The 282695-nt window shown below is 42.8% G+C and overlaps 14 protein-coding genes and 1 non-coding gene across 26 annotated transcripts in view; 5 read left to right on the forward strand and 10 right to left on the reverse strand.

Annotated features, from left to right (window-relative positions):
- Positions 1 to 11337: 11337 nt before the first annotated feature.
- GAPDH (glyceraldehyde-3-phosphate dehydrogenase) lies at positions 11338 to 15472 on the reverse strand. The gene is made up of 12 exons (XM_026104858.2): positions 15349 to 15472; positions 14967 to 15009; positions 14266 to 14365; positions 13846 to 13952; positions 13672 to 13762; positions 13361 to 13476; positions 13161 to 13242; positions 12787 to 12938; positions 12579 to 12657; positions 12244 to 12327; positions 12033 to 12130; positions 11338 to 11640 (listed from the first exon to the last, which is right to left on the reverse strand). The coding sequence occupies exons 2-12, from the start codon at positions 14987 to 14989 to the stop codon at positions 11571 to 11573; spliced, it is 1002 nt and encodes a 333-aa protein (XP_025960643.1). The 5' UTR covers positions 14990 to 15009; positions 15349 to 15472; the 3' UTR covers positions 11338 to 11570.
- A 2720-nt stretch (positions 15473 to 18192) lies between these two features.
- Positions 18193 to 20706, reverse strand: LOC135327258 (C-type natriuretic peptide 2-like). Its single transcript, XM_064505449.1, has 3 exons — positions 20546 to 20706; positions 18790 to 19080; positions 18193 to 18487 (listed from the first exon to the last, which is right to left on the reverse strand). The coding sequence occupies exons 1-2, from the start codon at positions 20579 to 20581 to the stop codon at positions 18808 to 18810; spliced, it is 309 nt and encodes a 102-aa protein (XP_064361519.1). The 5' UTR covers positions 20582 to 20706; the 3' UTR covers positions 18193 to 18487; positions 18790 to 18807.
- A 6029-nt stretch (positions 20707 to 26735) lies between these two features.
- NCAPD2 (non-SMC condensin I complex subunit D2) lies at positions 26736 to 54301 on the reverse strand. 3 transcript variants are annotated; one of them, XM_026104866.2, is made up of 32 exons: positions 54187 to 54301; positions 53349 to 53456; positions 50372 to 50447; positions 50160 to 50218; positions 49527 to 49708; positions 48920 to 49059; positions 48443 to 48570; positions 48235 to 48358; positions 48005 to 48152; positions 47227 to 47424; positions 46533 to 46667; positions 45956 to 46040; positions 45136 to 45310; positions 44768 to 44889; positions 43560 to 43769; positions 41859 to 42033; positions 40012 to 40096; positions 39717 to 39850; positions 38502 to 38634; positions 36758 to 36842; positions 36508 to 36660; positions 36043 to 36260; positions 34701 to 34812; positions 34266 to 34389; positions 33922 to 34077; positions 33554 to 33731; positions 32800 to 32894; positions 29831 to 29911; positions 27754 to 27940; positions 27424 to 27550; positions 27137 to 27301; positions 26736 to 26867 (listed from the first exon to the last, which is right to left on the reverse strand). In XM_026104866.2, the coding sequence occupies exons 4-32, from the start codon at positions 50167 to 50169 to the stop codon at positions 26785 to 26787; spliced, it is 3948 nt and encodes a 1315-aa protein (XP_025960651.2). In that variant the 5' UTR covers positions 50170 to 50218; positions 50372 to 50447; positions 53349 to 53456; positions 54187 to 54301; the 3' UTR covers positions 26736 to 26784. The 3 variants fall into 3 exon arrangements, with proteins under 3 accessions (XP_025960651.2, XP_025960649.2, XP_025960650.2); XM_026104864.2 differs by lacking the exons at positions 53349 to 53456; positions 54187 to 54301 and adding an exon at positions 50564 to 50774; XM_026104865.2 differs by lacking the exons at positions 29831 to 29911; positions 53349 to 53456; positions 54187 to 54301 and adding an exon at positions 50564 to 50774.
- LOC112985935 (small nucleolar RNA U85) lies at positions 49780 to 50099 on the reverse strand. Its single transcript, XR_003259858.1, has one exon. It is a non-coding gene; the product is annotated as a small nucleolar RNA U85 (small nucleolar RNA).
- On the forward strand, positions 50888 to 51690 carry MRPL51 (mitochondrial ribosomal protein L51). Its single transcript, XM_064505448.1, has 3 exons — positions 50888 to 51078; positions 51165 to 51305; positions 51423 to 51690. Exons 1-3 carry the CDS (start codon positions 50994 to 50996, stop codon positions 51617 to 51619), a joined length of 423 nt encoding a protein of 140 aa, XP_064361518.1. The 5' UTR covers positions 50888 to 50993; the 3' UTR covers positions 51620 to 51690.
- A 212-nt stretch (positions 54302 to 54513) lies between the features above and the next one.
- Positions 54514 to 70889, forward strand: VAMP1 (vesicle associated membrane protein 1). 4 transcript variants are annotated; one of them, XM_064505442.1, is made up of 6 exons: positions 54514 to 54603; positions 54888 to 55017; positions 55837 to 55995; positions 56231 to 56282; positions 56367 to 56445; positions 70534 to 70889. In XM_064505442.1, coding segments are annotated over exons 1-6 (453 nt in total). In that variant the 5' UTR covers positions 54514 to 54601; the 3' UTR covers positions 70565 to 70889. The 4 variants fall into 4 exon arrangements, with proteins under 4 accessions (XP_064361512.1, XP_064361513.1, XP_064361514.1 ...); XM_064505443.1 differs by having other exon boundaries at positions 56381 to 56445; XM_064505444.1 differs by lacking the exon at positions 70534 to 70889 and adding an exon at positions 58260 to 65192 and having other exon boundaries at positions 56381 to 56445.
- On the reverse strand, positions 65893 to 73425 carry SCNN1A (sodium channel epithelial 1 subunit alpha). Of its 2 annotated transcripts, none has more exons than XM_026104873.2 (13): positions 73288 to 73425; positions 72634 to 73007; positions 71960 to 72215; positions 70884 to 71071; positions 69977 to 70077; positions 69092 to 69255; positions 68666 to 68764; positions 68372 to 68489; positions 68044 to 68122; positions 67673 to 67730; positions 67491 to 67546; positions 66808 to 66883; positions 65893 to 66590 (listed from the first exon to the last, which is right to left on the reverse strand). In XM_026104873.2, exons 1-13 carry the CDS (start codon positions 73351 to 73353, stop codon positions 66264 to 66266), a joined length of 1962 nt encoding a protein of 653 aa, XP_025960658.1. In that variant the 5' UTR covers positions 73354 to 73425; the 3' UTR covers positions 65893 to 66263. The 2 variants fall into 2 exon arrangements, with proteins under 2 accessions (XP_025960658.1, XP_025960659.1); XM_026104874.2 differs by having other exon boundaries at positions 73336 to 73368.
- Positions 73426 to 83159: 9734 nt separating this feature from the next.
- On the reverse strand, positions 83160 to 91845 carry TAPBPL (TAP binding protein like). 3 transcript variants are annotated; one of them, XM_064505429.1, is made up of 7 exons: positions 91478 to 91842; positions 90842 to 91090; positions 89384 to 89665; positions 88581 to 88922; positions 88072 to 88395; positions 87508 to 87600; positions 83160 to 83666 (listed from the first exon to the last, which is right to left on the reverse strand). In XM_064505429.1, the coding sequence occupies exons 1-7, from the start codon at positions 91524 to 91526 to the stop codon at positions 83590 to 83592; spliced, it is 1416 nt and encodes a 471-aa protein (XP_064361499.1). In that variant the 5' UTR covers positions 91527 to 91842; the 3' UTR covers positions 83160 to 83589. The 3 variants fall into 3 exon arrangements, with proteins under 3 accessions (XP_064361499.1, XP_025960680.1, XP_064361500.1); XM_026104895.2 differs by having other exon boundaries at positions 83160 to 86738; XM_064505430.1 differs by lacking the exon at positions 89384 to 89665 and having other exon boundaries at positions 91478 to 91845.
- A 3327-nt stretch (positions 91846 to 95172) lies between these two features.
- FBXO40 (F-box protein 40) lies at positions 95173 to 111544 on the reverse strand. 2 transcript variants are annotated; one of them, XM_026104894.2, is made up of 3 exons: positions 111367 to 111544; positions 101992 to 103887; positions 95173 to 99897 (listed from the first exon to the last, which is right to left on the reverse strand). In XM_026104894.2, exons 1-3 carry the CDS (start codon positions 111373 to 111375, stop codon positions 99700 to 99702), a joined length of 2103 nt encoding a protein of 700 aa, XP_025960679.1. In that variant the 5' UTR covers positions 111376 to 111544; the 3' UTR covers positions 95173 to 99699. The 2 variants fall into 2 exon arrangements, with proteins under 2 accessions (XP_025960679.1, XP_064361490.1); XM_064505420.1 differs by lacking the exon at positions 111367 to 111544 and adding an exon at positions 109069 to 109254.
- A 2999-nt stretch (positions 111545 to 114543) lies between these two features.
- On the forward strand, positions 114544 to 168212 carry KPNA1 (karyopherin subunit alpha 1). Of its 2 annotated transcripts, none has more exons than XM_026104905.2 (14): positions 114544 to 114692; positions 126922 to 127055; positions 129577 to 129684; positions 131584 to 131683; positions 132250 to 132344; positions 136000 to 136131; positions 143347 to 143435; positions 145184 to 145283; positions 145859 to 146022; positions 147649 to 147727; positions 149833 to 149958; positions 162797 to 162924; positions 163614 to 163792; positions 165194 to 168212. In XM_026104905.2, exons 2-14 carry the CDS (start codon positions 126927 to 126929, stop codon positions 165379 to 165381), a joined length of 1617 nt encoding a protein of 538 aa, XP_025960690.1. In that variant the 5' UTR covers positions 114544 to 114692; positions 126922 to 126926; the 3' UTR covers positions 165382 to 168212. The 2 variants fall into 2 exon arrangements, with proteins under 2 accessions (XP_025960690.1, XP_025960691.1); XM_026104906.2 differs by lacking the exon at positions 114544 to 114692 and adding an exon at positions 115029 to 115083.
- Positions 168213 to 172652: 4440 nt separating this feature from the next.
- On the reverse strand, positions 172653 to 181459 carry FAM162A (family with sequence similarity 162 member A). Of its 2 annotated transcripts, none has more exons than XM_064505446.1 (5): positions 181339 to 181459; positions 180476 to 180601; positions 178041 to 178149; positions 174669 to 174777; positions 172653 to 172912 (listed from the first exon to the last, which is right to left on the reverse strand). In XM_064505446.1, exons 1-5 carry the CDS (start codon positions 181352 to 181354, stop codon positions 172817 to 172819), a joined length of 456 nt encoding a protein of 151 aa, XP_064361516.1. In that variant the 5' UTR covers positions 181355 to 181459; the 3' UTR covers positions 172653 to 172816. The 2 variants fall into 2 exon arrangements, with proteins under 2 accessions (XP_064361516.1, XP_064361515.1); XM_064505445.1 differs by lacking the exon at positions 172653 to 172912 and adding an exon at positions 173866 to 174013.
- A 16-nt stretch (positions 181460 to 181475) lies between these two features.
- Positions 181476 to 191549, forward strand: MIX23 (mitochondrial matrix import factor 23). Its single transcript, XM_064505447.1, has 5 exons — positions 181476 to 181589; positions 182768 to 182893; positions 183456 to 183602; positions 187544 to 187603; positions 191256 to 191549. The coding sequence occupies exons 1-5, from the start codon at positions 181539 to 181541 to the stop codon at positions 191304 to 191306; spliced, it is 435 nt and encodes a 144-aa protein (XP_064361517.1). The 5' UTR covers positions 181476 to 181538; the 3' UTR covers positions 191307 to 191549.
- Positions 191550 to 193697: 2148 nt separating this feature from the next.
- On the forward strand, positions 193698 to 204024 carry LOC112985912 (cystatin-A-like). Its single transcript, XM_026104870.2, has 3 exons — positions 193698 to 196998; positions 201287 to 201388; positions 203792 to 204024. Exons 1-3 carry the CDS (start codon positions 196933 to 196935, stop codon positions 203918 to 203920), a joined length of 297 nt encoding a protein of 98 aa, XP_025960655.1. The 5' UTR covers positions 193698 to 196932; the 3' UTR covers positions 203921 to 204024.
- Positions 204025 to 205597: 1573 nt separating this feature from the next.
- On the reverse strand, positions 205598 to 212916 carry LOC112985914 (cystatin-B-like). The gene is made up of 3 exons (XM_026104872.2): positions 212765 to 212916; positions 207114 to 207215; positions 205598 to 206412 (listed from the first exon to the last, which is right to left on the reverse strand). Exons 1-3 carry the CDS (start codon positions 212828 to 212830, stop codon positions 206284 to 206286), a joined length of 297 nt encoding a protein of 98 aa, XP_025960657.1. The 5' UTR covers positions 212831 to 212916; the 3' UTR covers positions 205598 to 206283.
- A 2156-nt stretch (positions 212917 to 215072) lies between these two features.
- CASR (calcium sensing receptor) overlaps positions 215073 to 282695 on the reverse strand; it is a 78292-nt gene continuing 10669 nt past the window's right edge. Inside the window, exons 2-7 of the mRNA XM_064505419.1 lie at positions 257589 to 258034; positions 247925 to 248231; positions 243432 to 244313; positions 224675 to 224905; positions 220790 to 220913; positions 215073 to 217938 (exon numbers count right to left, since the gene is read on the reverse strand). Coding sequence (XP_064361489.1) covers positions 216488 to 217938; positions 220790 to 220913; positions 224675 to 224905; positions 243432 to 244313; positions 247925 to 248231; positions 257589 to 257773 — 3180 coding nt within the window. The 5' untranslated portion in view covers positions 257774 to 258034 and the 3' untranslated portion in view covers positions 215073 to 216487. The remainder of the gene's footprint in view (positions 217939 to 220789; positions 220914 to 224674; positions 224906 to 243431; positions 244314 to 247924; positions 248232 to 257588; positions 258035 to 282695) is intronic.

The raw sequence follows: 282695 nt of genomic DNA on the forward strand, positions 1-282695 counted from the left end.
CAAGGATCATGTGTAACACTAATACTTCATGGACCAAACTCCATGTTAAAAATAAAACTGAACCAACTTGTTCTGTCAGAACCAACACTGATGGCACCTGCTTCTGATGCATCTGTGCCTCTCTGCCACAAGCCAGTGTGTGTGTCCTCACTCAAGCTTTCTCCCAATTCCTGTTTTAAAAAACACTCGCTTTTGCACAAAAGCAACGGTTAGCAGGAGGGCTGATGCTGACGGCAGAGGGAAGAAACAACTGAGCAATGCTGATCACAGTTCTACTGAGGAAACAAAACTGAAGCTGGCTTGTGCCTTCTGAACCTTCCTGTCTGATAGCTTGGTCTTTGCTGCTGCATCAGCTCTTTAGCATAGTGTCCCAGAGCATCTTCTCACCTTTCCTCAGCCCCACGTCTAACCCAGGCATAATCGCAGATGGGGATTCCCCTCTCCTACCACCTCTTGTGGCATTTACCTGCCTTGGACCTTACACCTCTTCCTCCAGTGATGTGACATTTGAATCCTTATAGGGTGGGAGGTGGGTATTGGTGGCCTGCTGAGATGTAGTGTTTTGCTGGGTCAGCTGCAGGTCAGTAGAGCCAGGCTGCATAGCACAGACAGGTGAAGCTCCAGAGAGAAATGCTTCTTAGAAAAGGCCATGAAGGGAAGATAAAGTAGATCGTGGTAGAATTTTGCAGGGTCCCTGGAAGTGAAGCTGGGAGTTTGGATCCTCTGTAAGATTAGGTAAGGTAGATAAAATGAGGGGTACGGAGGAAATACGATTTATCTCCATAGGTATCTCCATAGCTTTGGCTTATGTAACTAATGCTCGTGTGCACTTGGGCTGTGAGCACTTGCACATCTGCAACAACACAATGCAGAGGGTCTGCATTTAAGCAGGGTGGGGTCCTTTGCATGTGCCGGCAAGGCATGTTAAGATATGTGTTAGCATTTCAGCTTAGCTTAAACTATCTGGGTAGATTTGGCTAATGGGGGTGGGGAAGTGAAGCTGTGCAAATTACAAGACAAGTTCGTAGCTGGGTAAACCTCCAGGCCAGGGTACAGCTGGGGCACTGCTGATAGTGTGGGGAAATTGTCATTCTTTAGGTGATAGTCTGCTCTTGCTGGGATCCAACTTTTGTGTGCTGCATTTACCTTTCATCGGGAAGCTGGACGAGTGTTTAGTAGCAGCAGAAGTGTGCTCCCATGCTGCCCTTGTAACATGCTATTGCGCAGACAGATAGGAGGTATATGCCTCGGGCCCTGGCTCCCCTCAGCTGCCTGCCGTGAGACAGGGCATTTGCTCTAACTGCAGCCTCTCTTCCATTTCACCCTGCCTGATTGTTTTTGGTTACTTTCTCTCTTTCTTTTTTCCTTCCTAAAAGAACAAAAAGAAAAAAAAAAGAAAAGAAAAGAAAACAGAGGAAGTACATTAATCTGTGCCCAAGCTTTTTCTTTTGAGGATCCCTCAAACACAGTAGCTGTCGGATCATTTTACATCCTGGCCAGATGCTCTTTGGTGCATGCAAATTCCCTTTCCTTTACCTTTCTTTGCAGCTTTTCATGCCCTTTTTCTGATGCAGATTCTCTGTGATTGGCTGGCTGGCTAAGTCTGGCCTTCTCTGTGCATAATCCATAACATACATATCTTGGCCTATGACCTGTCCTTGAAGAAACCCCCAGGACTGTCAAGGATGTGCTCTAATAGATTTCAAACACCAAGCACAAAAGGACCAACTTTTCTGCCCGTAGAAATTTTTGCCTAGATGCTAGAGGAGCATCTGTGGCTCTCAGACCCCTGTGTACCAGAACACATGGGGACCTGAGTGCCACACTACTGTCAGACTTTTATCTTCAATGAAACTGAGATCTTCCCTACACAAGTGTGCAAGATGCTTTTTACTGGTGAATTGTATTGCCAGCAATAGGCTCTGCCCTCCCACCAGTGTGAAAACCCATGAGATTCCACTGGCAGGACTTGTAACACTGGTTCTTAGGCTCAGCGCTTCCTCAGCATGGGAAGCACAGCCCCAGGCCTTCGGTGTTTAGCCAGACCATCTCTTCTGCATCTGTCTGTCTGTCCCTCAGTGGTAACTCTACATCTTTGATGCTGGATATAAGGAGAAGTGGATCTTCCATTTATTTAACTCTTCCCTGAGGGCTCCTCTCCTTTCTTTGGGGAGTGTCTAGCCTGCTTTTCTCCAGCATGAATTCTGCCAGGTGCTGTAATATCTAGGAATTGTACAGCACTGTGCTGCATCTCATCTCCGTGACATCAACCCTTCTTGACTGTTCTCACCAGCACCTGCTTAAGAAGCCATATTGGAAGAAACTGTCTAGAAGAGACCCAGGTCTTGCTGCTTGATCTTTCTGAACATCCTCTGGTCTGTATTCATCTCACAAGGAATAATCATGTGTCACCTTTACTCTTGGACCACAAACCATTCAAAATCTTTGTGTTTTGCCTGAACTTTCTCGAAGTCTCAATTGCAGGGGCAGCTTGGCAGTGGGTGGAGGGGGCCTTTTCTTATCCTTCACCCAGCTGATGAGTTGATGAAATGAACTTTAGAGAAGCAGGTCACTCACTGTCTCCAGATGATGGTGCTCACTGGTCAACATGTCTCAGCTGAAGCTAGCATGGTACCTAGCACACCAAAGCATACGTTGGCAGGCAGGGGACAAAGGTTTGTCTTGCTCAGTGTCCATGCATTAATGTGAACAGGTTTATTGCCCAGGTACAGGTCAAGTAAGGATGTGTCTTGCTGAATGGTTACAGGTCAAGTAAGGATGTGTCTTGCTGAATGGTGTCCCATGGAGTGAGCTTCTGGGACTATCCATCCAGGCAGTTCCTCTCTCAGCTTCCATCTCAGAAGTCTTCAGATGTGGCTGCTGTCTGGTCACCTCTGTGAACGGCTGTCCAAGACCATCCTTTTAGGATCATGTCTCTCTGGATTGGCAGTGAGGTCCTCCCATCGCATATTTAGGCAGGCTGGTTCAGCTTCCCCACTCTACACAAGTCCCTGCTGGTGGAGACTCATTTAGGCAGCCTGGGAACATGATGAACCAACCTGCTAGTGATTGCTCTGTCTTCTCCCTCCCCAACATTGGACTATTGTGTGTAGGTGAGAACAGGCTTGACTTCTGTATCAGCAATGGGAGTGGCATAAAAATCTTCCCTTGAGTCAAGGGCTGTCCCCCAATTGGAACAGACCCGCTTCTCATTATCCTACCTCTGTGACGCACAAAGGGACTCTGTTGGGCTTTGAACTGGGGTAAAAGACACAGTTCTCTGTCCTGGCTGCTGTACTACATGCAAGCTGTGCTGAGATCAGCTTCTTGGCAAGGGACTTCAACTGAAGGTGCTAGGCATTGTGCTGTAAGGCGCATGAGTTTCCTCATGAAGACACACAGCTCCTTCCATAGAGAAGGCAGGGAGCACCTGCCCTCCTTACACCTCACCACATGGATGTGGAATGTTCTTACTGGCTCCAGAAAGGGTTCAGCCATCTAACCACTAATTAGCCAAGATCTGCCTCCATGTGTTCAGGCAGATGTGAGCCCTCTCCATCCCTTCATTTCACCCTTGATTCTGGCTATTTTAGGTTTTATTTTCGAACTGAAAAAGTCAGACTTGTCTGTCTGTTCAGTTAAGGTCCACTTACCAGTAGTTTCTACCCAGCAGCCTTCTGCTGAGGGCTGTTTGTCATCAGTCCCATAGTACTCAGGTTTGTGCGTGTTAGCTTTTCCCTGTTTCAGGATTACTTAGATGGACCTAAATGTGGTGCTGACAGCCTTATTGGAGCAGCCTTTGAGCCCTCAGTAACCTGTTCATTATTCCATTTATCTTATCTCTTAGACAGGAGGGTGGGAGAGATCTAAGCAGCATAGAAGTTTGGTCTGGTTTCTGGATTTGAGCTAGGAGATTAATGAGCTTCATAGCTCTGCCACAAAAGCTTCATTTGTTCTCAAGGTCTTAGTCTTTATATGCTTAGGTGTGGCTTAGGTGGTCATTGATATCTTCTCCAGAGAGACATGGACCAGCTCTGCAAGAGGGACTGAGAATAGATCACAGGCCATGTTTAAAGCCTGCTATGAATCAGCCAAGGTTGAACTGCACGGGATGGTGGGACCCCCTCCTCTGGAGCCCTAGCTGTGTTTTTAATCTCCAGCTTTTTAATCTTCAACTGTAGAGTCACCACCTGGAATACCACTCATGCCTTCATCAAGCAGCCTAAGAGCAGCCAGGGAATGGTGCAGACTAATGCTGAGGTTGTCTGCACAAAGAACTTCACCACTGACTTCAGGATTATGGTGGGATGGGTGGCTGGGAGGGCATCTCTTGGAATCCCTCCAGATCAGAACAGGAGATAGAAGAGGATGTCTTCTCGCTGGAGCTGCTTGAGACCTCTGGTACATGCATGCACTTGTTCCAGGGCCACCTCCTCTTTGCTTCAGTAATTCCATCTCTTTCCTTTGGAGAGTAAACTAAAATGAGCAGAGCTCACAAAGGTCTGCTGTGCCCAGTACAGCTGTGTGTTAGTTTGGCACATGGGGCAGGGCCAGAGTGCCCTGTGCAGGTACTTCTCAGGCTAAAACAGGTCCCAGCCTTAGGCACCTGTGGCACAGAGCCTTCCAAAACTTGCACATGATAATCAACTATGTCAAATACTCAGGTCACTGGTAAGAAACCTCCTTTTAAGAACAGAGGTCAGAAATAACACAGAATACAGCGGAGTGCTGTCTCCTTGGAGATAAATGTGAATGAGGCATGGACAGGCTCACAAAGTCATCTGACAAGTCCCTATTGGTGGTGATTAACACTGGAAGCAATGGTAAAACAGCATGGAGAACTGCATAGGCTATAGACAATTTTAGGGAAGCCTAGTCACTCTTGAAAGTCTTCCAAAGGATGTAAGAGATTTTAAGAACTGTTTTAGATTGGGATTTTATAAATGATTGGGCCACTTTCTCTTGAGACAGGTCAACAAGGAGAAGATGCTGTAGATATTCCGACTGTGAGTAGATAGATTTCAGAGCTTGGAAAGCAGCTAGAAGAGCTGGTAAGATACTAAGTTAATACTATGGAAAAGGAACTCAAGAAGCCAATAAGTGATGTCATGATCAAATTGAACCAATGTCACAACATATGGGAAGAGGCAGCGTTTTCAGCATCCACATAAAACTATGCATCTAGGCAACATACAAAATGAAATAGAAATTTTCAAGATAGGAAGAAATTTGGTGAACTGACATTTTTAAAATTCACCAGCCACATCATAGGACTGTTAGCTCACTGGTCTAACCCATTTATAAAGGTAGAATAGGCAAGGGCAGTTGTGGATTGGGGGCTGCAAACTATGCTAAAAATCACATTCCCTTTACAACTAACAGCAGAACAAGAGGATCTCTTACATGTGTTGGTCAAAGCATGTAAGGGTCTCTCATATACTCCTGAATCATCAAGCAAAAAACAGTCATTTATTTCTTAAGTACCTCTCTGCTTTGTGTGAAATGGGAAATAGCATTGTCATGGGAGGCTCCAGCTGGGGAGCCCGAAGGAAATGCTATGCAATGGAGAGTTTCTCACTGCGTTAGGTAGAAATGATAGCATGCTCAGGTAAAACAATGATTTTAGATGTCCTTATGATAGGGGAAGATTGAGTTAGAATTGATGGCTGCTTAAAGATGAGGGATGAACTGAGATAATATTCCAGATGGATAAAATCCAGCTTGATAGTTTACACTCTTGATTCTTCAAAGAGACTGGTTTAAAAACAAATCAGACACCACTCAGGACAAAAATATTGTATTAGAGGACTGGATGATATTATGCAGTCCTTTCTTACAGGGAAATTGATTATAAGAAATATTAGAAAAGTATGATTAAGGGGACATCCTTGGAAAAGAGAGAGCTTTTTCAGCTATCCAAAAAGCTCTGATTTAATACTCAGGAGAAGATAAAACACTTCTCAGGTTAGTGGCCAACTTACAATAGTACTTAGGAATAATTAATAATAATAATAAACCTTGACACTATAATAACTACAAGGAATATGGCAGGGGAGGGCAGAAGAATAGAGGGACAACAAAATAATTGAGGTGTATAAAAAGGTGATACGAGTAGCTGAAGACCTCAAGAAAAAATATCTGTCGTTGAATGTCTGAGAACCCTAACAAGTTGTTTTAATTCTATTAAAGCAAAATCAATCCTAGCAGTAATATAAGCCTTTATCTTGACTGAGATTAAAAAAAAATAAAAAATCTATATTAGGCAAAAAGGAGAAGCGTTCACCAGGCATGTCTGTTCTGTATTTGGAAAGAGCAGAATGTGGTCACAGGAGAATGATGAAGCACTTCCTAGGCCATTAGTAATTAAAGAGGCTCTTTGACAAGGTGCATTCGGAATAAACATTTTTACATTTCCAGGCACAGCTGACTGGCACATGGAAGTCTAGAACAGTCGAACGCACAGAGGTTGCATAGGAGGCCATAGCTGTAAAGAAGGCATCACACAAAGCCTCAGGCTGCTTGGGGAAGATGGAGTAAGTGATTCTGGAAAAAAAAGCAGTGTGTTGCAGCTGTGTTCTTGCAAACAGTATTTTGCAAAGCACTCCAACCTTAGTGGTGCTGAAATCCCTGGTTTGCTGATGTCAATTTTTAAATGAATTGGGGAAAGCCTCATATAAAGAAGACTGGGTGAACAGGTGAAACAAGTGACCTAAGTGATTAGCCTGACAGCAGCTTTGCACGAGTTCTCAGCCGGACACTGAAGCCTGTGATAGTATTAAATGTATTTTATTCCCATGTGACGCTGGTGAGATTTGTCTCACTTTGCATCCCATTTTGGAGTAGATGGAGCAAAGAATCTTAAACCTGATTCCAGGCTAGAGAAAAATGCTTTGAAAGTGAGGCATTTACCCTCTTGCTCCCCTCCCTTCCTCCTCCTGCCAAAAATGAGAGCGAGAAGTCTTGCCCAATGCCTACATTCACTCCATAAGGATTGTCTAAATGGCTATTTAGTCAGGCTGGGAAAAGGTAAGTCTGAGGAAATGGGGAGACTGGAGGCTATGTGTGTGCAATGAGGTTTCAGTATGTACTGTAGGTCCAGTGCCTACACCAAGAAACAACCCAGTAACCAAGAAACTGGAGATTACAAACTATTTTTTTTTTCCTGTTCCAAGAATTGGAGCAGGCCAACAAAGGTTGCCTGACAGTTTGGTAGCAAGTTGGGCAGAGAGTTACTGGAGGGCTTTGGGACTTACAGGGTCAGAGTTGTTTCCCCTGCACATATTACTTTTCATTTTTCAACCTTGATTTTCACCTGCCATTTTAATAATCTGGTCACAAGAGCCTTCTGCAGCTTTTCACAGGCTGATTCAGCATTGACTGTCCCACCTTATTTTGCGTAATTGCAAACCTTGCCACCCCACTCTCCAAACTGCTCTGAAGGTATTGAATGCAAATGATAGATTCAAGCAGGACAAATTTCCTCCTATATTGACTACTGATACTTCCCCATTGATTCATGGTTAACCAGGTGCTGACTAATGTTTTCCCTGATTCTTCATTTCAACCAAATTGCCAGATGCAGAGATCATATTTTTTCTGTAGTTTCTGGACCCCCTCAATGATCTTCTTTCAAAAACAGTCGCCAGACCTGTAATTTTCCACTCCCACTATGTCAGGGCTGATTTAAGTGATAAATTGCTTGCAACACAGTTAACTGTTCATCAGTTTCATCCCTGAGATAGCTGAGCAAATCGCCCTCAGTACTGACAGTTTGCTGCTCTTCATTTTATTGATTTGGTCTAAAGTCCTGACACTTCAGTTTGCAGTGGCACCTTAGTCGCATCGTTTCCAAAGAAAGACGCTTGTCCGGGAGCACCCCTAAGCTCCTCCAACCACAAAACATGCAGTTTACTTTTCTACCATGGCCTTAGCTTCTCTCAACACTCCCACACTTACGGCTCTTTGGACACGGGCAGCTTTCCTGTCCTAGATGCATTTGAAAAACAAGTTTTAATACTACCTTTATTTATTTGTCACATAGTTTTTTTAACAATATACCTTTTAAGGATCTTAAATTTAATTTTTAGAATTTATATGTTTTTCTGCTATTTTCATTTGACAACAATGTCTGCTCTTTGAAGGCTATCTTTTCAAATCTTATGCAGTAAAATATAACACATTACTATTGTTTCTTCTAGGAGATGCAGTCTTATACATTTAGTTGAAAATAATTCCTTCATGTGCTATGGTAAGCTGATACTTATAGAGTAAGATAATATCTGGAGGTAAGTTAGTCGTACTATAGTAAGAAATTATATTCAGCTCACAAGGGTAAGTAACAAATTACTCATTTTTGCAGTGTGTGTGAAGTAACACTGCTAAAATATGCCCAGCTTGTTTTTGATGAGATGCCCACTTTCTGTGAGTACTGATCATGCACACAGCAGTATTTGCATATGCTGACTGCAAGTGATGAGCCTGTGTTTTGTGAATGACATGTACTGCAAGGAAGAGTGCTGAACGCTGGCATTGAGGCTGTGTCTCCTGTATGAATGCCCAATATACGCATTGCCTCATAGTCTCTTCTGTCCAAGACCTCACCTCCTCTTCCTTGCACAGGGCTCATTGATCAATTTGCTCAGAGACCAATTCACCTTAGAAACGAACTGAGTATGCTTGAGCGGCCAAGAATTTGGTGGCTGTGCTTACACGTTCACCATCTCATTACATTTTGGTGTGATTTTTTTTTTTTTTTTTTTTGAGCAACCTTAATTAGTTTCTACATCTACTCGGATTGATCTTCACTACAAAATGTTTAGCTGAAGGCTGATGTTTCATGCTAATGTTTTGAGAAGGTGGTGGTCTGGGGACAATGCCGTGGCCATTTTCTTGGGGACAAACATAGCTGTGATAGTGATAGTGCAAATGCCAGTGATGAACAAACTTATTTTTCTGAACAGTCAAAGTTGCCATAAAAGGAAATTGCCCTGTAACAGCACTGCTAATTACCATACCGCACCTTCATTTGAATTTCCTCTATTTTAAAAAAAGAAAGGAAAAGGCACAATTTACCACTCCTTGAAATGGTTGGCTGCCTGTCAGAGACGTTGTCCCTTTAGCCAGGGGCTGTTTCTTTCTCTAACTTCCCTTTGCTGTTGTTCAGCAAGGAGTTAAACCGAGACAGTTGCCGGCTTACTGTAGCTGTTCTTAGAGCCAGGTTGCTCCAGCAGAGTGGCACAATCACTTTTAGCGTCTTTGCTAAGCAAGAACCCCTTTATGTCTATCCAAGCTCCTGCCTTCTCTGACTAATCCTTTCAGGGAGTTTTCTTTGGAAATATTTCTAAGAACAAACCTAGAGCTCCTCTGCTTAGGCAAAAACTCTTCCCCAGACAGAGGTGCAGCCTCAGTGGCAGAGATCCCATCTTTAGCCCCATGCCATCTACAGTCATCACTTCTTTTTTAGGCCAGATGTGTTGTTCCTGGAGAGGGTGACAGGAATAGTAACTGGAGACCTGAGCTAGCTTTTCCATCTGGCCAGTGGGGCCTTGCTGTGGTGCCATCTGCAGGCACAATGTCTGCTTGGCTGCAAAATCAGGATTTAGAGGAAAAGCTGCACAAACCAGACCCTCCAGGCAGGCTGAGGACTGTGCAACTTGCTGGGCCAATTTCTTGCTCACTATTTCCATACAAGAGCAACCCTATTTTAAATTCTAGAGTTACCAGCTTGCTCTGCCTAGCTGCCTGTAACATTTTTCCAGGAATGACAGGCAGGAACGTAAACTGGGTAAAACGGTATTTTAATGAAAACACAGTAAACCCATTCACAGCAATTTTTGTTCTGCAAGGTGGCACTCACATTCCCCCAACCCCTGACACTAGAGTCTTACTGATTTGCACTTACTGCCTCAGCAATCTGGGCTCAGGTCAGATAGGAACCATTCCCAGCAAATAACCTGAGTTCTTTGCTCTAGGTGAATTTTCAGGGAGCCTTATCTCACTCAGGAAAAAGTAAGGTTGCTTAGATGAAAAAAGTGAATCTTTGAAATGGTCCTACTTTAAAAGCAGGATATACAGTTCAAAGTAACTTTGTGTTTTACCAAGAGGCTGCTTAGAGTCCCAGCTCACACCATACCTCCTGAGGCAGGTTATTCAACCTATTTTTTTCTCCTAAGGGTACGCTCTGAGCAAAACAATATTGCCCTCTGGCCCAGCAAACAATTTTTACACAGTCGTACCATATCAGATAAGCTGCTCCTGGACACTGTATGTTGAATAATTGTAACATTCATTTTGATCCTGGGAGAGACTCCAAGTCCTTGCTCCAAATCAGGGACTGTGCCAGTTGGGGTCCAAACATCTCCTCGGGTGGGGAGAGCAGTACATTGCCTCCAATATGGCTGACAGCCCTTGGAAATGGAGCTTTTAAAACAGAGACTAGCATGATTGTGTTGGTAGTGCATTTGCCCATGCACCCTATTGTAGTTGGTCAGGGAAGGTGATGCTCCTGTCCACCCCTGCTAACTGCTTGCAGCAGGAGGCAATGCACTCACTGGTGGAAGACTGGCACTTGCTTGCAAGAGATTTGCAGCTCAGCAGCTGGACTGCAACTGCCCCCCCCTCTTCCTGGACAGGCAGGGCTGTGCTTTAACTACTGCTTGCTACCAGAGGCCTCAGACATGTCCCTAAGTAGCCATTTCTTCTAGGACCATTTGATTTATTTTAAACCAGGTAAAAGCAAATGAAAAATTCACCCCTTCAGCTTTAAGGCCATTCAAGTAAGAAGGGAGGAAAAAAAGAAGCAGTTCCTAGTTTTTGTGCCACTTTGCATTTGATTTGGCAAAGACGCTAACTGCTCAGCACTTTATTCTCCATGCACCAGTCAGACAACAAGCAAGCCTGGAGAGCCAGAAGGTACAGAGAGGAACAGAGCTGCCTTCCACTCAGCAGCCCTGCACCACACCTTACTTTGGCCCAAGGGCAGGAGTCTTACCACTTACAGCAAGCAGAAGTAACTCACTAGTCTACATACCACAGCTCCACTTGCTGCAGCCCTGCACTTACTGTCATCACATCCTGTATCCCAAGACTGCTCCATGCCTATGCATGACTAGAGTTGTCCAAACACCTCTTGCACCATTCCCCATGCCTGCACTGCCTGGGTTTTCAGTCTCAACATGCCTCAGTATAGCATTGGGCACAGAACATTACTTAGTGCATGGAATAGCTGGTCCAACTGTCACAGCAAGGGTGGTAGGGCCCATCTTATAGCAGGCACACACCATTTGCTGATATTCCCCCTACCTTTCCCTATTTTCCCATTGACAGACAGACAAAATGTTTCAGATGGTGAACATTTTATTAACATAAGGTGGTGTAGAAACAGATCAGTTTCTATCAGCCTCACCATCTCCCCCAGGCTCAGGGGCAAGTTGGAGGAGTGGGGGAGGCAGAAGGGAACAGAACTGGCCTCTCACTGCAAGCTGCAGAGCTAAATGGTGGTGAAAAGGGCAGGGTCTCTAGCAAAGGAGAATCCTGCTTCCCTAGGCAGCAGGGGGTCTTGTGTATTTGGCTCACTCCTTGGATGCCATATGGACCATCAAGTCCACAACACGGTTGCTGTATCCATACTCATTGTCATACCTGGAGGCAGAAACACAAGAGTTGAGCTGTTGGGACTAACCTGTTTCTTCCATCATCTTCCTACATAGGAATACTGCTCCTCTACCCCAGCCCAAAAAGGGAAAGCAGAAGGCTTCCCATCTCATCTACCCCCCAACACAAAAAATAGGCAGCATCCCATCCACTCTCCCATAAGGGAAGAAAAAAGCTGCAGTTGGATCATATCTGAACCAACCGCACTCCAAAGACTTTTAGGTGTGTGTATAATATATATATATAATTTGCATGCAATGTCAGCTGGTAGTGGTGGATAGACACACATATCCCCCCCCAATCTGCAACAAAACTGCCAGCTCCTACCCTCCCACCAAAAGCTCAGGTATTCCCCTCTACAGCCCCCAGGCTGTGCATACCAGGAAACCAGCTTCACGAAGTGATCATTCAGTGCAATGCCAGCACCTGCATCAAAGGTGGAGGAATGGCTGTCACCATTGAAGTCACAGGAGACAACCTGGAAGAGAGGATTGTCACTGTGTGAGGTAGAAGACAGTTAGTTTGACCCAAGAGTGCCATAAGCAAAATCCCAGCAGGAAGACATAGGCTGAGAGACTGAAAGCTGTTTACCTGGTCCTCTGTGTATGCCAGGATGCCCTTCAAGGGCCCATCAGCAGCAGCTTTCACTACCCTCTTAATGTCATCATACTTGGCCTGAGAATAGAGAAAAAGTTAACAGGGTCAGATCCCAATTCAACAAAAATGTCAGCTGTGCCAGGGAAAGGGGAGAAAAGAATGACACAGCTATAGCCCAGATATTGGGAGCAGCACAGCAGGTGCTATTCCTACCAAGACAAAAATCTTCCTAAGGAAGAGACAGATGTAGAGGCAATTCCACATAAGAGAAATTTGGAGGAAGCAGGGGAAGGTTTGGAGGTTGCTAGAGCCTTCTCCATAACACTTACTGGTTTTTCCAAACGGCAGGTCAGGTCCACAACAGAGACATTTGGGGTTGGCACACGGAAAGCCATTCCAGTAAGTTTCCTGTGAAAGATTACGAGTCAGAACAGCAATGAGCACCCCTCTGCCAGCCCTCCATTCTGCTAGGAATGGGTCAGAGCCAGCCAGATACTGTATGGCTCCTCCTGACACCAAAGAAGGGAGGACCCTTACCCATTGAGCTCAGGGATGACCTTTCCTACAGCCTTAGCAGCCCCAGTGGATGCTGGGATAATGTTCTGGGCAGCACCTCTGCCATCCCTCCACATCTTCCCAGAGGGACCATCCACTGTCTTCTGGGTGGCTGTGATGGCATGGACAGTGGTCTTGGAGAAAGAGTACAGGAATAAGAACACAGCCAATACTGTCTGAAAAAACATCCCAAACACCACTTCCCCATCCCAATGCTGGGAGGACGGCTCTCTTGCTGCGCAAGTTTACATTCCCCACAAATGCAGAGCCCATAAGCAGATACTTCTCTCTCACATGAAGAGACCTAGGGATAAGACACCCTCCAGACCTACATGAGGTCCAGGCTCCAGACCTACCATAAGACCCTCCACAATGCCAAAGTTGTCATGGATGACCTTGGCCAAGGGCGCCAGGCAGTTGGTGGTGCAAGAGGCGTTGCTGAGGAAAAGAAAGGAAGGCACACATCAACCAGAGGCAACATGTCTACACAGGAAAGGTTAGACTCCATGCAGCTGATGAAAGTTCCAGACCAGAGAGCATCCTCCTCTCTCCTTACCTGACAATTTTCAGAGACTTGTCATACTTGTCATGGTTGACACCCATCACAAACATAGGAGCATCAGCTGAGGGGGCAGAGATGATAACACGCTTAGCACCACCCTTCAGGTGAGCCTGGGAGAAGAGAAGGAGATTAGCTAACCCAGAATACCCCAACATCTTGGGAAACAAGACACTTCCTCAGACACCCTCTTCTTCCTCCCAGCCATCTCTCTTCCACATCTTGAAGAGCTCTGTACATGGTGATGTGCCCCACAGGCAGGAGCAGCAAGTATTTTCTTTTCCTGCATGCTGTTGTGGCCTACTCACGCTAGCCTTCTCTGTGGTGGTGAAGACACCAGTGGACTCCACAACATATTCAGCACCAGCTTCTCCCCACTTGATGTTGCTGGGGTCACGTCTGAGGAAGGATAAAACCATAAGAGCTGCTCTGTGAGACACCTGCTTTCACCCTTCCAAGGGATGAGAGGGAGAGATACTTACTCCTGGAAGATGGTGATGGCATTCCCATTAATCACAAGCTTCCCATTCTCAGCCTTGACAGTGCCCCGGAAATGACCATGAGTAGAGTCATATTTGAACATGTAAACCTAGTGAGGAGAGAGGATGAGGGGGAAAGAGGTCAGGCACCGTAGCTGCAATCTCCCTATCCCTTGCTCTGCCCACAGTGCAATCACAGCTCCCAGTCTTCTCCAGTGAGCTCATCCAACTGCTGCTCTGTACTTGGCTCTGGCAAATCTGCCAGGTCCATACCTCTATGCTTCATATCTCTCATTCCACCCACAGCCCCACACATCTGGCATCCATGGGGAGTTGCTAGAACAGAGCTAGGGGAGTCTGCTGCCCCACTGGGAGAGGCAAGGTGCACACAAGGCCTGGAGAAGACACCATGAGGAAACTCACCATGTAGTTCAGATCAATGAAGGGATCATTGATGGCCACCACTTGAACTTTGCCAGAGAGGATGGCAGCCCTGGTGACCAGGCGGCCAATACGGCCAAATCTGGGGAGAGATGTACAGATAAGGAGGAGTAGCACCAAGCCTGCCTAGCTGGGCATTTGCAGGGCATAAAACCTCACTGCTTTCCCTCTGGGACATTGGCTGCTCCCTGCACAGAGGGGCAGGAGGAAGCTCATCAGCTGCATCCAAAGGCCAAGGAGCTGCAGTTAAAGATTAAGAGTACCCCCTGCTTGGGGCAGCCACACAGGAAAGGTCAGGTGCTAAATTTACTGCGGGATCCAGTTACTCCTCAGCACCGTGGGAGAAGGTCGCATTCCCCAGGGCCCCTGCGACACACGATCCCCCCAGCAGTCTTTCGACAGGGAGCCGCCAGCCTGGTGGCGGGGAGCACCGGGCAGGCAGGCAGGCCAGCCGCGGGCGCTCCCCTTGCAGGGTGACTCACCCCGACTCTGCCAGGGGGAAGGGGGAAGTGACGCAGTACCGCCCCTCCCCCCCCCCCCCCCACGGCCGCTAAGCCGGGGAAACGAAGGTGCTCTGCGCCAAGGCGGCCCCGCGCGCGCCCGTGTCTGTGGGAGCGGCCCACCCGCGCGTCCTTGGGGCCACCTTGGGCCTCCCCCACGGCCGCCCGGTGCCCCACACTCACCCGTTGATTCCGACTTTCACCATCTCGCCTCTCAGGGATGTTCCTGCGGGCAGAGAACAGCGCTGAGACGCCCCACGGGGCGCGGCCGCCCTCCAGCCCCCGCCTACGGGGGCCGCGCCCGGCCTCGCGGGGCAGCCTTTCCCCGAGGGCCGGCAGAAACGGGCCATGGCGCCCGGCGGCGGTCACATCTCACCCCCCGCCGCCTCCATCTTGCCGCCTTTGTGTCCGGGGGGGGGGGAGGGGGGGGAAGACGGCGCGCCCGGCCGCCACGCGGCCCCCCCACCCCTCCCCGGCGGCAGGCCCCCACTACCCCCCACCGCCGCAGCCCTGCTCCCCCCAACCCCGTCCGCCCGCGCAGGAGAGGCGCCCCCCACCCCCTTACCTGCTGCCTCCCAGCCAGCCCTGACGAGCAGTGAGAAGGTGGTACCGCGCCGCGCCGCCGCCCTTTATAGCGGTGCGGGGGGTAAATGGCGGGACCCGCCCCGTCGGGCCGGCGCCGAATGGGAGCGCGGGGGCCGGGCCGGGCTACGTGCGCCCGGGGGCTGCGGCGCGGCGCGGCGCCCCCCCGGCCGCGGGCAAAGGTTCCCCCCTGGGTGCCCCCCCCCGCCCCCCTCGGGGCCCGGGGCTGCGGTGGAGGGGTGCAGCGCTTCCCGTGGGGGGCGCAGGGGAGAGGCTGCAGAGGGGAGGGTGCCTGGTTCTGTCATGCTCTGGCCCTTGCTGCGCCGAGGGGCCCCTGCGCTGTGCAGCATGGGGGGAGGGAGGCCAGGGGATGCCTGGCCCCAGAGCAAAGCGGGGCTGTAGGGGTGCGTGGGTGCACCCGACACCATGCACCCATGCTCAGGGCCCCCACACCCCCTTGGGAGGGTGCACGCAGCTCCTCTCGTGGCTGCCTGCCTGTGGTAGTGAGCTGCCCCCAGCCAGGCCCTGCCTGGGGGCGAAGGGAGGCAGCGTGGCTGCAGCCCCTCATTTGGGGAGGTTAGAAAGGAGCCTGGTGTCAGGCTCTGCCTCTTGCTAGTGAGAGGCTGCTTCCCCCTGGGCACGTGGCTGCGGGTGCCCAGGCCTTGCTCAGCCACCAGGGGAAATGGCGCTCGCTGCTTTCCCTGGCAGCATGGCAACAAGGGGGGAGGCTGCAGCCTGCACCACTCCCCGCACCCACCTCACGCCCCCGTGTCCCCAGACCTGGCGGGGGTGGGAAGGGCCGCGCTGTTGCCGGGGCCATCCCGAGGGCACAGCAGATTCCCCGCCCAGCCTTGCTCTCCATCCACCTCGCTGGGGGAAGCGGGCCCTGCTGCCCTCAGCCTGCTCTTGGGGGGCTGCTGTTTTGCCCCCGCTCTGCCAGGGCCCCCCGGCCTTGCCTGGCCCCTAGCTGCCCCCAACTGTGCTAGCCTGGCGTGCTCTGAATGCACTGGCCCACCCAGCCTCCCGCCGGCCGCCGGCCGCGGCCCTGATAGGCTGCACCGAGCGGCGTGAGCACCATGTTAATAAGGAACTGAGGAGGCCGCTACCCGTGAGACGTGACTGCGGAAATCCTGCGTACCGCCCCGCGCTGCCGGCTCACATCCATGCTGCCAGGGCGCGTTCATTGGCTGGGGACAGGCCAGGGCCTGGGCTGGGCCCGGGGCCTGGGCGAGGAGGGAGTGCTCCTCGCGTGATGGCCGTCATTGCCCTGCGTGCCAGCCGGCTCCCCCAAGCCGGCTGCTCCCGGGCAAGGCCGGGATCCTGCCGGTTCTGCGTTGAGACCTAGAGCATGTCCAAAAGCAGCTGTTCCCTGTGGAGGGAGCTCTGAGCACAGAGAGCATGCGCCCAGCCTAGGCATCCAGGGAGAGGAGTGTGTGGGAATACGGCAGATGTGGAGCTGGGCCTGGATAGTGCAATGCAGAGGACTGAAACCTGCCCCCCTTGTAGCTTGGTCGGGCAGGGCTTTAGGGTCAGCAGAGCGAGATCCCCAAGGATGGGAAGGATGGAGTGGGCTAGGGGAGCAAAGCAGATACTGGGGGGCCTGGAGAGGGTCACCCAGCTCAGACGTAATCCAACGCTCCTTATCCTGCTGCTATTCCCGGTGCTGCCAAGGGGCAGGCAGCTAAGTTTAGCCCCAGCCGAGGTTACGACCTTTTCTTAAAGGCCATGGGGGATGGCTTATATGCTTCAGCAATGGAGCTGGAGGTTGCAAGGAGATCGAAGGATCCTGTGCCTCATTCAAGGCATCCCGAATGTAACCTGGGAGGGGCCAGAAGAGGGGTCAGGGGAGCCTTTGGGGGCTGCGTTAAACTTTTGCACAAATAGGAGGCCCACTGTTTGCTCAGCAAACAGAGACGTCGCTGAGTACTCTGTGCAGGGGGACAGAGTGCAGGTGGGATGAGCCAACACAGCAGCTCCCAGCCCTTCTGCCCCTGAGCCTGGCCCACAACCAGGATTTCGGGGCACCCCCGCAGCTGCTGGAGGCCTGTGCTAGAAGGGAGAAGTGTACCCGGTGGCCCCAGCCGCAGAGTCTATGGGGGCAGTTGAGGACTGAGCTTGGCTCCAGGCAGTGGGGGAGGATGGATGTGGTGTGGGTAGATTGGCTTGGGAAAGCAGGCGGCTGCCTTTCCAGCCATCTCCTAGTTGCTGAATTAGGCAGAATCTGTGCACGTGGGCTAGATGAGGGGTGCGAAAGGGCCTGGCTGTAACTGCAAGGTTTCGGTAAGGCTCTTGGCTTTGTCTTTGCAGCCCTTTTGGGGAAGGAAAGACAGAAGAGGTGTCTCCGGCTTAGGGCTCACTGAGGTTAGCCGGGGTGATGGGAGCCGCTTGGCTGTGATATAACTGCTAGGCCTCGCAGGGACAGCCGTGGAGTCATGCAACGGGCTGCCAGAGTGGCACAGGCAGCTCCTCTGGAGGCGCAGGACTGCAAAATGGCTTCCTGGGCCTGCAGTTAGCCAGCCCCCAGCAAATGGCAGTGTGCACCCAAAATGGCCCCGCGGCACATGAGGGCGGCACTGCTGCTGCTGCCAGCCCAGGGGGCCACGCCGGGCCTCAGGCTCTGCCGCCATCTTCTGGCAGCCGGCTGGTGGCAGGTGCTGGGGCGGCGGGGAAAGGCACGGTCTTGGCAAAGGCGAGACCTGACAACAGCTGACGCTGCTTGCGGAGGTGGTGCTGCTGTGAGGTTTGGGCAAATGCTGCCGAGTCTGGATGAGACAAACGAACAGTACAGCTCTTTTTAATTAGCAAGTCAGTTCTTAAGCACAAATGGTAGGAGAGAGAACAGCCAAGGCCTGTGAACCCCTGCCAGCTGGGCAGCGGGACCTGTTGGCCGAGCAGAGAGGGGGGTGGCGTGCGCCTGGTAGGGGTCCTGGGGCCACGGGGCGCTAGCAGAGCTGGGCAACCCCTGTGCTCGGCCCGCTTTGCACCACTTCATAACTTCGCTGCCGCAGTGGTCCTTCAGCTGGCAGCCTAGGGCAAGGGTTTCAGGGCTTCAGTGGCAAGTATGCCAGGCTTATTCCTGTTTTGTCTGCAGCAGGTTCTCCAGATGCCTCAGTCTCCTGTGCCTGTGAAGAAGCAATGCCTGTGAGCCTCGTGGTGGTGTGCAGCCCACCTACTCCCTGTGTGCCACTCAGACCCCAAGGGCTGGTAGCACAGAGGTCACTACTCTTGTGTCCCATGGAAAGAGCAGCCCAGCTCTCTGACTTTGGCCCACCAGCAGTCAGCTGGTATCACGCTGTGCCCCATCAGCCCCTGGGTTCAGCTTGCTTCCCTGTTGCCCAGGTCCCCTTGTTCCTGGTTCTCCCCATGGTTTATGCTCTGGAGTGCCCCCTTACTTCTCTGTTGCCCTCACTGCTGTCTCTCTCACCTCAGAGTTTCTACAAGGCTAGCACCCCAAACCACTGAAGGTCCCAATTCGGTCCATTTTCAGTCCAAAGCAGCCCCTGGGCATGGCCTTCCAGGCCCAATCTCCAGCCAGCGCCCACTTGCGATTGGCCAGAGTCTTGCGCCAGAGTGAGAGCCGGGTGGTTCTGGCCCCAGACGGGAGGAAAGGGAGTGTGGAGGAGAGCAACGGAGGTCCAAAGCTGGACCCTTCCTTCATGTCCTCTTCGGCCAGCATGGATTCAGTGTCCAGGGGCAGCAACTGGGAAAGGAGCATCTGGAAAGGTGGGATAAACAGAGAGGAGACAAGGGTGAGAATGGTATTGCCTGTGCTTCTGGGTCTCATTTCTCTGTCCTGGTGATAACCTTGTGTACCCAAAACCTGCTGTCCCACTGCCCCAAATCTTTCCTAGGACGCAGGCAGGACTTAAATGGTGTCTGTGCACAAGGCGTTGTGTTTGTGACATTGTATTCAGACATGGGGATCAGCAAGGGAAGGGCTGGACCAGCCTCTCCTACGATCTGCAAGGGTTTCTCTGTCCGTAGCAGGAGGTTGCTGTAGGCCTGTGTGTGTGCATCGCTTGCCCTGCTGTTGTCAGACAGGTCCTCCTGTACTTGGAAAGTAGTTTGAGTCTTCAGTCCTTGGTCTTGCTGATGCTGAGCTGCTGTTTATTCTTCCATATGCTCAGACTGTTTTCTGGCACTGTTTTTTTTCCCAGAGGGCAGGGGTGTATGGGGGGGAGAACAGACCTACACGAAATACCTAGTACTAAAGAGGGGCAGGAATGGCAGCGTCACAGGAGCAGGTGTGAAGAAGGGGGCTCCTCATCTACTGGGGAGTCTGTAGCCTGTCTGGGCAGGTGGGGATGTGCTGATTATACCCCTCAGTCCCTGCAATGCTCTGGCTGCAGGGAGGCAAGGGTCAGGAGGTGCATTGGGCCCAGGGGGGGTTAATGACCCAACGTCCGGCATTACTGCCCGGGGAAGCAGTCTGCAGTAACTATTCCTTAACGGTTCCCCCACATGGTTACTGACTTAAGGCTGAAGAGCCTTTGTGCAGCTCAGCTCCATCCTTTTCAGTAGTGAGTTAACTGAAGCAGACGAAGGCATCTTCAGCAAGGAATAAAAGCCTCTGCACGGTGAGTCAGAACAGAATCATTCTTGTTCTTTTTTTAGTTCACATCCTAACTAATTTACTGTAGCTTTCCTTTTTGGACCACGTGGTCAGGGCAATGTTAGTGCAAGGTGTTGTGGCTCAGGGCAGAATTTGGGTAAGAGGGAGCTGGGAAGACTTCAAAACCATAAGCAGTGTTTCTGTAGTGGGTGAGGGTAAAAGATTTACCAAAGTGAAAAAGCCCTTAGCTGGCATCCTGATACATACATATGCAGGGGGGCTCTTGGGCCTTAAAGAGGGGCTGCAGTGGAACAGTACTGAGCTTAGGAGAGGATATCCCAAACTAATAGGATGCACCTTTCCTCTGAAATGTGTCAGAACCAGGTCAATGAACATGGTGGATAGCCACCAATTACGGTACTTGTTGAAATTGATTGCATTTTATCCTGAAATCCCTCCGCATACCTGCTTGTCATTTAATGCAAGGGATGCTGATCACTGCTGACATAGGGCTGTTAGTACCAGTCTTGTTATAGTTAAAAGCCTATGCAGGCAACATGGGGAGCCCTGCAGTCAGCCTACTCCCCCATACCAAAGAGCACCGAAAAGCTTTTATCTGTCTCCTTACCTTGAAATGCTCGTGCTCCTCCAGGGGCTGAGTCATAAAGATACAGTCATCCTAGAGCTGAGGCTGATGGGCTGAAGGGAAGGGAGCAGTAAGAACAGACAACAGCCTCTGGCTGCTGGAATTTGGGATCACTGCTCATTCCAAGTTCAAACACGACCTCCCCAAATTGCTCCTGACACTCCTGAAACCTCCCTCAGCTCTGTCCCATCCCTCCTACCTGTAGCCTCTGTCCTGGTAAGGACACAGATTGAACGCTGGCAGAGAGCAGAACTGGGAGGAGGAAAAGCGAGCAAGGCCACGACTGGAGCCCCAGCATCTTCTCCTTGTCCCAGGGCTTGTGGGAGGTGAGGCAGGATCTACAGCATCTATGTCAGATGCAATCCCTATCCTCTCTGTGCCTTTATAGCTGTAGTTCTGGCAGGCGCCTGGCCCCCAGCTCCTATTGAACTACCCCCTGGAGCTCCTTAACCTTTCAGCCCTTTTGTCCATGGTGATATATTTCAGGGTGAGCTCAGCAAAACCCCTTCCTCTAAAGAAAAAGGACACAAAGGTATTTACTGAGTGTCTGGGAAGACAAATGTAAGTTGAGCTGCTGCTGGCCAGGATCTGGAGGTGTCTGGCAGGGTCAGGAACTCAAGGGTGAGACCTTGAGCCACATCCTGAAGAGAGGTATTGAAGGCTGCAGTATGTAAGTGATATTAAACATGCTCCTCTTAGGCAGGGTGCTGTTAACATTATTTCTCTAATCAGAGTAAGCATGAACTACAGCTCAGCTAGTGATAGTCACCCTGCTGACTGCACAGAGCTGTCACAGATTCAGCTATGTGGCAATACAGTTTCTTGTTCTACTTTTTAACATTTATATTTTGGTGAGCGGGTTGGCCTGGGAATGAAAAGCTCTTGCTGCAATGGGTGTGAATTCCAGCACTAACTGTGTGGAGTTTGTGGTAGTGGGTCCAGTGCTAGTGGGCAGATAACTTGCACCATGGTTATCCTGAGTCATTACTCAACATAAACCATCTGGAGGGCCTGGGCTAAGTTTCCAGAGGAACCAGCACGGAATAGAGCTCATCAAGGCTGAACTTGCATTTTCTCAAGCGCAGGCACACAATGGAAGTAGGACAGCAAGCAGCAGATTCCTACCTCCTAAATCTTCTGGCGATTAGCTCTCCCCCTTTGTTTATCTCACCCATTTTACAGTAGTTTCTCACCAGTTGAACAAGGCAATGAGGTCACTGTTTGGAGACCAGAATGGGTGTGAAGACAGAAACTAATCAGGAAAGTTTGTCAGGGGAGAGAAAGAGGGAACTATACCCCAGAACAGGAATAGTAGTGGATGTGCTGGGTGACTTTAATAATACTTTAAACCTCCCTTTCATCACAGAACGTAATTTGAGCAAAAATTGATAGGAAATATTCTGCTGTCTACTTTTTGCTTATTTTGTTAAGGAAAGAAGAAAATTAGAAAGTAAGTTTTTTACAGGGATAACAAGTAGTGACAGCTCAGATATTTGCCCTGTCTCACTTTTCATCCCTCCCTCCCTTCCTTCCAAGCATTCTCCATTCGTAGATGAAGGTTTGTGTGTCCTTCTCTGACCCAGGAGCCAGAGAGTTAGTTTCATGCACCACTTTGCGTCATTTCTTCTCCCTGAAAAGTGAGTGCTGGCCTGCAGCCTGGAGCACTGAAGCTGGAGTGCAGGTAGGAGATATTTTGCACAGGTAGTGGCAGGAGCACCCCAAGCATGCTGGCTCTGCCTGATTCCTGTGACCTCTAGCAGGTGCTTGTTCCAAAGCAACGCTCTGGTGGTCCTGCCCGGCAGTCCTCTATGCCCCCTCAGCTGGAGCAGCTATCCAGTGCATGCCAGCAAATGGAGAGGCTACCTAGGCGCCTTGCTAATGGGTACCACTAAGACGTTTCACAGGGGACAAGATGACTCTGGTGCCAGTGCTTGAAAACCACAGAGGGAAGCTGACTGCTGGATAGTCACAAGATGTGCTGTCTGCATGGGCATTCACATGGAGAGTATGTGTGACCTGCTGGCACTTGAGGTTGGAAACACTTTAGCCTAAGTGACTTGTGTATGATGCACACACACACACACACACACAGAGCCAGCCCCACCCTGTGCTGGGAGAGGGTGCAAAAGTTTCAGAGGGGTGGGAAAGAGAGGAAGGAGGATGGGATGTGGACATGTGTTTATCCCACATGAAAAATGTCTCTGAGGATGTTGTTCTGTACTTCCTATTCACATTTTACTATCTTGAAGCAGCTGAGTGAGTTTGCTATAGTGTTCCTGCTCCTGACAAGTCAGCTGCAGGCAGATGAATTTCATGTTGAATTCACCAGTTCCAGCAGTCATCTCTGCCCTGAGCAAAAGGTAAGAAAAAAGTGACAACACTTTGTTTTTGGTACAAAATGTGGTGGTGGTTTGGTCTGGCACCCCTTGAATGTGGTAGCCCCCAATACTGCAGGAAGAATGACAGAAATGTGTTTGCAATTGCTCTGAACTCCAGTGCACTTGCACACAAACTGAACTGCAGGGATGGATAGACCTTGAGCTCTCAAGGGATGGGTCCTCTCCTTGGATCCAGCAAAATCTGAGCCTGGCACCAGGGAAGGAGTCACTATATCAAGCAAGAAAATTTGAGGACTATAGAACATTTGCAACAAAGCCTGATGAACTGCAGGTGTACCCCTGACTCAGGTGTCACAAAGTTGCAGCTGGTCTGTATCCCAGCACAGTGAGGCAGGAGCTTGCTGGGACTGTAGTACAACTGAATAGTTGCTCTGTCATGTTCTGGCAGTGACTGTGAAGTGAAAAGGCTTTGGCAGACACTCAGTCCATGACTGACCCAGTTTTCTCAGTCTCAAATGGATTATTGTCTGTCCTTCCACTCTGGTTCTAGCAAGTTTCCCTTTTAAAAACCCTTCCCCCTCTGATGGTGGGGCACTGATTCTGTAGCTCAAAAGACCAACAGAAAAGTGGTCTCCTGCTGAGTTAGTCTTTCATAAGCAGAGTTGCTTAAAAGGACAGGAGCAGGGCAACTAGACCGTGGGAGGACTACAACCTGGGTGAAGTACCCTGGGAACACCCCTTGGTCCTTGGCAATGCAAAGGGCTGATGGTTGCTGCAGGCTTCAGTAGTAAAGATTATATTCATGTCATTCCCCTCGTACCATGGTTAGGAGTCAAGGCTGTGGCTTGGAGTCTCTTAGAGCATGGTGGAGTCCGCTGATCTTGGCCCCTAGTAATGTCACTCCCTCAGAAGAGAGACCTTTGACAGTGCAGGCTGGCCCCTTCAGTTGTTCTGGTGCAACTTGTGGTCACCACAGAAAGAGCTGTTTGCAGGAGACCAAAGGGCAGCAACTAGCTGCTCAAGGCAGTAGTCTCTGTGTCACTGTTCCAACACATCTTGGTTTTCCCATTTTCTTTCTTCAGGACTTTCTTTGTCCATGATACAGAAGGTCCCTAATTCCTTCAGTGCCAGGGGATTTCAGTGAGGTGAAGGGATACTCCACCTGAATGACCTGCAGAAGAGGATCAACAGGAGCTCCTCCTCACTGAACTAGCACTTGCACTTGAACAGGCAAGTGTTGTGTCCAACAAATTGCAAATGCCAGATCGCAAGGCAGTGAGCGAGCCAGCATGTCAATCCAATCACTGACTGCCAAACCCTCACCCCATACTGGGGACAGCTGTGTGGCTCTCCTAAAGGAAGTCTAGCCACTGTGGTAGAAAAGCAATAAAGGCATGGCCTGAAGGTAAGCCAGTGCTTAGACAGTTTTATAGCCACCTTGCTACGTCCATCCACACCATTCATAGTCCCTTCGCCGTGTTATTGTCATTGTGTTATCTCATATATATGAAAGATTTAATTCACAGGCTTGTAATGCCTTGAGCCTGGGTATAAATCCATACATGCTGTCCTTTTTTCTTTCATTCCCAATTGTGAGTGACATACCCTTGGCTGGAGGGGTGGGGGATCATGTACAGTATGCATGACTGTCAGTATTGTATTTCTTGTTAATGCAATAGCTGCTGCCTCTGTGTCTTCTGGCCTTCACTGAATCTTTATCAGGGAGGATGGGAAGGAGGACGTCAGTGCTATAGCTTTTTGATCCTTGTATTTCATGCAATTGCCTTGTTCTTATAGGAGTGTTCTACATTTGTGGGAGGGTTTACTGCAATCTGGCTAGATTACACAGTAGCAGCTGCAGGGGGAGGTGGATCTTGCCAGTGAGTCATGGGGCTGGGGCGTGAGGGAGAATGCTTGGTTCACATGTCCCATCCCAGTAAATATCCCTGTCACCCCATGGTTCTGTCATCTGGTTTGGAGAGCTGCTTTTACCCACCTCTTGTTCTTCCAGACTCACCCTGTGAGAAGGTGGAAGTTGAAGAAATCATTGCAAATTTTCAGCTGCTGCTTCCTTCTGTTCTGTTCTTGCACTTCATGTAACACATTGAATGTTTGTCTCCCTTGCTGCCCAGAGTAGGCACCTTCAGGTGGCACAGAGGAAAGCTGAACTGTACTGTCATCCACTCCTGGCTGTACATACTGTTTTCAGTGCCTCACTTTTCTTACTTTTTGTCCTTAAAGGCAGCAGTCCTTGCTGTAACTGTCCAAATCCCTCTTCCTTTTTTTTTTTTTTTCATGTTCATTCTGAGACAGGGACTTTCTTCTGGGACCAGGATGTCTGTAGTTTCTCAAGTGCAAGGGGAGTTTACAAGGGTGGAGGAGGGGATTGTAGCTCTGCACCTTTTGCCATTGCAGACCGAGCCACTGGGTGAATGGCTATTCAAGATTACTAGTGCTGCAGTAGCTATAAGAGACCCAGAGGTGTATTGGCACCCTAGCCAGCAGGCTAGGCCAGTGCTAATCTTTATGATGTAACAAGCAAGCACAGGCTTAAGGGGTAAAGGGCTGGCTTTAACGGACCTGTTTCTACAAGCTGCTAATATGTTTATGTCCATTCAGGTATTGGCATAAAAACTATATCCCCAGCCCAATGCAATTTTTGACTCTCCTTTTATGTAGGAATCAAAATAAGCAATAGAAGTCCAAGTTTGTCAGTGCTTCTGCAGGGGAGCCAGATAGGAGCTGAGCAGCAGGCTCTACTGGCTGCTGAACCAAGAATGACCACAACGATTGCAGGAACAGGGCAGAATTTCAGAGACAGAGAATGGGGAAGATCTGCAGGAACCTGCTGAGAGAAGAGGATGCTTCTGATTCCTGCCAAACTGGTCACCTGCTACCAAGGGAAAGGATCTTGCTGTCTGAGGTAAATGTCTGCTTGGGACACTGACATGTAAGAGGAGATAATTCTGTACTAATAGGTCTGGGACAAATGCTAGTGTGCCTGTGAGAGAAGGTAAAAGCATAAACAAAGCATGGCTAAGAGATGCTCCAGTCAAATCTAGAGCCCTTCATGACAGTACAAGGAGTGGCTTGAGCAGTGGTGCAGTATTCCTGGAAGAAAAAAGCTGAAGTGCTCATCTTATTTGAAACATAACTGAATTCAGAGCAGACTCATTCCAAAAGTGCAGTGAAGCAACCAATATTGTTAGTATAGCTGGTAACTTTGAGCTGAACAAGTCAGAGTTTGGCAAAGATAATTCTGAAGCCCTTTCTAATTTGTATTGTTTCTTCCACTCACTTTGCATGTTTTCTAGTTATAGTCTAGGTCAGTCTTTCTTTTTGCATCCCTCACTCTTCTTGTAGAGATCTCAAAGAAAAAGATTCAGGTAATTTTCCCTCAAAGCTCTGCAGGGCAAAAGCCTCAACAAGGATCAAATACATTTTTGTATTTGTCCTATGTTACAGAAGCTGAATGGTGTGCTTGCGTACAAAACTGGGAGTAGTTGAATCAAGTGAGCATTTTGTACTCAGTTTAGTTTGTTTGTTTTTTAAGAACAGCCAAACAAACAATCAATCCCCCCCTCCCCCCCCCCCCCCCCCCCCCCGCCAAACACCCCAACAATTTTCCTCTAAGGAAACTTTTGTATCAGAGCAGTTTTCTTGCACCTGCAAAGCCCTTCCAGGGTAAAAGCAGTGAAAGTGACAGCCACCTCAGTTACTGCTTTTCTTTGTAAAGATATCAAAAGAGAGCTTTGGAATACTTTTAGCCTGGTGTAAAACTTCCATTTTGTCCTAATGTAAAGTGCTGCAAGATAAGGCGGTTAAGAGAAGACTGCTGCATAAAACCAGTTTTATTTTTAAAGACAGTGGCAGATGGCTCCCTCAGCGCACCCGGCTGGCTGAAGATCTGGTGATGGGAGTTGTTTTTGTGGGGGTTTCTTCCTCTGTTAATTCTGCTGAGAATTCTAAGAGGGTAAAACATGTGTCAATAACCAGCACTTGGCTACCTTAAACAGAAGAATCTACAGGCAGCGATCTAAAGCCCTGCCTGCCCTCTGCTCCCTCCCAATGATCATCTGGGCATGGGAGAGCACACAGGAAGCAACTGAGGATGTACATTACGTACATTACACTGCAGCTCTCAGCCCATGTTTGAGGGGCCTTGAGGGACCAAGGCTAGTCTTCCTCTCCCTCTCCCCAATTTCACCTTTCAAGCATGTGTATGATGCCTTACCATCCTCAGAACTGTTCTCCTCATCACTGGAGAAGGTGATAACAGGTTTTTTGGGTGGACGGCGCTTTTGGGTATGCTTAAGGTTTCGGAGTGCCCGCAGTGGAGGTGTGACAAAAGGTTCATCCACATTCCTGTTGGCTGCGCTCAGGGGCTGGCGGTGTGAGCCTGCAAAGAAAAAAAGGAAAGGCAGCAGCCGTTCTGCCTGTAAGGGTGAGGAAAAGGCCCTAGCTATCTCTACTGGACTGCAGGATCGGGAGGAAGATTGTGGTCCCACAAAAGACACATACCTTCCACTGGTCTCCGCTTGGTTGGCTCTGGCATTAGAGCTTCATTGCCTTCCTGACACGTCTCTGCTGAATCCAGTCCTTGGCTATGGCAGGCTTGCAGCTTCTGCTCCAGCTCTTCAGCCAGAGCCTGATGGAGATGTAACACAGCAGCAAAGAAAAAGGGGGTCAGGAGAAAAACATTACTTCCATAGCACAGCCACCAGAATTTCTGATACTTTGCTGGGGGCTAGGAGCAGCCAATACTTAATATGGAAAATTGCAAGGCTTTCCAGTCACTGTGTGTAAAAGCAATTGTGCTGTCCTGGCTTGGACACTTTCCCTCATCCTTACCTTGGACTCAGTTTTGCTGGCTGCTCTGCGGAATCGAAGTAGCACAGCTTGGAAACAGCTGTAGACAGCTGGGTCTTGGAGCTTGTCTGCAAAGCAGTCAAAGTTGTCTTGCAGCTTGTGAAGGCCCCGTTCCGTGAGGGGAAGCAGAGTAAGACAATGAGACAGATCCCGATACTGACGCTCAGTTCTGGGAAAGACAGATATACAGTGATTTAGTTGTGTCTAGTTGTCTTTGTCAGACAAAAATATTCCCTACACTGTTTGAGAACACAGTCACTTGTTTAAAAAGTGTCAGAAGTTACTGTTAGCTAGGAGGATAAACATACTGAGCCAGGTGAGGGCTCTTTCTGAAGGGCCTTATTTCAACCAAAGAACAACAACAAACACAAAGCTGGCTGCTTATTTTTGCATGTTAGAGATAGTCTCAGGTAGAAACTGTATTTCAAGTCCCCTCTTTCCTGGCCAGAGAGAGGCACGAAGTAGGTCGTTTTCATTAAGACACAAAGCGAGAAATTAACAGAGTGCTCTATCAAAGTGAAGACTAGTTTCAGATTTCAGTGAAAGTTACTATTAAAAAGAAAAAAAATCTGAACTAACCCATTTAATATAGCTCACTGTGACAGAATAATGATAAGAAAAGCTATGCCAAAGCCCCTCTTACTAAGTTGTACAAAGCAGAGGGCCAGAAGGCAGTCTCACATATACTCTTTCAGAATGCACTGTCCAAAAGCAGATGGATGGAGAACAAAGCTGCAGCACCAAGGCCTTGCTTCCACACTTAATCTGAATGATATTTGGCATGTAGCTGTCTGGAACTCCAGAAATGTCAAAGAGGGAAAGGTGGCTACAAAGTCTTTTTCTGTAAGCTCCCGTTGTAGCCTGGAATGAGAGTCTTGCTCCAGCATTACCTCTGTGCATTAAACTGATATCTTTGTGGTACAGAACTATTAGGACACTTTGGCAGAGGCTAGGCATGGCTTACACTCAGATGGTTCTTTACAAATGTAGTCTGAAGAGCTCAGTAGTGTTCCTGGGAATCAGTTTTGGAGAGAGGTGCCACTCTCCATTCCAGCTCAGGAAACAAAATCCAAATATTACATTTCTGGGGAACATGCAACTCCCTGAGGCAATTGAGCAGGTCACATGCCCAGCTACTGCGTACAAATGGCCAAGATAAGCAGACACAGCTTAAACCTCAAGGGCAAAGTCACAACAATGGAGAAGGAAAACCACAGGAATGGAGGAAGGCAGAGTGCACCAAACACAGTAGAAGGTAAAACGAAAATAGCGAAAATACATGACAGAGAGGCAGATAAACTTCTATTATCTTCTTTCTAAAAAAAGTATATTTCTGCATCAGTGAAGTTAATTTTCCCCTGCTCTTCCAGCTGTAACAACAAAAACCCAGGAAGCAAAATGATGTCCTAGAGCCAGGGATGGGTCCTGTACGGTATGCCCCACAATAAGCGCCATGAGCAAGGCAAGCACATCTTGCAGAAAGAGCAAAGGTGTAAGTGTCTTATGGCACAGGCACTCAAATAAGGAAATGGAGTCCCAAGTACAGAGTTACAGCTGAGCAGCCCATGCACACAGAACAGGGACTGGCTTATTAACTAAGTGGTTGAGATCACCTCACACAGGACCTCTGGGGTCACTGTTGGGGAAACCCCAATTCCTTAACTGAATTCCTCAACATTCATTTCTTAGCTAAGATGCATGGGAACGGCCTGTGGAAAGGACCAAAACACTGGAATCGATCTATCTCCTTGCATAGCTATAATGCAGCTCTAAATTGTAACAAAAGCTTTCCCCTAAAAAGGTGGGGAGGGAGAGGGGCCAATCAGTCTAACAGAAGCAGAAGCCCTAACAAGTTATACATACTTATTCAGGCATATTTAGGTGGAAGATGACGAAAAAAAAAGAAGGACCTAATCCAGAAATATTTCAACATTTGTCACCTTACCACAAGGGAAATATGATGGGAATCTGTTCACCACTGTGTGGAAGTAGGTTTATTCTAACAATTCTTGAGAAACAGACTGACTTATTTGTCAGAAAAATTAGGATTGAAACCCACCTGGCAGTCCGGAATCGCTGACAAAGTTTCTCCACCAAGCTCTCTGTCTGCTTGTCTTTTGTGATATATGAGAATAAATGTCTGCAAAGGGGGGGGGGGGGGGGGAGGGGGGAAAGAGGCAGAGTTGAGAGCCCAGAGAGGAAATCCCATTTCTGCTTATGCCACGAGAGGCTTGCAGCTATCCTACCCAGTGATCAGATGGGTGGTCCTCCAGATATGAGGTATACAGAGAGCTCTGCATGCCTCAGACTTAGTTCAAGAGAAGCTATAAGCATACATATATTTCAAATAGTAATCGCAGCCCCTGCTGGGGAACAGCCATTATGGCATAACATATAATTAAATGTCAAATTTGCCTAAGAGCACCAGCAGCACCTGCCTAGAAATGTAACTAACAGATCCAGCTAAAGCAAAGTACCTTGCAGGTGGAGAGAAGTACCAGTATCTGCATGGGGTGCGAGGCAGGAGGGACAGAGAAGGCTGCAGTGTCTACTTCCAATCAGCTCCTTCCAATTTTTAGGAGCATGCAACACCTCCAGACAATCTCCTCGCCTCCCAGCTGCGCTGACAGGCTAGCATGCTGGAGAAGCACACCATGCAGTATTTTTCTTTTCTCACAAGTGTTCCCATTACTTTTTTTTTTTTTTTTTAATTATTGTGCTGGGGGTGCATTGCTGTAATTTGGATCAATGCAACGATGAACTGTTTATTTTACACTAAGGTGGGAACAAAGCCTAACAGAACTTAAATACTAACCTGATTCCAGATTTTTCTCAGCTTCTTGAGGGGAAAAAATATATGGACTTCAACACAGTTAAGTTTTTCTGTATTTTGCATATCATCCTCATAAAAATAATTGGATAACTTCTCTGTATTAAAGAGGCACATGGCCTCCCTTTTTCTGGTACCAACATTTCTGTTAGCTTAAGCTTAGCCAAATTGCCATTGCCCTTGATATAAGTGCTTTAAGTACATTCTCACTTGGTCTTTGTTTGTTGCATTTACAACCACCACACCAAGCCTCTTTACTTTTCTAAGATACAGAATGGAGACCCTATCCTCAAAAGCCCTCCTCTGCATTTGCTCCAGCTTCAATTCATCTTTCTTGAACCTAAGTGACCAGAACTGTGACAGAGCTCCAGACAAGGTCTCACCAGCGCTACCAACACTTTCCTGTACTTAAACTTGAAGTACATCGTTGGCTGCTTAAAGCAAACAAATTCTCTCTGACTTTTTAGCTGTAGCTTTATAGCTACAGGGGTATAGCTACAGGGGTATAGGAGTTGAACAATAATTTCTAAATACCCATCCTTATACTTTTTCTGCTAGTTTTCATCTCAGTATATTACTGTAACCCTCACATTCTCCATGAGTTAGTCCTTCCTTTTAACAATAATGCTCCCCAGCTTTTTGTCCATCAGCAGTTTTCACTACTCCTCTCCTTTTTATGTCTCCTTACTCTCCAGTCTGATAAGTATCCCTGGAGTATGAGCCACTGCTTCCTCCCTAGTCTATGCTTTTGTCCACCACAGTTTACAAGTTAAACTCTGTCCTTTCCACGCTACAAGCATTTCATATCATGCTATATGGGAAAATAGTTCAGTTTCAACTATTATTCCCTTCTTTCCTGTCTAAAGCATATGAAATGGTGTGCTAACAGATGATCAGGTCTACCACATTTCTCTTCTGTAAAATTAATTAGCTTCAGACTAATTCAATACATGCCTTCTTTAAGTCAATATTGCTTTTTCTTTTATTTGCCATGTACCTCCAGTTCTCTCCCTGTATGTTGCTGGAGGTCAGTTAAGTCAATCTGTAGCTACCTTGACCACACTGACCCCTCCTTCAATGTAATGTAACATTTATTATTCTCTGTGGTGATGTCTGTGGTAACACCTCCATTTCGAGATTATTAAAAACATACAGCCGTATGTCCTTGTTCCTTTCATTTATGTCTTTTTCACAATGTTTGACTGTGAAGATTTGCTTCCACTTCAGACACTAACTTCCTCTCACACATGTACTGTCAGTAGCCATATGTTCTTTTCCTCGCTATTTCACATTATGCTTCTTACAGAAGGCTAAAGCAAAATATTCATATACTCTTGGAGCCATAAATTATTTTCAGTCTCAATTTCACCCTCACTAATAGACCTTCTATGTGCCTTGCAATTCCTGCCTTTCCAAAATTCTCTCTCTCTCTTCCTAAATGCACTGGAGTCTTATGGACAGAAAGACTCCAGCAGAAAATCTCTGGAGGTTTGACTGTACTCTGCAACAACACAAATGCTTGTGTTTTGTCCAGCACTCCCCTCTGCAATCCACAAGGATTCAGGTAACTCAGGAAAAAAAACCCATGTGGCTAAGAATCAGAAATGAGTGGAAAATCTCTGTAATTCACCCACTGAAGAGGTTCTGTATAAGCCAGCTTAAGTCTTATGAAGAAAAATCAAGACCTCACTAAGCACTCTTTGTACTGCCTATAAGCAACAGATGCCTTCAGACTGAGAAACTGTAATAGGTCTCTACACTATAGAGTAAAGCTTCTTAAAAAACCCCCAAATCTATTACCTCAACTACAGCTTTTTTTAATATTACTACAAAAATTCAGTAGATCATCAAAATGATAAAGAGGGCAGAGGTCTTTAAAGACTGCTGTGTTCTCCTAATGTTGCATATCTATGTTCCACACATTAAAACCAACAGGCTTTTCCTTTTCTAGAAGGAAAATCTTTTTGAAAGAGTTGATAGAAAATCTTTTTGTGGAATCTCTCCTCACCCCCCAACTATGTGACTTTAGAAATGATCTCCCTTGATATGACTCCCATTTTAGGTGCAGACTGTGGAAAAAGATCAAGGAGAACAACTGAAAAGCATTTTGTATATGTCAGTGCAGTTTCTGTTCCCGTGATCCAGCATCCCCTTTGCATAAACAGTGTCCTGGACAAAACAGGTTTCCCCTAAAATACCTCATAATAGTATGGAAAGATTCCTCATCCACACCGCAGTCAGGATCTGAGAGACGACTGATGATGTCCGGAAGCAGGTTATAGATGGCATTACCCTGTGCGGTACACAAGGTTCCGTATGAGATACAGAATTACGAAGGACGGCTTGAGCCAAGCTAGAGAAGCTGCCCACCTACAATTCCTTCTCCCCACCCCAAAGCTACTAACTGAAATCATCAGCTTCTTGAAACCAGCCATACACAGCCAGCCAAACCTATCTGAGGCTGCTAGGTGAAGCTAAGTGGTAACATTTGCTACTGTTCTTGCCTGCTTGAACTGTAACTGCCTCAGATTTAGGTTTCTTATGTCATACAGCCAAGAGCAACTCTGAAAGTTCTTACAGATGATACATTACCTGAGCCCTTAAATTGGGGAACGCAGCTGTAAGGCCTAAAGGTAAAGTGCAGAAGACTGTTCCAGAGTCTATACTAGATGCACACACAAAAGCAAAGGGATAAAGATTTGCAGGCAGATTTGGAGCCTGCCTTCTGATGTGAATGGATGAGGTCACTTTCAGCAATATCAGGGTTAAAACAAAACTGGTTTTGCAAGATTCCCTTTATTTGCCCCTATTTAGGCAATATAGAGGAGGGACAGACAGCTGCTCCAGCCACTGACACACCTTTCCCCAGCACTCCTAACTCTTGTCTCATTGACCAGCATCCATCAGTCCTTTTCTGCTCTTGTGCACTGAGGTCCCCAAATGTCCACTTGCCTTGTTGGAGAGTTCACTGAAAAAGTTCTGAGCCAGTCCCACGATTGCCTCCTCTGGGTCCATGAGCAGAGCTGCCATTTCACTCACTTGCCCTTTCACCTTTACCATGTCTTTGAGGATGAGGTGAGTCATCACCAGTCCAGCTGTCTGCCTCACATTTTGGCAGGGGTCTCGCAACCTGACAGAAAAATATAGCTACCACAGCCAGCAACTGAGCATGTCTAAACCCAGGTCCATTGTCTCCTTGCACTGGCATCTTTGATTTTGGGTTTCTGGATCACCCTGACCTTCCAGGGGTCCAGTGTCACCCATCCACAGAGCTCCCATCACCCCACCCGCTGCTCCCAGCAATGAGCACACAGCATTACCTGGCATAGAGATGTGGTGTCCAAGGCTCCACCAGATTGGGGAAGCGGATGGCCAGATCTCCTGCTGCAATCATGAGGTTGGATCTCACGCCAGGCAGAGTGGACTTCTCCATCATGGTGAACAGCAAGCGCAAGTGGGAGTCGCAGAACTCAGAGCTGATGGGACAGGGTGGAGAAAAGAAGAAAAAGACACAAAAATCCTCTCTCTCAGAAGCTGTAGTGAAACAAAAGCTAAGAGTTCCCTTTTGTGTTTACTCTCTCCATAGCAAAGGAGTTGCAACATTTGCTTGTGCTCTAGTTACCAGGAAGAGCTGGAAGAGAATACTGTTATGGACGGACATTACCTGATCATACAGACTTTGCCAAGAGTCAGGGCTGCAGCAGCCGAGAGCGCTGGATCACCGTAGAGCCCGGGGTTGTTGCAGATCTTCAGCACCAGTGGAACAAAAGCAGAGAACAGGTGTTTGCCTAGACAGTGAGGAGGAAGATAACAGATACCTGATCATGGTTCAGACATCCCTTTTTAAAAAGAATTACTTTGTCTGTCCCAGAACTCCTGGGGACTACACAAACTGGATAACTCACTTTTGCCATTGAAAAATCACCTCTAGAGGTAGAGCAGTGAAATGGACAGCCTACACCAAAGCTGACACTGAAGAAAAACTACAGTTCTCTTCTGAAGGAAACTGTCTTCCTTATTCTGGACCTGTTACCCACCATATCTGCTCTTTCACATATGGCAGGCGGAGGCAGTGTTCTTTGGTGGCAGCCACACTTACCATCTAGAAGCTCGGTCTCACAAATACTGCGGATGAGCTCAGCCTCGGTGTCATCAGCTGAGGCTCCCACGAGCCCCAGTTCCTCCTCCATAGTGGTCTCATTTCCTGTGCTCTGTGCAGAAAGGAAGACCGTGAAGGAGCGGGTTACGTGCCTATCTTTTTTTTTTTTTTTAAGCAAACAAACAAAAAAAACAGTGTACTCTTCTCTCAAGAGGGAGGTGCATGTGTATTACCAGTAGCATGACGAGAGTTTGGAAAAAACAGGCTGATGGAGAGTCTTAAAATCCACTTTTCCCTGAGATTTGAATGAAGCTATGATGGATGATCCAGGATTTGCCAGTCCATGTGCCACAGGACACAAGTGGGAAAAAAAAAAAAAGTCTAAGCTACTGAAGCTACTAAGCTGAGACAGAATCAGACACATCTACTACCAGGGCCAGCATCTGACACAACTCAAGGGACTTGCAAATCCTAGAAACAAGAAGATCAAAGCATTTGAACTGCTGATTTTGTGAGCAAGAATATGGGAAACCTTGTAGCAAGGAAAAAAAAAAACCCATAACACAAGGGAAGAAAACAGACAAGGTCTTTGCACAAAGGACCAAATTTGCACCCAGCTGCTGCTTCCGGAAAAGTCTCATAGTAACCTCCTCCTGTGTGAGAACTGATAAGCAGGGTGAATGAGGAAATAAAGCATAGCGTCTCTGGACACAGCAGTGTAGGCATCTGACAAAGACTGGATACCTAGGGATAGAGAGGAGGAAAATATCTTGTATTTTGTTACCCAAGAAATCAACCTCAACGGACTCTGGAAACCATTCTGAGGCAGACCTAACCAAACAATCAGAATTTGTCTATTATACAGATCCCATTAAAAAGGCTACTGTTAAGTACTTCCATCATTATGTCTGAGAGAGGTTAGGACCCCCAAGCCCTACAGGTCAAGGTTCCAGAAGCCCTTTTGCACAACTCAGGTCACAAACAGATGTTTTTCATTGCTAGCAGCTGTTGCAAGAGATTGCAATGGTAAGGAAGAAGGTGGTGGGGAGAAAGAACATGATTACTGGGGGCAGGAAGATAAACATGGCCAGGACATGACCTTTCACTCCCAACCCTCTCCCTGTTCAAAGCCCAAGGGCAGCCAGAGAGTTTTGTTGAACAGGGTCAGTCAAAAAGATCTCAGCTCTCCCTGTAAATCCTGACCTACCAGTGTTCAGCTCTATACCCAAAGCACGTGTTACCCAAGATCTCACACATCCTCAGGACTGTGTTCCCCAGAAGTTTGCTGGGGAGTAGCTGGGACCTGAAAAGAACTGCCCATAGGAAAAAGCTTAGTTCTCACCCGGGGTCTCTGTTTCTTTGCACTGCTTTCAGAATGCTGCTTGGCCTTCTGCTCTTCCCTGAGGATGCGACGTCTACGTAGCTCTGTGCTCACAGACACTTCCAAATACACTACCTGCTGTAGTGCCACCTGCCCCACAAGGGACACTAGGTGCATCAGCAAGAAGGTAGGGAGACTGCTAGCACCATCAGAGACTCTGCTGGGAGAAGCCCCTGGCTCTGGCAGAGAAAAATTACTACAGTTCAGTGTTGATCTAGATTCCTCCTCCATCAGTTACCACCAAATCTCACCGACCCTACATCCCATCCCCATGCTCCACAGACCCCTTTGGCTGTATTCTCATGCTCCCACACCAATAGCTTCATGAGGCCCTCAGCTCTGCACCCTCCCACCATTATTCCAGGCCACCCAACCACAGAACAAGAAACTATGGGTACAGACTTCCTACAGCAGTTTTTTCCTCACCTGCATCAGCCTCCTGCAGCTTCTCCAGAGCTTGCTGACTGCAGACCTGCAGGATGTGAGCACAAATCTCCTCTGCCCCTTCTGCTAGCTGGTAGATAAGTGTTACTGCTGCCTCCATGAAAGGGATCCAGTGACCACTTGGCTGGGTAAAGCCTGATGAGGAGAAGAGGAAGTCACATCACACATACCATCAACACCACAGCCTGCCTCACGCCCCCCTCCTCCAACCCTACTGCTGACTTGAGCTCACCTTTACTCACAGCCTCGCTCAGGCTGCCAAAGAGCATGTGTGTCTGTGGCAGCCGAAAAGGTGCACTGTTCTTCCCCAGTGCTGGCTGCAGAGAGAAGAGATGAGTTACCCTTGCCACACAATAGTTGCTGCCCCACCCCCATGCCTTCCCCAGCATTTAACCTTCCTACATACACATTGCTAACCACAACCATGTTAGGCTCATGGGAGGGACCATCCAGCACCGCCCAGCGACAAAATATACAGCAGGGACATTACTGTTACTCTTGAGGACATGGCAGCAGCATCAGGCAAATTTAAAGCTTGGCCAAAGGATGTTCCCAAGCCAGCCTCGACAGTTCTGCTACTTCCCCTTAAATCAAAATGACTCCTTTGGAATAGTAGGTTATTTTGTTCTCTCGTTCTCCACAAGGAACGAGAAACCCTTACAGCATCTTTGGAGTTATCCAATGTTTTCTGTAAAACAAGATGCCCTTTGCCTGCGGTTACTCCGGAACCATGAGGTTTTGTTTAAAATACCACCTCACATTTGGGCTGATACAAATGCTCTGTATCACTTCCACTATATTTTAGGTTGGGAAAAAGAGAACCCAGAGAATCACTAAGCTGAGTGTGACAATGCCCGAGATATCCCAGCACATCTGTAGCTGCCTGATCAAGATACACTTGACTGAAACAAGCTACTGCTTGAGGAATTAACAGCTTTCAGAAGCTCGAGACAAAATTTCTCAATTCACTACAATCCTACCCTCCCTACTGAAGTTTTGGAAGGGTGTTGGGGGGAAAGCTGCCACAATCATTCAAGTGTCTATACTTCAGTTCCTTCTCACATAGTAACTTAATTGCAGAGTTGTGCAATAGTTTTGGAATAATGCTTCCTTCCTTTGACAGCAAGGATAAAGGATGTGAAGATGGCTGTAATGCAGTTTCAGAGCTCTTAAGAATGCTATAATATATGTTAATTCATGAAGGTCCTACAGTAATGTCCCCAGTGAATGGGGCAAAAACAGAATAACTGTTCTGTGTGAAGCAGGGCTGCTTTATGCTAGAACTCCTGAATCAAATGTCCCAAGTGCTCAAGTCAAAAACAGGCAAAGAGGATTTTACAAGTGCATTAAAAAACGTGTATATATATATATATACACACGTGTGTGTGTGTGTGTGTATATATATATATATATATATATATATATATATATATATATATATACATATATATATACACACACATATACACACACACACATATATAAATTGCTCCCTGAAGAAAGAAGTCATCTGACAGGCCACCACTTACAACAGACAGGTTTGAAAGCCTTTAATATTTTATATTCAGCTGTATAGCTGGCAGCTCCCAAATATCAATTATTAGGGAGGGCAAAAGAATCACAACACCAGAAAACATCAGTAGGAAAAAGGGCTTCATGGTTGAAGAGAGAAAAACCAGTTTAGAACTGGGGGTCTGAGGGAGGGAATTGGAAGGAAAAGAGTGTTTTCTTGTGCACTGAACACTCTTCTGATTTGAATTCAGCCTGTTGGCTAATGCAACTATTTTTAGTACGTGTTTTGTGATAAGCTTTCCAGACAGTGCTGCTGAATGACTTCAGCCCACTTCATTTCAAAATTCTTTTTTTTATATGTTATGTTTATCAAACCTCTCTCTTCTCAGTATAAACCACTTTTCCTCTTTCTTCATTTCTGGATAATGATTATTCTGACTTCAAGGACAGGCTAAGAGTCTTACCTTAGGGTTACTGGCAAGTTTGGAGATGGCACTGCACACTTCTTGAGCCAGACGATAGTCTTCACATACCTTCTCAGATAAGCCTACTGTCACCAAGACATCCAGGTTGCTACCTATGATCTCTGGCTTCCCTCTGCGAAATGGAGGGAATGGGGAGTAGTATGCAAGCTGCTGCCAAAAGTTTACAGTAAGTACGTATAACCAAGAGATACTCTTGGTGCACTGGGGAAGGCAGTAGTTTGAATATGAGAAAAAAGAAAAAAAATCTGCCAAATGACTCAAAATATAGCTATAGCAAGCAATGTTCCACAGAAGCCAGTATAATCTGTATTCTGCCAAGAGAACAGGATCTCTGAAATGAGAAAAACTGGGCATAATGACTTGTTATACAGAAAGAAGATTCTTGACTCCTCTTTTCTATCAGAAAGGAGCAAAACTTAAAAAGGTAGGGCAAAGAAAAATCTTGGAAAGTATAAAAGAGCCCAGCAGCTCAGGACTGGTGAAATCTAACACTTCATCCCCCACTGTGTGCATATGGGAGGAGGGAAGAGGGGGAAAAGAACCCCCCCCCCATATACAGTTAATTGAATGAAGAGGGTAAGAGCAGAATCTCATCCATTTAAACAGAGAATCTGAAAAATTCATAACAAACATCTATACAACAAAAGCAAAAATCACTCCATTTAGCAGATTCATGAAGAAGGCAACGCTATTCTCCCCCCACACACATACGAGTACTTAACACAGGAAGAGCAAGGAGGAGCTAGCAGGTAAGCTACATGCTCAAGGGCAACTGGGCTAGGAAACTGAAAAAATGAAAACCTCACAGTGCAATCACACTCTTTCTGCCCATAGAAAGAAGGGAAACATTCCATTCCCTCGGTGCCAAAGGGTCTAGACATCCTTTTTCAGCAGCTTCTCATTTTTTCCTATTCAAACACAGATAAAGCTGCAGAACTGTGACATAGTAAACCCTGAGAAAGGATGGACATTTAGAGCACAAAGTAAGTAACATCATCGTACTTATTCAGATACCATGCTGGTGGGACCCACCGCACCAACATTAACTCCAGCTTTTATTATCCCATTATCTGATTACTGCTTTTGAAGCTGCACAACCAAGGGTCAGCTGATGCAGCACCCACAGTTCTTTGATAAAAACCAAGTCCCTGTACCTCCTCCCACTCACAGGGTCAGACTGGGCCCTGCACTCACCGTGCCATCATCCCCAGCAGCATCACAGCAGCACGTCGTTCCAGCAATGAGCACTGAAACTTTTCTGTGAACTGCTCCCAAAGCAGCTGGATCACAGCAGGTTTTATTTCATCTTTCTGTACAAACTCCGAGATCTGTGAAAGAAATAAAATAAAACAAGTAGGGAGAAGCAGAGGAGGATGAACTTCATAATCCAAACCAACACAGACATTTAACTGCAACGAGTACCATTTTGAATATGACAGAGATCTAAGATCACAAATACAAACTAAACCCAAGTGAGGAAAGTACTCACTATTTCTTCTAAGCATTGTATTGTTCCTAGCGAGGCATCCACCATGATGAGAGAGAGAGACCGCACCAGGCTCTGGGCCCTTGCCCTTGGGGGAGTGGGGTGGGGGAACAGGAGAGAAAAAGAGAGAGAGAGAGGAGAAATAGAGAAGGGGCAGAGGGAGGGAGAGAGAGAGAAAAAAAAGCAAGTGTCATGATTACTTTCCTATTCAGAGAACTGAGGACTTCTCTTTGACAACAGAGCTGATTCTTGAGGATAAGAAAAAATAATCCCATCATGGACAGGAGTTCTCCAAGCCACCCAGCTCAAGTTCAAATGAGCACAAATGGACTCAGAAGTCCAGTGCCCTGTGCACTGCTGCTGTGCTTGCTGCTCCTCCTTGTGCTTCATACAAACACCCAACAGGAGGCACTCACCAGCCAATTCCAGTTTCCTCTCAACCACAAGTCGAAATACTCTTCCTTAAGGCTTAAAGAAAGACTATCCAATTATGAATGAATAAGGGCAGAGCTCAAACTGTAGGAGAGCTATCTCCACTCAATATTATCAAGAGGAATCAAGAAGCAGAGGGTGCTTTTTATGGCCCAGGTGATGTCTAAGGACATGGTATAATGCATCTCACCAGGAATCACACTTATTTAAGTCAGTGAATGTGCATCCAAAAGGATTTGCACATGGCAAGTGCTCGGGGAAAAAAAAACCATGTCCGCGAGACATATATCTCTAGCGTGGAAGAAACAAGCATGCAAGTGGCATGCAGCTCCTACCTCCAAACCTACAATAAAGATCAGCAACAAATAAAGACCCCAATAACATCCTCTCATCCACCATACATAAGAGATTTGTAACAGAAAGATCAAAATTGATCTAAATGAATTATGAATGAAAACATGTATGTGAAAGCACCTCCCCCACTCCCCCCAAAAAGCTCCTGTACAGAGTGAGGAATAGTACATATTGACAAGGACACAAATGACAGCAAGAAAACTGGTAAGCATTGAGGAATGCATTGTTTACATCAGAAGCAGAATGCCAGCACTCAGATAAAACCACAGCACATAAGACTTGTCAGCAGCAAACCTGAGCTCTGGTAACAGAAGGATGACTACAAGTCCACAGCACACTGTATACCATTCCTCTTCTGCTTATCCCAACAGGAAGATAGACTATAGCCATAAGATACTCAGAATGAGAAAACAGGCAATGGGCAACAATCTTGCCCAAGGAGGGTGAAGTATGTAAAATTCTGAGATAAGCAGTCACCCCACAACAACAACTGACTGCCTGTGTTTAACACACATATCCAAAAATCAGCTCATTGCTGCCAATCAAGAATCCAGCTGACATGACAAACATTCAGTACCCCTTGTCCTCTGTCGCACACGGTGATCCTACCCAGATCATTTGGGCACACATCTTGGTGCTTGGTACGGTGCTTTGTGTGAAAGCAAGGGCAAGTGAAAATTAAGAGAAAATTAAATGTGAGTGACTGAAATCAATTTCATTTAAAATAATTATCAGCTTCCCCTTCCATAAGGTCTCACATTGAGTTCTGCTGCATTAATTTCTTACATATGAACCCTATGACAAAGCAAGAGCAGAAGCTCAGCAATATGTTCCACAGGAACATTAGGATACCTGGATGCATAAGAACATCTGAAACCGCATAAGTGTTGGTAACAGCTTGAAGAGAAAGCCTCTTTACTAGCTGGTACGAATCACATGTTTCAGCTCAAAGCGAAGTGTAGCAACTTCGATTTTACTTCCTGTTCATATCCCATTCCCAAAAGCTCCCCAAAGGAAGAAACAAAAAACAAAATAAGAAAAAAATTCTCATTAAGAGCCCATACCTCTCTGAATCCCCACTTGGGCTGAGATAGAGACGCCTGTAGGCATTCAGCACGGCCTCCTTAATACCAGGCTCTTTTGACCATATGAGGGGGAGCATCCTGCGGACTCCAAGCACTGCCTGGGGCACACTGAACTGTGAGACTGTCACAAAGAACTCAATGGCTTCCTGCACCACTGCAGAGGGAAGAAGAGTTACATTAATGCAGTTCCTTCCTTATCCTCATTAAAGACACCACTAAAACAAATTCATAGGCATACTGCTCTCACAGCTAGCCCTAAAAGCAGCTTCAGAAAAAAAGATCTCACGGTCATAGCAGATTAAAGCAGGTGAACATAAGTCCCAGTCCAATGCTGTGACAAGAACTAAGCTGTCTAATGTATAAGTAAGAAATACTGCATTTGATTCCAGCTTGACAACTCCTAGAATATATTGTCCATAAGACAAGAACAAAAGACAAAAAATAATCCCCAGTAAGCGAGAGATGATTCACAAGAGAGCCACAGTAATGATTAGAGGGCTTACATAACAAACAGCTTATAGACCTCTGGTAAGCTTATACCAGTATGGGCAAGAGATCTGAATAAAGATGCTATATGCCTATGGGATGTGTAAGTTTTTTTATCTAGATAAACTGCTATGCTTTCCCCGCCCTCAGTCAGGACTGAAGGCACACATTTTTAAAATAAAAATAAAACTAAATCTTTAAATCTCTAATTAAAAAAGTTCAGTCTTTGAGCAACTTGCTGAGCACCATCCACCCCTCAGCAACCCACCCCATGGCAGCATACAATCTCCAGAAGGGAACAGGCTGGCTGACTAGGCTTAGCCCAAGTGACAAACCTTTGACATTATTATACATGGTTTACTTGGTGCAGAGAGAATGGGAATTTTTGCTAAAATCTCTGAAAATCCAGACATCCAACTTGCCTTCCTTATACTCCAGGATAAGGCAATAAGGAAACGGAAAGTTAGGAAGAATTGCCCAACCATAAAACAAACAAACAAACAAAACAGGGGCTGAAGTACCAGGTGAGGGGCACCCTACCAGCTTTGAACTTCAAATGACTTGTAAAGAGACTGAACCCAAGAGTTCATACTTGTGTCTGCTAACAGCCAACAGAGCCAACAACACCCAAACCTTGCTGGAGAAGCCAACACACTTATTATGCGTAACATATGAGCTCTTAATACAGGTGAAGTGACCACTGATGAAATCCCAGATGTGTTTGCATGAAGCTCTTGGTAGCAGCAGGCTGCTGCAGTGTCCAGACCCACCCACACCTCAGAACTATGTGAGTGGTTAGCAAGCTGATGGGGTGGGGAAGATGAGGGAGGAGGGAGTTGTTACACTCTTGCCCCTCCCCTACCCCCCCCCCCCAATGCTGATTCACAACAAGCACCAAACAAACCAACCAAAAAACAAAACAAAAAACAACACTCCAAAATCCTGGCCTAATTCAAGTACAGCCACCAAATCACAGCCCCAGTATAGCCCTCTCATGCCTCTGCAAGACACCCTTTAGATAGTGCTGCTGTTCCTACACCCTGTAAGTGACTGTGGTATCTGCTTAAAGAGATAGCATTCCCTCCAACCTCTTCTTCTGGAGCCCCATCACACCCACATCTCCTTGACAGCCCAGGGGAGAGACCTGGAAACTCTAAACAGGGGAAGAAAGGGCCTTATAGCCACTTCACACACCTGAGACAGAATTTTCATACATCATCTTGCTGACCAGACTCAGGGCTTCTGTGATTTTCACTGAGAAGTTGTAAGCATCTTGCAGATACTGCACCAGCATCTCCTGTTTGACCAGATCTGTTTGAGGCTGCTCTTCTTGCATAACATCTTTGGTCACAGGACTACTGTTGCCACATGGGGTATCCTCTGTGTTCTCATGTGGGCATAAACCTGCACAGCAAGAACGCTTGTACATGAACAGGTTTGGGGGTATAAGAAAAACAGGCACAGTTCAAGGCATTTTGAGTCCTCTCTGTCTACCCCACACTGTCATCTCCCAAGAGCCAGGAGACTCCCACTGAAATGCAAATTCTGACATCAGACTTAGCTACAAAGACAGAATTCAGGATACCATATAGCAAGCCCCAGTACCACAAAGTGATGCACTACAGAGACACAAACTAAGACAGGGTTGCAGAAAAGCATGATCCAAGATACCCAAATTCCATTAAGATGCTAAGTGGGTTAGTCTGAACTTGACAGCAGCCCCAAAGAGTGACAAGCACCTAAAAGGAAATCAGGGCAGAGTAAGGAGAAGTGGAAAACTACTTTTCCCTAGCAAAATTTCTGCGAGTGTGGGGACATGACAAAAGCTAATCTTAAATTATGCTGGCAACCGAGCTTTGATAGCAACAAGCTCAAGGGCAGCAGCTAGGAATCCCTATCCTGAAACAAACACAGAAGATAAAGCATGTGAAGTCTTAAGAATATGTCCAGAAGCTTGAGCCCCAGAGAAGGAGAACGCTGTCTGAATCAGATACTTATCAAGGCCACCAGGAGGAAGCATTGTGTGCTACTACCTGTTCAGAAAGCAGAACTAGGGACAAATCCAGACGGGACAGAAAGGTGTGAGTGGACAACACCAGCTTCACTCACCTCAGCAGATACTATGTGAGTTAAAGCATCAGAAATTTGCTTCTGGTACGAACATGGGACTGCTCCCACCAGAAATGAAATGGTGGGACTAAATGTGATCCATCCAAAAGGTTAGGTCACTATAAGAGCAAATGGTGGAGAGATGGTACAGCTCTGCAAGTTGCCAAGCACATGCAAGCTAAGACCCAGGGGACAGAAGCTTACGACAGGACGCAGCATTCTGGAGGTTTTTTGGTCTAGCTTTGGTGTCAGCTTGGACTTAGACAACAGATGGACTGGTTTGAAGCAGTTACCTGTGTAGAGTCTCTTCAGAATATCCAGGATTGTGGCCTCCTCGTTTCCTTCTTTGGGGCCACTGAAGGGCTCCAGCCCCTGGAAGTGACACAGAGCCTTCTGTGTAAGGCGAATCGCGCCCCTGGATAGTGACATTGCACAACAAAACATCAGCAATCAGGTAGGGGAGAACACAAGGGAAACCATTTCACTTTGCCCTGGACGCATGGGAAAGCAACTCAGCACCCATACGTTATTCTGTAGGAAGAGACTGAGGTAATTTGAAACCGTGCCTTTACCCTGGAGCTCAAGCCTTCCGTGAACAAAGAATGAGAGGCTGATGTATCACTTTGGATAAACCCTCTCTCAAACTGCAGAGACTCCTTACTTGTAATTTAGTTTCCTCAGCAGCCCAGTAATTCGCTCTGAGGTACTCTCTGCTGTTTCCTCAACTTCCGGTATCTCTTCTTCCTCTCCCTCCAGTGGCTGAAGGAGTTGCTGTGTGACGGCCCTAATCTCTGGCAGCATCGCTTCCCACTCTTCCTCTGGAGTGATTGTTGCAGCTATGAAGAAACAATAGAGGGAATGAGGAATACAGATACTCGGATGACACCCTAAGGTGGAGAGAAACTCTGCTGGAACTTAGGAATCCTACACTTTTTCCCCCCAAATCCTACATGCAGACATTATTCCCATCGCTGACCCCATCCATACTGGAGTAAGAACAGACAAGAATTCTTCGCTATAGAAGAGAAAGCACTGAGGGGAGAAATGACAGGGAAGAGAGAACCATCATATGCTATTTATTGCTTTGTAGGCAACAGAAGGTCCAAAGCTATCAATGCTAAATTATTATTTGACCAAACTTTTGGCTCAAACAGTCCTTGAATGGCTGACAACAGAAACCTGGGAGGATGTTCATAGACATTTTCAGTTCTTACCCTGAAAATAAGATACTTAGCCAAATGGACTGTTGATCTAGGTATGGCCATTCTTATGCTCCTTTTATTACCCCAGTGCATGAAAAACTGTTTTGAGTTCACTCCCAGTGATCAGGCCTCACTGTCTCATATGAGTAAGGCCTGAGGCAAAAGCCACCACTGCCTGAAAGCAAATACAAGACACTGGAGAATGAGCCCAGAGATATTCCTGCTGGCCAGAGCACAAGCTACACCCTGGGAAGGGGAAACAGGAAGAAGGGAAATTACCAGCTGTGGCTCTGTGCTTGTTCCTCATTTCTTGAAGCTTCTGCACCTCTTTCTTGAGTGGTTTGACCAAATCACTACAGCTTAACTGGAGATATCAGGAACAGAACAAGAAATATGTTACTTTATCCTTCATCTTCAGAAACTGAAATAGCAGACTCCAGCCACCATCCCAGAATGGGAACTGCTGTAAATTGCCAATCTGAGGTTCAGAAACTCAGGAAAAGGTTAAGCTATTCAAAAAGAGCTGTAGCTCTGTACAGTATGTCCTAACGCCTAATCCTGATCCTATGGAGAGAAATCCCACAGTCGATTCACATTGAACTGATGCAACTTTTTCACAATAAAGATGACATCCCTCTTCGCCTTCAGTATACCTCTCAATTACACAAAATAATGGAAGAGCCAGGGAATGTAATACCTGAACCTGGGAAAACCAGAAGGCTCCCACCTGGAAAGTCAAAAGTTATGTTGGCCTTCTCAGAAGACACAGAAAGCCTACTGCTCCTGCTCTAGCATACTGCAGATATTCAGCCTGCAAACACACATCTAGCATATCCAGCACACCAGTAAGAATTACCTTGCAGGAGAATGGATTATTGGACAAAAACGCAGCCAGTAGCTGGATGGCATTTTTAACAACCATCACAGATTTGTCTTTGAGACGCCCAACAGCCAGAGATACGACGGACTGGAATCGAGTCAAAGGCAGGGCCTAGTGCACAATGAGAACAGAGACAAAAGGTAACCAGAAGGCCTAGAGATGCAAAAGTTCTTTCACTGCAGATGTATTATTAAAAACACACACTGTTCTACTTTGCCTTATGTACTGAAAGGCATAGATCACAGAATCATAGAAAAGTCTAGGTTTGAAGGGACCTCTGAAGATCTTCTGATCCAATCTTTGTTGGAAGCAAGGCCTTAGATTAGGTTATCCAGGGTCCTGTCAAGCCAAGTCTTACATATTTCTAGCTAGGGAGATGGTTTCCCTTAGCAATGTCCAGGAAGAGCACCTGTATCATGATCTTCCTTCTATTCTCTCCAGGTAATAAGCAGCAGCATGCACTTTCTGTTCCCCCATTCCCTCAACCCTAGGATCTTTGGGCTCCTGAGAGAAAAGGTATGGTGGACACCATACAGAATGCACACAGGGACAATACCTTTCTTGGTTAAACTTCAGTCTCTGCAAATGAAAGAGAAGGTAACAGAAATCTCCTTAGAAAGCAGAAAAGCGAAGCAATGATGGAGACATCATCTCCCCAGCATGGACTTACCTTGCACTGAACAATTCGAGTAAAAAGCTGCAGTACACGACTGCGCACAAATCCACTGATGTCACAGATGTGGGCCTGCAGTATATCCAGGAACTGGTCCCGAGTACCACGGGCAGCTTCCTCTAGCTTGTCACCATTCAGCACCTTCAGCAGTGCTTCTGCCACAGCTGCCAGAATGGCATTTCGCATCATGTAATTCTGCAGAAAGAGATGTTGAACCAGGAATAGGAAAAAGACATGACTTGGTATGCCAAGGGAAAGGATGGCTCAGAGCTTGGGCCTTTTAAGTCCCAGGTTCCAGCCCTAAGTTAAATAATTTCTCCATTATGGACTTTTTATTAATCTTGGGCAAACATGGCTGTGCCTACAAGGTAGAGAAAGAGATATCCTGCCCTGATATCGACCTAGGTCCTCAGACACCAAGGACTGATATGAGAGACACTTATAGCTTTTAAAGACAGTTTAATACAAGTAACACTTTCACAACCATCAAACTCATTCAGTATTGAGGAACAAGAAACAACAACTGGGATCTCAGACCAGGAAACAGCATCCAGTTTTATCTAGTGTATGGAAATGACAGCCAGAAAGTTGATGTCATGGTTTCCGTTTCCTTTGCATCTTTTAGATAAGGAGAAAACCTATCCCAAAAGGCTGGTTTTGGTTTCTTCATCTCTATGAAAGAAGTTCTGTTTTCAGACAGAAAAACTAGATAGTGCCACTTCAACCATTCCACTTCTCTGGACAGGTAAAACGTAGCTCCCCTTCCCAAACGTACCTCTCCATCCAAGTGACGTAGCAGAACACTCATGTTGGACAGCACCACAGCTGGAATTTGTTCAGCCAGTTCAGTTATAAAGATGGCATAACCCTTGATTCCAGAAGCATCACGGGCCAGATCCTGTGGACATTTCTGTCCAATTTCCCTGCATAGAAAGATGGAGCAAGGAAAAGGGTGCCCCAGGTTGCTAGGGATACAAGGTACAAGCCTTGGGGTATTTTTCTCACCTCAGCAGTTCGCCCACCATGCTTTTCAGACCATACTCTGTAACCCAGAGGCTCACAGCCTGAGCAAACACTGGGGCTACATGTTCAAAGTGCTGCAACATCTGTGTGATCTTCAGAGTGGCACCTTTCACACATGAGGAGGATGAAAGAGGTCAGAGAAAATAACCAGGAATTGCTTCAGGAAGAAATTAGAAAAGCAGGAACTCACTGAACATGTGATCATAGTGAACCAAAGCCGCAGCAAGCAGATGTGTCACTGCCTCCCGTGTGGCTCGATGCTTTTGGAGACCAATACTTGGATTCTCCAGGATACGGTAGCAGCTTCCAGTCATTAAGCTAAAACCACAGTAGAGAGACAATCAACCTTCTCACCATCACACCAATGCCATTCTAGCAAATTGCACTAGCTAAAAGTTTCTCTCAAACTAGAGGTATTCTTCAGCATCTCTGAAAAACTGAACAACAAACATCTCAGAGGCCTACATGAGGAAGGGAAGTGGTTCCTAAATACCTTGTTTTTGCCCAAAGACCGTTTCCTCAGTCTCCCAGAGATCTGCACCTGACAGAGTGCTGTAATACTAGCTCACTGGCAGGTTTAACAATTAACCCTTTCCCCCACAAACCCACTATCACCCAACCCACTTTACATCCACTCTGTCCTGTCACTTCCCAGCACTCCCCTTACCTGACAAATTCTTCTTCCACCACCAAACCACTCCAAAGTCGACGGAGATCCAGCTGCAGCAGTTGTATGAGCAGCCGTAAGAGAGGCTCCCTCTCCTCTTCCCAGGAGAATCCAGATGCCTTAGTACGGTTCTTCTTGTTCTAGAAAGGGAATTACGAGGTACTCACATCAACACCTTGACAACAGGAAAAACACCATCACCATTCTGCTTCCCTTAAGCATGAAACTGACTGTCCAGCTCTATAGCACTGAGAGGTGTACAGAGAGATGTATATGAAGCCTATAGGCTCACATCAAATGAAAGTTGCCATCATCTTTGACCGCAGAACAGAGCCCTCGAGAAAATACTGACACATTAAGGGCCAGCCAGCCAGACACTGAAGAGCAAATAGACAGGTCTGGGCATTTGAGTCCCTGTTGATGTTTAAAACCACGCTGTCCCTTCGACTGCTTTCCACAGACACAAGTATTCCACGTTATGCACCACCCACCCTTGCCAGTATCATGCTTAAGTAATCCCAGCTATGACATCAGACAGATACTGCAGAGCTCAGGAAGCTTACATATACTTCCATCTTCTCGTTTTCTCCTCAGTCCCCTCACCTACCTTTCCACTAGGATCCAGCTCCACCAAACCACTCTTGCAAGTTTCCATTTCAAAGGCCTCCACCAGGCCAGACAGCAAATAGCAGTTCATCTTGAGAGCATTGAGGTGATTAGTGCGGTCTGTACGGCTCAGGCCAGAGTCACCCAGGATGGCAGGAAGGTCATTGGAATGACGAGATACCACTTGAGAGAGAAGAATCATAAGCACACCTGGCCAAGCCCCTCAGCCCTCCCCCCCATCTGAGATTTAGAGCAGTAATCAGATTACCAAAGACCTGTGCTCACATCTCACCAGCTGTAACATGGACTGCACCCTGCAACCCAAACCGTGGAGATGCTTGCCTGTCCTATTCCCACAGCCCCCAGTCAGCTCAGAAGCACTCGCTCAGAGCTGACACATGCCAATGATGCATTGTCCAGGGATGCAGGGAAGGGGATTTGCTGTTGGCCTGCCCTTACAGTGAACACGCACAGCTCTGCATTGTCCACCAAGATTACAGACCGGTATTGCTGGAATGGGCTGAGGGTGCAACCCAGCTGGAGAGTCACATTAGCCTTTATATCATCATTGAGCTGCTGAAGGATAGTAACTTCTGCATTACTCCTGCTTCAGCCCAAAACGGCAGGTACCCACCTTGCATCATCAGTTCCAGGGCATCCTCTTTGACAGCGGCACCCACAGCTCTGAAGTGGCTGCACGGCAAACACAGGGCATAAAGGCACCAGGCGAACACCGTCAGGGAGAGGCGTGGCCGCCGGGAGCGCACCAGCCTCTCCCCCACCCCCGTCCCTCCGAGGGGGCCGGTCCGCGGCAGCCCCGCAGCGCGCCCGCCGCCCCGTACTCACTGGAGCAGGCTGTAGAGGGGGTCGAAGTGCTGCAGCACGGCCAGCGCGCCCCGCGCCCGGAAGGCGGCCCGGAAGGCTGCAGGGAGACGGGGGAGGGGACCCGCGGTCACGGCTGCGAGCCGGGCCGGGCCGGGCCAAGCCGCGGGATTGGGCGGGGGGGGCAGGCGGTGGGAGAGGGGATTTCGCCTTTACCTGCGAGCGGGGCCGCCAGCTCGCGGGCGGGCAGCACCTCCTGCACGGCGTAGCGCCCGGGCCCGCCGCCCCGCAGCAGGTCGCCGGGGGACAGCGGCAGGTGAAACTCCCATAGCGGGGACGACATAGCAACCTTCAGCCACCGCCGCCACCCCCCACCTGCGCACTCAAAACAGCGCGCGCAGAAAGGGCTCCCCCACCCCTTGCCTAGCCCTATCAGCGCCCGGCAACCCCGTCGCGCGCCAACGTCTCGCCCAATCGCCGGCTCCCTCTCCCCCACCTCCCTCGACCGTTCGCGCGACGTCACCCCCCGCCCGCCGTTTCCCGTCCGCCACTGCAACCGGAGGAGGCGGAGCGGAGGCCAGGGCGACCCCACCCCCCCAAGGCGGCGGGGCGGAGGCGAGCCGAGCTGGCCCCCGGGGGCCTCGCGATGGCGGCGCTGGTGCAGGCCGCGGCACGGGCCCTCCTGGGCCACGGCGCGCCGCTGCCGCGGGCCGCGCGGAGCATTAGCTGCGGTGAGGGGGCGCGCTCAGGGGTGGCCCGGCTGGGGGTCCGGTCCCCGGCGCTCCCCAGTGACCACCCCTTTCCTCTCCCCTGGCAGGGGTGGCCCGTGTTCCCCACGTGAAGGAACCGCCGCAGCCCAAGCAGGTGGATCGCTGGACGGAAAAGCGAGCCTTGTTCGGGGTCTACGACAACGTGGGGATCCTGGGTAAGGACCCCCTGCCCCCACCGCAGCCTCAGGGTGAGGAGGGGAGGGAGGCCAGACCCACCTGTGAGCCACAGGCTCCTCCAGGGAGGCAGTTGGGGCCAGCCCTCTCTTCCAGGGCCTCTGATTCTGTTCTCTCTGTCCTGTTCTCAGGTGACTTCAAGGCCCACCCTAAGGACCTCATCGTGGGGCCCAAGTGGCTGCGGGGCTGGCGGGGGAACGAGCTGCAGAGGTGCATTCGCAAAAAGCAGGTGGTGGGAGATCGGATGTTTGTGGATGACTACCACAAACTCAACAAGAGGATCCGGTACTTGTACAGGCGCTTCAATCGCACCGGGAAGCACCGCTAGGAGCAGCTATGGGTTCAGCACATGGAGCGTGGTTTTGTGGCGTCACACTCGGAATAAAGTCAGCTTTCTTACAGGTGTCTCCTAGTGCTTTGTAAAACCTTTGCTATGCATTTCCAGCATGGTGCCCAAATCCTCCTGCTGCTCCAGGCCTGAGCTCCTCTTTGTGAGTTCTGCTCTCTCAACCATCTCCGATGTACTTCTCCTTACAGACAGCTGTTCTGGTCTGTATCTCTTACCTTTCAGAGTCCTCCGTTCTTGGCCAGGCCTCCAGTTTTCTTTCAGTTTCCATGAGCTCTAGGTCCTGCTCAGCAATTTCAGTATTTTCCATCTTAGATTCTTCCCTATATCCAAATTCATAAGCTAGCTATAAACGTGCCCCCCCAATAATCCTTCCTGCTGACTCTTTGTCCCCCTTGCCCTTCACTTATCGGTGATTAATACTAAGTGTGAATGATTCAAATGTTAGTTGAACTGCATGAAAGCCTGTCTTTAGAACAGGATTTGTCTCTGTTTCATGTTGATGGTGACTTAATCTCCATCCTGAAGACACTTACTGAGCATGTGGCCTTTGGTTAATAATTTAGTCAAGCTCTGCAAAAGTAATTCAGGCAGCTTAAATGTTTAAAAAACCCTCCAACTTCTGCAAGTTTTCCTTAACTGTTTCTGGGTTCCTTTAGAGGAAAAGTTATAGTGAGTCAAAGCTGGGATCCCGCTAGTGCAGCATCCCGTTTCTTACAAATTCTGCTATTATGTGCTTCAGGAAAAACCTGTAAAATGAGCACATGTCTGTCTATCTCTTCTCTGTCAGTTGTCAAGCTGGCTGCTAGATAACTGGGGACCTATCTGGTGATTTGATGTATCCTGTTACAGAGCAAAGCTGCTCTGTCTTTAAAAGCACTGGGTTGCAAGAGGCAGGGAATGAAAAGAGTCTCCTTTAGGTCTAAGCTTTAGGAAGCCGAAGCCGAAGCCTGCATTCAAGCAACTGTCAAGTCCAAATTCTTTGTAGTAAGGTAGCAGACCTGAGGGACTCTGTGGCAAAAGATGCTGTGGACTCAGGAAATTTGCACAGGTTCAGGAGGAGACTGAAGAAGCACGTGGGAGAGAGCAATTGGGAGTTACTACCTAGGTAAACCACATGTGCAGGAAATCCTGGGCTGAAAATAGAAACTGGAAGAGTATCAGAGGAAAGTATCTTGTACGCTTCCTCAGCTCACAGTCCCTAGGCATTGACTTGTCATGTTTAGGGACAGGATACTGCGCTATATGAGCCCTTGATCTGAAGGGGAACATGAGCTGAGTGAGCCACAACAAAGGTTCAGTCAGCTCCATCTCCTGTTATTCACAGTGACTATTGGAACAGTCCTCAGACTACTTGGGGAAGGTCACCAAGCAACAGAAACTTTTTCCACAACTTGTCCCTTCACCTTGTCTAAGGGCACAGCTTACAAGCCTTCAGTTCTGCTGAGGCTACAGGTGCATTGCTCTTTAACACTCAAACAGTCCAATCTGCAAATCATCTGGCTCTCACCACAACCCCGTATCAACTTCTCATCTTCCTTGTACCACACTCTTTTGGCTCCCAGGATATGATTTATAATATATCCATCTTGTCTATCTACTGGTCTTCTAGGTTTGTCACTAAAAACTTTTATTGGTGGCCTGTTTCACCTTATGAAAGAAAAATGTAGTTCAGTGTTGGTCTGAACCAGCCATTTGCTACCCTACTCACCATACCGGGAAGCTGTATGGAGAGACTTCTTGTTCCATTATGTTCTTACTTCCCTTTTCATCCTGAACTGATGAATCCTCCCTTCTGAACCAGTGCGCTTTTCAAAATCTTTAGAGGGGACAAAACAAAATGCACAGTTGTTCTTGAGGCTGCTACTGGAGCCTAATTTCCCTCAGCTTGACCTCTAAGGTTTCTAAGGAATGCATCTAAGGAATGCAGCCACTTCAGGGATTCATTCACTTTTTTTTAATGCTGTACTGTATGATGGAAGCATGCCAGCAACACCATACCTAAATTGCAGCAACACCAGCAGTGACTTAACTATAGCCAATAAACACATTACAGGCACACACAAAGTGAAGTCATTCTGCAGTACTAGCTTTTAAAGACAACAGCACACACTGGGTTTGGAAGGTCAAAGAGGATAGGAAGAGGTAGGGTGTCGGTAACAACTCCAGGACTTCTGTAACCCCTTTTTCTAAAAGAATAATAACCAGATGGCCTCAAACAGCATGGTGACAAGGCTCGGTTTTGGTAGATGGGGCTACATCGTGCATGCTGAGGGGGGCAGGTTAGGCGTACGCTCCCCTCCAAGCAGCTGCAGCTAATGCCAGTGTATGGGTGGGGCCAGGCCCCTCCATAGGGCTAAGGATAGGGAATGGCCTGTCCAGGCCCAGACAGGGACCGCAGCCTCAGGTCGGTGCGATGTGATGTCCTAGGCCCGCTGCCGGAGTCCCCCTGGGCCTGGCACGGTTGGAGAGGCCTCATGAGACAGATGCCCAGACTGGACTGAACCGGACTGGAGTGGGGACCCCTCCCCTCGCCACACGCTACTCACCGCCGTGCGCCCTGGCAGGCCCTGCTGCAGGGGCAGGGCGCCACGCAGGTCCTGCATGCCTGGCTAAGACGCAGGGCTGGGGCTCTGCTCCGATTGGACGACCCCAAGGTGGGCTACAGGTGGTGGCCTCATCCCATTGTCCAGAAAGCCAGGAGGTGGGGATGAGGCATGGCTCAGGCAGGTTGCAGGATGCCTCTCTCTGGGAAGGCTGATTGGTTGCGAGGAGGAGGGGGGGCGGTGACCCACGGAGTTGATTTGCTGGTCTCAGCCTGTGTCCACTTCTCATTGGCTATCTGATTTTTGGGCTGGGCCTCAGCTGCTATATAAGGCCGAGGGGCGGGGGCTGGTGGTTGCTGTGGTGTCCGTGGTGGTGTGGTGTCTCTTGCGTGTTTGGCGGTCCTGGTCTGGTTAGGCGATGTGAGTGCGGGGGCGGGCCTGCAGGGTTGGTCGCCGAGCGGTGCATTGCGGCAGCTGCGGGCAGGGCTGCCCGTACTGCCCCCGGGAGGGGGGGGAGAATGCCCTGGTGCCCGGGGCTTTCTGGCTGCTTGCCCTGAGGGCACTGGGCAGGGTGCAGGCTTGCTGCACCAGCTTGGAAGCTGCTGTCTGCTCCAAATCCAGGTTCACACTGGATACTGAGTCTCTCTTCCCCAGATTGAGCACCTGACTGGATTTTCTCTTTGCTGGTATGTGTGTCTCCTCAGGTCTGACCCAGCTCAGCAGCCTGCTCCTGGGGCCCCAGAAGGGGGAGCCCCTGGTGGGCCCCCTCCTGGGCAGTCCTCTAATACCAGTAGTAATCGTCGGATGCAGCAGGCACAGGCTGAAGTAGCAGAGGTTAGTAGCTTTCCAGCTGTGCTCGCTTCCCAGAGGGTGTGTGGTCTCTAGCCTCCTCTTACTCTGCAGCTGTTGCGTTCTTGATCGGTGTGAGTTGGTGGGATGGATTCTTTCATAATATAGGTACTGGGAGCGCATATCAAATACTTCAAAGGTATGTTGCTAGGCCTATGAAGAGCCTGGAGGAGAGTCAGAGGTTGCCCTACCCTTAAAAGCTGCCTTATTCCTGAGGTGAATTCTGAGGAGCAGGTATACTAGACTTCTGTTACTTGGAATCATGCCTCTGTCATGGAATTAGAGGTATGCAAGCTCCAGAGCAAGTCTTAAGCCCTGCCAGCTGCTTCAAGAGAAGAGTCTGTGTGCAGACTTAATGTGTGATGTGAAAGGAACTGTGCATGTCATACAGGCCCAGGTCTGTAGTGTGGCTGTTGACATGCAGTAACTCCTTTGTTCCTCACCAGGGCAGCAACATGCTCTTCCTTTGCAGTTATCTGAGACTGAGGATATGATGACTATGTTGGGGGAGGGGGAGTGACACAGGCTTGATGGACTTGAGGACTTCTCAAAGCAGGCAAGAGTGGGGCTGGGAACCTAGTTAAACTGTAAGAAGCACCTGAACTTGTACTTTAGCATGATGTCTAGGATTTTCCCAGTTGCAAGTAAGCAACAATTCTAAAGCTATTGCTTATCCTGCCCTTTTTTCTTGCCTCAGCCTTTCACTTTTTAGTAACTCAGCATTAGTTATAGGTCAAGACTCTGCTCTTATATCAGTAAAGAAAGCTGAAAAAGTAACTACTGCTACTGTTCTTCTTTTTACAGGTGGTTGGCGTAATGCGTGTAAATGTAGACAAAGTGCTGGAACGAGATGTCATACTGTCAAAACTGGATGACCGGGCAGATGCACTTCGGGCTGGTGCCTCAGTGTTTGAAAGCAATGCAGCAGAGCTCAGAAGGAAGTACTGGTGGAAGAATTTCAAGGTGAGTTTCCTGGTGCCTTATCTCCTTCATGAGAAGAAAATTAGACTAGTCTTCTCCTGCAGGACTCTGAGAGGGTAGTCGGGTCTTAATAACAACTACAAATGCTTAGGATTCTTTCACTGTGGAAAGATTTGAGGCCTGGGCTGTCCTGCCTTCAGAGTGTGGACTGTCTCCTGGCTGTCACAGATTTGTCAATCTGTTCTGAGTATTAACCTCTGACAACTTCTCTCCCCAGATGATGATCATGATGGGAGTGATTTGTGCTGTGGTGGTGTTGGTGATTGTAAGTAAGTACCAAAAAAAGGACTGAAGGTGAGGGAGCCCTAACTCTAGAATATTCTAAACTTTCCTTTTTGGTTTAACATCTGGAGGGTCTTGGTTGCAGGTGGTAACTTCCAGCAGCGTAATCTCTTTCCCAAGAAGGGAACTCCCACACTTCCTGGGGAAATGGTATGTTTTACATAATGGCAAAAGGAATTGGGGGGGGGGAGCATCCCTGTAGAGATGAACTTCTGCCTGCCAGGGCAGATGAACCTCTGAATGTGAGGGGCAGCTGTCTTGGAGTGGGTGGGTTGGTGAGTCCGTTCCTTAGTGGGGGCTTTGGAAGTCTCTAGGTAACTGGGGGACCCTTGCTATAACTTGCCCTTTTGTTTTCTCCTTTCTTTTTTCCTATTGCTTTGTCTCCAGTCTACTTTTTTACTTGAATGTAGCCCTTTCAGTCTGCCACCTACTGTCCCCTGTCACCTTGCCTGTCTCTTCTTCCCCTTAATTCTTTCCTTCCCTTCCACCTAGCTTCTTCATTGATTACTGGTTTTGATTTGCCTTCTGGATAAGGTTTTGAAGTGTTCTCCTGAACATGCTATTACTCCTGCCCTTCTGTAGGGAATGTGTGGTTTATTTTAGATGTGAGCTTGTCAAATAGTGCCTCTGTGACTCTGGCAATGTAAGAATGCCTTAAAGCAGTGCCTTAGGGGGATGAAGGTCTTGAGCATATGAGATTCTTTAGCATTCTGCCTAACAAGTGTGGCAGCATGACTTAAGCTTTTTACTTAGCTTCTGAAATAAAAGATAGTTTGTGTTGATCAGTGAGTGTGATTCATCTGACTTAAACAGTCATTTAGATTTCTCTTGCCATGGAGAGGTGTGCACTTCTAGAAATGATTTTAACTTGCCTGTCCTTAGGTTAAGATGACATGCTCTCTTAAAATGGCCATTTTGGTGATTATAAAGGGGAGCCTGTGTGATTATCCCAGTCAGGTATAACAGACTAAATGCAAAGTAGACAGTAACAGAACTTATTTCAGTTGAAAGGCATGCTATGCAGACATAAGCCAGGGTGCTGTGGCTTTTTACTAGCTTTTAGCTTTCTGGCAAAGTTTGGGATAGGGGAAGAACAGGAGCAGGAATAGTAGTTTTGGTTTTGTGTTGCTGTGTTGAATGTCTGAGAAGGTCCCCTATGTGATAAGTGGAGGTGAAAGAGGCTAGAGGTGTTTCAGATGAGACTGAACAAGCCACACAGCTTTCTGATTGAGAATGCCTATTCTGTTTCTCCTACCCCAAAGCCCTAACTTTCAGCAGGAGTTACAGAAAACTCAAAATGTCCAGAGATTCAAAGGGAAATGCTGCTCTGGGCATGTGCAATGCAAAGTGACATCAGGTGCCCTTGTTTGGCAGCTTAGATATGTCTGGCCTATCAAACAGAAATCCTCCTATTAGCTACAGGCTTTCTTGGACTTGGGTCCATGGAGGTCTCTGCTGGAAGTAAACTTAGCTCATGAAACTCAATGGGTTCCTGCAAGCAATCCCCATCTTGTCCTCCTTTGGAATGAATAAGAAATATGAATTATTTAAATGTTCAAAGCTAGGGTTAAGTGAGCTGCTCTGTTCATCAGTTTCTGCAGTCTTTTGGGATGTGTGCTTTTTTATTTCTTAAAAGCTGAACTGTGGCCTGTAACCTAGCCCAGAGAGAGTACTCCTTTAATTCAGGAAGCTCTACCTCAGGTCTAGGCTACACTGGTATCTGCCTAGGCTTAAGGAAGTGTGGAGAGGCAGGGGAGAACATGGCTGGAGTTCGAGTAGGAGAAATACAAAATGGGAGGAGCAGATGCTTTTTGCTGTGGGCATGCTGGGAAAGCCACTTTCTTCCTCCCAGGGCATCTGGGAAGGGGCTAGGTTTTGCATGCTCACTTCCATGCCCCAGCATTTCATCTGCACTGAGTTCATCTCCCTGCAATTCCATCCCTCTCCAACTTGGGTGAGGGCAGAGATGAAGATCTGGAGTGAAGCAGCCCTCGTCCCCTGAGCACTTCTCTAATTCCCTGTGGAACTGAGATGTGATGGACGGTCAGAAGTGCATCTACTGAAGAGGAGCCAGGGCCTGCTTGTACTACTTATGTTCGGGGGTGGGCATACAAGCTTGAGACCCTCAGACCAGCAATTCTCTTGACTTTAAACAAGTGTTTCATGCCCCATTTCACTTGTTCCTCTGGGGGCTGACATCCCACTAGGTTATCTCTTCCATTTTTTTCTCCTGGATGTTGTATGTTGCCTCTTCTTCCTCTGCCTTTCCCCTCCTTCGTGTCTCTGTGCATGGGGAAAAAAATTACCAAGGCCCTCTGAGTATGAAGTAAGGGACTCTCCTCCATCCACAGCACTTCAGCCACTCATGCATGTGCAGTTTTTTCCTTCCTCTGTAAACACAACTGTAATATCTTCTGGCATGTTATAGTAATCAGCTCTGTACTTTAAACAGTCTCAAAGAAACACAATTCACCACCTTACTGAGTCTGCCTGTTCTGTCAGGGGGTGGGGAGGGGCACTGGGGTACCAAACTGCTTATTGAAGAGCATTTTTTTTTCTTGCCACTCTTCCATACTACTTGCACATCTGAAATTCTGCACCTCAGTAATGGACAGTCACATTGCAATGATGCTAGCTGCAATCATACTGGAAGCATATGCTGGACCGATTCAGTGATAAGTCTAATAGAATATGGGGACTTAGCAGCTCTGGAGGAAAGGCTACCTGATCAAATTTGGCTTCCAGCCACCATATGTGCAGCCCATGTTTAGTGCATGGAGGTAGTCCCTTGAAAAGTGCGCTGGTGGCTTTAGTTCCTCAGGCTGTGCTGCCTTCAGTTTCAATAACCAATCTCAGCTCCTTCAGCCAGAAAAGATTTTCCTCCTTTTGGTGTGGGAGTGAGGTTGGGAGATGTGCATTCAGGGTCTAAATGAAGAGCTCCAAGAGCAGAATGCTGTTGACAGTGTATCTCAGAGCATGGCTGGAATAAAGGTAAGTGACTGCCTCTCTTGTTTTGCTTCACTGTACACTTGAAACTCATTGAATAGTTAGGGATGAGAGTCTTATTCAGTGCTGACATTTTAAAATGAGGTGCTGGTTCCTTAATTTGCCCCTGCTTTAGTCTAGGTTGCTGAACAGTATTCACTGTGGCTTGTGGTTCTCTGGTGATTAACATGTTTGTTAGCAGAGTCTTAGCTCCAGTCTAAATGTCACCAAGATCATATCAGAACAGTATATGGTAAATGGCGAATTTGGAGCAGTGCAGGTAGTCTAATTCTTTCAAAGTTGAAAGTTGTCTTGGGAAATAACTGTCTGGACTGTCCAGTGGATTAAAGCAGTATGTACAATCTAAACTTCAATACAGATCAGCCCTGCACAACTTGAACGAGTCCAACTACAATTCCTGCCAATTAGTGTGCTGCCTTCTGTTACAGTCCTCAAGCTTCTTCTGTTTTTTCTTGCTTTTTAAGAACACAAGTCTCCAGACCATGGACTGCACCGTCCCTAGCCAATCCTAGGGACTTGAGTGCTCTCCGCAACCAGTTGCTCTGAAGGACAAACCCATGTGCTAAACATGCTGCCTCATTCCTGGTAGACCAAAAATTGCCCTGGGAGTTGTCCAGCTCATGAGTCATGTGAGGCAGGCCTGCAAAGAGGTGCACATGTCTGACTATAAATCCTGTTGTAGGGGTTTAAAGCTCCATACTTTGTTGGGAGCACCTTCTGCCAGAGGTGCTATCCCTTAAAGCATCTGCACCTCTGCTGCTCCTGTTGAGTCTCTTAAGTGCTCATAATTTGTCCAGGATAAAGCAAGACCAAGGCTTTAATTGCACATTTAAAGAATTACCAGAAATTCAAGCTCTGCCTCTAAATGTGCAGCTCCCCTATCAACTGCTCCATTCTGAGGGGCTGTAACTCCTTCACATTTGTGGGGAAAAGCCTCAACCATGCTCTTCTTAAATGGATATATCTAAAACCTTCAGATGTTTCTAGATACTTTCGTCCTTGCTCTGTCCTTTCCTCATTTCTCATATCAGAGCCCATAGATCAAAGTGGGTTCCATGCCTGTCAGCTCTCATCACAAGCAGTGGGTCAGTTTCTTGCTGTCAGCTGGAGAATAACCAAATAATAGTGAGGAAGACAAGAAAACATTACACTCTAGAGTAGGAATACAGCATCAACAGTTAATGGAACCACCTTTCCTGTGAAGTGACAGAGGGCCTATCTCTGAGGTATCCATTGGGTTTGGAACTTGGTAAAGGGAGGCAATAAAGATAGAATTTTTGTACTTCTCCATTGTTCTGCCCTCTGAGCAGTTATTTACTATCTCAAAGCTCTAACAGCTAAGGATGTAGGTTTCAAAAAATAGGTGACTCATCCATGCCTATTGGATACTTGAATTCAGCCCAGAGTGTTTCTTCCAGACTCTCTGCAATGCTTCTTGGAAGATTTAGAACTGTAGAACACAGGTGATCTCATATGTGGTAATGCTGTCCCTTCATGCAACTTGTATTCCTGTTTACCAGCCAAAGTAAAGTTCAAAGTTGCACTTAAAACACAGCTGCCATAGTCCTGAATATCTTTTTTTAAATGGAGTTAAACAGTTATTCAGGACATCCTGATTTGCTCCCCAGGTTTCCAATGTGAACAGCCTGTAAACAACCTCTTCAGTATATAAGCCCTCTAAATAGTTATCTTGCAGTGGCATCTCTTTTCTGATTTCCAGTCATCATCCATTTTCTGCAGTATTTCTCTCATTGCTTCAGAAACTCACAGCCTTCTACCCTTGTGCATCTCCCTGTTTTTGTGTCATTCCCCAGCTCCTTTTCTGTTCCTCTGTGCCTGCTGATGACTTCTTTTCCTGTCTTCCTATAATTCCCTTTCATAGCTTTTCTAAGCTCTGTAACTAGGAAGCTCTCCCTGTGCTTTTTAACTGTTGTGTAAGTCCTTTCATGCATCCCTTCATTATGTTAATTCTTATTAGAAACATTGCTTTGCTATCTGCCAAATTGCTGGCTGTCACACTTTTGAGGAACAACTTTTCAACAGATAGCAGGGTCTACCTGTATATAGTTCCCTCTCCTGTTGTTTCCTGCCTTCTCAACCAGCCCATGCTTAATTTTTCTTCCAACCCCACTAGAGCTGCATCTTTCCTACCCTCTGTAGCTCTGTGTTGCCATAGTGAACTAGTACTGTTCTTTCCACCCTCTGAGCTGTGCATGACCTCTGAATTCTCCAAAAAGACTCCACCATAGTTCTTTAGCTTGTTGAACACTCTTCTTTCTCGTAGGTCTGTGGCCATGCACAAACTTCATGCCCTTCCCTAGCTTTTTCATGGTCTTGCTGTCCTTTCCTCAAGCTTCCCTTTGTCCAGACACTTGTGTTGGTAATTCTCCAACAGTCCTTTCCTCCTCAAATGTTTGTTGCTGTTTGTTCCCTAGACCCTACTGCCATGCACACTGTTCTCCTGGTATCCTGGCACCTCCCACCACTCTAACTACTGCCCCCATTCAAATGTCAGTGCCCCTTCCCAACAGTTATACAACTTTTTCACCAACCTGTGGAGTCTCCTCTTATTCTTTTACCCTTCAGTCTTGTCTTAGGCCATCTTGCACACCCACATTCTTAAATCCTTCTTGCTGAAGGGGCCTGGCTTTTCCAAACTCATTCTACTTCCCAGTTGTTCCCAAGCTCCTTCTGACAGCTGCAGCTCCTCTCTGCCTGTGTTTCTTGGTGCCAGCTGGCAACTCACATGACTCTTCTCCAGTAGACCCTTTGTCCCAGGAAGCTGTCCTTTCCAGCAATAATTCTTCAATCCCCTCATCATTAGCATCTACCCTTCTTCCCATTCCCTATGGTAATGTCAAAAAAAAAAAAAAAAAAAAGCTGATTTTATTCCCTCACTGTGCCCTTTATGCACAACCTCCTCTGTTTCATCTAGATTCCAATCTCCTTTGACCCCATCAACACACCACTCATTTCCCTGCAGTCCAGCTACTCCAAAACACTGGCTGCTCCCCAAAATTGAGTGTTTCTCCAAACTGTCCTCCACTCTTCACTCCCACACCCTTCTACATTGGTGTTGCTCTCCAGTTAAACTGTCCTCCGCTTCCTAATCCTTCTCATTCCCTCCATATGCTCACCTTAGTTCCTAGCCTTATGAAATATGCCCTTTAGTTTGACACACGCTAAAATAATTCTCCTCTCTTTCTGGCAGCTCCTCTTTTCTCAAAATATTCTCACCTGACTTCCAAATCCTCTTAAGGATTTGGGTAGGTACTTAAGGTATTCGGGCCCTTTACACCCTCTCTCTGCTGGTTGTTCCCCATCCTGAAAACTCACAACTCTTTCCTTCTGCTTCAGCAGCACCAAACACTTCCACAATCCTCTGCTATTCTTTTTAAGTTCTTAACCACTCTTCCCTCTTCTCCATTTGTAATTCCCCAGCATCTTTATATAAACCTTCTTTTTTCTCATTCTCTTTCTTCTCTTTAAACATATAGGACTATCTGCTTCTGTGCTTCTTACCCTTGCAAAGCAAACCACTCTTCTTTTATACCCTAACTCCTCCATGAAATGATTTTTCCTCTCCCACACTTCCTTTCCCTCTTGAAGTATTTCTGTTTCTCTGCCTCACACTGCATGACAGATGCTCCCAGTGCAAGAACACATAACTTGCCTTTCTTCGGTGTCCACAGTTGCTCCTTACATGTTTTCCACATCCTCCAAATAATTGCACTTTGCTTCTAACATACCTACAACTACTAAGCATTTACATCCCCTCAACCTCTGGTACAGATTCACTCCACTGAAAGCTCAAATCTTTCATTGCTATTTTGCTGACCCATGAATCCCTCAAAAAGCAAACTTTCTTCTCTCTTTTGTGTTTTGTTGAGACTATGAAATAATCCCCTTTCCTCATGTGTTTTGCTTTCCCCCCCAGCACTGCTGGACTTACCTCTCATTTTCAGACAGACCAAAACCACTACACATCTGTTGAACTGGTAGTTTGTGGTCTTGTCTGTCTACAACAAATATAGGGATAGTCCTGGGAGGATCACCTGATCTCTCTCCCAAGATGGCAGTTCATGCACTGATACCAGGACAGGTAGGGCTAGTCTAATTAACAGCTTGTATAACAACATCATGTTTGTACAGCCGTTTAACTCTGGATTTACAGCTACCCAAAATGGGGCCATTACTGTCTTCAAGTTCATCAATCAAAGCCCATTTTTTACATATTAACATTTCTACAGAAAAGATAAATAATTCAGTGTGGGCTTCCTCCAGGGAAAATATCACTTCCTTCTCTGGCTGCACTTCTTTAAGAGGTTGAAGAGAACTTCATCTGTTTCTAGTAGTTATGCCTCTGATTAATCCTCTTTTAATTACCCACTTAACTCTTCATGATGCAGTTGGTCACATCTATTTTATGGTTATCACAAGGCACTTTGTCATGTGAGGAATCCTGTCTTCCTCTTTCCAGAAAGAGGAAAGATCTTGCTCACATATGAATTATCTTATAGTTATGATATACAGAGACTGTTTAGATGTTGCACCTGTTATTTCTCCTTTCTTGATTTGGGGGTGATCTTGTAAAACAAATGCCTTTACATGCCCAGTGATTAGCAATGAGTTTTCCTTATCTAGCTATTAAAGCTGCACTGTCACTTTTTTTTGCTCATTCATGTGCCAGCAACTTGCTAAGGCTGTGGTCTGTAGTACTGAATTCATGACCAAGAATTGTGCTGCAGGTACAGCATGTCCTAATTACTCTGTGTGTTCTTCCTTTCTCGTTTGAATTGTGACCAAAGTAATTTTCTGTTCTAGTTATGATTCCTAGTCACTAAACCTAAATTTTAAATTTGTTCTTGAGCAGTGTGTTTTTGCAGAACATAGAAGTCCCTACATTAAGGTAACTTTGTGGTTTCATGCTTTCATTAATCACTTTCTTCTACATCATTTAAATTCTCCTGTAAATACAAAGTGGACTTTTTTTTGTGTTGAAGTCCTGATTTTTTCCATGCCTGCCTTGGGGAATGCATGTTTTCACACCTCTAAATGCCAGTTGCTTCAGGGCTGCCAGTTGCTTAGGGGCTGCCACCGCTTTCTGAACAAGAAGAATGCTTAAAGCTGTCCCACTGCAGAATCACTGGGCTTCTCCTCCCAGTGGAGAAACATCTCCTCTTTCAAACAAGGGGCATCAGCTGCATATAGGGAGCTTCAGCACAGCATTGGGATAAAGTCTGAGGAACTGTGACTTTTGTAATAAAGAATATACTGTGCGTGTCTGCAAGCAAGAAAATCGCTCTGCTGGGAAGTGAAATGTACATTTAGAAGACATTCAAGCAATGCAGTAGCAGTACAACAGGCGTATGTTTAACATTTTAAAGAGAAGAATTAGGCATCAGCTTATGTACCGTAATAAAATCCTCAAGCTTCTCAAGGATAGTGCATCTACCTCAATATTTAAAATTTCTGCAGTTTTTATTTTATGTCATAATTAACTAGATTCTAAATTCAAAAGGGGTGGTTTGCATTATGATTGCCTGTATGGTACTGTGGGTCTTCGTCTAAAATATATTCTTAAAGTCTGGTATCTGTGTTTGTGTCTGGTCAAGTAGACAGTCCTGTTTACTGAGGACATCACCCTTGCTCTTTTGATACCACATTAAGTGCTGTGTAACCATCATTGCAGTAGAAGTCTGCATATTTGTAAAAATAGTATAGCTAAGCTTACTGCAAGAAGTAAGATGTGTGCTATTATGCTAAGATCCCATATTAGTTCCTTAGTAAAAGGCCATCACCACAGTTTAGATGTAACCTTTGTCCTGGTCTTGGATTGTCTATTTGGTTCTTTCTTAATATGATAAAGCTTTCCCTGAAAGGTTCTTAAATTGCGTGCCATCTCCTGTGCTTAATAATACTTAACAGACCCCCTGTGGCTGAATCAGAGAAGGTTTGACTGAAGCGGAGTAAGGCATTGCATGACCTGCACTATTCTGATCCTTTTTTGCAGGTGTTCATGGGGCTCGTGGCAGCAGAGTCACTGTTTGGGATTGAGGATTTGCATTACCCTGTCAAAGATTACTGTGTTCCTATAGCCCCTGAACCCAGGGAGGGACAAGCTGATGTTGAGATCAATTTATCCCGAGCCCTTTGGCAAACAAACAAATGGCTGAACATACAAGTGTATGTTTTATCACAAGGAAGCAGACTGGTATAGGGCTAAGAACTGCCAGTGCCATATAGGCAACTTAAAAAGGGAGACCTTATTCTGAAGGGGTGTTTCGTCCTGACCTGAGAGTGGCAGCAGGCATCAACCACCTCCCGCAAGTATCATGAGTAATTTAGATGGAGACTATGACAGTGATTGTCCTCGTTCAGGGCTGTACACGTAGCCTCTCCTCTGAGGAACAAGGAGAGGAGACCTAGCTTGTTCTTGGGGTCAGAGCTGGCCATGAAGAAATAGGAAGCAGCAACGTGTTTCCAGCCTTAGGAAAAGCTAAAGAAAGCTCAGCCTGCTGAGATGTGAGCACATATACCCCTGCTCAGCCTCCATTCCTGTCCCTTGTCACACACAGAGGAAGCCAGCCACACCTGCCAAACCTCTTTAATTAATGACAGACAAGAACTGTGGCAGCATCCTTGTTACAGGGAAAAGAAAGCATGCGTGCATGTGTGGGTGAACACATGCAAGAAGTATAAGGAAACTGAGTTGACCTCTTCCCCATACATAGACTAGATCAACTCTCATTCCTGGTGATCCCCAGAGCAATAGTATTTTATGAGACTGGAGAATTCACCTACCATAGTGAAAGCAACTAACCCATGGCCAACCACAGTGCAGTTTTCTGCTATGATCCGGGTAGAGCACCACAGAAAGAAGGAAATGCAGGTTCCACAGAGAAAGTGTGTAGCCTCTGCTCCTATTGCCACCCATCTGCATTGTAGAATAAGCCACTCCCTCACTCATGTCCCATTTCGCCATCCCTACTTGGCCCATGTGGTTCCAGGCTGTTGTAAGATGGTAGCATGGTCACTACAGCCTCAACAGTGAAGCGGTGTGGAGCACTGAGACCCAAGGTCTCGTCTGGGAAAGCAGTGTTGTCTTGACTGCATGGATGTGGCCCTGGTGGGGAATGCGTCTTGTGAGAACGGAGCCAGCGGAAGGCCAAGATAAAAGTGATGGCAATGAAATCCAGAATCAGCTCTGCAAGTTCCATCACAGAAAGTACAGAGGATCCAAACCAGAGACTCCACTGATTCCCAAACTGGGACAGCAGAGTCACTACCTGCAAGAGACAGAGAAAGGGCAGTGAGGACAGCACTTGTTTGAGCCCTTTGCCTCCCTGCCCACTCCCAGTGGCACTACCCCCATGGTGCTGGGAGAATTTTCCCATCCTACGACAGGAAAAGAGGCTTGATAGCCAGCAATGCCTTTGGAACAAATGCCCTCCAAATCAGTGGTGGACTAGGTGGCTAGAGAGGACAAGGAGGTGAAGTTTGTACCGTGAAAGCTGGAGATTCCCCATTGGTCTTGTAATTCCATTCCTCAAAAAATATATTCACTTTGGCAACTCCATTCCTGTTAATGAAAGATGGGGCTGAGTAACCTGCAATCCCTGCATTTCTCTACCAAGCTTAATTCTTTCCTCTGTCCCCTTCTGCCCCCATCTCCCTCACACATACACCACCCAGAGGCTTTTCCACATTTCAGCAGTTCTTTCATTCTGCAGTCTCGTAAAGTCCAGTTCAACATTCAGACTAGCTGCCCACCTCATACTGCAAAACAATTTTTGGTACTTACAGGACATTTCTGAGACTGCTCTGTGAAATCCAGCATCTGTGGTGTCTTAAATTGGCAGTAAGCAAAAACTCCTGCATGGTTCTCCTTCCCGCTCTTCCACTAGCCTTTACCATGACTCCAAACCACAGAGCAGTGGCCTGAAACTTACTATTTTCAGACTAGTAACTAACTCTCTTCAGACTCTTCACTTGGATTTCCAGTCCTTGCTGAAGCCTCAGTTATATCAACTCAGACTCAGATCCATTGGTCTTTTCCACAGGTCCTAGAAGCCCCATGCGTAATCTCTTCCTATCAATGACTTAATCTGAATTCTGACCCACTCACACACAAACACCATCCTGACTATTTCTGGTTCTGATATGACCTCTGCTTACAGGTCTCTCACCTCTTTGATGTGATATTGTATTTGTTCTGTTGTGAAAGCATGTAAAAAACCCAGTCCTGAAATGAAAGTGCAAAAAATTGTATTACATGATCCCTATCACCTTTTGCAGGTTTTGTACCAGCTGAGGGAGGGCTAAACTAGAGTTCTGAGCGGTGCTGGGAGCCAGAACACCATCCCCTTACCTCTGAGACCGCAGAAGGCCAGCGAGAGTATCCAGCTGATAGCTGGTATTCTGTCATTCTGTAGGACAAGAGACCATATTAGCTTCTAAGGCTGTAGGAGCCCACAAGGCCAAGTCTCTAAATCCCCAGGCACACCTGGAAACTCCCTCCCATGCTGAAGTTCTACCCACTTCCCACTGAGCTTCTGCATAGTTCTCAGGAGCTCACCCCAGAGCTGACACTGATGTTCCTCAGCCATCTTGGTTTCTTGATGGGAGAAATATCATTTAGGTTCGCAGTTCAGCTATTGACTCAAGCTTGTGCCTTGTCAGTGAATGCTTTCCAACACCTCTAGGGATAGAGTTCCTAGTCTTTCTGTCTGACAAACTTACTTGCAAGGTTTCCGACATTTGTGGAAACAGCCCAGCACATCAGCTTTGAATTCAGCCAGGAGTTTGTAATAGCAGTAACCTGAGCAGCAGAGAAAGTAAAACCAGATGAGCTCACAATATCTATACAGAGAAAAGTAATGTGTGACAGTGAGGGGAATCCAGAGAATGTTCCCTTCAACAAACTCAGAAGGACCAACCATCCAAGAGATGGTTGTCTCGCACCAGAAAGCTGGGAAGCTCATTGAAGACAATGAGGAAAGGTACTGGGGGCATGAAGTGGATCAAATTAACTTTACCATATAATTCCACCTGTCCTGTCAGCACTTACCCCAAGCTATGTGCTTCATATAGTCACAGTACTCTGCTCCAGCAGGTAAGGGGTAGAAGTAATATGCACAGCCACAGCGCTCTACCATGTTGTGCTGAAAGCAGGAACGAATGCACATCTGGGGAGGCGTATGAGATGGAAAAGGCTCAACAAGCTAACCAAACCCATTGTAGTCTGTGTCATATCACACCATTAACAGTGTGCAGAAAACAGACAAACAAGACTGCTGGGGGACTGAAACATCCCAGGAAAGTAGGGAAGCAAACTGGCACCATACCAGTGCTAAAGAGTTACCTGCTCAGTGTAGCGAGATGAGTACAGGTTTTGCACTGGCACATCACTGCCATCCTCTGTACAATCACTGTAACTGCCCCCAAGACGCACAGTCACCTCCTAGAATATTAAATTGTCATTATCCAAAAATGCCTGGCACTTTGCTGTCCTCTTTTTATACTTCCATGCCATCCACTGCTCACTCATCAATACCTGCTCCTTATGCTTACCTCTGGATACCAACTCCATCCTGCTTTCCTCCATTTCATTCTTCTATAATAAATTCCAACCAAATGCTTCTCATCTAGTCTCATAAGCTGCTGTTCTTTCCCTCCTTTCAAACCATGTGATTAATCCCCTCTCTTAACACCTCTTCAGCAAGTCAAACCTCCCACACTGAAGCCCATATCCCCACTACCACAGCTGTTACCTCTGCTCTGTCCTCACCTTTCTCATGCTGATGGAGGTCTCAATACCGGGACGCACATTGAAACCCCCATCATCCATGAAGGCTGGCTCATTCTGATCATGGACCATGACCCTAGCTCCTGTCACCGTGGACAACAGGGGGATGAAATCATTCTGTTCAGTGCGCACCACCAGAGAGAGACCTGAGGAAATGGCAGATGACAAGGGAGATCATGGCCAGCCACGGTGTGGAATACAAGAGAGAACAGAGTGATTAGAATTGGGCCAGTAAAAGAAAAAGGCAGAGAAACATCAATCAGGCTGAGCCTAACTGGGCAGGAATGGAGGGTGGCTGGAGGGAAGCCAGGGACAAGACTGGCGGCTCCAGAAGAGGCCAGAGAAAACTGGATTTCTTGATTGTGGCTTAGGAAAGGCAGAACTGGGGGTGGAGAGAGTTTTTCATGAGGAGACTCAGAGCTTGATGGGAGGAAAGCTTGAAGACTGGGCCTAGAAAAGTTTCAGGGCTCTTAGGAAGGCATACACATCACTTGCTGGAAACAAGTTAAGTGGTGAAGAAGGAGGTCAAGAGTAGGTTTGCAGGAGCACAGCACCACTATAGATGTCCCGGGGGTTTAAGGAAGGGGCAGCACAGATCCAGAGTGAGCAATGACTGTAAGGACCAGGCACTAATGGGAGAGAGAGAGTTCCGTGGGGCAACAGTGAGGGAGAGCCATGTCCATGTGACAGCCATGTTCACATGGGTCTAAACAGAACTTGGACAAAAAAGAGTAGGGCTGCAATCTGCCACCACCAAAGGAAATAAGTACAGCAGGATGCCCATAATTCCTTCTGCCACCTGAACCCCCTCTGTGGGCAAACACAGAGCTGAGCAGTTTTCCTCACCCACCAAAGAGTCCCTCTCACCGTTATTGATCCCAGGCAGCGAGGATGTCCACAAGCTGCTGCTGTTGTCATTAAAGGTATAGCAGTTCCCATACAAGGGATGGTGGAAGTGGGTGTAATTCCTGAGACAGGGACAGAAATATTCACACCAGGTGAGAAGGGCTGTGAGGCAAAGAGGAAGGACATTCTGAAAGGCACAATTCTGTTTTCCACCTGCACAGAGAGGGGCTTGCAGCAGATGGGCAGTATTTGTTATGTAAACTAACCCTCAGGGGAAGAGCAATTAAAGTGTACCATAAAAAAATAAATCCTGGAACTGGACAGGTTTTTACATGAGGTTTTTCACATTGCTAGCTCTTTAGAGTTCAAATGGGTTTTAGCAGAACTGGCAATTTCTGTATGATCTTCTTAATATTAGCAAAGCTCTTAGCTCTTCCTACCTCTTTTCTTCCCTTGCTGATGGGTTTCATTTCACTACCTCTTTGGGACTTTTTGACCATAATGTCAGCAGGGAAGTGGGATATGGTTTTTACTGTCATTATGTAACAACTCTTATTCTCTTGTATGTGGGCTGATAGGTACCACTCTACCACTGAAAATCACTCTTAACATGAAGAACAAAGAGACTTCTATATTGGTGTTTCTGTACCCACACTGGAGTCTGTACCAGTATAACTATTTCATGTGTGTGAAACCTAGGGAAAGAAGAAGAGAATCCATCCTCTAAGGCAAAGGAGTCTGCAATTCTGCTGCGCACAACCCACTAGAAAGACTCAGAGACATCATTTGAAATAATGGGAACTGAACAAAGAATGATCCCACCCTGGGAAAGAGGTTCTCTAATGCAGGTGTCTTGAGTTTCCCTTGGACCCAGGCACAAAATATGAGTGCTGTTAGGAAGACATGGTGGGATATCTCCACCACTTACGCCTTGTCACATGTTGCTTCATTGAAGCGGCAAGCATAGATGAAATTCTCAAAGTCAGATTCATCCAGGGCTTTTGCATCAGGCATCTGTGCCAGGATATTGATATAGTGAAAGCTGTACCATTCTCGCACTGCATCCACCCCTGAGGAGTATGCCTGATGGAAACAATCCTTGTTGTCTTCACTGCACTGGAAGAAGAGAAGGAAAAAACAGCCATGTCAGGGAACTCTTCTCTAAGAGGAGAAGATGTGGGTGTGGGATATCTGTGTTCCCTCAGCACAGGCAAGAAACAAACAAGCGTGGAAAAATGCCGTAGTGCTCTCGTGCTTGACAAAAGGGCAGTCAATAGCAAAGGGGAAAGCAATCCCAGTGCAGCTCCTCACTGGAAGGGAACACCAGGTCAATGAGCAAGGCTGAGTGAAACCCAGGAGACAGCAAATCACAGCAAGATGTGCAATGTAATCTACTGCATATAAATTCTATGTGGTATATAAAATGAAGCTTTAAATTCTTGTGTGGGGAGCCTTTCCTTGAGGGTGTGTCCAGACAAGAGTTTGTGATCCTGTGGGAACTCTAGTTAACTGGCAAGTGATTAGCTTCAGTCCTCCAGAGCCTTTGTAAATGCAAACACAGATACCCTAGGGCAGAGGCAGGGGAGCTACTGCTAGCAGCAAATACAGCCATGACCACATTTCACATGGCTCACAGCCACCCAATACTTTTCTCTGTGCTATTATTGGGCAACATTAACGTTAGCGTTTCATACATGGCTCTCCAAAGGCACCTCAAAGACTGATGTGGCCTTCAGGAAGGATAAGGTTCCCCTACCCTATCTAGGAACTAATGGGCATTGAAAGGGACCATTTTTCTGGGGCCTGCATGACTGGGAACAGGACTTGGGGAGCAGGATTGTGTTGGGCAAAGGATTCAACTCTACCTTAACCTGTCATTAGCAAAAGCCAGAGCAACTTAATCAGACTTCCACATGGGGAAGGGCATGGCCAAGGGTCTAAGAGGACAGTGGTAGCTGGGCAGAGACTGGAGTGGGTAAGACAGAGGGTATCCAGGAATCTCACCAGAACAAAGCCAATTTTCCAGTCGTTCTTGTCCACTGAGGGACTGTTCTCTGGCAAGCTGACTAAGTTATCCCGTTTCTGCCTTCGCAGTGGATGGCGCTGAACATGGTGGAGCAAACTCCTTGAACTACGTTTTCGTGTGGACAGGGTTGACCAGTCACTTCGTGCCAGAGACATGTTGTAGTCATAGAGGTCTAGCAGCGTCTGATGGGTGATCTGGTCCAGTTCATCTAGCTTCTTCCGGATGGCGCTGTATCTGTACAGGGGGAGAGAGAGAGGCTTGCAAGGTTAAGGTTGAATACACATAAAAGTTCTGGATAAGACTTCTGGTGAACAAAGTTTGCTGGGGTGATTCAGGACATTCCTGCTGCCAGCTGTAAATCCAACCCCTTTGCTGGAAGCTACTATCCTCCTAGGAGACAAATAAATGCATCTGTTTCTGCCCCACTGCAGTACGCAGTGCAGACTGTTAATGTACACCACCAAGCAGAGCAGTCTAAATATGCCTCAGTGTAAATCCCCTGCAGCAGCAAAGGTCCATCAGAGGTTTCCCATCTACCAGCACTGCTACTGAATGGGACATTCAAGGCCCACGAGGAGAATAAGAGTACATGCTTTTATCCTACAGCTGCAAGAGTCAAGGCAGTTGACAGCTCCTGGAGTGTATTTCCTACCTGTATGGATTGAGGGTGCACAGGGTCACAGCAGGGAAAGTCAGCCTGTCGGAGCTGAGGTTGAGGTTGAGGTTGACAGGGTAGCTGAAGTACTCCCTGTAGAGGATCCCAAACTGCCAGTACATTAAGCTGAAGGTGAGAAAGAAGAGAACGGACCAGAAGGCTGTCTTCATCTTATTCTTTTTGGAGCATACCAGGCGGATAGCCCCATGGATTGTTGTGTTGCTACAGAAGAACTGGAATAGCTCCTGGTAGGAACCATAGAATTCGATGAGGCCCTCCTGCTCATCTTCTTTCTGTTGCTGCTCAGCTCCCTGCTTGCACTGTCTCATTTTCTCTCCTTCTGGCATCTTCCCTGCCTTTGTGGACCCATCCTACAACACAAACTCAGAATCAGCAACGCAGACACCCCCTGCAACGGCTGCAACTCTGGCAAGCTCTGCTGGCTGCAGAACCTGGCTCGGCAGCACTGTCTTCCCCAAAACCCTGCTACTTTCACCCCCTCCTCCGCGACTCCCCCCCCCAGGCGCCCTCACAGAAGCTGCAGCCCTCCGCGCTCCCTCTCTCCCTCAGCGCCCATCTCGCCTGCGCCCTCCCCGGCCGGTGACACCGGGGCAGAGCCCGCGGCAGCGGGCCCCCCCAGCCCGGCTGCACCTGCGCCCCCCGCGCGGCGTCGCCGCCCGCCGGGGCCACGGCACTGACGCGAGGCTCCGTGCCCATGGCGGCGGCGGCGGCGGCTCGGGCTGCGGAGCGCTCCCGCAGTGCTGCCGGCTCGCCCGCAGCCTCCGCGGTTAGGCTGGGACTGGTTTCTTTCCAGTTCAAGCCAGCACCCCGCCCGGCTCCTGCCCAGCCAGCCTCTCCCCGCCCACCCCCCTCCTTCTCCTTCTCCTTCCCCTTCCCCCCGTGCGCCGCTCCCGGGGAAGAAAAGACTCTTTAAACTCTCAAGTGTCCGCGCCCGAGCGGGCCGGGCCGGGCCGGGCCGGGCCGGGCGAGGTGACCTTGGCGCCGCCGTCGGGGGTCGAGGCGCCGCCGCGGCCCCGCCGGAGGCTGGCCGGGTCCCCCCTGGGCGCGCTCCTCCGAGCAGGCAGCGAGCAGCCTGGCCCCGGCCAGGTGGGGCCCCGGGAACACCGTGTCCTTTCTCCCCCTCCCCCGCCCCCTCCTCCTCCCCCGCCCCCTCCCAGCAAGGAGAGGTGATGCAGAAAGAAAGTTGGCAGCGGTTGTGCCAAGGGCATGGGGACGCATCCAGGGCCGGCGCCAGCAGCACTGTACCCACGGAGGGACACTGCATCTGGGTGCTGCTTTGGTCCTCTCGGTGCCTGCTCATTGTGGGGGCTCCTGTGTCTCACCAGCACTTCAGGGCTTTAATCCCCGACTTTTGCTTCTCAGTGGCAAAGCCAAGGTAGATTCAGCGTTTTGGATGATGGGCCTGAAGCTGTGTGAGGGAGAGGGTTGGCGCAGAGGAGGCGCGCAGGGACTGGGTGGTACGCATGAGGGAGCATCACCTTTGCTGGTTCATTGACCAAAGAAATCTTTCATCTCCAGAACTATGTAGCCCAACCGTTGGTGGGAACATGTTTCTCTAATCTCTATCTAGGGAAGTAAAGCCTCCCCTCGTTACCCGAAGCCCTGCTGTGTTTCCTCAGACCACAGAAATGAACCCATAACTGAACATGGACTGTAACAGACCCCGGCTGTTAGAACCTCATTCCCAATCCTTTCCCCAAATGGTTTTGACCCGAGCCGTTTTGGGTTTTTGCTTCCTTCTTTCCTTTAGGAGTACCTTCATCAGATTAGTCCTTGTTCAGATTCTTCTGTCCCTGCCCCTGAATTTTGTTTCTTATTTGGGTTTGGTCAGTGACACAGTACACAGCCATTTTTACCTCTTCATGTTGCAAAATACCATGCTTGAAAAAGGCAAGGAGTACACTTGTGAGGCTGGGAGGAAGTGACAGCGTGCCAGAAACTGCATGATGAGAGCTACTTGTTACATATCGAGAGCCACTACTTAGAGCCTTCCCCATGTCAGAAAGCAAAGAGAAGCAAAAGCAGTATTTCTCCGTGATTCTAAACCGAACTTTGTCTCCAGCAATTTGTTTTCAACTTTCCTCATTATGACAAAAACAAGTTGTAGGAACTGGGAGGGATGAGGAGAACAAACTAATGCTGCTTCAAATGCCTATCACAACACAGCTTCCTGTGCGTGTTAAAAATGCCTTTCTGGGTCAGATCGATGGTCCATTCAGCTCAATATCCCATCTCTGATAGTGCCAATAGGAGATGCCATTCAGGGAAAGCATGCCAGCTCATCTTACCAGTGCTGTTGGCATGTTTTATGCAATACATGGAAAATCCCTGAAGATGAACGTCAGCCTTTTGAACCAGCCTTCTCACATATCAGTTAAATTCAGTGAACATATCCATTGTACTAACAATTAAGACGCATCAGCAGTTACACTTACCAGCACCATCTAGGGCTCTGTAATCCAGTAGGCTTATAGAGAATCTGCTTATGGCTCACTTGACTTACGTTATTGTAATTTTCTGAAATTACCCGGCTGCATTCACAGATCATCCTCCAAAACTGCCTCTGCCTTACTGGAATTGTGCCACGACAAAATTAATTTTGCCCTTGAAAATGGCCATTTGGTACTCATTATGTTAACGGCACCAACAGAGCAACTGCAGCCAAAGTTGGTACAGTTGACAATTAGACGTTCTGTGATTTCCATAGTATTTAAAAGCATTTTATACTGAGGATCTTTGCAAATTAGTTCAGAAACACATCAGTCCTTTTTTTTGTTGCACGTGAGACAAAGGCAACTTAAATTTGTTGGTTTCTTTTGACTTGAGGAAGAAGTAAAAAAAAGTCCAACATCTGGGCTGATTTGTGTTTTAGCCAAATGACAGTCTAAATCAATTTCCTCAGCATGTCCATCATGACTGACAATTTCCGTCATCGAGCTGTTTGGGAGAACGTTTGGCCTTAGACAGCTTGGACAATAGTAATTGATATTTAGGGTGTGGGTACATGTATGGTAAGTTTTATATTTATTTGTGTACAAATACATGTACATTATATATCTATATATTTATATCTATATACATACACATATACATATTTGTTTTATTTTTCAGAAGACTTTTTCAATATGTTACACTTTTTCTTCTAAAGAACTAAAAAAACCAACACTTGTTGACTCTTTCAGGTTTTCCCATTGCTGTGTCAGCCGTTGTCTAAGCGATTCCCTTTTCCCTCTCTCTCATGCTGGTGAGCTGCTCAGACTGCAGTGTGTTAGCTGCCGCTGTAGCACACCTCAGAGCCTTTATCAGCCCCTGAGATGAATTCCTGTGGTTTAAATCATACGAATATCATGGTTTGGCCATGAGTTTGTCAAAATCCTAAAGTTTCAGCAGTCCTGCGGATGTGTCACAAATTGATTGCCAACTCACAAAGTAATCTAAGATTTCTAAATAATTTTAACATTTTTAACATGCAAACAAGAAATCGTCTGTTGCCTTCTCAACTGCTGGTCTCAGTCTGTATTTGCAGAACTTCAGGATTTGCCACCTCTTCCAGTTTTTTTGATTATGCTGTTCTCTTCACTTATATCTTCTCCGCTTTTGTTCTGTTTTTCCCACTTAGAGATGAACCAGATCATTTGAGTGACCATCTCCTGAGCAAGGTTTTCTGTCATAAACTGTACCATTTTCATCAGGCATGCCTCACTGTGACAGAAGATAATGACATGAGATTAATAGTATAATCTGCAAGACTGTTCACTGTTGATATTTTAGGTGATCAGATACACTTTTGTCTCCAAATTCCCTCACCTCAAAAGACTTAGTAATTTGCCCATCCACAAATATCTGGATACTTATCCTATGGTCTATCCTATCCTGTTGGTCTATTGAGGCAAGTCACATCTTTGGTCAGATTTGCAAAATTTCTTGACCTCTAACAAAACTTTGAATCCAAGAACCTTTATACTGAGAAGATTCATTTCCTTGAGCTGTTTGTCACTAGGTTCTTCTCTTCTGAAATGGGGAGCAGTGTGTTGCTCTGGGCAGTGGTTCTGTATATTTTATCTTCACAAGCTGAATGTATGATTGCTTTTTATGGCTACTGAGCAAACTTTAAGTAAGCATGAATCACTTTTTATGGAATCAAAACTGAAATGTTTCCTTACCAGGTATGTCTATTATCTGCCCAGGTAGGAATGTGATAACAGCACATAATGCATAAAAAATTTTAAAATAGAAGAAACTTTTTATTACCCAATATGCTGCTATTGTGGTGGGGAAAAAAGGTCTCTGTCTAATACTTGATCTTTATATCCTTCTGTAATGGATACCAAATCTAACAAATCACATGCATTTTTTGAACTATTTGAAAGGTCTGTGATCAGTTTAGTTCTTTTATATTTACATATATGCAGTTCTGTTAGATAAAGCTTTTCCTTCTGCTGCAAAGTAGATGCCAGTGATTATTTCTGGATTATTTCTGGATTATTTCTGGATTATTTACAATTGATTAAAATTTTTTACATTAAAACTAGCAACCCAAAATGTCAAGGAATAGCAGCACAGATGGTGCTGCAAGTTTAACTGAAGTGTTTGGCCAAAGAAACACCAGCCTAGTGGCTGATAATGGCAGGTAGACATGGGGCTACATTTTGTACTGCTGTTTCTCAATATGGATTCATGGATTCACTTCTGGCAGAGGTGGTGATCTCTGCAGAGGATCATTATTAAAAACCCATCAAGGATTTGCAGACCAATCTAATGGGCTTTTGAATGCTTCCTTCCTTGCTCCTAATGTAACCTGCCAGGCAGCAAGGATTTATGCCCCAAATAACCAATGACACTACACGCAGTAGGAGCATGTCCATGTAGTTGCTCCCACACCTTTGTGTCCTAAGGAGCTGCTTTTCAATTTTGTTTTATTCGTATTTACCTTCTAGGAACAGCATTGTTGCAGAGAGCCATTCTGGTGAAGCAGAAGTTAGCCATGTGGGAAAACTGAAGCACGAAGTTTTAGTCCCCTTCTTTCAGATTGAAAGGTGGGAGACTACAGGGTAAGGCTTATGGAAGTAATATACTATTATAAATATAGCATATATATATATAATAAATATAATATAAATAACATAATATCCTCAGTGCAGTATGAGACCTTGAGAGGAGCCTGTACAGCTACTCATACTCTGCCTTAGCCAGCAAATCTGAATTAGCTCCTGAAATGACTTAGCCCTATCCTAGCTGTGGTTGGTATTGCGGAATGAGGGATATTGCCTCCTGCAAGCACTGAATCAATTTGGTTGCTGAACCAGCCTAGTCATCCAGAGCCTCTGGTACATTAGCCATGCCACTTTGTTTCCCGGTTGGCTGCCATCTCTGATATTAGAGACTCTGTCCTCTGTGATAAAATCATTGAGGCTGTAGATAGAGCTCTATCAGTAGGGCAGGAAGAAAACGTCTCTGCTGCAAAGTCCCTAAGCACAAGGTCTTAAATATAAGCTCTGTCAGCCAAATCAACAGCTCCTCAGATATTGATCTCGATCTAATCCAGCTACTGACTATGGAAACTGCTAGGACTGACTATGGAAATAGCCATGTGATAATGCCCCACACTGGCATGGCTAAGCTAAGGCTGATGCTCATCTGAAAGCTGGATGCGCAGTCCAGACTGCAATAGCAGAGAGCAAAGTTATAGAACTAGATAACAAAACCAGTGAATTCCCTGGCTGCTTCATCCTGAGAGGCAATTAATGAGTGGGAAGTTCAAGATGGAGCTTCCCTGTTTTTTTTTTTTTTTTTTCCCATTCTCCTCAACTGAAATCTTTAATTTCCTCATTCCCGCCCTAACAATATAACTATTATAACAAGCATGTGACTCCTCAAGCTTGTGTCCCCACCCCTTTCATGATCTCTTCTGTGCTTTCCTGGACATTTGAAGCAGATGCAGCCACCTCAGACCAGTTTCTCATCTGACACCTGCTGCTCCTCAGCCAGTAAAGGTCACATGGTTGTGCCTAGTCACCCTCTAACCACAACACCACACCTGGCACAACACAGCAGACTCTTTTGCTTGCTGCACACAGATGCTAACTGCTGCCCATCTGGAGCTTTACTAGAGCTGACATTAAGACAGCCTAGTTTATGTTTACCTACAGTTTTGATGCTACCCCACTTAAATCTCCAGGTGCTCTCCTCGCTCACTCCCACCTCAGTGATTTCATGTTGCATCTGGTTCTTGGCTTTGCTGTGATGATGATCCTCTCCTCTGGAAAATAAGCTACAATCATATTCTCAAAAAGAGAACTCACAGGGAATTAAGACTTTAAAAAAGGCATTTCGTCTATAAATCCTCTATGTCCTTTGCCTTGCATACCTGTAAGGCCAGATCTCATAGCCAGATGTCTTGAAGGAACACCTGCCATTGCCCCTTCACAAAAGGCAGAGCAAAAGACATTGTCACCCTTTCCCATCTCCTTTTTAATAATTCATCTGGGTTCAATTCATTTCTCTGCTTGACAGGATTTAAGTCTTCCCAGGCAATATGAACTATCAGAAGATCTCAATCTAGCAGAAATGAAGCTCTGGAATGGATGATGAACCATCTGTTTCAAGATGTAGCTTGATAAATTCAAGTTAAGGATTAGGTGATAAGATATCCTTGACTTTACGTTGGTAATTATAATGAACTATTTCAAGGTTTATCATCTACAGGGCCTGGGAAGAAGAATGTCTGGATTCATACATTCTTTTTTTTTCCTGCTTTTCATTCTTCCTTTTAAGCAGAAAAGGTTGGCCAGCTAGAGGTGGATCTTAGTCAAGCCCTGCAACCACTTCTGATGATACTGAGAAGGGTGAGATTTCTTCACTGTAGTCACTCTCCTGCTCTGCTACCTCTTTTTGTAATTCAACATCAAGACAGCAACCATTTCTGTTAAGCAGATGTGTTTCTCTTATCAAGAAGTTTACACTCCTTGACAAATTTGGTATCAGGAAGGAATTTCCTTTAAGTAAGACTCATGAGGAGGGGGGGGAATTTTTGATGTATTTCTTTGAGAAAAAGAGAGGGTTTGTCTTCCCTTGTAGCTTGAAAAATGGTCCACTTCCTAGGAGTCACATTTTTTTTTTGCCTTACAAATCTGCTATCAGTAAAGAACCCCCAAATATTTGCAGCACACCTCCTGATGTGATGCTCTGCATATTTATCAGTTGAGGTGATTGATCTTTCATGCTAAGGGACTTAACAGGATGTTGATGGTGTTGCATGGGAGGGAGGTCTGTGAGAACAATGTGAATATGTGTAAAAGTACAAAACAAGATGAGAAAAAGAGCAATACATGAAGAAATCAATACCAAGCAAACACATGACTTCAGAAATGTTTGAGAAAGGGAAAAGAAAACAGTAAAAAGTAGTGTTGAAAATAGGGGAAGGAGAGGGAGCTGAATGGAAAAGAACAATAACAAATGAATTCAAAAGAAAACAAAGAAAATTGTTCCATCCTTCCCCATGAACTGCACCTTGTTGTGGTGGGAAGGCCTGCCTTGTCTAGTGGCACTGCAAGATGTGCTGACAAGTTGTATAACTCCTAGGAGATGAGTCATGCCAGACAGTTTGGAGAATAGGAGGCAAACAGACTGAAGCTAGTCCACAAACTCTTAAAGCAAGGACATCTTGCCTTTCCTTCCCAAGCAGTCATTTTCCCTTCCTTTCTCGCTCCTTATTATTGTTGTCCCATCCTATCTGGACCTCTCCTCAACAGCCTCTTCAGCTGTCCTTCAGCATTGTCCAGTGCTGCTCTGCTTCACTGACAGTCATTGCCTTGACCTACCACCTGTCGATGTTGTTGTCCCATACAGTCCTGTGCCACTACTCTTCACTCTCATCCCTATCCCCTTCTGCCGCCTCTTGTTGTAATTCTGCATCGCCACACCAACCATTTCTGCTGGACCAGTGTTGCTATTTCCCCCTTACTTGTCACTCCCTCTCTTATGTCATCCCGTCACCGAGTGTCATAATAGTGTTTTCCCAACTGGTGTCTTCAGCGCTGTTAACATCCTGCCTTCTGCTTCTTGTTCTTTTTCAGCCACTTCTTCTCTTCCTCCCATTCTGCTTTACTAGTCTTTATCATCTTGACCTGTTGCCCAGCATCGATGACCTGTACCAACATCTATCACAACTGTTTTCTTCTGTCTGTCCAAAAGTGCCGCCTCTTTTGTATTTTCACCCGCATTGTCTGAATTCGCTCCTTATCACCTGCTGCCATCCTTACTAAGTGGGCACGCTTAAGAAGAATGGGATGAACACCTTTCATGTGGGATACAGAAAACATTGTTCAGCGGGGCAGGCTAAGTCACTAAAAGCATCTTTCAAAAAAAGCTAACATTGTCTACAAATAGAAAAAGTGGAGAAGAATGTAAATGTTGGGAAGTTACATGTAGGCAGATAATATGTCAGGTCAGAAAAGACTTCAAGGAACAGCTAGCAAAAATAATCAAAAGTAACAATAAATCTTTCTTGAAACATATCAGGAACCTGCTAGATAGTCTGTAGGGCAAACTGATGATCAGGCTATAAAGGGAGTACATAGTGAAGATAAGGCGATTGCAGAAATCCTTGCCTCTGTGTTAAGTGTGGCAGAAGCCAGAGATCATCGTGGCAGAACCCATTCTTGTGCAGGGTGGGGTTCATCAATGAACATGTCTGAAATTGAAGTGACTGTGGGAAAGTCTTTTCAGCACACTGACAGAATGAACAGTAACAAGTTGCTAGGAGCAATGGCTTCTGTCCAAGGCTTTTAAAGGAACTCAAGAATGAAATAGCTGAATTACTCTCAGTAGTGTGTAAACCATGCTTAAAGCCACCTTGGTACCTGAGCAGGAGAAGGTAGTGAATGTCATGCCAATTTTTAATGGGTTTACATGGATTCAAAGGGAGAATGGACAACTTCACAGAAAGGAAATCTACTGAGGGTGACTAAACCACAGAAACCACATTCAGTCAGGGAGTCCCTGACCTGGAAATGTTTGAAGACTGGGAGAATATTAATGAAAAGTGTGATATGTTTGCCCTGTTCTTACTCTTCATCTTGAGCCATCCCTGAGAGAAGGAGGCTAGAAGAAGAGAAATCAGGGAGAAGTCAGATGATTATGGTGGCCAATGAGTGAAAAAGGGGAGAGGATGAGGGCTAAATGGTTAAAAATATAAAAACAGGAAACCAGGAGGGGTAACAGAACATAGCAGCTGCAACAGTACCCATGGCTTCCTGAAGGCATCTGAGGTGCTAGGTGGCGGATGCTGCCAGCGACTCTCTGCACAGAGACATGACACCACAAGGGAATAGAAGTAGGCTACACAATCACCAGAATCCACTCCCCCACAGTCAGGCCTTCTCCTGCTCCTGGAGCTGCAGGTGGCCAATTTGGCCAGGGACAGATGGAGGGGGAGGTCCCAGGACTTGTTAGGGCTTCATATAGTAAAGGTGAGGGGTAAGTACAGCCAGAGCCCAAGAGGTTCTGTAGGATATGGAAGAGGGCCTGCAGCCAGCACACCACTCCTCAATGCTTATGTCCCCAGTGGGCCATGAAATCCATGCTGTCATCTGCCAGTATAAGGGAAGTGCATGCTGTGATCCATGTCCTGAAGGAGGGGGGTGCATACCTGGATGAATGTTGCCTGGTACCACTGGAGCCAGCTGTGACCTGCAGAGTTGTTGGCTCTTGCTGTAAGACATGGAGAGGTTTGTGGTCCAAGCATTTTGGCAGAGCTGCTGATGAAGGTGACAGCAGCAGTCACAGAGGAATGAGTGTGTCAGCAGCAGAAGTGTAGGTGCTGGTGGTGACCCTCTCTTTTCCCTTCTCCTGATTCAGGGGTTTTAGGGACAGAGTCTGAGAGAAGGAGCTCCTGATGTTGCAGCCACTGCATCTCCCTGGGGACATGGGTAGGGCTGGTCATGATTCCTCTGCTGTCTGCTGCTGGAGAGCAAGAGCAGCTGGGGTGATGCACTTCTGGTCTGTTTGGGTATGTCTTGCCCTGTGGACCTTCACCCCTGTTTGATGTCGCCTCTGACCACAGCTCTGCCACACACTGCCTGGGCTACCATGGACCTCACCAGGAACTGCTAGCAACTACTGCTGGCCCCAGAGGCCAGCTGGAAATTAGCCCTCCCCACCCCAGATGAGCTTTTTGAGCTTCTCAGTTAATCTTTCATCTGGAGGGGTCCTCTGCCATTTTTCAGTGTCTGCTCATCACTCATTGAAGGAGATGTATGTGAACCCACTGTTCTGTGTGCTGGGAGAAGCTGCATTTTCAGCAGATGTAGAAGTATGTCTGGCAGTGGGTAGGAGCTGGACTGACCTAACATGACACGCCATGCTGTGGCATGGAGGAGTGGAGTGGGAGAGCTGCAGAAGAGTTTTGTTGGAGACACAAGTTAGGAAGTGGTTGTAAAAAAAGCCGAAGACTTTGGGAAAAAGCCCCAGTTTCTCTCCAGATAAAGAAGAAAGCACAATCCTTTTATTTATTTATTTATTTATTTATTTTTGAGCAGGAAGAGAACAGAATATTACAAGAGATTCATAAGCTGGTATAGCTTAACATTGCTCCTGTCATTGAACTCTAGATAGAGTAGGCCAGAGGAATTGAGCTTATCAAAAGACTGGCAAAAGACTGGCAGTTACTAAGAAATGCAGCCACACAGTGCTAGTGAATCCCTGTCCTTGATTAGCATTTTGCCCTCTTCACAGAGAAAAGCCCAGAGGCAGTGTTCCTGCAGTCCGATTCTTGAGAGGAGAAGCAGCCAATATATAGCTGCAAGATGACTTTCTCTAAGAAAAGAGCTCTCCAGCTATTGAAAAGAAATCCTTGACGTCTGCAGGCTTTCAAGATGATGCAGCCATATCTGTGTGGGAGTCATTTCACTGTGTATGCGTGTGAACCACCTGCTACTCACTGAGCGGATCCAACAGCAGGCTGTAATGATAAGCTCTTGAGATGGAGCTTGCTGCTTCAAATTTCTGATCTGGAAGTAATGTATGGTAGGAGAGCATAAATGCTGGCCACCCCACCCCACCTGTAGAATGCAGATTGCAGTGATTCCTGGCAGTTCATTGACAAAGATGGGGGAGATAGGGGAATGTTTTGTATTATTTCTATGGTCAGTGTGGAAAACTTTCCTGTTACACACTAGACTTAAATGACTTACTTTCCATCATTGCCTGGGGGACTATGAGAGACAGATTTTAGCTTTGAATGATTCTCATACATTAGGCCCTCCGTTATAAGTCCACTAGAGGCCAACGATGACTGGACTGGTGGAATTTGAAGCTTCTCAGCCTGAGCATGTGGTATTGAGGTGGAAGCTTCATAAAGGTCAGCTTTCCTCTGTGTAGGGAGATGTGGTCTGGACCTTATTTGAAGACCTTGAGAGCTGATCTACCATTTTCATTGAGAGGTAGCTAGAACAATCATCCTTGCTATTGAATATATTACAACTTACTCTATTTTAAACATGCCTAAATTTAACCTACAGCTGTTGATTCTTTCTATGCTTTTCTTTACAGGTTATGATGTCATTAGTATTCTGTATTTTCTCTGGCGTAACAAAGAGATACTAGGTTAGTAAAGTCAGAGTAAGGTCTCTAACTCTTTCCCCCTAAGGCGTTTTCCTAGCTTCCTAATTGGTCCTGTCATTTAGCTCTGGACCACCTTCAAGTTTTCAACATGTCCATTCAGCTAGTCCATGAGTGGCTTCATTGATTCCTGCTCCAGGGGAGCAAGCTCTGGGAGCAAGGGGACAAGTATTCACTTCAAGAGCTGGAGTTTAATCTGCCTGTCAATGCTCAGTCCCTTTGTGAGCTCCCTTTCCTGTGTCCCAGGTCTTAGACTGCATTTCTCTTGGGTGAGGGTCCTATGATTTCCCTTTCTTCACAGCTTTCAGCCTGCCTGTTCACCAGCCACAGAGCCTTGCAACAGGCTTGCCTCCACAAAGTTGCATGGGAAATGCACAGACAGAAAACAACCACTCAAAACTAAAAATATTTATAGATTGGTAGGGCATCAAAAATGAAGAGGAAATGATACAAGCAAAAACTGCTTCTGCCAGCAGTTACACTCTGCCAGTAGTCACTGTTACATATTCTTTCAGGTCACGCGACTAATAGTGATTTATGGAGCAATGGTTTTGAACTAGCATGCTAGGTCTCACACCCTAGGAGATTCCACAGACGTTACTGAGCGTTCTTACTTTGTTTGAATATGCTCAGCTAAACATTTGACCCATGCTGATCTGAATGAGTCTGTCAGATTTAGCTACTGATCTTCTTGCCGTTTGCAAATTATGTCAACAATAATTTTTATAGTTATATTTCCTGATGCAAACATTAAATAGCACTGGGCTCCCTGTCAAAGAAGCATACACTTTCAGCAGTGACTGATGTTTCCTTTTTGGACAGTTAGCCAGTAATTAATCCATATGACACAAATCATGATGTTTATATACATTGCTATTTTTTCCTTCAGAATGTCATGCTTATCTGCAACCAGTACTTTTATCAACCAAATGTATTATTCTGTAAAGGAATGAGTTAGGTATCTTTCTCACATCTTTTAAAAAAATAAAACCAAATACTAAATTATTAATTTCATTTTCATTTTTGAAGTCTTTGTTAGCTGCCTTGCATTAGTTTCACAATCTGTTGCCTATGATTATTATTATGGAACCTTCTAAGTCATCTCTGTCATCTTGCTTATTCTTCATGAACACTGACACAACTTTAACACTCTTCCAGTATCTTGGGATTCCTCTCACATTCCAGGGTTTTCAAATATCTGATTCTAATGGATCCGACACCTCCTCAGCCAAAACTTCTATGATGCTGAAGTGCTAGTTATCTTGGCCTACTGATCTGAAAATACCTAAGCTTAATAGATAGTTAGAAACCCTCCTTAGTTTATAAATAGACTAGAAAACTGTTCACCACCCTCACGTAATCTGAATACTTAATTCTACTTCTTTCTGTATACAAACAAATATTTTCTCTGTATCAAAAAATCAGAAATCTTCTCTATCAACAGTTTTACCTATACCCGTCTGGTAAGGGTCTAGGCCATTGCTAGAATATCTTGGTTCCCAACATATTTTGAAAAACTCCTTTCAAGTGCCTTTAGTGCTAGCAGCAATCCAGTTTTTCCAGATATTTTGAACACTCCTTATCAGTCTGTATGCTTCATTACTTCTCATTTATATTGTGTGCCATATAGCTCCTTTCCATCTATACCTTCCTTCTACTTTTCTTCTTTTCTGTTGGTTACATACAAGATTTCTAAGTGCTACCTTCAAATTCCCTGTTAGGCAGAAGAGGGTTACAGTTCTGCCTATTTCAGAACTGCAGAACCACAAATCTTCTTGTAAATTTGTATTAGTGAAATTTCTGTTACAAAATTTTGTTATAACTTTCTGTGACAGCATTTCATCATATTTTTGATTGTTTTACTTGCAATCAGTTTAACCTGTAATTTCCTCACTTTGAGGATTTACCATTTTGAAGTATCAGTTCTGCATACATATTTACCCATCCCTACAGTCAGTTAAGATGTATACATACATACAAGAATGTCTTCATTATTCAGGCATTATCAGGCCTTAATCAAATCTATATACAGCTACAGACATATAGCAATATGCAACATGTGCATATATATATTTTGAATGCTTATTTACAAAATATGCAGGTACTCATGTATAGTCACAAACACTTCAACTATATACAATTTACTTTTCCCTGAAACTGCAGTAGAGGCATTTCTAGAAATCTATGCATGTTGCATCTAATGTGGCATCCCAGCAATGAGTTGAGGCTATCAGTGTTGCCCTCCCACGATGAAGACATGTTTTTCCATGACTCCACATCTCCCAGGTCACTCAGCTCCTCTATGAAGGGGAGCCCTGCCCATACTGACCAATAGCTCTGTTACTATTTGGGCAGAGCTGGCTCTCCTGAGCAGGATGTATCAGGATAAGGGAGACAAAGCAGTGTAGGCAAGGGCTTCTTTTACTCTGAAGCCCCTAGAAGTTGCTCAGACTTTGGTTTAACTGAAAAGGGGGGGAAAAAAAAGAGTAAAATTTAGGTAGTGGTACAAAACATCACCCTGCATTTCACCAGAAATGAATGGGGGAAAGCATTCCAGCCCTGCAAAAAGGCACTCTAAGGAGATAAGAACTACTAGTTATGGGACGATATGCTGATTATTGCCTTTCCAGCTGCTTCTTGCACAAGGGGAATAAAATCAGAGGACAAACTAGCGCTCTGAGACGCCCCAGTCCTTAGCTAAGCCTGCTTACTGCTGTGTAGCTGTCAGGAGGCAGAGGCAGGGGTTCACCCTCCACACCCTTTTCTCCTTCTCCTCCCCATCATCTGCTCCCATGCCAGTCCTGGCAGTGACTGGCCTGTTCCCTGAGCCTGTTTAACCCACTGAAACACCCAAGAAATAACCAGTTTTTTGATGGCTTTAATTTCTGCCATTTTTGGTGAGTTGGAGTGGCTCGTGACATCTGCCAAGTGTTCGAGCCAGCAAAGGTAAGCAAGGGGAGCACACTGATGGGGATGAGGGGAGGGGAGGAAAAAGGGAGCCAGACCCCCCTGCTGTCAACAGTGCTGAGCTGATAATTCAGCTCACAGCATCTTGTGAGGAATGAGAGTCTCTTGTGAGAGGGTTTCCACCCTATGCACTCTCCATATTTCCCTCCAGGGCATCCTGAGATATTCTGACCTTGGTCTCTCCTGATCAGGGCACAGGAGAGGAAGACGCCCCTTGTTCCCTCTCTCATACTAGAGAAGTGGCTCCATGTTACAGATTCCTACCTGTCCTTTTCCTCCTGAGCACAATGAAGAGGACAATGCTGAAAATGACAGTAGCAATGAAGCCTCCCACCAGTCCTTCCGATCCTGTTTTTTCTGTTGAGGAAAAGGAGCATCGCTGATGTTATGTTTGCTTAAGCAGCTGGACAGCAAGCGAATTGTCATAGTTAAACAAGCTCCCCCAGGAACTGACCATGCATGTGCTCTTGTCAGGTATACAAATGGGATGGGAAATGTGAGCCAAGGCCACCCAGACACAGGGCCAGTTATACTGGCTAGACTGATGTGTTGTAACTTGTTAAACTGCAGTTAACTTGATTGCTTGTCCCTGTGGGGTCAGGAGGAGACGTAAGAGCAATCTCCCATTAGGAAAGAGAGTGAGGATCCAACAGCATATCAGGCCTCATGGAGAAAAGCAGTTTTTTTATGCTGCTGGGACTACAGTTCCCAAGCAGACTCAGCCTCCAGTTGAATATCAAGTTCAGCTGGGTGCCTGAGTCCTTGAGGAGGTCCAGAGGTTTTTATCCCTGCTGTGGGTAGGTGAGGTAGCAGGAAGTCAGGGCTTACCTGGTGCCTTCAGATAGGCACTAACAGAGATGGGCTCCTCCAGGGCCACATGTGACACATGGCAGCTGTAGGTGGCTGGTGCCTGCACTGTGGCTGAGCTGATGCTCAGGTAGGAGGTGATGCTGTAGGTGCCATCTTGGCTTTGCTGGTGGCTGGAGAAACGTATACTTGAGAGAGTGATTTCTGCTTCATCCTCAGCAGTCTTCTGGGTCCAGCTCACGGAGACATCCAGGGGGTAATAGCCAGCAATGTCACAGGTCAGAGTAGTAGTGACATCTCTCTTGAATGACACCTGTTCTGGAATCACACGAACTCTTGGGGGCTCTGGCAGGAGATAAACAGGAAAATAACTTACTTAGGAACTATCAGCAGGGTACAAAAGTCTCTGTCTACAAGGGAGGGAAGATGAGCTGACCCCAATGAACATTGGGGGCAGTGGGATAAGGGTGTAGTGTAATGTCAGCCCCTGGGGACCTGGACTCCTTCTGCCCCCAGGTTGCCTTCCTCACCAGCCACCTGCAGCTGGATGACATGCTGGATCTGGTGCTGTGGGGTTGACACCAAACACATGTACGTGCCCTCGTCTTCCACGTTCACTTCTTGCAGTTTAAGTGATGCATCTCCATTCCCCAGCAACTGTGGCAAATCCACATGGACTTTTGGCTCCACTCTTGGGCCTGTGCTCCCTGCCTGGTACCGAAACAGCCTTCGCCCGCTGCCTCGGTGCTGCCTCCTCCACTCCAGGGAGGAGAGCAGGGAGCTGGGAGCCAAGGCAAAGTGGCAGTCAAGGGTGACCAAGCCGCCAAGATGGGTGCGCAGGGAAGTGTTGCATGACGATGACTGCAATTCAACTAGAAACAGAAAGATATAGGCAAACAGACTGTTAAACAAATACAGTTTTAAAGAGAGCACCCTCTGGCAAGAACTGCTCGCAGTGAACTTTCTACTCAGAGGAGGCATGCTGCATGGTGCCCCAAGGCCATATGGCCTGAAGAGGGAGAAGAAGCTATCCGAGTGGGGTTAGCAGGGCAGAGAAACAGGTGGACACCAAGTACACAGCATTGTCTTGAAGGACAAAGTGCTTGCCATGCTCAGTGGATGGCCAGAGCACGTGAACCACTGAGAGAAGGGATGAGGAAAGGCAAGACTGTCCCTGAGGAAGGGCCTTTACAGAGGAACCTGCACAATGGAGCCCTTCCTTCCCTATGTGACTCTTCCCAGCAGCCCTAAGGTCCTGGTGAGAGGATAGGGAATGGGGCTCTTGGGGAGGCAGGCTCTCTTCCCCTCATGTCCATCACGGGTATTTGGTCACCTGTGGTCAGCACTGTCCCCTTCTCGCTCACAGGAATCCTCAGCTTTGGGTGCAGTATTGCATCTGACTTGTCCGCCTGCTCGCCACTGCAGTGGGGGCCTCTGAGCACCAGGGCAATACTGATCCCTCTGGATAGGCGCAGAGTCCCCATGAACCAGGAGGCAGGGCAGGGCCCCTTGCCATGCTGCTGGAAGTTGTATGGGGAGATCTCACAGTTCACCTTCTCCCCACTACAGTCGGCATGCAGCAGGGCCTCTGCATGTGGGATGGATACCGATGGGGCTGTGAAGACAGAGGGAGAGATTTAACCATCTGACTCTGAATGGGGAAAGCAAATGTAAGTTGATGAGATATACTTTGGAGAGGCACCATGTGCTGCAAGGGTCAGTCAGAGCCTTGCAGGTTTGTCATGTTTGTCTTGTGACCCTCTGTTTGTTCATCATATTTTATCCTACCAGATTGTACAGCATTCACTCTGGGCAAAGGACGCTGCTAGGAAATGAGAGTAAACAGAACAGATTCCTTTTAGCTAGCTCAACAGAGTAAGCTGTGCATATGAAATACCCACCAAAGACTAGCAATGTTTATTCTTGTTAGGTGTGAGTCCAGAAGCAAAGGAGATACTGAAGCATCCTAGTTAAGGAAAGAAAGGGCGGCAAGAAGGGAGGAGCAGCTGGATGGAGAAATAGACTATATCTATGCTGTTGGTCAAAACAGAAGTGTAGCCATAAGCAGCCAGGTGACCTACATGTTTTCTATCCATATTGCTGGAAACTAACTCAGTGTGAAAAGGACAAGCCGCATTTGTGGTGCCTGACAGCAGACTTGCTGCAGTGTGCTTGAACTCATCCATGCCCAGTCCATCCACACTGTATGAAGAAGAGCTCAGACTCATGTTAATGCACTCTGCTGGACCTTCTGCTCCCTCACTGAACATGTCTCAGAGCTCTAGCCAAGCTTGTGCGTAAGCGCATGGTCGCATATGAAAACGTAGATAACAGACAAGACCATGTTGAAGTACAGGCTCAGACTTTGCTTGACTGATGGTGTCTGCAAAGCTATGCACCAAGCAAGGTGCACTTACCGCTATGCTTCTGCTAGTGAAAAACATCCTCTCTTTCTTCAGACAAGGATGGGAATGCTCTTTAAGGGTGCAATAATACTGTATAGGGGCATAATTCCTGAGATGTCTCTGATGAACTACTTCCCAAGAGATAAGCAATCCAGAATAGCCTCAGCAGGAGACAGATACCTCAACGCAGCTTCCTAACATCTTCCAAGAATTACTTCCGTAAAATCCCAATTGCTGAATTCAAGAAATTGTGTGTAAACTTTAGCTGCCACTCAAAAATTAATTTTCTGAACTCAGTTAAAGAAAAAGCTTGAAGATAGAACCCCGGTGCTTGTAAATGATCAAAACCCAGGAGGTGACTCTCTTACCTCAGCTCTCCAACTCACCTGAGGCTTCAAAAATAATGCGAGAAGAGGAGCCAGCACTTTTCCACGGCACTTTGTAATGAGTCGCCTCACCCAAGCTCCCATCATCTCTGACGCTGACGTCCCTCAGCACAAGGGTAGCAAGGTCCTTGGAGAACGAGCCACCAAAAGCACCTAGCAAGCCCTTCGGAGCTTCCCCCAGGTAGGAGCATTCCAGGACTATATCCACTGTTCGAAATGGAGGTGTGGCTGTGCGATCGTTTGTTGACCCTTTAGGGAGGGGAAACGAACCAGTTTCAAGGCCTGCATGTGCACACATGCACGAATCCCGCTGCATCCTCATAAGAAAGAAGATATGAATACTACCCTTTCTCTAGGATGGAGAGCAAGGATAAATAAACACAAGGCCATGGGCTGGCTGATACTTCAGAGTTCATCTTTCGACCCTGGCCAAAGCAGCCCCTCTGTTTCTCTAGTATTGTACTTCTGACAACAGTATTAATCTTTGGAAACAGCTGTTCAGGAGTTTTTACTTGGAGACCTCAATTTAAGTGGTGGTGTTAGGGGGGTGTAAGTATGGGATCGGCCCTCTACCACTGCTGTCGGAGCCTGCTCTGGCTGCCCAGAAGGTCCCCCTGCCACACTCCCTTAACTCACCTGCATGCAGACCCAGCAGACCACAGAAGAAAAGGAGCTCTTGAATCATGCTGTCCTTGGGAAACAGGGTCTCCAAATGGCCCCCGAACCCAGAAGACCTTACAGGAATCAAACCTTGTCCCAGACTGCTGACAGGCTCCTGCTTTTGATTTCACTTTCACTCTGGCAACACAGCAGCAGAAAAAAAAATTTAAACTCATTAACTCTTTCTTTACCAAACATCTGAGTCTGAGGGCTTAATCGTGAAGTCTTGAGAAAGCAGAAAAGTGGAGTGCTATAGACCGGGATTGAAGGGCATCCCCAGACCTGCAGATGTTTTTTTTCACTGAGTCCCTCTTTAAGCGTCTATGTTGCGTCGGCTTCTTCCTGGTGCCGTGCTATGTGCTGCCTCTTCCCTTCTGTGCTCATCAAGCCCCTTGTGAAGCCAGTCACTTCTCTGTGCATGTGCCTTTTAGAAAACGTACGCTTCCCAAGAGACTTTGGGATTGAAGTTGGTTTGTTTGATTGTTTTTTTTTTTTGATCCTTCTCTAACTGAAAGGAAACGCTTGAAAGGTGGTTTGCTCTGAGGCACTATGATAGGGCATCGAAAGCCTAGGTGCCAGAAATCAGGCAAGCCTGCTCTTAGTGGGGAAAAAATATCACGGAAAGAAATCAAGCTGCTGCACAGGCATAAAAGAGGAAATGGATGAGCTCTGATGGTATTTCAAATACTGCCTTTTTCTACCTCTTTGAGATACGCTGAGAGAAAATGGCTGCTTTTCTTCCTCTGCCGGTCTGTTGCTCTCTTCACAGTCTTACTAGCCCTGGCGGTGACGGAGCTTACCCTTGCCATGGGCTGCTATAATCATGTACACATCCAAGCAAGCCATGATGCAGATTTACTCCTTGCATCCCAATCCCATCCTCACTTGCCACTTTAGTCCTACTTGGAAAAGAGTCATGAGGAGCATTAATTCTTCCTGCTCCTCAAGGCTCCACTGAAATTATGTTTAGGATCCCTGAATTTGTCACACTTGTCGGCCGGCTGCTCTGAGAAGCTCACCCATCTTCCCGTGGGGGTAAAGAGTCCTCGTCATCCCCCTTCTGCCTGAGGGGTTCAACCTTCACACTCCTCCCTTCTCACCTGGCCCTCCATGTCTCGGCATTTCTGCTCTTTGAGGCCGCACACCTCCCCTGCCCTGGCTTGCTGCAGATAGACAGACATAAGCAGACAAGACAGACAATAGGGAGGAGAGCCCACACCAAAGCTCAGAGAAAGTACACTTGTCATTTTTTCCTATGTCGCAAGTCAAGTTACTGTGACACTCTGCTGGAAATGACACCCCCTCCTGCCTCTTCTATGTCGTATATGTGCTTTAGGAATCAAAATAGCTTCTGTTTTATGATCCGTGGGGTTTTTTGTGCTCTCCCTGTCTGGCTCTGGGAGCAGACCGCCTCCTCGGGTACAGCTAAGAGAGGCTGAGGAAAGAGCCCATCATGTGCCGTTGCCCAATGAGCTGGGGCTGCTCTGGCAGATTCCCGACAGCCATTGAGGCAGAGTGCAGGTATCTCCACAGCTGCTGTGTGCAGGGCAAAGGCAGCAGCTCTCCCTGCTAAGGCAAGGCTCTGTTCCCTAATTTGCTTTTCTAGCTGCTCCCGTGGGACCAGAACTGCACTTTGAGCCTATGGGAGCAGATTTGGCCATTAGCTTTTTACGCACAGAAGTTGGGGGAAGTCTGCAGCCAGTGCTGTGGCTGTGAAATAAACCATGGCTTACTGCTTTCAGAGAGGTTCAAACACAGTAGTAATGATAGAATTTGTCTTTCAGAGCAGTAAACAGCTCTTGACTATTCTCTGTAATCAAATCCTTCCAGATGTTTGGTAAAGCTGAGACTCCCTACTGTTCTCTGGAGCTGCAGTCCTTTGCCTGCTGGATCAGCCTGGCAAAGGAAACAACCCTGGCAAAAAGTTTTTGCAACAAACTAACCTAGCTTGTAAACACAATTTTACTGTGTAAGTATCCTGCTCAAGAGATCCATTCAATGCTGCTGCTGCGACTGCTGGAAGAGAGTTGTGTTATAGGTGTGTCTGGTTTTGTACACAGGGAGCTGAAAGCCAGTAAAAAAAGTACCTGGCAGTAGATAAAGAGGGCAGAAGCCTAGACAACAAGCAGAGAGAAGGTACTGATGGAGAAGCATCAGGCAGCCAACACCAACAACGGAAGGGCTATCTGGTTCAGCTAAGGGAAGTGAATGAGGTCAGGGAGTACTAACAGAGATGTCTGTATGCTACAGGCAATACTGTGGAATCAGAGAAGTGGTGGTGGGAAGGGAGCTCTGGAGGTCTCCACGCCAACATCCTGCTAGATCAGGTCACCATGATTTTGTACAGCCAAGTCTGAAACTCTCCGGGGATGGAGACTCTACCACCTTTCTGGGTATACCTGTTCCAGGGCTGCACTACCCTGCTGATAAAATTATTTTTCCTAAAGTCCAACCTGGCCCTTCCAACCTGCAGCTTGTTGCCATTGCCCCTTTTTCATTGTCTGGCACTACTGAGAAGAGTTTGGCTCCACTATCTTTGTTGTATCTACAATCCTTCAGATAGTTGTAGGAAAGAACTAGGAACAGCTACTATGGGGTATAAACTAGCTATCATGCAAATGGCAGAAACATGGTGAAATAACAGTCATGCTTGGTACTAAAATATTCTTCAGTTCAGACTGATAGAAATGAAGCTAAAGACAGTGAGTTAGCATCAGATTAATGATGTAACAGGTTGTTTACATAAAACTCAGGAAGAAAGTTAGAAGAGACTTTTCTCTGGCAGAGGTCAGAGTCGGCTGTGAATGACTCAAGTTCATCACTGTATATATAGAGAGAGCTCTAATATTAAAAGAGATAAATCCCAAAAGGAAGTATGCTGCCATGAGAAACTAACTGCACATTTATGAACTGAAGACTAAACTGTGATAATCATAATTGGGCGTAGAACTATGTTTTTCAGTATAACAGATGACAAATTCCTTTACAAAACAGTCATTGAACCAATGAAAGATTACTTAGTTTTAAATAGCAATTAAGTCATAGAGCAGCTGGTCATCAAAAATAAATTTGGACTGTGTGATCATAGTTTGCTTACATATAAATTAAGCAGGAACCTAAGCAAAAGCAAGTCTATACATGAAGGGTTTTTTGAAAGGAAAAAACATCAAAGATTTAGGAGAACTCATTAACTTAGACTATAGAGGTCGAGGACCTGAAAGTGAGAGAAGCCCAGAACTTCTGTGAGAGATGCACAGCAGTTTTGGAACTTGCGTCCCAAATAAAGAAACAAAAATCCCTCTGTAACTACCTGGATGAACAGCCAGATCCACCATGTTACTAAAAATAAGTGAAGAATAAGAAAAGAGACAGACTGGCAAAGAAAACTCTTCCTTACATGTTTGCGGATATAATGTGACATGTCAGCCTGGAAAAGAAACTTTCAAAAGTAGAGAGAGTTTTTCAGCAATGTAAGTAAATAACTGAACCAGGAAAGAGAAGGTGACTATGCAGAGAGAAAAAATAATTGTAACTGATATGTAGTCTTATTCTACACCCAGAAAAATCAAACTGATGAGTGGAGCAGAGGAAAGGAGTGTGAGGAATATGAAGGTACAGGAATTACCCAATTTGAAAGTAAAGCAAACATTATTGTGATGAAACTGCGAAAATAAGCTAAGACAAGTATTTTATTTGATTTGTTTAACCATAATAATTTTTATTCTTAAGAAAGCAACAAGGAGTTACAGACCTTTACAAAATAACGTTGTTCAGATAAACTTTATCTTGTCTGTGCTCACTCAGTTTTGGAAGTTGGAGGCCTGGCGAGTAATTTCTTCCTCTGGTCTGGACTTATGATATTTGTTGCTATATGACCGACCCTTTTGCCCCTTAAGAAATATCATCTCTCCCATGTTACTGTACAACACTGCATGGGAATTCCCAGCCACTTCCTCAAAGAGAAGCATTTTCCAGAACATTAGTTGTTGGCAGTGAACAATGAGTATGCAGGAACATCAAAACTGGTGACTTTTCATTGTTTTACAAAGTCCTCTCAGCTCTGGTCTTTCAACAACATACTAGCTGAATAGTCTACCCCAGAGCAGAGGTCACACTACAGAACGAGAGTCACGGTAAAGTTTATAACTCAGAACAGAGTCTGCTATTCACTGAGTTCACAAGGCTCATGCAAATATCTTAGTTTGTCAGTAGAAACCAAAATAAATAAACTCTCCATTTCCCTTCTTATACTCTCCATGTCTCTACTCTACTAAATATGTTTCTGCTCTACTATCCCATCCTTCTAGTTTCTGTTGAATTGAATTATTTCCTCTGAACACATTTCCAGTCCCATCACCTCTTCCACATCCCACTTCCCTTCATGCACACACACTTTTACCTTTTTCCACTTGCCTCTCACCATGTCACCTTTACTCTGTCAGGTCTCCTCTATCCAAACCACGCACCTTTCCCGTTTCCAGTCTTCCTACTCTCTTGTTCTCAGCTTTTTTTGCCCTGTTCTGATCTCTCTGATTTCCATGAGGCCATCATTCTAGTTCCTATTCTTCCAACAAGAAGAAACATTGCAAAATTTGTCAGTCTCCGGAGCATGCAGAATATTGTTCTTGCCCTTCACAAGACATGTGCGCAGCACTAACAGGATCCAAACCATGAAGGTCTGAAGTGTGAGATGTGGACAGAGAGCAACCTCTATGCTCTTCTGGATTGGATCCACTTTCCCAATTCAGGTCCCTCCACAGCAAAACAGCTGTTTTAGAAAGTAACAAATGCCATGTTTCTTCTGATTGAATCCCTCAAACTGACATTCAAGAAATGTTTTGGGTCTGAAATCCTATTTAGGTGCCTAACTTTCTAATGGGAAAGTTTCCCTATTTATTTTGATTTTCCACTGGCCTAGTTACAAGCCTGAACAAGGAGGCTGAAGACTTGCTAAATTCAAGCCCAATCCTCCCTCTTTAGCTCCTGCTAATGAGTAGAACCATCAACATCCGGCTAGTCTGGCATACATGCTCTGATTAATTAAACTGCATCTGATACCAGCCAACAACTCTTCTCTAGTGTTAAATGAGAGATAAAGTAAGAAGTTTCTACCAGCTGGCATCTGTGAGGTAGGTACTCACCGTTCTAAGTGGGATCTCTACTTTGCTGTACCGTCTTCCCTCTTCCAGGGTGGGATTAACCAGACTAATCTAAAGGTCATTGCGTATTTTCAGCTTCTACTGTATAGCTGAAGTACAGGCTGTAAATGAATCCTGTTGACTTAACCAAATTTACGGTTTATAAAAGTATGCATATATATTTACCCAGGTGAATTTGTTTCTTTCTCTCTTGGTGAATTAGAAGCCTGTATATCTCCAGTGTATTTTATAGTAGTACCCCAGGGAAAAGGATCTAAGTCTAGTCTCCTAGATGTTGCATCTTAACCCAGGTTGGTCTCTAGATGTAGTGGTTGAGACATTCCTCTCTAACCCACGCCTTTGATGACCACACTTGCCAAAGCTGCAGCCTCTCTGCAGTCTGACTTTGGCACCTCCTTCCCAGGGAAAAAGCAAGGTCACCTGTTATAAGGCTGCTACATAAGTCAGAAGATCTCTAGAAAAAGGAAGATACAAGAAGAAAATCCCCTGAAGCTGACAGAAGTAGGCCTGAACCAGGATAGCAGCAAGGCCAGTGACACTGATACTAAAGGTAAAATGAGCCCAATTCACCACTAACAAAAAACAGTTTCAGTGGAGCTACACCAGTTTACAGCAGCTAAGTGGCTGATCAAGTAGAAGACAGTTCATAAACTGAATTTACTTTCTAATGGTCTCTTATACCCGCCTTGAACACTGACTCACTCTGAGACTTTATGTATAAGGCTCTTCTTTTTTTCTCCTAAAATTGTCCATAATCTTGAGTGCCTCCATTTTTAATTACCAAGCTTAGATCCTAGCACCTGATTTTTGGATATGTGTTTGCAGCTGCTCAGCATCTTTCGCGAAAGAGACCCTCATGTAAAGGCCAGTCTAGAAAGTTTGTGTTGTCTCACATGCATCAACTTTCCTATATAAAACACAGCGTGATAATATTGGACAATCTACTTCATAGTGGATTCTCTGAGGACAGCTGAGTTTTTGTAAGCATCTTTATAGAACAGTAAGTTTGTTTTTGCACAGTGATTAAAACACAGGATGAAGGAGCAGAACACCCAGCTTTAACTGCAGCCTGGCCCAGCTCAGATTCCTTGTGTCATTTTGCCTCAAGTTTTTGTACATAAAATTGTGTTGCTACCTGTCTTGTTTTCAACAGGTTTCATGTACAGACAGATTTACTCTCATGTGTACAGCATTATGAGACTTCCTAGGAAGGATCTCTAGGGAAAGGCGACAGAATGCCGTGAAAAAACCCAGTAACTGCTGCTAGTCCTGCTGACAGTCCTGGGACTAATCTGCACCCCAACAAATCAAAGGATATTTTCCTGAGAGCATGTATCTAGAGGAGAAAAATATTCTTATACAGTAGAATCTCACAGGGACCATTTAAGCTGCAAGTATAGATGAGGACAAACAGTACTCAGGGTTGTTTCTGGCACCACGCAATTCATGCCCTCGGTTACCATGGGCTCGATTCAGGTTCATCAGCAACCATGACTGATGGCCCTTATCAATAAGAGCTAGTTCTTCCTTGTGTAGTCACTTCATCTTCGATCTACACTGAAATGGGGAGCTGCAAGTGCAGCATGTCTCAATATACCTGAGTTGGGTTTAATCCAGCTGGCCCAGGTAGTGAGAGCAGTGGCACCAGCACCTGCTCTGCCATGCGAGTGCCTGGCCCAGGCCACCATGGATCCATGAGTACTGGTACCCCATGCCTGTGAGGTGAAAGCCAAATCACATGTGCTGAGCTCACGCGTATGAGCTTAAGAAAGAAAGTGATTGTATGCAAAGTCTGCCAGCTGTTGAATCACTCTAAAGCCATTTCAGAGGAATCCCACCTGCAGCCAGAACTATGGCATTTCTAACTAGCATGTCTGAAATCAGTCTAAATATTGGAATGAGATATCCACTGTTCATAGCATTCCTGCTTTCTCTCAAATTAACTTATTTCAACTTAATTTACTTATCAAAAAATCAATCAAGTCCTAACCACTTTTCTGCTCTGTTAGAATAGAAAAAATCTTTCTACTCCATTTGATATCTTCAGTGTTTCCTGATTTTTTCCATTTTTCCCCTTTTTAATTGTAGTAAACATTATCCGTACCTTGGGATGCTGAATGGGTTGCTGAATGTTTTTTCTTTTATGGAAAAAAAAACCTCGCTGTGACAAATTGTTCATTGCAAAGCTGATTAGGTAAGACATTCTGAAAGTGTCTTCCGATATTTTTTGATGGCTTTAGTGGATATTTAAATGAAACATTTAGAGCCAATTATTGATTGAAAAATATAAAAAACCAACTCCCTAAAACTGTCTGCAACTTTGTTATTTCTAAGAATGAGTGAGTTTGCTTTGGTTGGGTTTTAATGTTCCCAACAATGTTCCCACAAATAGGCGTGTTTGCCTGAATTAGGGCCCTAAATGATGGTTTTGTACGGTGGTTGTCCGTGCATTCCTGGTGGTCCTGGTGGTTGTGCGGTGCATTCCTGAGTCCTCATTGGAGTTCTAATTTATTTACTTTATTTTGGGGGCTCCTTTCCCTTTGCCCACATCTCAGAATACCTTAGCAATTCCTAGGCCTGTCAGGCTGGAGGGTACCTGTCTGTGTGCCCCGAAACTCCAGCCAACAGAGAGGTGGTCCAGATCTAGTCAAGCTGTACCTACATTAATGTACCTATATTAACTGCTCTTGCTTCTCTCAGGGACATGGTGTAGGAGCAACGGCCTATCTTCAAGGTTGCCAAGATGCTACTTACAAACAATATCCTTATTACTTTCTCCAGGTTTCTCAATTAAGCAAAGAACAGAAAAAGAAATAAAAAGCACATGACATCAGTGAGCAGTGTGCCAGAACTCTATGGATGTTGTTTTAACAATTAAATTAATGCAGGAGAAAGATGCAGGATGTTCCAGATATAGCTGGAGGGAAGCCAATTTTGTATTTCCAAAGGAGAGTTAGAAACAACAATCTTTAGAACTGAATTTCCAAATCTTCTTTCAAATGACCTTGAAAGTAACATGGGGAAAGGGATGCAGGTCATTCAGAACCTGCGCTTGAAAGTAGAGACCAAGGTCTTTTGAATCTGCTCTTGAGGTTCACACATGCTCGTCAGCAGCACGGGGTCCTTCTTGTGCTCCACGTCGTAGAAAGGACAATTCTTCAGGTGTTCAGACATGCTCATGGCATCATTGAACTGCCATTTGTTAACTGTGGAGAACAGGCTGCTGAACTGCCAGATCTAATATGTGGGGAAGGGAGGGAGGGAGGGAAGAGAAATTGGGGAGAGAAAACTGGAATGTTAACAAATATAATAGGATTTTAAAAACCTCAGTAGGCTTATAATGAATGTACACTACTTGTACTGGACAGACTAGTGCAATTCTGATCATGCAGGGCTGGTATAACAAATAAAAATGTGGTCTGTATTGTTAGGTACCTTGTACTTGCTGGTTTTGCTGCTTTTGTCATCAACTGCTATTTTTAAGGGGAAAGTATACTTCTACAGTTTTTGGTGCTAATCCAGTGCTGTACATTAGGAAATCCAGGACACCTGACCACTGCATATCTACAGAAAACTACATCACACATGTATAGTGTGCAAAAATTGAGATTAGATGCATCCAAGGCAGTTATAAAGCAGAGTAATTAGAGCATGCTTGTATAATCTCTCTCTCTCTCTCAAAAAAAGGAGTAAATAAAGATCGCCTTATAGTTGAAAGCACATATCAGTAACTTGGAAGTAACCACCCCCTAACAAGCCTAGAAAATTCGGGGGTTAAGGTTATGCCCAGAAGAAATCCAATCTTGTGAAAAATAGGAATGGTGCAGTTAAAATGTGCAATTTTTGTTTGCAGTGATAGCATGTATTTGTGATAAGAGTGTGGTTAAATCACTTTAATATTTGCTATATGCCATTAAATCAATTTTTGAAGTCATATTCGATTTCTTTTCCCTAAAAATGTACTTTCTTGTTGAAGAAGGACAATAGGTGGGTGTGTTACAGTTCAGAATTACCTGCACCTGTCTGAGTCCTATGTAATCAAAGCTATTATACCCAACAATCAAGAAGTTCAGTTTAATTACAAATGGAGTGTTTTCAAGCAGAGTCTGTGCATGGGAAACAGATTCATGTGTGGTCAAAACAGACAGCCAGACAGCTAACATTAAAGGGCTGGATATTCTTTAAAGGGAAGGTCACTGGTTTGAAATTATGCTACACTAACTGGAGGTAATTGCTATTTGATTGCTCAGCTGGATTTTTTTCCTTCTACTGAAGGAAGCCACATACTGCAGTAAACCATTTCAATGGCTAATTTCTGTTTTGGATTTGGCTAATTCAACTTGCAGCCATTGGTTCTTGTTACACTAGATTTAGAACTCACCACACTTTGTATTTTCTCTTAATAGCGAGTACTTTTCATGAATTGCTAAGTTTCCATTTGGTAATATCAATAAGTGGAGATCTTTAGCTGTCTGTTTGAAAGCCAGGTCATTAGATAATTTTTGCGAGTCTTTTTTGGATCTCTCTAAATTATTTGTCCATAGATCTGTTTCCTGTGGGCTTGCTCATGCAGGAGTCTCTGATATTCCCTCTCCTGTTTTATGTAAGAGTAACTGCAAGGCTATCAGCTAGCAAAAAACTGCAGTAACTGTTGTTTCAGCTGGATTTAAACTGAGCTGTGTTCACATATTTCATTCAGACTACCCAGACAGCCAATGGAGAAAATAATTTTCCATCACAAACAGTGGGAGGCCAATTTCAAGCCACCAGCTTAGCAAGAAAGGGCTTCCTATCTCCATGCTTCTCCCTCAGGTGCTCATATCCCAAGAAAGCAGACTTTTATGACAATCTTGTGAGCTACTAATCATGAAAACCCTAGGAGTTTGATGTGAATCCTGAGCTCCTTTCACAATCACATCTCTCTGTTCTTTACACTTTTTAGTGTTCTGAAGCGTGCTTTAGTTTCAAGATACCCTAGACCAGCTTGTAAAGAGGAAAAAAAAAGGACAGACCTCAAGTTCTTTAAGAACCTGTGTGTAACCTTTAAGTATCAGGAATTCTCAATTTGTAGTGTCTATGCGAACAAGTTACCCAAACCAAACCTGTGTGGGAACTTGCAGCTGGTCAGTAGGTTCTCATTTATACCTTCCTACCTTTGCTAGTCTTACTGTACTTTACATCCCTGCATCCTCCCCAGACATACAGTGCTGCGATTTACGACCTCATGATCCTTCTGCATGTCTGTGTGCTTACATGCAGCATCACTTGCTATGCTTGTGTTTTTTCTGGAGAGAACCCCTGGCTATCCTTTTCCCAATACCAGTCACTTGCCTTTCTGCGAGCTTTCCATGAAGTACCTCCGTAGGAATATCTTTTTTTCTCCCAGACCAGTAGGACCATTCCTCTCTCTTGAAGAAGAGTGGCACAGATGTCCCTCATCAGCACTGACACTTGCGATAGCTGAGATAAGCTGAAACTGTCCAGGAACCCAGCAATGTACTTGAGCACTTCTACTGGCAGGCTACTCAGTGAGTCTTTATTTCTCCCTCGATTAGCTACTGAGGAGTTGCACGTCCCTGATTCAGCAAGGACGGTGTCAACCTCTGGTTTAATAGCAAATGTCTTGAGAGGCTGACTGTATATAACCTTGGCCTTATGTCCAGTGGGGCGGAAGTGGCTTTGAACGTAAGTGCATCCCAAGTAGGCCAGTGGACAACGATGCTGGAACCATCCATCCAGACATGACTGGATATCAGCATGCACATTCTTGAAATGTGATGGGAACTCATCCCTCCTGAAGAAGTGACTGCACGTGAATGTGAAAGCTGAACTGCTTTTGTTGTGTCTCCTTGTTACACATTCTGTGTAGAGCTCCACATGGAGTTCGGGTGGGCTTTTTTCATCCACAATATCTGCTAGAACAGCATTGGAGGAGAAGGGTTCCACCTGAAAGTTGTATGTCTGTGTTGCAAAATCCATAAAAAGTCCATCAATACCCCTTGCTTCAGAGATCTCATGGCCTTTCAGTTCTTTTTCCAGTGCACACAACAGTGTGGTTTTAATTATATTTGCTTTAGGTAGTTGTTCTAGGCTTATTCCCAATTCTGAGGTATCCACCAACTTGTCTGAGGTTGGCATCTTGTGTCCCAGGGCATCTCCTAGTCGTGCTCTTTTGCCACAGTAGCTAACTGGCACCTTGAAGGTATAGACAGTCTTTACCTCCTGAGCTTCCAAATTCCCATACACAAAGTCTTTTTCTTTGGGAGTGCAAGCAGCTAGCTGGCCAAAGCGAATGAGCATTCCTCCATGATGTACCAGATACATATTGTAATCAGCTACACCAACTTCTTTCTTCAACCTCTCCAGGACTCCTTCTTGCCAGGGAGCCAGTCCTGTCATTTCTGTATTTGGTGACACCTGTTCAGTCTTTTGGTCTTTTGCTTCTTCTGCATCAGGCACCTCCTTTGCCTTCTCTGCAGAGGTATCAGCGCAAGGGGCTGATGCTGTTTTCTTGGAAGCCTCCTCCATCTTTTTTCCTGCACTAACTGCTGAGTCTGTTACCTTGCAAGCCAAGAGCTCTTTGCTGAAAATGTTCTCCCAGGTTTTGTAACCCCCCAGATCCATTCCTTCCTTGTCCTTTGCCAGTTGTTCACGCTCATGTTGGCTGAGCTCAGATGATTGGTCATCACCTTCTTGGGAACCACAGGTTAATCCTCCCACAGCACCTTCTTCCTCCCCTGTGGCTTCATCCATTAGCTCTTCCACTTCATACTTTTCTCTCCATTCTGGAAACAATTCAGCCATTTTCAAAGTCCTGAAAAGTATCTTCTGGTCTCTGAGGGCCAAGGCTGTGTCGAGACAGTCTTCATTCAAGGTTTCCTTCATAATGTTCTCATGGAGGGTTGTGTCTGAATCTACATTTGGCCAGCGATTCCACTCCATCGAGCAGCAAACAACACTGGCTGGACAGACCTGAAGGTGCTTCGCCAGCTTAAAGCGGGCCATGGAGAAAGGACAGCCGTAGGCCGAGTTGAGGCAGGAGACCTGCTCTAAGGGACAGAGCAATTGGTGCTCCTCCTCCTTGCACATGTGAAAGGTGGCCCCGCAGTGAAGGTGGCAGCTGATCACCATGCAGGAGATGGAGGGCTCAATCGGTGCACGGCAGTGCCGGCTGAAACACCTCTCACAGTGCTTGTGCTGCCCTGGGGGAGTCTTCTGAACCCGGTGCTGCATGCAGCAAAGACAAGAAGAAAAGCATTATTGTCTGGAGGAGCAAGAATGGTGGCCAGGTTGCCTGTGTTTGATTCCAACATGGTGGGTGTTCACATGCAGTTCTAGAGGGAATAAGACTGTGGGCAAACAACTTCCAGTTACATATCAGCAGTGATCCCTGTATCACAAAGTGGCCTGACAGTAGCAGGGATATAGATAGGGTCTTAGAGGTCTTTAGTTGTTAGCCCAGCAGAGGCAGCAAAGGTTTGAGAGAGTGAGCAGATTTCTGTCCCTATATTTGTGCTGATTCAGTCTATTCCAAACTGCTGAAATCAAGACTGCAAAAGAAATTATGTGGGCACAGAAGAGTTCCCCATTTCCTCAGTATTATTTGAGAAGGAAAGATGACATTTTTTTCCTCCTCCCTAGAAAAATTAGCTAGTCATTTGGCCTACAAGTGTTGTCATGCCCCCACACCCATATTGACCTGAATGTTTCACAAATGAACCTTCCTTTCTTCTACAGTACCAAAGACTAAAAATGAGGAATGTTTTCAAGACCACATTTCCCAATGTGCTAAACAGCCTGCATTAAGGCTGATTTGCCTGGTCTTCCTTGCTATACTTTCCTGATTTACCTATATGTTCCTAAATGATGCCTCATGCCACGGAACAGAGACTTCTGGGGACTTTCCTTCAGGCTGGTTTCTCTGTTGTATTCACTTGCAGGAGCCAAAACTCTGAATGAGGTGATGCCTTAGTCTGCATTTTGGAGAGGAGCTCCAGAGCACAGTGGAGGCTTATATCAAGGTTGTACTCAGCCAGTAAAATCTATTTTCTTTTCCTTTTTTTTTTTTTTTTTAACAAACCGAAATTCCCATTTGGTGGTCGCCTTTCTTCCCCTTGCTGCCTCCAGTGAGTGTCAAGTAGATACGAAGGAGGGGAAGAGGGCAAGTATGGTTTATGCCATGCTCCGTTCAGCACCGCAGTGTGCAGTGAGAGCAGAAGAGGAACAACAAATATCTAACCTCAGCAGAGTTTTCCCCTTCCTGTGATAGTACAGGAGAGGTCAGCTCTGAGCATGCTTTTTACAGGATGCCTCTTTGAGAAAGAATCTTTTTTTCCCCCCCTCTGGATATTTTTTAACCTGGATCATTTCTCTTATCTATTTCAGAGCATGATCCCACAAACAGGTCATCACTGCTCTGGTTTTTGGTTCATTCTATGTACTTCTGAAAAGTCAGCATGAAACACTACCTGAAATGGAATAGGCGATCGTGACTTGATCATATTTTATATCCAGTTTTCGAAGATGTTTTCTTCAAGTGATACCATAGGGGGCCAGAAAATAGGGAAACAGGTCCCAGGCAACAAGAACAGAAATAAACAATACCAGCCTAGTGTCTGTTTCCTAAATTCAGCTGCCATCAGGCAGCTCCATTAATTTAACATTTTGCAACTGACAGACTGGATTAACAGAAGTAGTTGAGGATGCCAAGACAAATGTTTCAGAAATTTCAGCCCGCTACATGTTTTCTTAAGGAAGACTGCATTTCAGTTCTCACAATTCTGTATTTCTGTGGTTTCAAAATATATACAAATTTTTCCAATCTTCTCTTTAAAAAGCTGTAATATAAAAAGGACATATAATGTTCCTGAGGTCCAACAACAAAACAGCAGAAGTACAAGAGTGATGTACGAAGTTCCTTTTATAAAATATTATCACTAGCGGATGACTAGCTTTTTGTGCGAATGAACTACTTACGTGCTTTGGTTTCATTATTGTGTTTTTACTTCGTTTCCAGGATGTCAATTAAATGGCTTAAATGAGCTAATTATACAGCCTGTTTTCACAAGTCCTCAATGCCCCCTTGCTCATAATATCTCTACCCTTGCAATATTTTCAGGCAACAGCTGTTACTCCTTCCTAAAAATGGGAAAAACGAGGCATGGAGATGGATGGCAAGTAAATGGAGATGGTGATTAACATGAGGCACGTCTTCCATTGCCATAAGGATGTAAGAGCAAAGAAATGACATTTTAGGTTAAACCAGTGGTCCACACAGCCAAGCAACCTGTCTCCAACAGCCAGCCTAAGAGGTGCTGGGACATTTTGTGGTCCTTTCCCCTTGTATACTGCCAGCATGCACAAAGGTAGGATTAGAGAATTAGAGGCTGCCCAGTCCTTGTGCTACTTCCTTGGAGCACCAACTGACAACACTAACTTGGCCCCAAAAAATAGCTGCTGTATGTGGAAGGCTCCATACTTCTGATTCTTTGCTCTTTGCTGTAAAGGCCAGGCTGCTTTCCCGGCTGGTTCAGCCTGGTGCAAATCTTTGTGGGAGGGAGAACATTAATGATAAGAATAAACTGTAGTTGTGTTTCCAAACAGGACCCAGGACATTTTTTTCTGTCATTTCTTGTAAGAAACAAGACTGGGGGAACTTTTATTCAGTCAAAATGGGAAGAGGATTCTTGACAAGTCTACCACCACACTTTCTGTGTGGTAGGACCTACCATAGCTCCATTGGACTCTTGTTTGGCTCTGGGAAAAAATACACCTTATTAGTAAAATAATTTAGATTTTCCTTTTTTCAAGGTTAAAGAAAGTGCAGTGGTGGTATTTACCTAGATGTGAGTGCTTTTGAATCCCCAGGCTTAAGTGACTTAACCCTGAGGAGAGCTGTGCTGCAGAGGAAGCAGGCTCAGGCTCGAGGAGAAGAAATGCTATGTGATAGTCCTTCCCCTCTCTTTCTTGAAGGTACTGTTTCAACAGCTCATCTTTCACACTTTCACACCTAGGCCATGGAAGTCAGGAACAATGCAGGAGAAGGAAAGAAGTCTGAGAAAAGCACTTCATATTGGTCCCTGCAGTCATGAAAGACTGCACATTTAGTTTGAATTTGATGTGCATTGATTGCTCAACACATCTTCATTTCATCTGTTGCAACTGCCAGCGCTGACCAATACCTGTTCACACCTCTTACTGAATCAGCCACATCACCCCTCCGTCCTGCACAGTAGAGGAACAAGTCCTTTGTGATCCCTTCACTCAGGGACAAACTTCCACTCTGAAGTGTAAGCTTGGGTACTTTGGCATTTCTTTGCACACGTGGGATAAGCTCAAGAGAGCAATGCAGAAAAGTAATATTTCATAACTATCTATTATAGCATTCCCTGCCTTGTTCTGGTTTCTGCACTGGGTTCTGCACAGGAGTGACACCACGATGCTGGCCGAGATGGCCCCAGCCAGATCCAGCCCCTAAATACATACACTTTAGGATGGTATCCGTCCCTCTTCAGGCTGTTCAGTTACATCTCCTTCTCTGCAGCTCAGAGAAATGAGAAACACAGATGGATATATTTCTTGTTGGCAGCATCCTTGCTACTTTCATCCTTGTAGCATTCTGCTGCAAATATAATTTCTAAAAATAGTCCCAGCTATGACTTGCATAAGGTCAGAGGAAGGCTGGGTACATTATGCTGCAATAAAAACATGAATGTATGAACAATACTTTCCACTGCCAAACTAACTCTCAGAGAGAAATAATTGATAAATAAAAGTATATCCTAAGGCACAGGACTTATGGATCTCTACAACCACAGAAAGACCTGCTTGCAAAGTTTCTGAGCCTGCTTTCATATATACACTGTTATATGCTGGAACTAACCACATCAGAATCACTTGTATAAAAAGAAAATATGTATTTTTTCTTATGAGAAGTTACCATACCAGAGCATTCAGATCCAGAATCAATCTTCACGATTATTCAGACCTGCCATTTTTAGTTTAGTTTACCTCATCTTTAAATTGTATATGCTGTTCTGTCAGACAGAAAGAAAGGAGAGAGAATTTTTCTGATATATATCATTATCTGCCAGGTGTTTTAAATGCTTCTCATATTCTGACATACTGGTAATCAGGAGCTCTGTATTTTAACTGATGATTTAGTTAGCTCTGCATTTTAGTTGATGATATTATTGTCAATGCACAAGTTACAATCAACTTTCAAAACACTGACAATTCACAAATTCTTGCCTCGGTAAGTTTGATGCATAAAATTCAGAGGCAGATGAGACACATACGTCAGGTAATGAAACTTTTCTACATACTCCTTGCTTCCCTGCAACTTACAATATCGCCTAAGAGCTGGGTTAAAAAAAAATCAAAATAGAAATGCTTATTTGAATCAAGTTCAAGCTACGGTGGAATGAAAGGATGTAAATTACAGTCCACATTCTGTCCACTTTGGTAAATCTTTATTTTTAGACTGCAATGACAGCAAATCAAGTAAGGTTTAAAAATATACAGCTGCTATTCTAACTGCAGATCTGTTCAGTGACAATAATTTATGGTTTATAAATTAAATATCTTTTATTTTCAGGAAATATATATTTAATTCAGTTGTATTCAATGAGCCAAAACAATACAATTGCTTTCCTGTATATTATTTGCTATATGTAGAGGACTCATAATACGACATCCTAAGATAATATGTCACATCTGAGTTGTTCTTAGAGAATCAAGGGATGACTCCTATTTTAAGGAACCATCAAAAAGGACCACCAGAAACCTCTGATAATTAGTTTACAGAGTGCCTATGAGATGCGATTGCAAATGAACATAAAACAATCTTTCAAAGACTTACAATGCCATAAGCAGCTTGTAAAACTCTCAGGAAAGTTTGGAGCTAAGAATTTTAAAGTTATATATGATGTTACAACAGAAAAAATATTTTAAAGGAATGTGAATATTTTGAAGTGTTTAGGACAGATAGCAGGAATTCACTATTTCTTTTAATTGTTATTACCCATTATGTGGCCTTTATTTTGTTTTCAGCATAACACCTAAAATGTGAAGTGAATACATAGTTACTAATTTCCTCACAGACTTTTTGAATATATTTACTATCTTAGTAACTGAGTGGTTCACAAGCCATAATGAATTCATCTTTGCAATACTAGAGGTGTACTTGAGGTAAAAAGATATTACTCCTATCTGACAGCTGGAGCATTAAAGCATAGGAAGATTAAAATAAATACAATTGAACATAATACTTCAGATGAAAAATATACGCCAAGCACAGAGATACTTAGGTTCTGATATTTCACTTGCAGTTGTATGCCTTCAGCACAAAACCACTGGCAGAGATGGGGTAGGAACACATTCTCTAGGATAGCATTGATATTTCCTTACCTAGAGACATTCTCTCTTTGTGCAGCGCATGATACTGCATTTGGACATGATTCTGGAGAGACGAAGTTTTCTAAATTCCTGCTGTTTGATACGATGAATTGAAAATAAAAAGCAAATCCAAGAATGCCATCGTCTGGCATCATAGTGACTTCTAATTGAGCCCAGGCCCTGCAGCAGGGACAGCTACAGTTTGACTTTGCCTTAGGAGTAGCAGGTCACTGTCCTCTGTGCTACACCTGCTCTGCAATTGCCACTCAGACTGAGCCTGTGTACGTGTTGCTAACCTAGCTTTAAATGAGTCATGCAGCGAGAATGGTGCAACTCAGGGCGGGTGTAAAGGGAGTGTAAAGGTATAGGTGAAATGTTCATCAGGAACTCTAGTGAACTGCTATTGGGTGCATGCAAGCCATGGTTTCTCAGAGACACAGAATTTGCACGAGTCAGTGTGGATTTTATAGGGGCACTTCGACTGCAGGGCAACCCTTCTGGTGAACCTCAAATCCCTGGAATAAGATATGGAGAGCATAAAGGTTTTCAGTGAGACATCCTGTCAGATAAGCCCAAAGATATATGGAGATGAGGCTGGGACAGATAGGGAGCCATTCCCTGTATTTTCCAGCTGGGCATCAGCTGACTGAAGCTAGGCTGTTTCATGGCAGTAACCACTGATTCAGAGTTACTGAAAGGGCTGGAATTGCTTTACATTGAAAAAATATGTTCTAAAATGGAAGAGAAGGTGTGGGCCCACAGAACAGGGCATCAGTCATGCAGAGGCTTCAGTCTCTGCTCCCGGCTTTTCTTGCATGTGCTGCTCAAATTCCCACAACGGTACATCAGATCTTCTTCAGCTCCTTAAATCTGGCATGCAGGATTGTGAGACTGAAGAGAGGCTGGGGCACCCACGGCCTCCCGCCCCTGCAAACCTGTGCTGCACACATGCAATACGGAGGCATGGGAGCCTGCTTTTGAAATTTCTATCCAGGCAGATGCACTAGTGCTCTTAGAGGAGGAGGGGAGGGTTGGGGATAACGAGGCATGGCTAACACAGGGCACTGCTGGGAGAAACCCCATGCAACATGCTGCAGGGATCAGTCATGTTTCCTGTTTCTCCCTAGCTGGAACAACTTTGTCATAGCTCACTTTAGAGAAAGGCAGAAAAAAAAAAATCCATGTGCTGAAGCAATCCCCTGGGCTTGCAGTACAGTGCTGAGCAGCACAGCACAGCTTCATAGCACAGCAGGAGGATCTTCTGCTGGGCATGCCAGGGAGTCATGTGGAAGCCAGGCGGCAAAGGGAGAAGGCAGGCTGGGACACGCAGCTGCTCTGCAGCTCTCAGTGCATGTGAAGGGTCCCTGTGCTGTCCTTGGTAGAGACATACACTATTAAGCAAACTCTTACTTTGCACCAATAACTGGCAAATGGGTTTCGTTCTGGTTTGAGTTCAATAAGCACTTTAAAATAACAGGTTCGAGTTTAGTTGCAGTTTGAGAAAAACATTAATAGTCCAAACTGTTTTTTTCCTTTAGGCTCAGGTTCTATTTTACTCCCTGGTAACAATATCATTAACGTACTTCTTTGAAAACGTCTTGAGATAATCGAGTGGTTTTAAGTAAAACAAAACAAACAAACAAAAAATCAGCCCAAGGCAGATGCCCAGCACAACCAATTTCAGAACTAATGGTTAACTCATAAAAACAAGAGAGAAAAGACACCTGAATAAAAACTGCTAAGCAGCCATAACTCTAAATGTTACAGCCCGTAACACTTCTAATTCTCAGTCCATCATCTTTTTATTCAGTCTGGACAACAAATGCGCAGTTTGTATCTGAATACATTAAAACTCATTGGATTTGAAGTCTTAGCATTTTTGTTACAAGATCGCTCCTGCTTCTTCTCTGACCCCTAGTGTATCTCCTTGTGTACCTCCTTTTACTTTTCTCCAGTTTCTTGAAAATTACAGCAACTGAATTTTTGATTTATTGTCTGTCCTAATACTGAAGTTCCCATTTTATAGTCAGCATTTTAGTTTTTTTAAAAAAAAACAAATACAGTATTGCAAACCATGGCTAATCCATTGAATAAATAATGGAGGTTCTTTTTTTAGAGTAACATGTCACAGAAGTTACCAGCTACCTCTGTTTTAGGGTACCATTTAAGACATCTTCTGTCTGATTATTCTACCTCATCCTAACCACTAAGATTATTTTGAAGACATGTCTGGATTTTCATAGGTTGACAGAGTAACCACTGCATAAGCTTTGATCAGTAAAGACTCCAACTCCACTTACAAAACCTTACCTTAATCATAGAGTCCCTGTGTTTGCACCAAACACTTGTTCACTTGGTTTTGCTCAGCTGAGTTGAAGTGAGATGGATAAGGAATAACTGGAAGCAGAGAAAGAGAGGACAGAATGGGAGGGCACAGAGCAAGCCCAAGTAGAAACATCAAGTAGTTTTGGATGTTAAAAATAAAACCAGTGCATGTGACCATGTAGGTCAGCTTACAGAGCGGCCTCTTCCACTCTGTTTATTAACACTGTAACTACTGGAGTGAGACTTAGCAGAGAAAATGGAGAGAAAGAAGTAACTGTGTCCTCTGTCCTGGGTACTTAGAGGAGCAGGTTACGTTTTCCAGAGCTCTGCAAGTTTCCTGCCACTCTCTGAGGAAGATTCAGTTCCCAGTTCTTTACAGCTTGACCCTTCTTTGTGCCTGTATCGGTTTGTGACTTCTGCTATTCCAATTGTCACTATGTTCCCTATTGTAATGAACTGCAGGAACAGATGCAAATAGTGATGATGTGTGTATGATCCACAGCAGATGGGGGCTTGGGAGAGGGGTGGTGTGGGAAGACAGCTGAAATGTCCCAGAATCAGCCTGGCGGTGTCCAAGCCCTCACCGAGGGGTCTCTGTAACTCAGGCCACTGCATGGCACAGCAAAAGGGTCCAGCCAGAAAGCAGGAGAAAGCCTTGGAGGTGCAGTTCATGGTGCCTCCCTCCCCAGCCAAACGTGGCAGTAACAGCAAAGGTAAGTAACCTTATTTAAAGGTCAACATGAGTCTAGCAAAGAATTTCAGATATATACATGGTGAATGCACATATACAGGTGCTCTGCAATGTCAGTGACATGCAGGTAGTGCCTGAGGTGGACTCTGGTGTCGCACACACACTGCGTGTCCTTTGCCTTGGCAGCCGGATCTCCGCGAGGGCGCACGGGAAAGGCCGCTACTTCTAACCAGCCCAGGGCACTGCTCGCTCCCCTTCCAGCGTTTCTGCTTGTTTGAAACCTCCCTGGGCAGAGCAGCAGATGAGCACCCCTTGTTTTCTTCCTTCTGGAGTCTGGACACGTTGCTGCCTCTCCCTGGTGGGTGGTTGTCTACACTGCATTTGGTGGCAAAGACACCTCTTGTGACCCTGCTGCAGTATGTGACTCATTTTCTTCACCTTGGAAACACAGAGCACCTTTTCACTGCTGTGGCGGCAGCTTGAACACCCTAACTCACACCCAGCTTTTTGTTTTGCCTTATCTTTCCCTTTCCCTATGCGAGTCCCTAGTGACTCCGATGATTTCAAACAGTGCAGGCAACTGTGTTTTCATTTTTATGTTGAACAAAATGTCAGCAGGTGACAACCAAGAGTTGCTGGTGCCAGCTGTAATTTAGTAGTGCTAAATATGGTAAACGGTCTGGTTCCATGGCCTTTTTTAGAAAGGGATGTATTATCATGATATCATTTTCTATCATGCCATTGCACTGGGGAAAACAGGGGCCAGCAGTAATATGTCTAAACCTGTATTTCACCCAATCACAACATTATCACTGATACGTTCACCTCTTCCACCTCCACTCCACAAACCCCAGTTCAGGGTCATTCTTCAACTTTGACTCAGTGGAACCTCTTTAATGTTGTCATTATCTTTTTGGACTGTGTTTAAATACATATCACTTGCATGCTTTACTTTTATATGAACCGTGGTTCATATAACACACTTCTCAAAATCCCGTTCTATTGGTTTAGGAGTATCCAGCTGAATTAACTGGAATTACCACAAATATTTAGTGCTTTAGAACCATCTGTTGTCAGAAATGAAGCTACCTTCTATCTCAATTTTGCTGACACCTGAGGTCAGCCTGCTTTTAGATCTCTATGTTCCCAGGAAGTCTGAACTCTGGTGGCACCTTTTACGGGTTCTGTGTGTTGCTTGGTGATCACTCCAAGGCAGAGAGCTTGCCCTGCACCTGGCTTGTCTGCCTGCTCAGCCTCACGTAACACAAGCCCCTGAGTTTCGCGAGACTGCAGGTGAGGGCCGTACTGCCAAGAGGCATCATTTGTGGTGGCATTTTAGGACATGGTATCACAAGACACGCAGAATTAACGTAGTTCACCACACCTGAAAATGCATGAGATGGAGAAAGAGAGAGCAGAAGAGTGAAGGTGACAGGGAGCAGGAATTCATCCCTTTCCCCACAATACACCCTTGCATTGGCTCAGCTGCATCTGAAACCACACTCTCAGCAAAAGCAGGAGGACTTGCAGATCTCTGCTGCCACTGTTACCTGTGCTGGCTTGATTCGAGCTATCTGACAAATACTGGTCAATGTTGCCTGCTGCTGTATGGGCGTATTTACTGGTAGAGTGCGGGAAATGGGAAATCTTTGGAAGAAACATGTACCTGTGGTTAATTTTGTGATGTGTATGTTTTGGGAGAAAGCTGTTGCCAGTCTGCTTTATTCTCTTAACTCATGTCAGCTCTGTGGGTAAAATTGCTATGCTATATAGAACTCCTATATTTTATATATGTGTGTATATATATATATACACACTCTCTCTCTATAGAACATATACTATGCTTGACTAGCAGTTACTGTGGCTTTTTGTGCTAGCTCTGAGACCATTAACCACTGCTGTATTTATTACTGCCACTCTGTTGCGTTCAGTCCTACTATCATACGTTTTGTCCAGGAAGCTGTTCAATGCACTTTTCACGTGTGAAAGCTAATGAGCGAGGCTGCCGAGAGCCCTGGGACACTTTTCCCTTTCACACCCTGCCTTTTATGAAGTGCCCTTATGCCACCACCGATTCGGAGCAGGTTAAACTCCGTGGACCCAGACAGGTCAACGCCGCCCTTTCGTGTCACGGTGCCGTGACAGTTAACCCCCGCCCGCCGGGCGACCCTCCCCAAACCCAGCGGCGACGCCTTCTCCCCAACTCCGCGGCCTCTGTCGGCGCTGCCGCCGCACTACAGCTCCCGGCATGCCCGCTCGCGCGCTGCGGGCATCTCGACGGGAGCGGCGTACCCTATCTGCGGCTGCGCCAGAGGCGGGAGCGCGCGCTTCATGCCGGGAGCTGTAGTCTTCCCGGGGGCGCGGCCCGCTGCCCTCAGTCGCCGTGCTCGACCTGAGGGGGGCGCCACTGTCTCGCGAGGGGCTGCCTTCCGCCTCCCAGGTGCGCCGGAAGGGCTCTCCGTCCCGGAGGGCTCTGCGGCAAGGCCGGAAGCGACGCATCTTGCTGGGCGCATGCGCACGGGCCTCTAGCGCCAGCTCGGGCAGGCAAGGAGGGAGGGAGCGGCGCTCGCGCGCCTTGGGCCCGAGAGGAGACAGCGCGGGGCCGCGCCGCCGGCAGGAGGTACGAGGGGAAGGGCCGCCGTCCGCTGCGCCGGGGCGGGAGGGACGGCCCCGGGTCGGGCGGATAACGGGTAGCGGCAGCCGGACGGCGAGCGGGGCCCGGTCGGGCGCGCGGGAGGAAGGATGCGGCCCGCGCGGGCGGGCGGGGGCGGGGCCGGCCGCGGCGGGGGCGCCCGACGCGCGCCTGCAACAAGCGGCGGCGGGAGCGGCGCGGCGGGAAGGGGTCGACCGGCGCCCGCCCGCCCCGGGCCGCGCGTAGGGTAGGCCCCGGGCGGGCCGCGGCCGGCGGGGGCCTGCTCCCGCCCCGGGAGCCGCGACGGGGCTCGTGGGGCTGCGGGCTTGCCCCGGGGGAGCGCGAAGCGGCGCGGGAGCCTCGCTCCGCGGCTTTCGAGGTACCCGAGAGGGCTGTGAAAAGTCGCACAACTCCGTGCAGTGCGGATGGTCCTCCCCAGCCTTGATAAAAACTGCAAGGGCTGTGGTGTTTTCCTTTGGCGGGCCAGGGGTCGCAAGGAGAGGCAGTGTGGAGGGAAGAAAAGAAACTTTCTCGTGTGTCTCCTAAGCTTGGCCGTTTTATTTTCCCAAGTGATCTCAGTCGGTCTAATAAGAGCTATTGCTTCTTGCAAACATAATCTCACGTTAAGTTATTCCAGACCTATTTCAATATTATCTTTCTTTGTCTATCTATCTGTGGTGAAAAGTTTGGGCTTTATCTGTAAATGTGATGACAACAGGAAACTGTTGTGTCTTTGGAGATCTTATAACCAGCAAAAATCTATGCCATTCATAATTTTCAAATTTGTGTTCCTCATGCAAGACTACAGGCAATGATGATTTTAAACTTTGCCTCTTGAGGGCGTTTAATGAAAGCTGAACACCGAAGCTGAAAAGGTATATCACGGGCTGTGAAAATATTAGGCTCTGTTTTTGCTGAATTCCAAAATGATGCTGACTGATTGTGTTTCATAGTCTCATTACCCTTTTTTATTCAAACTACTGTTTCTTTGGAATTTTTTGTTCCCTGGCATGTCTTCTGCTCTGACTGTTTAATGTCAGTAAAAGACTTATGAAGTCTATGTATGTGTATTGGCTATCTAGAGGTGGGATTGCAACTTCATCCCTAGAAGCTAGCTGTTTTTAAAGGTATTTTGTATATGCCTGAACATTATGGCGAGGAATAATTTGAATCAAACTAATCTTAAGTGTATCTGTACATATGTTTATTATGGATTTATTAAGCTGCCCTCCCTGCTACATCACCACATGCATTGTCATATGAACTAGCAAGTTCAAAGCAAGTTTGTATCTACTTGAGCTACAGTTGTGCCTGTTAATTGCACTTTAGACATACCCATAGGCACTGGGAAAATGAAGAGTAGCTTGAGGCATGAGATGACAAGTAAGGTAGAGGCACTTCTCAAAATGGGATCCTGTCTCATAATTTTTCAAACAGATGCAGTGATGCTTCACTTCCATTAGAACATAGTGGTTATTGGGGGCTGGAGAGTATGATTTTTTTCCCCCCTCTTTGAGGCTTTTGTATTATTAAACAGCATCTTTATTGCATCCTGCCTCTTAATTCCAACACTGTACAAGGATGTTTCCTTTTTGCCATCAGTGTACCACCCAGCAGTTTTTTCTGATGTTACGCTCTCTGTGCGGATGTACGCGGACACGACTTGCTTATGCGGTCCTGTATATTTAGTTCGTTCTGGTGTGAAAGGTGGAAGAAGGGAGTGGTCCATTTCAGCAGCACTGCCCAAAGACAGTGTTAAAACAAAAAATACTGCAGATTTCTGATATTGTAGCAGTTTATGAAAGGTTCTTTGTTGGAACTTTTAAGCGTAAATGTGTATTTAACCGGATTGTTTAATAGTTGCATTACAACTTCAGTGTTTCAGTGCAGCACTTTTTTTTTTCTGTCTTCCTTCCCTCCTTGTTGAATCAGCTAAAGCATACAGAATCATGTGTTTTATTTTAGACTGTCCTTCTATATCTGGCAGACTTTTCTGTTTTGATATCTTTTGTTTTGTTTGTCTCTTTCTTCATGAGACTTTGGCATTTTTCTGTAGTGTTTTACAAGTCTTAGAGGGGCAAAGGGAAGCTTAACTCATATCCTTAAGAACAGAGAAGGAAGGCGTATCTCTAAAGGCAATGTTGCTGGGTTGGAAAATACAACTTTGTGGCAAGGTATGTGAGGTTAATGGAGCCAAAATGTGCCCTCCAGAAAAATCAAGGTAGACTCTATGTGAAAAAGCATAAAATATGGGAGTTAAAATAAAAAATAGGTGATGCAAACTAGGGGTGTAGGAGTTCTAATGCAAATTAGAAACATGAGGAACTAAGCGTGGCAGCAAATAGATTTAAGGGTTTTGTTTAAATACTTCAGAAGGCAAATGAGAGTAGGGGTATTGGGAGTCTAATAGGCTATGAGCAAGTGAAGGTAACAGTTAAGAAAAATAAAAGACATTAAAAGAATTACTCAACTGATGGAATGTTGTGAGAGGTTGAAATGTCTAAACAGGAGGTTTTGGAATGAGGGAATGAGCAGCAAGTTAGAAGGACCAGACCCCTTTTGTTTTCAGAGAACAAGTTTGGAAGCTGAACTGATAATGAAAGTGCCTAGCCTTATACTAAATGATTAAAGAATAACAGAAGTCCTGTTTAAAAAATAATAATGAAAAAAATCCTGATGTAAATTTCAGAGTTAAGTGGCGGGGATATCATGGCAAGTCTTCAGGTTTTTCTACTCTGAAGAAAAAAATAAACTCTCAGTCTATTACAGCTTTTTAAGTCTGTCAACAAAGTATGGTATTTGCAAGAATGAATGTGGAGTTTTCAGGATGCAAAATGCTATCAGTAGGATGCTAGCCCTATAGAAACATCAGTGTTTTAACTTATCTTCAAGAGGGTGGAAAAATGGCAAAGGTAAGTTTAAACAACACAGAGTGAAAACCTCTGCTAAATAAACAGCTGCAATCAAAGTCTTCAGAACAGGAGGACTAGAAATCATACTGCATATTATGCTACCTCATTACATGCTGAACTGTATTAAACATTGTGTAGGTGTAATAATTCATTATGAGAAAAATGCAGCAGAAGTGGAGGTAGTCTGAGGCAGGTGATGGAACACTGAGTTTCCTTTTACCAGAATTGATTTAAAAAGCATGCTAGTAGTAGGAAGGTTTATGAAAAAGTGGTAGGAAGTAGTAGTGGATTGGACATAACATGTTCACTTCTGTTTGTTCATGCATGTAATACAGGAATAAATGAAACTTATTGTGTATTTAAAGTGAATGCTTTTTAAAAACATAATCAGTGCTCAGTGTCATGAGGTGGCAAAAGTTAAAAGCATTAGAACTGAAAGAAATAGGACTGCATTTCTGGGTGCATATATAGAGAAATATACACCGAGTTTTAAGAGTGTGCTCCAAGAGTTAAGATTTAGCTAGTCACCAGCTGCTGAAAGTTTCCTTATGATCATGTCATTCTGCAATAATTACTTTCTCTTTTGCTATTTTCGTTTGGCAGTTCAGACCACTTGTCAGGTTCAGCAGGTATATTCATATGTTGTCTGAGAATCTAAGCAGAGTTTGACACACACAAAGTATCCTTTTTTTTCCTCTTTCTTCTTACAACATGGGCATAAAGTTGAGATTATAAATGAGTGATTTGCTGGTTTTAGAATTAAGCATCCTGTAATTAAACATCCTGATCTCCAAACAAGGCATTGTAAACCTAGAAAATCCAGTGCTAAGGTTGCCCTTGAAAGGAAATGCATCTGTTGATATACGAAGACGTCATTTTGGCAGACAAACCACCTAAACTATCTGATGATAATTCTGTGATGATGATTAAATTGTTGTAATTTCTGTTGGTCTGAGGCAGGATGAAACTGCCTCTTAAAAGATGCAAGAATCCTTTTGTAACTTCCACATGATCACCTGTTAAGCTGCCTAACTATGCTTGGTTTACCTTTCCTCTCTATTATGAAAACGGCACAAAGGCAAAGGAGTGTTTTTGTGAATGTGCTGTTTGTTGAATTTGAGGACTGTTGGAGTTGGAGTGATGCTAGGTTTAAATGGGACAAGGGAAGTAAAGCGAGTGTCATGGAGCTTTAAAACTCTCCTTATGGTTTTTGGTTTGATGCTTGGTGCAGCTGACACATCAATATTATTCAGCTCTCCGTTGTGGATTTCCAAAGGTAGTATGCATTCAGTAGAATTTTGACTTACTGTTATTTTAGGCTTTTATTATTGTTCCCCAATTACCTGGAAGAGTTTTTGGCACATTCTGTGTCTTAATGTTGAGTTGCTGCAACCAGTTAATTGGTTGAGTGCAAATTTGTCATCGAGGAAGGCGAGAGGTACATTTGGTTTCAGTATCCACGGGCATTTACAATCCCAAATAAAAGTTGCTTGAAACTACAAAATTAACTTCATTAATAAATTAACTTATTTTTAACCTAATTTGTGTTAAAAAGTGCAGGATTTCTTATCTTCATTATATTAAATACTTGAAGATTCTGTGTTGTTCTCTTGCAAAGAAAGTTTTAGGTCATGCTAGGATATTAGAAATGTTAGAATGACTCTTTTGTGACAGGTGATGACTGTCCAGTGATGCAGATGATCATTTTTCAGATGGCCCACTTCTTAAATATGACCTTACAGAAAATATATTGTGGGTCAGCTAGTTCTGTAAGTCCACAGAGGATGTGCTGCAATCTTAACCAAAATCAAAATAAATCTCTGTTTTAAAATAAAAATCAATTACCTTTTAGTTTGGCGCACAGGAATAATCACTTCTGTTATTTCACGCAAATGAGCCTGTTAATATGAAGATAATTTTTTGTGTATGTGTGTTAGTATAATAGTATATGGTTGAAAAATTTAATTGCCCATCACTAGCTGCTTTGTTTTATGACTTGTGAGATCTTTTTGCTTTCAGGGCAATTATGGAGTATGGGGTTATAGAAATCATTTTTTTTTACTGCATTTGAACAGACTGCTATGACTGTGAACATGATAAAGGAATTTTGTGTTTGTGACTCAAATCAGACAGGCTCAGTTAACAAGTTGTCTTTGAGACTTGGTGTTTTTTTGCCCTCTTGCTCAAATTAAAAAACTTTCTCGAGCTTTGAAAGCTGTATCTGCTGCCTCGTTAAGTGAAAAAAGACCATTAAAAATGCAACGCAGAACATCTCAGAGATAACTTGGTGATGGTAAATATATAGTGCAATACTAGATATACTGTGCTTAATCTTTTATTGATTCTTTTTCTTTAATAAAACTCTTTTCCAATAAACCTGTGTAAATTCATTACTACTTAATTGTCTAAGCAGTGTGTGGGGGAGTTTCCTCAAAAAAAAAGTGTAATCCTTAAACTTTTATAGATTGACTTAGGTGATCAGTTACATGGCTGTTAGGGAGCTTAAACAGTAGTACAGGCAGGCATGCCAAATCAATTTTGAGGCAATACCAGATGTCAAGTAACTGCATTTCTGTTACTTGTTTTTTGCTGTGTGCATGCTTCCTTGGTATTTTTTTGGTTTGTTTTTGTGTGTTTCTTAGTGTTTTAAAGGTAGTTCAGGGACCTGGCAAGCTGGTTTTGGCCTGACGTTAGGCATGTCTCATAAGAAACTATTCTTTGTGAGCAGAGAAAATCTTTCTGAATATTAAATGGGAGTGTACTGAACTGATTCCTCAGGATTAGTCAGAAAACAGTTTTGTGAAAATACCCTTTTTTTTTTTAATACCATATTTTCTGCAATATAACACTCTTCTTCCCCCTCTTTCTGTGGAAGAACAGGAGATCACATTGTTGAGAGGATATATCCCTATGGAGCTGAATTAGCTAGAACTGACAGCAAGTTTCCTTAGGATTGTTCAGATAATGCACATGGTTTTCATTTCTCCTTTTTTTTTTTGTTTGTGTCTGAGCGTGTCTGTTATATTAGAAGAACAGTCAACACTAAGCTTTCTGATTCATCTGTATTTTCATGTCCCATGTTGTGCAAAAATTGCATGTCTTTTCAAGCCTTGTGTTAGTTATCTCCAGTTTTAAATTGTCCTCGATTTGGGCAAGCTGCTGTCCAACTTGCCAAATGCCCGAAGAAGTAGAGCACTCTGAATTTGTAAGATTAACTTGCCTTGCTGTTTCAAAGGTTCATAAATCTGCCAGAACAGAAACAATGGTGAATTAATACCTACTACTGGTCATGGGGAAAAAAAAAGAAAAGAAAAGAAAAGGTGCTTCTAGAGAAAAGTAGACTTGAAAGATAGGCAGATGAGCAGCAGTTCCATGAAGAAATTGCCTTGCTACTTCCATTTTTTGAAGAAAGATTGCTAAAAGGCTCAACTCTGTTTTAAGGCTGTATATTCTATCCAAGTTTAGCTGATAAGGTTATGTTAAATTTAAAGTTCCTTTAACCTTCTGGCTTCTTGAATAACAGAAGGTGCTTCTTCTGTTTCTTTTCCATTATTCTTCTGTGACATTGTGTTTGCCATAAGGAGAGTGTTGTTGTTGTTATTCTACATAAACTGAAGTCTGTCATTCCTTCTAGTGAGTAGCACTGGTGTCTGCCCCTGCAGCTTCCCAAAGCCACAAAAAAAAGATTTTTTCCCCCTTTTTAGTGCTAGGTTTTGGAATAACATCAGGAAAACTTATTTTTGCAGATATTTATGAATACTGCTATTGTTAGAATTTACAGTTCCTGTGAGACTTGTTTCCCAATTCCATTTTGCAGGTAGAGAAGGTTAAGCTGAAGGGATAGAAATTGGCTGTATGCTGCTTTAGCGATAGCTTTTGGTAACTTAGATAGGTAAGCATCCTTTTTTCTAGACATCACAAGCTGTGCAGGAGTCTGAAGACTTTAGAAAATAGCAAATAATACCCTTGTCCCTCAAGTGATATGGGTGTTTCTGCTGATGAGCACTCCTGCTGAATTCCTGTTGAACTCCCATTGACCTCAGGGATCCATGATGCTTTGTCAAATATTTTTTCAAAAGAAGCAGATTCAGTGTCACCAGAATGTTTATCTTGTTGATTCAGTTTTTTCAATCAACAGGAGGTGACAATGAAGAGATTCATCGGTCTGCTGATTTTATGCATTTTCTTTTTTACTCAGATTACGTTGTAAAAAGTGTAGAGACTTCATAGATGTTTTTTAGTCTCTCTGGGATGATGGCAAATAGCCTTGGAGATTTTCCAGGGAAATAGCATTAATCTCTAGATGATATTTTTATCGGCGTACAACATATATTCCTCATGGTGTTACTGTCAGGACCCATAGTTGTCTGTCACTTCCAAGAAAGCTGAGAGTCTATTGCCACAAGGTCTAAATACTTCTATTAGCATCCTGAACCTGTTGCCTTTGATGAGAGTAATGAATGACCAAGTGCTGCTTTCAGAGTACAGTTGTTTAAATTGGGATATGTTTTTCCGTCTCTCGCTAAGAGCATCAGAAGATGACATATCCTGTTGCCAGAGGCCAATGAATTGGTAGAACATCTGTCTGGGCTGTGCTGTAGGTGTTTAACGTGAATGTTAAGAACTGTAATCTTATGCAACCTTAAATTCTCCGAAGGGTCTGTTGTCCTAAGGCAGAGCCAAGCCAAATAAAGATCTCTGGAGGTAAAGGTTTTGTAGCAGTTACGCAGTTTTGTAGCATGGTTGAAACATTTCTTACCTTGAATAATTTGAGCTTCTTTTCACACTTTTTGGAGTTCTGTCCTGATAGTGTCATTTTCAATACAGATTGTTCTTTCAGGATTGACAGTGCCTGTTCTGGCTCTTCACTGTCTTTTTGGAGACGGTCTGAAGGATAGAAAGAGCAGTTTGACAGTAAAATAGAGCTTACAGCTGGGCCTCCAGTGAATCCTTTCCATCTAACAACTGTTATTTAGGAAATGTAGACTGGTAGTATCTTGGAACATGGATCTTCAAGATAACTTCCTTTCTAAATCAACCTATAATGTTTCTCTTTGACATTCTTGTCCACCTTCCTTTTCAAGTCTTCCAGTTTATTTGAATTAGAAGGTAGAGTTCCTTGTACAGCTTTACAGTTCTGAAATACATTTTTTTCTTATTTCCCCTCTTAATTCCAAAGAAGAAGAGTTGGTCTCTAATAATCTTTGATATCAGCAGTATGTTTGGTAATCTTATCTTCAGTCATCTCTTTGGGTTATATATGCTATTTTGTAATTCTAGATTTGTGAGGCCTGTATTTTTACATCTGGATACCTCTGACATATAGAATGAGCAACAGTATTAGTTGCATGCCATTTCTTCTAGCAAAGTCCTTAAACTTAGTGATAGTGATACCTGATTTAAGAAGCAAGGAGTTCATTTTTATCCTGATCTAGATGTTTGCTTGGACAACGTAGGTCATCACAGTAAGTGACTCTGTTTCACACTGTTTCCAAAATTCTTTGACTTGATCAGCAAGAAGAAATGCACACTGGCCACTTTAGATGTGCAGTACCTTTCCCTTTTTCCTAGAAATCTGAGCTTAGATCATCTCCACTTTTGGATAGAGGACCTGTCTTCATCAGCTAAAAATTTGGGGATCATCATTTCTTTGTGAATGTAGACAGTCAAGAATGGATGCTGGTTTTCAGTTTAACAAAGATTATTTTTTTCAGGACTGCTAGATCGAGGGGGAGAAAGTGTCATAAGAGGTTTGAGTGACGCTATATAAAAATCCCAAGAATACACCATGAAAACTCCTCATCAGGTCACCAGAGATTTTTAACTATAGAATGGGGTATCCAAAAATATGGAAAATACTATGCTATCTTTAGGAAAGAAAAGATTGATAGAACATTTCCATGACAACCACCACAGATTTTCACCAGAAGTAGCATTGATTTTGATAGCGCAGAAAAGATTTAGGGCTTGGTATTTGCTCTGAAAAAATTACTGTGGGTGAATTCAAAGTGACTGTTACCAGTTAAGCCACAATAAAATTGCTTAAGACAAGTGGAAGGGGCAGTTTGAAGTTGTTACGCCCATTTGATTTGGTCTAGGGGAAAGACTACATCCTGAAAATGGAAAGGAAGATTTATAGAAAGCAATTATGGATGACCGAATCAACTAATGTAGGATTATTTTATTCTCAGTGATAAAGAAATAATTTGTGTTGTAAAACTGAATAGCTGTAGCGATGCTATCAGTAGATGTGGGCTAGATAAAATCCTGGATGTGGTCACAGAATCCTTACCAGTAGTCAGAGAAACAGTAAAAAAGCGGTGCTATTTTAGATTTGATTTTAGGAGTTACTGAGGATATTATAAAATCTGCTTTTAGAAAATAACTTTGGATTATACAGTTTAGAGAGGAAGATATATAAAATGGATATGTGTTGGGATTTTGTTTATTTACTTCCAGTGAGAGGCTATTATGAAATAAATTCTTGAAGTCATTACTTGTGGGATTCCTTAATTTCTGAATAGTGAAGGAAGCTTAATTTTTCCACCTTTAATAGAAGAAACTTCATCTCTCCAGTTATTTGGTGGTAGGAATTTGTAGGAAGACCTTACTCCCAGGTAGAACACAGTACACTGTCTCAAGGTTTTTACGTCTACAGACTGCTCAGAAAATAGAAGAGAGTTAGTCAGCAGAGTGAGCTGTCTTGAAAGTCAGAAATAAGCATGCCAGAAGTTGCAGCTAAAGCTTGTAAAGGGTCTCACACCAAGTAAAGGTAATTCTTAATTTATAAAAATAAAGAGAATGAGAAAGTGTGGAGCAATTATGAAGAGGGGATGAGGTAAAGTTACAGAATTCAAATAAGAAATTAATAAATACTGTGCTTATATTTTCAATGGGTAGTGATATGAAAGCAGCAGGAGGGGGCTAATAGAGCTAGAAGATGAAAATGAAATTTATTACCTTAAGGACAGAAGCAAAATTGAAAGAAATTAATACATCTGTGAAATGAGGGGAACTGGATAAATGAGTAGAATAAGGAAGAATATACTAGGGAAACTCGCTGCTGATGAAGTTGCATGGTGTCACTGACAATTGGCAACTTTGGAACACCATACTGGAAGGGTCACAGAATAGAAATGAGGTAAAATTCAATAATAAAGAGTGTAGATGTTCACTGTCAAAAATTTCTTTAAACTGAAAAATTTCAGCGACTGAAAGCACAGATTTAAAATGATCACAGGAGCTATCAAAGTTCTGAAATCCTAAACAGACAAATGTTATCCTGTGAGTTTGAGAAAAGATGTTTCAGGTAAAAATGAAGAATTTTTAGTAATGTTATCTCAGACCTTGAGGTCTTATCTGAAGTATTCTGTTGTTCTGTGGTTGTTCATTTTCAAGGGTAGATTGAGCAGATGCAAAGATGAGCTGCTAGTGTGATCAAAAGCATGGAAAGCATATTTAATGATAAAAGACAAGAAAAATTTGAATTTTCTAGGCAAAATGAAAAATGAGAGAAGGAAAAAACTTTTGTTGAGGAGCTTTGAGGGAAGTAACTGAGGAGTGGGGGAGGAGAGCTGTTTCAAGGACTTTTCTGGTGAAAGAACAAATAGAAAAATCTTGCTACCAAATAAATTTAGACAAGATTTAAGTTCCTCAGTGAACATCATATCACTTGCTAGGGTGGTCATGTGAGTTCACTGCTGAGGTGGACATGACTGAGAGAAGCAAGAGTGTGAGCTGTAAAATACATGTTTGCTTGAGGTGTAGGAAGATGGATGATTGGGAGATATCAAGAATCCCTTAAAAATATTAAGCTAATGTCTTCTATTTGCACAGTTGACAACCTGACTACCATTTAATAGCAGTTGTATACAATTGCTGAGCAACCTGATATACCTCATTTGCCTGATTTAAAGAAAGTTTACGAACAAACATTTTCCTGTTAGATGTACCCTTTTAGCTCATGGTTATCCATCTGATGTTTGAGTTCGTTTTCCTAACTCTAAGATATATTCAGTATTTATTTCAGAATGTTTTAGAAATAGAAGAGATTCCATAAGCAGTCTGAGTATTTGTTAGCCTGAGCTGCTTTTTACAGATAAAATCCAGGGCTTCTCCAAATATTTCTTCCTTTTAATATACAGGTAATAGTCATTTATAAACTAAAATGGGAAGGAAATGTTATTTCCAAGCATATTGCAAGAAACATGAAAATTTAAAGCTCAGACACCTAAATACATGAAGAAAATAGTTTTTAGGTTGTTAAGAATTATATGGAAAACTCCTGGAGTTTCCAAAGGATCTTTTTGTAGGATCCTTATTTAAAAAGGAACCTTTTAAAAGAGGCTCTAATGAGAAGCATGTTTCAGTATCCTCTTTTTTTAATCTCTTAAAACTCTTTGTGCTAATTCAAAGAGGAGGTCAGAGTAGACTTGATTACATTTGGTATGTTTTGAGATGAAAATCCTAGCTGTTTAGAGTCTGCATACATTTGTGTTGCCCCATTTTAAAGTAAAAAGGGCACAGGGGATCGTTTATCACCTAGTGATTCTGTGCTTACGGAATTTGATGTAGGTAGCATATTTAATACAAGTAGTTAAGGTGTTTGAAAGAAGCTTTTAAAAGCCCTGTAGAGTAGTTTCGTATATAGCATAGTCTCCTAAATTTTATACTATAGAGCTGCAGATATTGGCAGTATATTAAAAATTCTGCATTTGTATGAAGATGCATGGTAATAATTTTAGAATTCTGCTCCCAATCTTTTCTGGAAATTGAAGGGAGATGTAGGGATAGAAGCAGTGGCAGGATGGAGCACTGAAGGTAGAGACCTGATCTGCAGCCCGTTACAGGGAGTAAGCTAAAATGAACAAAAGACTAAGAATGAACTAAAATGAACTAAGAACACTTCACTTCTGAGTGAAGACAAGAGAGTTTAATTGGTTTGTTTAATTTTGCCTATGGAAAAGTATTAACATTTATTAGTGTAGCTTTCTTCTTAGCACAGGCAGTGTCCTCTACTACGTACGTCTCAGTTCTTTCTTAAGGAAATATATCACTTATTCGTGCCTTGCAGCCTCAAAGAACAAAATAAAAGTTTGGTGTTCTGACATGGAAAAACTGGCTCTCTGAAGTGCCAGTTCTGCTTTATACCTTCTAAGTTGCTAGAAGTTAGGTGATAGGGTATAAGGGGGCAGTGACTGGAGGTGCATGTCTACTAGGAATTAAGAGATACAGACAGAACATAAAATGATATGTTGCTGACTAATTGTATTTTGATGTGTTCTCTTTTTAATTGCACTGTAAAGGAATCATGACGACCTCAGGAAAAGAGAACTTCCGCCTGAAGAGCTACAAGAACAAATCTCTAAACCCTGATGAAATGCGTCGCAGGCGGGAGGAAGAGGGTCTTCAGCTGCGGAAGCAAAAGAGAGAGGAACAGGTACTGTACTACAGCAGTGATAGCTGTAGCTACTCCTGAAATAGGTCTCATCTTGCAAAAAATATGTCATTCACCCTTTTTTGTCTCTCCGAAGCCCCTGCTTACTTGTTTCCACTCTGCCAAATTAATGCACAATCAGAAATAGAAGTCACTTGTGGTCTTTACTGCCTCTTCTGCAGGTGGTACAAAACTAAGTGAGTGCTTCTCGTTCACTCAAGTGTAAGGTCAACTGGAGCAGCTTGGCAGTGAAGGTAATTTGAACTAAGTTGGCTAACCTTACACTGAAGGTGACTGAGGAATTCCTGTTCCATTTTGCTAGCTGAATTGTGGTGGCTCTAATTTCTCTTTAGAGAGTAGCAAGCTAAGGTGAAATGGCAGGAAACATTGCAGCTAGAAGGAGGAGGAGAAGGTCTAACCGAGTTGTGGGAAAGATTTCCTTGAGGGAAGAAATAGGTTGTTGACCTGATTATTCTCAGTTTTCTTTCTCAGAGTTTCAGTTCATTTATGAATTTAAAGAAGTTCATGCTCTGTCCATGTCCATAAGGCTAAAACCTTGAGTAGTGGATTTAGTATATGTTGTACAGCATGATGATTGAGAAAAACGCTTGGAAGCAAATCCCTTGCTGTTCATGTCTTCTTAGTAGTTAATACTTCAAATTGCAAAAAGGCAGGTGCCAGAGTTAAACGGAGAAACAGCAGCAGTGACAAGAGGTGATGAAAACCATCTTCCAGTTAAAAAGAGGTAGCTCTGAGGAGTTGTTCCATTTGTTCTTAGTTGTGTTCACTGGAAACCTTAAGGGGTTGGCTCAAATCCAAGTAAAGTTCTGATGAGGCCTTTTTCACCCATGTTCTGGTTTCTGGATTTCGAACAAAGATAGTAGGGTTTGGGGTTTAGAATGGTAGGTTAAGTCTTCAGTCTATTTTAATATCCTTTTCACAGTGTCAATACCAGATGTTTTCAAGGAAAGTCTGTAGTCCAGGGAGAGTTCTGAGAATGGATTATAATATTCCTTGTTGATTTTGATCAGGAACAGCAGGCAGCATTTTCAGGTCACTGATACCACAGAACAACATCACTGATGTTATCTGTAAAGCTGCTATTAAATTAGAAAAATGGTGGGTCATTTTAGAAATCTGTTTTATCTTTGCTTCTGAGTTCCCCAGGACCTGATTACTGCAAGTTGACTAAATAAAGTAGATAATAGTACTTCCTTTCTTTAAGGAAAATTGTTAATCCTATCTGGACTAACGATAGAACAGAAATGAAGCTGCAAGCAAAGTATTTCCTTTTGCTCCTTTACTGCTGCAGCTGTTTCAGACTGAATGTGCCTGCAGGTACTTCTCTTTTATGTATTTGGCACATAGGTCATGGGGGTGGCCAGTGGTTGACTCAGTGGTTGACTGCCATCAAGAATGACAGGTTTGCCATTACAGCTGCTAGTTAGAGCCTTGTTTTAGATAATCGTGTGAAGAAATTTTGCTCTTTGACTGACTTGTTTTCATTTGCGTTTGCAGTTTCATGTTCTGATTCTTTCATTTTCATATATACTTCATTTTGTTGTCTTACAACTGTTTTTGCCTTTTCAGCCTCTGCAGGGGAAGACTCTACCTTTTTTGGAAGTGTGCTGAAACTACCTCATTTAAAAAAAAGAAAACAAAAACACAAAAAAAACCAGAAAGCGACCCAAACCTCCATATTTTCACGTAACCTGAAAACCTATAAATTTTGGCTTAAGGTTGTGCCCAAGTACAATGTTTATGCAGCCTGGGTGGGCACATCATACAATGGCTTCCTAGTAACAGCAGGTCTGTGTCAGGTCTGTCTTGTCCATCCGCCGTAGTGGTGCAAATCTGACATGGCTCAGTCCTGGAGCTTTGTTTTCTGAACTTGTCACGGAACAGTTTGAGCAGCACCCCCAAACCTACCTCGTCATTGCTAATGTTTCTTACAGTGAGACAGCTGGGTTAAAGGGGGAAGAGTTGCAGCTGTAGCCTCTCTAGCTCTCCCCATGACATCTCAAACTGGTCACCTGCTTTGCTTGATCAGCAACCAAATTCCCCTCATCCCAGTATCATTGCCACAGTCCAGTCCCAAGTGATCATCCTCTAAAACCCTCTTTTCTCTACAGTAGCTCGGTTACCCTAGTCACAGCAACTGTTCCACAGAAATCTGTTATACACAGCAATTCTTCAAAACTTTGAACACCAGCATCCTCTCTGTCTTTGGGAGGAGGACAAGAAAGCAATCATCTAGAAGTTGAAAGTAGATGGTTAGATGGAGGAGGACAGTGAAGAAGGAAAGGGATTATCTGAAGATTTTTCAGAAATTTTGGGAAAGAGTATTCTATTCTGTTGCATCCATTGACTTGATTTATGAGTCTAAAGGAGACCCAGTGCCAGCAAACTTGCTTCCTTTGGGTGATGCTGTATGTCATTTTTATTGCAGCCTAATATGACATGTTGTGTACATATTGACTATCAGTTTGGTACTGCTTTTATTAAATATTTTTTCTCTCTGTAGTTGTTTAAACGCCGAAATGTTGCAACAGCTGAGGAAGAAGCAGAGGAGGAAGTAATGTCAGATGGTGGCTTCCATGAGGCTCAGATGAACAATATGGAGATGACTTCTGTAAGTGTTGAAAAAGGAATACGGGGTTTGTTGAAACCGAGCGCACCTATCATGCAGTGGCGTAAGAGGAATGGCATTCCAGAAGAATGTGGAAAATGACATTTGAAGAGCTTGTGGACAGCTCTTAAATACCTATATCAGCAGTAGTGACCTGAAACAGATTACATGAGAGAGAAATGTTAGGAACAGAGTGAGTGGTTGCTCAGTGTGTATACTTTCAAGAAAATTAAGTTAAAATACTGTTTTTACCCTGATTACTTCTTGTTATTGATGTTGACTGTTCTAGGTAATTTTATCAATTATTGTCCAGAGCTGGTTGCTTTTTTTTTTTTTTTTAAATCTGAAACTCATAGCACTTGAAACATGAAAATGGAAAGTGTGCAATGTATTTTTGCAATTTGCAAAGTAAAAAGGGGCTGGATGGAAATCTCTGTTAGGAAACTTTCAAATGGCACAATTTTAAACTAGGATGTTGGAAACATAGCTAGATCTGCTTAGCTATCTGCATGTGTTCTTGAACTGTGTTCCAGCATGGAACTTCACTCTACAGAAAAGCCTTATCTTAGTAGAAATTAGGCTTTTCTGCTTTTTCCCGTTTCTTTACCACAGTCTTCTCCCTGGAAAGAAAAATGGTAGGGAGTTCAAGCTGTAAGAGAGGATGAAGAAAAATGCAGTCCTCACCAGGTCCTAAAGACTGTTAATCTTCACTCTTGCATCTATATTCAGAATATCCAAATGATGTTTTAACAGAAACGAGGCTGGTTTTAGTTTTGTCTGTTGGTAGTTAGACCAGCCTTGAAAATTACTGAGACACAGAAATGCCTATAAACAATGTGGTAGATCTCTAATGGCACATACTGTTTTACTCTTCAAACTAGTCTTTAAACATCAGACAAGTCATAAATACCAGCTTGTGTGAAAGAGTTGATGGTAAAAAAGTAAGGAAGGGAGCCTATGTAATTGGGATAGGTACTACCATTATACAACCTACTATTTTAAATACTGTTAAGTTCAGGGTCTTAACAAATGGAACAGAAAGATTTAAGTAGTACTGCATTTTTTGGTTCCCTTTAGCTGCAAACTGCCTCCTGTGACAAAATCTAGACTCTTTATGTTCTGTCACTGGGATCACAAATACAGACTAGGATTAAGTATTTTCACCACTGTTATCTAACTCTCTCTTGGATTTGGATCAGAAAATCATGTAGTGAAAGAAAAATACCAGCTATCCTTGTGCTTCTCTTTCCACGGATTTACACGTGTGATGAACAGTGTCATGTTTTACCTGGCATAAGAAAGGTCACTGATTTAGCTTAGCCATATTGGTGGAAATACCGTCAATATTGTGGAAAACTTAATACTCTGATATGTTTGATTGTGATGTCTGTCATGAGGTTTATCGGCCCTTCTAAAAATGAGAGTTCCTGTACGTTTTGGTGTAAGAGAATAACTCAAAATGTACATACTGCAAAAATCTAAACAATAACATAATCAGAAATGTTCTTGCATAACAGCAATTGCTATTTCAATTTAACCTTTTGTTAAAACTGACATATATATATATATAGTTGTTTGGGGGGAGGGGAGAGAATGCCTGTGAGATTCTTAAAGAGCATTTGTTAATTTTTGTGGAATAGCTTAAGTGAAGTTTGAATTTTGACTTCCAGAAAAGAAAGACTCCAGTTAATAATGCATTCTGCTTGTATGTATTCCCTTATATGATGCTTATTTTATGGTGATCATTATTGTCCAGATTGGTTCTTATTTTGTTTTTTACTCAATAAGAGGTAAACTTTATATCATAATTTTGCAAATATTGTAACCTTTTCCCATTAATCCAAGATTTTCCTGTCCCCCTTCCCCCCCTCTCTTTCTCTGTCTTGCCTACACAAATCCTAGAGTGCTGTCATCACCTCTGATATGATTGAGATGATTTTCTCCAATAGTCCAGAACAGCAGCTTTCAGCCACCCAGAAATTTCGAAAGCTTCTCTCCAAAGGTAAGTGCTGAAACTACTTGGAGAAAAATGTAGAAGGGCCCCTGGCTTATGCTTTGACTTTAATAGAAATAAAGATAGAGGTTCATACAGAAGTTGCTGGATGAAGTTCTATTTCTCAGTTATGTAAAATGTTGGCTAGGTGTACGTTAATGGTCCCTCCTGGTCTGGAAAACTATAAAATGAAGTGATGTGGATGTGATCTCTGCTCTGTAACGCAAGTTTGAGTGTTGTAGGCAACGTTTCTGTGGCTCAAATGTACTGCTTTCAGCTCTGCACTTGTGTGTCAGAGTGACTCTGCAGAAGCACTACTTTGAAATTGGTCTGCTAATTAATGAGTGTGTTAGTGTTTTGAATCATGTCATCTCGTTAACCCAAAATTCAAGCTGGAGTATTCTTTCGATGATGAATCCATTGCCTTTTAGTATACGTAAAGCAGTATTGCAGTAAAAGAACACGCTCTCAGAAAAGAGAAGTCAGAATATTCTTGGATATTATTGTGATGCAGTAACTTGGAAATTCCCTACAAAGGAATTGATATATCTAACTTTGTGTTTTATTTTAAATAGAACCAAATCCCCCAATAGACGAAGTCATAAGCACACCAGGGGTTGTGGCCAGGTTTGTGGAGTTCCTCAAACGAAAAGAAAACTGTACATTACAGGTATAAAAGTATAAATCTATTTATCTTACTGTATTATGAAGAAATTTGGTGATGTAAATTAGGTGGAAAGTATCAGTAATTTGCTAAATTAGATGTACTCCCTCTGTTTTCCTTATTGAGGATAACAAAGCTATTTTATTTTCAGACTTTCTGCCAAATCCATTTCTAGGCCTCTGATGGGAACAGGAGAGAGAGAATGCTGAGTTTTATTGTGTGATGGCTAAGATGAAGTCTGTAAACTGACTTTCTGATGTGACAAAAACAGAGTTTGAAATGTGGGCCTCAAAAGATGAAAGGTGTTAAACTAAACTGTACTGTTTGTCTTTTTTATACTAATTGAAGACAGTTTTAAGTCTTTAGAATTATGACAAATTAAAAATTTAAAGTCTAAAAGGTTTAGAATTGCAACTTAAATGATGTCTGTAACGATAAAGGTAGAAACCATGAAGCTTTTTTGCTTTCGTTTGAAAAGCTTCATTGTGCTTGCTACAATGGTGTTTAATTTGTGTTCGACTTACTGCTTGGAACTTTGTCTGATTTCTAGCTATTGTTCTTTCTGGTCAGTATTCTTTTTTCTGGGCTAGTAGAAAATGCTGAATTGGCAGGAAATTAATCTTGTAATAAAAGAAGAAAATGTCAACAGCTGACAACTATTTTAGTACAATATATAGATTAGAATCAATGCTCTGTCAAAATGCATGAGGCAAAGAGTTTGTTAGTGCCTTGTGAAGTCCAAATTTTGGTGGATGGAGGTATGCACTTTTTTGTTTTTTGTATACTAGAGAAAATGTATCATTTATAGGAATTAGTTTTCAACTTGAGACCAGCAGAATTCCAAAAGTCTGTAGGCCACTATTGAGGAACCTATGGAGTGTAACTAAGAGGAGGAGCACGTGTCAGATTTAAGCCTGTTTTTTGGTTTGCAACTCCAGTGGAAATTTAAGCGATCTGTTTATCAGAAAAGTTGAATTCCTTTATTATTTAGAGGGCCTCTAGCATGGAAGCCTTAAGACAGAAGGATAAAGGGAAACAAGGAAAGCTGGTAATGTTTGAAGGATGTATTTGAAGAATATATTTGAATAGGAGGGAAAAAGGATGACATGTACATCAAATGTAGATACATCTGCAGTTTAAAAAAAAAAAACTAAATGCAATCATAGGTTGAATCAAATTCTCATGGCTTTACTGGTATGTGCTATGTTGATTTTTACATGAAAAGTGAGTAGTCTAAGTTGAAATTTATAAGCTTGTCCTAAATAGTTTGTAAGGAAGCAGTGAAAATATAAACCAGGGTGCATTGTTCTTGATACTCCATTCCAACTTGTTAATTTTCTTTGCTAGAGTATCTTGCCCATGATAGTCCATTCCAACTAGTTAATTTTCTTTCCTCTTGCCAAGTATATTTCCTTGCTTGGCAGTTCAGGGTCTGCAGGTAGAACTTTTTGCTGTGTTCAGAGGTAGGAAGCTTCTCTTATTTTCACCTTAACTTTTAGGGGGGGTGAGGGAGTGCGGGGGGTGGTCATTGTTTCCAAGAGTGTTCTTTGCCACAAGCACACAGACTTTGGGCTTTCCATTCTAGATATTCCTGACTCTACTCTGGTTGCAGAAGGAAGGGATTTTCAACTCATTCTGGAGACACTGGAGATTTTTCTCTCTGCGTACCGCAACTACTTGTATGATGACTTGAATGTGGAAACTCTTCTGTGTTAGTGACAGTGAAACTTTGTGGCTTTATGCTCCAGATTTCTTCTGTATTGTCGATAGAATACCTAGTAAAAACTGGACTTGCAGCGAACCAACCATTCTGTAACTTTTTTCGTCTGAAATGTTAAATGGTGCTCACACAAGGGCATCATCTGATTTCCTTTAAGTCTAGTTAGATATTGCGAAGAGCTCAGTTTAATGGAACTTCTTCAGCAAAAGGGTAGAGAGGTCTCATGATTAGCTCATATCAGAACTGATTTCATAAAAGGTTGAAATAAAGTGTGGATTTGAACAAGGGAAAGTACCCAGGCTATTTGACCTTAATTTTGATTAATCTGTGTATATATAGTGTTTTTTCTCCATTACGGGTATATGACTGGAGAGTCTGAGAGTCTGTGTTCTGAATAGTTCACTGTGCTGGCACCCATTAGGAAACAAAAGGGCAAGTTCTAAAATACAAGAAAGACATCTCTGTGGTTGGAGGATGGCTAGTAAACCTGCTACACTGTATCAGAAACCTAGGTACTAAGTTCAGAGGAAGTAAAATTACAGGAAAGTAAGTACATTTTATGTTGATCTTAACCCCTCCCTTTGAACTTTTTGCTTCTTGTTCATTAAAGAGAAGTTTTGCAATTTGGCACTGTGTGTCTTTGCTTTATTGCAGCCCATGTTTTGTCCTGTATTAAAACAGTGCATTTTGGAATCCTTTATTCTAATCACATTCTACTACAAGATGTTTTTTCTTTTAGTCGTATCAGAAGGGCAGAATTAGTTGCATTTTTAAAATTGAAGTCTTAATCATTAATAGTACTTAAAAAATACATGCCTTACAAGCCTACACTTAATTGTTTAGTTTTTCTTTCAGGCCCATAGGATTCTGTGCATCCCCTTAATGGGAGTTGTTTTTATCGTTCAAGCCCAAGTGTAATTCCTTGCTGCTCCTCAGATTAGCAGCTAGTCTTAAAAAATATATCAACTTTTCACTGGAATACTGCTGGATCAATATTAGTTTCTTAAAAATCATTAGTAATATCAAAAATTAATCAACTTATGCAGCTTTCTGTTTTTACTGCTTGTTGGTTTTGCCTTTTCATTCACCTTTAGCAGTATTTTCTTGTTCCCTAGCTTCTGGATGTTTACTTCTTGTATTTGTTAGTGTAATGTAACAATTTTTTTGGACTCAGAAGCATGCAGAAATCTACCAAATTGGAGAGTTCTGTATCAGTTAGTGTTAAAATTTGTAGTTCAGCTTAAATTGTTAATGCTTAAGCAACTTCAGATTAAAAATAATTACAAAAACAGTTAAAAGATGAAAGTGTTAAGTCAGGATCTCAGTTTAGCTTAAACAGTCTTGAATAAAAACATGATACATGAATAAATCTTGGTAGTAATTCTAATCACCAGAGTTAGACAGGAATACTTGTGATCATAAAGCTTTTGGGGAAATCTTCATTCTCATTTTTTCAAATGGCATCTATTTATTTATTTATTTTTATATCCATCAAGTTTTATTGAACAGCCTTTATAGTCTCCCTTGGTTCTCATTCCATCTTCAGGAGTTTCATTGCTGACTTGGTAAAAGCAGGTATCAAAAGTTTTGTGAAAGGACTGCTCTTTTTTTTTTTTTTTTTTTTTGGTGTAGCCAGTGAGGAAAGGCAGTGGAATAGACTGGAAATAATAAAATTGCACAGCAAAAAAAAAAATTTGAAAAGCCGTAGCAAATCTGATTTTGTTACTATATATATTTATGCAGATTTTGATTTTATGTGATATTGATAATTCTTACTGTATCTTTCTGACTCTTATTTTTGCAGATTTGTCTGAGATAATTAGGTATATCATGCTTCCCCTCCACCAACTCTTTCTGATTTTAAAAGACATTAATTTTGCCTTGATTTTGGTACGGCACAGAATGTTTCCAATAAACTTTCTTCTGTATTTTCTTCTCCAGTTTGAAGCTGCTTGGGTGCTGACAAACATTGCCTCGGGAAATTCCCTTCAGACTCGAATAGTGATCCAAGCAGGAGCTGTCCCCATCTTCATAGAGCTGCTCAGTTCAGAGTTTGAAGATGTACAGGAACAGGTAAAGAATAAGAATAGCATTGGTTTTGGTCCCTTACAGAAAGGAACAAGGCCTTTTTGTAAGAAAGTGCTGTGCCTTTAGAGGGAATGTAGTGTTTGGCAGTTTTGCACAACAATTGTTTCCTACCTAGTATATGTTAAGATGTCTGAGCGAATACTGTAATGTTAATTTTCTTTGTTCTAGAAATGATATGTTTAACCACTGCCAATGGGGTAATGCATTTCAGTTTGTAAAGGGTTAATATTGTTCTGCTTAATGAGGAATTTGAAAAGGCTTGTTTAAAAGATGACTTTAGAAAATGAAAGTTCTTATGAGTTTCTCATGAAGTTAAAGTGTGAGTGCGTTATACTTGCTGTCTAAAATTGGAGGAAGGGAGGCAAAAGCATAGTCAAGTTTTCTATATGTCTGCAGGATGCTGCAGAAAAAACCATCTTGAAACGTCATGGCTAAAATGAAAGAATAAAGATCTGATTTTTGTCTGTAAATGCCACTTTGGTACCTTCCTTATGAATTAGAGTAATTAAGGCATGAAGGGACCATAGTGCAAAGCACAAACCAAACATTTGACTCGGTAGTTTCTGCATGAGGTACCTAAGTTGTATTTGTACTAGATAGAAAGGTGTCTAATCTTGCTTTGAAGACTTCAGGTGATGAAATATTGATCATGTTGGCACCCAGATTTTCAGTAATTCATAATCCTAACTTGAAAATAATGCACCTTCACTGTACAAATTTGAGTAGTTTTAGGTTTCAGGCATTGGCTTTTGTTTCATTACCTATTCAGTTAGCAAGCTCTCCGTCTTTTCCTGTAGTTACTTATAGTTTGTGGTGTAAGTTTTTCCTGATCAAATGAAATTAAAATTTGAATTCTCATTATAAAGGTATCTCTTCTCTTTTTTTGGTGACCCTTTTCTGAACATTGCTCTGTTTTTCAATATCTTTTTGTGGTGATGAAGTCATAAGCACCAGATATTCCAGTAGCATCTCTGACATGCTGTTTGCAGAGGTACTACCTCATTTTTGTTTGCATTTCATACTTCCCTACATAAATATCCAAGATATGTATGAGGATTCTTTGCCATAGAAGCAAACTGTGAGCTCAGGTTAAGCTGATTATCGAATATGATCCATTGTTCTTTCCAGAGTCACAGACTTTCAGGATTCAGTTCTCCATCCTGTAAGTGTGACCTCTATTCTCTTTTCCTAGATGTCTGACCTTGCCTTTGGCTGTATTGAGATGCATGATTGGAAGAGTCCAGCTCATAAGCAGTTTGGATCGCTTTGTATAATTTGCCTTTCTGTCTTATAGCTGACTCAAAGTGCCACCTGTACTTAAGGTTGCCTGACATTTTCCACAGGAAAGACATTGGTTTTATAGCTTTCTAGTTTCTCAGTTTTCTTAATCTTTCCACTTTCGATGGCCTGTCTTGGGCTGAATTTATTTTGGAAAGAACTTTTTAAGAGAAATTGAATTCGGTTGCCTCAGAAAATTATGTTAAAGGAAATAAGTATTTTTTTGCGCATACTTCAGAAAATGATATTAAAGGAAAAGTATTTTCAGAAAATGATATTAAAGGAAAAGTATTGTCATCAATTATTTTTAGCTTTCTTTGAGGAAATTAGTCTCCTTTTGTTGTTGTAGAAAGTAGAAATTCGGTATGGAGCTTGCCAAAATGATAGACAGATGCCATCTTCTGCCTCTGTGAAAATCCATCCAAACTTAGCTATATGATATCAAAAATGCTTTTTGAAGTTTATGCTTTTGGGGGTTTGAAATTGGTGGCATTACTTTCCAAAATTCAATCATTGCTTGCAAAATGTTCTGTAGAACAGTTGGGGCGTTGAGTGTGGTAAGAGACACTCCATTCTTTGCTCTTAATGATCTTCTTTGCAAGGGCTAACTTGTTTTTCTCTTAGGCTGTTAATATTCCTGCTGATGTTGAGACAGCGTGTGGGAAGAGCCAGCCTGATTTAGAATGATTTGTGCAGCTTTAAGATGTGTGTGAATTAACAGAAGAGCTTAGGGGCCACAGTTAAGTAGTTTATCTCTGTCCCTCCTCCTCTCTCTCCTAATAAACTGCTGACATGTTGAAGTTTAGATTGTAGGCAGGCTGAGTGGGTTGTAACCACCAGAAAATATTTTCCTACACAGCTCAGGCGTTGAATTCATGATCTCTGTTATTAACAAGTCTTTAACAGCAACAAATTGGTCAATAATAAGTGGTGCTTAAGAAGGAAGATGTAATACTGCGAAGTGTTAAACGTGCTTTTCCATGGTAGGTTTCTGTGCTGCAGGTATAAAGGTTGCAGCCCTGCTGACAGCTGACTTTGGGGTTGTTGCAGGTCAGCTTGAAGTTCTATTTTTTTTTTTTCTTCTGACAGCTTTAAAAAAACCAAACTCTTCACCCTGAGACCTACTAAAAGAAATGAAAAATGCAAAAGAGCACAAAGGTTTTGGCTCTTGTGCTTCTGCACTACAAGGTAGAATTGAGTACACAATGATATAATATTTTCCCAGAAGAGCCTCATCTCATTCAGTATTTGGACAGATTGTTGCTGTAGTAGCAAATCAGTGGGTACTAAAGGAAGCTTTTATTTGTCATGCTGTTGACCCTGTTTGTTAAAGTTGGAACGTGCTATAGTGAGTGAAGGAGAAAAAGGAAGAGATTCTTATGATTAAGATAACTGCAGGTTTCTGATACAAATAAATCTACCACTTAGTGTCTGATGATGAGCACTTTGCTTGTACCAGCTTTCAGTAAGTGGATACTAGTTCTGTTGGTTTTTTTGAATGCTCAACGTGAAATGTTTGTATTTCATTTTGTAGTTGTGGGCAACTCAGCACTTCTGCAAGTGACTTCAGCAGTTAGATCTGTGTTTTGAGCAGATCAGGTTCTGGGCATCTCAGGCTGTATTTCCTAAATTGGATGATATTTGGCCATATTGGCCATAATTTTCTCCCCTTGGTTTTCCCTCTGTAAAATGATTCTTCATTTTCTTTCACAATAGTACTGTGAAAGTTATTATTACTTGCAAGCAGCTCTTGCTACATTTATAACATAAGAAGTCAGGAAAAATACAGAAAATAAAACTATGTTCAGGGTAAATAGGCTATAAGCTAGTCCTAGAACTATATAGTGAAGGATGAAGAGAAAAAGAAATGCTGAAGGCTGTGTGTAGTGAACCATTCTGTGTGCTAAGTGGGATAGTAATTCTGTAGGAACCGTAAGTGGTAATATCATTTTGAATAGGTATCACAGTATAAACTGAAGAATTTTCATATTTACTATTATTATAATTTAACATGTTGACTAATCATTATTCACTATTTTTGTCTTCTACAGACTTTTACCACCGCTAAATTTGTCTTTCATTTCAAACTTTTCATAGCAGTGGCTCAGGAACAGAAGCCAGTTTATCTGATCATGATTCTCTGTCGAACAGTCCTTTTTTTGTTTTGTTTTCCAAATTCATAAGCGAATTTTAATCTCATATATTGCACTATTTTTCCTGCATGTGCTAATTTGAATGTTGTGTGATACTAAGTCAGCTGCTTGATAGAAGTCTAAGTGGTGGAATCTTTATAACTACCTTTATTAAACCACATGTATGTTAATGATATTACACCTTGTTTCTTTTTACAAGACCTGTTTTCCGTTGAGCTATGCAAGCTGACATCCAATTACCCTACCATCCTTTAATTCTTCTATTTCATTCTTTGCATTGTGTATCACCCTTTTTGTGATATTCCCTGTGATTGATGGTCAAGCCAGTTGGCATCCATTTTTCCCAGCAAAGAAACTGAGTTATGACAGAAGCTACATCTCCAGTATTTATGGAAAAACTTCTGGGCTACACCTCTCTCTCTCTCTCTCTCTCTCTCTCTCTCTCTCTCACGCATGCTTTCTCTGTTTTTTTGGTATACTTTATTTTTTGTCAGGTGCATAAGCCTAAACCCTTTTCTGCTTCTTACATTTAGGAAGAAAAGATTCTATCTAGAGATTTAGGAAGAAAAGATTCTATCTAGAGATTTAGGAAGAAAAGATTGAAATTATTTCTCTTGAATGACCCTGTCAAAGCCCTTTGAAAATGTTTGTGGTTGATGTAGCTTCAGCAGTGTCTTTGCTGCAGTTCTACCCTGAGTGCCCTTTAAAACCCAGGTCAGCTTGGGTTCCCTTAACAAACATGGTATTTTGTTCAAAAGCCAGGCAAGGCCTTATGCTGCCTGTCTAAGACTCCTGAGACACCCGTCCCAAGGACAGACATTTGTTATTGTGCTCTGCAGCTGAAGTACAGCTGTTGGCAGGAAGATCCCCAGCTGCCCTGTTCTCCTTTGGAAAGGTTTGCATTTCCAGCTAAAACTCCCATTTTGTTTTCCTTCAATATGTTTCCACTTGATACCAGTTGTATTGCTGTGCCTTTTTTAAACTGTTGTTTGTTTGTCACAGAGGTGACCTGTGAGTCTAGTATCTGAGTTCTCTTTGCTGGTTTATACCTCAGAAGTCCTACTGACTAGGCCTTAGTCATCGAAATTAGAAAAAAACAGTTGAGGCTTGAGTATGAGATACTTTATCTGAGTGAATGAGATGCAAGTAAAGAGGAAGTCTCTTCACCTCAGGCACTGAAAGAAAGGTTATTTTCTGTTTTAGGGCATAGTTAAAATCATCTCCTAAGAATCTGGATGTTGGGTGTCTTTCCCCATGTCCACTAATCCAATTATATATGTATGCAAGCTAACTTTCAGTCTTCATCCCAACATTAGATCCATTTCCCAGGTCAACAGCCAAAGGTGGAAAAAACATTGATTTGCACTTCATAATGTTTCCTCTCCACTGAGGGCCACAGATTCTTTGTACAGTTGATGGTTGGTTTAGCACTTGGTTTAAAAATCCCAAGACCTAACAAAATATATATGACAGAGAATCTTCAGAATCCTGGGGATAATGGAAGATTGTCAGAAAGCATATGGATTATGCATTGAAGGTACTGTATGGCTCAACAGTACTCTAGAAAACTGGCAGTTTACTATAATTCATTATAAAAATTGTCTAGCCTTGGGGGGGACCCCAAAACACATTAGAGTTTAATAATGAGAAGAACAATTTGGAGACCTGCAACAATCCCTACTCCTGCATTTGGCAATAAATGCAAATCTATAGAGATGTACGAAAAAGTATGGTGTCAACTGACAAGGCAGTATTTGCATTTTCAGTTTACATACAACTTTGCTACCTAAGATCTTTGATTAAAAATACAGACTACAATTCTTAAAATTTTATGTTCCTTTCATCTTCAGGTATGTGCGTAAGGCTGTCCAAACAGCAAGGTTGTATCTTTGTACAAAATTACCAGCACATCCAAGAAAAGAAAACTATTGCAAATACTAGCCCTCTTTGCCTCCTAAGCATTTATACTTAGATCCACAAGTTGATATAGAACCAGCTGATGTCTTACATTTGTGGCAAGGACTACTCAGTACTAAAGAAATACAAATATCACAGTGAGCAACAAGCATGGTTTCTTTCAGTTCTAAAAAGAATGAAATTTTGCAGGAGGTGGCATATGTTCTGTCTCTTAAGCTAAATTTTCCAGTATCTGCCTTCTTCATCTTAGGTCCATGAAGCTGACAGACCCAGCATTATACTTTTATTTCAGACAAACTCTTGTCAGAACTATTGTAAAATGTAAAACTTGGAATAAAAATAAGTTATATTATTGAAGACCAGCTTATGGGGGGGCACCCCAGAAGAATGTATGCCTGGAGTAGAATAGGAGAACGAAACTAATGCTTCCCCAGAATAGTCTCCTAGTCTCTAACAGCTTGCCATTTGGGGACTTCTAGTATTTTTTGTGTGTGTGTAGAGAGAGTGAGAGCACTAGCACTCTATCGCACACACTAGCTCTAGCTGACATCTGTATCTACATTTTGTTATCTGATCTTGCAGCTATATTAATTTTGCAGAGGAAATTTTTTTAATAATATTTTGAGGAAATATTTATGCAGTTTTGCATTTTGCTGAAAATAGAGTCCTCACAATCAATAGCTGAGGGATAGAGAAGATGATAACTCTGGCTGTGGGAATTATTTTAACTGAAGAGAAATTTGGGGAAGGCATTCTTGCTTTTGTCCATGATAAACAGGATTGCTTTTATCCTGAAGTCACATGCAGTATTGGAAGTATGTTGTGTAGACTTTATATACAGATACACCTCTCTGTTTGGTATGACACTTAGTCCTCTGCAAACTTAAAATAAATAGCATATTTGAGTTTCATACACTTCTTTGTGTGGAAAAAAATGTATCTGTAAATCAGATGAAATTCGTAAAACTGACTGTTATACTTAGTATGGACTACTTCCTCTTATTTTTTTCAGATATAGCTCTGATACTAGTGAACAACAATATCAAAAAGACCATTCAACCCAAATGCATAAATCAAAAACAGTGAAATCTTTTGTTCTTATCATATTACAGAAGATGGATTTCATGCTTCTTTGACTATCTTCTGGTATTTTAGATCTTATTTCTCAAAGTGAGGGGTTACTGTAATAGCAGTTCCTGAGGGAGGAAGTACATGTCCTTGTATTTTGTCATGCATATGTCTAACAGGCAACATTGGTTCTGTCTTGCATTGTTTTCTCTTAAAGAATATATGCCAGTGCCCATTTGAGCTCTTTGAGTTTGAATGTTGGTTTACTTTGCATTTAGTTTCTGATTTTCATCTTTCTTGATGATACGACTGTCAGCATTCCTAATATGACTGTATTATAAACAATGCATGTTTCTATGGCTTCTTAGGACATACTAATGTGAGGTGTTATACACAGGTTTTTTTCGGTGGATATGAGCTTGCTTAACCTGTGCTCTGAACCATCTGGACTTGAATCAGCTCTGAACCAGATGGCATGTAGCTGGAGGAGATAAGTTCATGTCTCGTACTGTAGGCAGAGCAAGGTTATATCTGTCTGCAGAAGTCTTTACAAACATACCTCCTGGCCATTTTTGGTACTCCTTTTAGATCTGTGTAAATATTCCTGAACAATACAGTGAGCTTGACTGTGTGTATATATAACTTTCAACCAGAATGAGTTCCCTTTTTGTACATTGTCTAGGACCTAACAGTGAGAGTAGAGTGTATCCCACTCTTAATACATATATTAACCTGGTTGCATTGCAAAAAATAAAAGCAATCACTCTTGTGTTTTTCATTGCAGGCAGTATGGGCTCTTGGCAACATTGCTGGAGACAGCACTATGTGCAGAGACTATGTATTGGACTGTAATATCCTGCCCCCTTTATTGCAGTAAGTCTGTTTTAATATGTTCTTCAGCATTTTGCTTGAGTATCTGATAAGACTGAATCTAAAAGGCTACAGCTAACATAAGACTATTGACAACTCACAGTGTATGCAATATGCAATGAGATTAGGTATACAATTTTGTCTGCAATTTGTAAACTGGTGAAAGTTGCTGCTTGTAAGTTAACTTAAATTGACTTGCACAGTTTGTATCCCTCGAAGGACAATGGCTATTTTTACTGTGGTCTAATCAGACTTCGTATGGGGTCCCCTGAGCTACTTTTTGGAGCTAAAATGTAGGAGTAGCTAAACCAGAACCATTTTATTCTACACGGTGGGTGAATGTCTGGGCCTTTTATAGAATTGTGGAATAATTTAGGTTGGGAGGGGCCTCTGGAAGTCATCTAGTCCAGCCCTTTATTCAAAGCACATGAGATCAGATTAGGTTGCTGAAATATTTATCCAGTCAAATTTGAAACGTCAAGGACAGAGATTCCATAACTATTCTGGGCAAGCTGTTCCAATATTTGACCACTACATGGTGAAAAAGAATATTCTGATACCTAATCAGAGTTTCCTGTGTTTTAAGTTGTGTCAGTGGCCTATTGTCCTGTCACTGCACACCTTTGAGAAGTGTCTGGGTTCATCTTTTCTGTTCAATTTCTGTTTCTGTTCAATCTTCCTGTTCGAGAGTTGTTGACAACAATTAAATCTCTCATCTTACAAGTCTTTCTTTAAGGCTGAACAAATCTAGGTTTTACCCTTTCCTTGTTTGTCACTTGCTCCAGCCCCATAACCATCTTTATGGACCTCTGCTGGACTTGCTCATTATTACTGCTGAAGCAGTGACACCACCTCACATTATCATGTCCAAGCTAGTATTACTCAGCCACTATCCTTTGCAAACTCCTTTTGCAGTGGTGAAGTTCTCCACTGCTCACCTAGTGCCACTGCTACAGTGAGATCTGAGAAAAAGAAACTTTTGACTTGTTGCAGTTGTGGAAAAAGGAGATCCTGCCTTGCTGCATTCCTCTTCGGCCAAAGAATGCTGCGGCTTGTCATTTCTGAGCTGTCAGAAATGTGTGTTGTTTAGAGGCTTCACCTTATGCTTGACTTAATTAACTAGCTGCATGGAAATCTTTGTCAGTGCTAGGGTTGATTTTTGGATACAGTAGTACCTGTGGACTATAATTGCAGTGAGAAAAGTGACAGTCTTTAGTGTTTGAAAAGCCCTAAGCCTGGTTATACAAGCTTTTTATTTTGTAAAGGAAAAGTTTTGTTCTCTTTCCCTAGTAAACTTGTATACAAAAGTGTAAGGTTAAGAGTGAGGCTGACAAACTGAGACTTTAACACAAAAATGGCTGTTCAGTGAAAAGAATATTTTCCAAAACTACCTGCATCATTTCAAGAAGATCCTTTCATTTACAGTCATTTTGTCACAATTCTTGCACCTTTTGACTGTTAATCTGCCACGTCAGTATCTAAGCAGTTAAATGTGCACACTTTTGGCGTGTGACCATTATTGTTCTGATCAGGGTGCTGGTGTGTATCTAGCATAAATGTTAGTATCCAGCCACTGTAGATGATTTTCCTTGGGATTTATTTTTACTGAAAAAAATGCTAGCATATTTTCACCTGGTGTCAATTAAAACATGAGCCCGAGCTTACTTTAATGATTCATGCAGTTGATAAATGACCCTTCCAGATTGCCTTGCTTTAAATTAAAAGGCAAAGGTCATTTGTTTTGGTTTTAGGTTGCTTTCAAAACAGAATCGTCTCACCATGACCCGAAATGCTGTATGGGCTCTATCCAACCTCTGCAGAGGGAAGAATCCTCCTCCAGATTTTGCCAAGGTAAGACACGTTTGAAAGGCAATGCACTGGATGGTGGTGGTATCCAAATAAGCAATAAGAGGAGAGTGGTTAAGCTCAAACTAAACAGCAGAAATATTTCACTTTTCAGAATTTCTCTCTGAGCCAATATATGGGCTTCTTACAAATGAAGTTTGTGAATATATTTAGTCCTTTGGGCAGACATTCACAACCACTGCTTTGAGAGTGTGATATTGCTGCCTCCTAGCTATTTGCTGTTATTCCTGTGCTGGAGATGCCAATCCCACAGAAGAACAAAACTGTACTTTGATTGCTTTAATGCAGAGTATGGCACATCTTAGCTGTTGCCAGATGTTGTACTATAGAAGCTGAAGGTTTCCCATACGTGCTCTTCTGCTGACTTTTGTTCCTCTGTACGTGTGTAGCTACAGCTCTGAACATAAGTGCTACCTAAGTGAAATTTTCTGAGTATTCCAGCCTGAGTTGCCAGTGAGTTGTTCTATATTGTCACATGCAGAATTAATTGATACGTTAATAGATTTTTCTGGCTCTTTTAATTGCACAGTATTTGTATCTCTTTTTTCAATGTCTCGCAGGTTTCACCTTGTCTTAGCGTGCTTTCCTGGCTGCTGTTTGTCAATGATACAGATGTGTTAGCTGATGCCTGCTGGGCTTTGTCCTATTTGTCTGATGGCCCCAATGATAAAATCCAGGCTGTGATTGATGCAGGAGTGTGCAGAAGACTTGTGGAATTGCTGATGTAAGAAACTCATTCGAAGCAAATGTATTATTCAGTCTTTTCCTTAAAGTCAAGGTTCCTATGACAGAAAGCTTAGGTAGATTTATCTTGGGATTTAATAATTTATAAACAGCAAGATTTAATTTTTTTAAATTTACCAATCTCTAATCTTCACTATTTGTCATGAGTAAGAGAAACAATGTAATTTTTCTTGTACTAGTTTTGTTCTCTAAGATTTTTCCCCCCTGTGTCTGACAGTTATATTTTTATAAAATGGAAAAGAAATTATATGTACTGAAAACTTCCCTGTTCTGTTAAGGTCCATGTTATAATTACTATGTTATAATTAGCTATTAATGAAATTTCCAAATGATATCAAAGATACAAATTTAATGAATGGTAAAATTTATTAGAATTGACATCAGGGACATTGAATGCAAATGATTTCCTAAACCTCTGTTGTAGAAGAGTATTTCAGTGTAAGCCTGCTTTGGTCAGTAAAATCTGGTATTGGATTAACAAATAGAATGTATTAGCTAAGGTACCTTTTAATGAAGAAGTGTTTTCATTTCAGAAGAAAATTCCTTACTTCACCCTTCCTAAAGGTCTGTTTATTCCAATGCTAATATTAATAATGATGATGGTGGGGGAATGGGTATGATGACAGAATATGATGAAATGGCCATATGGGGACGTGGTTAAGTTAAACACAGCACTCCTGTTTGTGTTCCTCTCGCTCACTCCCTGCATATTTGAATGTTACATTCTTCAAGTATGTTGCATAGTTAAAGCTGATTATTTTTTTTCCTCCCAAAGATGCCTGTACTGTCTTAACGGTAATAGATGCGAAGTTAATTTGAAAAATTGGGCCATAAGTTGATTGGGTACTTTTAGTATCATAGCTGTGTATGTTGAAGTTTTTCTAAGCACAAACTTGATTTCTAAGAGGTAAATGTTCAGCTGGAATTTTACAGTTTTAGTGAAGTTATTGAAGGGAAAATGAGGGTTTTTTTTTGTTTTGTTTTGTTTTTTTGTTATGCTCTCCCAGAAGCATTCTTTCCAAAATGAGATATGTAACAACAGATTGACAGTTTGTTTTAACTAGCGTGTTAGCTTTATGTATATAGAATCTACACCAAGGAACTTATGTTAGTCATCTTGCATTTAAGTATCCTGCATTGTGGAAGGAATTCTTCAGGCTCAGAATGCTGCTGAGAGGGAGAAACTCATGTGAAATTTAGGAGAATCTTGATGGATTTGATATTTCCTGTTGGAAAAAGCTCTCAGTTTCAAACAATCAACCCTAAGAATACAGTGCAAGATTTTTGACTGCTGTCGAGTTCCCAAGTCAACAAAGTGGTTCTAAATGTTTAATTCTTGTGGAAGGAGGCACTTTTTTTTATACTTGACTATTTAAATGAGATATTTGGATCTTTTTTTAATCCCATATTTAATTTTTTCTTGCTGATGAATAATATCTAAGGTCCCAAAATTGGTATAAAATTAAAGGGTTTTTTGTGTCTGTTTGTCAGGGTTGAGTCAGATTTAGCAGGGAAATTTTTCCCTGGCTAATGTTCCTTCCCTGAGGAGATAAAGATGGAGATGCTTTAGGATGGTTAACACTAAATTTTTCTTTGGTAATTTTAGGCACAGCGACTACAAAGTTGTATCTCCTGCCTTACGAGCTGTTGGGAACATTGTAACAGGAGATGATATCCAGACCCAGGTATGGATTCACTGGTATTGTAGTGCTGATTTTCTTTCTCTTAATTGTGGTAACTTACGGACACGCACCTCCAGTTCTTCGTTTTGAAGCCTGAAAGTGAAGGCTCGATGACATTAGTTGCCTCAAAACATGTGGTGGTTTTCTTAGTTTTTCTCTTCAGTCCTGAACTGCTGCAGTCCTGTCTGGGATTCTTGCATAGCTATGCAGTACCCTTCAAGCCTTTCTTATTTTGGCTTCTTTAAAGCGAATCTGCTGAGTTTTATGTTGAATGATGTGTCGTGTTAGAGCCATTGAAGGCCTGTCACCTCTCATGCTCTTGACAGTCTATGATGAACATGCCAAGAAGAGTATCTGGTCAGGCTTGGATGGCATGTAAGTCTGGGCACCTGCTTGGAGAAGCATCGGTAAGAAGCAGCAGCTCCTACTTGTTTGGAATTAAACTGGGAAGTAGGAACCTGATGCCTCATCTTCCCAGCGTTAGGTTGTCATCCTACTGCTTGGTAGGCTTGACAGTGAAACTGGAGACGACGAGTTAGCAGCAACAAGATTTTGTTTGGCTATCTTACCACTAGTGCTGGAATCTTGCATAATTTTGTGGATGTTATGTTTGTTTTGTAGCTGAGTTGCATGGCATGCTTGTATTTTCTCATTGATTTCTTTGTTTCACAAATCAGTCATAAGAATGATTTGGAGGTGCGTTTGGTGGTTTCATGGGTTCATTAAAGATAAAACCATGCAGGCTCACTGCATCATACGTCTTGCAGGTCATTAAATACTGCATAAATCTTAGATTTCAAGACAAAAAATTGTTTTGAGTTTTTTGCTGCGCATAACTTTTAAAGAGGATTGTACCATCAGCATTCCTAAAATTCTAGAGAACTGTTTAAATAAGATAGCTTGATAGTCCCACAGGCAAACTATGCCATATGCTAAAGGGGAGTGAGGGGAGAGGGAGCAGAATACATATTAAAAAAAAAATCCTGAGATCTGGGAGGGAGAAGGAAGGACCCAACTTTGACAGTCGATCTGAGAATGTAAGCAAGATACAAGCCAGGTGCCTGAAAAGTTCTCTGTACAGCCTCAGAGCACAGTGTTAAAGAAGATTGAACTGAAGCCTACTTTCCATAACACACAGACCTGCCTTTACTTAATATCTCATTTCCAACTATTGACAGCTGCCAGTGCTTGAAGATGGCCAAAAATGTAGACAGTATGTTTGAGGGGAAGAAAAAATTTTTCTGTCCTCAATGCGTATCTGATTTAAAAAACCTGAACCATAATCTTTGTTTTATTTTATTATAATTTGGAGCAAAAACTTTTTAGGACTGTGTGCAGAACCAAGGAGAAGGAGGGAGATGAGCAAGGAGATTCAGTCCACAGATTCCAAAACTACCAGAAGTTCTTCATATTTTTGACTGACTTGTAGGAATTTGCAACTTAATTTAAAATTCATTGTTTATTAGTCAGTCTTTGAATCTTGTTATTCCATTTCAGAAAGGTCAAAAAGCCCTTCACTATCAAACATTACGGAATCAAGTATTCTATCTGGTAACATACCTATTTTGGGATATGTTCTCTTGTATTTTCTGGGCACTTAACCTGTATTTGCAAAAGCAAATTTTTTTCCCACAATGTTTCTGTTCTCTGCTGTTCTGTTCTGTCATTGAGTGCAACACTGGCAGAAATCTGCCCTCTGTGCCAGCTGATGTAGGAAACAGAAGTAGTTAGAGCTTCCAGGTATACCAAAATATGGAAGACAAGAATACAGGAAAATCTTCCCAACTTAGTTTTACGTGATCATAATGGACCTAGCATCTTGTTCTGTTCAGGTGACACCTAAAATATAGTGAAGGCATGATCCCTGACCTAATCGCTCACTTTTGCTCGCTAGCTTTCCTGCAGAAAAGGCGCACATTTCTTAGTTCTTGCACTGTGGGTCTTTTATTGTTTTTGTGTTATTTATTGTTCATTTTTGTTTTTTGTTTTTTTTAACTTTTAGGAATCATCTGTTGGGGGATGCTTTAATTCTTGGCAACACTATTCCTTATCCCACGTGATTTACTATCCTAAGTTTACTCTAAAGTGTGTTTTTCCTTTGTACACAGGTAATTCTGAATTGTTCAGCCCTGCAGAGTTTACTGCATTTGCTAAGCAGCCCAAAAGAATCTATCAAAAAGGAAGCATGCTGGACAATATCTAATATAACAGCTGGCAACAGAGCCCAGATCCAGGTAACCTTTTCAGCTATGATCAGTAATCTTTGTCTTGAAGGCCGGAAGAAACACACATCAGGTGACACACTTTTTTGTTTATGAAATGCACGTTTGTGTGTATACACAATTGTATACTTTTAAGCAGAAATATGTTATTGGCCCTGTGCATGTTTAGAATGTTTCAGTGGCCCAGTCTTCTGTCAGATGCAAGTTAGATATATTTAAGGTTATAGGTATCTGCAGATTATAATGAGGGACAGACAGTCATGCCAGAGAATGATAAAATGAGGTTGATAAATGTGCAAGATCCCTGTCAAGACAGTTGAATTAAAGATTCTTCATCTAAATTAAATTTAATTTTACTAAGGATGTATTTTTCAATGCTTTTCTCCTCACTGGATATAGGGACTACTTTCAGAGCTTGAAGAAGCAGTATGGAAGTCTAATTGGAGGCCTCTCTTCTTTGATGAATAGGAATAAGTAGTAGAAATATTAGACATTAGAAGTATTCTTCTCACTCATTACTAACTAGGCAGAAACAATGTATGCTTACACAGAAAGTAAGCCAAGTCCCTAATACATGGTCAAAAATGGACAAGGAGTACTCCTTTCTTCCATATCCTTTCCCTTGGGAGCCAGTCTGACATCTGCTAGCCTTTATCTGTTGGCTCTGGATTATTTATTCTGTATGATGAGAATTAGCATGAAGGATTACTTCTCTTCTTGCAGATATCTTGCAGGAGATTGTAAAAAGGCTGCTGTTTTTCTGAGGAAGATGTGTATTACATGCTTTGCAGGTGGTATTTGTAATCTTTCAGATATACCTTCTCCCTTATGAAGAACATTTAGCTGCTGAAAGGACAGCATAATGTCTTAATACTTCTAATGAGAAGGTCTCTGTCCACATCTCAGACTAGGAAATAAAGTTAAGACTTTTGAGGAAGATAACACAGTCTCTGATAAGCTTCTTGGAATTAAGCATGAATGTTCATCTAATTTCAGAGACGAACATGTTAGAAAATGAATAAACAAGAAAACAAAAACTTAAGAAGGTGGAAAACTGTAGGTCTTTCTCATCTGATGTAAGGATGTGATTAAGATGTAAGTGGAACTGTTGCCAAAGAAACTTTCATTAGTACTCCTACAGTTACATTTGCTCCATCTTTCTCACTAAAGATTTTAGTCAAACCAGTAGAGGTCATGTTTTTGTCAGACACAGAAGGATGTGATCACTTAACCTAACCTGGGTACAGCTCTGAGAATTTTGGTTCCAATTTTATTGTGGAGTGTGTATTAGATCTCTGGGTTAGCTGAACATATGAGAAAAAGTCTTATATAAAATCAGCAAGTCTATCCCTGTTTTAACCTGTATCCACCTGCTGTAGAATCAGCAGTGTAAGTAGGTAGGGTAGCCACAACTGCTTGTAGTAAGGTAAAAATAGTTTTGTCTTTGCTTGTCTTGCAGTGAAAATCTTTTGGCTTCCTTATCCTTACAGTTACTACCTTTAGAAACTGCTGCTCTTCCAGGTTTCTGTTTAGAAGGCTATTGCTGCTTTTCCTGGGAAGCCTTAAGAGAGTATTTTGTGGGGAACAGTCCACCCCAACCCATGTCTTAATTTTGTGTTTCTCCAAGTCTATCTGAGAGATGCTTTAGAAGGCACAATCATGTAGGAATGTTGCTGCCTCAGAAAAAGAAGTGCTTGAGAAAATTGGAGGGATATTCATAGAAATCACTCCATTAAGCGATAAATATCTGAAGTGGCAATAGAAAGTGAAATTCATGATTACAGCATCTTTTCAAAATGTCAGTTTCTCTTTTTTCATATTCTTGATCTATTGAAGATATAATTGTGAGGAGTCCTAGAGATGATTTAGATTCTAGTTCACCTAGAAGCAGTTTCAACAGAATATTCCCTTTTGTGACTTCAACATAAGTATTCACTGTACCATGCTATCATGTTCAAGTGAAGGAATAAGTGCCTGTCCTTGCTTGCACAATATTCTTAAACCTTTAAAATTGAGGCTTTAAGTGGATAGTCTAACTACAGCCTTGGGAAATCTCTGTCTTCTAAACTATTGTCCCATCTTTATTTGAAAACAAGAGAGGATAAAGTAGTCTCTCCTTTGTCAAATGTTAGCAAAATTTGCCTAATCTTGCTAAATAAAATTGTTAGGTACAAGTGGGCATATGTTTATATAGCAGTTTTTAAAGGTTTTGGAGTGTCTTATCACCAGCTTTTTAGATCAGCCTCCTTTCTACTGAGAACAGATTTGAACTGCTTTATGACTTGGAAGGGGAGAGGTGCAAGGCAGAAGGATGAGCAGCAATGCTGTGAGCTGTTGATATCACACCTTTATCTGTAGCAGGTGATCCTTTAGAAGTATAAAAAACCTTTAGCTCTGCATAGAAAAATAGTTGTGGTGGTTGTCTGGGCAGACAATCTCCTTTTTCTGGGTTCTTGCATTAGGAAGAAATTGTCAACCAAATCAACAAAATACATTTAGAGTTAGAAGAATCCAGTCTAAACCAGCTGTCTTAAGATATGTCACAAAAAAAGGTTGGAAGCCTGTTGATGAATGTTTGCATTGAAGTCCAGGAAGAAAATGTGAAGAAGGAACTTCTTCAAAATGAAAGCTGTAAAAGTTCCTCATTCAAGAACCATTGAGGCCCAATTCAGAGTAATCCAAGCCATGTGTATATAGCTATAGTGAAACACTGACTATCCTAAGTGCATACCCAGTTCAGTCTAAATTGACAGCTATAAAACTGAGGTTTTTTTTTTTTTAAAAAAGCACCTCTGATCCTGAGGAGATAAATATCTTGGTAATTATGACATTTTGCAAATCATGTCCATCATGAGGTTTAGATTTTTGGAACTACAGAGGGAGACCTGTTAGGGGAAAGCTGAGAAGTAAAGGACATTCAGGAGAGAGGAAATCTGGAGGGCACTGCTTCTTGGAAGTATAAATTGGCAATTACAGACAAAATTTCAATGATTATATGCTGAAGGGAAAGTTTCATCACAGATGTATAACAAATTCCAGAAAGGCTCTAAGTCTTTAGTCTCCAGTCACAGCCCAGAGATTTTGTTATGTGAAGTACAAGGTGTGAATCCTCCTTTCAGCTCCAGAGCTGATAGGTCTGCTTTTCCCATAAAATTACTTCTCTGAGATGTTCTTTTAGACAACTGATTAATGTCACTGTAAATGTTTGAGCTGAAAAACAGTTTAAAATAATTTTCTGAAGTTGGAAAATGCTGTTTAGTAAAATGGTTCTTGAAGATGATCATAAGCCAAAATGGAGAATAAAAGCTTGGTCTGTTTCCAGTAGCTGTAAGGACAAGGGATAATTCCCATCTCTGAAGAATATCTGACTTATTTGAGTTCGTGGATGAACCCATCTCATTCATGAGGGTTTTTTCTTAATTAATTTCAAATAAATCCTTACACATTGTAGTGAATTAAAATATCATGTCTTGAGACTTGGCCTTTCTTACAGAAGGAATTCTAAAATACTAGATTCGGCTCTAAACTAAATCATTTTTTCTCCCTTCATTCTCCAGTCCCTCCAAATTACTTGATAGGTCCTTCTAGAGGATAGATCCATTCCAGTCACACTGTGTTAATCAGATTTTGAACATGCCATCCTTAGCCAGGAATCAGACTAGAGTATTTTCAGCCCATGATAATTTTGTTTCCTGAAAGTTAAATATGTGCATTGCATAGTAAACCATATTATTGCAAGTTACCAGCTGATTTAACTAGTTGGCTCTTACTCCAGAACAGTCAGCGTTTTAGAAACCTATGGAAACTTTTGGTAGTGCTCAGACTGTAATCTAGCGATCACTTCTGCATGCCAAGTTAAAAATTAAATATTTCAGTAAATCTAATAGGTATTTTACCTAAGCTATATTAACAGACAGAACTATATTTAGTGTTGTTTAAGATTGCATTGGGTTATACTCCCTCCACCTGCCCACTCTAAAGTATAGAAATACAAAGTTAGAGGGAAGGACTTCTATATTCATTTCCACTTTCATATTGCCTACAATGCTGTTTGGTAGCACACTCCAAAGGCTTTCACTGCCCTTTCTAAGAGATAAGACAGCAGCCTATCACCATTAGAATTGCACTCAAACACAATCAAATGAACTCTTTCAAGTGTTAAAGCAATATAAATTGACATGCATGAAATGTGTGAAAGTAAGTGCTGTAATTTCTTTGTAGCTAATATTGAAGCACAGGAGGTTATTGGGTTTTTTTCCCACCAAAGGTGGAAGTGAAAGCCTTTCAGAGTGTGTTCTCAACAGTATCAAGGCAACAGAAAAGTGTGGTGGAATACAGCAGTCTTTCCCCTCTTTATTTCTGTGCTTTTAAGGTTTGGGTTGGATGTGTATCTCCTGATGCAGTCATGATTGTCACTAAGTATAGTTTTTGTTTGTTAATTTCCTAGTTTGTATACAGCTTTGCTGTACTTCAGTGGATAGCTTCCCCAGTCAGGGAGAAGGGGAACTCCATCTTCCTGGGAATCAGAAGAACTGCACAACTGAAGCTAAATCCTGACTGTCGACCCTTCTGAAGGGTATGAAAGGCTATCACATGCCTCAGAAAATGTTCTGTGTCTAACTTTGCAACCTGTTGAAAAGTTATGAAAGGCAGTACACCAGATGCTATCTTCCGTATCTGACAGTGAAGACATCACAGGAGTTCTCTGCTGTTGATAGGTTAAGAAACTTATTGCTTATTTTCTGATACACCTTATATTCTCACAAACACATCTGGAAACCTGAGTACAGCTACACACAGCAGCAACAGGGTCTATGCCATATTTTTCCTTCTTTTGAGTTTCTTATCCTTGCTGAAGTTGGACATGAGCAAGTGTGGCAAACGCTGCCTATCACTGAAACCTCTCAAACGAAACGCATTTCTACAGCTTGAGGTAAAGATACAGGCTATGAATTGTCAGAGCCTCTTCTCTGAACAGGCCGTGGTAAGGTTAGGGATGTGAAAAAGGACTGATGCTTTGCATACACTGAGCTGTATTATATGTAAGCAAGCTGTATACCAAATTATTGAAATATAATATGTGTTTACATCGGTGATCTAAAATCTTCATGTGTTGTTTGTGGCAGCAGCACTTTAAAAAAAAAAATCTAAATTAACAGCAAAATACAGCATTGCTGACAATGTCACATTTGTTTGGTTTTGTCTGTGGACCAGCAGAAGTCAAAGATGAACGTTTTTCAGGTTTAAGTATATGTTTAAATACAAAATCTGTTTTCAGGCTTCCACATTTGGTGAATCCCATACATCATACCATATTGAGGGCAGTAGAGCTTTAATTCCTTTATCCTCTATGAAAAACCTCACCAAAGCAGCTTATATTGCTATCTCTTTTGTAGGACAAACCCTAAGAGTTGGAGACACCTCAGCAGGGTGCTGCTGTTCATTATAGTGAGGTTCTTCCTGACAGCAGTAGCAATATTGTCTAAACTGGCTAGTAGTTTACTTTAAACAGGAGCTATGGGGTTTGGGCTTAGTTGTCTATCTCTATGACATAAAAGTCCATTAGAACTGAGATTTGAAGTACTTTCTGACTCTCAGAGATGGCTGTGAATTTGTACTAGAACTTGCATGCCATCATATGTGGTGGGTTTGGCTTACAAGTATTTGCTAAGTTATTTAAAAAGTTGTAAATCAAATCAAGTAAACAAGATAACTGGATCACAAGTTACTGAGAATCTCTATGAACTGAAATTTCAGGCCTGAAGAAGAAGAATGTATTAGTAGGCTACACTAATAGCTGCCAGCTAGGATGGTGATTGTAATCTTGACTTGGTAAAGGTGATGAGAAAGCTTGCAAGAGCAGGAAGACACAACGATGTTGTAAAACTTCAGTTGTTTTAACATACATATGATGAATTATATGTAGACACATGATGCTGAGAACTTAATTTTTGCATGTACAGTCACTGTAAGTGACTTTGTGGAAACACTAGTCAAGGAACCTGAAGGAGGAGCAGCAAATTGACTTGGTATGGGACAGCACATAATACTAATTTAAGATGTCATTGCAAGGCCATGCTCAGTCATCTTCGAAAGGTCGTGGTGATCAGGAGAGGTGCCTGAGAGCTGATGTAACTTTAGTCTTTAATGTAACTTTAGTCTTTAAAGTAATGTAACTTTAGTCTTTAAAAAGAGCATGAAGGAGGACCCAGGGAACTCCAGGCCGGTCAGCCTCACCTTGATTCCTGGAAAGATGATGGAGCAGGTCGTCCTGGACACCATTTCCAAACATATGAAGGATCAGAAGGTGATCAGGAGTAGTTAACATGGATTCACAAAGGGGAAATTATGCTTCACCAACCTGATAGCCTTCTAGGGTGGAATGACTGCCTGGGTAGATGAGGGGAGAGCAGTGGATGTTGTCTACCTTGACTTTAATAAACCTGACACTGTCTCCCATAATATCCTCCTAGGCAAGCTCAGGAAGTGTGGGCTAGATGAGCAGTCAGTGAGATGGGCTGAGAGCTGGCTGAATGGCAGAGCTCAGAGGGCTGTGATCAGTGGCACAAAGTCTAGTGGTGTCCCCCAGGGGTCAATACTGGGGCCAGTCCTGTTCAACTTATTCATCAATGACCTGGATGATGGGACAGAGTGCACCCTCAGCAAGCTTGCTGGTGATACAAAACTGAGAGGAGTGGGTGATACACCAGGGGGCTGTGCTGCCATTCAGAGGGACCTCAACAGGCTAGAGAGTTAGGCAGAGAGGGACCTCAAGAAGTTCAACAAAGGCAAGTGCAGAGTCCTTCACCTAGGGAGGAATAACTCCATGCACCAGTACAGACTGTAAAGCAGTTCTGTGGGGAAGGACCTGGGAGTCTTAATGGACAAGTTGACCATGAGACAGCAATGTGCCCTTGTGGCCAAGAAGGCCAATGGTATCCTGGGGTGTAGGAGGCCAGCAGGTTGAGGGAGGGGATCCTCCCCCTCTCCTCAGCCCTGGTGAAGCCGCATCTGGAGTACTGTGTCCAGTTCTGGGCTCCCCAATACAAGAGAGACATGGAGCTATGGGATTGAGTCCAGCAGAGGGCTGCCAAGATGATGAAGGGACTGGAGCATCTCTCCTATGAGGAAAGGCTGAGAAAGCTGGGCCTGTTCAGCCTGGAGAAGAGAAGGCTGAGGGGGAATTTTATCAATGTGTATGAGTATCTGAAGGGAGGATGTAAAGAACATGGGGCCAGACTTTTTTAGTGGTGTCCAGCGATAGGACGAGGGGCAGTGGGCATGAACTGAAACACAGGCAGCTCCGTCTCAACGTGAGGAAAAAGCTTCTTTACTGCGAGGGTGACTGGGCAGTGTAACAGGTTACCCAGAGAGGCTGTGGAGTCTCCATCCTTGGAGATATTCAAAAGCCATCTGAATGGGGTCCTGGGCACCGCTGACCCTGCTTGAGCAGGCGGGTTGGACTAGATGACCTCCAGAGGTTCCTTCCAACCTCAAACGTTCTGTAATACTTGCTGAGGAGCTGTTCCCTAATATTGACTATAATGTATTTACATTTAACATCATTGCAGATGTAATAAATTTCAGAAAATTCACTTTTATTTAGCTCCATTTTTAAAATCAAATAGCCTCCAAAAACTTGAAGTTATGTCCAAATGAAAAAAACAGGTAGCAGCATAGAATGTGGCAGAACGAGTGTAAAAATATAGTAAGATGAATTCAGAGATTGTTGGGAAACAACTTATGGAAAATATGGAAATGTTTTCTCAAATGCATTTTAAGACTTTGGAACCCTTCTGAAGCATCTGAGGCTCATCCTGTAAAAAAAGGGGTTCAAACAAGATGATAGAAATGCTAAATGTATTCCTTCTACTAATGCTCACAGGGTAGGAAACTGGGAAACTTCCATTTCACTACTCTTCTTTACAAAAGATGTGTAGGGGGATTTATCTGAACTTGAAGTGTCAGTCAGAAGAAATTTTAGAACAAATGAACAGAACAGTAACAAACTTGGATGGTGTTCATCCAAGATTTCTAAAGGCCCTTACATAGTTGAACTCTGATATGCAGCCCCTGTTTCTATATCGGAGAACAGAAGGTGGCAGTTGTGATGCTAACTTTTCCAATGGATCTCAGGATGTGGAAAACAGTTGTCTGATGTGATAAAATCTGATAAGAAAAAAATTAGTAGAGACAGATTAATAGGCAAGTTATGAAAGTCTGCACAGCTTTTCTAGAGGGAAATCATAGTTCACGTCTTCTTGAGTACTTTGAAGGGCCATTGAGCATCTGAGTAAAGGAAATCCTGTTCATATACGCTATGTGAATTTCCAGGAAGTTTTCAGCAAAGTTCCTGATCAAGGCCCTGAAAGGAAGTGTGTTGTAGTGGAACAGAAAGAAAAGTCCTCTTGCAAATAAATGGTTAAAATATCTGAAACATATAGTGGGAATGAATGATCAGTTTTCCAGTGGTGAGGAGAACCATACTGGAGTCCTTCAGGTATAAATAATCTAGGGGGGGAAAAAGGGTGGATATTTGGGAGGGGGGAGGAACAGGAAAAAGTTTGCTGATGATTTTAAGCTATTCAGAATTGTGAAAATGAGGGCTAGATTTGCTGTGTGAGATTGCAAGCATTATAATTCAAGATGGAATTCAATTCAGACAAATGTGAAAGGATGCAGTTTGGGGAAAAACTTCAGTGCTAACTTCATGTATTAAAGGATGTGGTGTGGATTAGCCATTACATAGAAAAGAGATTTAGGGATTGCTAATATTTTGAATATGTTGGCTCAGTGCCTCCTAGCAGCCTAAAAACAGCTTAAATATTAGAAATCAACAGGAATGTAATGAAGGACAAAAAGGAAATCCTCATTCTGGTTCTGGTATAAATCTCTGATTGTGTATGCAATGGAAGTCTCTGATGGGTTTGCAGACCCGTTTTAAGAGGATATAGTACAAGTGAGTGGTAAGGAGAACCACAAAATATGGACTAGAATCGTGAGTGACATTGGAGAAAGTGAACAGGACATGACAGTTCTTTGCTTTCAAGCAAGATGTCAAATGAGGCGGTATCAGAGAAACAAATCAATGCCATGTTTAGAACAAGCAAATAGATGTCTTTTCATATGAGTACAGTAAAACCAGATACTCAAAGAGGAAAAAAAGTTGAGCTGAGAAGAGTTTACACTCTGAAGGGAATTACACGTGAAGAGAGTTTGTGTTCTTTCCTATGCATCTGCTATTGGTCACTGTTGTAAGCAGGATGCATGTTTTGTTCTTACAAGGAAACACTACAGTAATTTAGACAGAAAGCTGCTACAAATGGTGTGGTTTTAGAAGTATTTCTTTAAATTTTTGTTACCTTATTGGTCTGCTGTTATCAGACACCATTAAAAATTTGAGTCACATTCAGAGGACGTTGATAAATAAAAACATTGCCATACATCAGCTGCTCAGAAAGAATGTTTAAACATCTCTTACTTTATGGCAAGTGTGAGGCAGTTGACCACTTTTTTCAGGAAGGGCCAACAGGAACAAAGGAACATGCAAACAATTGACAAAGAGTAGATGAGACGTGCAGTAGTTTGTACATCAGTCCTTAGTTTACAACTTGAATTTAATTTTTGTCATTTCCATTTTACTTCTATGACATGTTTTTAAAGCTGTTGCACTGAAATCCCTGTACTGTGTTTTCATTGTGTGTGAAAACTGCTAATTTTGAGCATTTTTTGTAGGTACTACATTTACTTTAGTCTTCTACACACTTCCACGAGTCAGATGCACTACATAGTAATACTGGCAAGCTCATTTGAATTAACACTTTCTAAATCCTCAGAAGTTCTAAGCCTCTCATCCTACCACAGTCTTTTAGGGTTTCACTCTGCCTGAGGTTTGCTTTTCCTTAAAAACCAAAACAAATACAAACTCTAGTTTAATAGCTTACTATTTTGTCCCTTAGAAGAAAGTTAACTGTGAAGGAAAACATGGCCTGTACCTGTGATAACTGTTGTTCCCACTTAAAGTATCATAGAGCTAGGAATCGTTATGCATTCTAGTTTGCTTTCAAGAATAACTGCTGCGAGTAAGGCTGTATGACATGGTGTTTAAAATAATAGATGGTGCTAGCACTTCTTCTATGTTAACGTTTTATTGTTTCTACCCTAATGGAGCTTAACTGGACTTCTGAAATCTAGTGAAGCATATTTAAGGACAATGCAAACTGTTTTGTGATCCAGATAATGTTTATTCTATAAATCTAAGGTCTGTGAATTTCAGCTGTTAACAGACTGCCAGTGGAAAAGCTTTGCTATACTACAGAGGGACAGTTAAGTAGCTGTAACTGGGACTCATGCTACAATGAGATGGCGACAACACTTCCATGCGTGTCTAGCAGTAAGAAACATTATAGTAACTGATAATCTGCTTCTCTCTTGAGCCTTGAGTGAAGCGCTTATGAGAGGCTGTGATTCATCTTGGTGTTTTAACCTGTTCTGTTTGAGTAGAGACAGCTGACTTCACTGCAGAGCAGAAAGTGAGCAAGGTACCCATTAACCTTTTATATAGTAGCTCAGAAATTAGAGTACTCACTTAAGAGATGGGAGACCCAGATTCAGTTCCCTCTGAAAGGGTTCAAATGCACTTTTCTCCTTTGTCAGAAGAGTGCTTTTACCCACCAGACTTTGCTTTGAAGCAAAGAATTCAAAATTGATTGAACCAGAAGAAAAATGAATTAGAGCTTTTGTGATTCTCCCATTCGCTGCCCTCCTGTAGCTAGTTCCCTTTGTTCTGGAACTCTGACAATATTTGCAGGTTTAAATTTAAATGTTTTTAATTCAATAAGTAACTTTTTTTCTTTTGGCATTCAGAAAGGCTTAAAGTGTTTAACTGCATGCCAGCTAAGATGTGCTCACCTAGTTGCACGCTATCACCTCACATAGCCTGACCTTGGTACTTACGAAAAAACTTGGTTTTAATAAGACACTTTCTAAGGAAAGAAATCTCTTATAAAAGTTTTCTTTTGTGGGGAGGGATTTAAGAAGCAACAAGGAGATCGTTGGTTTACACTTTTTTTTGGTAGAATAGTAAAATACTAATGTCCTGACCTATCCTATCATCTTCACATTCTTTGAATCTCTAGCTCTCCCTGTGGAGAATATTTCAGAATGCGTGCTGTGTTTTTATATTTATAACAATGAAGTATTTTTTCTGGTAAAATAGAAAAAAATGCATCCTGCGTTCTGAAAAAAAATATTTTTTTTAACTAGCTGGCTCCTATTTACAACCTACCATTTATAGTATTTGCATTCAAAAGTTTCAGTTCAGAACTTTTTGCTAAACATTCTTTACAAAGTATGAATCTAATATAACATGGGGTGATGGAGGTGTAATTGAAAGGACAAAGCTGCAAATCAGGATTTCTTTAACTGTCATTGATACCTCTTTTATAATCTGAAATTTTTTTTTTACATTGAAATTTCAAAGCGTTCAGCGGAGACAAAGGGTGGCGTCTGATGCTTTTCTTCAAAACATGCTACCGTATGCTATAGAAAAGAAGTGTTGGCATTATGGTCAACATAACCATGAGATGTGTTCCTGGAAGAGCTATGAAACGCTAATGTGTTTTGTTTTGTTTTTTTCTATTCCACTGTTACTGTTTGTTTAAACTACTGTCCTTTGGGGAAGTGGAGTATGATGGCAGGATCGTACAGGCTATAGTTTCCAGTGCCTTGAACACTGTGGAGAATGAAAAAGAATTCATTTAGAATCTTCTCACTCAGTGGACTTTTTTTTCCCTCCATCTAACACAAATATGAAGCATTCTCATGTTAGAAAACAGCAAAACATAAGAAAATGTTTTTCTTAACCAATTCCATTTCCTTTTGGGTTGTGTTTTATGATAGTTGCCAAGACGGTGCAGTGTTTTTACTTCAGGGCCCCAGATTGCCATATTAGAGGTGCAGATCCTGTGGTAAAGGAGACAGTGTTCCATGGGACTGTTGACCTGGTTGGTGCAAAGGATGGATCGACTATAGCTTTATGCTGTATTAAATCTGACTGATTGAAAATGATCTCTGGCTTTCTTTGAATTTGTCTTTACCAGTTCTGTGATGACATATATTTATAAAATGGTAGCTTAAAAATGAAATCCTAATAAGCTTTTGCTCCTTTGAATGAGGTTTATGAAGATGTTTCAGATCCTCGTCATAAATGTGCAACTAAAATTGTTTCACTGCTTTCTTACTGCAAAAGTTCTTTTCCAGAGGAAATTACTAGGAACTTTGAACTGCTGACTTAAATACTGATTTGGCTGATACCAGATTGATAGGCTAAGCAGTTAACCATATTACCAAACTATCTTTTGCTTTGTCTTTTTCACCAGGAAAGAATGTATTGTTCCTTGCTTGTTTTGAGGAGCTTTTTAGTTCTTACAGTATGTTTTCTTTGCTCTGTTGTCTTATCTAATGGAAATATAATATGATGCAGAGCTTTATGGGGCTTTCTTCTCTGTTTAGGGGACTCTAATGACTTAATCATTTAATGACTTAATAGTAGATTGGTTTATGATATGGAAAAACAAGGGAAGTATGACATTCTTTGTTATTAAGGTCTGATTAAGTAACACATTAAGTATCGTCGTCACTTCAGTTTGATTCTGAGTTGCTTTTGGGATCAGCGCAGACCCCAGTGATAATAAGGGTTTAGAATGTAAAGCTGAAAATTGTTTTTTGTTCCTTGAGAAGTAATGTTTCATTGTTTCATGTATTGTGTTGAACATGGACATTAAGTAGCTCAGGACAAGGAAGTTATTTTCCATTCTTATTATAACTGCTGTGTCATTTCTTTTTGCAGACAGTCATAGATGCCCATATCTTCCCAGCTCTTATAAATATTTTGCAAACAGCTGAGTTTCGGACAAGGAAAGAAGCTGCGTGGGCAATCACAAATGCAACGTCTGGAGGCTCTGCTGAACAGATCAAGTATGAAATAGTGCAAATCTTTCTATGCAGTTGAGTTAATTAGTATTTGTGCAAGGTGTCATACTAATAATCTAGAAGCTGGAAAACCTTTTCTAGGATTGGTACAGTCTTGACAGGACCTGTGTACAGTTCCGTTTGCTTCCAATGTTTGTCTCTACTGAGACCATGTCTTTGGATTGAGTCATGAATGAGCCATTCATTCATGTATGGAGAAATCACATAAAAATTTCAGTTACAATGATTTTTCTGTAATTGAACCCTTTCTTTTAAAGACCTACATGAAACTTTTGACTCATTTCTTAGTGGTCATTGTAGAGTATTTCAAAGTTCATTAGCAACCTAGAGAGAAATAACTTGAAGACCTATTCCCAAGCCCCTGAGACAAGGGCATCATGTGCATTGTTTTTCCTATTTAACTTTTACCAGTATACATGTTCACATACAATTTCTTGATATTGTTATAAAACAAAATGTTTATCTCTCTCTCATATAGAGATAGACATGAAATATCTTTAAGATATTTTATGTTATAGCAGAATTGACTAGATATAAACAGATACCCATAATTTCTCCCATCAAATTAATATTTCATCTGATTGTTTTCGTTCTTAGTCTAACTAATGGCTTAAACGGCTACACCAATTATAATATTACAGACAATTGACTGGGTTCTATGTGGTGTTTTTCAGGTATTTAGTAGAACTGGGATGCATCAAACCACTCTGTGACCTCCTTACAGTAATGGACTCAAAGATTGTGCAAGTAGCACTGAATGGGCTGGAGAATATCCTGAGGCTCGGAGAGCAGGAATCCAAACGCAGTGGCACTGGCATTAATCCTTACTGTGCTCTTATTGAAGAAGCATATGGTATGAGCAAAACATCTGTGGAGTGCAGTAGTTAAAGCAATGATCATGAACCCATTAGAGGTTCAGAAACCAGATTCTGTTAATTTTCTTACCACTATTATCTGAAAATTAACTGTTCTTAGACAAATGTCTATTTACTAATGTGCTCCATCTTTTACATGGTCCTTGTCTGCATGTAGATTGGACACAGTGTATATAGATCTTCTTTTCTGTCTGTATTTTCACCCTGCTGGTGATTTGGGGAGTCATTCAGCCTCAATATCTTCCCTCTACAGCAGATAAAATTCACGCTCTCTGCTCTGTCAGTCAGGTTTCAGGCCTTTCCCTTCCCTCTCTGCTGGCAGGTAGAATTTTGGCAGTTAACAGCAACTTCCTGGTTTGCTCATTTTGTTTAGTCTTTGCTGTGCTGAGGTTGTAGCATGTGCTGGCATCACTCCATCATAATTCTGAAGTATTGCTGCTCTTAAGGTTTGTATCCTCGTAAGTGGGCCTGAGGTCTTCTCAATTCACTCTGGCCATTTTCTGTTTTGTGTGGTATATCTGGCTTCTCCTCAGCTGTTTTTCTCAGCAGAACTAAGTATTACTGAGGAAAACATAATCTTGTTGTATCATGACAAAAATGATAGGACTATCTAGAAGTCTGAAGGTGGACAGCTGGTAAATTCCTAGTGTTAGAGATTTACTACAGCAGCTAAGACTTGAATTTCATTATAGCATTGTTCCTGGGTACCAAAGATAGTTCAGCTCGCTGTAGTATTTTAATCTCTTTCTGACTACAAGGCCTGAGTTTGACAACCTGCTTAGTGTCTGCACAAAAACTGTTTGCCAGAGTTTAGCTGCACTTTATATACGCATTATATATTAGGTAGCAGTGCCTCTATCCTTGGAAGTTTTTGAGACTTGCTGGACAAAGTCACAGTTGACCTAATCTAGTGTTGGTAGTAGTTGCATGCTGTGCTGGTGGTTGGACTAAATAATTACCAGAAGTCTCTTCCAACTTGCATTTCTGTGATTCTGTGCTAATGGCCTTTGCAAACAAAAGTACTGTGAAAACACCTTCAGCAAACATGGTCCTAAAAGTCTGCTCAGAAAAGTCTCTGAGGCCTTGTTTTCCAGACCTCCAAGCCTGTCCTTGATTGGATTTGACTGAGTGGGAGAGAAGAGACAGACAAAGTATGAAATACACTGTACAGTTACAAGAAAACTATGTACTGCAATCTGTTTTTCCTTGGCTATAGAGAGCACGAGTGGTGGAAAGGTTGCTATAGCGGGACCTTTTTTTTTTTTTTTTTAAGCTGGGAGAGAGTTGTTATGGAACTTGGTGTTCACAGCAGGCTGAAAATGAATATGGTCATCTGCTTCCACTGAGCTGTAATTCTTATGTGCTTCTTTTCTCTGCAGGCCTGGACAAGATTGAATTCCTACAGAGCCATGAGAATCAAGAGATTTATCAGAAGGCCTTTGATCTGATTGAGCACTACTTTGGGACAGAGGATGAAGACAGCAGCATTGCCCCACAGGTGGATCTCAACCAGCAGCAGTACATCTTCCAGCAGTGTGAGGCTCCCATGGAAGGCTTCCAGCTCTGAGGTGTCCTTATGCTGAGTGCTCCTGTACCTGGCCAATCCTGTTGTCGAGCCACAAGCCACCCGTGGAGTGATTCTCTCAATGTTTTCCATAACCCTGTTTGCGCTCATTCGCTTGCCTTGTGCACATGCTCTTACATACATCTGGAAAACCTTTGGCTCTCCATGGCAGGATGTCCCCTCCTTGGCAAGGGGTCACCAGAATCACCCTTCTTTAGATTCTGAAACCTCTCCACTGTCATCTTTGTGGAGCTGAGGCACCTTTCTATACTTTGAGATATTCCCTACTCCTATTACAGGAAAATAATCCCTCTTCCGCTAGCCCCCACACTCCTGGTATCCAAGATGAGGCTGCCTTTCTCGTGCATTTGTTGCAGTGTGTGCCTGCAGTCTAGGAAGACATTCAGACTTTCTGAGAACCTAGCTTAATTCATTTCCCATACTTTTCCCTGGATGCCTCTCTGGATGGTGGCGTGAGATGTGTTAAATCTTGAAATGCAATGTATCTACTTTGCTGTATGTGCCAGCCTGGGTTATCGGCATATAGAACATGTTACAAATAATGGAGTAAGTTCTCTATCCCCTGCAACAACAGGCTACAATGGACATGTTTTCTGGTTCTTAAGAGTACCAAACACATCTGGCCCTATGCCTTCTCAAAACTGAGCTCCCAAGCTGGATTGCAGACCACTGTGGAAATCTGTATGCCCTCCCAGTCTTTCCTTTCCACCAACGAAAAAGAACCTGTGAATATGTCACTCTTACCGTGTCCCCAGATGACTTTCCAAACCAGCTTCTAGAATGGAGAAACTACCCCCGTTTCTGCTTCCCAACTCAGTATGACCCAACCAGGCCTACAGCCCTTTCAGACTTCGTGCACCTGAGTCTGTCTTTGGTAATGTAGTTATGACTGAAAATTTCCTGTCTGCCTATTTACATTTTTACGCAGCTGGACTTGAACAGATTTCTCTTCTGCAAAAATACCTTCTGAATACAAAATCCTAATTTGCAAAGCTTAGCACAAGGAGTGTTAGCCTTTCTTTTCATTTTTAAGATACAGAGTTTCCTTTCCAGCTCACCTAAAGAAATAGAATCCTCCTGGTCAAACCCCTTATTTAAACAACTACAATGACACTACATTCGAAAGATAGTAATATTCCACCCAGATCTGCTTGGCCCTTTCATTTCATTTTCCTTTTGCTGTTTACGGGACTTCAGGTGAATTAGCATGGAACACGTGGTTCCTACAGGTGACACCTATATGGCATCGCCGACTGCATGACAGCTGTCATCTGCAGCTGTAGACTGCCCTTCTGCTAGCAGTATGTTCTTGGCTCTGCAGCCTGCTTGGATCACAGACGTCTGATGCAAAGGCCAGCCAATCCTCACTGAGTTCAGCTGACATTGACAACATACTCCTCACACAACAAGGCAGATGCCACATGATTGGAAGTGACGGTTTCATTTCTGTAAATGTGTTTGATTCTCCAGGCCATCTGCTCCTTCCTGCATTGGGCTATGTTCTTTCAAGCCATTTTGAACGTTTGGACGACACATTTGTCCAGTACAAACATTTCAAAATTGCCACTGACTACTGCAGTGTCATGTACCTGTGGTAAATGTTGTTGGCAGAACTGTCTGCAAGCTCCTCCTTATGACTCCTTTCAGTGACAAGCCACTGCAAAAGCAAAAACAACCCATTGGATGCAGAATAATAATAAAAAATAGGTAAATCACCTGTCAGACTGCTGAAAGAAGCTAGGCAAAGGCCTGAACATCAGCTCTGTGTGATCATTATTTAAATATAGTCTTCAGTTCTGTCTGTGCTTCAGGATGGAGACTCTGACCTGTGTGGCCACTGCAGAAGCCACCTGCTGCCTCCCTAGCTAATCCAGTTGGCCTCCACCTTCCCTTCTCCAGTTATTTTCTCTAGTGCTGCTTTGTGCTGAAGGAACATTTAGTTTACTGCACTTGATCTGTAAATGGACTTTGATTCTTTGTAATTTTAGGGGGTTAAATTTGGTGGTTAATTTAAAAACAAAAACCCCTCAATGTTGCCTTTACATCACATATAAATAACTGTGTTTCTCTTTCTTGAAGGGTGATAGAAGCACTGATGAGTAGCAAAATCTTGTTTTAGCTTTTGGATTTTTTTGTGCTGGATTTTTTTACGTGTAAATTTCCAATAACATGTCATTTCTATAAGATTTGTTTAAAATCATGTACCTCTTATTGGATGGTATAAAAATGCTACATATTTTGTAAACAAATCTGAGCAAAGTGTGTGTGTATATATTCTGTATATTCATATATGTATATTCTGTGTATATATACACTTGTGTGTATATATACATATATACACACACACGTATATATATATACACATGCACATGTGTGTATTTATATACATATCTATATATCTATATATCTATATATATATATATAAGTGTTTTCTCTTCCAGGCTAGTGAAAACAATGTGGTGCATTGGCGTTCCCCCTGTGCCCTCCCCCCAAGAAGATAATGACAATTGCCTCTAAATGAGTGAATTAAAAAAGAGTCCATTTAAGCTGAATGGTGTGCCTTCCTGTGTAAGGATCCTGGCCCGTGTTTGTTACTTTTGCAGTGGATATGTGAATTCAGAGCAGATAAGTATAAATCTTTGAACTTGGTATGTTTGTTTGAAGTGACAGGCTTGGTTGACACAGGTAATAGTGTTGTTGTCATATATACTTAGACTGTGTAAGGCATTTGACTGGTACTGCATAACATTTTGACTGAAAACTAAAACAATACAAAAATTAACATGGCACACATTAAATGGATTAAAAATGTGGCTAACTCATAGGTCTCAATTTAATTTTAAATGGTCTTCCATGAGTGTATTTCTAGCAGGATCTTCCAGCAACCAGTTCTTGTCTTTGTTTTACTTAGAATTATTAATGACTTGAAAAGAAGCAAAATCCACTTCTAAAAAAAGTTGCAAGTTAAAATGACCATGGGAGGAAGATCAGACTTGTGAATAGTCAAAGGAACAGCTCAGTGATACAGACTGATCGGAATTACTTGATAAACCAAGGGCAAGCAAATTACTTGCATTTTAATAGAGCTAAATATATAGTGCAAGATTACTCATCTAATAAAAAACATTCAGGCCACACATAAAGGTCTCTGTTTTAGAGGAAAGGTACCTCTGAAAAAGATTTGAAGTTGGTATCGGCATGCTAAAAAATTGGGAATAGCAACAATTATTAAAAGGCTGAAAGATAACGTTCCATTCGGATGAGAAATAAGGCACTTTTTACCCGTAAGAGTAACAAGTGTTATTCTACCAAAAGTGTTATTCCACTGTGTTAGAAAAATTAAAACCAATATTTTCTGCTTTCCTAATGGGCATGTTGCTGTTCAAACAGGAATTAACTCGGAATGCTTTCATGAAGGTCATGCTGTGTTTTAAATGATCTGTTCTTGTTTCGTATGCAAGTAGGAAGTAGCATAGTCCAATGCTTAGAAGAGAGGGCAGGGAGCTGTTAGGGTTCTTGGGTTCTTTTCTTAGCTCTGCCATGCAGTGCATAGTTCCAGAAAAGTGATGGCATGTATTTTCTGCTTCCCTTATTTTGGAAATTGAAGTTAATGCATTTGTTTTTATCTGCTTTTGGAAATCCTATCTGAGCACCTTCCAAAAGCAGCCCAAGCTGGTAAGGTGAAAAGATTCATGAGAACAAAGAATTTCTGAGTTCTTGCAGCATCAGTAATAAGCTGGAACTATTGCACTCAGGTTTTAACAAAAGATGCAGGGCTGCTTGGTGTTGTTATCTAGCAGTCCTGTCCACAGTGCCTTTTACGTGTTGTGTATTGGAGCAGCAACCAGGAGTTGTGATTCCTTTTGTTGGTAAAGCTCCCAGTAGAATGTGGCAGGCAGGGGCACTCTCTTGGGTTCAGGTGGTTGCAAGAGATGATGGGGCAGATTACTGAAAGCTCAGTCACTAAGCCAGGACCAGTGTTTGGGGCTGCTGGGAAGATACCATGAACACAAACAGAATCATTTGAGGCAACTGCTGCCTAGAAACTTCAGCTTGTGTTCAGCCTAAATTCCTATGTAGGTTCCTTGATCCCAACCAGATAGAGCTGCTTGAAGTCCCTTCCTTAAGATTAAGGGAGGGGAGGGAGTTACTGACCCAAGAAAATGTTCAGTGCTTTTGAACCTGTTTTTCTGTAACAGTCAGTACCGAGACTGTTGAAGAACCAAATGCCGTCTTCCAGTCCTAAGTGTGATGGTGCTGGTGATGCACCTCTGCTTCCCTGACAATTTTCAGAACAGCTTTCTTACGTCTGGGAAGTGTGCTTCTCTGTGCCAGCTTTAAGGAATTTCCCATATCTTCTGGTGAGGTTTACTTCCTTGTGGGATCGGCACAACACATCATTAATACCCTTCCAGGCCAGTTTTAGCCATGAGATACTAAGGTCTTCCTTCAAATACCTGAGTCTTAGTAGGAAAATAAACAGGACCTCTCTGCGTACCACTATGGCTATGTCCATAGGGCTTACACATACTCTTCTGAGGCAGTGTGGTTCAGCTTGTTGGTTTTATCATTGCATTGGGAGGTATTTGTTGCCTCTTGAACAGACATAACCATCAGGCATATGATTAATAGTTTTACTTTTGAGAATAAATATTACCCTGAATTGTGCTGCAGACCTGGCAAAGGGGAGAAAGTGAAATAATATTCTAAGGACTTATTTTGTTCCTCTTAATTAGTCAGTGTTAAGATGGTGTGGGCTAAAGCCAGGAGCCAATTAGGTGAAACAAAGTGTATTAAGAAGTTTTCCAGTCGACTAGATTGGCTGCTTAGGCCAGAAACCTGTGCTCTGTTTTTTAACCATTGCCAAGTGTTTTCTTGGGAGCCATCAGGCTAGGAAAGAAGTGATTTCTTTCATTGTCCTTCTGAGAAAGACTTACTTCATTTTTTTAGTACCCATATACTTTCAGAGAACATACTGCAATGATTGAGAGAGAGCTGGAGACTGCACACAGCCCAATGACTCAGGCTTTTATGTGAGACTCTGGAGCTAATGCGGAAGCTGAAAGAAAATGCAAGTATGTGCAGTGATGCACAGGTTTTATGGTAGATCCTGAAATGGTGGAGATATCAGACTGATAGAAGGAAAGGATGTATGACTACATGGAGCTTCTATAAAACCATTGGACCCTTGAGTTCAATTTTTGGATGAACAGGGCATAAAGTCTTTAGATATGTAAGTAAAATGAAAAACTGGTGACTGATGATGCTCTGAGCTGTTGCTTTCTAAGTGATAGACATTTTTATTTGAAATGCTTTACTAGCTGGATGAGTCCAAACAGTTTTATGTCGATAACTAGATGAGGTGCATGACAATTCTGTTCAGAGTGCACTCACGTGCTTATTGAAAGGGGAATGCTTTTGAGAGATGGATGGTTTTAAGCTCTGCCATCAGCAAGCATAAATTAAATTATGTACAAGTTTCTAATCATGGTAACCTGAAATATTGTCTACATTTCACGTTCTCCTTTTTGGTCTTGTTTAAAACATACACAAACACATGAAAACACTCTGGGGAGACTTTTTGATTCCCACATCTGGGTTTACTAGTGTTGCATAGAAACAGAGCTGTCATGAAAGATCCGTTTACTTATCCGCAGTGGTATTAAGCATGACTTGCAGACTTGCACTCAATGCTAACTGTGTGGACAAGTCTGTGGGAGCCTATTTGGTTTGAGTGACAGCATACTTATGATGGTGACCTTAGGGAGACTCTGATAACAGGTCTTGGAGACATCTGAAGGTTACTAACTTTTGTGGTGGAATGACTGCACAGGTTGGTTGATTGGTTACATCTCAACAGTATGAGTGGTACCCAGAACTGTGATCAGTAAAAAAGATAGACCGTAGTAGTTACTTTCTATCTCTAGAGGAAAGGACAAGTTACTAGAGAAGTCTGTGCTGGATATCTCATTGCTTTTCTTTCCAATTATAAAGACAAGCAAGATGTAACCTGCATTTTTGTAGGGCTTTTATTTCCTTAAGATATATTGCTAACCTTTAGTAGTACTAATGGTTCAAACAATATTTGTCTCTCACTATCAGAAAGTTCACAAACTGCATCTGTTCAAACATACATGTCTCTTCAGTTTCTAGAGTCCCCAGTGACCAGTTAGCAGGTAGTCCTGGGAAACTGTGCTTTGGAACAGTCCTGACAGTCCCAATTTACATTTCCTTCCAAGGGAGCTGAAGGGAAAAGGAAAAACACTAGTTGGGAGTAGCTCTCTACAGGTGTCTGTGGCTCTGCTGTTTCTAAAACTTGATGCACAAAGTGATATAACTGATCCTTCTCTTAAGTGGGCTAATGTCATGAAAGAAAAGATGGAGACTTGAAGGAAATAAATGCAAATAAATTTTAGGAAAAAAGAGCTCAGTAGCAGAAACTGGAAATTCCTGAATCACTTTCTCACACACTCATGTGCCTCTAGAGAGCTAATCTGATAGTACAGGCTAGAGCTGTTGCTCAGTATTCCTTTAAATATTCTCTATTCCCTTAGCTTGGATTTTTTCTTATCTCACTATAGACTCTGGTGTAAAAACTGGTAGGCTGTCATTTGCAACACTGATTCTGTGGAATACCACTTCACTATCACTCGTCTCTTTTCTCAGAAGGCAGCAGTTCTTCCCAAAAAGTAATCTTTCACTTAAACATCGCCACAATATACTGGACTGCAAACAAGTAAACAGGCTTCCTAATGACTTCTGCTCATTCTGTTAATATTAATGCAGGCCATACAATTATTCCTGACTCAAGGACTACCCTAATAATTGTCTGTCTTATCCAAAGCAGAACATAGGGAATATTCTAAGGAGGCTGTAATAATACAGAGTGCATACAGCCCTTTTCTTCCTGAAGGGACCCAAAGAAGTCAAGTACCCAAGTCATAAGATAGTGATAGTGGATGCCTGTCTAGTGAAAGTTTTTTTCACTTGTACAAGTATGGATGTATGAGTGGAAACCAAATGCATTGTTCTTTTTGCGTCCTAGCTAACATAAGTGGTAAGTAAGAGTGTAAGACTTGGTAAAGGAGATTGGTATCGAGAGCACAGGTATGGCTCTCAAAGTCTTTTAAGATACCTAGTCTTGTGCATAGTACATGTGGGAAACAACTATTCTGTCTGTCCAGTTTGATCACATGTCCTGTTCCTCTAACCTTAAGGAAGAGAATTTGGAGGAAATGGGAGGTTGTCAGGAAGAAAATAGATGTTTCTGTTTTTAATGATTACAAGATCATGTATTCATTCTTTCTTGAACACAAGTACATAACTAACATATAGGAAAAATACAACTATATCCTCCTCATGGTGCTGAAAAGGACGTTGTTTCTTCCCCAATCCTTGGTCTTTCTTTCCTTTTCCTCTAGGGTTTAGCAGATGTACTCTGAGCAGCTTCCTCTCTCCATTGAGCTTTCTTCTCCAAGTTTATGCTTATAAGAGATTCATGCCTTTTCATAGCCTACAACACAATGACAAAGGAAGAGCAGAAAGTGTTACTTAAAGGACCACAAAGATGAAACTTGAATCAATAGTTCACAAAATATTTGCCCTAACTTACTAAGACACAGTGCTGTCAACTTTAATGCCAGGAAGAGAAAGGGTTAAAGTAAAAACCCCAGAAAGTATTTTGGCTTAAATTCACTACTTCTCTGGGAATAGAGTAAGCCTTTCTGTTAATGGCACTAGCAGATGTATTCTGTGTTTCTGATCAGTATTTAATATTAATCTCTCATCTTCAGAAGTCAGATACACTGTAAACAAATCAAAAGTTATATATGATAGATTCCAGCTGCTATGAAAACAGAGGTCCCAAAGCAGCTGTGCCTCTAATCTCTCTTTCCACTGTTTGCTTTCATACTACTCAAACCTAAGAGGAAAATGTTCTGGGAATTGTCAGTGCTTGATCTCTCTGCTAAAGCCAGGGAAAAAGCTGTCAACTGTTTTGTTTCAGAATGCTGCATCCTTTTCACTTTGATAAGGGGAATGCTGACAAGTAGAAATTTCACACATCAGTAGTTTACAATGCTGAGAATGGGACTTGGTAACAAATTTTAATATAATTTCTCTAGCACACTTGGTCTATAAAAACAATATCTGAACATTGTAATCAGTGGAGTAGCTTGAGCAAAAGGCAGCATACGAATAAGGTTTTGCCCAGGTAGATGCTTTAAGCTAGGGTTTTCTGCTTCCAGTCATCCTTAAAAGGACTGTGTTTCTGTTATCCCTATAAATTTTTTCAAAAGCAACATGACAATAAGCTGCAGAAATTATTTTCATGTTCCTTGACTTTGAGACTAAAGCTGCTGAGAGCTTTTGGCTTGGCTTCAATACACAAAAAAGCATCCCTAATTTCCTTACAGAAATACTAGGAAGCTAGTTTTTCACCAACTGTGTTACAAAACATGTAAAATTAAAGCATGACTAACCTTTGCTGCAGTTGGAACCTTAGACTTTACACTTACTTCATACAATGCAAATGAGACCATAGGCCTAGTCCTGCCACATGCTGAACTTCTTGGATTTCTTGCCAAATTCTATGCAAGTGAAGTATGCTCACCATCTACAGGATTTGAAGTTTTTCCATAAAGTACACAGCTTTTTGATTTAATGAACAACAATAGTTTAAAGGTTGCTCCATCCAAACTACAGGAAGATAGTATTTTTTATTGTAATTAAAGAATTATTATGGACTGTTTCCCCATGGTTTAAAAAGACTGAGAATTCTCAGTCTGCATGTGGAGAAACATGCCCATTTGCTATTTCCATTATATTAATTCTATGAATGTTGCAGTATGTGCATAAAGATGCATTTGTAATAGGTCCATACAATGAACTGTATGGATCCATTGGCCCAGAGAACATTTGCTGCCTACAAGATACACAGAACAGGAGGGTCTCATTCCTTTCAAACTCTGGAAGCCTTTCACTAAAATTAAGTAATTAAATCTGTGCAAGATAAAACTAAGTATTGTATGACAAAAAGGACAACTGTTTTCTTTTTAAACAAAGCATATGCAGTCTAAGAGTGATATCACCCTTTTTTGACTTGTGAATTAATCAGTGAGGGTCACTTCTGAGAGACTAGAAGGACTCATTTTAATTTTTGCTCACTGATGTAACAAAAAACCCCACCCATATTAACTACTAATCTAGAGGAGGAGCTGAGGAGTTTGTGAAGATCCATTTCCACTCAGAAGCCCAAATTCTGTACTTACCTGCTTCCCTCTAATCACCATGATTATGCAGCCCAGTATTGTCAAGGCAATCATTACATAGCTGAACTTCACACGCAGTGTAGTCTTTGCTGCTCTGATTGTTTCAATCCTCAAGGAAAAACAGAAAAGAACACCCAAGTCATTATCAAAGACCCAAATTAACTGTTGGCTAGTTGTTTGATTACTCCCAGCATGCCATCTATGTAATCTTGTGTAATAACAGTCCTTGGCTCTTTTCACTAAAAATTAAAAAATGCTTTACAAGAATGGGAAAGTCTGATCCCCAACTTCCTTGGGAGATACTTAATCAAAACCATAAAAGAAGCTCCTGTTAAAGTGGGAAACAAATGAAAAATTTTTAATTTTCAGTTATTTAATTGTGAGAGAGTATTACCTTTCTAGATTACTTAAATACAGCAGCCTTCTTATTTTACCTTGCAGTCAAATTATTATTTTATGTTCACTGAGGGAGGACTGCAAAAAGAGAAGGATGCTCTTACTAATATGGTATTTCTCTTACTACTAGCTCCCTTCTGTGCTCACCTCCACCTTCTAACATCTGTGAAGACAATGAGTACCCCATCCATGTTTGTGTATTTTAATGTATTTTAAAACATTCATTTTCCCTCAACAGCAGAAGCATGGTAAAAAGCATTTGTCAACATGAATAAAATACGTAAAATTTAACAGTTGGAGCATCTTGGACAGACGGAGGCATTATCCTAGATTAGCAGGTTCTTTTCCCCTCTGATGTTCAAAATGGTGTCACTTCTGATGCAGTCTATTTTCTTTCTCAGCAAGAAGGCTGCAGGGGAACTACTACAGGATTCGATAATGCTATTAATAGATTTAACATTGGCTGCCCAATATAACACTACTAGAAATCTCAGTAGGACTTGGTAAAAGACTCGTGGTTACCACCTCCCTTCTGCTAGAATAAACAGAACATTAGCCTTAAGGTAATCTGTTTTCCTAACATACTGAAGAGGCTTGGAGCACTGTCAGCTTTCCAGTGTCAGCTTTGGACAAAAGACTAAATCTTTCTCATATTTCAGTGTGTGTATCTAGACATGCCAGCAGTTATATTCCTCCTTAGTATCAGTCATTAAAGCCTTCCAGCTGAATACGAGATGAGCTAAAAGTATCAACAGGTCATTTATGCTGGGTTAAACTCTGAAGATCATTCTACCCAAATTACATTGTAGTTATAGCAAATTTAAAGCCAGTATTAGGGATACCAGTGCAAGAAGGGCCAATGAAATATAACATTTTCAGATGCTCTCTACAACAACCAGAGACCTATATTCTGTATATCTAACTCTCCTTGAAGAATTTGGAGAAGTGATTCCCTTCTCAAGGAAATCTAATATTCTCCCTGATTAAACTTTGCGTATTATAAAATTACAGATGACTGGAAAAGCATCAATATGAAGAAAGGATAAATGCATTGAACTAGGTAATTAGATGTCAAAGCTGAAATAGCTAGTAGATTTAACAGAACTGAGAGACTACCACTGTATACAAACACCAGTGAATATGGAATCTTTTATCACATTTTTACCCCTGAACTTGGAAAAAAAGGATAGTGAAGGATTTATGGTGGTTCAAGGTGGTAAAATCACATAGGGCCTGAGAACTGGAAAAACTATACTCTTGTTTTTGAAAAGGGCAAAGGCGAGGTTTGATCATGGTTTCAGGGTATTGACATGAGGATAAGATTTCCAATCATAGAGAATACTTTAATCAGGCACAGAACTAGCAGTTAAATTTAGCTTCCAGGTTATTTGGTTTTGCTAATAATCTGTGACAAACATCTTGCGTGCAGACTGAAATTAAGCTGAAATGCACAGAGATAGCATTTAAAAAACCTAATTAGTGCGAGTACCTTGAATGCATTAGAATATACATGACAAAAAGACAGTTATCTGAACACCATTTGCATTTTAATTTAATTCAATCCAGTGGCTAAAATAAAGATTTATTTTGTTCAATAAATGAGTTACTTCTGATCACCACAACTTTCAGGATTACTGAGTTATATCACATCCCCTTATACCCCATTCTTACTCAATTTAGAATAGGAAAACAAGCTTTCATGCTTTTATAGTTCTCAATCAGCTTCTCAACTTTGGCTGAACTAATTGCTTAAAAAAGGGGGGTAGGGGAGAAAAATTCTCTGCACTTGCAAAAAATCAGCTTTTATCAGAAGCTGGTTTATCCTTCCAATAAACTATGATTTTAGATGCACAGCCAATGACTTCCCTCAGTCTAGTAAGTCTGTCTTCTTAAAAACATTCATGACAACTATCTTGCACACAAAAATATACAAACTGACAAATTTTAATAGGTTTTAATAATTTAAGCCTTTACATATTTCAAATGCAATTTTAAGAAAAAGATTTAATATAAAATGGAGTAATTCCTTTTTAACAATTTTTAATCCATTATGATACATTTTTAAAAAACGTAAGATGCACAGGTGGATCTTCAATTCCCACACAATGCATCCAGACAAATAAAGTATCTTCAGAGGGCAGCCACATAATTTGTTTACCTTAATAGCACAAGGTAAACTGACTGGGTTTTTTTCTTTAATTTAAATATATACATATATTTTAAAACATTATAAATATAATTTCAAAGATAACTATCCCACCACCAGGAATATTTTTTAAACTAATATTTGGGGGGGGCAGGGTTGTTAAGATTAATCTTAATTTTGGAATATGTAGACATGCAGACTAGAACAGCCAGTTTTATTTCCCACACCTCGCACAGAGCAAAGCATTAATATTGGGACTGCACCAGCAACAGGAAAATTTTGACAATGTTTTCTTTTCATTAGGGAGCCTTTTGATTATTTATTAGGAGCCTCCAGCCCACTAGACATTCATTAGTAAGTATTTTAAATGATACTGTTTCAGTTATTCTTTAACTATGTCATGAAAGTTCCACAAAATAGTAGACTTTGACATAGTAAGAAAAACGCTAGAAAAAACTTAATGTTTGCATAAAGCTTTTTTGACTCGAAGCGGAATAAAAAGTAATTGATTTGTGGTGTTTCTGTACTGAAACAACTGATAGATGTCAGTCTTCCCTTCAGAAAAAATTAAAAGGACTACATCTCCACAATAAAGAATTGCCCAGGTTTCCCCATCTACAAGACAGTACAGCAAACACAATAGTATAAGATTTTAACCCTATCAGTTTCTGACATCACACCTGAGGCAAAATCAGAAGTGTCCTCAGTTCTGTGTATTTTTCAGCTGTGAAAACCCATTCCCTTTAAGAAAAGCTGTTCTGGAGTTGCATTCAAGTAACTCATTCCTGCGTAGACAATGTCTCCTTTATAGCTTCAAAACTGGCACTTACGAGACAGTTTCTGGTATATCCTCTGCTTTTTTGAAATGGCCTGCCCACAACAAAAACCTTTTCTCCCAGTCTGTAGGCTTGTGTCCAGGTACCCTTAAAGTAGATCGGCCTATTACAAACAAAAAGTTGGTTAGGGAACAAAAAAAAGTATGGCATAATCAGTTTTGAGAACCTGCAAATATGTATTAAACTGAGGCCATGTAAGGGAAGCCAAATCTTACCCAAGGCCTGCATATTTGCAATATTAAATCTACAGAGCCTGATCCAGTAACTAAGCTTCCTAAATGTTCCTAAATGCTGTGATTTTACTATTTTCCTATTCAATTTAAATTAGTTTAAAATATCAAATGGAACTGATAGAAAAACAAAATCCAATATGCTGCACCAGAACATCGCAGAATTTAAGTTTACCATGGACTGTAGGATTTTTCTTTTCTTACCTGGAGGTAAAAGCAACCAGATGCCAGTAGACAAAGATTAAACCCTTAATTTTCACCTCCATCTTTCAACCTCCATATACAAAATATAAAAATGGAAGGACTGTTAAAACATAGTAAACAGTGCAAAAGTCAACAGGTTTTGGCTTTTTTTTTTTTTTTTTTTAAACAATGGGATGCATCCTGCATAGATCTGTGCAGGTTAGTGGATTAATATATGACCTGGAAAATGGGGTGGATATCTAATTTGCTGACAACAGTAAGTTATTCAGAAACACAGAAAAGAGGGCTGAATGGGAAGCGCTGCAGAAGAACTTCGTAACACTGAGTCAACAACAGAGCCAGTGAAATCCCATGCATATAAATATAAAGCAACATGTACAAGAAAAACAATTCCAGCTTACATGCAAAAAGACAGCCTCTAAACTAACCATTATGGCTGGGGAATTAGTCCTTGGGGGTTCACAGAGCGTTTCAAGAAAATGTTTGGTGTCAAAAAGGCAAACAGCATATTAGCAATTATTAGGAAATGAGCACAGACCAACACAAAAGCCTCATTATGCCATTGTATAAAACCATGACACCAACATTTTGAAGAGCACGTGAAATACTGATCCCTTATCTCAAAAAATTTTATAGTGGAACTAGAACAGGTACAGAGAAAGTTGAAAGGATGATCACAGGTAGGAATGGCCTCCGTATAAAAAAGAATTTAACAGACTAAGCCCCCTTCAGCCTGGAAAAGTAGTAATTGAAGCCCCCTTCAGCACAACGCAGGGCTGCCGAATCATAAGCAGCACGGAGAGGGTGAACTATAATAAATTGCCTCTGTATTAGAAAGAGTATTGAATAAAGGAACACCAGACTGAAGATAGCAAATACCAAGTTCCAAAATCAACCACAAGACTGTACTTGTTTTCTCGCAGCACAGTTCAGCTGAGGAGCTGCTTTTCACAGGACGTGTATGCTAAAACACATACAGCTTGAGGAAACTGGGCAAATTTACGATAGAAAAACCCTGTGAGGGCCATTAAACGCAACGATGCCACCTCTGCTGAAGACTAGAACTTCACTAGTGGCTGGGACAGCAGTCTAGGAAACACTAAACATTTGCCCTATTTCTGTACTTTTCCTTAGATACCTGCCATTGCCCACTGTTCCAATTGGCCTTTGCAAAAACGTAAGGGCCGTCCTTCACGGGTCACTGCTGGAGACACAACACTTAAAGAGACCCTTAGTCTCACCCAGTACAGCTCTACTATGTTTTTAACACAGATGTATGTAAAACGCTTCACACCTGTACGCTCCTTTTATCTAGTATGGATGGGCCAAAAAGGTAACCTGTTATACAGGAAGTCCGATTAGAGCATCGTAGCTGTCCCATCTATAGTGATGAAATGTTTCACAGCCTGAACTGTACCTGAGCTTTCCTTAAATATGAACTAAGCCAGTGATTCAGACTGTCTTCTGCAGGGCATGATCAATTTTGCATATGGCTGGAGCTGCTTCTACTGTGAAAAACTGCAGAAGTATTTAGCTAGTACTACATTCTTAAACATCAGTATTTTACATTGGGGTTGAATAGCCGGTTCTAGAGTGCAGCTGAAGAGCCTCAGTGTAGGGCTGTACATGAGACAAGACTCTAACAACCTACCAGAAAGTGAAATCTATGTTATTGTCACAAGAAGGAAATTTTACTATAGGCTTTGTTGAAAACTAAAATCTTATGGCTAATTTTAATGTTCATTTTTTCAGTCTAAATCAAAGATTATAATTCCTTCTCACAAAATCAGGGATATTAACATACATCTCAGCCAAATTCCCATCCAGATGATCAGAGCCTGGACACCTAAATATTTCATGAAGTTTTCATCATTGGTCCAGGTCTTTCAAACTATCACCACTCTTTTTGAGATAAAGCGTACAACGTTTCAGAAACGCTAAAATGCTCAAGTGCTCCTCTACAAACGCAGCCTGATCTTTATCAAAAGCTCTTACTTCGTGGCTGAGGCTGACTCTCTTCCTGGGGCTTGCTGCAAAGCCTTCTCTGTATCTTCAAATCCATTCCTCTAGCCATCCGCAGAATTGAGGGAACATTTCTTTCCAGAACTTTAACAGCCCGGTCTGGAAGGGAAAGCAGAGGCAGCAAAGGGGCCGACTTAACTCAGAGTACAAGAGTGAAAATACTAGCTTTGAAATGAAGGTTTATTTTTTATTTTTTACAAGAGAAAACTAGCAGTAAAACAGTAGGTTTCAAAACTAATACTATGCAAGAAACAACAGATTTAGGTTGCAACAGTCCAACAGAGAAACTCGCACTCGATTCTATAAGCCATCACTTTATCGTGCCTATCAACCTTATGCAGAAAAACGGCCATGCAAAATTACAGCCTACAGGCGATTTCTAAAACACAGAACACATCGCAGCTTGAAGGGAATTATCTATTCACATGCTTCACAGGTACTTTGAGCAGTGCTATTTCGAGGACCGTACACCAGCATTTTACCAATGTCCTAACGCTAAGCTGTGGATGTGGCAGGGCGCTAGCAAGAAAAAGGCAGCTCTGGGAAAAGGCCCCCCAAGGGGGAAGCTCTAACCCATTCTTTAACCTAATGGAATAATGAAAAAAAATCCCGTAAAGAAATCCCGAAATTCTCCTCGCGGAAACGCTACCTGCAAGCCCCGCGGAGCGCGACCGCTGCCGCCCGACCACCGCGGCAAGGCCCCGCGGCGTCCCCGGGGACTGGGGGCCGGGGCCTGGGGCCCCGAGCGAGCGAGTGCTGCCTGCCCGCGCTGCCTGCTCGTCCTCCTGCCCTCTCGCCCGCCCGCCCGCCCGCCCGCCGCGCCGCGAGTCACTCACCGGCGCAGCCCCACATGGCGCCACCACCCGCAGCCACCGCGGCCGAGCCCGAGTGCCCCAATGTCACCGCTCGGCCCCGCCCCGGGAGGGGCGGGGCCCCGCACGCCCCACCTGCCGGCCCTGGCCGCCCCGCCCCTCCCCGCGCGTCATCCCGCCCCCCCGCTTTGATTGGCCGCCGCCGCGCCCTCGGCCTTTCCAATATGGCGGCGCCCAGCAGAGCCGCGAGCTGTGAGGACTTCGCCGAGTTCCAGGTAACCCGCTCGTGGCGGACGGAGGGATCTGCCCCTCCCCTCCCCCTCGCCTCCCCGCGTGGGGTGTGTGTGTGTGTGTGGAGGGGGGGCAGTCGCGCGCGCCCGTTCATTGGCAACCGGCCGCGGGGGCGCGCGCCTGAGGGGGGCGAGGTCATCCTCTTCCCCAGCTGCAGGCGGGAAATGGCGCGGGCAGTGCGGGGGCGGGGGGCAGCTCGCGTCGCCCCGGTCCTGCCGGTGGGGGCGGCTCAGAGCGGGGGCGTCTGCGTGCCCCGCGGTGCAGGGGCGCCTCTGGAAGCAGCTGAAGTGAGCTCGTGGCTGTTGGGGTGTGCAGGCTGCTCTCGGAGAAACGCGAGTCCAGCATGTTCTGGGAATACCTTTTTTTTTTTCCTTTTTTTTTCTTTTCCCTCCCCCCATCTTGAAGTCTACGAGGCGCTTGCTTCTCCCCAAATGCGCTCTTTGAATTGTGTAGCATCATCAAAACTCTCATGTTCTTCCAAGAGTTAAAAAGAATGTTTTTGGTTTTTTTTTTCCCCCAGCTACAAGTATTTAGCAAGGTCCATCCACGAATGAGCATGCCTGCCCTACTATTCAGAAAGTACTTTATTTAAATGGAGGCAGATGAACGGCAAGGCCTCATTTGTCCAGTTCTCAGCACGCATAATCCTATAGCGCAGGAACTCTGTCCATGAAACTAGCAACTCGTGCACATCTAGGCCACACCTCTCCTTTTCTTTTTATGTTTTGTGTTCCTTAAAAAAGTGTATCTTCGGTGGTGTGAACAGGATCTACATAGACTGAAGCTGTTGTTGCTGTTTTGGGGGGGGGGGATAAGGTGTTTAAAAATGTGTTATTTTTATTATGAATTTGCTATTTTGTTGTGGTCTTCTGTTTCCTTCATTCCTTTTTGTAAGTGTTAGTGCCGATGGAGCTCTGGAAACAAACTTTGTGTGTGGAAAATTCTGCCCTGGCTGTCTTTTGCTACTAAGGCAACTAATTGAATTGCAGCAAGTACTCCCTGCATGTGGAGACTGTGGTTGTCCTGGGGTTGCTGTTTCTTAGTGATCTACCTTTACTTTCTATATTACTTTCTATTAAAAGACTTAATCATGCAATTTTTTTTCCCAGTAGCCTGCTCTCAGAGATATAAGCAAGGATTTTTTTTTTTTTTTTTAATACAGGAGTTGCTCAGGGTAATGAGGACGATCGATGACAGAATCGTCCATGAATTAAACACTACAATTCCAACAGCTTCCTTTGTAGGGAAAGTTGATGCCAGCCAGACATGTAAAGAGCTGTACCAGTCTGTAAGTGTCTGTTCCTTTCACTTCCACTCATTCCCTGACACTTTGTTACGTGCAGTGTCCACTACAGCAGGGCAACTTCAGCTTCTTAGGAAATGACCGGCTTGATACACCATGCTTTATTTATCCATAACTGACATGCTTGACTTCTCTATGTAGCTAAACCACATGCATGTAAAAGCTACTTCACTGTAAAACCATGTGGAGTATTCATTTGTTCTGCAATACCAATCCTTCAAGATGTATTTCAGACTTCAGTGGATGTTGTTAGCCCAGCCCATTGCTTTAAATTAAAAGTGGGTGCTAGCACACTTCTACATTGCTTTCAAAGCCTCCTGTTCATGTGTATCTTTGGCTTTTATTTGATACCATCAGATCAACTTGGTAGCTATCGCTCTAAGCAGCATTGCTTCTCAGCATATGGATTATAGAGAGTCAGGGAGATCTACAGGCACAATGGTACCTTGATTTCAGAAAGTCTTGCCTCTTAAACTTATAATGTGGAGGTTTTATTCTCTTGGATCACTGAACTAGGTGCTGTGACTTTTTTGTCTCTCCCAATCAGCTGATGGAAGCTCACACCAGCAGAGAGAGAATCATCAAAAGCTGCATCGCTCAGACTTCCAGTGTAGTGAAAACTCTCAGAGAAGAGAGGGAAAAGGCCCAGGATGACATAGCATTATTAAAGCAACTCAGGAAAGAGCAGACAAAGGTGAGTGGTAGAGCTTGACAGAGATCACTTAGGGAGGAAGAAGAGAGTATCTTTCCCAAAGGGACTGACCTCCATGATGGAGAGAACTTGGAGTGGATCCTACACAAATACAGTAGAAAAGCATGCATACTTCACCACAGTGGACTCTAGTCTTCACTGACTAACACCACTTGGCGTTCAATTTAACTGTGGCTTGTTTATTCCCTTCAGAATGCCTGGTGGTTCCCCTTGCCTTTTTATCTCTGTGAAAGCTAGTGTCTCAGGAAACTGCAGATATGAGTGCCAAGATACAAACACTAGAAAATAATGAAATATGTGCTTTATGTATGTCTCTTGCACCACATTGGTACACAGCCTTAAAGCTGTACCTTTTTGTTATCACCTTGAAGAGCATCTTTATAACTCACGGTCCTTCTTTTCTAGGATGAGCTGCTGGGCAACCTTAAATTCCACTTAACCTTTGTTGTTGTTCTTGTTGCTCAGTGTTTCTTGGAATTTTTTTGAGTGCATTGTGATGGTGTGAGTATTTCTTAGGTTGCGTAAGGAACTTTAGCCTGTGCACCCCTCTCAGTGTCTGGCCTCTAGGGTTGAATGCTGTACAGTGAATGGAAAGTGTACTTCATCAGAGGTGAGCAGTACAGCTACAAGGTGGAAGTATCAGAAATGGAGAAAGGAACCCCTCTGGAGTTCCTAGCTCCCTTCCAGAGCCTGTTTTGTAGGGGAAAGGATACTGCACGTATAGCTTTAGCAGGGATGTGAACTGTCTTATTGGTTTCTTTAGGCATTCTCTTTCAAACATGCTGCATCTGTGTCGCTTGTGTTCACTTTGCATTTCTCAGTTTTTTCCACGCCATACGCTTGAAGCACACTCCTAATAAGATTATTGGCTCATTGCTCTTTTGCATACACTGGATGGGCGGACCTGCTGCATCCAGCCATTTAATGAACCTTCCTCAGTTGAGGACTGCCTCAACCAGGGCTTTTAAACTCATGTCTTTGAGTTTCTGATATAACGGCTGTTGTTGTAATAGCTAGACATCCCACCATCATATCAGAGCCCTATATCATAGGTACAGCTTTCCCTGCTATAGTATTGTAGGATTTTAAAAGATAGGTGGATAGTCCTGAAACTTTGTTTTTTGTGGTGCTGAACTTCCTCAAAACCCAGTTGCCACCTGTACTTCCAAGAGGAGCCTGTTGTTGCCGCTGTATCCAAGAGTGGTTGAGTGCTGATGCAATTGTAGTTAAAAGAGCTTCCTGAGGAGATGATTTGAACTCAAGGGTTCAAGGACCAGCATCTGATTTTCCCAGGCCATTGGGTGAGAGAATTGTTCAACAGGTGTTCTTCAGAGACACGCTCCACTGTGAACTCAGATTTAAAGAACCAGGCCACATGCAAGTGATTTTTGTCTGCAAAGTGTCACTTACAGAACTTCTAACAAGCATCCATATCAGTCTGGAAAACCAGAGTGGAAGCCCAGCATTTTCTGTGATTTTTTTTTTTTTTTTTTTTGTTTGTGGAGCTGATTCTTTGAATCTTTGAGTTACGGAGCCCAAAACCTAAAGCAAAACTTTTTGGAGGACCACAACCACAACCATAATGTTTAATAATTAGTGGCAATTTAAAATGTTAAAAGCAATCCATGTTTTGGGAACACCCCAGAAATCCTTTTGTCAAATGACCTCTAATCTGCATTTGGACACTTACAAGATTTTTTGATTTGTTTTCTGTTTTTTTTTTCCCCCACACACACAATTATGCTTTTCAAATGTGTTTTTGGTTGCAATACAAATCTGTTTTTTCTTGTTATTTATGCTGCTTTCATCCTGAAATTGGAGGCATTTATCCAAAGCAACATCATCTGGGTCATTGATTAAATAATAATTGAAGTTCTGTGGGGCTAGGAGCTAGTTCTTGTAGTCTGCCTACAGAAAAATATCATTTGATTATTATATTAATTTTGTATCGTCTTAGTTTTCTTAAACAAAATGTCATAAAATATCTAACCAAATAAATTCTGGAAATGCAAAACAGAGCGTAATCATTAATAGCTTTATCAAGCAAATTGCTAAATGTCAAGGTATTTAAAAAAAAAATGTCTGAATATCCATGTTGGTTAATTATATTGCTGTTCAGGCATGCAACTTTAAGAAAAAGGCTAAAATATTAGTTTTACTTAGGCCTGGTATCAAAAGCAGTTAATATGACAATTCAGACAATTGTAAAATTGTTTGTGTCTTCCAGACCTGTGGATCTTTCCTATGACTAAAACTTGGCATTAATTTCTAGAGAGGTCCTTGAGTGCTGACTATACAAATCCTCTTTACCTGCCTTAATTATTTGGGGAAAATATGAGAAGAATGACAGTGCTTATCCATGTTTGGAATTTTTGCTTGTCTTTTAACTCATACGTAGTCAAACTAGAAAGACTAGTATCTTTAGAAGAAGTCATTTGGCGGGGGGAGGAAAATGCCGCTGCCTGTTGTGATGACCATGTTGCAGCAGAGTGGTTTATGAAGGCAGTGGTCTGCAGATGTGCACTTAAATTCTTTATTTTAAGCAGAAAGCCTTATGCTGCAAGTGAAGAAGCTGCCTGGCCTATTACTGGAAATTCCAGTAGTTTTGCCCACCTTTCTCCATTTACTAACCAAGTCTCAAGGGAATTTTTCCATGAAGACACCCCCCCCCCCAATCTTTTTCAGCATGTGAAAATTAAACAAATTCTTTTTAAGTAAGCAGCTTTTAAAGTAGGAAAAAGTTTGCTTTGAAATGCTGAAGATCTTCTGAGAGGTTATTTTGTTGAGACTAATTCTGGTCAGCAGGCCACCCTGTTAATGCTGGGTTGTTATTTCACATTTTGTAGTCCTCTTGAGTAGGTAAAAGTTCATCCAGCAACAATATTAGCTGTATGTGTCCTGATGTCCTGCTTGGAAGGTTTTCGATGGGATTGCTCGGTGGGTTTGCACCTATTCACCAACTCTAATTGGAATGAAGTGTTCAAAATAGAGCTACTCTGATCCTTAGTCTGTTACATTAAAGACTCAACAAAAATAAAGCCTAAACATAGGCCTAAGTAGCAAATAGGTTCTCAAATCCTCCACTGCTGCTTCAGAGCCTCATGGCAGTGTCAAATTAGCTCAGGTCTGAAAACGTCGCATGTGCCTCTTGGAGTTCCTAATAGATGCTAAGCAAAGAGAGATTCTCATGTGTCTTCTGGGAGCGCTCAGGAATTGCTTCTTATGGTGTCTTTTGCTGGAGCTCTTGCATCTGCGTAAACCTGGTTTGTGCGACTGTGATTGCATTCCGTACGGACTGGTTCAGACAGCATGGCACACGCCATCTGTTCCTGCAGACCCTTTATTGGCCAGTGCACAGGCTAGACAGTGAAGGAAGCAGAGGGGACCTTTTAATGAGTCTAGTCCTAAATCCAGAATCTGAGCGCTGTGTGTTCAGTTCTGGATTTGCTACCAGTTTCCTACCCAACTCTAATAATGCAGATGTGGAAGAATGAGAACTTGAGGCTGCAAAGCTAACCCAGCACTGTCATTCGCTGTGCTGCGTGTTTGAGTGATGCATAGTTATTTTTTTTGTCTGCGAAGCCATTAGAGTTAATCAGTTCATTGCTAGCAAATCTAAATGGGCAATATTCAGTGAAGAACAAAACATTGGTAATCGGTGGCTGCTTCTGCCAGAAGATTTGTATTGCAAGTCTCCCTTCCCCACACCCCTTGCAGACTTCAGTCTTCCCTAAGCATCGGCTGACTGGAAGGACCATACTTTCAGGCAATTACGCATTATGCCCTTCAGTCTGCTTCATCAGAGGGGTTGCACACCGGGTACTGTGGTTGTGATCAAGAAAGTTGCAATGATAGTGAATACTGGAGGCTGTAGGGAGGCTCGTTTGACTATAACTGCTTTCTTTATCTGCTCTTTTCTGCAGTTGAAATTGATGCAGTCGGAGCTGAATGTTGAAGAAGTGGTAAACGACAGAAGCTGGAAGGTACTCAGCAGTCATTTTAAAAAGTGATGATTGTTCTGTCCTCTTGGTTTGAACAAACAGCCCTGCACTGAAGGTGTGAGACTGATGCCTTATGAGGCGAGTGAATTAGAAATAAGTGAAGGCAGTTTGGGGGGAAATCCTTCAGGTCTGTCATCTTCGCTGCTCTGGATGCAAAGATCAAAGTTTTTCAGTTGCACTGCAGAGGAAAGAAAAATGGCTGATATAGAGGGGAGAAATGACTCAACATTTCTCAGTGGCTCAGGACCTCAGATTTCTCCATGGTGGCCTGTATGTAAAGCTTTCCTTGACCTCTTCTATTGTCAGAGGGATGAGTCTTTTAAATATAGCATGTTTGGTACCGATCGCCCTTTTGAGCAGAGGAGAGTGGGGCTATAGAAGTTGGACATTTTTCTAATGGAGGTTCTACAGGCCTGGACTGGTGCTCCCTGGTGGAAGGGGAGTTTTGCTGTTGCTCTTTTATGTCAGTAGAGATGTCAGATCAACCTCTGGATTGATGGCCTCAGTCAGCCTTGTTATAAAGTGATCTTAACCCTGAAATTAGATTCTGAGGTGGTTGTGTTGTGTCACTGCAGCATTTCACTCCTATAATCCTCTCCTGGTCTGTTGTAGCTGTTCAGAGCTTTCAAAACTGGAAAAATAACCTTTTTCCCTCATTCAATGTGAAAAGGATCTTTACAAATAGCTAATACTGTCTGCAGTTCCTTTGTTGATCTCTACTTCAGGATTTTAGTCCCCTAGATCCTATCAGTGTAAATGCAATACAGCTTTCAATCCTGAGTATTCTTGGGGGTCTAGTCACTACAATGCAGCTCAATGCTATGTGAATAGGTGAGTGTTTACAGGGTTTCTCAGGTACATTTTGCAGTCGGTGCTGCCTCTGTGTTGTCTTAAAAAGCTAATCATGCCATTAAGCTTAATTAATTTAAAGCCAGCTTGGATATGACTATGCAACACAGCAACCTCAAAAGCCCACTGTAAGCTATCAGTAGCAAACATTTTGTGGTCAGTCTGGTATCAGATTTATTTATTAAAAATCAAACAAACGAGAAAAACACAACTCCCCTGTCCCACAACACACAAAAAATACAGATACCCCTCACCACACACCCACCAAAACACTATCTCTGTTTTACAGGTACCAGCCCAGATCTCTGTTGGCACCAAACTTAGCATTGATGCCAGTGGTTTCCTGTAGCTGCATTAAACTTTTGCTGGTGAAGAAGTATTAGTTTGGGTTTTTTTTGTTGTTGTTTTTTTTTTTCTTTCCTGAAGCTGGCGAGCATTTGGTTTATAAATAGTGAAGTATGCACGTAAACAGGAATATTTTGGCCTGCTGCAAGCTGGTGTTTAGAGAAGGGCTCGAAGACCCAGTACTTCTGGGTTTTATCTCCATCTCTGCTATTGCCTCCCTCTTTATATAAGCACATTATCTGTCTGCGAAAATATTATTTAAGTAAAGGAATTAGACCCTGTCATAGTTGTGGACTGCAGCGATACAAATTATTACATGGAAGTGGTTATTGGTTTGCATGTGAGGATCTCAGCTCTCTTTCAGTTTTACAGACTTTTGGTTGGCAAGTATGCTTGTATATTTAGATTAACCCTAATAAACCGAAAGCTATTTAGAAAAAATGTGATTGGAAAAAAAAAAAGAAATTGTTTTAAAATATTTAACCTGGGTAGCTGTAAGGATAGTGGATACAGAAAGATGCTGCTTTATAGAAATACATGTGGTTGAGGAAATGACTTTCAAAACAAGACACTCAAAAGTATTCTCTCTATGTTGCCTTTACTCTGGAATTTGTAACAAGAATGTTTTGTATTAATACATAAAGACAGCAAAATCAAATTTATGCATAGCAACACGAATTTTAAGGTGTCTCAGACGCTATTTTTCCTGTCCAAAAAACCAAGAATAACACCTCACAGATAGACTCTGAGAGTTAATCAGCTTGAGTGACCCATTGAAATCTGTCAGTGGATGATATTAAAAAGAGGAGATAGTGTTAATAAGATTGCAGTATTGATCTTCCTTCCAGTGTCTGAAGAGTCTGTTAAAGACTCTTTCAAAGTTTGTGTGATAGCAAGCTGGAAGCTTATTGGGAGGTTGTTTTTGTATGCTCTTTGATACGAGAGAGCCAGACAGTGTTTTAGAGTGTTTCCACCATCCTTTTAAGATATAAATGCTTCTAAAATCTTTGACAAACCATGAGCAAAAGTGATGCAATTGCTAAGTAATTCTGAATGGTTCTGAATGGGAATCCTTTATGACCTTTAATTTCTACAGCTTCCTTTTATCACTTTTTTTTATCTCAGGTCTTAAACACTCTTCCAGGGGTGTCTGTTTTATGTGCATACATAACAGGGCAGGGTTATGGAAGAACTTAGATCACAACTTTTGTGGGTTTTGCAATATGAAGCAGTTTGCAATGTATGCCTGTCTCTTAAAATAACTGAAGTAAATAACTTAAAATCAAAATTACATTTTAAAGTCGATTCTTCAGAATTTTTAAGTTTGCAGGCTTCACTTTTGTTGAAGTTGCCATAGGTTCTGAAATTCTAATAAGGAGATGCACTGTGGAAGGAGAATTCTAGGAAGATGTAGTTTAAAAAAATGTATTTATGTAAAGCAAATCATAATTTCCCCAAAATTACAAGACCAGTCACTTTGCATGTTAAACCTATGAGAGAGCTCCTGTAATTTGGTATCTTGGAAAGCAAAGCCATTTGGATCTGAAAAGTGTCTGGATACCTTGGCAAAACATGCTCTTGCAGAAGTGCTGGTGATGGAATTGATAACTATGCCAGTGCCTCAACTTGGTGGTAGGTGGTGCTCACGTCACTTGTTAGGACATGCGCTGCGTGCTCTTTGGAGCCGAAACAGTAGCTAAATCATTTGTAAAGGGCACCTGTAACTTTGGTGTGAGCCTGTGCTTTGTGCTTTTGATTCAGACTGCTTACTTGAAATAAATCACGTTTATTGGCTGTCATTATGGTAAACAGTCTGATTGTTGAGGCCTGCAGTTCAAGCTAAATGAAAGTGGTCTTCAGTCACTAGTTCTGTGTGCTCAATGTTACCCACAGAAGATGTCAAATGTGAGGCAAGAGCAGCATGCCCTTTGCATAGGAATGCTGGCAACATCAGCACCCACAATCAAATAATAATATTATGAAATGGCTTCGAAGAGCATTTGTACCTCCTCTTAGCTCTCACAACAATGTAAAATGGGTTTCTCAGGAAGAGAAGAATACAATGTCCAAATTTGAATGCCTGAGTGAACATACCACAGCTGTTGGGATCCTTCCACTGATAATTTTTTTGCCTCTTAAAAAATGCCTCAGTATCTTTGATAAAGACAAATCACCAGGATTATAGGTCTGCCTTATTTGAGAGAAAGCACTTTTAGCACTATGCAGTCCCCTAGCGCCAGGCAAGTTTTGGATTCACTAAAGCCTGGAGAGAAGGTGAACGGAGACAGAAACCTTGGTAAGTACCGATTGTTGGTAGAGCAGGGCTGGGCAGCCTGAGATGGGGGCTATGTGAAGAGAATTGCTGATTCTAGCTGTGATGTTCTGGTCATCTGCCAGACAAGGACTGATTCACTCTTGTTCTTCTGTTTTGGTGTCTCAGGTATTTAATGAGCGTTGCCGAATTCACTACAAGCCTCCAAAGAGCCAATGATGTGAGGTGCTTTCTGGCAAGGTGGTCCATAATCATGAGAGCAAAACTGGAAAGAGACGTTGGGTGAGCTGTATTGGGACCCTCCAGAATGAGTAGAACCCAGTCTTGTTTTGTTTTGGACCTACTTAGCTGAAATCACAAGATTTAAATGATTCTCCTGTAATTAAGAGAAAACAACTCATCTTTTGTACAAAATATGTGAACAAATAAGTTTTATAGTATTAAAATAATTTTCAAATGGAATGTGAAACTGGCATTTTTCTTGACTTTCTCAAGCTTCAGCAGCCCTAGAGGGGAAGAAACAATGAAAACTATCCATGAGCAGGTGGGGGCATTCTCCCTAAACTGTTGCTTGCTGGGATTTAAAGTAATCAGTGAACATGACATGTTTTGGGGGGAGAATATGCTACTAAAATTTAGAAGGAAATAAAAGTTGCAGAATGATATGAAAGCATAGGTTCAGCACCCATGAAGGTAAGAAGTTACCACTATTATTTTGGACTAGTCAATGCCAGCAACATTGCTTTAAAGTTGGATGTAGATACAGTTTTGCCGTTGTTCCCCCAAGGCTTACAGGAAGCATTTGTTGAATACTGTCCTTTGGTCTGTGTTACCAATTTCTATATTTTCTTTATTTAAAGAACATAGTAAAGGTTAAAAACACTTTGTTGGACATGAAAACATGTATTTGAACAGCATTCAAGAATGAGCGAGTTAACTGTCTGATGTCCATATTTTGTCTCTTCTGAATCTCTAAAATCAAGTCTATAGGTGAACTGCATCTGAACTGAGGAAGTAAGTGGGCACACCTGATATTGCTGAATCTAGCAATACTGCTGAATTTAGAAAGTGTTGAATATAACACCCCTGCAGTAATACAGCAGAGGAAGCATCATTTAGAACTGGATAAGTAAGAGGAAAGCCAAATTGCTGTAATTATATCTTTATTTACTAATTTTAATTGACTGACAATCAAATGACTAGTGATGACAAGGTTGTCTGCTTGGTTGTCAATTGGTTTATATTCTTAAGTATATAAGAACCTTTGAACTCGAGCAAAGCCTTAAAAATACAGGCTCCATCTTGCAAACACTTTGGAATTCAGTTACACCACTAAAATGACTATGTACTCTCACATCCTTAAATGCTTTGCATGTATGGGAAATGGGAAGAAACTGGAGGAATTTACCTGTCTCACTGTCAAGCTGGCAAAGATCTGTGTAAGGCCATCTGTTTTATAGCTGTCATCCAGTAGAGTACTCTTGGCCTCCTTGGTGGCTTTTATTTTTAGGTGGCAGAGTACTTGTGGTGTCATCTAGTCTCACTTTCCTTCTTTGAGAAGGAGACAAAATGTATTTAATTCTTTGAAGATTTAAATCCTAATGTTCAAACTCCACTGGGTTTTTCAAGGTACTGCACTGCAACTGCCCTCAGCAGAACTTTACTCCAGTTAAAGCTCTCTTGTCTCGTTCTTGAAGTATCTCATCTGTCTTTTCTGTAAGACTGAAAGCAGAAAGCATGCTTGTTTCTCAGCTGTTAAATTCTTACTATTGTTTATCTGTGATTTTTTGAAGCAAAGTAGAAGTTGATTATTGCTCAGAACTGTGGGCTTTCTGATTTGCCAAGAACCGAACTTCCACAATAGGTAGTCCACTAAGCAGGTGTACAGAATGGTCAGTTTTGATTTCAAAGTTCTAATTTCTAATTTGAATATTCTAATACTGGCCTCTAATATCATCTTTTTAAAATCTTTGTTCTCTCAGAAGTCTGTATCTACACTCCTGTAGACAAATTCTCCTTTTGAGACAATTTTATGATATAAACTTGTGACAGCATACAGGATTGGCATCAGTACTCCCAGGATAACTAAGCTTGTGCTGTATTTTTGTAGAAACTTGAGATCGTAATGAGAATTAATCACTGTCCTCCTTTATCCATCCAGATGTTTGCTCAGCTGTTGTGGGAAAACTTCTTCACTTAAGCAGATGCTGTGAAAAGTGACCTGTGAAATGGATGTGATGTCAGATTTTTTTACAGTAGCCCAGAAAGTGTTGCTAGCTCAGCATTAGTTGGGAGAAAGCAATGGAAAAAATATTGGCAGTATTTTCCTTTTGAATATAAAGCCAAACAAGTAGATCTATACAAATCTTTATGTGGAAAAACTTCTGATACCATAAGAAGACTTCTCAGTCCCAAACATCCCCTCTTCATGTTGTATACAGAGCAGCTTGTATACAGAGGATTGTACTAAGAAGCTGAATTACTCTGTCTTGTTTGCTCTGAGCACAGAGGGATATCTCTTACAGTATATGACAAATCACATGGACAAGCAGCTGTTTGAATCTCTTGCTGTTGAACTTGGTGGAACATTAAGGTGAGTAGCTGAAATTGCATGCTGTGCTTTGGAGAAAAGGGAGGGAGAAGGCTTTGCTAGTTTTTGAGTATTCAAGATTTGTTTGAGAAGTGGGATGCTTTGTGATGGTATGTAAGTGGCTGTGGGCTGTACTAAATAAATGCAGATAAAATGTTCTCTGTGTGTAGTGACCCTGTCCATTCTAGGATCATGCCTAGTTAGGGTTCAACTTTATTACTCCTATCATCATCAAAGTAGCCACAAGATAACTGGACTGCTTGATGTCATGTGTATCAAATAGTGGACCCTGCAAATAGCAGGATTTCATCCCTTTTTCTGGCTCTAACTTTACTTCTTCAAGTTAAGGCACTTTAACGATTTGCACAACCGATGCTCCTGCCCAGAGTCTAGATCCCCTGCAGTGGCTTGTTCCTGTGCTGGGGTGGAAAGCCATCTCAAACATATGCTTCGTTTCCTCTTGTGAAATGGGAAGAGGCGTTTTTTCTGGTGCTCCATGCTCTCTTCTTCTGCAGCCTTTAGGTGCTCAGTGCTCTCTTCTGCAACCTTTAGGCACTCCAGACTGATGAAATAGCTAGTGTTTTTACAGAAATCTTTTAAGGATAGAATTTGGTTGTCTTGGAGCAGACTAATGGGAAGAGGCTCTTGACCGGTACCGTAAGCTCAGCATAGGCTAGAACTCTTGATGATTTTCACACTAGGTTAACACTAGGTTTTAACACTAGACGAAACACAACTTTCTGCTGCTGAATTTCAGGTTTCTATCTATCTCTCTAGCTGATGTACAATATCAGAAAGCTTTTGAAATCTGGGTGGGTATTGAGATAGAAACCATTGTTTGTAGACCAGTGTGTTGAAAGTCGAGGCTAGTGTTACTGTGATGATATTTAGACCTTCAACTTGTAGATGGAGGGCTGCTCTCCTTTAGCAGCTCTTGAAATTCAGTGCAGACCATGTGTTATTTTCATCCAGTCATGATCACATGTCTTGTCACTGCAAAACCAGAAGACTGACTTGTTGCCTCAGTGTTTTGTTACGTGTAGGGCTTTGGCTTGTGACTCGAAGCTACATGCACACTCAGTGCAAAAATGAGACTGATTTGGGGAAATTGGTTCAAATGGTGCCTATGCATTTAGAATCTCTAAGGTTGAGGGTAGCAAGCATGCAGGCTAAGGTCCAAATTCCCGAGATTGTAATTTTACCCCTCCTAGCCTTTGTACTCAGCAAACTTCTCGCCAATCAGCAGCAAGAGTTCACCAAAGGCTAGTGTTGCCCTGGACGTCTTTCAACATCTCTTCCCTGGGGAGTTAGTGTGATCTGCATCCCAGTAAGTGAAGTTTGTAAAAACGCCTGGTTCAGCACTGGTGCTGCCTCATTGTTGGGCATATTCTCTGGCTTCTGTGCCTTAGTAAGGTGAGCTGGCTCTTCCAGTTGGCTAGGTCCTCTATCCTGCTGTGTGAATAAGATGCATGGTAGGAGCATGGGGGAAGATGATCGGCACTCAAGTGATTTAGCAGTGGCGTGTGCATAAGAAGGAGGTTGAGCTCATGTGTGTGAGTTGTCATTAACTCCATGAACTGGGCTGTGAGGAAAAACTCATCCAGATTGGTAAATTCAGTGAAAATGGCAGACTTACAGTGTTAGCACGCTCCCCTCAGTTGCAAGAACTGGGGATGCTTTTCACTTTGTTCAGAAAAGTGCTGTGACAACTGATGTTCTTCAAATGCTTTTCATCCACTCACCTGATGCTGTTGCCCAAGTTTGGGCAATCTTGCAACATTCTTATCAGCAACATGCTACATGTTACCTCAATCTATATCCTGTTAAGTCCAGTGCCCTATCAGCCCTAGTTTCCCAGTCTCAAGCCCTTTCTACCAAGAACAGGCCTTGAAATTACATATGAAGTACTTGTTTTCAGTTTGTTGCATCGCATGTTGTCTATGAGGAGGGTCCCTAAGCTGGTCTGTGCTACTGATAGACAGATATGTCTGTGCTGCACAATCACTATTGCTGTGGCTATGACCTTGCTTGCTTATGGCCAGTTCTCTAATGTTGATCCCAGAAGTGCTCATTGCCAGTGCTCTGCACATGTTCTCACTTCACTCCTTCATGTGTGTCCACCCCCAGGGAGAAAAAATTGTTTGGTCTGTTGCTACTCCTCTGGTTCTTGCTCTGGAACAACATTCATCCCCTTTGCTAGAGAGGGGAATGGCAGGACTATGAAAGGGAAAGCAATTTTTCTTCTGTCCTGAAGCATTAGCTCTCCCTTACCAGCCAGGGCTGCTAACAGTTGCTAGCCTTTCTGCAGTAGGCAGCGTGTGTTTGAGCTGTGTACGTTCATATATGGTCATGCATGTGACTGTCGTGTGTCTGTGAGTTCTTATGCAGAATGCACACATACTTTCTACATGTTACATATTTTAGCAATGTGTAACTTTTAAGTACCTTGAAATTAGAGCAGCTACTTTGTGCCTTCAGCTACTGCAGTGAGGGGGACAGGAAAACAGATAGATAGTACGTTCTCTTCCAGCAGGTGCTGGGTTTTCAAAAAGAATGGAAATAGTACTCCATATTCTGCAATACTTACCTGAACCTAGGATAGGAATTTTCTCCCTCCTGGTTCTGGTGTTTGCCTAAAACAGGGAACAGTAGTAGTGGGACCGATCTGTGCCTCGGCACCTTTCAAGTTGGGCAGAGGGAAGTAACTGAAAAAGTAAAAAGCAATCTTCTGCTGCCTCTTCTACTTCTTTGAAAGATATTGAGGAAAATACATTTTCAAGTTGAACGTTTAACCATACTAAAGAAATTGCCACATACTTTCGTCTAATCTTGAATGGTGTTGGGAAATGCTGGGTGTAGCTTTGATCCCTTTCCTAAGTGCACAGACCAGTCATCTATGCATGGGTGGTGAGTCGAGAGGTTCTAGTTTCAGCCTGAACCAACTGTCTTAGATATGGGTGGCTGGAGATTGTTGTCATTTATTTTTCTTATTGGCATGAAGACTCTATACCCACCAAAAGATTTTAAATGAAAAAAGCCCCACACTTTACTGTTAATATCCATGCTTCACATTGTTCTTTTTTCCTGTTTTCCCCATTTTCCTCTCCAGTAATGGTAGGCTCTGTGAGCTACAAGCCATGTGACTTCATGACGTGTGTATATATCTATACAGGAGATGCCTGGTGACTCTGCTCAGACTGCTCTGAACTTCCCTTCTCAGAACTGCCTGTTGTTCTGGAGAGGTTATCTGCCACCATGATGCCTGGGGGCTTATCTGACACCCGGCCTGCTACCCCAGAGGTCCAGCATATTGTTCACCAGGTGAGTTGCAACCTATCTGAAGATGAAGAACAGTCTCTGTGTGCAGGGGACCAAGTCCTGAAGCTTGCGCAGAAGTTAGACGACCAGGTAGTGATGCTGAACCAGTGTTTAAACTGAAGTAGCTGGTGCTGAAAATGGGAGTCCCCTTAATTGCCAGTATTTTGTCAGCATTCGAGGTTGGAACTGTACCAAGAACACAGAGATAAACCATTTTTCTCTCTTTTCCTTGCCCATAACCAGGCATTGTATTGGCTGCCTTCAGTACATTTGCATGTAGTTCAAAGACCAGCTCTAGCATGCCAGCAGTGGGGTCACTTGTTTGAAGTTAAGGGCAATGCATTTGAAGGGAGGGAGTTATACTTGATAGAATTCTTAATTCTGATAATTCTTCACTGAAGGACCTGATTAGGACAAACCACATGGTAGCATATACTAAAAACAAAGACACTTGCAGGACATGGCTGTTCTCTGGCATGTTCTCTGCTGGCATCTGGTATTTTGGGGTGTCACAGCTGGAGGGGCTGCTGGCGCAATAGGGAAGGATGAGCTGAGCACAAGCAGGCAAGGTGAGTGCAGCTGCTGTGGTGGTCGGTGGGGCTGTTGTGAAAGCAGGTTTGCGGACCACATGTGCAGATCCTATAACATCCTGCAATGCAGCACTTATTAAATAGTACAACATGTATCTTGAGGAGTGGAGGGGGCACAGTGTGACATGGGAAATCTCCTTTTGTCTCCCTTGCCTGTTGTTCCCTCCTCCGCTCCCCGCTCCCCATCCTCCCAACTCTGGAAGCTGAGCTCTTCCTTATTTGGCAACCACACAGAGTGTAGCTAATCCTCCCCAGGAGGAAACAAAAATAGGAAGTAGCAGGGCTGAAGGTGTTAGTCAATATTGCTGCAGGTGCTTGTGTGTGCAAGGCTCCCAGCTTCCTCCTCTGCTGTGCCACGGTGTTCTAGGTGCGCACCATTGCTGCTCCACGTTTCCTGTGGGCTTGCAGGCTAGGACCAGGCAACGAAGAAGCTGGACTAAGGTGAGCTGGACTGCACGAGTGGAGAGACAGAGCCACCAGGAGATCTTGTAAACAGGCTGTATGGGGATTTTGGCTGTGAAATGGAAGGTCCTTGGAGTGTAGTAGGAGTGTAGGAAGAGGGAGAGAGGTTTGATCAGACAGCAGGCGAGGTATTAGAGGGTGCTAGTGTCTCTGCTAGGAAGTGGGATGTGAGGGGAAAGAGGGAACAGGTAGATTGTTACATTAGAGGGATTTGCGGGGGCATTGAAGGCTGCGAGGAGTCTGGGGTGTCCCAAGTGAGGTGTGCATATGTGAGGCAGGGCTGGAGGAATTATTCCTAGAGGAATAATGATAATAGGCTAGACAGAGACAGGATGATTTACTGCGGAACTGAAGGGCAAAGGATCATCTAAAAACGTTTAGGGGCACCGACTGAATTGCTCAAGAGCAGCATCACTGTTCATCCTACACTAACATGCGGTTGAAGGAGCAGCACTTGCAGGGATCAGAAATTCCCTTTTACCTATGGGGAAGAGACCATGGAGTGATGAACTTAGGCAAGGGCTTGCGGCACCTTTGTGTGTTTACAATTCTGGTCTCTTCGTATGTGTGTGAGAGAGAGGACAACGTCTCCTGTGGTGCTTAGTTGTCAGTGAGCAAAAAGGCACTTAATGTGAAAGTCCATGTCAGGCTGTGCTCATGCTCACAAAATACAGGGCAAAATACGGAATTTTAAATGTGGAGGTGTGTATATTCTTTTTGATTCTGGAAGAGGAGTGAGTTACTGAGAATGGAAGAGCACCACAAATAACTTCAGGAAAATGAAAACAAATTATTCTTTGCTCTTTATTTGAAGAACTCTGTGATCCTTCCCTCCCCCTGCCTTTGCATGTCCTTTCCTTTTGAAAGCTCAGACTCCAGAGAGGCTTTGCTTGTGCAGTTCTCTAAGGAAAACATTCTTGTGGAGAAAAACCTTATGGTGGGGCAATCCCCCTAGGCTTCCAGTTGGATAAGTGTTACGCTTTAGGAGATGCAATTCTGTAGGATTTTATGCTCCACTAAGAGGAGGAGCAATTCATGTGACTTGAACAAAGTTGTGAAGAGCATGTGCAAACCCTGGGATGCCCAAGGTCTATCTGCTCTTGGGATTATGGAATCATTTACTTGCACCTTTGCCTTGTCTCTAGTCTAATCCTCAGTGAACTGGGGTATATGTTATTTACTCAGTCCCCTTGTACTATAGCCTTTGCCTATAAACTCAGGAATGTTTGGGGGTTAAGGAGCTATTAGATATGAGCTGAGGAATGTTATATTTTCTATTTGATTAAGAAGCTGTCTGCATGTCTGATCTTACTAAAGGCTTGGTCAATAAATAACAAGTGGTCAGAGGCTGGGAGAGATCGTAAGTCAGGACAGAAGTAGAACTGACTTTTTGTTCTGAGACAGGAATAATGAGTTTCCAAAGATGCCACAATTAACTTGCATATGGTTCATTTACATTTCTAGAAGCCTACAGACCCTGCCAGCTGGAAGAGGGTTGAGAATTGGAGTTTCCTTGTTTGTTTGTTAGTAGCTCTGAGTTGTAAGTATAGCTGAGCTGAAAGTATAGCTGGCTGTTCCTGGGATAGGAGCTATGTGGAACCTGCTTCATTAGTGTAGAAGAACAACAAAGGGCTCTTGGCAATTACTTTAGTAAATGAATAGAGTGAAAGATTATGAAAAGCCTCAAGATGGTGAGTTGAAGGTATTGGAAAATTACTGACTGTCCAGAAATTGTTGATCTGCGTGTTGCTTCCTGGCACCTGGCTAGTGTGAAGAAATGTCAGGGGAGTGATGGTGAGTGGGAGGCAGAAGTTCTGGGAAGAACACCAATTAGTTCTGTGTTCTCCTGTGAAACTTCCCATGATGGGAAGTGCTGATGCATTGCCACACCCCTCCCAGGGACTGTCTGAACAGGCTTCTGAATAGTGATGCCCTCATCCACCCAACTTCTGGTATGCAGCTGACCTGCATCAGGTCATTAGTGAGTGTGTCATGTAGAGGAGGGGCTGATACCCAGCTTGCAAGAGTTTGTTCATGCTTTCTGGATGCTAGAGAGTTGTTTTCCAGTTACATTTGTTGTAGTCACATTTCTACTGGGAATTTGTGTCATCAGATGCAAGCTACTGTAGTAAAACATTCACTGGTGCATAAATCCTGATGCTGTAGACACCTGGCTAGACTTCTACCTGTGCTCCCAGCTGTCCCCCTCCCCCTTGCCATTGCAGTCTAGTATTTGTAGGAATATTTGACTTCTGAGAAGCTAGGGCCACTGCAATTGCCAATGAACCTGAACTTCACCTACATATGTGTTTCAGCAGAAATTTTTACACCTTTTTAATAGGTACGTAAAGAGTCTGTGAATGCCTGAACTGTACGTATTTTAAGATCTACAGGGCTTAAGCTGGGTACTGTGCTTAAGTACATCTCCTGCAGTTGTTAGTATAAGTACTGTCAGCACAGAGTATTGTTTCTTCTCAAACTACATTAGCTGCAACTAATATGCAGTGAGACTGATGATGTTTATGCAGTTCTGGGATTGACTCTGGCTCACACTTTAAAGGTCCTACATCTACTTTAGGAAAGGGAAGTACCTAATCTAATGCTGGACCACTGTAACTGTTACAGTTTATATGTTATGCAGTTGTAGATGTTTAATGGCTTATTTAGCTTAAATTACAGCTTTAGCTGCAAGGCTTCAACCAGGACTAGAATAACTTTCAGGAACAGTACTCTCAAAGAACCTAGTTTAATATTTTTTTCTTACAGAACTTGCAATAAACAAATCGAGTACAGCTCCGAGGCTGTGAAGCACAGCAGGGGCCTGCAGCCTCCCAGACTGACTGGCACGGGCTCAGGTGTTCCTTCCATTACTGCATAATGGTATGCTTGGCACAGGACATACCCTGCAGGCAGTATGGTTTGGTACCTGGTGCCTTTGACAAAAAATTAAAAAGGCACTAGGCAGTGGTTTCCCTATACTGAGCAGGAGAGAGATTTTCCTGAAAGTTGTCCAGCTAAACTATTAGGAAGCCTAATTGTGACAGGATTTTAAAGGAGGCTGGAGGCAATGCTTGAAATGAGCTGGAGGTTTTGGTGTAAATTGAATTAATTTGGTTCTGCTGGGTTTATTTTATTAAGGGTTTGTATGTATTTTAGGAATTTGAAAATTAAGAGTGGTGGATGTGAAAGGAAAGCCTTAATACCAACCTGCTAACCCTTTTTCCCCTTTCTTTTTACAGGTGAAGCCACAATTTGAAAGCAGGGTAAATGAAACATATGGCATCTTTCAAGCCATAGTATATAGGACTCAGGTGGTTGCTGGAATAAACTACTTCATTAAGGTCTGTATATATTATAAGAGGGAGTGATTTCTAATGAAACAATAGATGTGACTTGTGTATTGGCTTATACCAAGGGAAAAAAAGTAGGTGTAGTAGAAAACCCTCTGATGTGGCTAGAGTTAGGGACTATCTCCAGATGGCTGTAAAACTCCTCTGTTTCTCACTCCTATAGGACAGGAATAGGAAACCTTAAAAACATGCACTGTGCTTTTTGAGATGTGAATGACAACCTTTTTAGGACCATCTTTCCTGAAAGACTATTGACTGTCTTATTGGCTTGAATTATCTGAACCAGCCTTAGCTCTGCTCTCCACTGGAAGACACAGAGGCAGTGGAAAAGCTGTTACTTTGCTGTGAAAGGAAGCATTGTGTTTATTATGATTAATTTGAGGTCAGCCTGAGGATCTAATGGAGAGTTAGAGTCAATCTTTTAAATCTCATTTAGGCATCCCACACACTACTACTGACCAGTTTTGCATACAAGCCTGTGCTTGACCTCTTCATTCTGTATCATTTGCTGCAGAGGTGCAGTTTGCCAGCTAGTTCTTTCTGTATTTGTAAAGCTCCTCTTCCACTGTGTGGGGAAATGGTTAGTGCTTCATCTGGGGCCTCTGATGGCACTGTGCGTACTCCACCTGAAAACCTTACCCATGGATTTGAGTTTTCTGAGAGAAGCAACACCTAAGAGATTGCTGGGCATATTTTACAACCAGAACGTAAGATCAGGAAACACTGCTTGCTGGCAGGCTGCCTTTCCTTAAGTAGAGTGAATGTTGCAGGTGACTGCTGTATCACAACCCCTGAGAGTTTTACAGACATCTGCCTGGTACGATGTGCTCCCTTGACAAGGGTCTGTATCTTGCTATTGCAGAAATTGGCGGGTGGGGTTTGGTGAGCAGTGATTCTGCAGAGAGACATGATGAACATTTGTTCTGCACTGCTCATACTTCCTTGATTGCAGGAAGGACAAACGCTGCCACACCTTCTTTCCTGGGTCCCTCCTTCAAGTAACTTTCAACAGTTATTTCTGTGTTCTGTGGGCCTCAGGAAATTTTACTGACAGATTAGCTATTTTATGGCCAGTCAAGGTCTCACTGACATGAATGATGTTTATCCTTGCTCTGCACCTGTGAGATGTTGGAACTGAGTCACTAGCAGTAAAAATTTACCTAAAGCCTGCAGCAGAGGCAGAAGTTGCACCCACTGCCATCTTGCTGCTGACATAGGCAATTACATGTGCAAAATACTAGTTCTCCTGCTATTCATGCTAAGCTGAACTACTCAGAAATGATGAGTGACATGATGCCTAACTTAGAAAAACATTTTTTAGCCCTGATAACTGATCATTTCTCTCTCCTTTCCCAATCTTGCAAGCGACAGAAAACAAGTCCAGCACTGGTTTACCAGTATTGCATTCCCCCCACCCCCCACCCCAGCAACTTGCTTCATTTTTTGTATCAATTGGAATTAGCTCTGACTGTCACAAGATTCTTTCTTTGTTACTTTGGAATTTTCCAGATCGCCAGTATTTCACTATCAAACTTACAGCTGTGATGCAATCTAGACCAAAACAAACATAGTGCCATGCTGCAGCCATCAGAAAGCATGGTTCCTAAACTTTCTTTTAATACTATATACTGCTTACCTCACACTGTGAGAGTTTAGTGCCTGTTAACTCGGCTCTGTTTACTGTAGCAAATCTTTATTTCCTATATTGTACCCTGTGTAATAACTTTCTGGAGGAGAAGGTGAGGGTTTTTTTTTTGTTTTTTTGGTTTTTTTTTTTAAAGTAAAGTGCTTCAGCTGTTCATGCTCATACCCCTCCACAGGCATCAAGAAAAATCAAGTTGTCTGTCCAGACTCCAACATATTTTCAGTAATACTGAAGAAGAATATGTAATACTGATGCTGGCTATCAAGTTATCATTGCTTCTCTGGGGTTGCTTAGGACCATTTGCTGGTTTTGGATGTGTCTTCTGTACCCTCTAGGCACTGACACTGTCTCTGCATCCTATCCCACTTCTGAGTTGTGAGGATTTACTCATTGTCTTTTGTCTCTGGCTCTGAGTATCCTGAGAAGTTGTGTGCTGATGTGCTGGGATCTTGATGAGCTTAATCAGGATGCCATCAACACCTTTCTCCTGTTGTTAGTTCTGGTGCTTCCACAGCTAGAGAGTCCGATTCATTTTCCTTTCATGTCAGTCTTAAGGTTTCTATACAGTTCCCCACAGGTATAGACAGTTTCCACCACCAGCTACTATCCAGACGTGGGTTAAATGATGCTGAAGTAAAAATGGAGACATGCCTATAATTAAGCGCCTGTATTTCTCCAAGTAAAGAGCATGCTTGTTTTGAACCTACTTCACCTATGATCCTTACTTTCCCCATTGTTTTGGTTTTTAGGTCCAGGTTTCTGATTCCATGTATGTCCATCTGAGGGTGTTTGAGAGCCTTCCTCATAAGAACCAGGGTCCCAGCCTTGTCAGTTATCAGACTGGCAAAACCAGAGATGATCCTCTGACCTACTTCTGAGAAACAGTGGGGCATAGTTCTTCACTTCTGCAAGTCACGTGAGGATTTGGCCTCTGTCAGTAAATGCATGCAAATAAAGAGTTTGAAAGCTGTCTGTTCCTGTATTGCATGTCATGTGCTGTCTGGCTAAAGCATGGATGGGGTCTGAGGTGCCTTGTGCTGAAATATGAGAGTCAAAGCTGCTTGTGCCACCTGAGGTACTCTCACTGTAAGGCAAAGTGCAGCCTTTTCAGTTTCTCTTCCCAAAATGCTGCCATGCATGCATTGAAGACAAAACTTGGGCCTGCTGTGAGAGTGCTTTAGGCTTAAGACAGGCTGCATACCTCAGCACAGCACTGGGATGCCTTCTTGGAGTTGCTGTAAGTGCGTTTAAAAAAACAAGCTACTGGCAATGCTCATCCTAATGCAGCTTGGATACCATTGGCCTTCTCTGCCGCAAAGGGCCATTGCCAGCCTGTGTTCAAATGGCTGCCCACCAGGACTACTAGATCCTTTTTCTGCAAACTTGTGTATGTCCAGTTTGTTTAAGTGTTCCCTAACCCTACTCTGCCACATCTTCCTTTTTCCCAACCTTCCTCTGGACTTAGGGACCTTGGATTGCCAAAGGCAGGTAAAGGCTAAGGCAAAAAAAAAAGCGTTGAGTATTGTTATGGAAATGAGGCTTGTTGGCCACCATAACAGGGCCTGACCCTAGGTTCCTGCAGAAAATTTCAGAGCCAAATCAAAACAAATTAAATAATTAAATTTTAATGACGCGCGTGCAGTGATTACAGCTCGAGCTGGGTGCCTCCGAAGAGGGACCCTAACATAAACAAATCCTGGGCAATTATAGTTTTTTTCCAACATTTCCCACGCCTCATGTGGTAGTTAGACCAATAGTAATTTTTTTGGTCTGGGGTCTCCTGCTCCTCATTGGGTCTCATTGTCATTCTGAGGTAAGCCGTTTTTCTCCTTATTTTTGTTTTTTGTGGTCTCTGATGACGGTTGTACCTCTGTTTTTGTTGGGTCTTACTGTTGTGTCTTAAGGTTCTGAGGAGGAGGTGATTCTAAATCATAACAATTAACACTGCCCCAGCAGTGAGCTAAGGCTTTGTCCCTCAAGGTCCTAATGCCCTGCACTGGTCTTATTTCAAAGCCTTGACACTCTCCCTTTCGGAGTGTGAGACGCAGGAATGCAGCCTGCTTGTAACTTCCTTATCTTCCTAGCTTGAACCAGCTCTGAGGTCCTTTTCTTACTGGACTAAGTAAAAGTTCATTATTTTATCTAAGTGCGGCCTAAGGCTTCAGCAAATTTAGCTACTCATGCTAAGCAAGTTTTATATAAGTTGTGCTAAGCGGCTACCTCTAGATAGTTTCAGTTCACTATTCTTTAACAAGTATCTTGGCCATTTCCATGTCCTTTTGTCACCATGCCCCCTGCCCCAATTAGCAGAGGGCCCAAATTTTCCCTAATCTTCCCATTGCTGCTGATATACCTGTAGAAGCCTGTCTTGTTGCCCTTCATGTCCCTCACCACATTCAAAGGAAGTATTTCTAATTAGAACATAAATATAAATGTAAACATAAAGAGAAATATAAAGGTATATGGAATATGAAAAAGGCTTATGGAAAAACTCTGAGCAAGACAATAACCAGTACCAAAAAGCAGCAAATGAAACAGTGAAACACCAGTCAAAATGCAGTCTAAACTCAAGAGAAGTATTTATTGTTGTTTATGCAGATACTTTACCTAGTTTAAATTTCTTTCCAGGACTTTTCCTTAAGAATAGGAAAATAAGCTGCTTTTTTTTTCAACTCATACACCCTCTACTGGACATTATATCCTACTGCTGACACAAGATAAACATGATAACCAAAGGAATGTTTGTTTCAAGACTACAATCCTCCTATTCTTCATGCTTTCAAAATTTGCTCATGCTCAAGTCTGTCTTTAGGTCCTTGTCAATAAAACACATGCTCCACCTTAAATCTATGTATATATTCACTGTTGCAGAACAGCACAGAGAAGATACAAGCTTTCCTCTTGCTCCTTGCTGCAGATACATGAATGCTAATGAGACATCCCTTGCAATTTAGACCAGGGAAGTTCACAAACTTAACTCAGGCACAGTATTCTAGTCAAGGTGCACTGAAGTCAGTGCAGCTTCTTCAGATTTGCATTAGTGTAGGTGAAAGGAGAGCTATGTTCCTCATTTAGATATTGCACATTTGGGAAAATGCACACAAGAAATAGATTTTTTTTTTTTCAGTATTAGGTTTACAAAGAGACATATTCTTGTTCTCACTTGCACAAGAGTCAACATTTTGCAGCCTATAGAAAATGCACGTAAGTGGCCATTAGGAAAATGCACAAGATAAGCTTGCTAGAAATATGTCAGCTCATCATCCTTAGTCTTGCTGTTCTGGTAACTGTGAAGGCTCAGTGGCTTATTCTCGTGAGGAAGGCTTCTGAACACCCGCAGGTGCACAAACTCATCATTGCCAACATGGACCTGAAAAGTAAGAAAAACAGTAAGCTCCATGGAATCCCAGCAGCTTTCAACAGGAGGTATGGTTTGGATTGGTGTGTTTTCAGGATGGGGAAGCAGGAAGGCAGTAAGAAAAACCATCACCTCAGAAGATGTGGTCTTGTTTTGAAGCAGATTAGAAGTCATGGCTTTGTGGAATTATCACTTAATCCTTCTATGCCTGTTAATCCTCCCTATGCCTGATAGGGAACATACAGCTAGAGAATCAGAGTTGCAGAGAGGTGGTTAATATATTCAACACCTATAAAATGTCTAATCTTACCTGGCACAATAAGCACTTAAATGCTTTGATCACAGTTGCTTGTTCTTTTGTGTGGCATGACTACAGGCAGAGTCAGAGAGGGTTTGATGCATGACTATCTTTACATACCTGGATTTCATTTAATGAAATATTAGTGCTGAACATCATGAAATGATGGTCCGCAAACCAAGTTTCACAAAATACTGAAGAGTAAAAATCATTACAGAAATAGTGAAGCATTCTTAACTTTATCTCCATTTAATGCAGGTAGGGAGACCAGCGGTGTGGGATGTTGTAAACATTTTTTCTTATTAAGATGAAATCACAAGCATTCTTGTGTAGGTAAGTAGTTAAAGAAAAAAAAAATTCATAATATTATACATGTACAAAAAAAAATGGGATCCCATTCCACACTGCCCTGTACCTTGATGAAGTAATTTGTTCCAGCAACCACCTGGGTTTTAAACTCCACTGCAGTGAAGACATCAAAGGTCTTCCCTTCTTTTTCTTCTAGCTGAGGCTTCACCTTAAGAAAACAGAAAGTTATTTAAGACTAGTGCAAGAATCAAGTATTTCAGACTTAAGGCCCACAACGCCAGTGCCTCAGTACCATTCAGGCGACTGCTGCTGAGTTTCTAGATACAGAGCTCCTGCTTTTCAGAGTTACTAAAAGATCAAAATGGATAACGTGAAGACTTGTATTAAAGCAATGCCAGAAATCTATACAGGCAGCAAAGCCAAGACAGCAGTGTGATTCAATCATCACAGACTGAAACTAAGCCTCTAACAGAGAACTGTCTGGGTACTCCAGAAGATGGATTTTGACAAATCATTTCCTCTCTCCATGTCTCTGCTTCCCTTCCTGTCCTGTTTATTTATCAACAAACGTAAAGTGGTTTGATACCTATACATACAAGACTTCAGTCTTTTTAAAGAGAAGTTTATAATGTATACACAGTATTTATCCTGACTGTTAAAGAAGATCTCTGACCCCAGGTTTCCCGAAGCAGAGTCTCAGACGCGAAGTATCACAAACTCATTTACTATAAGTGGTATAGTGGCAAATGACAGCTCGAGCCGGGTGCCTCCAGAGAGGGACCCCGAACAAGAACCCCCTGGGCAATTACAACTTTACAATCTAAGTTCTCCAACCCTCACATGGTAGTTCAGACCAATAGTAATATTCAGGTGTGGGGTCTTCCCATTCCTTATTGGGTCCTGCCATTGTCTCTCAAGGTCTGGAGGAGGTAATTCCTGACCACAATAATTAACACTGCCCCAGCAGTGAGAGGAGACTTTGTTTCTCAAGGCCCTGACACCCTGCACAGACCTTATTTCAAAGTCTTGACATCCTCCCTTTTGGAGTGTGAGACACAGAAACACAGACTGCTTGTAACTTCCATATCTTTCCACCTTGAACCGGCTCTGGGGCCCTCTTTTACTGAACTAGGTGAAAGTTCCTCATGTTATCCAAGTGCGGCCTAAGCATGAGTAGCTAAATTTGCTGAAGCCTAAGTAAGTTTTATATAAGTTGTGCTAAGTGGCTAACTCTAGACAGCCCCAGTATGATATTCTTTAACACTGACAAAAATGGCTTTCTTCAGCATAGCCTTCCTTTTCAAATTCAGAACAAGTTATTACAGAGGTAGCATCACAGAACAAGCATTCAAAATCAAGCTTTAAAAGCAAAATGCCTAAGTCTGAGCTTTTATAACACTAATTTGACAGTTCTTCCAGCATATGATACTGCAGTCTGTAGTGTTTTCAAACTGCAAATATTTTCCAAATAATAACTGAACCATAAAGCCTTCTGAGTTATCATTCCCAGTTTCCAGAATGTAAAATCAGTGCTCACAAGTCAAAATAACTTGCCCAATACTCCAGACGGAGACAAGAACTCACATGAGTTCCCGCTTTTCTTTCCTGCACTTGGCTCTCTAGAACATCATGGCTCTACTATGAAATTCTTGTTCAGGAAGGCAGAAGATTTCAGGCTTCATTTACAAGGGCAATAAGAATTAGTCTCGGAGTCCTTGCTGCAAGCTCAGTACTACCCAGAAGGCCTTCCCTCCTGCAGTACAACATTATGCAGCTCTCCCCTGACTCCCAGGACAACAGAAGAGCAGCAAGTAGATTTTCTCTTTCCAGCTATATTGTGTTTTTTTCCTTTCCTTTCCTCATAAATTCAAGGGGAATTAATACATCTGCCATTCTGCCTGAATCCCACCTGCATCCCACCTGCTTCCTTGGGGGAACAATAGGTATACTGCTGGCCCTTTGCTGTCCCCAACTCCCTTAGCAATCCTAGATGCTACACAAGGTTCGTTTTTTAGGTCTGAGAAGCAGCCTGGCTCAGCACATTTTCTATTTCCACCAGAAAGCCAAGCAATGACTGCAGACAGCTCAGCGTCACATGGCAATGACTTGTCACAGCGCGTGACAAAAGGGCATCCTTGGTTGGGGTGGAGAGGGAGAGCCCAGAGAGAAACATTCACTGAAAGAACCGGTATCAACCCACTTTGCTAGCAAACGATCTACTGCTAGATCTGGGGTGCTGGGGGATAGCACACTAAACCCGAGCCAGCAGTGTGCCCCGGTAAGAACAGCATACCAGGCTGCATCAAGCACAAGTGCAGCCAGAAGACAGAGGCAAGTGATTGCTGCCCTTTACTTGGCCCTTGTTAAGCCTGTTGGGAATAGTATGCCCAATTTTCCCCTCCTCAGCCAGGAGGAGAGAAGGCTTGTGGGAAAGCCTCCCAGTAATGACAGGTTACTGAGAAGACAGAACCAGGCTCTTTACAGAGGGCCATGGCAGAAGGATGAGACACAATGGTCATAAATTGAAATTGGACCGTCTAACTGGATATAAGGAAAAGCTTTTTCACATGAGGACAGGTTGCCCAGGGAGGTTGTGCACTCTCCATCCTTGGATTTTCAAGAGCCAGCTGGATGAAGTCCCAAGCAGCCTGGTCTGCTCTCAGAGCTGATTCTACTTTGAGCAGAAGGAGAGGTCCCTCCAAACCTGAAGAATCTGTGATTCAATCACAGGACTGAAAGTTATTGTCTCTCAAAGGCTCTGTGGTGTCCTACATGCTCACTCTCACAGCAGTCACTAAAAGACGAGTGGTTAAAATTCATCCTGAGTAACCTCCAAAGGCTGAACAGGCCTGGGCTGCACTCCTTGCCTTGGAGAGACAGCTCCCAGGAGACCCTCAAGCCAGAGACACTGTCGAAGAGAAGCCTGTCCTGCTATTTCTCATGCTTTACCTGCTCTCAGTAAGGAGCACTACTTGCCAGGGCTACGACCTGACAAGTAGTCTGACCAACGTTTGGCATTACATGAACCTAAAGAAACAATGCGATGGAGATGAGAACTGGAAAAGCAGGAACAGGAAACATATTTGTGGTGAGCAAACTTGGCAGGCTCTAACAAATCTCTGAAAAGATCTGATTTTAAGCAAACAATTTAAGAACTCTTATCTTGATTAACAAAATGAATGTTTTCGTCATAGTCTGTATCCAGCTGAGCATGGCAAATTTCAGTTTTGAGTTTTCCCATGTATATTTCATTAAATAAAATAATTTAAACTGGCAGTCAAAACAAACTGGACAAACTTTGACATATTTAGTTTTAAATGAAAATGCCAGATTTTTGGTAAATTCCATCACTTCTGAATCAAATTGGTTTGGTTTGGCTTTCACTCTTCATCTTATTTTTGGATTACTGAAGCACTGCAGCCTGCCACAGAACAGAAATTCAGGTTTTTAGACAAATCCAGTTTTCAGTCCATGTGCAGCATTGATTGCACACAAGCATTATCTTTAACACAACATTCAGGCCTTTTCAGAGCAGAACAATAATTGTCAATCTCTCAGCAAATCTCGATACTGTACTCAATACTGCAAGCTCAGCCTGGTGCTTAAGAGAAACACATCTTTTTTAGGCAACATCATCAGATTCTGCAAACTAAACTTTAATTTCAATGACTGCCGTGCAGTCCCGTTGCCTTTGGGTGTTTTATATGTGCTTAGAAATCGCTGCTGTCTAGCAAACAAATCTGGACAATGATAAGGAGCGCAAGAAGCTATAATTTGTCCTTAATCTTTCTTCATTGGTGTGACACACCCTAGTTGATAAAAGCAAAAAGCAGAAGGCACTTTGTAATTATTACAGGCGACTGACCTGAGACTGCATGTTTTGAAAGAAGGACTTATTTGTACATAGTCACTATTAGAGGAAAAGCATGTGTCCCATTAACATGGACAATAATTTAAGATGCTATAACTAGCATCACTATTTGGAATTGCCAGTTGTTGAGGTGAATTCTGCTTTGTGAAATAACAGAGATATTTTCTTGCTTATTTCCCCCCAGAAAGCAGTTACAAAGTTTAGCCTTCATAAAAGAGGGAGTGCCTTCTTCCAGCTCCTGCTTCCTTTTGAGAAAGGAAACAGAATTTTTAGAGTTCAAACTTTACACATCAGAAAGCATACTGATCACCTTGTGCTTATATTACTGGTAGATACTACATCATTTGCAGAAGCAGGAACAGAGCTGTAGAGTGCCCCAGCTGTGCCTAACCACTTAACGATGCTCTCCGAATTCCTCTAGAATTTCTTCTTAAAATCTTCAACTTGTTCTCTCTGAAGGCGATAAAACCTTAACAAAGACCAAGCAGGCACAGGGATGGGTTCCAAATAGTTAAGAATTGCTCAATACATTTCTGCACTTTGTCAGCCTTCCTGCTTTTAAATAAGGGGGGGGGGGAGGGGGAAGTTTCTGTCCAGAGCATTGCCTAAACATCTAGACCTCTGAACATCCTTCCCACAGAGATGCAGCCCCAAAGCAGTGAATTTAAACCTATGACTACTGACTTACCGCTGCTTGTTTACATACAGGAACGAAGCCTGAAAGGCAAAGAAAATGCGTGCTTGGAGAATATCGTGCAGGACTTGGGGCACACCGTGTTTGGTAGGAGGGACAAACTTAAAGCACCAATGGGAGATGGGCAGGCAGATTACAGCGGTGGCGAGGCATCTCCACGAACGGGAGCTGAGGGGAGAAGAGCTCCCCCAATTTGCTTTCAGGAACTTCGAGGCAGGCTCCTTCTCTCTACAGTATCCAGACGCTGATGAGGGATAAAATCCACAGAGCTTAAGATAACTGCAGCACCCCTGGGATAGATACTCGGAGGGTATCCTCACTGCAGGTCCTGGCTCTGCTTGTATTAATATGCAATATTGCATTACTATGCAATTTTTTGACAGAACATGTAGGTGATACACAGAGCAGTGGCATCACAAAAAAATAAAAATAAAAAAGATAGGTCAGTGCTATAAAGCAGTCTGGAGACCTTGCCAAGGCAGACGGGTTTCAGAAGATGAGTTTTTAATCACCTCATGCAAAGTTTAGCACCCAAGAATAAAAGAAAATGCACCTGGGCTTCCAGGGCGAGCACGTTCCCCAGAGAACCAGACGCACGCCAAACAGGCCCCGGGGGTGACCAAGGTTTGGGACTCACCTAATTCATTCCTGCTCCATGATGGGATGCCTTGGCAATGCTTTAGTGCAAACAGTAAACAGTAAGCCATCACCTAGAAGCTCTCAGTAAGCTAAAACCAAATCAAATATTGCTTTGCTGGCCGAAAGAAGTCAGACTGAGTAGGAGGAAGCCTGCTGAGCCCTGGCACCGGGTCTGCGAAGCCTTATTTAATAGCTGCATCCGTGCTCCAAAAGAGGGTCTTGCCAAAACAGAAACAGCTCAGGAAAGAGCTGCCGAAGGCGCAGACTGTACGAAAGACCTGCGAGAGTCACTGCGTTCGTTCGTTTCTATTTTTTTAAGCAAAAGGGGGCTGTGGGGGGGGGGGGGGGGAAGATACCCCACAGTGGGGAACACCCCCACGAAGAGGAAGGCTTTGACTGAGCCCCACCGCCATGGCGCCGCGGCGCAGCCGCTCTCACGCCCGGCGGGGCGGCTCGTGGCCAGGTCGCGGCCAGCCGCCCCCCCGCTTCCCCGCAGGGCGGCTCCACGCCCCGGGGCCGCCCTACCCCTGCCCCCACCGCGGTCCCCCCTCACCTCGTCCGCGATTTGCTGCGTCTCGCCGGTAGCCGCCCGCACCGCCGAAGGGGCCCCGCACAACATGGCGTCGGCCGCTGCTCTGCCCGCTTCTGCCCGGCTGCGGGGGACGGGCGGAGCTCGGCCCTTCCTCGACTAGAGGGAGGGGCGGTAACACCGGGAAAACGGTAGAGCAGGGAAGTGTTGGGTGTTTTTTTTAGTACCCTTTCATACAAAAGAGCGGGGCCGGTTTTCTCCAGGCTTCGCAGAAAACTTCCCATCCCATGAAACGCTGGAGTCTGCTAACCAAAGGAGGAGAAAAAGCCCAAACCAAAGAATTACAGGTAAAAGCTGCCTGCAAAATGAGCTGTGGAAAAATCACGTTCAGTTCTGGGCGAATGCTGGTGACGCATTCCTGGCGGTCCCAGATGGGAGCAGCTACAGACAACCCTATTCGGAATCGCAGCTTCTTTGTTTGCCCAGCATGATTCTTTTTCCAGCATTCATCACCTATATTCCGTGTTTGCTCTAGCAGCATGGAAAGTTTTACTCCCTCGGACTCTCCTTTGCCGTTTTATCATTCCACCTTCCAGCTTGATTTTGCTGTTCCTCAGGCAGCCAAAGACTAGGGTGAATTAGCCAACACCTGCTCCTAAAGAGAAGCTCCCTGGAGAGAGTTTAGCCAGCATGTCCAGCTCTCTAACTGTTTACTTCTCCCTGATTTGAATATTAAAAAAATTACCAAATTAACCAAGGGATGTTTGGAAAGGCTTTAACAGCTGCATTTATCAGCAGTGGGTGTTGCATGCTGAATGGAGGAAGTTTAGTTGCAAATCACCTTTATAAAGCATGTCCTCTTTTTCTGAGCTTCCCTTGCATTTAGTTGTGCTCCATTAAAATAAGTTGCAGGCAGTGGGTCACCACAATATGTAGCATGAGGCTTGTGGCGCTGGCTAAATGTGCAGTGGGAGTGGATGGGGGTTCATCCACAAACTGAGCACAGGCTGACTTGTCATTATAAAATCAGGGCAGCTGGGGAAGCTTGATTATGCATCAGGGCACTTTTTTTTTTAAAATATGTATAGATGTAAAGAATTAAAAACACCCAAACGCTTAGAAATAAATGCCAGCATTATTGACTGAATGCATAGGTGGTGAATATCGTACTCCCGCCAGCCTGTGAACAGTGCTGAGTTTTGAAAAGAAGGCAGCCACTGGTGACTTTCTGGTTTTCATGTTGTGTATGTTTGTGCATAGTCTTCAGCTTATATCTTGTGCCTTCCTCATTTAATTCATTTAGAGCATCTATGCTTTCAGTAATGTCAGCTTCAGAGCTGACTCTGGTGTCAGGTTTGGCCTATAGTAATGATTCACAATTGATAATGATAAAACTGTTGGGCTACTGAACTTTTTTGAAGAGTGTTTGGGCCATAAACAGCTATATATATATGTTTTTAAAGATATTTCCGCCACCTAGTGGCTATCTCCGTGCACTCATTTAAACTCAAGAAACTCTAGGTCTAAACTCTTTCTAAATATTCTAAATATTCTAAATTAAGGACATAGGCCACATTCAGCAACCTGATTTTTCAGGAGCAGTGAGCAACTCTTACTGGGTTCAGTGGTGGAATTTGATTTTCACAAGTGTGGCCACAATGATTTATTTTTTCAAGCTTTTTTTTTAAACCTGCTGTGCAAAAGTTTTAATCAAATACTGTAATTTACAGGCCATACAGTTAAAGTTGGACTGGTTCATGCAGTTATATGCAGTAATTAAAATTTGAGCCCATTGCAAGGTGAATGAAACAAATCAACAGAAGGGTTAAAGGAAATTGTCTTAATATCATGCTCCTAGAGGCTCCGGACTTCCATTATACTCTCCTAAGCCACAACTCCTCTTCCTTATCAGCAACAAGTGGAGGTGGCAAAGCAAAATTTTTATGTAGTAATGTCACCTGTAAGTTTTATTTGCCTGCCCTGGCAAAAAAACAACTAAGCAAAAGGAGAGAATTGTGGTAGTCTCCCCAAGGCATTCACCAGGTCCTTTGGACTCTGCTCACACTAAGCTGCAGGCCTGTATACCTTGCTGCAGTGGTCTAGACTATGTTCATGTTTGATGAGAGATGGAACTGGCATCTTCATGCCAGCTGCTTGTTCTTGCACATGGGATCTGGGAAGAGGGAAATAAATTCTGCAGCATAACCCGACCCTCTCCTGCTAAGCTTTCTTGAGGCATTCTTTGTCTCATCAAGCCACAAAAAAATCTGTTCTAATGACTTACTTCTAACTTTTCCAGTGTGGATGGAGAAGAACCAGGCATACCTTGCAAAACTAGAAGCACTTATGTCTGCTTTTGGGGGAGTAGGACAAGCACCAAGAGGAATGAAATTCTCGTGCTCTCTTCTGAAGTCCTTACCATTTAGGTATAGTGCACACTTCTTGCACTAGGTGCCCTCTCTTCAAGATGGGCCAGGAGGGAAATACTTACCCTAGGCATCTCCAGTAAAACTCCTGAACATCTGATGCCCTGTAGGAGCCAAAACATACCCAATTTACTCATTTATCAGGGTGCCTGTCTCAGAGCCCAGGCCTGTATGTCTTCTTCATCCAGTCATCTACCAGCATGCACACTTCAAATATTTATCTTTTCCTGCAATCATGTTATCACTTTTGGGGGGATATTTCTGCATCTCTTAACTCCTCCATTTCCTCTTGCTTCATTTGCTTTGTTTCAAGCCCGCCAGCATTGTCATGACTAGTGCAATACTATGTGTAGGTATGAGGCAGATTAATATGGCAAAGCACAACACTGACTATGGTGTGAAAGGTTTAGCCATGTATGCCACGTGGAATATTACAACAGCAACACGTCATTAAGCGTACAACTACTAGTGACATAATCAATCATGGATACATCTCATTGTGCTCTTGCAGCATTCTCCTGGGGGATATGACAAGCTGTTCTCCCCCTCCACCAAAGTAGTCAGGCTGGAGGTGAAGCTATCTCAGCTGGAAGAAACCAGTAGGAACCTAGTAGCTTGGTCTAATGTAACGGAATCTATGAAGAGCATTGTCTAGTATTTCCTGCTGCTCCCACTTGCGGGCAGAAAGGAGAGATTGGGACATTACTAAAGATAAATAGCAGGGCGCTCTGTCACATTAAATACTTTACATGTTCACACCCTTGGCTGTACACAGCATGCAGGATGTTGGGGCTTTTTTTATTTTCCCCATGACCGTGTGTTCCCCAAGTGAAACTGTGTATCTTGCTTTTGTAGAATGGAGAGTCCTGATGAACATGGTTACAGATCACATATACTGGATAAAGAGGGACTATTATACATAGTGGGAAAGAGGAATATTGTACATAAGTGTAAAAGCAGAGTATAGTGGAATTGCCTAATTGCCTCCCACAGTCAGCTGAGTTGCAGTCTGGCAGGAAAAGATTACAGAGGCAAGGCAGCATGCAGAATTCTGCTTAAACCCCACCAGAGGCCATCTTCACTTGTCCTTCCAAGATGTCCTGATTTCAATAAAGCAAAAGCAATTTCAGTTCAAGGGTCCCCAGACACGGACTTTGGACAGTCCTTCCTCTTGAGGCATGTGTGTTACCCTACCGGTGCTAACAATAGACTGTGGTGGGGCTGTGTCACAGATGTGTATCTTTGTTGTCTTTCCCAATCAGAAGCAAGAGGTGAGCAAGTTCCTCTTGGGGACTGGTGTGGTTTTCATGGTCTTCTTTCGTTAGGAATGTACTGTATTCTCTGTGACAGAGCCACCTCCAGTGCCTATGAAATTTCGAGAGTTAGCTGATGGCAGGGAAGGCTCCTCCTCGCGGCCTGGTACCTCTTCTTTTGTGTCTCCCACCATTGACTCCTGTGAGCTGGACTCTGGGCTAGAAGCTGCCTGAAAGCTGGGCTCTGCACTGAGGGACTCGCTGTTCTGAAGGGGGAGCAGGGCCCGGTGCCGCATCAGGCTGTCATCGCTATTCTGCGCTTCCAGGGAGTTCCTGCGCTTGGTGGTCCTGTTGGCCACGGCATTCTTCTGTGGCTCCTCAAAGCTCAGCGACAGGGTGACCGTGCCGCTCCCAAAGCTGACCTTTTGCTTACACCCACGCTGCTGCTGGCGCTGCCGCTCTGCAGAGGCTGGTAGAGGAAAAGGGTCTTCATGGTTGCTTTTGCTGCTGATGGAGGAGGAAGGGGTGGAGCCAGTAGAGCCCCCGAGGCTGTTGGAGCGCTTGCGTGACACATTGCTCCGTCTCAGTGTGGCCCTGGCGGCCACCTTGAAAGCATGGGCAGCTGTACTGCAGCGCACCTCCTCGATTGTGTTGCGGGAGGGCTTGAAGAGGATGATGTAGACTTTGTTGAAGAAGATGCAGGCCAGGAGCCCAAAGCTGGCAGCCAGTATCGCAATCACCTCCACAGCAGAGACAAACTTGCCGTATGTGCTGGCGTAAGCAGGGATGAAGGAGATCCAGACAATGAAGAAGATCAGCATGCTGAAGGTGATGAACTTGGCCTCATTGAAGTTCTCAGGCAGCTTTCGAGACTTGAAGGCAAAGAAAAAGCAGATGGCTGCCAGAAGGCAGGTGTAGCCAATGAGGAAGCCAAGTGCCATCAGGGAGCCTTCATGGCAGGTGATGAAGATAATCTCATCCTCCAGGTCATGGTTTCGGTAACTGGATGGGGGTGCTGTGTACAGCCAGATCACACAGATGACAATCTGCACAAATGTGCACAAGAAGACCAGGAGGAACTGGAGATTGAGCCCCCACCACTTGCGGTGGAGGCTCGTGGGGATCTTTGCCTCAAAGACAAGCAGGACACGGTTGGTTTTCACCAGGATGCAGGAGATGCAGAGGACAAAGCTGATGCCGAAGGCTGGCTGCCGCAGACGGCAAGTCCAGTCCTGGGGTTCGCCAATGAAGAACAACGAGCTGGAGAAGCAGCACAGCAAGGAGAAGAGGAGGAGGTAGGACAGCTCACGATTTGTGGCCTTGACAATGGGAGTATTGCGAAATTTGGTGAAAACTCCCAGAACAAAAGAAGTCAGGAAAATTCCCAGTACAGCGAAGAGAGTCAGAGCAATCCCAAAAGGCTCTGTCCAGGAGAGGAACTCTATCTGCTTGGGGATGCACGATGTATGGTTCTCATTGGACCAGTAATCCTCAGGGCATTTGTCACAAGCACTTGCATCTGAAAAGTAAGTGACAGGGAGAGAGAAGGTTTGTTAGAATGAGAGGTTGAAATGGGTGACGAGATAAATGGGGGCTACACACTGGCCTTCATCTTAAATACAGAGGGTGTTTCCTTCTGGTGCCTGCAGGTTCCTAGTATCAAATCTAGGAGTGTTTTACTGTGAAACGAACAGTCTCCCATGGGCTACATAGCAAAACACGAAGGACATTTAATGCCAGCTTAACAACAGGCCTTCCCCTGCACTCTGGCTTTTCAGATCAATTTCTTGGCAAAACTTTGCATGTTTGATTACTATCAGCTGTTACACAGGCTCTCTCCCTTGATGTTTCTTGTTCCTTCATTTTTATCATCTACTTCTCTCTGTCTTCATACCTCTCGCACTTGCATCATCATTTGAAACATCCTGCTTGTCTCTATTACAGGGAAAATTAAAAGTGTGCTTGCATACTTAAGTGCTTTGGGAGCCTATTTCATACTCCAAAGACATGAATCTTAGAAGTGTTTAAACAGTTAATCCCTGGAAAGCAGGCACTCCCACCATACTCTCATTTCACTTAGGAACCTCAGAGGAAGACGTGTCTTAACAACACTGGTCTCCCCACACCCAGCAAAGCCAACCAATGACGCTTGCAGAGGGGAATTTGATGCCTCCATCTCTTTCCCCTACACGAAACTAGTTAGGGCCTATTGGGCTGGAAACATCTGTCTCCATTGGCTGCCATGATCAAAAGGTGAGAACCTGCACCTACTGCACTTCTTCTCTAACCCTAATGGGTCTTGTGCTCCAGTGGTGAGGGTCATGGCTCCCTTGATGGTGGTGGAAAGAGGTTGAGAGCGGTGTTTAGTGGAAGGTTACTGGCTAATGAAGGCAGAGTATCTCAAGCTCTCATTCTGGAGGGGTCATTGGAAGAAGCAGCTATTATCAGACATGACACCACTCTCCCAGTGACTGGCTGTCTCGCTGTTCATGTCAAAAACTTGCACTAGATGTAAAAGTGCAGTCAGAAGTTCCTATCACCACTTGTTATTAACGCATTTCATTTACTTTCATTCAGTCAGTCACTTATTTTTCTTGAGCCTTTCACCTAGAAGGCTATTGCAAACTGTATGCAAGTTAGCAGAGCTAACTGCACATATAAGGAAATACAACCACCTCTACCACAGAAGGTGGCAGCTCTTTAGCATTGCATCCTGAAAAAGTGCTTTCATTGTTGTCTCGAGCTGACTAGAGACCATGCTGCCACTGAAACAGATAATCCAGATCTCCTCCCTCCTCCGAGGCTGCCCATTTCTGCCCCGCCTTTGTGTCAGCACTAGTGCTCATGCAACTTCTTGTTCCAGCTGGAAGCTAAACCTGCAAAAATGAGTTTTGTTTTCAGGGAGACCAGAGCCCTGATCCAACTTGCTCTATGGTCACACAAGTACCAGCACTGCAACTGGACAAAAGATGGGAACAAACAGCTGGGAGAGGGCAGGAGAGATTGTTTCCTTTGGTAGCATCGCAGTCACAGCTTGATGAGGCTGGCTGTAAAACAGTGGAATGCAGACCCTCACACCCTCCCACCCCAAATTTCACCAGCACACCAGTGCCAGCTCCCCAAATCTTGTGAAAAACACTAAAAGACCCCACTTACAAATGACCAGAATTGCTGTTAATTCAAAAATGCTAGCCCCAAGCACCCTGTAGTACTATATATTCATGTTAAAAAATTATCATTCCTATCAGATAGGATGAAAATCAGATCCTCCCAAAGAGGAACGACTGTGAAATCTTGCATCCAGCTTACTGAAATTTTCACCTCAAGCAAGGTCTGCAGCACGTGCTGGGATTAGTGCTGCTAGTGAGGGTGTGAGGAGATCCTGAGCATTCAGTGGTGCAGAGGTACCTGCTGTTCTTCAAGGATTTACTTGCCTTTCTTAACTTGGAGATGCCCGACACTAAGGAAGCACTAATGGTGTTGGAAATTCAGAATTTGTCATCCGTCTCTAAAACTGAGGTTACTTTTTCCCTCCACTGCAGAACCTGAGTGGCTCGATCCGAGCTCCCACTGAAACCAACAAAAAAGATGTCCATGGGTGTTTGATATGACCCAGAGATTCTAGTTGCTTGTAGCGTCTGTGTCCAACAGAAGCTGTGGTTGGTGACCCCGTAAAGGGAAATACTCCTCTCTGCTTGTGAATTCAGAGATGGAATGGACTTTATTTCTTTATAAAGCATGAAATAAAACACTGGCAACATGAGGAAAAGATGAAGACAGACAGATAACTACAGCATTTAGGATCAGGATAGGGATCTCCTTCCTCCACATTTTTGGAGTGACAAAAGCTGTTGCTACAGTGCAGTGGAATTTTCTTGTGGCTGCATGAGAGGCTTCCTACATGCAAGTCTTTTTCAATTTCTCTGCCTTTTCCTAATTCAGAGCAGGAGTGACAAGCAGGCTTAGCAGAAGACAAGACCTGAGGACTGCGGGACTCAACTCATACATTTTTCAGAGAAAGTTCCTCCAGGCTTTCTGTGAAGCTCCCTGGCAGAGCAGGGCACAGCAAAAGGGGTCATTTATGCTGTCAGTGCCTCTCCTGTGCCTGGTCCTTGGAGGAGTGGGGCACCTGTTTCTTTGGACTGTGACTTTGGCAACTTTGGCCAAATTAATAACTCCATTAATACAGAGTTTGCAAAAGATTCCCAAGAAAAGGATCTAGCCCCCCTTTGTGCAGGTGTCCCTATGGGCTGTTCTGTGGGGCTCCAGCTCAGCACTGCAGGGAAGCAACCTTAGCACAATTGTGCGTGATGCCCACACGAGGCCTTGCACAGTCCTCTGCAAACCTAAAGAGGGTCTGTGGGTATTACCTGTTTCATCGCTGTACTCCCCATCAGGGCAGTCCACGCACTCGAAGCAGCAGGTGGGCTCTCCCTCAATAATGCCCTTCCTGGTGCCTGGGAGACAGTCCCTGCTGCAGTTAGAGAAAGGCACCTGCAAGAAAAAAGCCAAGGATGGTTAATGGTGACAGTGGCCCTTCCTGCAGGAGGACCTTGTGCTTACTCCAATGGTGTTATTGCTTGATTGACATGCTAGATTGACAGCCTCAGAGACTCACCTCTTCTCTCCACAAAAAAGACGCATCTTGCACATTAGTCTTCCCCCGCCCACTGCAGTGATACTCTCCATGCAATTGTTTGAAGAATCACATCAAGGGATGGTAGGGGAGATCAGCAGATCTCCGTAATCTCTACTGTGTTGTGGGCACTGGGAACTGGTATGTGATCCATGATACACATACTATAAAACAGTCATCAGATGATTTAAAAAAAAAAAAAAAATCAATCTCTACTGACAGGAATTCAAATCAGCCCTGGAGAGGAAGGGCTCTGACTACTGACTCCCAATTCATTCTCTCTCCTATATATTGCATATTAGCTGGTAATGATTTATGGGAATTAAAACAGGTCTTTAAAGCTCACTCCAAACTTGTTCTCCTGAAGACCCTCTCAAACACAGAAGCAACAAGGTGAATTAACTAAACAAGAAGAGCTTTTCCTGGTTTTAGAATTCAGAACATCTAAAAGTGCAAATTAGCACCTATATGCAGATCCAGAAGAAGGAGTGTACATCCACATGGGGTATGGCTTAGGTTTTCCATGTTTAAATCCATAGAAGGGATCTATAAAGCCCCCACCTAACTGCTTATGTTCCTAAGTTTTCATCAGAAAGGTTACTCAGACTTCCAGACTTTTGCTACTGCAAATGACTATGTTTGTCAGCTATTGGCTGTGCATTTATGCTACGTGTTAGCTTACTTGGGCATGCTCATGTCCTGGCAGTGAGTGGTCCAACAGGCACGCTTAGTGCATGCCTACAAACACTGACAACAAGAAGTTCAGCACAGCAGGTGGAAGTCAGGGTGTTTTACACAGAAGCACAACCTAAGCTTAATCTCACCTTTCCCCAAATAAATTAAGGCACTGACACAGAACATGACTTTCCCAGCTCAGGGGAGTTAAACCCACACTTTCCCCTGCTGGTAAAGTGTCCTGATCCATAAGCAGCTAAGGGCTGTTCTAGTTGGAAGCCTTCATTCACCTTATTGAAGGTTTGCCACTATGCAGAAAGGAAACAGCCTCCATTCCCTCCTTCCCTATCCCTTGCAGAAGGGTCTGAACCCTTTTATTTCCTCACTTGTCCTGTTGCCTTGCCCAGGTGCTGCTAGTCTGCTGATTTCCAGGAAGCTCCTGTATGGATGCAGTGAGTCCAGGGTATGGTTTAGAAACTGCCTGTGTCCAGGCACTGACCTTAGCCACAAAGTAAGCAAGCCCTCAGTCACAGCTAGTGGCAACACCTAGGTAGAGATGCCCATCTTATGGCTCATGTATTTGCCTGCAGCTGAGTGCAGTCACCATTGCCTGTTATGCTGAAGCACACCTGCAGCATAGTTTGCAAACACTAGTTCTAAGCTGTTAAACAGGACTGATTAATTAATTAGACAGAGGCATATCCAGGGAAAATCCCTGCAAACTCCCCACTTGAAACACTCTTCGCAGCAAACCATTAATAACTATTGCTTGGGATAGCAAGTTGGGCATCCATTAAGGAGTTCATCTGTCTAGACCACTTCTCCCTAGACTGCCACTGAAGATGTTGTATAGGGCTGAATCAAAAGCCTCACCGAAGTAATGCATTGCTTCCCATTTATCTACTAAGCTGATTATGCTGCCAAGGAGAAAAATTATGTTGGTTTGATGTGATTTGCTCTTGACAAATTCATGTTGGCTCTTTCTTATCAGTTTTTTAGTCTCTAAGTGTTTATAAACTGTTTTATAATTTTTTATCACATCTTTTTGGTTACTGAGGCTAGCCTCAATTGTGTGTAATTCCCTTGGCTCTCCAATGTCTCCTTTTAAAAACAGGTATTACAGTTACCCTCTCTAATCCTTTGAGACATCACCCATTCTCCACACTTCTCAAACATAAATTGCTAGTACTTTTGAGATTGCTTTGGCTGACTCCTTAAGTATTTTGTGGGAAATTTCATCAAGTTCTGCCAAAATGAATATATCTATCTTGCCTACTCTTTAACTTGCTCTTTTGCAAGTCTGGCCAATACTACAGTTCCCTTGTTAAAATTAACTACATTTAATCTGTTTTGATGAAGACTGAGGCAGAGAAGGCTTCAGTGAGTAGAGTACTGGCTACTCTCTGTGAACAGGGTCTTTTATCTGGAAGAAATTCAAAGTCTATAAATTGAAAAAAAGCTACAGTAGACATAGAGATCACAATCCCTTTAACTGGAACGCAATTTGCATGCCTTGGCATAACACTCAGCAATGTACTGGCATGTTTATAGTAGTTTAGGACAGAGAATGAAGATAAATATTGTGCTGTCAGAGGAATTTAGACCAAGAAAATGTAATTACTCTGTTTAAGTGAAAAAAGGGAGCTAACATCCTAACTTTTGAAAGAGGTGTCAACAGCATTTGCAATGATCAGAAGGGTTTGGAGTATCACGTGCTTTTAATTCCACTTGTAGTTTAGGCTCACAGTCTTCAACTGGGATTAGAAAGGCCTGAGCTCAGTATTCCTGCTGCAGTGTGCTCTGTCTGACCCATGCCCCCTTCAGAGAGCTCTGAATTTAACCCATAACTGAAGCTGGTAAATCTGGAGTCAAATGAGGGTTAACTGATGGTATAAACACGTTGGGCAAATGTAGCCACTGCAGCAAAAGTTACCTGAGCTGTCAGTGAAAATGAATAATCATTTTGAGGTGAATTGCTCTGTTCATTAATCAGGTACTAATTTAACATTGCAGTGGCACCTGGCAGTGACCCTGCTAAGCTAACACTCCATGTCACCACACAAACCACATGCCTGCTCAGAAGCCCCTCTGGGAGCCATGGCTTTTATCTAGGGTGGAGTGAGCTGCTACTGTTCATTACAGCAGCTCACCTGGCTCCTACCCAGAGCTCTCTGCACTGCATTCCCATCACATGGGGGAGATGCAACCTTGGACACCAGGAAAAATACAGTTATGTTGAAAAGATCTTATATCTGCAAGTAGGTGGAGCAGAACTTATGTCTTAACTAAAGTCAAGGGGTACATCATGTACTTTTGAGACTGAACAAGTCTCTTCCAGTAGATAAAGAAAGATACTGGTACAGTGCACAGTTTGAACAGGAGACCCAAGCTAACACAGACAGATTGATAGGCTTTGTTCTGTTTGGTTTGCAAGGCAAGGGTTTGTGGAAGGCTGTGGGACTTGGAGGGTGAAGCCTGAAGAAAACAGCTGTGAATTTAACTAGGAGAAGGAAAAAAATGCTTCTTGATACAAAGGTACTGAGAGTGGAAGAGGTGGCCATTTTCAGCAATGAAACTACCGCGCTCAGAAAAACCTGACTGTCAACAACCAGCCTTGAGCAATGAATTTCTCATCCTTGTGGAAACAGCATTACAAAATTCTAAGCTAACTGCTTGGGCCTGAAAAAAAAGCATTATTTAAAACATTAATATCCGTAACAACTCCATGGCTCATCAAATGTATTGGAAGGGAGAAGCAGCAGCCCATTATTTCCAGAAGTGGGTAATGAGGGTGTGAAGGACTAGGGCAGAAAGTGCATACACATTAAGATGAATGGGCCTTTTAATGAGACATGGAACCATAACGTGTGGAGTATGCAGAGTTATTCCAAATCTCAGCCTTCAGAAGTTTGGGAAACATTGCTGTAGGGATATAAGCACTTACCTCCTTAGAGAATCCACTCCACAGGATTTTGTTTTCATTGATAAAGAGCCTTTCCCCTTTCTTGGCATAAACATTGTAATGCCCAACCTCCTCAAAGACGACCGAGCCATCCTCCGGAGAGAGGTGCCAATTGATTATTGAGTAATTCCCTACCAGATCCCCGAACTCATCAAAATCCACCTGTTCCCCCATGTTATTGGTAAAATTTAAGTGACGCAGATGCTTCAGAACCTGTAAAGAGAACCAGAGACGCTATGAATGCCTGTGTGTCACAGCCGTAACATAGATCTGCCATATGGACAAAACCAAAAACAATCACTTTACTGCAGTCCTTAATCTCTTAAAAATCACTTAATCACAGCAGTAGCAGGCTTTCTCTCATAGACAGCTCTCTCTCTCTCTCTCTCTGTGTCTGTGTCTGTCTCTCTCTGTCTCTCTCTCTCTGTCTCTCCCCCTGTAGAAATGTTGGAGATAGCACAACGTATTAGATATGTAGATGGCACGCATCTGTAACACCTTGCTTACCAGGTGCTACCCATGTCAGCCTTTTAGCATTCCTCTCCAAGCCCTTCCAGCCACCTCTATAAGCGTGCAGCTCTCCTTTGTGGGCAGAAAAGTGGCAACAACCACTGAAGCATTTCAGTCATCCAGGCATTCCTCTCACCCTGCCCTTGCAACCACTTTGCATATGCTCTCATTTGGCACAGTTCATCTTTGAATGATCACTCAGAAACAGAAATGCTTGAGAAATAATTCAAATTTGACTTTCGATTTAAAAACCCCAAGGCCAGTGCACTTCTGTAAGAAACAACAAATCAAACTTGTTCACCATGTGGCAGGCCTGGAGAGTTCACAGCACTTTTGTTGTCTCCTGGCCCTGATCGCAGAGTTTCGGATAATCACGTTCTGTCTGTCCCCACATGCTGACTCCCGTGATTTTCACCTCATGTCTTAAACTATTGTACCCTTTGGACAAGAGCAATTAATCCCAGGAACACTGCAGTTGCAAAATTAATGATCCGCTTGGCCTGATAGGTAGATGAAAGAAACAGCGGCATGTAAGAAAGCCTCTACTAGGAGTTCTGATACAACTCATCTATATTGCAGGTATTTTTCTAATATTCATAAGTTAGTTGCTCATTTATGCATTTATCGGATTTTTTCCCATTTAACGTTCTCAGATAGTTTCTCTATATAGCTCATGCAAAGAAAGCTGAGGTGACGCCAAAGGCCCCTGGCTGGCAGCCGTCCCTATGGCACAGTGTCATAGTTGCTGCCGCAGTTCTAGTGCCTCTGACAGCTTGTAAGTCCCTTCCTCCCTCCCTTACATGCAGGTCTCCAAACATACAATCCTGAATGACAAAATACGAGAAAAAAAAATAATGAAATCATTTTGTCTGGGCAGGCAAAGCTGTCCTCACCCCGTAAACATGGCACAGAAAGAATTGTTTGGCTGAAGTCTTTTCACCTGGAAGTGCAGAGACAGAGGAACAGAATCATTTCATTAATTCCTGTTAGTTTTGCTAAACTGTTTCATTTTTCTCTGTTTCCCTTTGAGACTCTCCTATCTCAAGCTGACATCCCCAGAGCTGCGGAGAGGCCCTCCTCTTGTCTCATTGCCTGTATTAATGCTAGCCTGAGAGAATCTGGAAAAATCAGAGTAGGACGAAACAGGACATGGCTGGTGATACCATTGATTTCTGTGTGATGTTGATAGAATACTTCCAAATATTACCATGCTATTCAGTATTTGAATAATAGATCAGATGGTGGAAGTAGGAATTTTTTCTCTCATTCTCACCTTCATTAGCCCGCTTCTCTAGACCAGCTGCCCCCTAAGTTGTGCAGCTGAGATAATCTCAGTGAAGGCCTGTCCCTGTCCCTGGAAGACCTTACCCTCTGATGGACACTGCAAAGGTGAGGCTGAGGGCTCTTGGGACTCTCCCTTCCTCTTCTTTCTCCTCTCCTGCTCCAGTGGCCCAGCACACCCTCTCCTTTACCAGCTCTCAGTGACTGACCTCTGCTGACGCTTCAGTTAATGCTCTGCTCTGGCACTTAGTTCTTCACTCCAGCTCAATATTGCACTCTCATACAGTACTGCAACACTCTGCTAAACATCTGCTGTGCTTTCTGCTAGGCCTGACTGGATTTCAGTGTGGGTTGAATATTATCTGTATAGACAGGAGGTAGAGACCTTGCACTTTTTTTGATTAAAGTTATTACACACTGGTGTAATAGAGCTGACGTCTCTAACAGGCAGGTAAATATTCATAAGAAAGCATTGATGTGCACTGAACGTTGTCTTCTCCCAGGCATGGAGTAGCAACTTCAGCTACACAACCCTACCTGGGGAGCAGGAGAGCCCAGGTGTGTCAGTTCCTGCAAGAAAGATGCATGCCCTACCTAGAATCCCAACCACAGGGACAACAGAAATGACAAAAATAACAAAACCCTGTTTTCTTTTCCCACCAAATACCAAAGTTGGCCTTGAGGTCTAAATTTGTGAGAGGCAGCTTGTGAAACAGTAACTGAATGGCTGCTAGGACATGTTCCTGTTTCAGATTGTCCTAAAATCCCTGGATGATACCTGTATATCACACAAGAGTTACTTTCTACAGGATGAAAGTAAGGTTTAAACCGTCATGGCATATTTAAGCACTGAAATTTAAAAGAGAAAGTTGCAGAGTCTACACTTTCCTTGAATAACTACAGCACTTTTTTATAGGCACCTATCAATGATTAGCTAAATCCTTTGCAGTTAAAAATGTGTCACTATGTTTTGTAACTAAAGATAGAAACATAAATACCCAGGACTGAGTCCACAAAGACTTAAAATACCCTGCTTCAGCAAGGGCAAGGAGCATGTGTCGGGGTGTACGCAGCATACCCTAGAGCCAGGAGTTTAAGAAAGAAGTGATGGCCACATGACTTGAATACATTAGGTCAATACATCATCAGAAGCTGGTAGAAGCCAATAGGGAGAACATTCTGTATGGTACTACCTTCAGATGGCTTTTTTCCTGTAATTGTTCCTTCTTTTTTTTTTTTTCTATCATAAACTACACATTGATTTAGAATGCTTTTAAATTAAAATGCTTATTATCAGAAAGGACTTGTAAACTACCCTCTAGTTCACCCTGTCATTATTCCTGTAAAGATCATTCCAAGCCACTTAGTATCCCATGCTTTATCCAGGCTAGATATTCTGGCTAATGTGGTCTCCACTCTTATGGAAGGAACATAAGAATATAGTACAAATACACCTGTATCAGGTCAGACCAGTGTCCCATCTCCCCAGGACCCCATTTCTGACCGTGGCCAACAGCAAATGACTAGGAAAGAGAAGAAGTGGATGTGATACTTCCCCAGAAAACTCTCACACATTTTGCAGCTCAGTGACTTCCTGTGCCAAAGGTCTTTGCACTCAATAACCCTTGGTGGATTTTTCTTCCATGACGTTGCACATTTGAGTTCTGCACCTGTGCAAACTTTTCAGAGCCACAGCTGCCTAAAGGAAGGAGATCTGCATTTTATGAGAAAATCAGCTCCTCTTGCCTGTTAGAACAGGGCATCTGTTAATGTCTTTTAATGCCCTCGTGGTTATGTTGGAAGAGACAAAGAATTGTCATTTCCTAGTTACCTTTTCCATGCCTCTCAGGATTTTATAAAATTCTATTAGACCTCTCTTCAGTCATCTCTTTCCCAGGCTGATGAGTCCTATCCTTTAAAAAAGTCATGCTGACTCCTTCTCAATATATTCCATTTATCCCTGTTTCTCTTCATTTAGTTCTTTACTACTCTTTCTAATAATGGGCCCAGTCAGGCTTTGGTAGTCCCCTGGATCTCCCGCAGACCCCTTTTTAAAAATCGATGGCACATCTGCCACTTTCCAGGTCTCAGGACCCAAGACAATTTTGAGCAGGGGGTTGAGCACCATAGTCAGCACTTTGGCTACTTCATCCATACATTCTGGCAGAGCTCTTGGTGAACACCATCATTCACGCCTGTCAAATAGTAATAACAGTAATAAAAAAGTTCATTTTGCTCCTGTGTTCCCTAGTCTCTTCTACAGTTACTTCAGTTTCAGACAGGTCCTCTGACAAGTCCCTCATAAGCAGAGTTTTAGCTCAGGACCTTTCTCAAGTTCTCCCAGAGTGAGCACGCTTTTTTTCTGCCTTATCTCTTCTTTTACAGCAATTATCTATGGCTTAACAGACTGACAGGCTTCCTACTCCTGGAGTGTTTAAAAAAGGATTTATGATGTTTCACCCCATTTACAACCTGTTCCTCAAAGAATTTTTTGGCCTGCCTTATTTTATCTTTACATTTAGCCTGCCTGAGTTTAGGATCCTTTCAGTTTTACTCACGGAACAGGACACAGCTCATATTTTTGAATAATGCTGTCTTGCTTCTAATAAACACTGCCTACCCTGCTGTTTAGCCTTGCCAGTTCCTTATGGCCTCTCTCCACTTTTTCTTGATATCCAGTATGTGCTTACTTTGTGTCTCTAGTTCTGGGGCCTGTGGTAGGTAAAAAAATAGCTTAAATTGTAAATGCTGACAGGCAGCAGATAAATCAGTGTGTATGTAAATGTCCGAAAATGAGCTTTTGTACTCCCAAGCACAAGCTCGCTAGCTGCAACCAATATGGGCTAGTTGTAAATTCTGGTAACAGCTGGACTAAACAGAAGTAACATGTCCCGTGATTAGTAGAGACCTGAGGCAGAACTGCCAATTAGGAGGCTGATCACATGTTGTGCTACTGCACCTAGACCATTTAGATTGGGAAAACCTGGGGCTCAGGGATGGAAGGAAGAAGGTGAAGATCCTGGCTGGAGGAAAGATCCCGGAAGTCTGGGAAGATCCAAGAAGTCAGAGAGCTGCATGGAGATGAATGCCAGGGGTTGCCCAGGGGCCTTGGCCAGTAATGTCCAAGCACAGCTGCACAGCATGAACTGACACAACTTTCTGGTCTTCACAGACCAGCAGTGATTGCCTAGTGAATATAACACTATGGGGGAAGTGAGGGAGGGAGTGTGTGACATAACCAAGTAGGTTAAAAGCTCTAGTCTTGCTAATTCTTAAATAAATGCCTGTGTCCAGATCCACTACGCGCTAGCATTTACTCTGTCTCACCTTTATCAGGTCCTTAACTAGCCTCCATGCACCTGCAAGGATTTAATTCCCTTGGCTTCATTCTGCAGTTTCATTCTAACAAATTTCCTGACTAAGTAAAATGGTCCTGCAGGGGAACTGAACCTGAGCGCATAACAGATGTCTGTGCCATCAAAGACAAATAATTCTTCCTCCTAGTATACAGTTGGCAAGATTCCTGTCTTACAGTTAATACACATTTCCCCACACATTTCTGTCTATCTAGCTCTACCCAGGCCTGTGAAACAGTTCTGGACTGATGGGTACCATATGCTTTCCTCTTTGCTTTGGTAGGGTTTCCATGCTCAGAGCAGTGAACAGTTCCACTTTGTGGCTCGATGTGAAGACGAAAAACTGGCAATTGAACTGAAAATGGCAAGTCCTCCCATTCGCTTTGAATTCCTGTGGATCCACTCTTCCCTGTTGTTTCAGATTCGTAGGCAAGCACCTGGAGGAGATATTTTCATGATGCTGTAACAGGCATAAGGACTTGAGAGCTCAGCTATCACATTAGCTGATGTTTTTTTTAACCAAGACACCAGGATATGCCAACACCATAAATCTCGCCTTTTTCTGAGGGATGTCCTGAAGATGACAGAATCTGTTAGACAATAGAGGGGGCAACTTATTACCATGCACAACCTGGGCCATTCCAGTTAAGCTGCCTTATTTCTATTGTTTTTCTACTGTGAAAAAGCGACCATTGATAGTTTAGCATTATAAGGGTAACCCACATGAAGAAGTTTAAGGAGTCCAGGAACAGAGCTGGGATCCTTGCTGTAAACACCTCACAACAAAATGAGATGGCCTTTTGCTATGCGAGGAGTGCCTAGTCTGTGATTGGGATATTGGGCACTTTATGTTAAAATAAATGAAGACTAGTCATTATCTACCGTACCCTTGTACCCACTGAGCTGTGTGCCTGGATTGAAACTGTCAGGTTGCTAGCAGTTTGGATTAACACAGATTACAGAGGGAGATTACCTCCGGAAGAAGGACTGGTGGTGAAGAGTTGAAGAGAGGGAACAGTGACAGTCAGCCAGAGATTCACCGACAATATTGCAGAGGAATTCAGGCTTGGAATAACAAGATGGGGTGGACATCTCAGCTGTGGTGAAATGCCAGCTCTGCCAGTGACCCAAAATCACATTGAAAGAAAAGAGTTCAGTTCAAGACTCAAGGATAGCTGTACAAAGGCTGAGAACAACTTGAGAACATTCTGGGTTGTTGTGCTTAGATAAGACCTGAATGACATCCTTCTAAAGTTAGGTAAATGAACAGCGCTACTGGAGGCTAAATGTTTATGACAAATGCAAATTGCCAGATACTAGAAGTAATAATTTAAGCTACTCATAATCTTTATTGGAAGCTAAATTAACAGTAACCACTCAAGAAAAAGGCCTGTTCATTATTCTAGGCAGCTCACTGAAAAAACTCTGTATTATGCAGTTGAAAAAGCAACAAAATATTAGGATATTAAAGTGGGAAAGAAACTGACACTGAAAATATGATGTCAATATATACATCAGTAGTACATTTTTCCCCGGGAAAAATGATTTTAGTTCTAGTCATTTGACTGGGAAAAAAAAAATCAAAGGAAGAGTAAGGGGGTCCAGAGATGGTGGTGATAGTTCTTAGCAAGCCAGCTTGACTTCCATTTGAAGAGAAATGAGAAAATGTGGGATTATTTAATTCAAGGAAGGAGACAGAGGAAGTTTATGAAACACACAGTGATTTGTAAGAAATGGTGACTTACGTTCTCACAGAACCAGAGAACCCATGAAACCGACTGACTTCATTCAAAAGGAACAAAAGGCTTTTTTACAAGACCCATGTTTACGTGATGGGACTCACTACTGCAAGACATCACTGATTCACAAAGATTAGTAAGGTCCAGAGAAGCATAGGATGTCAAGCTGCCATGCCTACGTGTGCAGCTTAGCGTATTTTGAACTGATAACTGGTTTGGTTTAGTTTTGCTTCCGTTATAGATACCAGATCCCTAGGCAGCTGAAGAGGCATCTCTCCTCCCCTTCCACTGTCCAGTGCCCTCTGCCCGAGGAGGGGCAGCAGTGGTGCTGACACGGGCACACATGCATACATTTCATTTTTAATTTTTGTGAGAGAGAAGCAGGTCCTCTGATAGAAACTTGCAGAAATAGGGAGAGGGAGGCAACACAGATGGACTGTTATAAACACCTCACTTGCTGTTTGGTGGAAGTTACTTGGTGTTTCCTTTGCTCATGCTATGTTGTGAATGCTTGGTCTGCTTGGAAACTGATGGAGCCAAGAATTTCTTATGACAAGGACTGGTTTGGTTGCCTGTACCTGGGCTCGGTGGGTTGTCTTGCATAGCTTTTGTAACCAGCAATCAAGGGACACTGCTTAGATGATTCAAAGCAGCAGCAGCTTTGTCCCTTTCTTGACACTGAGGGGTAACATAAGTAGCAAATTAAAAGCAGCTACAGAAATAGGAACCAGTCACTAGACCAAAAATATCAAAGGCATGCATTTTCAAAATGAGGCTTGTCTGATATAAAACAGGGCCACTCTGATGTAGGGTCAAATTTACTGAGGTACTGGTACAAGGGTGGCCAGAAAGAACTCAAAAACACAAGCCTAAAGCATTTCACAATACTGACTGCACAAGTCAGGCAACTGAGATATTTTAGAAAATCCCATTATGTGTTTGCTAGTGTTTGCAGATACCTGAATGCCATTGCAAAATTCATTCTAAAATGCTTCAGAAAGACCTGTCTGCTGAGTCACAGAGGTTCCCAAAGGAATCAAGAAATGATCTTACAGTATTTTGGCATTGCATGGCTGGATTTACAAACTGTTTTAACTATCAGTTAGGAGGGCACAAGACACAGTGAGACTGGGACCAAGATGGCCCTCAAAAACTTGTGCTGGCCACGCACAGAACTTCTGTCCAGCCCATTGCTCTCCACTCTGCATCTGTGCAATTGAATTTTCCTTTCTAAGCATACTTGTCCATCAGATGCTAGTCTTCAGTTCATACTACTTAATGCAAAGCTAATAGTTAACAGCACATCAGTGAAGCATATGGTTTTGCTAGATTTGACATCACTGGAGAATATAACAAGAAAATTTTCACGTTTGGCCTTGACTCGGTCCACATGGTACAAGAGGAAGTGAGCAGACTGGCAACACACTCTGCATTACATTTCAACTCTAGAATGATTTTCTAGAATCAAAGATTTACATAGGAAAATGTCAGGTGAAATTCAGTTAATTGAAATTAAGTGCAAATGTGGTATTTGGAATGACAGCATTCCTCCTGCCCAGATACCCTGAGTTCTAATGCAGTTCCTAATAATCAGGACAAAATTCCTAGTAGGTAAGGGAAAGATAATGGCTACAGAGAATGCCTAGACCTGGAATATAATGCTACACAAAATCAGGCAAGCTCTGCCCCAGCAATGCATGAGTGTGGCCCAGTGATGACGGAGGTCTCAGTGCCTGACAGAACAGAGCCAATCCACTGACAAGGTAGAGGAAAGGACTGAACTGTACCTGATCTGCATGCATGATAAGCCCAGGGTCATTTCAGACATTGTGGCTGTGCTCGTTAAAATTAAAGCTCATTAATTAAGGGGTAAGGAAATATTGCTATCCTTATCATGCAAATAAAGCTCAAGAGCACTGTATTTACTATGGCATGCTCTAAAAGCACAAATCCAACATAGATCATTCAAACAGGGCTGCAGAACATGAGTATTATATTAACTGAAAATAGAACTTAAAAAACCCACCAGGCTGTATACTGAGAAATTCTTTAAACATTAGAATTGAGAAGGTGTCATGTGAAGTTATGGAAGACCCTCATGACTTACATAAGGCTGTAAGAGACAGCTAAAGGGGATGGTGAAGGAGCCAGAAACCTAAATGAATTATATGTAATTGTCCTTACTACCAGAAGAAAATGGGACATTCTTATCCCAAGGGTACTTGTTTTGGAAGCCATCGTATGACATTAATGGAGGTAGAAGGTCCTTAAAAAGGGATTAGAGAACAGCCTGAGCAATTTAAATTGGCTATAAAAGACTGACAGAACCAGATAGTTCATCACAGCACTCCAATAGCAATAAAAGGAGTGCTAATGCAGCTGGTTTACAATAAAGGCATACCTCAGAGATATTGTGGGTTCAGTTCCAGACCACCACAATAAAGCGAATATCGGAATAAAGCAAGTCACATGAATTTTTTGACTTCCCGGTGCATATAAAAGTTATGTTTACACTATACTGTAGTCTATTAAGTGTGCAATAGCATTATGTCTAAAAAAAATGTACATACCTTAATTAAAAAATACTCTATTGCTAAAAAATGCTGACCATCATCTGAGCCTTCAGCAAGTCATCATCTTTTTGCTGATGGAGGGTCTTGTCTTGATGTTGATGGCTGCTGACTGATCAGGGTGGTGGTTGCTGAAGGTTGGGGTGGCTGTGGCAATTTCTTAAAATAAAACAACAATGAAGTTTGCCAAATCAGTTGACTCTTCCTTTCACGAAGGATTTCTCTGTAGCATGCGATGCTGTTTGATAGCATTTTACCTACAGTAGAACTTCTTTCAAAATTGGAGTCAATCCTCTCAAACCCTGCTGCTGCTTTATCGACTAAGTTTATGTAATATTCTGAATCTTTTGTTGTCATTCCAACAATGTTCACAGCATCTTCACCAGGAATGGATTCCATCTCAAGAGACCACTTTCTTTGCTCATCGCTAAGAAGCAACTCCTCATCCCTTAAAGTTTTATCATGAGATTGCAGCAATTCAGTCACATCTTCAGGCTCCACCTCTAATTCTAGTTCTCTTGCTATTTCCACCACATCTGCAGTTACTTCCTCCACTGAAGTCTCGAACCCCTCCAAGTCATCCGTGAGGGCTGGAATCAACTTCTTCCAAACTCCTGTTAATGTTGATATTTTTGACCTCTTCCCATGAATCATGAGTGTTCTTAATGGCATCTAGAATGGTGAACCCTTTCCAGAGGGTTTTCAATTTACTTTGCCCAGATCCATCAGAGGAATCACTATCTGTGGCAGCTATAGCCTTACAAAATGTATTTCTTAAATAGTAAGACTTGAAAGTCAAAATTACTCCTTTATCCATGGGCTGCAGAATGGATGTTGTGTTAGCAGGCATGAAAACAACATTAATCTCGTTGTACATCTCCGTCAGAGCTCCTGGGTGACCAGGTGCATTGTCAATGAGCAGTGATCTTTTGAAAGGAATCTTTTGTTCTGAGCAGTAGGTCTCAACACTGGGCTTAAAATATTCAGCAAACCATGTTGTAAACAGATGTGCTGTCATCCAGCCTTTGTTGTTCCATTTATAGAGCACAGGCAGAGTAGATTTAGCATAATTCTTAAGGGCCCTAGGATTTTCGGAATGGTAAATGAGCACTGGCTGCAACTTAAAGTCACCAGCTGCATTAGACCCTAACAAGAGAGTCAGCCTGTCCTTTGAAGCTTTGAAGCCAGGCATTGACTTCTCCGCTCTAGCTATGAAAGTCTTAAATGGCCTGTTCTTCCAGGCTGTTTTCGTCTACCTTGAAAATCTGTTGTTTAGTGTAGCCACCTTCATCAGTTATCTTAGCTAGATCTTCTAGACAACTTGCTGCAGCTTCTACGTCAGCACTTGCTGCTTCACCTTGCACTTTTATGTAATGGAGATGGCTTCTTTCCTTAAGCCTCATCAGCCAACCTCTGCTAGCTTCAAACTTTTCTTCTGCAGCTTCCTCACCTCTCTCAGCCTTCATAGAATTGGAGAGAGTTAGGGCCTTGCTCTGGATTAGGCTTTGGCTTAAGGGAATGTTGTGGCTGGTTTGATCTTCTATCCAGACCACTAAAACTTTCTCTGTATCAGCAGTAAGGCTGTTTCACTTTCTTACCATTCGTGTGTTCACTGGAGTAGCACTTTTAATTTCCTTCAAGAACTTTTCCTCTGCATTCACAACTTGGCTAACTGGCACAAGAGGCCTTGCTTTCAGCCTGTCTCGGGTTTCAACATGCCTTCCTCACTAGGCTTAATCATTTCTAGCTTTTGATTTAAAGTGAGAGACGTGCAACTCTTCCTTTCACTTGAACACTTAGAGGCCATTGTAGGGTTGTTAATTGGCCTAATTTCAATATTGTTGTGTCTCAGGGAATAGGGAGGCCTGAGGAGAGGGAGAGAGATGGGGAACGGCCAGTCGGTGGAGCAGTCAGAACACACACAACTTTTATCGATTGAGTTCGCCGTCTTATATGGGCACGGTTTGTGGCACCCCAAAACAATTACAATAGTAACATCAAAGATCACTGATCACAGATCACCATAACAGATATAATAATAATGAAAAAGTTTGAAATATTGCGAGAATTACCAAAATGTGACATGGAGACATGAAGTGAGCACATGCTATTGGAAAAATGGCATCGACAGACTTTCTCGACGCAGGGTTGCCACAAACCTTCAATTTGTAAAGACTGCAATATCTGAGAAGTGCAGTAAAATGAAGCGTAATAAAACAAGGTATGCCTGTACATGCATAAAAATGCCACTGGTCTCAAATGATTGAGTCAATACATTAGCTAATACTATTCCACAGCAATCGCAGTCCACCTCTCAGCTATACATCCAAATGTAGTGCACAACCAACACTGCATTTAAAGTTTCCCTCTGTGCCAGTCCATACATGCCATGAAACACAGCCCCTTTGCACAGGCCTTTCTTTATTCCTGCTCCGTGTGCCCCTCTGGAGGTCACCAGTTCAGCCTCTGATGGGCTGACCACAACAGCTGCTGAGAGAAGATGCTGTCGTAAATGGCAGAGGGATATCCTCTGTAATGAAAGGCTGGTTAGCCTGACATTGATCCCAGGGAAAAACAGTGGGAAAAGGAGTTTTGAGTTGAGGATCAATTAGGACAAAACTATAGGACAGAAACATAATTACTACCAGTATGGCTTTCAGGAATATAGATCTTGTTAAATACAAGTTTGGTTACCAGACAAACCCCTTTAGAAGTGAATTACCTAAGCTTTACATCTAATGCAAAGCATCCATTAGATGGATCAAGAATTGCCTGACAGATGTCCAAAAGCAGATATCAACAGAGACACATCATCAGTTATGGGTAGTTAATAGGGAATTCCTCCAGCCTTGGTAAACAACTCAGCATTATCCAGTATGTTCATCAATACTCTGGCAGCAAAAATAAAAGTGCTGCTGGGAAAATTTGCAGAAAAAGCATGGATTACCATAATGGTAAATAATAAGAAAGACAAAGCATTCCCCTAGGTTGCTTTCTCACATTTGTGTTTAATACAGTGAAACTGAAAGTTATTTATCAAGGAATAGGAAATTCCAAGCACAGCTACAGAATGAGTACCAAATCCTGCAAAGTACAGCTGAAAACCTAATGTAACCTTTCCATTGCACACTTTGGCAAGAAAGGCTAATGTAACTTGTGCATATATAAACAGGGCAGTAAAAAGTGTATGTAAAGGAGGGATTTTTTTTTCAATATTTGGCTGTGCTGAGACTGTTAGAGCAATATTGAATATATGCCCAAAAGAAAGATGACTAAACAGACAAGATGCAGAAATAAAGCAAAAAATATACCTTACGACTAAAAACCACTATGTTGAAATTATTAAGATAAGACCCAGAAATAATTTGATCAATGTGCATAAATATTTTCTTAAAAAAAAAGACGAGTACTTAATCTGGACTTTTAAATCTAACAGAGGAAGGCCAAATAAGGACCAATGGAACTTAAAGACAATTAAGTTCAAATTAGAAAGAAGACACGATCTGTGATAGGAAGTGTGACCAACCATGGACCATACTAACAAAGAAAAAAGTCTGCTAGTGGGTATGTCTTTGGGGAAAATAAATCTTGTTAAATTCAAGTTTGATTAGCAAACACACCCCATTGGAAGTGAAATAACTAGGCTTTACATCTAATATAAAGCATCTATTAGATGGATCAAGGTTACTTTTTCTGAATGTGCTGTAAATCTACAAATTTATTATACAAAGTAGCTTAAACTGCATGATCATTTGCAAAGTGACCCTCTTTTAACATTTTTGAGGTTCTTGGTAAGGTTTTGTGGAGAGAGATGGTCTCTGGACAAACGAAGGCAGCCATACAGACACAGGGAGAGCACGCTGTCAATGCTATCAGACTCTATTTTGTACTGTATTATGTTTGCTCCTATCTTTACCTACAGCCATGATATGAAAGAACCATCACGGCCACCTAGTCTAGACCTTATGTCACACGTGCTTTGTTTCTCACTTTTAACAAATATAATCCGAAGGAATCCATCAGGTATAATGGGCCCAGGGAACTGTGCTTACTAATGGTGAACAATCTATTAGCAGAAATCCTGACTGAGTAAATGATGTTTTAATGCTCTTAGGATATCATTGTACTGCACGATAATTGTTATGGAAAAGTATCTAAAAGCCTAGGGTAGGCTAATTTTTATTAATTTGTCTAAATTTAATACCGAAAAACATATAACGAATTATCCGATTATTAAAGCTAATAGTAGAGCCTATGGTTACCCTATAAGCTCAGTGTTTTCAGGTAGCATAATTCTCATAGAATATCTTGTATAATCAAAATTTGATTTAAATGTCTTTTCCATGGGGTTGGGGGCAATAGTTTCCTTGTGCATTTTCTACTGGTGATGTTACAGGTCTGGCCTGTCTCCTTTCAATAGAAGAGACATCCAAATAATACTCCATTAATTATCTGCTTAATTGAAGAGCAACACGATACTGTTCTCAGCTGATGACAAATCATTATCTCCAGACTGATGAATCAGAAAACATCTGTTTTTGCCCTTGTGAGGAACTGGCTGTGTTTGTGTGGCACAAATTGCCTACCTCTCATTTTGGTTTCAAATTAACTATTGTTTGCCCTAAATGGCTATTTCCCCCACAAAGGCACACTGATGAGATAGCTTGCTTTTTGTTCATAACAAATATATCTCCAGTTTATTTGTAATGCAGATTAGGTGAGGTTTTGCAATTACCTGATATTCAGCAGCCAACTCTAATTTCATGGCAGTTCTTCCTGTATGACTGTCTCACACAAGCCTCAGTTAATACCTGTTCTGATATTGCTTCATTTTCCATATCACAAACCAGCTGTATTCAATACACTATTTTAATTGCCCAGACAGCCTATATAGTTCAACTGATACAAAACTGATTAGATAAGCCCTTAGGCTCAAAGGTCTGGGGAGACACGTTTCCTAAGGAATCATTCACTTCTTGAAAGCCTTGCAGAATCAATTTCCAGCCATACAGACGTACCTAAAGGTAAAGTTGGAGAAGGCACCAATCCATTTTCAGAATATTTACCTCTTCATAATGGGTATCACCAGCACAGAGGAAGGAACTGTTGGCTGGAAGGTGCACAGCCCTGTAATAAAAGACTTTAGCTGTTGCTAGGTGCAGCCAGTTTGCGCTTTTTTTTTCTTATGGAAGAGCATACAGTAATTTTTCACTAAGTGTACAGTCAATCAGATTTCTAGGCATAGAAGAATTTACATGACTGCCTCCTTAACCTGCTAATCATTTGGACAATGAATATTTCAGCATTCATAGCATACTTTGCCTTAGTGCCTAGGAGAGCTATCCTATTTATTATTCATAAACTGCCCAAAGTTTGCAGCCGCCCGTGTAACCACAGCCTGAAAATCACCTGGGAGTCTAAACTAAGGATGTTTTACACCACGACCTTGTGATGGCACACCTTTGCATCCTCATACCCACAGGAACCCATCTTCCCCATTTAATTGCAATGCTTTTACTGTGAGACAGAAAGAGAGGCCCATAAGCTGCTTGTTGGCAATCAGCAAGAAGACAAATGAATGGTCTCAAATGCAGAGTGGGCTAGGTCTGAGGTAAAAACAGTGTTTTCCTGTTCTCACACAGAAGGAGTATGAAGTAACAAATATCTGCTCTGAAGGACTAACTAGGATCCCTTGCTTGTTTTCCTCGTGTTTTTTGCAGCACCACTCACTGTGTGAGAGGAGAGAGAGGCATCATGGGGGCTCCTGTTAATGCCGCAAAGGGTTATAAATCTTTGCTCAGAGAAGAATTGAAAAAAGAACAGATGGACGGAGAGCTTGCTGTTAGAAGTGGCAATGGGAATAGCTGTGTGAATCAAGACCAAGAAAATCAAGGAACTTGAAGGCCAAGGGAAAGAAGACATGGGAAATCTTATCAAGGAAGATGTTAAGAAAAGAAGGCTACAGCAGCAGACTATTTGAGCTGTTACTGAGACAAAGGACAAAGGGGTAGGGAATTCTGACAAGACATGTTTGAAGATCTACGTGCTATGCTTTCTCAAAGAAGCATCAGTCCAGGACTGCAGAGCCCACATCTCACCTCTTGCCATACCGTCCCACCGCTCGATTCTACAGCTTATGGGACAGCCTGCACTTGGGAGAAGGCAGTCCATGAACAAGAACAACACAGAGCATTAGCTCCACTCAGTACAATCTCCTGAGAAAATCACAGCCGACCAGGGAAAGAGAAAGGGTATCTGGTAATTAGAGGTGATGGAGCCCTTTACAAGGACTCTTTCTGTTATACCATTGGTAGCCTTGTACTTTAATACTTAGTGTTTAGTGTAAAATTTTGCCTTTTCCAAATGCAACAGAAATTGCTTATACATTTTGTTTTGGATTGCCTTGCACCTCTCTACCAGAACAAAATACTTCAAAAAGAAATATTTCATCTGATCTTGATGAATACTGTGCAGGATACAACATACCTAATGATACATGTAGAGAATACGATCTAGTCTTTATAGACATGCTGCACAGCTCAGTGTGCACCTGGACTATCTTCTGCCTTGCAGTAGGGTAGTTTCATAAAACATTACTGTAGCTAGCATATACATTCTTCAGGTTAAGTGCAGCACAGACACCTTACTTAAACAAGTAGCTACAAATAAGTAGAGAACAAAGTTGTTACTATCTGACATTTTAGCTTAGGAGGCACCTAAAAATCCTACCTGCCCTATGGTGAAGCATACTTGGAGCTTTCTCAAACTGTAGATGGTAAATTCATAATAGTTGTATTGCACCCAATTTAACAAACTCACAGTAATTCTGTGCTAGGTTTCATATTGTCCAGTTCAGATGAAATGATCACTGAGGTAAAAGTGTGATTTGTATATACAAACCTACACATACACCCCAAACAAATTATATAAAACAGTTCCCTCCAAAAAGTTTATATTCTGAGTAAAAAATAATAACAGCTAGGAGACAATGAATAAATAATAACTCACATGAGTTAATGGGCTAATGCCATTGAAAGGCAACAAAATTAAATGATACATAATTAAATTGTAGAACACACCATTTATCCTCACAAGCCACCGATCTCAGTGGCACAGGCTGCTCTGGACAGGAGTTTAGGCTAATGGAGCCACGAGTTCATAGGGAATGCCTTATCTGTCCACCACACCACCTGGTTCATGATTTCAGACACTATTAGCAGCTGCTGCCTCCAGTCTCTGGTGTAGAGGCTTCCTAACACCTTCCTCACGCTCTCCGATCACTCTATAATAAGAAAGCCTTGAAATGATTTTGTGAAACAGGAGCAGGCACTGACCACTGGCAGAAGTACCACTGGGAATGAGTTCGATTTGAATAGAAATGTTTTCTTCAAACTTAGATTCTGGTTGTTCAGAAAACCACTCTCTAGAGATGCTGGAGGATGCATGTTTGCAAGATGAACTCATTACCCTAGTGGCTGATGAAAGCTGCCCGAGGGTAATGAGGCGCAATGCCTGAAGTGAAGTAGATGTGCACACAAATCTGGCATTTACCTGCTATTCATGTGTGTGATTTTGAAATGAAGTGAAAAACTGCACAAATATCAAATAAGCTTGATCGCTGCCACAGCCACGTAATAGCGGTCATTTCAAATATACCCTGTTCCCTTTATAGCACCCGCTATTCCTATCCACTCACATTATCCCCTGCATACACTTTCTTGATACTGCTTCCCTCCTTTAGGGCAAGTATGCATACCCAAATACCTGGATCAGTGTGCTTCACATTTTGATATAGTCATCCTTCAGCATCAGACAAGAACACAGAAATAAAAGTACCTTCTTCCCTATTATGGAATCCTTGACAAACACCACACTATTTTACTGTGCTATGGTAGGAATATCCTGCTCTTTTTACTTTCCAAATTGACAAGGCATGAGGGAATGAATCAAAAAATATATTTATTCTGGAACATTTTTACCGAACACAGTCAAAGCTAAAGCTGTCTATGACTTGCCGGCTTCTGCCAGTATGCTCCTGAAAAGCAGAATAGGATTGAAAGACAGAAACCTCAGAAACAGCCAGCAATTGCAGAATTCCCCTAAACCAGGGTCAAATCCCGCACGCATCAACTCAGAGTAAAGTGGTTTCAGTAATCCTGAATGAGGGTACCTAGAGCTAAAGGATACAGGTTTCCCACAAATGCCAAGATGAAACCTCTTAGTTTGAACTCGTTGATATTTATACATTGACTGAGACTAGACAAGAACCAAACTGCAGTTCCCACATGTGAGTGCTGACCCAACATTTGCAAAGTTTGTGGCATGGATAGCCTTTGCTTTGATTAGCCAGAATACAGGAAATTACACATACAAACAGTGATGTGTGATCCTCATTATTTTCAACAGTGTTGTTCTGATTTCAGGTATGTTTGGATCCAAGTTTTCACTGATGGCCAGAGCTGGGAAAACAGAATTTGCTACATATTTGGCATATATTTATTTGATAGTCCTACAAGCTAGTTCTCTTGTTTCAGAGTGTAGAGGATATTAAAAACACATGCTGATTATCACAGTGGATAGCACAATCAAACACATTATGGGGTATGGCATACTCCTAAAGAATCAGAAAACAGAATGCCAGGAATACTATCTATATGCTAGTGAGCAGAATACATCTACTGAATTGGTAAATGTGACTGAGTCATTACTATTGTTTTACAAGTTCACTAGTATCACTGTCAAATCAAGGCAGCTACCCATTATTTGCCAAAGAGCCACATATTATTTTTCTCCATTATTCAACCTGCTTCAGTTCTATCCTATCTAGGCTTAAAACTGTGGAAAAGAATATGGCCTGTATGGAAAATTGCTGTGGGATTGCAAAAGCTGCAGAGCTTGCCAAAGAAAATGAACTCTAAAAACTGTTTTCCTTGTTTATGTGCTCTCTCCAGGCCCTCTTGTTTATGTAAGGGCTCAATGTATGATCAATCAACCATGCATCAGCCAGGCTGCAGTAATTGTCTGTGTGTGCACTTTTGGCCTGTAGCAAATACAAGGGAATTTAACTTACTTTAAACCCCTTTCACCACAGGCAAACCTAACACAAATTGCTTTATATGCACTGTAGGGTGGGAGCATGCGCCTAGCTCACATGCAGCTAAGTCACAGGAGCCTGACTGTATGTCTGAGACTCAAGATTACTAAAGGCACTCCTTCCCCTGGAGGGCTCCTGGAGAGCTTGCCTTTTCTCTGTAGGCATATTGCATACTAATGAAAGACTTACCTGCCATGCCTCGACCTTCTTAATATCTGCACATGATCCATTAGTGAAGAGTCCTTTCCCAGGGGTACAGGTGTATATATCCTGCAAAGCATGGGCAATAGAATAAACTGCCAAGTATACATTATAGGATATCCGCAAGTGCGTGTAGTCCATGTATGGTGTCTCCACACTGGTGATATTCTCATCCCCTGTGCACGGAGGACGGAAGGCAGCTGTACCGTTTCCAGCTCCTAGGCTTTCTTCATGGCCCTTGTGGAAGGAAGCTGAGGTTGGGGAATTTTTGGACCCATCAGGGAGATAGCAGTTAAATGTTTCCTCCCAAAACTCCTTGGCAAAGCCATTGTTGGTAGACTTCTTGGGATGCACCTTCTGCAGAAACTCACGAAAGCCTGGGATCTGTCCTGCCTTCAGCGCAAACCCAATGGTGCTGCCGATGACACGGAAGAATTCTGGCATGGCTATCAAGGACGAACTGGCCCAAGCCTCACTCGCTAGCCAGATCTTGCCAGTGATGTTTCGCCTGACTATCTCTTTGATGAGGGGTTCCAAGTCTGGGCCACTGGAGAAGACGACAATGACTCTTGCAGTGGAATTCTGGATGACCTCCACCACCTGCTGGATCTCCTCTTCATCTGAGTACTGGGAGATGAGCTCACTGAAATCAATGCAGATGTCTCTCTCCTCCGCCTCCTCACGAAACTTTTCAATCCCTGGCCGGCCGTAGTCATCATCAGCTGCAATCGTTCCCACCCAGTTCCAGCGAAAGTATTCAATGATGTCTGCCATTGCAGTGGCCTGATGCTCGTCATTGGGGATTGTGCGGAGGAAGGACTTGAACTGGTTCTTATTGCTCAAAAGACGACTGGATGAGGCATAGCTGACCTGCAAGAGCACAGGGAAAAAGCAACACAGACCATGAAGGAGACTGACTGGGAATAAATTATCTACATCTATCTAGCATCACTGTCAACCTGTGTAAACTCAGACATGGTGAAAGGAGAGCTGGGCACCACACTGTCAGCAACATACTCTTAGCCTTTGATTGCACATCATCCACCCTGAGAGTCTGTATGCTCTTGTAGCTGTGAACATCTTACAGAGGCGCAAATACTCGAGCAGCTGCTCAGACCCGAGAGGCTGGAGCAAGCACGTGTGCACCTGTTCAGTCAAGGATCTGAGGAAGAGACACAGACACTAGTTTGGAGGAATGGCAAAGAGGTTTGCCACAGGTTGCCTATGCATGCACGTCTGTGCGCTTCCTGACAAATCCAGAAACAAGAACATATCCTTCAGATAAATTAAGACCGTGCACATAATTCAGGAAAAATGCAAACTTCTGTCCTGAACTGGACATGAGACAGCAGCCTTGTATTGTCCTCCCAGACCTACTGTGAAGAGCATTATTTGTCTCTCTTTGCCTGTCATCTCCCTCCCCGTCCTTAAACAGGCTCCATCAGGAACCATATGCAATATCCTTGCTGGCCGCAGTAAGAGGAATGTGATCTACATCAGTGGCCTTTACCCTGGGGAGTGTTAAAGTAATATTGGTCAATATTACCTTAGCACTATTTCCTGATTCCTGACCAGAATCAGCAAAGAAGTCAGTAGGCATTCCACACTCCATGAACCACTGTCTTGCAGTTAAAATGGGATTTTTGTCTCCTTTTCTAAACCTACCAAGAAATGTTTTATTTTTCCTAATCAGAACAAGTGCCATATGCTCTCAGGATATAGTTTGGATTTTCCAGAAGTAGGAAGAAAACAATAAAATCCAAAACAGAATAGTTGAGATCTGAAGAAGTTCTAAAACTCAGGTATCTTTGCATTTTGAGATTGGTATCTGAAGTCTTTAGGACTTCCTCTTACTTTGAAAAGATCTCTAAACAGTTCATTTTGCACAGAGTGGAAATCTACACAAAACCTTACCTCCTCCTTAAACTCTGCCATTTAATGCTTAAGACTTGAGCTCTTCTGCTAGAAGGATGAAAAAAAAGGAGCTCTCCTAATGCTCTCCAAGCACCACAGGAGCAAGTCCCTCCTTTCATACAGCTACACCCTCCCCTAGAGAGGCTCATGGCCAGTGCTGCCCTCATCTCCTACTACCTACGGTCCTGCACATGGTATAGGGGATCTGACATCTGAATTTCCTTTTTGTGTATCTTAGGTGTACAACAGCCAGGCCTGGATGCACCAAGGGAGTGTCACTTTAGTGCAGGTTACAGTGGCCTCCCCATTTCGACCTTAGCACTGCCCATTCCTTTTGGAGCCTCAGAAGCTGTCCTAGCATACTTTTAAAGGTGCAAAAGCCTATTTTTAATGATTTCCCTCCTTCTTAACTACTTGGAATTTTATAGGATACACTGAGATAAGATATTGAGAAATAGAAATAGAAAGAGAACAGAAGTCATAACATTTTCAGTTTCTATGTCAACGGAATGAGTAATGAGCCTTACATTAATTATAAAATATATCTCCAACTTATACCGAAAAGTAGGGTCTATTAAGCATGGATTTTTGCTAATGGCCTTGCTATAAATGGCAGAGATAATGCATATTCTAATGCTGCCTGACAACTCCCATTTTAAAAGCCTGCTCTCAGCTGTCAAACTTTAACCATCTGGCTAAAAATTTGTTCCACATTGAGAACTGAACCTCCTGACATCTATCTGTTTCTGTAACCCCTAGATAAGAATACTTCCTTGTAACATAAACACCATTCCCTCCTCAAAGGAAAATTCTGAGAGCTGCAACAACCTATTTTTTTCAGTTCAGCCCACCAACCTTTCTGAGCAGGCCCTGTTCACCTGGCAGTGTGATGTGCAACTTAACAGTATGCCTTAAAATGCCATCACAGTGCTTATTACATCCCCACCTTCCAATGCTACTATGGGCAATGCTTAGATAGCATATGTTGGTCATAGCTCAAACCATTCTTCCCTTGCACTGATACTGAATGTCCATCTCTTTAGATTTCTTATATGAGCAAGGGAGTCAGACTGCATTAAATAGATAAGAAATATTACTGTGCACCAGGCAAGAATCACTCCCTCTTCACTGGTGGTACAGAATGGAACTGGAAATCTGGCTGAAATAAAGGCATGTACTCTCAGGACAGACTGAGAGTACAGTATCACAGAATATTGTCACAAGGCCTCTTATAAGGTCTGGCAACCGTGTTCATTTTAGCAGAGGAATTGGAAATATTAGACTATACAAGACAATGTGTAAGTGGATAAAGCCAAGCATTGCTTTTGAAAAGTTCTCTTCAGTATGGAAATCTGAAGGCAAAAGCAATAACATGAAGCTATAAAGTGCCAGCCTCATACTCAGGTTAGGGTCTTGGCAGAGCAACAAGTCTATCAGACAAAAGGATGGGACTGTGGACGTCTGCACCAGCCCCAGTGGAGTCAGCAGGCAGCAAGAAGGATGCAGAGACACAGGAGCTGGCACAAATGCCCTGCCACACAAATGACACAAGGACAAGGAGGGGCATATCCACATTCTCTCATAAACGTTGTTTTGGAGGCCCTAGGGCAAAAGAAAGGCAGGTCAGCTGTGAAGCACCTGATCAACAGAAGCAATAACTTTACAGATCACCAACTTGAATAAATGAAAGATACTGAGGGATGTAAGAGTGGCTGGCAATGACTGAGCTCTGCCGTACTGAGCTCTGTGGGAGGGAGGCATGACTAGACCGTGACCGCAGTGAAGGCACATCAGGACTAACCTGTCATGGCTGACAACGGCCAATGACTTATCTAAATTATCAGCATTCCCAAACTAAACCATTTTAGAGGCTACCTTCCCCCTAGACTAGATTATTGTTGGCTGGATGCTGTTATTTGGCTGCCTGGTAACCTTTGTGTTTGGGGATTACAAATTTCTAGCAAGACAGATATTTATACCATAAGAACCACCCCAACCCCCACCCACATACACACAATTTTTATTGTTTCTCTCCTTGAGAGTCTATTTTAAGTGGCAAAGACTGAACAAGCTGTGGAGGCTGGACTCCCCTGGAGCCCTTCTGGTGTGCAGGCAGGACACATTGGCAGAGTGTGGGATAGAGAACTTGGCACAGCCACTGCATTTGCCAAATACATATCTGGTGAACGTGAGACTTAAGTCTTGTATTTCTCACCAGCATTTATTCAGTTTGATTTGACTTACTAAGTCTAGAGGGAAATAAACTGCATTCTGTCATGTAAACTGTTATCCCACTTTAAAAGCCAGTGCTCTACATCACTGTGTTGCCCCTGAGCCCATTGGTACAGTTAGGGCTTCTGCATTTCTAAACTTCCTTCTGTTTGAAACAGAGATGGATCGTGTAAGACAGCAGCGCACCTCCCTATCACAGTTCTGTAAACATACTTAAAGATCTCCCTCAAGCAGCAATCTCTCCCCCCCGCCCCCCCATACTGCACACCTGGCTAGTGCTGCAGAGCAGAGACGCAAGCCACTTTGTAAGCTAAACAAGACAAGCGAATGCATACCTGAGGTATGTAGAAGAGTCCCAGCAGATTGGCCACAGCAGTAGAGATCCCGGAGCCGGTTGCGCCCACGACTGCAATGGTGGAAGGGATATGTTCGGAGCAGTTGCAGAATTCGTCCAGGTTCAAGGAGTCTATCTTGTTCTGGGCCACAAAACTCAGGGTCGCCTCTAGGGCTTTAGAGACTGTATTGCAAGTGTCAAATATCCTGTATCCCAAGGTCATGTTGGGAAGGAGAGTTGGGCTACTGTTTATTTCTTCTATGGCAAAGATCATAGCTTGTAGCCAGCGGAAGCCTCGGAAATTATATCTGGGAGTGAGAAACAAATAATAGAGAGTGAGAAGGCATCAAACAGAAGAGAGGAGACCAGGACTGAGACAGAGAACAAAAGATTCCAGATACAAAAGGCAAACGCCACTTATTACTTAGCTCAGTCTTGTATGCTAGTGAATTCAGAAAGGTTTCTTTTTTCTTCAGTGGTTACAGAAGAGACATGCACATGCTGCAAGGTTTTGTTCTGGTTTTCAACTCTTCAGGTTTGGGAGCTCAGTTCAGTGGTTGTGGGGATGAGATGAATTTTTTTAAGTCCCGTAAAGTCTGGGAAAGTTGAGAGAGATCACACCTGGAGTGGTGGTTTTGGCCTGTCCCTTCCAGTCAGGATATTAAACCTGGATCTTGTGATTCCTGAGCAAAGGCTTTAACACAAAACTATCTCTACCAGATTTCCTTCTGTGCTCCTCTGACACATTTCTGAATGCAGACGGCAGTGTCTGCTTAGCCCTGTGCTCAGCAGGATGCTGTCAGGGACTTAGGTTCAGGGATGCTCGGTGTGTAAATCGTTAGAGGTGTTAGGCAGGCAGTGTGAGCTGAGACACTCAGCACTGGCTGTCTCTGGATATGCAAGTGCCTGCTAGCCCCGCAGAGGAAAATTCAGGCATCTGTAACACTGGGCCTCACATCACACATCTCACACTGCGAAAGAGGGCACAGTCAACCTGGTTATACCACAGAATAGATAAATACTGTAAATTTAAATCATAGCATAACTTGTTAACTTGTTAATTTGGTACTTCAGTGTTTTCATCAAAGAATAACTTTTCTCTTTATTATAGTGCTGTCATCCATTTGTTTTAGACACGAGCTAAGAAGCTGTGGCTGGAGCTAACCCAGGGTTAGGGAGCAGTGTCAGGAATGGGCTGCAGGACCTGGGGGTCTGTGTTTAGAGCATCACATGCTCTAAACGAACTGTTGATCAAAGTTGTTGAGGTGATCAAAGAAGTTGATGTGGGGGTGAGTGACTATTAATCCAAGGGAGAGAGAAGCTTTTTTTATGGAAAGCAGCAGAAAGTAGCTTTGCCATGTGCCATTCCTAAGTTTTGCTTACTGTGTTTTCTCCTGTAAAGCTGCAAAAGCAACCAGCTGTGTGCCTGTGAAGCTGCCATGTTTTGGGATAATTCAGCTGGGATAGCAGAATTTTTCATGAACTGCTACCTGCCCTTCCTTATGATGTATTTATTACCTGTCAGGAGAGCAGTGAGTTTGCAGAGTTTTGAGTTGAGCCATGGCTGAAAACAGGAAGGTGCTGAAGCTGTTAAGCTTGAGATTCACTGGAAAAACTGATGGGACCCAGAACTGTGGAAGAGCCTTGGGAAACAGCTAATCTAAGAATAGATTCATTTTAAAGTGGTAAATTTCAGGTTTCAGATGAATGCCATTTTGAAATGTTTTGAGATATATTTCAATTACCACCGTGAAGGTTTCTTAAGATAAGCTATATCCAATCATGGACTTTCAATCTCTGAGATGTATGACCCAAACATTTTTTAATTACTGGATAAAATGAACCGCTTCCAAAATTGATATTAGCTACATCTGACTTACGCAACACTGAATGAGCATAACCACATTACTTCCATTCTAGGAATTTTATCTGGTTTATCAGGGATCAGAAGTTCTAAAGGTATCACATCTAAGGTTTACCTTTAAGTGTTAAAAGCGTCATTTATTCAACTTCATTTCAGCTCTTCCAGAGATCTTTGGCCAGCTTCCAAAAGAGGTTCTGCTCTGAGGTTGCGCCTCAAAGAACAGACAACATGGTTTCATTACAAAGCTCTTCAGCAGCTTTAAGTCATAAGCTTGGGGCCAATAAAAATCCTTATTTATAATTTATGACCAAATGGACAGCTTTTCTTTTTTAAGGTCACTCTCTAGAACATGGACATCCACTAGAACATGAAATTGTGTATTAAATTTAGAAGTAATTTGGTCATTAAAAATTTTTTTTTTGCTCTAGTTCCAAAGCATTGAGGAGTGAGATGCAATGGAAGAGCTCTGAAATAAAAATGCAGGTCTCTGAGGGAATGAGGCAGTCAATGTTCTGTACAGAAAAAAAATGTACTGGGCCAACCAAGCTGCCTCACATGGTCAGTAATGCACTCCACAAAGATCAGAAGGGCAGCAAGGAAGGGTTTTATGATACTTCTTTTTAAAAAGCTAAATGTATTCAAAGATAATTTTAGTTAAAATGAAAACAGAATTTGAAGCAAGGAACTATGTTCAGGCTCCCAATGTAAAGGAGAAAAACATTAACAGATTTTATATATTTCAAGGGAGATTGCTGAGAAGCTGGGAAGTTCAAAGGTACCACTATTCAACTGTGAAAAGCCTCATACATTCCAATCTGTGTGAACAAAAAATTACGCCAGCTCACATTAAATTACACATGTGGAGTATGACACAGAAGTTAGATTGCATTTTATGGCTGTTTAACAGCAATTTAATTCAGATTTTAAAAATGCAGAAACATTTCAGGTGGTATCTTCAGAATCAATGAAACTGGACTATCTTCCCCTTGCCTTCAAAGAATGTGTTTGCCATTTAATTCAGCAGATGCAGGCTGAGGCCCATGATACATAACTGCTTTTATTTTCCTTTATGACATATGTTATTGATTAACTTTTATTTACAGCATTTGCTCTACCTACTAAAGTTTGGATTGGTTTTATTTTGGAAGGGAAAGGAGCGCTGGAGGTGTTGTCTGGGAGTTAAACTCCAAAATGTCTTTGAAATGCTTTTGATAATTTACCTCCAGCCAAACTAGTATGGACAGGGGATGTGCAATTCTCCTCAGTCACACCTCTGCTGGTATCAGTGCCAGCAATTCACCAGAAGATGATCAGATGGGTTAGAGACAAACACACCTAGCTCTATCTTCTCTAATATTGTGACTCTTGATAGAACTTCAAACGAGGTCTCATTTTGATAACACTGATATACTGTTATATCTGATACCATACCAATGCTAACACTGATATAGTCAGATGAAGGGAGCTCTGCTATACTGGTTTAACTGAAGAATGATTAACATTTCCTTCAAACCCTGTGTGGGACTTGTGTGGGTACGACGCCAGCAAAGGGCTACAGATAGATTTCTCTTGGCTCGGTGTTTGAAACTGGCAGCATGTTGCACACAACCAGGTGACCTTGTGCTGCTGCTGTGACTGATGTGACTGGTCACCGTAATGTTCTATCAGCCATGCAGAAATTTCACTGGGAATTTCCACGAAGAAACAGCAACATCCAAAGGATTTAGTAACAGAAGAAAACTTTTCATTAGACTTCCAGTGTCCATATCTTTAAATAGTCACTGAAAGTAAGTGAAAAAAAGGAGCTTCCAAAACTTATTTTCTGACAGATTATTTTTACAGCTCCATTGGCATGGTCTTGTATTTTAACGTTCCTAAGATGTGCTGCTACAAAAAGTGGCCTGTAAGCTCTAAATGAGAGTTTAATGTAAATAATTCAGTGCCCAAAGATGTAGGCAGGAATTTCAATTCACACTCGTTCTTTAACTGCTTCCGCTCTCTCATGCCCATTCTCCCACCTCTCTCTCAGGCCTGGAGCATGCAAGAAAAACAAGCAGAGAAATCAGAAATGACTTCTACAAATTCTCATCTGAATTTTCCCATCCCCAGGGGATGGATTATCTTTGCAGCCCAGTTCGCCAGCTAGTAAACTCACAAGATCTCACTCATTCAAAGAGGTTTCTTTCCAGTTGGTCTAAACGTGTCCATCCAGGGATGTTCAGGAAGGCTAAAATGTCTCAATTAATGGGCAAATTAAGGGTATATAAATGAAGGAACATAAAGTCACTTATATGGTTTGAGCTCCCCGGAACTCCATGACCTGTGAAAGCCAACACTAGCACTGAGACTGCCTTGCTGGGACCTGAGCACAGCCCTACACAGGCTGCATGGCCCATGGGGTTATGAAATCTGAGATGTGTGTGTGTTTGATAACTTGTTTCACCCCAGTCCCTTTTTCTTTCCCCATGAGGCTAGCACCTCCAGCCTCCCTCCCCACATCACCACCACACAGCTGGATCTTTGGCCAGACTGGCACTTACAGCACAGGCTGGGTTAGGAAACATGCCACTCCCGACCCTTGCTCAGGCTGTTCTCTAAGTTTCCCCATGTGTAAGATGCAGCCAAAGCCACCAGTTGTATGAGGGACTGTCAGAAAGACTCAAGGGCTGCAGAGCTTACTTACTCTGCAAGAAACCCTGAAGAGAAACCTGAAATCCTGAAATATTGTTTGCTTGTTTATTTGGTTTGCTTTGAACAGCTCATACTGCCTGGATCCAGCAGGGAAATGGGGATCTGTTAGTCCGTATAAAGGAGCAATTCACAGCTTCATGTTGCATATTGACCTTCATTTATCAAAACCTGCAAGCCACCAAACTAAAACCAATAGGATATGAGGAAAAAGGAGGACAAAGTAATGTAAAAGGTCTAAGCATAGCTTTCACTTACCCTCTCATAGCTGGTATGTACTTCAACTCAAAATGGTGACAAAGGCTGCAAGCATCTCAGATCACACCAGTACTCTTTTCTTTCTCTGGTGGTTGTATTTACATCCTAACTTCTCTGTCCTCTCTAAATTTCCAGTACATTAATAAGGTATAATTGCTACTAGTACTTACTAGCACTGCTATTACTAAGACATGTAAAGGTGAGAACTTTGGTCAATTGTAGGATTCCCCCAGTCAGAAGGGTACAGTGAGTTGCTTACCATTCTCAAAAAAAAAAAAAAAAAAAAAAAAAAAAAAAAAAAAGAAAGAAAAAGAAAAAGAAAAAAAAGACTCAGAAAGAGGAAAAGGAAATAATTTGGTTTTAGAAGGGAAGTTCTAAACAGTACAATATTCATTTGGTTCCCTAGTTGGATTAGCAAATATATCCACAAGGCAGAGTGTTTAGGAGTAGAATTAAAATTCTTTCATCTCTCAGATAGACACACTGACTCAGTGAGCTAAAATGTTCTGAAGCTGTGCTCTGTGAAACTGTGCACTATGACATGAGGATGATGTTTTACCACATAATTTGAAAGCTCTGTGCCATAGTGTGGAACCTTGACTGGACTGCTAATCAGAATTCAGGGAATATGCATAAAAAATTATGACATAGTGACACCATATTGGCAACACTGTAGCTCAACACACTGAGGATATATTCTCATTGCAAACATTACTCATTAGAGTAAGAGGAAGCCATGGGTACTGCCCACCTGTGCTATAATACTAACAATACTACTAACAATACTACTACTACTAGTAATAATATAATGAATCTACCTGAAATTGAAAAAGGACAGAGAAATTAAGTTATGAATAAGCCTCTGTGGGTGCTGGCAGAAAACAGGGGTCATGGATAGTGTGTACTGTACTCAGTTTCTGTCTCCATTGTATACATCAGATGTGTGACAGCAAATGTTATTCGGAAAGCTGCTGTCACAGTACCTGACGAATACAAAGACAGAAGATGTTTCTATATCAAATACAGGATCCTTGGTTGCTTAAGCAATAAACTATGTAATATTTCTAAAAAACAGGAAACAAAATTCCTGTCACTTTCCATATACCTATCTTACATTTGAGGTGGCAAAATCAGGGGTTTTCACTTTGGACTCTACAATTCAATGCTTAAAGCGTGAAGAGACATTTCCAGTAGAACCAGCACAAAAAGAACTATGAAGAAATTGTTACTGTTCTTTTTTCCTTTCACTGCTGAGTATATAATTTTTCAAATAATCATGTGTGAGGTATGCACAGTAGATTTAGGTCAGTATGCCTGCTGAACTGTGGAGAAAGTTTGCAGTACCACAAGAATATAAAGAGTGTGCACACTGAAAGAGCGGAGGGACAACTGTCCTACCCATTTTGAGAAGCCCTGTTTAAAAGTATAGGGATGGAACTGAAAACAGCTAAATGCCTAGAAAATGTTCAAACAGCACAGATTGAGTTGAACAGTCCTCAACAGAAAGGGAAGCCACATTTCTTATATTGCTTGACACTAAGCTGCAGAAGAGACAAGGGCAACCCACCCCTAGAATTTCAGTGGGACCCACAGGTCTTTGCTTGGGCTCAAAGCCAGGAGCCTGTCATACCATCTGATGACTTGTTGCTATTGCTGCCTAATGGAGGAGAGGATGAGGAAAGAGAGAGGGTGCCCACATACTCCTAAACAGGCTGGATCTAATTTTTCTGTGTGATAAGAGACAGCTCTTTAATACAGAGTTTAAAAACTGTACACAGCTGTCTAAAAAGGGGGCAGATATATAACTGATTAGCCACAGCTTTAGAAAGATACAGCAGCACTGGAGAAGGCTCAGAGAAGGGCAACAAGGTGTAGAACAGATTTTGCCCCAGGAACAAGCAAGCAGGTTAGAACTCATCAAGCAGGAGGAAGGAACAACTGAGGGGGACAGAGCCGAGATTAGTCACATCTTGAGCGACAAGGGCAACGTGAACAGTGAAGGGTTGTTTGCTTTCTTAGGAGCAAGGGGGACTCCAAGTGAAGTTAGTCGCAGCAGGTTCAAAGCAAACAAGGTGTGTGTGACTAAACTGGGGAACTGTGTTCTGCTGAAGGCTGCGGATGCCAAAAACTTAGAAGGGTTCAACAAGGGATCGAATTAATTCATAGAAGAGAAATCCATTGCAGGATAATTTAATACTAAAGATGTCATCCCTCATTTAGCAATCCCTGAGCTGCAAATTGGTAGGCACTAGCAGCTTTCGTGAAAGTTTTGCCACTTGCTTTCCCCGCAGTACTGTTAGCCAGGCATTTGTTTTTGGCCTCTCTTGGAGACAGGATATTAAGCTAGAGGAGCTTTGGTTTGGCCAGGTACAGCCATTCCTATGTTCCTTTAGTGGATTTCTCATCCTACAAAAGATTTTGACACTGCAAGGTTGGGAAGACTCTACTTTGGAAAGAAACTGAAACCTATCAATTTTTTGAAGAAAATATGATTGAACCCATTCCAGGCTAGCCAACTGCCCAGAAATTAAGAAACTCAATTATGATATGAAAGACACTAGCTAAAAAGTCTTAGCTCATTTACTGGTGAACAAATTGGGCTCTTAGAGACAGCATGCACAACCCTGCCTCAGCCTACTGCAAGATCAGAGAATTCAAAATTAAAAGGCACCACCATTTTTGTCTAATGAGACCTCTGTGTAAGTCAGGCAACAGGACTTCTCTGAATTAAGTCCTGCTTGAAATAGAGAATCCCTGTCAGGAAAAATATCTGCTCTCAATTTAAAACATTTCAATAACAAGGAATTCACCACAGCCCATAAACTGTCCCATACATTAATTACCTTCATTACTAAAATCTGATGACTAGATTCAAGAAGTCTTTCTAACCCAACCTCTTCTGAATCGACCCTTTCCTGGAAATTGGCGTTTTCTGGTGAAGACCTGTGGAAAGAAACTGCTTCCAGCTACCTCTGGTCAAATCATCCCCTTGTTCCTTTTGTCATTATGACTAGCTCTGCAGCTAAATTTCTGCCTTTCATTAAATATTCTCTCTATATTTGCACTGTGCTATCAACCCATGATTTATCCAGTTCTTTGAAGGAATCAGGCAAAGTGGCCCAAGTGCCTCTTTAGTCAACTCCTTTCCATCTGCCACTCCTTGGTGCAAGGATAAGGGGAATACAGATCCTAATCCAGCAAACTCAAGGTGGGAGATGCCTTTTGACAGATCAAATGCCACCCACAAGGAGCTCCCAATGGGTCCATAAGACAGCCTGTCTGGCTGCTCAGGATTTTCCCAACGTCGGCAGCACTACCTCATTATAACAAAGCTTTTGGACAATCACACACTAGCAGTACTTCTGGGGGAACAGACTGCTTCATTCTTCAGTGATCCATTCTCATAATGCATCCCTGTCAAAACAGTTACCAAGACCAAGCCAGCACTGACAGAAATGAATGCTACTTTCAGTTTACAAATATCGGCATTGTCCTGCCTACCTCATGGAGGAAATGAAGAAGGCAATGGGAGCTGAAAATATCCATTGCTCTTCAACCTCCCGCTTTTAAAATACTGCTTCCGGGAGAGAGAAAATACTGAAACAAGCTGAAATTCTGTCAGAACTTCTTACTCCACAAAGTAGACATTGCACATTCATTTCATTCATGACATTCATGTGCATGCACAGAATAAACCAGAAGAATGCCTGTTTAATTACACTTTCTGGGTGCTTCCTATAAGAGCATTTGGGTATGATCTCTTAACCTAGATGGATATGTCCTGTTCAATATCTCAGTGGGTAACCACACCTGGAATCTATAAGTGCAGCAGGAATAATGTCAGCAATTTTTCATCACCATCTCCAACAAAACTGAACTAGATCCCCACTGTAGGACCAGAGGTCAAAATAATTCTAGACATATTATTATTTCCTATATGATTACAGAAGAGGTCTCATGACAGCGAAATGCTTTCCCATGCATGGTGATGACAAAATTCCACGCCAATTGCATATATTTTGTCTGTGTGACATTTCAGTTGCAATCAACTTCTGGCACACGTCCCATTTCTAAATTGCTATGTGTATTATCTGCAGGATTGTAAGGTTAAAAATCTCTCATGTTTCATCATAAAAATGGCTACACTTCAGTAATAAGAGAAGCTATTCTCACGTGTATTACCCCCTCTCCCTCCAGGCCTAAGTGCCAAAGATGTAAACAAAGTCTATACGCATTGTTTACACAGAAGAAGACAACTTTGGGTGAGGAAAGTCTGAGTAGAGAGTTCAAGCCTTCATAAAAGTCCTAAAGGGACAGCTGTGTTTAGCAGGATTTTTCAAAAGCAGTGAGCTGTCCAACTCTTACCTCTTCACTTGTTTAGGCAACTAAACAGTTTGCAAAGTGCTTAGAAGATGAGAGGCAGAACTGAAAAAGAACCTAATATATGATTTCCAAGCTATTTTTCTATGCATTGACTGTAGTCAAATGGACTTAAAGGCACTACTGGTTATTTTCCTTCCTTCTTCTAGGAAAGCTTATTTTAGGATACTATTCAAATATCCACCGTGGAGGACAAGACAGATCAGTGTATTTGTGTTTTGTCAGCTTTGGCGAATATGGATTGCCCTCTTCCACTGTCCAAATAATACTAACCATAGTCTTTAACACATACACTTTCTATCTTTACACACCTGTTTTTTTCTATTCTTTACACCATGCTTTCCCATTACTTTGCAGAACTCAGCTCTCTACAAGCATCAGATCACAGACCATTATTTACTAGCCTGTCACCACTAGTTGAGAAAGGTCGAGACTCCTCCACCAAGACTTTTTATTTTCTTTTTTTATGGCTTACCTTATACACTCCACTGATTCTGGTCTTGATTTTAGATCCTGGTCTTTAGCAGCCACTCCAAAATGAATGGGGAACAATCCTCCAAGAATAATGTCTCCCTTTTTCTGTGCCCGCTGGTTTGGTCCATAGGCAGCAGTGTTCCAGGCAAATACCAAAAGAATCAAGCAGCAGCTATATAAAGTCATTGTTCCTCTTTTTACCAGGAGGTTATAGGATGCAAAAAGATGATGTAAGAAAGCAAGTGGATCTAGTAATGCCAAGTAAGCTTTTTCTTTCCCTAATACAGCACAGGGAAGATTTGTGACACATGTCTGCAGGGAGCTAAGCAACAGGGTGAGAGCCACAGTGCTGGTATTTCTCTCTCTATCTTCTCCATTGCAAACCAACAATTCAGTTGTCCTTGGTTCTTCATAACCAAAGCACTACGGAGAGCCCATCTTTGAGAACTGCAAAAGAAAGATATGAAAAGTGATCCCAGCTACATATCAGAGCCCACAGTAGTTCTGCTTTGTCAAATCAACCTCTCCATACGCACGCAAGGCCGCCCCCACTCAACGACCTGCCCAGGACATATCCTAACTTTGAAAGAACAAGTCGGGCACCATTTTATGATCTCAGCCACACCTTCTCACTGATGAATACAAGGGACTATCCTCAGCCTTTTTCAAATAAGTGTCATGGATTCTTTCAGATGCCTAATTCTATCATCACATGCGAGGGGGAGGGGAGGTTACTAAATCTGCCTATGGCTCTGCATGACTTCAGTCACAGGAGACCCTTTAAAACTTATAATCAGGCCTCCATGAGCAGAACACACTGTGGGAGAGACTGGGATAGGCAAGTGGGAAATGAGGAAGCATGAACTACAGTAAGAAACAAGTCTTTCTCTTAAGCAAATAACTATGATAAACTTTTGCTGTGAGTCCCTCCCCTCATTTCCATTGACTGCTTTTTATTTTCTGGGTTGAACTTTTCCTTGCTAAAAATGAAACAAGGCCACATGAAAGATTTTGTTCCTATCCTAAATGAAGATGACTTCCAGGGAAGGACCTGAAATCAAGATACTTCTCCATAACAAATCTTGAAGGCTTAAAAGGTTCAGTGATTCTGTGATTCCATGCTTAACTATTCTATGGCTTTGAAGCCTGCATCGTGTTGGGATGGGAAATATTGTAGCTTCTCTGTGCTCAGTGCATTTCCCCTGCAGCACGTCTACAGGCCTGCCAAATTAAGAGCTAACTTAATCATGGCATATGAAAATGGCTATGGGGGGGAGGGGGGAAGATAATAAATGGCTCTTCAGTCCAGTGGGAATAGGTATAAAAGCTACTATTAGTAAAAAGCTGAAGTTAGTGAAATTCAGACTAGAAGCTAGGCATACAGTGCTAATACTTAGGACAAGTAACTCATGGAGCAAGTCATCAAGAGTTTTCAAATGCTGAGAATCTTTTTTATGAGGATTACTTGTTATGCACTAAAAATACCTTGACAGATTTAACCTCTACCTAGGCCAATGAGGAGCTACTGTAGGGAAACACTATGACTTCTGTCACACGGGTCAGACATGATGATCATGGGGGTTCTTCTAGCACACAGGCTCAATAGTTATGCATGCTGTGTGTACCCCACGCATTTGGAAATATCTCACACATTCTTGCTCAAATGAAAGTCCAGAAGCAGCCGTCAGTAGAAGAAAACCAAAGCTCAGATCATTCTTGTGCCTCAGCAGTCAACACACTCAAAACAGCTGGGTATATGCTGCACTTCTCTGTGGCGGGTTTATTCTAAACTATTTTTTGGTCTTGGCTTGGAAAAAGTGCATTTTTATTGTCAATAGCATTTTCTTGCTAGGGATCTTTGGCTGGAGATCAAAACGTTTTTAGGTGAACAGTTTTCTACCAGGAAATGTGGAATCATACTGAAATGTCTTGTAGGAAAATATGGACTGCCATATGAAAAACTATATTTCATGTTCACATGGTCAAAGTGACTCAATCCAAAGTCAGAAACTCCCATTTTGGACAAACTTGACTGCTATATTTCTACTGTTGAGTGGGGATTTCAACACCTTCCTCAAGATCTGACAGCATGAAATGTCCAACTACTGCTGACACTGTTAGTCAGAAAACACTTTGGGACATTCCTCTGGAAAGCAACTGGGTTTATATCAAACTGCTCTAGTCAGCGTATACTGTATTGTATCACTTGTGAGCACACTGTTTTAACATCTGACTGGTATCTTTTACTGACAAGCCTTTTGACACCAGAACAATCCAAACTTTCATCAGAACCAGGACTAGTGGGTGACAGAGCAGTGCCAAAAGTCAAAGTGTGGAAAACTCCTCAAGCTTTCTGCTCCCTCTCCATGGCAGATGGACTGTGGCTTTTGCTTCATCAGTGCCCAACAGAAAAAAGAAATAGCTTGCCTCTTTCCAGCTAGGGAATGTCATCTTCATCCCACCACTTACAGATTCAAAAAAGGTATGAAAAAGCATACCAGGCATTTTCTAGGCTGATGTTCTTTCTCTCCACCTGGCTGAGGCTAAGTCTGCCAGGTCCTATGGGATGAATTCCTGAAGGTCAAAGAATCATTGCAGACAGCTGCAGATGCTTTTCATTCTGTCCTGGTTGAGAAAGAAGCCCTCCTGCTATCAGATGCCCCATGAAAATATTTGCAGTCATCTACAAAATGGATGTCTGGTCTTGTGGCAGGAAGCAAGGCATGCTGTTTGTCTGCTGCTGCAGAGGACTATATGCTGCAGCCTGCTGCCTTGGCAAACTGCTAGACTTTCTGCACACGCAGTCAGGTAGCTGATGAATGTGCCGCAAGCCTAGTGCTTCAGAAGCACCTTGAGTTCATTGCAGATGGGGAGGTCTAGCACACCATGAATGCTCTCTGCCTCTGCTCACAGCCCACTCCCTGACGGAGTTCGGAGTACAGTGGCCAGAGCAATCCTTGCTGCCTGCTCTGCCTGTCCTGTTTCCCAAGCACTCCTCAGATCAGGCAGCAAGGAGGGGTGCAGTCAAGCAAACTCTTCTAGTATTGTCAGCCTGCTCCTTGCTGTCATCTTTCCAAGTGCACCTTCCCAACACCGGATGAGCTGATAGCATGCCCAGAGAAAAAGAGTAGGCAGGAATGGCTCACTCCCCTGATCAATCACCTCACCTGGCTTGCAGCCTGCTCTTCAACTATTGCTGTGGGGGAGTAGGGACAACAGGAATTGCTCTGGGGAATGCAAATGGTCTGTGGAAGACCATGGCTGTCAAGTGAGCTCTGTCACATGATATGGACATCTCTGGTCCAGCTGGTCCCAGTGTGTGTGACACATCCCAGGGGAAGAGAATGTTCTTTGTCCTTCATCCTGCTGGTTGCACTTGCCTCCCTGCTTGTTTCATTGATCTGATACATCTGGGTAGGTATATCTCCCACCTAACCTCCATTTCTGTTTGGCACAGGCATGAAAGGCTATTTTGGGAGCTGCTGTTCTTAGAAGCTCTTGCAAGTGGAACAAAACATTCTTATACTGACTTTGGCTAGCTTCTGTGCATGTTCCAGAACTAGCAGCCACAAGAAAATCAATTACAACAGATCAAAACTGGGTGCCCTTCTAGGCAGTTCAGTAGAGACCCATGTTGTGTATGAAACTGCAGCCAAAAAGTAAGTAAAATGCTCTGCTGGGTAACAAAATGTTATTGAAAAACAGAAAGCAATACAACACCATTATTAAACTCAGTTTAAACTTGTTTAAAAAGTGTGCTGGCTTAGATACCTCTGCCCCACTGTAGGATACAGGACATATCCAAGCAGCTCAGAAAGTCAGTGAAAAATTTGTGTGTCCAGGAGAGAATTCCGGGTTAGAAAAGCTGTCATTGTTTAGATTAATTTGAATTAAAGTGAAGATCTGAAATGCTGAACAGTATGTGGCAGCAACAGGCAAGAGCTCAGGGCTGACACTTGTGGATAAAGGGAGGGAAGAGCAACCTGGAGCTCCAAGAACACAGCACAGAGGCCTCTTTCTGTAGGGAGCACTCTGCCAGCGTCTGTTAGAGAGGAAGGGGGACCAGAGGAGTGGGGCATCGATGGCATGTCAGCCGTGCTACTATGGAACATTCTTGTTAAAATATTGCTAGGTTTGAGGCTGGCATGGATAAAATATTACAAATCATGCAGTAAGCAATGGACTAAACATTCTGTGCCCAGAACATGGGCAGGCTGAGGAGTCGCCCCAGCCAGCAATGCAGCCTTCCAGGAGAAGAGGCAGGAATCCTAGGCAAAGGGCAACAGGGGAAAGAGTGGCTGAACTTTTGTTTCTTCTGTACTGGAAAGAAAAAAGCGAAGCTGATACAGTACAATGAGATGAGGGCTACCACAGGTGAGGCCTTGCAGAGGCAAAACGTTTGAAGCAGGAAGCAGTAATTTCTAGAGAAGAGCTGCAAGGAGATGGGATGGTCTGACTAATGCTATTTAGCCTAGGGCACCCCCTCACTTCCTCCCTTTCAGCTGGCAAAGAGACCTGGGGAGCTGTGTGCTCCTTCAGGGCCAAAGACAGAGGTGCCCAAGAAAGGGCTTTTCTGAGCCTGGACAAGGCATGGTACGTAGGACACCAACTTCACCAACTGCTGTGGGAAGAGGGTGAGCTCAAGACCACAGTCTGCTGATATATTACTCAGGTTTTCCCAGTTTTCTGCTTTTGGTTTAATAAGGCTTTCATTTAACTTTGGTTAAATGAAAGGTTCTTTGCCTTAGGTGGTTCTTTGCCTACAAAAAGGGAAACAGTTTTCATCATGAACAGACAGACAATGTAATTTAGTTTGCTAGGATGCTATGGAGGGCTCTGAGCTGATGTTACTGAATATTTAGGAACCACTCTTTGCCACTAGAGAGTACGTGGTTGAAGTGTTACATGTAGAAAAAGTAAATCTGTGTTCTTATTTCTCCTTTCTCATAGTAGACAAAGTTGAAAGGCAACAGCTCTTAACTGGTAAAGGTGGGTGTATTTTAAAACAGTACTTCTAGAAATCAGTTCTACAAGATTTCATTCAAGAGTACTAAAAGGGATTAGACAACAAAAGCAAAATTATTCATTCATGGTATAGGGTAATATTTGGTATGCCTCTGAATAATTTGGAACTAGTCGTTTTCAGGGAGGATACACAGAATTGAACTAATATCACAGGTGCTGTCTTGAACAGGATAGGCTGTGCATATATAACTTGCATCCCTGAGGAAGAAAGTGAGGGACAGATTTACAAAGATACACTGGCACAAAAAGATGCAGATGCCTGGTAAGATACCCAGGAAAAGTAAAACTAGATGCATGTCCAGCTCCTTGTAAATCTCACTGTGTCAAAATTTTCAGCTCTGCATACTTAAATACCTTCTACACCAAGTATCTCCAGCTCATTTAAGACTCAATTCTCCCAGGTATTTTCAAGTGCTCTCCATGCCTGAGACTGAAAACATCTGAAGATACCAATTTTCTGATGAATAGCTTGCTGCTACTACCAAGAGCTAACATCCTCCAATACCATCTTGGTCCTCTTTTCTTTAATCGGATTAAGATTATGGGCCTCTTCCTTATTAAAGGAAAGCTTTATGCAGCCAAAGATTGAATTATCTGCTAATGCATGCCTTAGGACATCAAAACTCAGCAAAATACAGGTGGAAATTGTACTGCTAATAGAACAAATTACTGTGCTCATGCAGTTTTCAGCTAATAAATTTAAAAGATTAAATTAACAAGCAACTGAATTAACAAGGAAGCTTGTTATCTGTTACTATTTTCTTTCCTTTGCAAATATTTTTACATTTAAAACATTATGTAGTGTTAGCTTGTCAATATTTTGATTATAAGCTCTTCAAATGCAGAAACCCTTTGTTCTGTTCATTTATTTGGCGAATATAATTCCATGAGATTTCTTCTGTCAGAGAAATCTCAGAAAATCAGTATTTCAATTTTGGGGCACTGCCCTATTTTTTAATTTCCTTCCCACTTTTTTAGTATTCTTTAATTAGGCTTTTTGGTTTGTTTTGTTTTGTAACTGCCAGACCTTTAGACTTTGAACTGTCTTGGAAGTGGAAGCAAAGTATCAGCCATCTCACCTAACCTCCAATGGACGAACTCCAGGAAAAGGGGGAGACAAAGGGCCACTATTGTCATGGCAGACACAGTACCTGAAGGAGGAGAGAAAGTATTCTAGAGCAGGCACAGGCATTAAAAGGATTACAGCAATCCTTGCAACAATTGCAGATTTGCTAGTTGAATGAATGTTTCAGTTATCAGAAGCCATGCAGAAAAGTCAGATATGTTTAATAAAACTGTTTTTTTCTAGCTGAATGTCATGTTCATGACATACATTATTTACGAAGTACTTCTTACTCAAATAGTAACAAACCACAGTTTCAAACAGCAGCTCCTCCAGTTCACACAGTAACTGAGTTGGAAAGGATCTTGAGGGGTTATGCAATCCGCCCCTCAGCCCAAGAGGGGCTCAACAATACCTGTACTGTTCCTGACATACGTTGTTTAAAGTCTTCCAGTGAGGGAGATCTGCCAAATTCCCAGGGCAATCTGTTCCAATGCATCTATGCTCTAAAAGATGCAACTGTTCCCTCACATCTAACTTGAATGTTCTTTGTTGCAACTTAAGCCTATTTCTTCTCATTCTATCTATCATAGATTAATTTCTTTCTCTTCATAATAATCTTATTTGGAATTTGAATTCTGTTATCAGTTCCCTCCCTTTTCCTCTTATTTTAGACCAAGCAATCTAAATTCATTTAATCTTTTTTTCACAAACAACACTTTCTTGAATTCAGATTATTCTTGCTTCTTTCCTCTGGACTCTCTCCAGTGTGTCTCTGTATTTAGTGTAGAACAGTGCCCAAAAATGAACACAGTGTTCTTGTTGAGCCCTTACCAGCACTGAGCAGAGTGGTAGGATTACTTCGTATGTCTTGCAAGCTACAGCCCTGTTTATACATCTCAGCATGGCACTTGTCTTCTTTGGAACAGCCTGACGTTGTTGACTTGTGTTCAGCTGATGATCTACCATAAGTTAAAGTTGAACATGTTTATATCCACAAGGCCATGAAACTTCACAAGAAATTCTCATCTTTCAAAAGCTTTTTACTCCCATTCAGATCAAATTAGAATTTGCTCAACTTCTTGTGATCAACTTGAATACCATAAGACTGCCAACAAGAACCCACATGCTTAAGATCAGCTTTCAGGATCTTTTTACAGAAGGGAGTTGGCAAGACTCCTGGCCTCAGCCATGTCTTGTGGCAACAGGGCTTTTCCTGTCCCACAGACCCTGAAGGACCCCAGGCTCCCACACGGCTAGTTCAAAAGGGCTGTCTTGCCCTGGGAGGCCTGGATGACCCACAGCCAGCGCAGCCTGCAGGTGAGGCTGCCCCAGAGCTGTGGTGTCAGGCAGTCTGGAGGAGACGAGCCGGCTGCCTGCCCACCAGTGTCCTGCTGGACACGAAGCAAGAGCCCATGAAAACGCCAGCTGTGTTTCAGCAAAGCGTTGGGCCTACCAGGAGGTTTCCACAGAGCTGCTTGCTTTTTATAAATCACTGTTTTCTTATGAAATGCTCTTTTGTCAGAAAATCCTCAGGCACTTCCTGTTCAGCCTTTGCTTGTTGAAGTCTTCAAGTTTCTGTATCTTTATAAAAGGTCCAGTGTAGCTCAGCCAAGAGTCATGTGTCTGATACAATAATTACTGCCTGGAGAGCTGTGTGATGTGTTATGCAGGTGTCAGACTAGATATTCATTAAGATTTTTGTAATGTTAAGTGTTGGACTCATTAAGCTTTACTCAATGAATAGAAAGTCATTAAAATGATGCTAGACCTTGAAATTCCCTATTAATGCAAGGTATACAATTAAATCACAGTAAGATTGAAGCCATAAGCAGCACACCTGCCCCCAACAGACAAGTAAGAGATTCAGGTAGAAGAAAAATCACAGAGGGGGTGTATGTGGCGAAGTCTGTGCCTGATCTCATTGCTCAAGACAACTTAAAGAGGGCATTTCTGTGTAGAAATAGACAATGGACACAGGACACAAGCCTTCGCAGACAATTTTAGACTCTGAGGTGCTAAACAGATTCTAATTCTGAGGTTCCATGACAGTGTGAGAAAAAGTGAATTGTTCACGTACATCACCAAAGCCTTCTTGCACCTATTTGGTCAAAATGACAGATCAGCGCATCAAAGATGCAATCAAAACCAGACTACTAGTGTGCTCAAAGAGAAGAGCTGTGTTTGGACTTAGTCTGTGGAAGTAAACTTTTATGTCTTCAAAGAAGACACATTAGCTAAAAATTACTATAGAGCACTTGTTTCCAATGCAGAAAGGAACTAGTCTTACCTCCAAAAGAACAAGAAGATTTTTACCTGAAAAAATAGCATGATTTGCAAATGGAATATCAGCATCAGAAAAGTTTGGGGAGTTCAGAGACAAGAGTGCAAAGCAAAATTCAGATCTAGAATAATGATTTGATTTTATAAACACTACCACCACATTTGGTTTCAAGTTAAATCCAAAACATGGTTGCTAGAGCTTCTCCTGAGAAGGAGACTTCAGAAAATCATCAAGACTATCAGCATGGGATCTCCATGGCAATATTTCCATGCTCTGCTGTTAGGTTAAGGGGATGTTCTCTGCACTAGATGGAATTCTGCTGGCAGGAATCAGGATGATAATATTCTATTATGTTACAGAAAACAAATGTTAAAAAAGATACTTCGCAGTCACACTTGTCATCAAAAAAGTTAAGAGGAGGCCAAAAATATTTCATACAAATCAGCCATGATACTGAAGAAGCTGCTGAAGCTTCTAAAAGACAAGCTCTGGCCAGGTCAAATGAAGAAAGCCATTGGGAAAAACAGCCCCCAGAAGGAAAGTAGGCCTAGAACGTGTTAAAGTTGGCCATAAAAAACTTAAATAGTTGTCCTAGAGTAACATTCTCAGTTCTCCAAGATAAACTAAATATAAAAAATATAGAGTAAACCAGACAATTGTATCAGATTTAGTTTTGCTATATCTGATATGCCCAACATTGTAAAGTTTGTCCATGGGTCAGCATCTGCTGGGCAGATTTACGCAGTCTTCATAGCTATAACATTCTTTTCATGTATTACCATATAATTAGTCCTCCTTTAACTCTCAGCTAATGTACTGGTGTGAAAATAACAAAGTACCTACTAAAAAAAGGTGTGGAGTCACACTCATCTGTCTTTACTACTACTAAATTGCAGATTGGCAGAATCTGCCATATGCTTATGCAATCACTGTTGGTATTTTGTTTAAGAGAACAATTTGAGAATAAGAAAGCTTGAACTGTTCAAGATTGAAGTCAGAGCTACTGGGGAACTACAGATATGGAAATAGGCAGCCAGGACAAAATGGAATGCTTTGTTTCATGGAGTCTCAAACAAATCTGGTGGCAGCAACAACATTCAAAAAAGCATCAGTTCCTGACTTTTGCACAAACAGGCAAAAAATCCAGACTCGTTCAACTCTTCAGGCAGCATTTACCAGGTACAGATTTAGTGAGAGATTACAAGGCCTCTGATCTCCCTGGTATTTCAGCACTGGCTCATAAAATGGACACAACCCCCACACCAAGCAACACAGCTGGGATTGCATGGCTTTATAGCAACTGCCTTTCAATCAGGACTGCATCTGACTTTGGGATTCACATGACACTTTTGAAATAACTTGCATTCAACCAGTAGCATGTGTATCACAGCTCAAAATCCCTCATCAGTGTAATTTCATCCCAGGAACTGACATCACGCTGTGGAAAAAATTCTGTGTTTGGCAATGCTGGGAAGCAAAACAGAAGTGGTAGAAGAAATATCTTAGAGATTAATTGAATGCTCTCAGCTAACAGCATTAACTGTTAGCACATGCTGGGCTATAGGTGGTTTCTGAACAGTGAGTACTTGATGGAAATGTATGCGGAGGGTGACCGATGACTTTGGAGCCATTTCTACACATGCATGGCTGAAAACCTATTGGCCACACTTCTGTAAAATAGCCAGATAAGTAACTCTAGGGGCCTCATGGGCATAACTGATTTCTTCCCTCTGAAAGATAACAGTTTGCTACAATAAGAGCTAAAGCTCATTTCTGCAAGAGAAACCACAAGGCTGTGGAACAACCTCCAAAGAGATTCAGACAATGCCAGAACGTCTCACCTTCCCATTCACGTGCCTTCTCCAGAATAAATGTAGCAAAAGTGCACGTGTAGGTAGGTAAAAAAGAGATTACTGAAATGTGTCAAGATGTTAAAACATCTTACCAACCAAAGCATTCTGCTGTGGTCACCAGAAAAATGACTAGAGAAGAAACGACATGTGACAAATTCATTATATTCCTTAATAAACTGCTAAGAAACGCTTAGGAGCTACAGCACCATGCATGCACCACAGGAGGGCTTTGAGGGTTCCAGGGAGTTCCAGACACACAGCAGCCCATCTGTAGCTTTCTGGAAAGCGACCATAAGTCAACCAGTGATTGTCTACTCTAATTTATGCTGGGAGATGCATTAGACCCACAAGCGATCTCAGATTTAGAGAATTCAGGAATCCATCTAATCTTCATTTTAAAGCTGTTCTGTTTTGCCTCTACGTTCCTGACTCTGATCTCCTTCTCTTGCCATGTCATGGTTTACTAACTTTGTTGTTTCCTATCTCTGTCTTCTGTTGAAAACCTACCATCTTGTCAGTTATTTAAAGTGGACGAAAAGATATCTTAGACATAATACCAGTCTAAGGCTCCCTGATAATATCAATGAATTTTCTCTTCATTTTGGGGGAGATTAGGACCCTTAAGAGTGGCTATGAAATAGGAGGTGAAATATTTTACCAAGGTACCATTTTTTTGAGTGATATAGTATCTCTAACTTTTCAGTCTTCTAAAGATAGTCCCACAAACCATGCTAAATAGGGTGCATTCCAGTGACAGTTCATTTACCCCACCCGATATTTTTGGAAGGTGACTAGACCCTCCTGGATAGATGGAGGAAGAAAGCCTGGGGAGTGCTCTGCAGGATGAGGACACCATACATCCTTTTGGGAATGTGAATACTCCGTTTGGATGTTCTTTGCAAAGTTTGATTAGTTCAGACTTTGCCTGCAGGTGAAACAGAGAGGCATTCAACCTGTGTGCCTTTCAGGGTACCTTACATTCCTGCATATTACATATACATTCCTGCATCTCAAGCAAGCCTTTTCTCCTACATCTATTACAGAAGCTTTGCCAGCAAGCGACACCCAACTGAATTGCTCTTAATTTCTAATTTTCAGGATTAATATTTTTTCTAGAGATGGCCTGAGAGAAAGTGGGGAGTTGTGGGGGAGATGCCAAAGTAGTCTGTTGTCTATAAGAAGTTAACATTATATAACTTAGTGCAATGCTACTCTAAAGAGATCTCTCATGCCTTCTGACTGGTCAGCATAAGCTATTCTCGTTAGCAGGCTGAAGGCGATAGGACACGAAATAGTAGAATAAGAACACCCAGGAGGAGTGGAGGAAAAGCCAGGTGGAGGAAAAGCAGAAGTATCTTTCTGTATTTTTCTGAGTGAAGCAACCAGCTTTTGATCATTCTTTTACAAAATAGCAGGAGCAAATAAGCTCAGATCCTATAAATAAAAATGAGAAGAATCTGTGTTGTATCAGCAAAATTCTTTCTAAAACTCTCTATGATATATCAGTGTTAGTTATGGGCCACTAGAAAAGTCAATCTGCCTGTGAAGTGCAGCTTTGCTATAAAGTAGGATAACAGTTCTGATAGCAACTTGGTATGGTGTTGTGGAAAGTGATGTTCTCCCAGCGTTGGCAAGTGGAAGGGTCTTTGACGTGACAAATGCTTCTTTCCCCTGGCTGGACAGCCATGTAAAAATCACTTTATTTGTCTGGGTCTTGGTTTCCCAACTTGTAATAGCAGCCAGTAATCATTTCAGAAATTTGTTGAGATTATGCTTCACCCATGTCAACAGAACTGAGTATCAATTGAATCAAAGTTGATTAAAATTTTTCTCTAGTAAAAAAATACAGATTGGAGAGTTGAACATTTCCCTCAATTTGACTCTGTCAAATTGCTTGCCAGGGAAAAAATGTATTTTGCTTAGTAATTTCCTTTAATTTTACTTGATTAAAAAAAAAAATCCTGAGTCTGAAACAAAATACTTTATTTGATCTTTTTTCTGCAGAATCCTCAGTGAACCAAACAATGAGGACGAGTCTAATTCTGAGCCAATTTCAACATAAATCCAATTCAGAAAAACACTTAAGTACATGCCCAACTTTATTGAGACTTGATTTTAATGAAATTTAGTAGAGTCTAAAAGCTTAGCGTGTACTTTAGTGGTTTGCTGAATCAGAGGCTAGACTAGCTCCTGGCTGGCTGCTTCATTCTAATTTATACTCCTATTGGAAACAAATAAACACTTTCTTTGTATTGGATGGTTTATTTTTACATTAAGTCTAGCATGACTTATTAATAAATCCCTTTGGATCTTTTTTGTTATCTTTTTTCTACCCTTTCTTTTACATTTCTAGTACTATATTGTCCCAAGATGTCTTTTTTCCCCCTATTTTCCTACTGCCTATTTTCTCTTGTCTATAATTTTCTAAACTGAATAATTATTGTTCCTTCTCCAGCTTTCTTCTCTCTCCTTCTTTCATTCTAATACAAAAACCTCTTTCCTGTTTTTCATATTTCTCTTATCTGCATACTATATGTAACCTCTCCCTGTTAGTCCCTGAAAAAGGCAGCATAAATGGGGAGCTAAGAGTCCCTCAGAAAAAAAAAAGAGGTTCAATGTGAAGGGAGTCTCAGTAAGATCATGAGAAATGGCAGACTCTAGCAAGGATAGAAGTTCTGTTGAGCCCATAAAATTCACTAAACACACACTGGCGGAAGGCAGAGAAGAAAACCAAGAGTAGTAGAAACGCAGGCATGAGCGGAGGAGAGTGACTGACACAAAGCAGGGATATGTCCCACTCTCACCCTATGGGAAGAAAACAGCAGGTTTTGCTGACTCTTCCTTGCAGAACTGGCTTGTGCAAGCACGTCTCATGAGGGCAGAAGCACAAGGTGGAACACAAGACTACACGCTATATATTGAGCATTTAACGGGTCCAATGACCTTTATCTGCCTATGCAATGCACTGGAAGATTAATGTGATGTGGAAGGACATGTTTATCAGTTACGATTATTTATATTATTCACCTAAGAAAAGCTGGCTAGCTGCCTTTCCCTGCAGAAGTTGTCAGTAAGATATTATCACAGACCCATGACATACTTTCAGTACAGGTAGTAGCACTTCCAAAGGAGCAGGTGTGCCAGTACCCAGCATAGCTCTCCCTAATTACTCCAGCTGCCTTTTTCAGGGATTCACCACACTATTTAAAACTCTTGCACGAAGCAAACTTTCCATGATTATTCATAGAAGATGGGGAGGACAAGTTCAAATGTTTCTTCAATAATCCCACTCAGATTTTTCATCACATTCCTTGTAAATCCTATGGACGCATGTTTTCTGCTCTGTAAGGTATGAGGACAACAGGAATTGTCATCTAGATTCAAATCAGCAGTCCATTTGGTTTGAGACCCTGACTCCAGCAGGACCCAGTGAAATCTTCTTCAAAAACATTCTGCTAGACAATTATAAAGTAAGTATCTCATGGGGAACATTTCCAGCTCCATTAGTTAGCAGTTAGTTAATGTCCTAAGCAAACAGTTTTGTGAAAATCAGCCCTAGTTTAATAAAAGCCAGTCCTTGAACAAAATAATGAACACCTTAACTTTATCCAAGCTCATTTCTCTCCAGAACTGGAGGAAATAGTACATGCAGCATTTAAATATCTACACACATTCCTGCAAATAAAAGTATATCCCTGAATGATATTCCCCTATTGGAAGTCCCCCATCACTCTCCCCAGGTGACAGTCACCTAAGACATCACAATATAACCTGTGATTTTTTATTGCACCACTGTTGGAGGGTACCAGTAACTCTGAAGAGTCATCAAAATAGATCATGAGCCTTCACCTCAGCTTTTTCCTGCAAATTCTGGCAGTTTAGCTCAAAATGCTATGAAAATGAGATTAAACTAAATGGGCTAGATTTGGCACTGAAACGGAATAGGAGCATGGTTCTTGCTGTGGAGAATGCAGAAGTGAAGAATATGCTCATGTAGGGGTAACATCTTAAACCGCTGCAGCTAGATCCAGAGGAACTTGTCCAATCATGCTTAAGTGTGGGTTTCCTTTGACTACATTTATCTCAACAGATCTGTTATGATGATTTTAAAACAAAAAAGACTAGGAATTGTACCTTTCTCACTTCCAGATTTATTCAGGTGGAGAATTAAGTATTACATCTGATTCTACTTTCATATTCTGCAAGAAGTTCCATACAATTTAGCTGGTAACTGAGGTATTGCTCAGTGTGAGTAAAAACAACAGAACTGAGATGAAGGCAGGCACAAGGAAAGGATAAGGACAAAGAGCTGTTCACCTTCTAAAATAATGTTTAATGCATTCTGAGCAAAAGACTTTATCCATTCTTTCCATTGTACAAAAACGCAATGCAGAAAAGTGTGTGTGCTAATTTTCTTTCAGCACACAGAAACTTCTGTGCTTAAAACAATACATGACAGAAAATTACCATCCTATCTGTCAGAGCTCCTCTCTGGAGCAGGAGATCCCAGGTTTGCCTTTCATGAGTCTAGTTGTTAGGCTTCCTCTTCTTTGTCTTTCCAAATGTAGCCTTTTTCCCCCTTGTACGGACACTTACAACATAAGTTTTCCAGTTCATAATTTAAGAAAGATTGGTGAGAGTTATCAGAACTTCAGAGCAGGATAGATGACTATCTTCTGTATCATTTCTATAACCAGCACAAAAAATTCACAGCAGCTTGGGAAAAGAAGCAAGTATGGGGGTGGGGGGTTGTGTCATGGAAAGAGCTGAGAAACACCTGGCTTTATTGCACAAGTTGGCACAGTAAGAATAACCTGAAGGATCTCAACTGGAAAGGAAGCTTGGCTGCTGGAGTACAATTATCCCCCAATGGAGTGGAATCGCCCAGGAGCACTACAGACCTGGGGGCAGGCTGGGGTGGGGAGGGAGCCCTTGACCAGCAAGGAAGAAGTTAATATAAGAACCCACAGAAGATACATGGAAGCTTTCACCTTTCTGCCCTTTTTGCCAAGTCGTTCAGAAATCAGAAGAGATTGTGGGCAATGAACTGTGAGCTGGTACTCTGGCCAAGAGACTGGTCCTGGACCAAAGCAGCTACATAGGCCTAAGGTAATTAGGATTATCAGAGAGAGGAGAGCAGAGACCCCTAAGCACAGTGGCTGACAGAACAGACCCTTGTCTGAAACTTCAGTGCATTCTGCTAACACTCACTTCCTTTGTGCACTGCCACATTATTTGACCACAGTGTGGCAACCCTAGTTAATACATGGTGCTTTTTCAAATAGTATCTTTTTCATAGACTTTTTTCCCCCCTCATTCTGAAGGTGATCTTTCTGGAACACAAAAACACCTGGGGTCACACTCCAGTAAGCCCCAGCCACCTCACCTGCCTGCCAACTTTGCAGCTATACGCGCTTCATCTCCGGGACGACGGTGTGACTTTTGGAGGCTCCATGCCTCATTTAGCCCTGGTAATGGCCTAATTGGGTTGGAAAAATGCAGGAGCAGGAGCGTGATAAAAAACAGCTCTGCTGTGCTTATTTAAGCTAGTGGAAAAAAGAAAAGAAAAGAATAGAATAGAAAAGAAAAAAAAAACATTTCCTGCCTTGACTAGATATTTATGTGTGTATCTTTGTTTATAATGGGGAATTATGCTGACTGGTTGGGTTGCTGTCAGGACTAATACAGCAAATGAATGAAATGCCAGGACAGGAGCAAACTTCGATGGGTTTCACTTCCTGCAATGGTTTCCACAGGAATGAGCCCCCCCCCAGTGTATGACTCCACTCCTGAGTGGTTCTCAGTAGTGGCAGAGTTAATGGGTGATTTCATTAGCTATGCAGGAGGGGAACCAAGGAAATTCTAGTGACAAGAGTCACTATTCAAGACACAGGCCCATTTGGCAGCTCATGTCATAAATCAAATATTCTTTCACCTTTCTTAGCCCTGACTTTCCCCTCACCTGGAAGGATTTTTGCTCATTACAGAAGGAAAAGCATTCTGCCCTCTCTTGACCTCCTCCTATTTTTCCTGACAGCCCATAAATCCCCAAAAGAAGGAAATGTTATCTCTGCCCTCCAGAAACTTGAGGAAAAGAACTGGAGGGAGACAAGAGGCAGTCCATTTTTAAGTTTCAAAAGGCGAGAACCCTTTCTTTTAGGGATCTGTTTCTCCAGCAAGGACATGAGAGCAAGACCGGGGATGAATCAGATTCCCTTTCATTGAAACACAAAGCTGAAGTGTTTTTCACTGTGGAAAAGGGCAGCTTTTCCTTCTGTTGGTCCTTTTATTGTGGGCTTCCATTGTCCCCAACAAGATCCCGGATATTTAACTGGCTTTTTGTTCCTCTCTTTTCTCTCTGAGGGGGATAAATTCAATATCTCAAAATGGGACCTTCTTAAGCTGAAACAAAGATGGTTCACATAGCTCCCAAGTAACAAAAGTGAGTAGGAAAGCTATACTAGCTACTGTGTATAGGCCAACCTATATCCATTTTACCTCTCTGCGTTGGGGACTGGTACAAAATATATTGTCCTATGCTTTGTTCATGTGAATATTAAAACTTCCAGATAGGGAAATTTTGCCGATTCAATTGCCAGTAGACCCTACTATAAATCAGAACACATCTTTGTTGGAGACATTCTTAAAATCTAGATGATTTTTGGTTCTCTTATTTACAGCAGAGCCCTATAAACAGTTCCACTGGCATGAAAGCAGGCGCAGTTAACACAGCATGGACCAAGAATGAGCAGCCAGTGTGAAGAAAAAAAGAATCCAAGGATTCTCAAGCAACCCCTCCTGCTTCCTTTGGGAATCTCAGTGGAATTGTTCCTAATCACTTTTTACTCATGTTTTTTGTCTGCTTCTTACTACAATTTCCTTGCTAACTTGAAATAAATTGTGTCAGCAGGGATGCACTCTTGCTAAGAGATATTAGCTGTACCTTGCAAGTGGCCAGTACCAGAAGTTTTGCAGAGTTTTCCAGAGCACTAGTGATAAAACAGAAGTTTCCCCATGGAAGCTAGAATAGCTCAGACACAGACACATTTCTGATGGACTAGAAGATTTAACCACTTGCCTTGAACTAGCAATTGCCCAGCTACCAATAATTGTGATATGGTTATATTTACCATATGCAAGCAGAATGTGGCATCAACCAGTAATAGAAGATTGGTTGCAAAATGAATACTGCTGCTTTAAACAGGTCAACTGTCCAAAGTTTAAAACAACTATCAGTCCAACTGACTGGTAGCACAAAGTCAAATGGGAAATGTAGAATAAAGTGTTAAGCCTACCCAATCACAGGCCAAAAATGCACTTTAAGCATGAAAATATTTATACTAAGTCAGAAACCGTCTGGGCTTAAAGATAGTCATAAAGCATATTAAAAATCTCTTATCTGCAGTATGGAAGAAAGGGGAGGTAAATGGTAAGGAACATAATTTATAAGTTACTATATGCAGGGAACTTATGAGGGAAGTTAACAAAATCAAGGAAATACTAATAGTTAAGTGAGGGAGGGACAAAAAAGAGATATTTTTATACATATTAGAAAAAACTTGAGACTGGCCATAAGCCCATTGCTATACGAGATGATAAAACCGTAAATGGCAATATAGAAAAGGCAGAAATATCCAATAAACATTTTGTCCTTTGCACAACATTTTGTCCTTGGAGTGAAGCAGGAGAATGTATCATCCCATATTACGTCAGCATAACAAAATTCACTGTAGGTAATAAAGGGAGATGTGAGACAAGATCTGCTAAAATTAAATGTTTTCAAATCAACAGGCCTGGAGTCTTACATAAACTCAATGAGGAGTTCTACGAACCATTAGTGTTGATACTGAACAACTCATGGAAAACTGGGAAAATTCCAAAGGGTCAGAGAACTGCAAATGTATTTCAGTATGAAATATCTATTAAAGAATATTAAAGAAGAAAGGTCCAGAAAATTACAAGCAGATTACCCCAATATCAATTGGGGTACAATAATGAAATGAGTTAAGTCAGTCAGCATTCTTTCAAAAAATAACTGAGGCTAAAATATAACCAATGTGAATCATCTTGCCAAATAAACTCACTGTTCTTTTTTGAGAACTGACTTGATAAAGGCAACTGTGGAAATATAGTACAACATGACTTCGCCAGGGCATATGACCTGACATATTTAAAAATTGCAATTAATAGCGAGATTCAAAACCGATTTACTGACAGATCTCAAAGATTTTGTTAAAAGGGATGATATCAATGAGTGGGGTCATTTCTAGAGAGATCACTCAGAGATCAGTCTTATTCTGGAGCTGTTCAATATTTTTTAATTGGTCATCTACATAGTAGTATGAAATAGTAGGTTTTGGTAAAAACTGAAGAGAACACAAAGGCTAGCAGTGAAGAAAACAGGTTTCATGTATAAATGATCAGTAGTGTTGAAATATATGAAACTGCAAGTCTCCCACGGGGACCAGTGGTTGCCTAGATTGTCCTCAACATACTCATGTTCCTAGTAGCTCTGCACTGAGATGAATTCTATAATCAAATCTCATATTTCAAGGCTTCTGTTGATAGCCTGCAGGAGGTAGAGAACAGTTCTTCTTTCTGATGCCCAATTTACCAGAATATTGTAGGATGTTTGAGGGAAGACAAAGCTTCATTGATAGGCGGCAGCTAGAAATGGGCCTTGGAAAAGTTGCACCAATGTCCTGCTAGGACACAAAGAATCTTTTTTCTTAAGTATGTGTGTTGGTCTATCTTGCTCACATGCTGAGGGTCAAATTTAAAGTCAGATATGGAATTGGGGAGGAATTTTCCATCCCATGAAGACTGGCGAGAATCCCGAGCGCAGCTAACTCACTGTTTTCTCTTCTTATCTCTCTAGTCTAGCACAGAGAGATGCAAGCAACAGAAACTTAAACCCACAGATTTGATAGATTTACAAGATCTTCAAAAATAAGGCATACTTCTTTAGGGGATACAATGACAGCATGACTCAAAGAGACATTAGTATTTAAGTAAAGAATAAGGAGTAGATAGTATTTTGGTAAAGGAAGGGTATATGCAATGTTATATGTCTCATGCTAACTTCACTGCAGGCTTCTTGGGGCATTATGCAAGCTTCATGCTTCATTTTTGAAAGCCAACCTGTGTATAAAGTGTGCACAAATGTGTCACTGTCATAAAATGAGAACACTATGACACTGGACTTAATTGCAGATTCTAAAGTCTGGTTGTTGAGGAATTAATTCAATTCACAGAGGAGCTGTCACATTTCAGCTGCTTAGGCATTCCTCTTAAACTGTCTCAAAAATTACCAGAAAAATATCTGTAAAAGTTGCTGCTAGTTATAACTACTGTAGCTACTTCTGATGTTGACATATCAACTTACTGACAAAAGAAGTGTTTCCTATAGTGTCAGCATTGTAAAAGTTGAAGTCTAGGTCACACGCATACTTGTCTCAAGCATAATCAAAAAACCCCGATAAGTACCAGATCCAGAGTCCTTGTGCTGTGGGTGCTACTGCAGTGAAGCAGAACAAGTCCAGCTTGATTTTCAGATAGTAGGCTAAACCTGCAGTGTTAGCAATGGTGCGATACTTTGTTTTGACTTACAAACCAAATAGAGCAAAGACGAAGCCTCCAAAGAAGAATAAATATAGATGAGCAAGAGGTCATTTCACTGACAGTTCACTTTTATGACAGCTACCCATGCTGATAATGGGAAGTGCGAACACTGCACCTTAAAGCTGATTCTGTAACCCTCCTGAGGCTTCTCACTAAAGTAATGTAGTATTTTCTCTTCTTTTTTTAACAGTACAGATTCAATATTTGGAACATGTCCTTGTTAAACCCAAGTCTACCAGATCTGAAGCCAGCTAAAGAAGCAAATATATGATACAAAGAGAAGGGAATAGTCTTAAAATTAATCTACCAACAGAAAAAAATGGTCATATTATCTCCCTTCCCATTATTGAGAAGGGAAACCTGAGATGTACCACAAAAATGCACTTGAGTAAGTCTGGATTTTTGTAAGCTAAAAAACTCCATGAAAATACCAGATAGGTAGTAAAAAAAAATACCATCACAACAGTAAAGGCAACAAACATTTAGAAATTGACTGGGGGCAGGAAATTTTAGTCAAATTGTTCAACCTGTTCTTTGTTTTTCATTGATTATGTCTGGCAACATTGACAAAAAGCCTTACTCAAAGACACAGCACAATCGTCTCCTCAAATTGAAACTGTCAAGGAAGACTGCTCCTAAATCTTCAGAAGATACTGTATTTGTCTCTCCTGATATTTGCAAAGTTAAGGGAAACAATTTCAAACAAAGCAAAATGCCCCCCATTGGTCCTTCTGCAAAGAAGGAAGGAGAACACAAAGCTAACATTAGCATTTATAACCTCTTTCTGACCTCAACCCATTAGCAGGGAAAACACTACTAAGAAAACTGTAGTAAGAAGTACTACAGTGAACAACCACATCAGTAAGGTTTCCAGTGCTCACTGTATATGTTTTATTTCTTGCCTGCTTTATTTCTTGCTCAGTCATGTACTGTCTGTGTAATGTTGAATGCACCAAAAGAAATTTCTGCTTCCCAAGCGAGTAAATGGAGAGAGTAAGAATTAGCTCTGACTGCTCCTATGGAGAATGCCAAAATTGAGTCATTTTTCCTCAGTAAAATAAAGGAACAGAACATTATTATATATAAAATTATGATAATGATACTGCATACTTTTCTCATAGCTTCTCTCTAAGGATCCAAGAGTTCTCAACAAACATTATTAAATTAAGTCTCGCCACCACACTCCTGGAAGACAAACAGTTCTTCCCTACTATTTGCAAGAGGGAGGATATAAAACAGCTAACGCTTATATATCTAATTAAAAAAAAAAAGCATTCATGATTTTATTTGTAAATGTTTATTTAATTTCCCAAAAGTGAAATCAGGAAAAGTGTACTGTTTCATGCCAGACTCTCTCCAACTCTTCAGCTCTTTGAAGCCTTAAAACACCGAGCCTATAAATTCAATGTCTGTGTCTGGAGACTCAGCACTAATAGCTCCGTCTGGAACATCAGTATCAAGGGACAATAAGTGCCTTCAGAGTTTGGAGGAAGTCAGCAAAGGGGTTTTCTGGAGAGACATTATTTTAGAGAGATTAATAAAAGAGGAATATTATGAAAGCATGGTATTTTGATTATCAGCATCCTCTCTCCAGCAGAAATCATTGCTGGTCATCTCAGAGCAAGACACTCTGTGCTGGGATAATTAACCTCCCACTGCAGGTCCCACCCTCATCTTCAACAGTTGTAAGTTGTTTAAGCAGTGAAGCAAAAGGACTTCATATTTCTACCAAGAAGTGTCATCATTATCTATGAATATTTTTACTGTTATGACTATTCATCATCACTTTTTTAAAAAATCACTTTTGTAAGCCTGCTATATTATTAGGCAGGCAAATTTTTCTAGTGCTCGAGTTTTCCACCATATATATTAACATTGAGTTTTGACATACATATTAACACTATGCAGGATGTTTCTCAAAACTCATACTGATTTTCTGTCTATCCTGGCTAAAGGACACAGTTGGTCGAGTGTCCCCGAACACACTACTGTGCACAAAAGACCATCGGGAAGAGACAATGCCTTAACTGTACTTTGGAGACTAGCAATGAGGAACACACTGCTGAGATGCAGGAACCCAAGTTCGATTGCCTGTTCTTTTTCCTATTTCGAGGTGATCCATTTTTAACCCAATTGTTCTTATCATGTGTGGTTGTTACTATATCTTCTGTCAAGAACTATGCATTAGCCACCACCACTGTTTTATTTATATATTTGTGATTAATATTTCTGAATTTATAGTTTATAACCATATATTTCTACTCAGATATTTTCTGTATTTAGAATCACATCAGTCCAGAAGTGAACCAGCATCTGTCTGTCAGTTTGCTATCCCTGGATTTAGCCTTGCTAGTAAAACTATCGCCTGTGCTGTGTCTTCTGGGATCTAGCCGTATTATGCTGCATGGAGTCTGCATCATGAAAGCCTAGCAGAAGTAAACCAAGTATGCTGTTCCTGTGGCTTTAAAACAACACAGTTCTCTGGGTAAATTCTGATGCCTCATTTGCAAGAACACAGGTCCAAACCAGTACAGGTGCACAGGTCCATCCCCTGAAGAGGTTCAGGCCTTGAGACAGGCATCTCTTTAAGCACCGTTTACTGTTAGTACATTTGACACACATTGAAACGGATCAATCATTGTAGTTACTACAGCTTTCCCTAAGTCAGAATGTATTCTATAAAACATAGACCCATTTCTGATACAACTTCAACAAAACAAGTTGCTGGAAAAATGCAGGTACAAAGTTTAATAATAATAGGAAAGGAAGAAATCAACAGCTGAAACCAGGAATGAGAGACTCAGTGAGAGAGAGCACACTGCACTGCAATTTAATCAAAGGAATATTAATAGTTTATGACACATCACAGTCACTTGCCATCCCAATGGGCACTCCAGATTCAGGGAGCTGAAGCCAGTAAGATGTAGGCAATTATGCACATTTGAAAGCCCCAGGAAGCTCTTAATCAAATGTTTAGGCATTTAATTGAGTCTAAAAATTTGACTCTTCAGAACCCAAGTCCTGTTGAAGAGCAGCAGGAGTTTGGCCCACCCCTGACACCAAGAAGTATTTATTCACTATGTAGGTGTCATTCACAGATTCAAAGTCACAAGTCAACCACCCCTATAATGAAGCTATGTCAAAAAAAGTTTCTCCACACGGTGAGTGCTGTGGGGATTTAAGATATTCTTCCCTTTCCATATCAGAAGAAATGTAAGGCATTTCCCACCATTTTAAGCCAAAAATGTCAGAAACATCATTCAGAACAGCTAATGCCATTGACGAGGTCAGCATTTGTCTGCCACACATTATTTTTGGAGTCCAGCCAGCTCTACTTGGCCCTGATTTGGGTGAAAGACTTGAACTGGGCCATCCTACATACCAAGTCAGCCTGTCAAATGCTAGAATATGATCATTCAATTGAGAAGTGTCTTCTTCTTTTTGACCAAAAACTACCATGTATTGCGCAAGCTTTTTTCAAATACAACTTTTGCATGTTTCCACAATTGATTTAAATAATTTCACTTTCTCTGTCAAATCCTACCCTCATTTCTTGTTCATAGCAGTATCATCCAAAACATCCACAGTCTCTCTTTTCCCTAATCACGCAGAACCATAAGCACTTACTGTTTTGTCCATGAACGTACCCATGTAAGCCACACATGCTCCCATATCATCTCAAGTATGCCCCCAGTTCAGGTCTCAAAAGCAGATACTTCTCAGAGTGCAGAGGAAGAGGACTGAACCAAATTTACCAACATTAAAAAAGCAATAGAGTCTGTGTGATAACAGGATGCTTAGGGGAAGTGTGAGAAAAATGCACATTACCAGAAGCCAGGCAGTAGATTAAAAGAGGACACAACCTGAATATCAGGAAAGAGGAAAAGCATCACAGACCCTTTTCTTACCATCTTATTCCATGGTAATTTACTTGGCTTCCCATTTATCTGTTTTCTGCAAATCTTCAGTCAGGTTTTTAATATACTGTGTAGGTAATCTACAAATTCAGGACTGAAAATCTGACAGGCAGTTAGCTACCAAAAGTTAAGTGTTGCTCTGCACATTGAAGACCATTAATTCTTCAATGACTTTAAAAACTTGACCCCAAGTCACTTTTGAAAATAGGGTCGATCTCTATGTCATTTGACATAATCCCTAAAGTAGCTTTCTAAGTCAGGTTAAATGTAATGCATTCATTAGATTAATATATGTACAAATACTTTAAATGTTTTGTTTCTTTTTAATATCTGGTTAGTACAACTTTCATATTATCTGAAATGCTCAAAGAGCAGGTATGCACAAAGTTGAAATAGTCTGGTTCAAAGTTGAATGACCAGTATGTTTTTCGTGCAGGAGAATTGTTCAGACAAACATCTGAGAATGTTTCTTTCTCTTCCTATCATTTGACCTTAAAAGTATCCGTCTATGGTATACCTGCTTTCTAATTGATTATAACTTGAAATTATAGGATAATGAACAATACATGAAGAACAGCAAAGGAAATTCATTCATGATACAAATTGCCAAATATTAACTCTGTGTAAAGTTAATTAAAATTTCAGAACCTGCCATCAACTTTACCCATATTCAATTGGTAATTATCTGATTACTTACGCATAATTAAATCATCCTATCACCAGGGAGCAGGAGCAAATCCAAGCTGCAAGCCAGTTCAAATCATAATTCTTTTCCTCAAATCAGAGCTGAACCTGAATGATTATTTTGACATTTTGTTGAAGTGAGCTGAAATAACTTCAGTCATGGCTGTGCCTGAAGTAGAACTGAGCTGAACAATTAACTAGCTCAGTTCTGTAACATTAGCTAAATTTGGTACTTCTCTATTTGTCCATTTTTTTAATTTTTCATCTCAGTATAGAATGAATAAGAACGACCTTTTGATTTTTCAACTAGTTGAGATGTGCATTATCATATAACCTTTATTTACACAGCTATACAATATTTCCAGAATGTCATGTCATGTAGCTTTTACTGTAATTTTATATGTACTGATGTAGAATCTTGGAGCATGCAAAAAATTTTCTGAAGAAGTGGTCCAGGACAATACATCTAACATTCTGCAGAGGAACTACTAGACCTTTCTGTTTCCTTGTGCATTTAGGAAAAATGTAGATATGAGTCAGGGTTGGGATGAGATTTGCTATTTAATGTAGTTATGGATTTCATGCAGAGGAAGGCTTTCTGAAATCTGTATATTGTTATGTCTGTTTATTATTCTGACCATTCCTGTCGCACTGTAAACAT

This window comes from Dromaius novaehollandiae, chromosome 1 (genome assembly GCF_036370855.1).
Source record: "Dromaius novaehollandiae isolate bDroNov1 chromosome 1, bDroNov1.hap1, whole genome shotgun sequence".
NCBI lineage: Eukaryota > Metazoa > Chordata > Aves > Casuariiformes > Dromaiidae > Dromaius > Dromaius novaehollandiae.

Excerpts from the sequence above, each read along its gene's own strand:
- GAPDH (XM_026104858.2), bottom strand. The coding sequence starts at position 14,989 with ATGGTGAAAGTCGGAATCAACGG. Across the intron at positions 12,328-12,578 it reads CCTGCCGTTTGGAAAAACCA|GCCAAGTATGATGACATTAA; the intron begins GTAAGTGTTATG and ends CTCTATTCTCAG. Across the intron at positions 12,131-12,243 it reads TGGCATACACAGAGGACCAG|GTTGTCTCCTGTGACTTCAA; the intron begins GTAAACAGCTTT and ends CCTCTCTTCCAG.
- LOC135327258 (XM_064505449.1), bottom strand. The coding sequence starts at position 20,581 with ATGACTCAGCCCCTGGAGGAGCACGAGCATTTCAAG. Across the intron at positions 19,081-20,545 it reads AGGAGCACGAGCATTTCAAG|ATGCTCCTTTCCCAGTTGCT; the intron begins GTAAGGAGACAG and ends CCACCTTTCCAG.
- NCAPD2 (XM_026104864.2), bottom strand. The coding sequence starts at position 50,690 with ATGTCGTCCCCGCTATGGGAGTTTCACCTGCCGCTGTCCCCCGGCGAC. Across the intron at positions 49,709-50,159 it reads CCTGGAACTGATGATGCAAG|TGGTATCTCGTCATTCCAAT; the intron begins GTGGGTACCTGC and ends TTCTCTCTCAAG. Across the intron at positions 46,668-47,226 it reads CTCGAATTGTTCAGTGCAAG|GCCCTGCCTTTGACTCGATT; the intron begins GTAAGTCCATGC and ends ATTGTGCACTAG.
- MRPL51 (XM_064505448.1), top strand. The coding sequence starts at position 50,994 with ATGGCGGCGCTGGTGCAGGCCGCGGCACGGGCCCTCCTGGGCCACGGC. Across the intron at positions 51,079-51,164 it reads CGCGCGGAGCATTAGCTGCG|GGGTGGCCCGTGTTCCCCAC; the intron begins GTGAGGGGGCGC and ends CTCCCCTGGCAG. Across the intron at positions 51,306-51,422 it reads GCCCCCACCGCAGCCTCAGG|GTGACTTCAAGGCCCACCCT; the intron begins GTGAGGAGGGGA and ends TCCTGTTCTCAG.
- VAMP1 (XM_064505441.1), top strand. Across the intron at positions 55,018-55,836 it reads CACAGGCTGAAGTAGCAGAG|GTGGTTGGCGTAATGCGTGT; the intron begins GTTAGTAGCTTT and ends TTCTTTTTACAG. Across the intron at positions 55,996-56,230 it reads ACTGGTGGAAGAATTTCAAG|ATGATGATCATGATGGGAGT; the intron begins GTGAGTTTCCTG and ends TTCTCTCCCCAG.
- SCNN1A (XM_026104873.2), bottom strand. The coding sequence starts at position 73,353 with ATGGGCACGGAGCCTCGCGTCAGTGCCGTGGCCCCGGCGGGCGGCGAC. Across the intron at positions 73,008-73,287 it reads ACGCCGCGCGGGGGGCGCAG|GATGGGTCCACAAAGGCAGG; the intron begins GTGCAGCCGGGC and ends TTTGTGTTGTAG. Across the intron at positions 67,547-67,672 it reads GGCCTTCTGCGGTCTCAGAG|GACTGGGTTTTTTACATGCT; the intron begins GTAAGGGGATGG and ends CTTTCATTTCAG.
- TAPBPL (XM_064505429.1), bottom strand. The coding sequence starts at position 91,526 with ATGATTCAAGAGCTCCTTTTCTTCTGTGGTCTGCTGGGTCTGCATGCA. Across the intron at positions 89,666-90,841 it reads CATTATTTTTGAAGCCTCAG|CCCCATCGGTATCCATCCCA; the intron begins GTGAGTTGGAGA and ends CTGTCTTCACAG. Across the intron at positions 88,396-88,580 it reads CATCCAGCTGCAGGTGGCTG|AGCCCCCAAGAGTTCGTGTG; the intron begins GTGAGGAAGGCA and ends ATCTCCTGCCAG.
- FBXO40 (XM_026104894.2), bottom strand. Across the intron at positions 99,898-101,991 it reads CATGGAAAGCTCGCAGAAAG|ATCTGGCAGTTCAGCAGCCT; the intron begins GCAAGTGACTGG and ends CCCACATATTAG.
- KPNA1 (XM_026104905.2), top strand. The coding sequence starts at position 126,927 with ATGACGACCTCAGGAAAAGAGAACTTCCGCCTGAAGAGCTACAAGAAC. Across the intron at positions 146,023-147,648 it reads AGACTTGTGGAATTGCTGAT|GCACAGCGACTACAAAGTTG; the intron begins GTAAGAAACTCA and ends TGGTAATTTTAG. Across the intron at positions 147,728-149,832 it reads GAGATGATATCCAGACCCAG|GTAATTCTGAATTGTTCAGC; the intron begins GTATGGATTCAC and ends CTTTGTACACAG.
- FAM162A (XM_064505445.1), bottom strand. Across the intron at positions 178,150-180,475 it reads GAGTCAGCCTCAGCCACGAA|GCCGATCTACTTTAAGGGTA; the intron begins GTAAGAGCTTTT and ends TGTTTGTAATAG. Across the intron at positions 174,778-178,040 it reads GATATACCAGAAACTGTCTC|GATTGAAACAATCAGAGCAG; the intron begins GTAAGTGCCAGT and ends TTTTTCCTTGAG.
- MIX23 (XM_064505447.1), top strand. The coding sequence starts at position 181,539 with ATGGCGGCGCCCAGCAGAGCCGCGAGCTGTGAGGACTTCGCCGAGTTC. Across the intron at positions 181,590-182,767 it reads AGGACTTCGCCGAGTTCCAG|GAGTTGCTCAGGGTAATGAG; the intron begins GTAACCCGCTCG and ends TTTTTAATACAG. Across the intron at positions 183,603-187,543 it reads TCAGGAAAGAGCAGACAAAG|TTGAAATTGATGCAGTCGGA; the intron begins GTGAGTGGTAGA and ends TCTTTTCTGCAG.
- LOC112985912 (XM_026104870.2), top strand. The coding sequence starts at position 196,933 with ATGATGCCTGGGGGCTTATCTGACACCCGGCCTGCTACCCCAGAGGTC. Across the intron at positions 196,999-201,286 it reads TCCAGCATATTGTTCACCAG|GTGAAGCCACAATTTGAAAG; the intron begins GTGAGTTGCAAC and ends TTCTTTTTACAG. Across the intron at positions 201,389-203,791 it reads GAATAAACTACTTCATTAAG|GTCCAGGTTTCTGATTCCAT; the intron begins GTCTGTATATAT and ends TTTGGTTTTTAG.
- LOC112985914 (XM_026104872.2), bottom strand. The coding sequence starts at position 212,830 with ATGTTGTGCGGGGCCCCTTCGGCGGTGCGGGCGGCTACCGGCGAGACG. Across the intron at positions 207,216-212,764 it reads CGCAGCAAATCGCGGACGAG|GTGAAGCCTCAGCTAGAAGA; the intron begins GTGAGGGGGGAC and ends TGTTTTCTTAAG. Across the intron at positions 206,413-207,113 it reads GAACAAATTACTTCATCAAG|GTCCATGTTGGCAATGATGA; the intron begins GTACAGGGCAGT and ends CTTACTTTTCAG.